The sequence below is a fragment of the Ranitomeya imitator genome, chromosome 4, assembly GCF_032444005.1.
Source record: "Ranitomeya imitator isolate aRanImi1 chromosome 4, aRanImi1.pri, whole genome shotgun sequence".
NCBI classification, from domain to species: Eukaryota; Metazoa; Chordata; class Amphibia; order Anura; family Dendrobatidae; genus Ranitomeya; species Ranitomeya imitator.
This window is the reverse complement of record NC_091285.1, coordinates 666,032,782-666,264,611: the sequence shown is the minus strand read 5'-3', so window position 1 is coordinate 666,264,611 and position 231,830 is coordinate 666,032,782. Positions and strand designations below refer to the sequence as shown.

General features: G+C 46.9%; 5 protein-coding genes across 16 annotated transcripts; 3 read left to right on the top strand and 2 right to left on the bottom strand.

The window, feature by feature from the left end:
• The first annotated feature begins 9,591 nt into the window (after nucleotides 1–9,591).
• DOCK6 (dedicator of cytokinesis 6) lies at nucleotides 9,592–86,855 on the top strand. 8 transcript variants are annotated; one of them, XM_069767146.1, is made up of 50 exons: nucleotides 9,592–9,729; nucleotides 37,780–37,870; nucleotides 37,955–38,130; nucleotides 38,972–39,040; nucleotides 39,370–39,499; nucleotides 42,779–42,991; nucleotides 45,665–45,750; nucleotides 45,838–45,904; nucleotides 46,076–46,225; nucleotides 46,404–46,484; nucleotides 47,827–47,980; nucleotides 48,433–48,557; nucleotides 48,648–48,741; nucleotides 49,684–49,846; nucleotides 54,228–54,345; nucleotides 54,420–54,490; nucleotides 54,646–54,784; nucleotides 54,891–54,992; nucleotides 55,109–55,195; nucleotides 57,951–58,182; nucleotides 58,432–58,596; nucleotides 59,014–59,192; nucleotides 61,723–61,827; nucleotides 62,279–62,362; nucleotides 63,554–63,649; nucleotides 63,722–63,862; nucleotides 64,856–64,969; nucleotides 65,058–65,228; nucleotides 65,646–65,785; nucleotides 66,063–66,232; nucleotides 66,437–66,588; nucleotides 66,676–66,858; nucleotides 68,277–68,403; nucleotides 68,522–68,606; nucleotides 68,689–68,785; nucleotides 68,899–69,033; nucleotides 69,126–69,278; nucleotides 73,444–73,602; nucleotides 73,730–73,830; nucleotides 74,170–74,362; nucleotides 74,443–74,586; nucleotides 77,184–77,315; nucleotides 80,054–80,068; nucleotides 82,848–82,973; nucleotides 83,097–83,186; nucleotides 83,553–83,789; nucleotides 84,355–84,498; nucleotides 84,619–84,725; nucleotides 85,450–85,617; nucleotides 85,716–86,855. In XM_069767146.1, exons 1-50 carry the CDS (start codon nucleotides 9,683–9,685, stop codon nucleotides 85,756–85,758), a joined length of 6,351 nt encoding a protein of 2,116 aa, XP_069623247.1. In that variant the 5' UTR covers nucleotides 9,592–9,682; the 3' UTR covers nucleotides 85,759–86,855. The 8 variants fall into 8 exon arrangements, with proteins under 8 accessions (XP_069623247.1, XP_069623246.1, XP_069623253.1 ...); XM_069767145.1 differs by having other exon boundaries at nucleotides 66,434–66,588; XM_069767148.1 differs by lacking the exon at nucleotides 9,592–9,729 and adding an exon at nucleotides 12,753–12,808 and having other exon boundaries at nucleotides 66,434–66,588.
• On the bottom strand, nucleotides 50,402–62,354 carry ANGPTL8 (angiopoietin like 8). 4 transcript variants are annotated; one of them, XM_069767154.1, is made up of 5 exons: nucleotides 62,238–62,354; nucleotides 53,076–53,485; nucleotides 52,763–52,909; nucleotides 51,964–52,074; nucleotides 50,402–51,278 (listed from the first exon to the last, which is right to left on the bottom strand). In XM_069767154.1, the coding sequence occupies exons 2-5, from the start codon at nucleotides 53,397–53,399 to the stop codon at nucleotides 51,255–51,257; spliced, it is 606 nt and encodes a 201-aa protein (XP_069623255.1). In that variant the 5' UTR covers nucleotides 53,400–53,485; nucleotides 62,238–62,354; the 3' UTR covers nucleotides 50,402–51,254. The 4 variants fall into 4 exon arrangements, with proteins under 4 accessions (XP_069623255.1, XP_069623256.1, XP_069623258.1 ...); XM_069767155.1 differs by lacking the exon at nucleotides 62,238–62,354 and adding an exon at nucleotides 60,407–60,511; XM_069767157.1 differs by lacking the exon at nucleotides 62,238–62,354 and adding an exon at nucleotides 58,979–59,117.
• Nucleotides 86,856–96,651: 9,796 nt separating the features above from the next.
• KANK2 (KN motif and ankyrin repeat domains 2) lies at nucleotides 96,652–191,622 on the top strand. Of its 2 annotated transcripts, XM_069767143.1 has the most exons (14): nucleotides 96,652–96,753; nucleotides 135,579–135,647; nucleotides 168,061–168,156; nucleotides 169,587–169,836; nucleotides 169,919–171,111; nucleotides 171,332–171,448; nucleotides 174,425–174,494; nucleotides 174,893–175,111; nucleotides 175,216–175,303; nucleotides 175,416–175,635; nucleotides 186,619–186,761; nucleotides 187,593–187,793; nucleotides 188,083–188,175; nucleotides 190,871–191,622. In XM_069767143.1, exons 3-14 carry the CDS (start codon nucleotides 168,117–168,119, stop codon nucleotides 190,925–190,927), a joined length of 2,691 nt encoding a protein of 896 aa, XP_069623244.1. In that variant the 5' UTR covers nucleotides 96,652–96,753; nucleotides 135,579–135,647; nucleotides 168,061–168,116; the 3' UTR covers nucleotides 190,928–191,622. The 2 variants fall into 2 exon arrangements, with proteins under 2 accessions (XP_069623244.1, XP_069623245.1); XM_069767144.1 differs by lacking the exons at nucleotides 96,652–96,753; nucleotides 135,579–135,647 and adding an exon at nucleotides 167,469–167,578 and having other exon boundaries at nucleotides 190,871–191,075.
• LOC138674669 (trichohyalin-like) lies at nucleotides 123,006–125,918 on the top strand. Its single transcript, XM_069762483.1, has one exon. The coding sequence runs from the start codon at nucleotides 123,006–123,008 to the stop codon at nucleotides 125,916–125,918; it is 2,913 nt and encodes a 970-aa protein (XP_069618584.1).
• LOC138674668 (uncharacterized) lies at nucleotides 130,379–130,876 on the bottom strand. The gene has a single exon (XM_069762481.1). The coding sequence runs from the start codon at nucleotides 130,874–130,876 to the stop codon at nucleotides 130,379–130,381; it is 498 nt and encodes a 165-aa protein (XP_069618582.1).
• Nucleotides 191,623–231,830: the final 40,208 nt, after the last annotated feature.

Here is a 231,830-nt window from a genome sequence, read left to right as displayed (position 1 = left end):
CAGACTTCATAATGCCATGCACACGGTCAAGCAGTCCAGTGCCAGAGGCAGCAAAGCAACCCCAAAACATCAGGGAACCTCCGCCATGTTTGACTGTAGGAACCGTGTTCTTCTCTTTGAATGCCTCTTTTTTTCTCCTGTAAACTCTATGTTGATGCCTTTGCCCAAAAAGCTCTACTTTTGTCTCATCTGACCAGAGAACATTCTTCAAAAACGTTTTAGGCTTTTTCAGGTAAGTTTTGGCAAACTCCAGCCTGGCTTTTTTATGTCTCGGGGTAAGAAGTGGATCTTCCTGGGTCTCCTACCATACAGTCCCTTTTCATTCAGACACCGACGGATAGTACGGGCTGACACTGTTGTACCCTCGGACTGCAGGGCAGCTTGAACTTGTTTGGATGTTAGTCGAGGTTCTTTATCCAACATCCGCACAATCTTGCATTGAAATCGCTTGTCAATTTTTCTTTTCCGTCCACATCTAGGGAGGTAAGGCTAGGTTCATATTGCGTTAGTGCAATCCGTTTAGCGCCTAGCGCTAGCAGATTGCGCTAACGCAATGTTGTTTTATGGGGTCGCGTTAAACGTCCCCGCTCTCGCAGAGCGGGGAACGGACCTCGGGCGCGCCGCGGACGCTGCTTGCAGCGTCCGCGGCGCGCCACAAAACACCGGCACATCGCCAGCGCGTGCCGAAAATGGCACGCGCTAGTGATGCGCGTCCCCATTGCTGTTAATGGGCGCGCTAACGGACGCGTTGCACGGCGTTAATTTTGCCGTGCAACGCTGTCCGTTAACGCGGTCACATTAACGCAATATGAACCAAGCCTTAGCCACAGTGCCATGGGCTTTACACTTCTTGATGACACTGCGCACGGTAGACACAGGAACATTCAGGTCTTTGGAGATGGACTTGTAGCCTTGAGATTGCTCATGCTTCCTCACAATTTGGTTTCTCAAGTCCTCAGACAGTTCTTTGGTCTTCTTTCTTTTCTCCATGCTCAATGTGGTCACACAAGGACACAGGACAGAGGTTGAGTCAACTTTAATCCATGTCAACTGGCTGCAAGTGTGATTTAGTTATTGCCAACACCTGTTAGGTGCCGCAAGTTACAGGTGCTGTTAATTACACAAATTAGAGAAGCGTCACATGATTTTTCAAAGGGTGCCAATACATTTGTTCACCCCCTTTTTTATGTTTGGTGTGGAATTATATCCAATTTGGCTTTAGGACAATTCTTTTTGTGTTTTTTTCATTTAAGACAAATTAAATGAAGATAATAATACCAAATAATTTGTGTTTGCAATCATTTTCAGGAAGAAACTGAGTATTATCTGACAGAATTGCAGGGGTGTGAATACTTTTGGCCATGAATATAAATAAATATATATATATATATATATATATATATATATATACACACACTAGCTATTGAACCCGTGTGTTTATATTGGTATATGGTCTCCATCCTGTCATGTGCTGCTCCATCCTGCGCCCCCATCCTGTCATGTGCTGCACCCATCCTGCGCCCCCATCCTGTCATGTGCTGCACCCATCCTGCGCCCCCATCCTGTCATGTGCTGCTCCCATCCTGCGCCCCCATCCTGTCATGTGCTGCTCCCATCCTGCGCCCCCATCCTGTCATGTGCTGCTCCCATCCTGCGCCCCCATCCTGTCATGTGCTGCTCCCATCCTGCGCCCCCATCCTGTCATGTGCTGCTCCATCCTGCACCCCCATCCTGTCATGTGCTGCACCCATCCTGCACCCCCATCCTGTCATGTGCTGCTCCCATCCTGCGCCCCCATCCTGTCATGTGCTGCTCCATCCTGCGCCCCCATCCTGTCATGTGCTGCTCCCATCCTCCGCCCCCATCCTGTCATGTGCTGCTCCATCCTGCGCCCCCATCCTGTCATGTGCTGCTCCATCCTGCGCCACCATTCTTTAATTTGCTTCTCCCATCCATATGCCCCATACGCTGCTCCATTATGGTTGATGGCCCCCATAAGATGCTCCATAGTGTATGGCCCCCGTACACTGCTCCATAAAGGTTTATGGCCCCCATAAGATGCTCCATAGTGTATGCCCCCGTACACTGCTCCATAAAGGTTTATGGCCCCCATAAGATGCTCCATAATATATGCCCCCGTACACTGCTCCATTATGGTTGATGGCCCCATAAGATGCTCCACTGTATTATATGCCCCCATAAGATGCTCCATTGTATTATATGCCCCCCATAAGATGCTCCATTGTATTATATGCCCCCCATAAGATGCTCCATTGTATTATATGCCCCGTATGCTGCTGCCATATATATATAAAAAAAAAATCATACTCACCTATTGTCGCTGGGCGCCGAGTGCTGGGGGGCCTGAGCAGGCGGGGACACCGGCGCGCTGTGGGGGTCAAGTGCCGGTATCACCGCTAGCTCAGGCCCCCCAGCACTTGCTATACTCACCTGTCTGTCCCGTTCCACCGCTGCACGTCATCGCGCCGTCTGAACTGTGAACGTCACATCAGAGGACCCGGGAGACGGAGCCGCATGCAGTGCTGGAACGGGGGACAGGTGAATATACTTACCCTCCTGGCGGTCCATGCCTCTCCGGTGGAGATCGCGGTGTGCGTTCAGTGTTTACGCATACCGCGATCCCCTGGGAGCGTCACTCTGTGAGGCCCAGACTGCGCCGGCGCTTGCACTTGCGCAGTCTATAAAGACTTCGGACAGAGTGACGCTCCCAGCGTTATATTATAGAAATATATATATATATATATATGTTAGTGAGACATTATATATATATATATATATATATATATATATATATATATATATATATTTCATCCAGCGCGAGATAGCAAAAGCCGGCAATTCAATTGCCGGCTTTTGCTATCTCCTTCCTAAACCCGACATGATGTAAGACATGGATTACATGCAGTAAACCATCTCATATCCCCATTTTTTTTGCATATTCCACACTACTAATGTTAGTAGTGTGTATATGCAAAATTTGGCCGTTCTAGCTAGTAAATTAAAGGGTTAAATCGCGGAAAAAATTGGCGTGGGCTCCCGCGCAATTTTCTCCGCCAGAGTAGTAAAGACAGTGACTGAGGCCAGATATTAATAGCCTGGAGAGGGTCCACAGTTATTGGCCCCCCCCCGGCTAAAAACACCTGCCCCCAGCCACCCCAGAAAAGGCACATCTGGAAGATGCGCCTATTCTGGCACTTGGCCATTCTCTTCCCATTCCCGTGTAGTGGTGGGATATGGGGTAATGAAGGGTTAATGTCACCTTGCTATTGTAAGGTGACATTAAGCCAGATTAACAATGGAGAGTCGTCAATTATGACACCTATCCATTATTAATCCAATTGTATGAAATGGTTAAAACACACACACACACACACATTATTACAAAGTATTTTAATGAAATAAATACACAGGTTGTTGTAATAGTTTATTATACTGGTAATCCACCTGAAGACCCTCGTTCTGTAAAAAAGGTAAAATTAAAAAAAAAACCAATATCCTATACCTTCCGTCGTTCTGTCACGTCCCACGATGTAAATCCATCTGAAGGGGTTAAATAATTTTACAAGCAGAAGCTCTGCTAATGCAGCTGTGCTCCTGCCTGTAAAAACCTGGCGAATGAATCGAATGTAGGGCAATGACTTGTAGTTACCTTCAGTCGCGGTGATGCGCCCTCTGCTGGATGACCTCATATGAACTTGGGTGTGGGAAAATATTCTGAAAAGTTCCCAGGCTCGAGTTCATATGAGGACATCCAGCAGAGGGCGCATCACCGCAACTGAAGGTAACTACAGGTCATTCACCTACATTCCATTCACTCCCCAGGGTTTTACTGGCAGGAGCACAGCTGGATTAGCAGAGCTTCTGCTTGTAAAATTAGTTAACCCCTTCAGATGGATTTACATCGTGGGACGTGACTGATCGTCGGAAGGTATGGAATATTGTTGTTTGTTTTTTTTACATTTGTTACAGGTGACAAGGGTCTTCAGGTGGATTACCAGTATAGTAAAATATTACAACAACGTGTGTATTTATTTCATTAAAAGACTTTGTAATAATGTGTGTGTGTTTTTTAACCATTTCAGACAATTGGATTAATAATGGATAGGTGTCATAATTGACGACTCTGCATTATTAATCTGGCTTAATGTCAGCTTACAATAGCAAGGTGACATTAACCCTTCATTACCCCATATCCCACCGCTACACGGGAATGGGAAGAGAGTGGCCAAGTGCCAGAATAGGCGCATCTTCCAGATGTGCCTTTTCTGGGGTGGCTGGGGGCAGATGTTTTTAGCCAGGGGGGGCAATAACCGTGGACTTTCTCCAGGCTATTAATATCTGCCCTCAGTCACTGGCTTTACTACTCTGGCGGAGAAAATTGCGCGGGAGTGTTGTGAGTTCTGTGGTCAAGCTCCCTCCTGTGGTCATGAGTGGTACTTCGGCTGGTTCTGTCTATGAGCTTCCGCTGGTGGATGTGAGTGGGGCTGCGGCTTCTGAGTTTCCTTCCTCAGGTGACGAAGTTAAGTCGTTAGGTGCTGCTCTATTTAACTCCACCTAGTTCTTTGTTCCTGGCCTCCAGTCAATGTTCCAGTATTGGTCTGGCTCTCTCCTGGATCGTTCTTGTGGCCTGTCTGCCCTGCATAAGCTAAGTTCTGCTTGTGTTACTTTTGTTTGCTATATTTTCTGTCCAGCTTGCTATATTGGTTTTTCTTGCTTGCTGGAAGCTCTAAGACGCAGAGGGAGCACCTCCGTACCGTTAGTCGGTGCGGAGGGTCTTTTTGCCCCTCTGCGTGGTTGTTTGTAGGTTTTTGTGCTGACCGCAAAGCTATCTTTCCTATCCTCGGTCTATTCAGTAAGTTGGGCTTCACTTTGCTAAAATCTATTTCATCTCTGTGTTTGTATTTTCATCTTAACTCACAGTCATTATATGTGGGGGGCTGCCTTTTCCTTTGGGGAATTTCTCTGAGGCAAGGTAGGCTTATTTTTCTATCTTCAGGCTAGCTAGTTTCTCAGGCTGTGCCGAGTTGCATAGGGAGCGTTAAGCGCAATCCACGACTACCTCTAGTGTGGTGTGATAGGATTAGGGATTGCGGTCAGCAGAGTTCCCACATCTCAGAGCTCGTCCTATGTTAGTAACTATCAGGTCACTTTGTGTGCTCTTAACCACTAGGTCCATTGTGGTTCTGAATCACCTGTTCATAACACGGGAGCCCACGCCAATTTTATCCGCGATTTAACCCTTTAATTCAATAGCTACAGAGCCCACATTTTGCACATACACACTACTAAGATTAGTAGTGTGGAATATGCAAAAAAAAAAGGGATATGAGATGGTTTACTGTATGTAAACCAGGTCTCATATCATGTCGGGTTTAGGAAGGAGATAGCAAAAGCCGGCAATTAAATTACCGACTTTAAAGCTATCTTGCGCTGTATGAAATATTAATATATATACATATATGTGTCTCACGGACAGGGCCGCCATCAGGGCATTACAGCCGTGACTGGCGTATGGGGCCCGGTGAGCAGAGGGGGCCCGCATCAGGCCCCGTCTCATCTGCTCACCGGGCCCCCCCTGCAGGCGCTGCGGCACACTATTGACGTGCGGGCCCGTCATTGTCAGCCGCCGTGCCCCCGGCGAGTGCGTCTGTGGAGCCTTGAGGGAGCTTCACCCGGCGCAGGAGCACGGCCAGGTAAGAACTCATGTCTTTTTTCTTTGCGAGCTGCGATCCAGGGGGGCCCGGGGGGAGGGGAGGGGGGGGGGCAGAAATGCTGGACACAGTGGGGCAGAAATGCTGGACACAGTGGGGCAGAAATGCTGGACAAAGTGGGGCAGAATGCTATGGACAGTGGGGCAGAAATGCTGGACACAGTGGGGGCAGAAATGCTGGACACAGTGGGGCAGAAATGCTGGACACAGTGGGGCAGAAATGCTGGACACAGTGGGGCAGAAATGCTGGACACAGTGGGGCAGAATGCTATGGACAGTGGGGCAGAAATGCTGGACACAGTGGGGCAGAAATGCTGGACACAGTTGGGCAGAAATGCTGGACACAGTGGGGCAGAAATGCTGGACACACAGTGGGGCAGAAATGCTGGACACACAGTGGGGCAGAAATGCTGGACACACAGTGGGGCAGAAATGCTGGACACACAGTGGGGCAGAAATGCTGGACACACAGTGGGGCAGAAATGCTGGACACACAGTGGGGCAGAAATGCTGGACACACAGTGGGGCAGAAATGCTGGACACACAGTGGGGCAGAAATGCTGGACACACAGTGGGGCAGAAATGCTGGACACACAGTGGGGCAGAAATGCTGGACACACAGTGGGGCAGAAATGCTGGACACACAGGGGGGCAGAAATGCTGGACACACAGTGGGGCAGAAATGCTGGACACACAGTGGGGCAGAAATGCTGGACACACAGTGGGGCAGAAATGCTGGACTCAGTGGGGCAGAAATGCTGGACTCAGTGGGGCAGAAATGCTGGACTCAGTGGGGCAGAAATGCTGGACTCAGTGGGGCAGAAATGCTGGACTCAGTGGGGCAGAAATGCTGGACTCAGTGGGGCAGAAATGCTGGACTCATTGGGGCAGAAATGCTGGACTCAGTGGGGCAGAAATGCTGGACTCAGTGGGGCAGAAATGCTGGACTCAGTGGGGCAGAAATGCTGGACTCAGTGGGGCAGAAATGCTGGACTCAGTGGGGCAGAAATGCTGGACTCAGTGGGGCAGAAATGCTGGACTCAGTGGGGCAGAAATGCTGGACTCAGTGGGGCAGAAATGCTGGACTCAGTGGGGCAGAAATGCTGGACTCAGTGGGGCAGAAATGCTGGACACAGTGACAGGGGCAGAATGCTGGACACAGTGACAGGGGCAGAATGCTGGACACAGTGACAGGGGCAGAATGCTGGACACAGTGACAGGGGCAGAATGCTGGACACAGTGACAGGGGCAGAATGCTGGACACAGTGACAGGGGCAGAATGCTGGACACAGTGACAGGGGCAGAATGCTGGACACAGTGACAGGGGCAGAATGCTGGACACAGTGACAGGGGCAGAATGCTGGACACAGGGGCAGACTGAGACCCGGGGGCAGAATGCTGGACATTGGGGCAGAATGCTGGAAATTGGGGCAGAATGCGAGACACGGGGCAGAATGGAGATACAGGGCATGATTGGAGACACGGGGCAGGATGAAAGACATGGGGGCATGACTGGAGACAGATGGGGGAGGATTGGAGACAGATGGGGCAGAATGGAGACACAGGGGGCATGATTGAAGACAAGTGGCTGGATTTCAGACATGGGGGCATGGTTGGAGACATAGGGGGCAGAATGGAGACATGGGGCATGATTGGAGACAGATCGTGCAGGATCATGGGGCAGGATGGATATGATGGAGAAAGATGGGGCAGGATGGAGAGATCACATGGGGCGATCATATGGGGCAGGATGGGGAGATCATATGGGGCAGAATGGATACTCATGAGGGCAGGATGGGAGAACATGTGGCTGACGCCAGGAATGAGACACACGGTGGCCAGGATGGGGAATATTATTACCATAGGGGCTAATTTAGGGATATTATTACTGCAGTGATGTATTTATTTTATTTTTTGAGGGCACGGTTTTAAATGGGTTGCGGTCCTATTACTGTGTAGAGTGACACTATGTCGCCTCTTTTTCTTCATGTGGTGTAATGTAGAAGGTGGGAAAAATTAAGTAATGTATTCTACAAGCGGAGCTCGAGATAACTGTTATTTCCTGCAGAGAGAAGTCCTGGCTGGATGAAGTGATGGCGGTCTGTGCTGGATGAAAGATGAAGGACTTCACCTAGAGACATCACTGGTGAGTCAGTGTGTTACCTATACACTGACACTATACACTGTATACAGAGCTCCTGTGTATAATTTCACTAGTGATCACTGTATTATCTGTACACAGACACTGCATACTAAGTACAGATCTCCTGTGTATAATGGCACTTATGGTGATAGTATGGTGCTTTTTTTTAATTACTGATCAGAATTGTAGTATTCAGTCACTATGTGGTGGTAATATGTGGTCTGGTCATGGTGTAGCGGTATTTGTTCCTTGTATGTGATATTATTCGATCACTGTGGTGGTAATATGTCATCTGGTCATGGTGTAGCGGTATTTGTTCCTTGTATGTGATATTATTGGTCATTTTAAAAATTGAAAAATAAATAAAAATATACCTAAATTGTATTGCATATTTTAACAAATATTTAATAGGTTACAATAGAGTAGGGCCCGGCCAAAAGTGTCTACCGTGTTATGGTGGCAGCTTAAAAAATCTTTTGGCCAAAACAAAAGCTGCCGGCTATATGTGTGATAGGTGAGAAGTGGAGATTTTCCAAGAGAGCGGTGGGACTGTGGACAGTTCGAGGGGTGGAGCCTGGAGGCGGGGCTGGGGTGGAGCCTGGGCGGAGTCTCAAGGGGGCCCCGAAAATTGCCAGTATGGGGCCCCGAAATTTCTAGTGGCAGCCCTGCTCACGGAGATATATATATAGATATATATATACATATACATATATATATATATATATATATATATATATATATATATATATATATATATATATATATATCTATTCTATGTGTCCACATTTATTCTACCTATTCTACTGTAAGCTGTCAGTGTGATTTTACTGTACACCGCACTGAATTGCCGGCTTTTCTCTCTAATACCGCTGCGTATTTCTCGCAAGTCACACTGTTGGTCCGTGTGTAATCCGTATTTTTCTCGCCCCCATAGACTTTCATTGGCGGATTTTTTGCGCAATACGGTGACAAACACAGCATGCTGCAATTTTCTACGGCCGTAGAAAGCCGTATAATACGGATCCGTAAAATACGGCAGATAGGAGCTGGGCCATAGAAAATCATTGTACCGTATGCAATCCGTATTTTTAGCACCCCTCTTACGTCCGTAAAACACGGTAGTGTGAGGCCGGCCTAACTCATCATTCTCCTCTGCTCGCACCGATCGCTGAATGATGAGAGCCGGTTTGAACACCAGCCTTCGGGGAACAGCGCTTACTGTAGCGCTTCTTCCCTGGCGCCGACGCACGTCACACGGAGGACATCAACGTGTGTTCTCAGTGTGCGGAACATTTTGCCGCCCGTGCGAACGGTAAAAACTGTACATGTCTACACGTGGGGCACACAGAAACACGGTCCGCGGAAACACACTGACATGTGCACAGACCCATTAATTTGAATGGGTCCTACGTGTGTCAGTGTCTCCGCTACATGTGAAAACTGTCGCCACACGTACCGGAGACACAGACGTGTGAAAAGAGGCCTAAGAATCACTGGGATTTGTTGAAGCGTTCCAGAGTTATTACCACATAAAAGGGGACACTGGTCAGATGTAAGGGGTTAAAAGAGAAGAAGCGCGATACCACTGTTCGCCACTTGGGGCCGCAATAGTGCCATTAATAACGCACGCTTGACACTTGCAGTACCCGGCATGAGCGCACGGTGTCGCCTGTATATCCATCCCTCGCAGTGTGGGCGGTGATGGGGCGGGCGAGGGCCGGCCCCGCGGGGTGTCCTGCCGGGATCGGCTCAGCCCCGCTCCTGCCGCCGCCGGTACAGTTGCTGTTGGATTTGTGGTCAGGGACTCGATGGCGGCGGCTGCGGAGCGCAGGGCCTTCGCTCAGAAGATAAACAGGTGAGGGGGAGGGGGCGGCTGCAGGTGTATGGTAATGGCCTTATAATGGGGGCAGGACTGCAGACAGCGGCATTGTGGGTGTCAGCTATGGAGGAAATGCCCTGCAGCCTGAGGAACTACAACCCCCAGCAAGCACTGACAGCTGCGTGGTGCGAGCCTGCTGGGACTTGTAGTTAGCAGTCTCCCGTTATATCCTGGTCCCTTTCTTTGCCACCTGTCCTTTATGTCGAGGCCATATTTCTCCTGCGCTGACACATTGTAACAAACCAGCACCAGGTAGGGGAGAATGGAAAAAGTCTGGATAAAATTGTAACAAACCCCCAGCTGTGAGCAGTATGGAGGCTGAGGCGGTCTGTGAATAGTCAGCCATTCTCTGACAGCAAGCAGAGGTCTTAAGTAAAAATAAATCCTAACCCCCCCCGTAGATATCTGCTTTTCGGACCCTCGCTGCCCTCTTTTTTTTTTTTTTCCCCCTTCAGTTTGGTTATTTTTAGAAACTTTCTTGCTCCCGTCTTGAGGCCCCTCCGATCTCTCACCCCTGTGATAACGGGGGACGGAGATGCCACATTGGGGTAAGACCCCCGGATCTGGACTTCTTAAAGTGACAGCTGCCCCTGACTGAACAGCTCATTAATATTCATCAGCTAATTACTGCTTAATGAATGAGGAATATTGGAAATGTGATCATTTAGAGTGAGACCCCCCTGGGCATCCTGTAATATAAGGGTCCCACGCCCCCCCGTGACTCGCCGCCGCCGCACCAGGCCGGGGTGTAACATTTCACTAATTCATTCACCCAGACTACAGTACAGTGATCTGAAATCATTCCACGCTGCCGCGCCATCTGTTCAGACAGCTGAGCCAAACAATGGCCGCCGGCCGCCTGTGTACAAACTGGGGCAGAAGTGCGAGGGGCAATAACAGAACAAGGCCAGGAAGGAAGAGGAGCCGGGTTACTGTAATAAGAGGATCAGGAGCCGGGTTACTGTAATAAGAGGATCAGGAGCCGGGTTACTGTAATAAGAGGATCAGGAGCCGGGTTACTGTAATAAGAGGGTACAGGGGTAATAAGAGGATCAGGAGCCGGGTTACTGTAATAAGAGGTTACAGGGGTAATAAGAGGATCAGGAGCCGGGTTACTGTAATAAGAGGCTACAGGGGTAATAAGGGGATCAGGAGCCGGGTTACTGTAATAAGAGGTTACAGGGGTAATAAGAGGATCAGGAGCCGGGTTACTGTAATAAGAGGCTACAGGGGTAATAAGAGGATCAGGAGCCGGGTTACTGTAATAAGAGGTTACAGGGTAATAAGAGGATCAGGAGCCGGGTTACTGTAATAAGAGGTTACAGGGGTAATAAGGGGATCAGGAGCCGGGTTACTGTAATAAGAGGCTATAGGGTAATAAGAGGATCAGGAGCCGGGTTACTGTAATAAGAGGTTACAGGGGTAATAAGGGGATCAGGAGCCGGGTTACTGTAATAAGAGGTTACAGGGTAATAAGAGGATCAGGAGCCGGGTTACTGTAATAAGAGGTTACAGGGGTAATAAGAGGATCAGGAGCCGGGTTACTGTAATAGGAGGTTACAGGGTAATAGGAGGATCAGGAGCCGGGTTACTGTAATAGGAGGTTACAGGTGTAATAAGAGGATCAGGAGCCGGGTTACTGTAATAAGAGGTTACAGAGGTAATAAGAGGATCAGGAGCCGGGTTACTGTAATAGGAGGTTACAGAGGTAATAAGAGGATCAGGAGCCGGGTTACTGTAATAAGAGGTTACAGGGGTAATAAGAGGATCAGGAGCCGGGTTACTGTAATAGGAGGTTACAGGGTAATAGGAGGATCAGGAGCCGGGTTACTGTAATAGGAGGTTACAGGTGTAATAAGAGGATCAGGAGCCGGGTTACTGTAATAAGAGGTTACAGGGTAATAAGAGGATCAGGAGCCGGGTTACTGTAATAAGAGGTTACAGGGGTAATAAGAGGATCAGGAGCCGGGTTACTGTAATAAGAGGTTACAAGGGTAATAAGAGGATCAGGAGCCGGGTTACTGTAATAAGAGGTTACAGGGGTAATAAGAGGATCAGGAGCCGGGTTACTGTAATAGGAGGTTACAGGTGTAATAAGAGGATCAGGAGCCGGGTTACTGTAATAAGAGGTTACAGGGTAATAAGAGGATCAGGAGCCGGGTTACTGTAATAAGAGGTTACAGGGGTAATAAGAGGATCAGGAGCCGGGTTACTGTAATAAGAGGTTACAAGGGTAATAAGAGGATCAGGAGCCGGGTTACTGTAATAAGAGGTTACAGGGTAATAAGAGGATCAGGAGCCGGGTTACTGTAATAAGAGGTTACAGGGGTAATAAGAGGATCAGGAGCCGGGTTACTGTAATAAGAGGGTACAGGGGTAATAAGAGGATCAGGAGCCGGGTTACTGTAATAAGAGGCTACAGGGTAATAAGAGGATCAGGAGCCGGGTTACTGTAATAAGAGGTTACAGGTGTAATAAGAGGATCAGGAGCCGGGTTACTGTAATAAGAGGTTACAGGGGTAATAAGAGGATCAGGAGCCGGGTTACTGTAATAAGAGGTTACAGGGGTAATAAGAGGATCAGGAGCCGGGTTACTGTAATAAGATGCTACAGGGTAATAAGAGGATCAGGAGCCGGGTTACTGTAATAAGAGGCTACAGGGTAATAAGAGGATCAGGAGCCGGGTTACTGTAATAAGAGGTTACAGGGGTAATAAGAGGTTACAGGGTAATAAGCGGGTCAGGAGCCGGGTTACTGTAATAAGATGCTTAGGAGACAGGTTACGGTAACATCTTCATACAAAGGTGTGATTATAATTTACAAACTGGTAATCACTTTTCATCATTTTGAAGTCCATATTCTCCAGACATCCCCTCGCACCCCCGCCCTCACCATATCCATTTTTTTTTGTTCTTCATTTCCTTCGTCCTCCCCTCTCCTGCGTCCTGTTATTGTGTTGTTAGAGCCGCACTTCCTCTCGTATCGGTGTGTGAGAGACGGACTGTCCTCTCGTGGGAGCTGCTCATGTGGGACATGTCATGGCTTCGAGCAGAGTGTGAGCTTTGTTTTTGATTACCGCTTGTTTAGAGTGTCAGCTCTTGGGGTCGGGATTCTGTGACTTTGTTGTTGAGCGTAAGCTCTTGGGGTCGGGATTCTGTGACTTTGTTGTTGAGCGTAAGCTCTTGGGGTCGGGATTCTGTGACTTTGTTGTTGAGCGTAAGCTCTTGGGGTCAGGATTCTGTGACTTTGTTGTTGAGCGTAAGCTCTTGGGGTCAGCTCCTTTCCCCCCCCCCGCCTCCCCTTTCTGTGGGAAGACTACTCTCTGTGTCCTTGGTGTTTATCTGTCTTCGGTCTCTTTGCTTTGGGCTTAGCATTGATGGAAGATGGTGAATTATTCAGAATGTGACCTGGAAATATTCGGTTCCCTCCCAGTGTCTCTTGTAAAATGCAGAGCAACCGGTTTAATGTGTCAGCAGCATCTGTGCTGTGTGATAGGAGCCGGCTCTTGGGTAAATGTCAGGACAGGACCACCTCTCTTCACAGCGCCCCCCTCCCCGGAGCATTATACAGTTATTAGTGATTAGTTAATATCCTGGACCATAGAAAGTTTGTGTTTTCTTTTACTAATGATGGGAATGTGGGCGGGGCTTGCCATTGCTGTGATGTCATTATTTTGTGCTGTGATGTCATCTTTTTAAGGATTTCACTGTCTGTTTTGTATGTGAGGGTTCCCTAGTGGAAAAGAGGTCCCATGGCCGCCATCTGGCAATACACAATGTCCGTCAAGTGAGGAGAAAAGGAGCAAACAGATCGAGTTGCTGCTTGCTGGGTGGGACGGTTTCCGAGGCAACAGTCAGGAGCCCCAAAGTTGTCGTGCGTATGTCCGATACCCGCCGGCCGCTCGGTAACTTTCCTGCCTGGCGCTCGTCAGTTTCTCTCTTCATCTGATGAGGGAATTAAAGGTGCTGCTCGAGATCCCTTTAAATATTTTTAGTTGGACTTCCCCCTTATGCTTTAGAGTTGAGCCAAAAGATTCTCAGGATCCAGGTTGGCTCTCGGACCACCACAGTGCAGGCGTCTTGGGCACCTTTTGTGCTAATGAGACCCCCGGAACATTGTAACGTTACGTCGCGGAGGCCTAGTAATCGCAAAAGGCGCCCGAGATGCCTGGTCTGGCTGGCGAGCAGTACCAACGTGGACGTCACACCCAGGTCCTGGTTCGTCGTTATGGTATCTTACTTGATCGGAGCGGTGTGGCGATACCAAATATGTTAGTTTTTAGATTTTTATTGCGTCCTGTGAAAAGTGGATTTTTGTTAAAAAAAAAAAAAAGGGGGGGGATTTGATTCTGTGTTCTCCTGAACAATATATATTGCAATATTATAGTATATTATTAAATTATCTAACCTCCATGAAGATTAGTCCCAGGCCATAAACGTGAGAGGTATTCAGTAGCCCCTTGACTACCATGACAGTGCCCATGGGGACCCCGCAGTCATGTTACTTTGGGCCGATGGGCGTAAGGAGACACCATCCCCTATTTTTTATTTTTTATTTTGGGGGGTGCCGGCTGTATAACAGCTTCTTAGCCCACTCCTGGATGTCCCAAATTGAAGCCTGGGTACAGTGGCCCCTGACATTATCCTGGTTTCGCCACGTTTCACCTGGTCGCTCTGTATGACCTTTCCTATTTTTCGCTGCCATTACAGGAATGATAATACGGTTACCGGTAACTGATCTTATTACATTACATTATCTTTTCCCTCATATTTACCAGATGATAAATTGCTCGTCGTTATTATAATCACATTAATGGCGCCCATCATAATTTTATTATTTTTTCCTTACCTATGACCCTGGAAACGTATGCTGTGTATTTGCCCAAAGAGATATCCTTGCACCTGTCGCCTTCAGGAAGCCATTTTGTAGGCAGTTTCAGTCAGCAGGTGGCGGCTGTCAGTTATTCATCGTTATTAATTAAATAAAATGGCCGCTGCTGTGCTGTAAAAGCCACTGGCCAAGAGGGGGCACGTATGAGTTTAATAAAATGTCTGTTTTGACGAGGTTTTTGTTTCATAGGGCATATTTTTTTTTCAGTTGTCAAATGTGTGTGGTATTTGTTTATTTTATTTTTTTTTGCCCAAAAAATACTGTTGCTGCTTTTTTGATGCGTGTACTATAGGGTCTGTTGCAGTTTTGAGGCTTTTTTTTTTTTATGCACAGATATGTCACAAAACAAAGGATTTCTTTGTAGATTTACTGTTCATTCTCTCAGCGTTTTTTGCTGGGGAAAAATCTGCAACACAAAGTAATGTAAAAAAAAAAATGGCGTCTGTCTGAACTCAGTCTCAGCTGTCAGTCTGCAGTATATGTGACGTAATGGGATTATCACACAAATCGTGTGATCTTACAAGGCAGTTAGTGTTGTTTTTTTTTTGGGAATATCATAATGGACTCTGGTATTTTTTTTTGAGGCATCCATATGCAAAATTTTGGAGTGTGACTAGACCTGTATAGCGTCAAGTAAAGAAGACATGTTACCAGGTCAAAAATCATCAATGTTTGCCCGTAATTTGTTCCAACAGATCAAAATCTACCAAACGGTTGCAGTGATCTGGGCCTCTTAATTCAATGCACCTAATATTCTAATTTTATGGTCTTTAGCAAAGGTATGAGAGAATGTTTCTCACAGGTTCCTCAGGGGCGGGTCTTTAGACAGCCATGAATAATTACTAAGTTACACCCCCTTGTAGAAAGCCACAAAATTGATCACAAAATGGGGAAAAAAAGCCAATTTCTCTAGAACCGTATGGCGTATTTAAAAAGGAAAAACAAAACATGAAAAACTCAGGGAAGTGGCAGGATAACACTAACAGCAAAATATGGTCGCTTTTTACCTGGCTGCAGATCCTTCTAAGCTTTGTTCACATCTGAAGCTACAGCTTGTATTGTGGAATACCATAAGCGTCCAGAAGACCATCTTTACTGATGTCGGAAGGGGGTACGTCAAGTTCTGCCAGATTATTTCATACTTGAAATCTTTTCTGAAACATCCAGGAGGTTCCTAGGGGGAGGGGAAAAAAATCACTGACCATTTGGCAAATCTCCTGCCAACCATCCAGAAACCTCATAAGATGAGGTCCTGCTGTGGGATTGTGGTCAACAGATGATTGTTTGGGCATCAAATATGCCCAGTTTTTGGGGAGGATAGCCCCTCTTATGCCACAAATAATAATGCTATTTCACTTTATCTGGTGTTATCCAGGAATGTTTGGATGATCCACCATTATTCATCAGATTGTCCATATATCCGATATGATCCGGAGGGCCGTTACCGGGCGAGGATGAGTAATGCTATTTGGGTTTTTTGTTTGCGAAGCCTTCTGCACAGAGCTGCATTGTGCCGGTAGCTGGCCGTGCTCAGTACCGCTGTCCTCCGCATCCTCCTGTCACTCCGATCACAATGTATGGAGATTGTATACTAACGACAGACGGGGACCATTTATATACTGAACACGAGTCCGGTTTCCCCTCATAGTGGGGAAAGGGGAATCACTTTTTGTTCTGTCATCTTGGTGTAGAAACTGTCTACAGGGGGTCAAAGCTTCGCCTCCTTCAGTCCTGTGCTTCATTCTCCACAATTAGAAAAGTATGTCCAATTTCCTTAAAAAATGGCACCACACCTGTCTGCAGGTTCACTGGTATTGCTGACCTACTCTATGCTGTTTTTTGGGTGAAAGCGGCCATTTTTTTTTCCCTTCAACAACCCCTTCAAGGATGGATTCACATGTGGCCTATTTTCCATCATGCCACCAGGCAACCAGTCGATGGCGTCGGACCAGCGACCAGTTTTATAGGTTCTTTAAGTTTTGGGTATGGTTATGGCACTTATTACGGATGGATTTTCTGGCTTAATTTCAGGGATTTTGAAAATTTTAGCGTCTCACGTTTTTTGGCTGGTGATTGCCTGTTACACATTGGTGGAGCGGTGTACTCTGCACCTATATGTTTGTTTATACACACACCTAATATAAAGCCGCCACCTGTTGTACTGTGTGCCCGTCAGCGCCATATACACGGAGATAATGGTAACCACTGAGCCACCGTGCTGCCCCATGTCTAGGTTTAGTGAAGACGTTAAATGTGCCAAATTAAGGTTTGTGAAACTTGGCGCACCATCGGCGAGGTTTTAGGTTCTCGACTGACTTATAAAATGCCATTCTTGTTAAATCCTCGCCTTTTGTGTACCAACTCCTGTAACGTTTCGTTCACGTGGTGCAGTCACATTACGGTAATCATCTGGCAGTTTTGCCTTAATTTTTGCCAAAAACCCCAAGGGCCCAATTTATCAATTTAGAATTTTTTTTTTTTGTGTGTGTGTTGTATGAATCCGGAGCATCTGCTCCAAAACGATTGGCCTTTGATCAAGGCCATATACTTTTATTTTCTATTTTATTTTATTTATTGATTGATTTATGTTTTAAAGGCACAAATTAGAAGATGCAAAAAGAAAAAACGCCAAAAACTAGGAAAAAAACTGCAAATGTAATAAATCAGGACCTAAGTGTGTTTTTTTTTTTTTTTGTTTGCTTTTTAAATGCGGTTTGGTGTTACTGGCTCAAAAATTTGCAGTTTGTCGTGGCCGCAGGTCTAATGCAAACGCCATATGATTAGGAGGTTTGTGAGTTCAGTTCAGGTGACTTGTGGCCGGACTGGGCATTGTAGTCCGTACTCGGGCTGTATAAAATCGCCCTTGGGGTACGGCCGCACTGTGTGACCATTGGCCGGCCACAGGTGACTGGAGCCTTACCCGCACCCTCTGGCTTTATTTTAAGGCTATGTGCACACATTGCGGATTAGCCTTAGGAATTTCTGGTGCGGATTCTGCCTCTCAGGTCAAAAAACGCACCTGCAGATTTGTTGCGTTTTTTGTACGGCAGCGTTTTTTGTGCATTTTTGCTGCGGTGTTCTTGCGCGTTTTTTACCCCTGCGGTTTTCTATAATGGAATGGGTACAAAAACTCTGCAGATTCACAAAAAAGAAGTGACATGCTACTTATTTTAAACCGCAGCGTTCCCACAGCGGATTTTCCGCAAAGTGTGCACAGCATTTTTTTTTCTCAGTGATTTACATTGTACTGTAAATCAATTGCGGATCTGCAGTGTTTCTGCACCTTTAAAAAACGCTGCGGATCCGCAGAGAATCCGCAACGTGTGCACTTACCCTTAGGCCGCGTTACAATTTTTTTTTTTTTTTTAATTGTGCCATTGAAATGAAAAACCGCACTTCGACTGCGATATGTGAACACGGTCTAAAATTTAGTTGGGGCGACTACAGTTAGGACGTGATACGGTATCTGGTGAAGGTTTTCGGACCTCCTTATTGATGCCTCTACCTATAAGGTCTAGTCTATGGGCTCCTTCTCATTTGCAAGAAATACGGCCGAGTCTCGCAGGTTAAAACTCGCCTCTGGCGCCGGCACTCCGTAGCGGAGCGTGCGGCCGCACAGCAATACATGGAGCTGCACGCTCCGCTCCGGAGTGCCGGCGCCAGAGGCGAGTTTTAACCTGCGAGACTCGGCCATAGTTCTTGCAAATGAGAAGGAGGCCCTATCGTGAAGAAAAGTGGCCTTGTTGCCCATAGCAGCCAGTAAGAATTCTGCTGTTGGGTTCTTTCCTACACTGCTAGTCTCAGACATGGCTTCCTGTTGCCGTGGGTTACGAGGCCTAAATTTCACTCTGTTTTTTTGGTTAATTAAGTTGCGATGTGTACAGCACGTAGCCTGCGGCTGTGTTACAGAGCGGTGTGGGAATGGGTGCGAGCGAAAGTTCACAGGGAAAGATTGGGAAACAATCGGCGAGCGAAAAAAAGAAAGGAATCTGCTACTTCCACCCTACTAGGGTGCTACAGCCCCTCCCACCGCAGGGTGACGGACAGGAGCTATGTGACTAAGCCCCTCCCACTACAGGGCGACACTGGCTCGCAGGGAGCGCTGTGTGTGTTATTACCACACATGGGGTGTGTATGCCCCAGTTTTGGGATACACCTGTTCTGTCAGGAGAGCAGAACAGGTGAATGCAGGGAGCGGCTCCAGTCACGGTTAACTCATTCCCTGCCAGAAATGCCGCCGCAGGGTTTGCTATCTGGGAGACGGGTGTCTAAAGGCTCCTCTCACGTGGCCGGGTAATTTGAGGCTTTCAAGAATTGACATGTTGAGAGGAAACGCTGGGACTTGTTTATTTTTTAAGGACTCTGGCTCAGTATTGACACGTAATACTCAAAAAATGCTATTCGTGTGTTTGTTTGTTTTTTTGCTTGTTTACTCTGTAGGCTTCAATACGGAAAATCCGCAGATAAAAAACGTATGTGACCAACACATGACTATCTGAAGAGCCAAATAACAGGAAGTATTTATTTATTTATTTTTAAAAAAAGCTCTATTTAAGCAGGTAAAACTCATTTTAAAAAAACGCAAGTTACCTAATGGATGCAGAAAATTTGCAGCATCAAAAACGCATCTTGGGAGTGTAGCTTTGAGGCTGCCGTCACACTATCAGTATTTGGTCAGTATTTTACATCAGTATTTGTAGCCAAAACCAGTAGTGGGTGATAAATGTAGAAGTGGTGCATATGTTTCTATTATACTTTTCCTCTATTTGTTCCACTCCTGGTTTTGGCTTACAAATACTGATGTAAAATACTGACCAAATACTGCTAGTGTGACAGCAGCCTAATAAGGACTGGATTTTTACATTTAGGGTTCATGCAGACATCCGAGCACGGACTGGCCGCGGGGCTCCCAATCTGAGGGTGACTGTTACGTATATGTATAACGCTCAGGCCGGCTCAGACGTCTGCACGAACTCTTGGGCCACGTTCACACCTTCAGTATTTGGTCGGTATTTGTAAACCAAAACCAGGAGTAGGTGAAAAATGCAGAAGTGGTGACGTGTTTCTATTATAATGTTCCTCTGATTGTTCCTCTCCTGGTTTTGGTTTACAAATACTGGTCAAATACTGAATTTGTGAATGTGGCCTCAATCTCAGTTCCTCCTCCACTGATTATGGAACATTTTTTTTTTTTGTTATATCTTCTGTGGCCCTCTGTAATAATAGGTGTATAAGCAGGTACGGACTGGGGCTGAAATTCAGCCCTGGCATTTGAAATCACACAGGCCCATGCTGTCCCCAATCCCAAACACCAGATGGGATATAGTACTAACTAGCTATTGAACCCGTTCTACGCCCGGGTGGCGAGCATTTATATTGGTATATGGTCTCTATCCTGGTATGTGCTGCTCCATCCTGCGTCCCCATCCTGTCATGTGCTGCACCCATCCTGCGTCCCCATCCTGTCATGTGCTGCACCCATCCTGCGTCCCCATCCTGTCATGTGTTGCTCCCTTCCTGCGTCCCCATCCTGTCATGTGCTGCACTCATCCTGCGTCCCCATCCTGTCATGTGCTGCACCCATCCTGCGTCTCCATCCTGCGCCCCCATCCTGTCATGTGTTGCTCCCATCCTGCGTCCCCATCCTGTCATGTGCTGCTCCATCCTGCGTCCCCATCCTGTCATGTGCTGCACCCATCCTGCGTCCCCATCCTGTCATGTGCTGCACCCATCCTGCGTCCCCATCCTGTCATGTGTTGCTCCCTTCCTGCGTCCCCATCCTGTCATGTGCTGCACTCATCCTGCGTCCCCATCCTGTCATGTGCTGCACCCATCCTGCGTCCCCATCCTGCGCCCCCATCCTGTCATGTGTTGCTCCCATCCTGCGTCCCCATCCTGTCATGTGCTGCACCCATCCTGCGTCCCCATCCTGCGCCCCCATCCTGTCATGTGTTGCTCCCATCCTGCGTCCCCAACCTGTCATGTGCTGCACCCATCCTGCGCCCCCATCCTGTCATGTGTTGCTCCCATCCTGCGTCCCCATCCTGTCATGTGCTGCTCCCATCCTGCGTCCCCATCCTGTCATGTGCTGCACCCATCCTGCGTCCCCATCCTGTCATGTGTTGCTCCCTTCCTGCGTCCCCATCCTGTCATGTGCTGCACTCATCCTGCGTCCCCATCCTGTCATGTGCTGCACCCATCCTGCGTCCCCATCCTGCGCCCCCATCCTGTCATGTGTTGCACCCATCCTGCGTCCCCATCCTGCGTCCCCATCCTGTCATGTGTTGCTCCCATCCTGCGTCCCCATCCTGTCATGTGCTGCTCCCATCCTGCGTCCCCATCCTGTCATGTGCTGCACCCATCCTGCGTCCCCATCCTGTCATGTGCTGCACCCATCCTGCGTCCCCATCCTGTCATGTGCTGCACCCATCCTGCGCCCCCATCCTGTCATGTGTTGCTCCCTTCCTGCGTCCCCATCCTGTCATGTGCTGCACTCATCCTGCGTCCCCATCCTGTCATGTGCTGCACCCATCCTGCGTCCCCATCCTGCGCCCCCATCCTGTCATGTGTTGCTCCCATCCTGCGCCCCTATCATGTCATGTGCTGCTCCATTCTGCGTCCCCATCCTGTCATGTGCTGCTCCCATCCTGCGTCCCCATCCTGTCATGTGCTGCACCCATCCTGCGTCCCCATCCTGTCATGTGCTGCACCCATCCTGCGCCCCCATCCTGTCATGTGTTGCTCCCTTCCTGCGTCCCTATCCTGTCATGTGCTGCACTCATCCTGCGTCCCCATCCTGTCATGTGCTGCACCCATCCTGCGTCCCCATCCTGCGCCCCCATCCTGTCATGTGTTGCTCCCATCCTGCGTCCCCATCCTGTCATGTGCTGCACCCATCCTGCGTCCCCATCCTGCGCCCCCATCCTGTCATGTGTTGCTCCCATCCTGCGTCCCCATCCTGTCATGTGCTGCACCCATCCTGCGTCCCCATCCTGCGCCCCCATCCTGTCATGTGCTGCACCCATCCTGCGTCCCCATCCTGCGCCCCCATCCTGTCATGTGCTGCTCCCATCCTGCGCCCCCGTTCTGTCATGTGCTGCTCCCATCCTGCGCCCCCGTTCTGTCATGTGCTGCTCCCATCCTGCGCCCCCGTTCTGTCATGTGCTGCTCCCATCCTGCGCCCCCGTTCTGTCATGTGCTGCTCCCATCCTGCGCCCCCGTTCTGTCATGTGCTGCTTCCATCCTGCGCCCCCGTTCTGTCATGTGCTGCTCCCATCCTGCGCCCCCGTTCTGTCATGTGCTGCTCCCATCCTGCGCCCCCGTTCTGTCATGTGCTGCTTCCATCCTGCGCCCCCGTTCTGTCATGTGCTGCTCCCATCCTGCGCCCCCGTTCTGTCATGTGCTGCTCCCACAGTGCTCCATTATGGTTTATGGCCTCATAAGATGCTCCATACTCTATGCCCCCGTACACTGCTCCATTATGGTTGATGGCCCCCTTAACATGCTCCATTCTTTATGTCCCGTATGCTGCTGCTGCAATATAAAAAAAAAAACAAAAAAAAACACATACTCACCTATGGTCGCTGGGCGGCGAGTGCTGGGGGGCCTGAGCAGGCGGGGACACCGGCGCGCTGTGGGGGTCAGGTGTCGGTATCGCCGCCAGCTCAGGCCCCCCCAGCACTTACTATATTCACCTGTCCCCGTTCCACCGCTGAGCGCCGCCATCTTCCCGGCTCCTCTGGCTGTGACTGTTCAGTCAGAGGGCGGCGCCGGCGCGCATTAAGCGCGTCATCGCGCCCTCTGAACTGAAGGTCACAGGCCGAAGACCGGGAAGATGGCGGCGCTCAGCGGTGGAATGGGGACAGGTGAATATGGCCGATACTCACCCTCCTGGTGGTCCCTGCTTCTCTGTTGGAGATTGCGGTGTGCGTTCAGTGTGAACGCATACCGCGATCTCCCGGGAGCGTCACTCTGTGAGGCCCAGACTGCGCCGGCGCCTGCGCTTGCGCAGTCTATAAAGGCTTCGGACAGAGTGACGCTCCCAGCGTTATATTATAGATATTACCCTGCGTGGAGGAAAGCAAGATTTACTACAAGACTAATATTTCTAATGGTACCTCCATCACGACTCTTAAAAATATGGGTGTCTTGAGAACACCAATTCTGTTAACAATGTAGCAGACAAGGTGGCCCATGACCAGACAGGCCCTTCTGGCATTTGCCAGATGGCCAGTCCGGCCCTGTGTATAAGGCTATGTGCACACGTAGGAAATGTGGTGCAGAATTTTCTGCACTAAATCTGCAGTTTCTGTGCAGTACAATGTAAATCAATGTGAAAAAAAAGCTGTGCAGAAAAATGCGCAGAAACGCTGCAGAACTGCACAAAAGAAGCAACGTGCACTTCTTTGAAATCTGCAGCGTTTCTGCGCAGATTTTTCTGCACCATGTGCACAGCTTTTTTTTCACATTGATTTACATTATACTGTAAATCACAGTGCAATTCTGCAGCAGAAAAATCTGCTGCAGTTCTGCACCAATTCTGCACTAAATCTGCATCGTGTGCACATACCCAAGGCTATGTGCACACTTTGCGGATTCCACTGCGGAATTTTCCGCAGCGGAATTCCAAAATCGGAATGCGGTTTCTTATGCGGATTTTCATCTGCATTTTCCTATTGGAGCAGGTGAAAATCCGCAGAAAAGAAGTGACATGCTGCGGAATGTAATCCGCTGCGTTTCCGCGCGTTTTTTTCCGCAGCATGTGCACAGCGTTTTTTGTTTCCCATAGGTTTACATTGTACTGTAAACTCGTGGGAAACTGCTGCGGATCCGCAGCGGTCAAATCCGCTGCGGATCCGCAGCAAAATCCGCAGTGTGCACATAGCCTCACACAGAACTTCTCTGTGGGCATGGCCGTGTCTTGATTATCCATAGTCAGAGGAGAAAAGTGGAAAAAAATATATAGATATAGATATATATACATCTCTATCTATCGATAGATAGATAGATAGATAGATATATCTATATGAAAATACTAGATGGTGGCCCGATTCTAACGCATCGGGTATTCTAGAATATGCATGTCCACATAGTATATTGCACAGCCCACGTAGTATATTGCCCAGTCACATAGTATATTGCCCAGCCACGTAGTATATTGCCCAGCCACATAGTATATTGCCCAGTCACGTAGTATATTGCCCAGCCACATTGTATATTGCCCAGCCACATTGTATATTGCCCAGCCACATTGTATATTGCCCAGCGACTGGGACCGGAAGCTGCCGCTTGCAATGGAGCAATCCTGGGAGCGTCCCGAGGAGCGGGAAAGGTGGCGGATGGTGAGTATAGCAGGTTTTTAGTTTTTTTTTTTTTTGTATTTTTAACATGACATATTTTTATAGGCAGCATCAATAGTAAATAGTTGGGGACACACAGGGTTAATAGCAGTGGTAACGGAGTGCGTTACACCGCGGGCCGTTACCGCTGCCATTAACCCTGTGTGAGCGGTGAGTGGAGGGGATTACGGAGCGGGCGCCGGGCAGTGAGTGCAGGGGAGTAGGGGAGGGACTAATCGGACTGTGGCCGTCGCTGATTGGTCGCGGCAGCCATGACAGGCAGCTGCCGAGACCAATCAACGAATAAATAACCGTGACAGAAGGACAGACAGACAAGACGGAAGTGACCCATAGACAATTATATAGTAGATATATCTATATAATATTTTATACCCTTCAGTATCTGGCTTGTACGAGCCCTACATTTGTAAGTAGTAATGCTGGGTGGTGTCTCCTCTTGTGGGCACATATTTCTTGTGTCACCTCAGACTCCTTCCATTGTATCAGTGAGGCCCCATAGTCATTCCATGGGCTTTGTGGCGGTACGTGCCTTCTGGCGCTATGTGGGCCTCTGCGGCAGAGTACGTAGTGTAAATACACATAAATCACCTATGGGTTGAGCTCTGTGCTGTGTCATAAACTGTCGGTCCATGGTGTTGGAGACTTTACTTCATAGTGACCGGCCTTCTCTTTCTACCAGACTCCTGCGCTGAAGCATTCCGGCCTCGATGAAAAATGATGGCTGATGGTCACTTGGATTCTAACATGCAGGGCTGTGGAGTCAGTAAGCCAAACCTCCGACTCCTCAATTTCCATGACTCCGACTCCACCAAAATGGGCTCCGACTCCACAGCCCTGCTAGCATGGCAGCGGCTAATCGTGCCATGTTGATGTGCAACCCACCCGTATGCCCCATCACCGAACCGTTTAAACACCGACTAACCTGCGACCTATGCATTTCTTGTGTCCGCCACCTCAGTATCTAACATGACGAGGATATTTCTAACCATATAATAAATACTTGTCTAGTCTACAAAATATCCCTGTAGGACCTGTCATTCTTGCGCTGATCTTTTCGAAGCCTTTGTGATTCACAAAAGCCGACAGGATTACAGTAGATTGAGGTAATTGATCCCGTCTGAATGTAGGGTTGAGGTGTGTATCGCTCCTGACCGTAGAAGACGATCTGGGCTTGGGACAAGTGCTTTATGTCAGGGATGGGTGGAGCCAGGTGACAATGGCGGACAGACATGATAGACTTGGTCTCGCTGTAGGGTATAACATGATAGGACACATCACGAATTCGAAAGACGTCATGACTCGTTTTTACAGAAAACAATACAGGGTGAACTTAGGAACGTGGACAATCGGAGGTTTGGCATCAACTTGACCGGCCGGCTTCTCCTCTCAGAAACTCAACCGGTTATGAAGAAGTAGACCAAAACTAGACCTAGTGATTAAGTCCTCAACACCAAAGTAGATCCTTGACCAAATCATGAGACATTCGCTCCGACAGAATCTCTATAAGCTGTATCCTACAGAGGATAAGATGGCCTGGGTCTATGTACATGACTGGAAGATGTTTGCAGCACCATGGATGGTGGCCATCACAGATGTCTCACTTAATGGGTCGTGTTCATGAAGACCCATGCAGAACGGAGACCAGTTCATTCCAACAAAGGAATTGAATTTGCATATTTCTGCCCCTGGAGTATTGATTCAGCTGAATGAGAACCACGGTCAAAGGTTTTCAGAAATCTAAGGGATTGTTCACACGACTTCTTTCTGTTGTGGGTTTTTTTTGTGTGGTTTTTTTTGTGTTTTTTTTTTTTTTTAGCAGGTCTGCTCAAAAAAAAAAAACACTAACAAAACTATCAAAATAGAATAGTGTTATTAATTTAGGATGGGAAAACTATTTTCTGGTCATATATTCCGTCTCTGGAATATCTTCTGAATGCCTTGAAGAGGCCGAGCATTTGTAACAAGCGAGCGACCATTCTTCTGGCGTTTTCCACTGCCCCGGGGCATCCTTTTTGAACATTTTTGTCAGTGTTTTTGCTTTTAATAACGATGCCCCCAAAATATGCTGAAAAAAAAACGTACAGGAAATGAGCAAAAAATCTGCAAAAAAAAAAAAAAAAAAAAGATACTATAGGTTTATAAAACTCCAGGAAAAAAAGGCGCAATTCCTAAAGCATCTTCTGTGTGAAAGACAGACGTTTTTGATCGCTGGGAAAAGACGCAGTGAACACGCCCTAACAGAAATTGAGTCTCAAGATAGTGGGAACTTCAAGCATCAACCTAAAATTGTCCAGTCTGGTGGTGTCGCGTTGTAGCCCCCCTACCCTTTAGCTACTGCGTCGGGTATTCAATAAATTGCATTTTTCCAACTTTCCTGAATACGTCTTCCTGGTAACGCTCTGCTGTACACATGTAGCAGTGCTGTATATTATAGATGTAGATAAATTGTTCCACTATCTGCATATAAAATGGGTGATACTCTGCTGTATCAAGGTCTATCGTGTGCAATACTGTTTGCTGAGACAGTGTATCTAAGCCTGTATCTACTTCATCAGATTATGTAATCCCATAGTTTATTGTACCATCTACTGAATCAGTGTATCCAATCCGATATTATATTTGGTTTGGTAATCCCATCATGTGATACGGTCTGCTAAATTGGAGTATCTAATCCTATCATGTCTCCCAACTGGTGTACCTAATCTCATGTGGTCACTGTCTCTTAACCAGTATCTTATTTGATACTGTCTGCTGCGGCAGACCTTCTAATCCCATCATTTGTCCTACTAACTGCTGAGCTGTAATCCTACTGTGTCATCGAAAATGGTGTATCTAATCCCATTATGTCTGATACTTTATACTAAATCGGAGTACCTATCTTGTCTTGAACTGGCATATATAAAATCATTGCGTGTGATACAGTGTACTAAATCTGAGCTAGGCTGCCTTATGAGCTGTGCTGGGCTGCCTGAGATGGGCTTTGCTGGGCTACCTGTGCTGGACTGCCTGATGAGCTGTGTTGGGCTGCCTGATGAGCTGTGTTGGGCTGCTTGATGAGCTGTGTTGGGCTGCTTGATGAGCTGTGTTGGGCTGCCTGATGAGCTGTGTTGGGCTGCCTGATGAGCTGTGTTGGGCTGCTTGATGAGCTGTGTTGGGCTGCTTGATGAGCTGTGCTGGGCTGCCTGATGAGCTGTGCTGGGCTGCTTGATGAGCTGTGCTGGGCTGCTTGATGAGCTGTGCTGGGCTGCCTGATGAGCTGTGCTGGGCTGCTTGATGAGCTGTGCTGGGCTGCCTGATGAGCTGTGCTGGGCTGCTTGATGAGCTGTGCTGGGCTGCTTGATGAGCTGTGCTGGGCTGCCTGATGAGCTGTGCTGGGCTGCTTGATGAGCTGTGCTGGGCTGCTTGATGAGCTGTGCTGGGCTGCCTGATGAGCTGTGCTGGACTGCTTGATGAGCTGTGCTGGGCTGCCTGAGCTGGGCTGCCTGATGAGCTGTGCTGGACTGCTTGATGAGCTGTGCTGGGCTGCCTGAGCTGGGCTGCCTGATGAGCTGTACTGGGCTGCCTGACCTGATCTGCCTGATGAGCTGTGCTGGGCTACCTGTGCTAGGCTGCCTGATCTGGGCTGCCTGATCTGAGCTGTGCTAGGCTGCCTGATCTGAGCTGTCTGATCTGAGCTGTGCTAGGCTGCCTAATCTAAGCTGTCTGATCTGGGCTGTGCTGGGCTGCCTGATCTGGGCTGTGCTGGGCTGCCTGATCTGGGTTGTGCTGGGCTGCCTGAGCTGTGCTGAGCTGCCTGAGCTGTGCTGGGCTGCCTGAGCTGGGCTGTGCTGGGCTGCCTGAGCTGGCCTGTGCTGGGCTGCCTGAGCTGGGCTGCCTGAGCTGGGCTGTGCTGGGCTGCCTGATGAACTGTGTTGGGCTACTTGTGCTGGGCTGCCTGACCTGATCTGCCTGAGCTGGGCTCCCTGATGATATGTGCTGGGCTGCCTGAGCTGGGCTGCCTGTGCTGTGCTGGGCTGCCTGATGATCTGTGCTGGGCTGAGTGATGAGCTGTGCTGGGCTGCCTGATGAGCTGTGCTGGGCTGCCTGATGAGCTGTGCTGGGCTGCCTGATGAGCTGTGCTGGGCTGCCTGATGAGCTGAGCTGGGCTGCGTGATGAGCGGTGCTGGGCTGCCTGATGAGCTGTGCTGGGCTGCCTGATGAGCTGTGCTGGGCTGCCTGATGAGCTGTGCTGGGCTGCCTGATGACCTGGGCTGCCTGATGAGCTGTGCTGGGCTGCCTGATAAGCTGTGCTGGGCTGCCTGATGAGCTGTGCTGGGCTGCCTGATGAGCTGGGCTGAGTGATGAGCTGTGCTGGGCTGCCTGATGAGCTGTGCTGGGCTGCCTGATGAGCTGTGCTGGGCTGCCTGATGAGCTGGGCTGAGTGATGAGCTGTGCTGGGCTGCCTGATGAGCTGTGCTGGGCTGCCTGATGAGCTGTGCTGGGCTGCCTGATGAGCTGAGCTGGGCCGAGTGATGAGCTGTGCTGGGCCGAGTGATGAGCTGTGCTGGGCCGAGTGATGAGCTGTGCTGGGCCGAGTGATGAGCTGTGCTGGGCCGAGTGATGAGCTGGGCTGGGCTGAGTGATGAGCTGGGCTGGGCTGAGTGATGAGCTGGGCTGGGCTGAGTGATGAGCTGGGCTGGGCTGAGTGATGATCTGTGCTGGGCTGAGTGATGAGCTGTGCTGAGCTGAGTGATGAGCTGGGCTGGGCTGACTGATGAGCTGGGCTGGGCTGAGTGATGAGCTGGGCTGAGTGATGAGCTGTGCTGGGCCGAGTGATGAGCTGTGCTGGGCCGAGTGATGATCTGTGCTGGGCCGAGTGATGATCTGTGCTGAGCTGAGTGATGAGCTGTGCTGAGCTGAGTGATGAGCTGGGCTGGGCCGAGTGATGAGCTGGGCTGGGCCGAGTGATGAGCTGGGCTGGGCCGAGTGATGAGCTGGGCTGGGCCGAGTGATGAGCTGGGCTGGGCCGAGTGATGAGCTGGGCTGGGCCGAGTGATGAGCTGGGCTGGGCCGAGTGATGAGCTGTGCTGGGCCGAGTGATGAGCTGTGCTGGGCCGAGTGATGAGCTGTGCTGGGCCGAGTGATGAGCTGTGCTGGGCCGAGTGATGAGCTGTGCTGGGCCGAGTGATGAGCTGTGCTGGGCCGAGTGATGAGCTGTGCTGAGTGATGAGCTGTGCTGAGTGATGAGCTGTGCTGGGCTGAGTGATGAGCTGTGCTGGGCTGAGTGATGAGCTGGGCTGAGTGACGAGCTGTGCTGGGCTGAGTGACGAGCTGTGCTGGGCTGAGTGACGAGCTGGGCTGGGCTGAGTGATGGGCTGGGCTGAGTGATGGGCTGGGCTGAGTGATGAGCTGGGCTGAGTGATGAGCTGGGCTGAGTGATGAGCTGGGCTGGGCTGAGTGATGAGCTGGGCTGGGCTGAGTGATGAGCTGGGCTGGGCTGAGTGATGAGCTGGGCTGGGCTGAGTGATGAGCTGGGCTGGGCTGAGTGATGAGCTGGGCTGGGCTGAGTGATGAGCTGGGCTGGGCTGAGTGATGAGCTGGGCTGGGCTGAGTGACGAGCTGGGCTGGGCTGAGTGATGAGCTGGGCTGGGCTGAGTGACGAGCTGGGCTGGGCTGCCTGATGATCTGTGCTGGGCTGAGTGATGATCTGTGCTGGGCTGAGTGATGATCTGTGCTGGGCTGAATGATGATCTGTGCTGGGCTGAGTGATGATCTGTGCTGGGCTGAGTGATGATCTGTGCTGGGCTGAGTGATGATCTGTGCTGGGCTGAGTGATGATCTGTGCTGGGCTGAGTGATGAGCTGTGCTGAGCTGAGTGATGAGCTGGGCTGGGCTGAGTGATGAGCTGTGCTGGGCTGAGTGATGAGCTGTGCTGAGCTGAGTGATGAGCTGGGCTGGGCTGAGTGATGAGCTGGGCTGGGCTGAGTGATGAGCTGGGCTGGGCTGAGTGATGAGCTGTGCTGGGCTGCCTGATGAGCTGTGCTGGGCCGAGTGATGAGCTGGGCTGAGTGATGATCTGTGCTGGGCTGAGTGATGAGCTGGGCTGAGTGATGATCTGTGCTGGGCTGAGTGATGAGCTGTGCTGGGCCGAGTGATGATCTGTGCTGGGCCGAGTGATGATCTGTGCTGAGCTGAGTGATGAGCTGGGCTGGGCTGAGTGATGAGCTGTGCTGAGCTGAGTGATGAGCTGGGCTGGGCCGAGTGATGAGCTGGGCTGGGCCGAGTGATGAGCTGGGCTGGGCCGAGTGATGAGCTGGGCTGGGCCGAGTGATGAGCTGTGCTGGGCCGAGTGATGAGCTGTGCTGGGCCGAGTGATGAGCTGTGCTGAGTGATGAGCTGTGCTGAGTGATGAGCTGTGCTGGGCTGAGTGATGAGCTGTGCTGGGCTGAGTGATGAGCTGTGCTGGGCTGAGTGATGAGCTGGGCTGAGTGACGAGCTGTGCTGGGCTGAGTGACGAGCTGTGCTGGGCTGAGTGACGAGCTGGGCTGGGCTGAGTGATGGGCTGGGCTGAGTGATGGGCTGGGCTGAGTGATGAGCTGGGCTGAGTGATGAGCTGGGCTGAGTGATGAGCTGGGCTGAGTGATGAGCTGGGCTGAGTGATGAGCTGGGCTGGGCTGAGTGATGAGCTGGGCTGGGCTGAGTGATGAGCTGGGCTGGGCTGAGTGATGAGCTGGGCTGGGCTGAGTGATGAGCTGGGCTGGGCTGAGTGATGAGCTGGGCTGGGCTGAGTGATGAGCTGGGCTGGGCTGAGTGATGAGCTGGGCTGGGCTGAGTGATGAGCTGGGCTGGGCTGAGTGATGAGCTGGGCTGGGCTGAGTGACGAGCTGGGCTGGGCTGAGTGATGGGCTGGGCTGAGTGACGAGCTGGGCTGGGCTGCCTGATGATCTGTGCTGGGCTGAGTGATGATCTGTGCTGGGCTGAGTGATGATCTGTGCTGGGCTGAGTGATGATCTGTGCTGGGCTGAGTGATGATCTGTGCTGGGCTGAGTGATGATCTGTGCTGGGCTGAGTGATGATCTGTGCTGGGCTGAGTGATGATCTGTGCTGGGCTGAGTGATGAGCTGTGCTGAGCTGAGTGATGAGCTGGGCTGGGCTGACTGATGAGCTGTGCTGGGCTGAGTGATGAGCTGTGCTGAGCTGAGTGATGAGCTGGGCTGGGCTGAGTGATGAGCTGGGCTGGGCTGAGTGATGAGCTGGGCTGGGCTGAGTGATGAGCTGTGCTGGGCTGCCTGATGAGCTGTGCTGGGCCGAGTGATGAGCTGGGCTGAGTGATGATCTGTGCTGGGCTGAGTGATGAGCTGGGCTGAGTGATGAGCTGTGCTGGGCTGAGTGATGAGCTGTGCTGGGCTGAGTGATGAGCTGGGCTGAGTGACGAGCTGTGCTGGGCTGAGTGATGAGCTGGGCTGGGCTGAGTGATGAGCTGGGCTGGGCTGAGTGATGAGCTGGGCTGGGCTGAGTGATGAGCTGTGCTGGGCTGCCTGATGAGCTGTGCTGGGCCGAGTGATGAGCTGGGCTGAGTGATGATCTGTGCTGGGCTGAGTGACGGGCTGGGCTGAGTGATGAGCTGGGCCGAGTGATGAGCTGTGCTGGGCCGAGTGATGAGCTGTGCTGGGCCGAGTGATGAGCTGTGCTGGGCCGAGTGATGAGCTGTGCTGGGCCGAGTGATGAGCTGTGCTGGGCCGAGTGATGAGCTGTGCTGGGCCGAGTGATGAGCTGTGCTGGGCCGAGTGATGAGCTGTGCTGGGCCGAGTGATGAGCTGTGCTGGGCCGAGTGATGAGCTGTGCTGGGCCGAGTGATGAGCTGTGCTGGGCCGAGTGATGAGCTGTGCTGGGCCGAGTGATGAGCTGTGCTGGGCCGAGTGATGAGCTGTGCTGGGCCGAGTGATGAGCTGTGCTGGGCCGAGTGATGAGCTGTGCTGGGCCGAGTGATGAGCTGTGCTGGGCCGAGTGATGAGCTGTGCTGGGCCGAGTGATGGGCTGGGCCGAGTGATGGGCTGGGCCGAGTGATGGGCTGGGCCGAGTGATGGGCTGGGCCGAGTGATGGGCTGGGCTGAGTGATGAGCTGTGCTGGGCTGAGTGATGAGCTGGGCTGAGTGATGAGCTGGGCTGAGCTGAGTGACGGGCTGGGCTGAGTGACGGGCTGGGCTGAGTGACGGGCTGGGCTGAGTGACGGGCTGGGCTGAGTGACGGGCTGGGCTGAGTGACGGGCTGGGCTGAGTGACGGGCTGGGCTGAGTGACGGGCTGGGCTGAGTGACGGGCTGGGCTGAGTGACGGGCTGGGCTGAGTGACGGGCTGGGCTGAGTGACGGGCTGGGCTGAGTGACGGGCTGGGCTGAGTGACGGGCTGGGCTGAGTGACGGGCTGGGCTGAGTGACGGGCTGGGCTGGGCTGAGTGACGAGCTGCGCTGGGCTGAGTGACGAGCTGCGCTGGGCTGAGTGACGAGCTGCGCTGGGCTGAGTGATGAGCTGTGCTGGGCTGAGTGATGAGCTGCGCTGGGCTGTCTGAGTGACGGGCTGGGCTGAGTGACGGGCTGGGCTGAGTGACGGGCTGGGCTGAGTGACGGGCTGGGCTGAGTGACGGGCTGGGCTGAGTGACGGGCTGGGCTGGGCTGAGTGACGAGCTGCGCTGGGCTGAGTGACGAGCTGCGCTGGGCTGAGTGACGAGCTGCGCTGGGCTGAGTGACGAGCTGCGCTGGGCTGAGTGACGAGCTGCGCTGGGCTGAGTGACGAGCTGTGCTGGGCTGAGTGACGAGCTGTGCTGGGCTGAGTGACGAGCTGTGCTGGGCTGAGTGACGAGCTGCGCTGGGCTGAGTGATGAGCTGTGCTGGGCTGAGTGATGAGCTGCGCTGGGCTGTCTGAGTGACGGGCTGGGCTGAGTGACGGGCTGGGCTGAGTGACGGGCTGGGCTGAGTGACGGGCTGGGCTGAGTGACGGGCTGGGCTGAGTGACGGGCTGGGCTGAGTGACGGGCTGGGCTGAGTGACGGGCTGGGCTGAGTGACGAGCTGCGCTGGGCTGAGTGACGAGCTGCGCTGGGCTGAGTGATGAGCTGCGCTGGGCTGAGTGATGAGCTGTGCTGGGCTGAGTGACGAGCTGCGCTGGGCTGAGTGACGAGCTGTGCTGGGCTGAGTGATGAGCTGGGCTGAGTGATGAGCTGGGCTGAGCTGAGTGACGGGCTGGGCTGAGTGACGGGCTGGGCTGAGTGACGGGCTGGGCTGAGTGACGGGCTGGGCTGAGTGACGGGCTGGGCTGAGTGACGGGCTGGGCTGAGTGACGGGCTGGGCTGAGTGACGGGCTGGGCTGAGTGACGGGCTGGGCTGAGTGACGGGCTGGGCTGAGTGACGGGCTGGGCTGAGTGACGGGCTGGGCTGAGTGACGGGCTGGGCTGAGTGACGGGCTGGGCTGAGTGACGGGCTGGGCTGAGTGACGGGCTGGGCTGAGTGACGGGCTGGGCTGGGCTGAGTGACGAGCTGCGCTGGGCTGAGTGACGAGCTGCGCTGGGCTGAGTGACGAGCTGCGCTGGGCTGAGTGACGAGCTGTGCTGGGCTGAGTGATGAGCTGCGCTGGGCTGTCTGAGTGACGGGCTGGGCTGAGTGACGGGCTGGGCTGAGTGACGGGCTGGGCTGAGTGACGGGCTGGGCTGAGTGACGGGCTGGGCTGGGCTGAGTGACGAGCTGCGCTGGGCTGAGTGACGAGCTGCGCTGGGCTGAGTGATGAGCTGCGCTGGGCTGAGTGATGAGCTGTGCTGGGCTGAGTGACGAGCTGCGCTGGGCTGAGTGACGAGCTGTGCTGGGCTGAGTGATGAGCTGTGCTGGGCTGAGTGATGAGCTGGGCTGAGTGATGAGCTGTGCTGGGCTGAGTGATGAGCTGGGCTGAGTGATGAGCTGGGCTGAGTGATGAGCTGGGCTGAGTGATGAGCTGGGCTGAGTGATGAGCTGGGCTGAGTGACGAGCTGTGCTGGGCTGAGTGACGAGCTGTGCTGGGCTGAGTGACGAGCTGTGCTGGGCTGAGTGACGAGCTGTGCTGGGCTGAGTGACGAGCTGTGCTGGGCTGAGTGACGAGCTGTGCTGGGCTGAGTGACGAGCTGTGCTGGGCTGAGTGACGAGCTGTGCTGGGCTGAGTGACGAGCTGTGCTGGGCTGAGTGACGAGCTGCGCTGGGCTGAGTGACGAGCTGCGCTGGGCTGAGTGATGAGCTGCGCTGGGCTGAGTGATGAGCTGCGCTGGTCTGAGTGATGAGCTGCGCTGGTCTGAGTGATGAGCTGCGCTGGTCTGAGTGATGAGCTGCGCTGGGCTGAGTGATGAGCTGCGCTGGGCTGAGTGATGAGCTGCGCTGGGCTGAGTGATGAGCTGCGCTGGGCTGAGTGATGAGCTGCGCTGGGCTGAGTGATGAGCTGCGCTGGGCTGTCTGAGCTGTGCTGGGCTGAGTGATGAGCTGTGTTGGGCTGAGTGATGAGCTGGGCTGAGTGATGAGCTGTGCTGGGCTGAGTGACGAGCTGTGCTGGGCTGAGTGACGAGCTGTGCTGGGCTGAGTGACGAGCTGTGCTGGGCTGAGTGACGAGCTGTGCTGGGCTGAGTGACGAGCTGTGCTGGGCTGAGTGACGAGCTGTGCTGGGCTGAGTGACGAGCTGTGCTGGGCTGAGTGACGAGCTGTGCTGGGCTGAGTGACGAGCTGGGCTGAGTGACGAGCTGGGCTGAGTGACGAGCTGGGCTGAGTGATGAGCTGTGCTGGGCTGAGTGATGAGCTGGGCTGGGCTGAGTGATGGGCTGGGCTGAGTGATGAGCTGTGCTGGGCTGAGTGATGAGCTGGGCTGAGTGATGAGCTGGGCTGAGTGATGAGCTGTGCTGGGCTGAGTGACGAGCTGTGCTGGGCTGAGTGACGAGCTGTGCTGGGCTGAGTGACGAGCTGTGCTGGGCTGAGTGACGAGCTGTGCTGGGCTGAGTGACGAGCTGTGCTGGGCTGAGTGATGAGCTGTGCTGGGCTGAGTGATGAGCTGGGCTGAGTGATGAGCTGGGCTGAGTGATGGGCTGGGCTGAGTGACGAGCTGTGCTGGGCTGAGTGACGAGCTGCGCTGGGCTGTCTGAGCTGGTGTATCTAAATCCCATCATGTGTGATACTGTTTGCACAACTAGATTTTCTAATCCCATTGTGTGTAATACCGTGTGCTAATCTGAGTGCCATGTGTGATACTGTCTGCTGAGTGGAGTATTGAAACCCATCCAGTGTGACACATTCTCAGAGTATCACTATGGACCCGATTGTGTCATTTGCAATTTAAGAAAAAAAAATGGATTTAATTTATGTTTTTGCACACACGGTTAATGAACATTTGCAAAAGAAAGCAAAACCCCAAATGTTCTTTTATTTTTGTCTTGCATTCTTTTTATTGGGTGGGGGTTTAGAGCAGAGTCACATGTTGTGCTAAATGTTGCAAAATTTGTGCAAAAAAAAAAAAGTCATCTGTATGTGAGATCACTCCGGGGTGTACTGGAGTGCGTTTACGTTGTGCAAAATTATTTTTTTTTTTACAAAATTTTGCTAACTATATAATAAAGTCGCAGTTGAAGAATTGGCATAAAATAAAAACCACTCTAACGATGGCTGTTAAAAAAAAAAAAAAAAAAAGTGCAAATTTAGGAAATTCAAGTAAGAATCAAATGAAAAATGGGCGAAACGCTACAAACATTACACAAAAAAAAGGTGCAAATGCAATAATGAACGTCCGTGTTCTCAGCTTCTCGGCGTGTCTCGCTCGTCAGGCTGTCTGGCTTGCTCACAATAGCGGATAAGCCCTGCGTGTGACACCATTAGGTCCTCTTGTATAGCTCCCCGCTTTCCGGACCCTTTTTGTGCACGCTTCCTCCGAGGGCATAATGAGTGGAAGTGTGTCAGTAGCCCGCGGTGGGCGACCGGGCGTCCTCCATGCCTGTCTACGTCAATCTGCTGTGGACTAGAGGGGAATAGGTTCTGCCGTCGGTAAATAAAGCGCAATCATTCTAACTTCTCTCCGGAGTCAATTCTCCACCACAACTCTGCTTGCTGTCAGTGAAGGAAAGCGTTCTCTTCCATCCTGAGACTGGTGATCGGTACAGACCTCGTACTTGTCACTGATGAGGCCTTAGGCATAAAAACCCAAAGAATCTAGAAAGCTGCAGCTATAATGATACAGCGGCCAGGAGTTTATATAACCCTGGAAGAGGAGAATCTGCGGTGCTGATATCACCTGCTGAAGGGTGAAAGCGAAACGTCCTGATGTGCCGGAGACGGAGGACTGACGATAGACTGACCACAATAGTAATTATCAATGAGGAGACTGTAGTAACCTGCCCACTAATTATATATACATATGTGTCTCGTACACAGCGCCATGTAGAATGCTGGTATAACCTGGGCATCTCCTGTATGTGATTATATATACAGCTGGTATAACCTGGGCATCTCCTGTATGTGATTATATATGTACAGCTAGTATAACCTAAGCATCTTCTGTATAGAATTATACAGCTGGTATAACCTGGGCATTTTCTGTATAGAATTATACAGCTGGTATAACCTAAGCATCTTCTGTATAGAATTATACACCTGGTATAACCTGGCCACCTTCTGTATAGAATTATACAGCTGGTATAACCTGGGCATCTTCTGTATAGAATTATACAGCTAGTATAACCTAAGCATCTTCTGTATAGAATTAGACACCTGGTATAACCTGGCCACCTTCTGTATAGAATTATACAGCTGGTATAACCTGGGCATCTTCTGTATAGAATTATACAGCTGGTATAACCTGGGCATCTTCTGTATAGAATTATACAGCTGATATAACCTGGACATCTTCTGTATAGAATTATACAGCTGGTATAACCTGGTATTTTCTATTTATAATATATGTACAGCTGGTATAGCCTGGGCATCTTCTGTATAGAATTATACAGCTGATATAACCTGGTATCTTCTATTTATAATATATGTACAGCTGGTATAACCTAAGCATCTTCTGTATAGAATTATACAGCTGGTATAACCTAAGCATCTTCTGTATAGAATTATACAGCTGGTATAACCTGGGCATCTTCTGTATAGAATTATACAGCTGGTATAACCTAAGCATCTTCTGTATAGAATTATACAGCTGGTATAACCTGGTATCTTCTATTTATAATCTATATACAGCTGGTATAACCTGGGCATCTACTGTATAGAATTATACAGCTGGTATAACCTAAGCATCTTCTGTATGTAATTATATGACTGGTATAACCTAGGTATCTTCTGTGTATAATTATACAGCTGGTATAGCCTAAGCATCTTCTGTATAGAATTATACAGCTGGTATAACCTGGTATCTTCTATTTATAATCTATATACAGCTGGTATAACCTGGGCATCTACTGTATAGAATTATACAGCTGGTATAACCTAAGCATCTTCTGTATGTAATTATATGACTGGTATAACCTAGGCATCTTCTGTGTATAATTATATAGCTGGTATAACCTGGGCATCTTCTGTATAGAAGGTACAACTTGTATGTCGTCCCATGAGCTAGGATTACGGAGCTTACATGAGACGAGTGGCACAGAGGATAAAGACCTGAGGCCGGGCCCTGGATCCATCCCCTGCCTGGGGCCATATTTCACCGTGCCCTGACCCTGCATAGATAACCACATGCAATCCTGATTTATCGCTGTATATTGTGATGATGATGATGATGACGACGAGCGTCTGTTTCCTATTACAGGACTGTGGCATCTGAAGTTCGGAAGCAGGTCTCCAGAGAGTATGGGGGGTCTCCACAGCCATCGAAGAAGCGTGCCGGGGGGACACAGGCTGTGAGTCTCTGATCTTTTCAGCGATGGTTATCATTGTTTTTTTTGTCATCCGTCACACATCCTTTTTTTACACCCCTGGTGCAGGTCCCGCTGTCGGATGTGGTCGAGCCCCTGGATTTTGAGGCGTATTTGACCAACCACCCCCCTGATTCAGAATGTGAAGCCTTGCGGGATCTATACGATTTTCCTACCGATGATATTGAGATCCTGTATGAGCCAAGAGAATGCCGCACACTAGAACCTGCTGCTCCGGAAGAAGGGTGAGCAGGGCAAGTCAAGGGGGGGTCATGTGGCGTTATGTAGAGAGATATATGTGTATACCAGTACAATATACCTGTAAAGAAGAAAGAAATTTAGATCTTTAGGCAGAAAAAATCCTGCCATATACAACAATGCATCCTATGGCTCGCTGTTACAGTTTTTGCCTTTTAACGCTGTAGGTTTCCTAGACCACACTTTGCATTAAGAGAAGGAAGAAAAAAAAAACATATATTCCTAAAGTTAATTCCAATATAAATGAAAGCCTAAAATATCATATAAGTGTTACGCGACAATAATCAGAGATCAGACAAATAGAATATAAACAATAGATATTGTATTGGGGTACAAAACTATACAATAAAAATTAAAAGTAATTAAAACCAAGAAGCAATGACAGCATGGGGAGGCCGATGAGAGAAACAAAATACTGAAGACCATACAAGGGGTAGGAATAATAATGGGTACCGTATGTATATCAACAAAGCTAATAACAATGCAGTTCTGAAAGTTGTATCTATAGAAATTTGGTGCAATGTAATACACAAAATTAAGTTAGTAGTAACGAGATAGAGATGTATTATAGTCAGACATACCCAAAAATAGAATGTGGCACCATGTCGGACTCCATCTCGGTCCCCGATGCGCGTCAACCCTACTTCATCTGGGAGTCCAAATACCTCTGGCCCCTGCAACTACGTGAGAATCCCATCCAACATCTCCTAATATTTCCTGTGTCATCGACCACCCCTCCTCCCATTTAGGATTTTTGTTTTTAATTTTTAGTCATAGACTGTATTCAATTCAGTAATTTTAATTTCACCCTCCATTTTTCGTTCACAGAAAGCTTGATGCTCGGGTCCGAGATGCGTTAAAGGTGTATACGCACGACTGGGTGATTGCCCAGAGGAGGTAAGTGATTGCCTGCAGGGCACACACGCACCCTATACTCCCAGCATGCAATGGTTAAAGATCCACAAGTTGATGACCACTCTTCTAATCTATATGGGGTATTTGGTTTGCCAGTCTTCCCTTTTCCATTTCTATAATCTACGCCCAGTATATCTCATCAATTAGTAAAGTTTGGTTGTCTAAAATGAGATTTTCCAAAAAAGCAGAGGAAACTGATGTAATGTTTGATATGCATTAGAGTGCAAGCTCTTTTTAAGGAGACGTTTGGTGAAAGGAGCCCTGTTATGTCAGTCACACGCAGAACTTGTCACCCTCTTACCACCTTTCAGGTCACAGAAACAAAGCACAGCGTACACCCCGATCACTGCCGAGCGCCAAAGACAACGTCAGAAAAACCTCACCCGACAGATCTATGAGCTGGATGAGGCTCCTGAAGAGAAAGCAAGTGCTGAGGAGCAGGTATGTCATATGTTTGTTAGATATTACAGGGCAGCCTGTGTCTCACTGTTAGAGTTTTTGCCCTTTACACTACAGGTCCAATAAAACTAATAATATACTGTTCGGTCCAGAAACATTTGGACAGTGACAGAATCATGTTTTCTGGCACATGACAGCTGATTTGATCAGCTGCCATGTGGCCATAACAGCCGCAGGTGGAATCGCGATCCACCCGCGGCTGTTAACATGTTGAACATTGCTGTCAATTTCCCCTATCGACGGGCCCCTCACATCAATGCGGGGTGGCGAAGAGTTTACATGACAACCCGGGGTCTGCATGTGACCTCTCTGGTTGTCATTGCTGATCTGCTATGAATGCCGCCCCATGGCCGGCGTTCATAGCAGATGATCAATTATGCTGCACATAGTATAGCTCTGTGTGGCACAGGCGATCAGACGATTGCAGCTTCTAGTCTCCTAAGAAGGCTATAGAAGCATGTAAAAAGTAGAAAAAAATGTTTTTAAAAATATTAAAAAATATATAAAATTACCTCCTTTTTGCCCCATTCAAAATAAAAATACACATACGGTATTTGGTATTGCTGTGTTCAGAAATGCCTGAGCTATCAAAATATAACTAGAATGAATCCGATTGGTAAAAGGAGGAACGAGAGAAAAAATCAAAGCGCCAGAATTGTTATTTTGGTCACCGCAATATTGCAATAAAATGCTATGTAAATGGGTTTGTTTTTTTTTTTTTTCACCACTTAAATAAAAATCAACTTATGCATCGTTGATTCTCCAGGTCATTATGAGTATGCAGGCACCATAGTGACAGGTCAGTTTTAGCATTTGGTAAACATGGTAAAAAAACAAACAACAATTGCACTTTTTTGTAATTTCACCGCACTTTGAATTTTTTTCCCATTTTCCAGTACACGATATGGTAAAACTAATGGTGTTGTTAAAAAGTCCATCTCATCCCGCAAAAAACAAGTCCTCACATGGCTATATTGACTGGAAAATAAAAAAGTTCTGGCTATGGGAAGAAGGGGGAGCAAAAAACAGAAGCTCATAAATGGAAAACCCCAAGTTCGTGAAGGGTTTTTTTGTGGGGAACCCCCTCTGTATTTGCTCTCATGGAGTCTTCTCTTTATGGTAGACTTATGGGAGATACTGAAACGCCAACTTCCTGATGAGGGTTCTTCACTTTGTGGATGTCGTGAAGAGGTTTTTCTTCACTATGGAAAGGATTCTTTCATCACCCACCAGTGTTGTCTTCAGTGGAGGTCCATGCCCTTTTACGTTTCCAAGCTCACCAGTGCATAATTTTTTTTTTTTTTTTTTGGCAGAGTATACCAAACTGTTGATTTGGCCACTCCTAACATTTATGCTATCTCTCTCTGCTTGATTTATTTATTTTTTTCTGCCTAATGATGATCTGTTTCTCTTCTATTGAGAGCTTCTTCGAATGCATGTTGTGGGTTCACAGCAACAGCTTCCAAATGCAAATGCCACACCTGGAATGAGCCCTAGATATTTTACATGCTTAATCTGTAATGCTGTAGATAAGCCCCCGATTTAACCTGAAAGATAAGAAAAACAAGTTAGATTATACTCACCCAGGACCGTCGCGGTCCGGGTCCAGGGCCTCCCATCTTCATGCGATGATGTCCTCTTCTTTGCGTCCTGTCGCGGCTCCTGCGCAGGCGTACTTTATCTGCCCTGTTGAGGGCAGAGCAAAGTACTGCAGTGCGCAGGCGCCGGGCCTCTCTGACCTTACCTGGCACCTGCGCACTGCAGTACTTTGCTCTGCCCTCAACAGGGCAGATAAAGTACGCCTGCGCCGGAGCGTGAATACAATGAGAGGACTTCATTGTAAGAAGATAGGAGGCCCTGGACCGGACCTGAGCCACCCATCGGACCGGACCGCAGCGGGACCGCCCCTGGGTGAGTATAATCTAACTTGTTTTTCTTATCTGTCAGGATACATCGGGGGGCTTATCTACAGCATTACAGAATGCTGTAGATAAGCCCCTGATGGCGGTGGCCGCAGCTTATAGGCCAAAAATGGGATGACAGGTTCCCTTTAAAGAGCTATAATTCCTAAACCCTTAATCCAATTAGGATGTGAACACCCTCAAATTAAAGCTGAGAGACGGCACTATAAGCTCGTATTAATTATCTTGAATATTTTTTCATAAACAGCTAAAATGGCAAAACATATGTCACTGTCTAAATATTTCTGGTCCTAACTGTATATTTAGGATTATATTTTTATTATTATTATTATTATTATTATTATTATTATTATTATTATTATTATTATATATATATTTTTTTTTTTTTAGCCGGTCCAGTTATAGTTTTGAAGAAAATCCTCCATTTTTCTATATAAACCAAAGATTTGCTTGTGTCGCCTTTTTATTGAGATTTTTTTTGTTTTTAAATTAGTTTTCTTAAACCTATTTGAACCCGCGATCACCTATTTAATGGATTGTCTCGGAAAACTGGGGATCTCCTATGAAGCCTAACCACAGGCAAACATGGGGGACTATAGTAGGCCCCTGACTGTTGTGTGGGGGGCTAATGGCATGATGAAGCCATTGATATGTCGCTGTCAAGCTTGACTACACTATTTAAGAGGTTAAACTACTGTAATCAGATCTAGAGCAGTTAATCTCGGGTACCGGCTGTACAACACAGCTGACACCCTGCGCTGTATGGCGCGTGCTCAACTCCTGAGCCCGCTACATGCATGTCATGTGTACATGCACTAAACATATGGTGGCTGTAGCGATGGGATGAATATGTACTTTCCCATAGTCCAGCTTTCATTTCCAAAACTGCTGTGGTAAAATGAAAGCTGAGTTCTGATTGGTTGCTATGAAAAATATATGAAAAATGAGGCCTGATAATTTCTTTTCTGCAGGCCCTACCCCGTCCATTTCTTCATCTCTGTGGAGACAGATGTTGTGTCCCAGTCTACCCATCTGTGGCGTCATGGCCGTAGGGGTGTCAGACACAGTCAGGGGGACCCTGAGGGGAAGAGGGAGAAAAGAGTAAAATTTGAGCACAATGTTGTTTTGTCACTTACTTCCCATTGGTCTTTAAGGGGTTAAAAGGATGAGCAACTGAAAACCATTGACTGTTTTATTTTTTTGTGTGTGTAGATGCCGGGTAAGAGGGGCATCTTTTTTTTTTTTTTTTTGTAAAAACCTTTAGTGGAAGGCTGAAATGTGATGGGTGATGTCCACGTCATTATTAACATAGACTTCATCTTTTCCCTTGTTTCCACAGGAGGAAAAAAAAAGGGCGTCTGTATCCATGGATGAGACCCCGCGGGGCAGCTGGGCCTCCAGTATATTTGATTTGAAGAACTCTGCACCTGACCCCTTATTAGCGAACCTTCTAGACAGAGCCCCTCCTGAGGAGATGGACAGGATCAATGAGCAGCAGAGGAGGGACAGCAGACACCCCCACATCCTGTCATTATACCCTGCCCCTGATGAGGTAATACTGCGCACTACTACTCCCAGGAGAGCGCAGGTGTACTGTATGTGACTGCCTGAGCCTCTGATAGCAGTACAGTAACCCGGCTCCTGATCCTCTTATTACCCTGTAACCTCTTATTACAGTAACCCGGCTCCTGATCCTCTTATTACCCTGTAACCTCTTATTACAGTAACGCAGCTCCTGATCCTCTTATTACCCTGTAACCTCTTATTACAGTAACCCGGCTCCTGATCCTCTTATTACCCTGTAACCTCTTATTACAGTAACCCGGCTCCTGATCCTCTTATTACCCTGTAACCTCTTATTACAGTATCCCGGCTCCTGATCCTCTTATTACCCCTGTAACCTCTTATTACAGTAACCCGGCTCCTGATCCTCTTATTACCCTGTAACCTCTTATTACAGTAACCCGGCTCCTGATCCTCTTATTACCCTGTAACCTCTTATTACAGTAACCCGGCTCCTGATCCTCTTATTACCCCTGTAACCTCTTATTACAGTAACCCGGCTCCTGATCCTCTTATTACCCCTGTAACCTCTTATTACAGTAACCCGGCTCCTGATCCTCTTATTACCCTGTAACCTCTTATTACAGTAACCCGGCTCCTGATCTTCTTATTACCCTGTAACTTCTTATTACAGTAACCCGGCTCCTGATCATCTTATTACCCCTGTAACCTCTTATTACAGTATCCCGGCTCCTGATCCTCTTATTACCCTGTAACCTCTTATTACAGTATCCCGGCTCCTGATCCTCTTATTACCCTGTAACCTCTTATTACAGTAACCCGGCTCCTGATCCTCTTATTACCCCTGTAACATCTTATTACAGTAACCCGGCTCCTGATCCTCTTATTACCCTGTAACCTCTTATTACAGTAACCAGGCTCCTGATCCTGTTATTACCCCTGTAACCTCTTATTACAGTAACCCGGCTCCTGATCCTCTTATTACCCTGTAACCTCTTATTACAGTAACCCGGCTCCTGATCCTCTTATTACCCCTGTAACCTCTTATTACAGTAACCCGGCTCCTGATCCTCTTATTACCCTGTAACCTCTTATTACAGTAACCCGGCTCCTGATCCTCTTATTACCCCTGTAACCTCTTGTTACAGTAACCAGGCTCCTGATCCTCTTATTATCCTGTAACCTCTTATTACAGTAACCCGGCTCCTGATCCTCTTATTACCCCTGTAACCTCTTGTTACAGTAACCCGGCTCCTGATCCTCTTATTATCCTGTAACCTCTTATTACAGTAACCCGGCTCCTGATCCTCTTATTACCCTGTAACCTCTTATTACAGTAACCAGGCTCCTGATCCTCTTATTATCCTGTAACCTCTTATTACAGTAACCCGGCTCCTGATCCTCTTATTACCCTGTAACCTCTTATTACAGTATCCCGGCTCCTGATCCTCTTATTACCCTGTAACCTCTTATTACAGTAACCCGGCTCCTGATCCTCTTATTACCCTGTAACCTCTTATTACAGTAACCCGGCTCCTGATCCTCTTATTACCCTGTAACTTCTTATTACAGTAACCCGGCTCCTGATCCTCTTATTACTCTGTAACCTCTTATTACAGTAACCCGGCTCCTGATCCTCTTATTACCCTGTAACCTCTTATTACAGTATCCCGGCTCCTGATCCTCTTATTACCCTGTAACCTCTTATTACAGTAACCCGGCTCCTGATCCTCTTATTACCCTGTAACCTCTTATTACAGTAACCCGGCTCCTGATCCTCTTATTACCCTGTAACCTCTTATTACAGTAACCCGGCTCCTGATCCTCTTATTACTCTGTAACCTCTTATTACAGTAACCCGGCTCCTTATCCTCTTATTACCCTGTAACCTCTTATTACAGTATCCCGGCTCCTGATCCTCTTATTACCCTGTAACCTCTTATTACAGTAACCCGGCTCCTGATCCTCTTATTACCCTGTAACCTCTTATTACAGTAACCCGGCTCCCGATCCTCTTATTACCCCTGTAACCTCTTATTACAGTAACCCGGCTCCCGATCCTCTTATTACCCCTGTAACCTCTTATTACAGTAACCCGGCTCCTGATCCTCTTATTACCCTGTAACCTCTTATTACAGTAACCCGGCTCCTGATCCTCTTATTACCCCTGTAACCTCTTATTACAGTAACCCCGGCTCCTGATCCTCTTATTACCCTGTAACCTCTTATTACAGTAACCCGGCTCCTGATCCTCTTATTACCCCTGTAACCTCTTATTACAGTAACCCGGCTCCTGATCCTCTTATTACCCATTTAACCTCTTATTACAGTAACCCGGCTCCTGATCCTCTTATTACCCCTGTAACCTCTTATTACAGTAACCCGGCTCCTGATCCTCTTATTACCCCTGTAACCTCTTATTACAGTAACCCGGCTCCTGATCCCCTTATTACCCTGTAACCTCTTATTACAGTAACCCGGCTCCTGATCCTCTTATTACCCTGTAACCTCTTATTACAGTAACCCGGCTCCTGATCCTCTTATTACCCTGTAACCTCTTATTACAGTAACCCGGCTCCTGATCCTCTTATTACCCCTGTAACCTCTTATTACAGTAACCCGGCTCCTGATCCTCTTATTACCCATTTAACCTTGTGTTATTTATTTTACAGTTTCTTTTTTCCTTGGTTTTCTTCTGTAGGATGAAGCTGTTGAACGCTCCACTATTCCTGACGTACCTAAGGAGCACTTTGGACAGAGAATCTTAGTGAAGTGTATATCGCTTAAGTGAGTTTTAGTCTCCACTTTTCCTTTTGACATTTGTATGTTTTTTGTTTTGTTTTTTGTTTAATACATTATATTTTTCTCTCTTAGGTTTGAGATTGAGATTGAACCGATATTTTGTGTCATGGCCTTGTATGATGCTAAAGAGAAGAAGAAGGTCAGTTTCTGGAGTTTGATGTGTATTATGAAATCCAATTTCCCAAAAATGAATACCGAAACATTCTGCAGTAAATGAGATGACTTTATATTTATATGGCAGATGCTTCTGTAACACCCTTTTTATGTACTGATTTTTATATTTATTTTTTTAATTTTGCTCTGTCCTCAGATATCGGAAAGCTTTCATTTCGACTTGAACTCAGACACCGTGAAAAATTTGCTGCGGACACAAGGTGGCCACCAAGCGCCCTCCACCCTCGCGAGATCCGCCATCTTCTCCATCACATACCCATCACCTGACATATTTCTCGTCATCAAGGTGCTTTAGGACAGGGTGGTGGCCGCAGCGGTGGGGGGGTTGTTCTATTGATATTCGTTTTGGGGGGGATTATAAAGGGAGGAGTTGTGGGGCGTCTTCCATTTTCGATAATGGCCACTGTTTGATGTGCATATGTATACAGATACCCTTATACTGATTTGCATGATCTGTTTTCCAGCTGGAGAAGGTCCTACAGCAGGGGGACATAGGGGAATGCTGCGAACCCTACATGGTCCTAAAGGAGAGTGATGGCATCAAGGTGAGATACTATATGATGGCCTTCAATAATGGTGACATAATCAAGGATACGATTTTTTTTTTTTATACATCATAAACAAGATTGTGTCTGCTTTAGCGGCAGCTGCTTGACACTGAGTGCTGCCAGTCAATTAACTGCATTGTATCAAAGCTGCCGCTTTTAGCAAGATTGTTCCTAACAACTATGGGGACAGGATTTCTTTTCTAGGGTGAGTTCCTAATAACTATGGGGACAGGGTTTCTTTTCTAGGGATGAGTTCCTAACAACTATGGGGACAGGATTTCTTTTCTAGGGGGGAGTTCCTAATAACTATGGGGACAGGGTTTCTTTTCTAGGGTGAGTTCCTAATAACTATGGGGACAGGGTTTCTTTTCTAGGGTGAGTTCCTAATAACTATGGGGACAGGGTTTCTTTTCTAGGGGTGAGTTCCTAACAACTATGGGGACAGGGTTTCTTTTCTAGGGGTGAGTTCCTAACAACTATGGGGACAGGGTTTCTTTTCTAGGGTGAGTTCCTAATAACCATGGGAACAGGGTTTCTTTTCTAGGGATGAGTTCCTAATAACCATGGAGACAGGGTTTCTTTTCTAGGGGGGAGTTCCTAATAACCATGGGGACAGGGTTTCTTTTCTATGGGGGAGTTCCTAATAACTATGGGGACAGGGTTTCTTTTCTAGGGATGAGTTCCTAATAACCATGGAGACAGGGTTTCTTTTCTAGGGGGGAGTTCCTAATAACTATGGGGACAGGGTTTCTTTTCTAGGGGGGAGTTCCTAATAACTATGGGGACAGGGTTTCTTTTCTAGGGGGGAGTTCCTAATAACTATGGGGACAGGGTTTCTTTTCTATCGTGAGTTTCTAACAACTATGGCGACAGGGTTTCTTTTCTAGGGGTGAGTTCCTAACAACTATGGGGACAGGGTTTCTTTTCTAGGGGTGAGTTCCTAATAACTATGGGGACAGGGTTTCTTTTCTAGGGGGGGAGTTCCTTATAACTATGGGGACAGGGTTTCTTTTCTAGGGTGAGTTCCTAACAACTATGGGGACAGGGTTTCTTTTCTAGGGGGGAGTTCCTAATAACTATGGCGACAGGGTTTCTTTTCTAGGCGGGATTCCTTGTTGAGCCACTCCCTTCATCTCTTGGGTATAGTTCAGTATATGGTATTAGTAATGGGGTGCACGCACCCTTTAACTTCAGACTTGCATATCTTTTGAGTGCGTTTTTTTTTTTTTTAACTTGGGCACGACTTTCTTCTACCCATCCGGACCTAATGTAATATATCGCATCGAATCTGGAGTCACATTGCAGAAATCCTCTTTACCTATTTCCTTTCCGGCACCAGAACAAGGAGAAAGTGGACAAGCTGAGGGCGCAGGCGGAACAGTTCTGCTCCCGTTTGGGCCGCTACCGTATGCCTTTTGCCTGGACGGCCATTCATTTGATGAACATCATCAACAGCGCGGTGACATCGGAGCGAGACTCCGACTCCGAGAGCGGTAAGAAAAATTGTAAAAGCGTCATTGTGACCTTGCTTATTCCCAGAATAGGTGGGGTTTTGGACAACTTTATCAAGGGGGGGCAGTCACGGTAATGTAAAGGCGTTTCTACAGCCGATCCAGCATCTTCAGAAAAGATTTAAAGAGAGTTTAACCCTGTCTGTTAGATGTAAAAAAAAAAAAATGTTCACTAAAATGGGGATTATTGAAAGGGACAGACATCGCTTAGACTTTGTGTACACGGCTCATTATATGGCAGATGCAACATCACTTAAGGCAGACTGGAAAATTTTAAGGTCACAGCCATACTGGTCACAATGGTCCGATGCCCCATTTTCCCAGTTGACTACTCCTGATGCGTCTTCCCTGAATTAGCGCTCCTCCGTCTCGGCCATTAGCAGATGTTTCCTGTGACCTTTATGTCATCGTCTCCATTCTTCTCCCCTTCACAGAAAGGAAGGGAACGTGGAATGAAAGGAAGAAGAAAGCCTTTGAGAGGCTCAGCGTTGGGGATGACGTGTGCGGGTTTAACTCCTTCCGACCAGCAACGCTCACCGTCACCAACTTCTTTAAGCAGGTGAGAAACGTCCGACCCCGTAACTGTCCGCTACCGAGAAGGAGGATGGGGTCAGTAGGGATAAGCCATGCCTCTCTGTCGTCTTCACAGGAAGGAGATCGTCTGAGCGATGAGGATCTCTACAAGTTCTTGGCTGATATGAAAAGACCGACCTCGGTCCTGCGGAGACTGCGGCCAGTGACCGGTGAGGGGGGACATTGCACATAGTCCTTGTCAGACCCCAGCGAGCGTCGGTGATCCTGCTGAGCCGCTGTATCTAAGCACATCCTGCGTGATACTGACTGGTGAACATTGGCTATCTAGGTCACGTGTGTGATGAGCAAGTGCATCTAAGCTTATCATGTGTGATGCTGTCTGATGATCGAGTGCATCTAAGCCTATGATGTGTTCACTGAACTGCTGTACCTAGGTGTATTATTTGTATGATACGGTCTGCCGTGTATGTGTATCCAAGCTTATTGTGTGATACTGTCTGATGACACGTCTATCTAAGCCTGTCATGTGTAATGCTCAGGCACTTTGATAGCCTTTGCTTAGATGCAGCAGCTCAGCAGGCAGAAACACACGAGATAGCAACAGGAGGCTTAGATACACATGCTCGTAAGGCAGTATCACACATAAGCTTAGATGCATCAATAATCTCCTGTTTAATAGACAGTATAACACATTGTGCTGAGATCAGTAAGCTAAACAAAGACTATCTATGTATCTCCGCACATTGTGTGCTACTGTTTGTAACTGAGTCACTATATTCATGCCTGATGCATCTAAGCTTATCATGCGTGATACTGTCTTCCAAGCATGTGTATCTAAGCCTCCAGTTGCTATCTCTTAGCCTGTTGTGTGTGCTTCTGCCTGCTGAGCTGCTGCATCTAAGCTGTGTTAGGCTCAGCCAAGACTATCAAACATGACGAGCTTAGATATGGTGACTCTGTTACAGACGGTATCACACATAACGAGCTCAGATACATAGGTGTCTGAGCTTGTCATTTGTGGCACCGTCTGAAAAGAGTCGCCATATTGAAGCCTCTAGCATGCGATACAGTCTGCTGAGCCCCAGTATCTGAGCTTGGCATGTGTGATACAGTTGTATGTGTATCTAAGCCCAGAAATCTCCTGTTTTCAGCTCAGCTGAAGATCGATGTCTCGCCGGCTCCGGAGACCCCCCAGTTTTGCCTTTCTCCTGAACTACGTCATGTGAAGCCGTATCCCGATCCGCGTGTGCGGCCCACCAAAGAGATCCTGGAGATCACTCCGCGGGACGTGTATTCGCCCTACACCTCCTACAGGTCAGAGCGCCCCTCTACCCCTCCGAATAGCACACGAGACCCCACTGGACCCATAAGCGACATGACAGTTCACACTCCTTGTAGTCTGTTCTGTGACTGCCGTCTGCGTGCAGCACAAGAGAAGATCTGGAGGCAGCACCAAGTTATTAATAAGGGCATCTGGCCGACTGCGATCTCCCAAGACCGCCGTCCCCATCGGACAGACCCACCGTGACTTATTATTATTGGGGGGGCTTAAAAAAAAACCAAATCCTTAGCTCTTGTGATCATTGCCTTTAAAGGTCTTTATGACGAGAGGCTGATTAATGGCGGCCATGTGCACGACTCCTGGGTGATAGTCGTCCAATTCTCACCACTTCAGACATCTTCTTCCCGGCCAAAAATGGCTGATAACAGAGGACAACCTGCGATTTCACATTAGAGAAAGAATGGGACAATAAATTTACCGATACTTTTAAAACCAGAGTTGGCTATCGAGGAAGATTTCCGCTGGCCACTGACACATCATTATTGGCTAATATTTTATTGATTATTTTTTTTTTTCTTATCTTTATTATCATTTACTCAGAAACTCGTAGAAAATAAATAATACCCCAGCTTCTCGCTTACTGTCGGGAAGCGCTATAATATTCCGATATATGCCAAAATCCATACAAAAAAGACCGTACAGTTATATACATCAGTCCATACACTGCTAGTCATGCATATACTAGAGCGTTGTTCATCCTGGACCTCCTGGTGCATGAATACAATGCTAGAAAATACTTCACGGGGTATTCCATCTCCAAGATCCTATCCCAATATGTAGTAGATGTAATAATAATATTATTAAATACCTCCAATTAGAAATGTAGTGTAGTTCTTCTGATTGACGACGTCTCTTACCCCATGTGCAGGGCGTTGCAGTAGCTTAAATATCCATGGTTACAACCACTCATATAGTGACAGTTGTTAGTAGTCGTAACCATGGATACCTAAGCTACTGCAATGCCCATACATGGAGTAAGCAACATAGCGAATCAGAAAAACTGTAGTACATTTCTAATTGGATGTATTTGCTAATATTTTTATTATTATATCCACTACATATTGAGATAGGATCTTGGAGGTGGGTATATCCCTTTACTGAAATCTGCAGAGTCAGATCCATGGGAAATGTTTTACTTTATGGGAACCGCTATGGGCACAGTAATGGCTGCCATTAGGGGTTGTCCTTCAGATTTACAGTCCATTGTGATGTCTACATTAGTATATAATGTGGTGGGATAGTAGCGTCTACTTCTCACGCCATCATGACTCTGGCTACTAGCTGCCCCGGAATGGTAAGCCACGATCCACAGCGTGTTGTTCTCAGTTCATGGTCACAGGGGCCTGGACCCGGTAGAATAATTGCCCTCAGGGCTCTTTCTCAACTAGAACCAATAGCAGAGGCCTGGTAAGGGAAAAAAAAATTTATATGGCGTTTGTCATTGACTCTGTGTTGGTCATTTTTGAGATACCGACATTAAGGTTACCTTCTGAAAGGGAACTTGTCATACAGAACATGCAGTCCGGTCTGTGGGTGGGCAGCGTTTTACAGAGCAGATTAATATTTAAATTTATGAAAAAGATTCAGTAAAACCTTTTTACATTTTTTTTAACCCCTTTTAGGAGTCCTGTAGGAGGTCTTGACGATGAATAAGACCGCCCACTTGACTACTGATCCTGGAATTTCCCTTTTATAAGTATTTAACGTGTGTTTAGAATATATGGATATCTTTTAAAGTCAAGTGGGTGGTCTTATCTATCAATAGGACCGCCCTCTTGACTATTAAACCCAGAATAAACAAAAAAAATACTTTTTCTTCTATTTTCTCATCAAACTATATAAGAATCTGTTCAGCTCCTCCTGCTCTATAACATGCTGGCCGCACCTTTGCTGCATGTTTAGCATGACTGGTTCCCTTTTTTAAAGGAACACAAGCAAGTTGTTAAAAAAAACTATATATAAAAATATATATATATATATATATATATATATATATTTATTATTATATTTATTTTAAAAAAAATTTGGGGGGGGGGGAATATGTGACTCTAGGGCCAGGTGAATTGTGAGAAGTTTCGATCACACATACTTGTCTGAGGACGCTTAGAAGTCGCTCCTTCTGCTCCGTCATCTGCTTCTTCTGCCGCGCCGTTTCCTCCGTGATGACTTGGAGGATCAGATTCTGCTGTTCTACACGCTCCTATAGTGAAAAAACAAAACAAAGCGGGCGTCATCTGGAGGAAGTTACTCGTATGCCCACACAAGGCGTTCTCCGGAATATAAAATTAGTGGTCTAGCATATTTTAGGACGCTGGTTCACTTCTGTCTGGCATTCTGGGCCCATCTAACCGGCCCCCACGACTACATGACGTTCACTGTACAATATAGGTCATGACGCTTGGAGAGCGGCAATGTAGAGCGTCTTCCTCCTGGAGGACCCGACCACTTCTGTATTACACATATAGCCCATTGATTTTTGAGTTAGAACAGTGTAATACTTCATTTTCCCTGCGGGGAAATAGGGAAATTTAACACCAGCTGCAACCCGGTGAAAACTATGAATTGTCCAAAGCGGAGAACTCCTATTTAATGTTCCAGTATTCCCAGTTACCTGGCTTGTTTCACCAGTTAGAACATTATATCCCCCTCACTTTTGCTTCCCAAGCGGACGAGGGATGTTTAGATATATTCAGCCAAATGAACTATTAATGGGGTTGATAAATGATCCAGAGGGAGCCCAGTCACAGGTGTGAGTATGCCTTGTTTTGAGAGTATGGGTTCCCTCTGGTGCGATTAACCCTTTAAGGTTTAATGTCTGACTCGTTATGGCGGTGGGGGGACGCCGGGAATGTAAATCATCGCTCTATAGACTCTGTGGTGCCTCTTACCTTAAGGTCAGGAAGACGTTGCTCCTTGGCTCGCACCCCTTTCTCCAGATCGTGCACCCATCTCTGGAGCGCTGCGTACTCCCTCTGGGCGTCTCGCAGATCCTCCACCGCTCTGTGGGAGAGTGATCTCCTCTCGTGCTCTTCTCTCTGCCCGGGAGGTCAGAAGATCGGAACATTGTACTATGTATGACATCATGGGAGAATTCGATGTGTCCCTCGAAGGGAAGCGGAAATCACAGAGAGGCTTCTACTGTTCGGGGAAAGGGGACCACTAACAATGGCGTTCTAGATGGTGGCCCAGCTTGGACTTTACCTGCAGCCTGTCCACCTCCTCGCCAATCCTCCCATCCTCTTGCCTCACCCCGGACACCTCCGCCTGCAGCCTCTCGATCCTCTTCTCCATCTTGCCTTGTCGGCCGGCGATCCTCTGAAGTTTGTTGTTGGTGGAGCTGTAGGTGTCCCTCAGCGCCTGCCCCAGCTGCAGCGTCCCGTACACCAGCACGTTGAAGTCCTCCAGCATGGCCGGCGTCTTCTGCTCCTCACCCAGAGAGAGCGGCAGCACCATGAAGAGCACAAGCAGCATGGCACAGCAGGGAATGGGCGCCGGGCAGAGTGAGGAGGCTGATGCGGCTTGCATGCCGGGTTAAAGGCACCCGAGAGGTGGGTGTGAGCGAGGAGGTGCCGGATTGTGTAAGCCGGGCTGGAGATTACAGCAGGTCGGTCCTGGAAGAGAAGGGCGAGAGGCCACCGCTTATCTGGGCAGATCTGCACGTTTTCTATCGAGCTCTAAGCTATATTATATAATATTACGTGACGGGCAGCATAGCCGCTCACTGTATATATAACCTCATTTATGTCAGACTCGTCCCCATTCATTCAGCTGTTGCATAAGTTCATTCACCCGTCCTCTCCCGTCTGGTGTCATTGCCAGGTAAACACGGGTGACCTCGCCCCGGGGTTACCCAGAGGTGACGCCGTCTGCTGCCTCCTCATTGGCCTCTGTGGCTGTGCCCACATCATGCAGGAGGGATGACGGCTCGTCCACTGGCATCCATGGCATACCCCGCTCTGTGTCAAAGTTACGATTTATCATTCCCACCCGAAAATGCTTCAGAGTATAGGAGAAAGGATCAATATCTGACCATATTATGGTTCTTTAACCCCTTCCCGCACCATGTTGCTGAGTATACAGCAGTGACCGGAGCTGGCTCAGATTGCTGCTCTCACGCTGATGGCCGATGGGTTGCTTTGTCAGCCAGCGCCTCGGTGAAGGCCCCTATCGCCACCATCTAGGTAGCTGTGCGGCCAGCAGCCATGAACTCTGGAGATAAGCGGCTATCACACGTTCGATGCCGCTTATCAAACCTAGAAGCTTCGACATTTTCTGTTTTAGCCCTGGAATGATCAGTCCCGTCTCTGCTTTGGTATCTGCTTCTCCATGTTTCCTTTCCCTCCGTCTGCGCAGGAACCTTCTATACGTCTACCCCAAGTGCCTGAATTTCAGCAGCCGCCAGGGATCGGTCAGGAACATCGCCATAAAGGTGCAGTTCATGGCTGGAGAGGACCCCAACCAAGCCTTGCCGGTGAGTGTAAGAAGGGAGAGCGGGCGCCATGTTGCTGAACGCCCCGTACTGATGCCCGGTCTCTGTCCTCACAGGTGATATTCGGCAGGTCCAGCTGCAACGAGTTCTACACCGAGAGTTACACCGCCATCGTCTATCATAATAAGTGAGTTGGATCTGTCCTCTGGGTGGTGGCGGCCATCTTTATATACCAGTAATGACCAAGTCCTTATAATGGGTGGCTGATAACAGGGAGCAATAGACTGAACACAGTCCCAGTTACTTCCCACACGCCTAATCGGAGTCCCAACCCTTTCTCAGATCTCCGGAATTTTATGAAGAATTTAAGATGAAAATTCCGGGAAATCTGACAGAAAACCATCACCTTCTCTTCACCTTCTACCATGTGAGCTGCCGGCAGAACCAGGCCACGTCCCTGGAGACCCCCGCGGGATATACGGTGAGCGAGACACCCAAGTCTTCACCAAGTCCCGGTGGGCTCCTGAAGGGTTATTGAGAATGATCCCTTTAAGATGCCCATTTAAATCTCGGTGTCTCTTTCACAGTGGATCCCTTTGATGCAACATGGCCGCCTGAGATCTGGATCTTTCTCACTTCCGGTGTCTGTGGAAAAACCACCACCCAGTTACTCGGTCCTGACCCCTGATGTGAGTACACAGACGGCACCGTCTGTCCGCCATATGAGTGGGAGACATTAGTCGGCATACTTGGTCCTGCAGATTGCCGCAGAGGATCAGTAATAATCCCACTTGTTGTTCTACAGGTCCAGCTCCCGGGGATGAAGTGGGTGGATAATCACAAAGCCGTCTTCATGGTGGACCTGGTGGCGGCATCCTCGGTGCACACACAGGTGGATACCTAAAAATCGTAGGACCCCATAACAAATTTCTGAATCTGACATTGGCTATTTTTTTTATATATTTTTGAAAGGGCGATAAAGGACCCTCGTAAAGGCTCGCCCACTGTTAAATGTATAGAAAAAAGTGGCATGAGAAAATTTATATAAAATAGGTGTTTGCCACAATACATTTATGATAGATAAATGCCATTATTGCATTGATGATCTGCCCATTGTCTCCAAATTCTCTGCTTCCCTTCATACAGTATATACCGTAAGTCTGAATGTCTACAGCCACCACTAGGGGGAGCTCGGCGCATACCTAATATCTACAGCCACCAGTAGAGGGAGCTCAGTGCATACCTAATGTCCACAGCCATCACTAGGGGGAGCACTGCACATACCTAATGTCGACAGCCATCACTAGGGGGAGCACTGCACATGCCTAATTTCGACAGCCATCACTAGGGGGAGCACTGCACATACCTAATGTTCACAGCCATCACTAGAGGGAGCTCAGTGCATACCTAATGTCCACAGCCATCACTAGGGGGAGCACTGCACATACCTAATGTCCACCGCCATTACTAGGGGGAGCACTGCACATACCTAATGTCCACAGCCATCACTAGAGGGAGCTCAGTGCATACCTAATGTCCACAGCCATCACTAGAGGGAGCTCAGTGCATACCTAATGTCCACAGCCATCACTAGAGGGAGCTCAGTGCATACCTAATGTCCACAGCCATCACTAGGGGGAGCACTGCACATACCTAATGTCCACAGCCATCACTAGGGGGAGCACTGCACATGCCTAATTTCGACAGCCATCACTAGGGGGAGCACTGCACATACCTAATGTTCACAGCCATCACTAGAGGGAGCTCAGTGCATACCTAATGTCCACAGCCATCACTAGGGGGAGCACTGCACATACCTAATGTCCACCGCCATTACTAGAGGGAGCTCAGTGCATACCTAATGTCCACAGCCATCACTAGGGGGAGCACTGCACATACCTAATGTCCACCGCCATCACTAGAGGGAGCTCAGTGCATACCTAATGTCCACAGCCATCACTAGGGGGAGCACTGCACATACCTAATGTCCACCGCCATTACTAGGGGGAGCACTGCACATACCTAATGTCCACAGCCATCACTAGAGGGAGCTCAGTGCATACCTAATGTCCACAGCCATCACTAGGGGGAGCACTGCACATACCTAATGTCGACAGCCATCATTAGGGGGAGCACTGCACATACCTAATTTCGACAGCCATCACTAGGGGGAGCACTGCACATAACTAATGTTCACAGCCATCACTAGGGGGAGCACTGCACATACCTAATGTCCACAGCCATCACTAGAGGGAGCTCAGTGCATACCTAATGTCCACAGCCATCACTAGGGGGAGCACTGCACATACCTAATGTCCACCGCCATCACTAGGGGGAGCACTGCACATACCTAATGTCCACAGCCATCACTAGGGGGAGCACTGCACATACCTAATGTCCACAGCCATCACTAGGGGGAGCACTGCACATACCTAATGTCCACAGCCATCACTAGGGGGAGCACTGCACATACCTAATGTCCACAGCCATCACTAGGGGGAGCACTGCACATACCTAATGTCCACAGCCATCACTAGGGGGAGCACTGCACATACCTAATGTCCACCGCCATCACTAGGGGGAGCACTGCACATACCTAATGTCCACAGCCATCACTAGGGGGAGCACTGCACATGCCTAATGTCCACAGCCATCACTAGGGGGAGCACTGCACATACCTAATGTCCACAGCCATCACTAGGGGGAGCACTGCACATAGGAATGTTTACAGCCACCACTAGAGGTAGGTCAGCACGTGTGAATATCTACAGCCACCACTAGGGGGAGCTCATTGCGTATGAATGTCTACATCCACCACTAGGGGGAGCTCAGCGCATACCTAATGTCCACAGCCATCACTAGGGAGAGCTCAGCGCATACCTAATGTCCACAGCCATCACTAGGAGGAGCTCAGCGCATACCTAATGTCCACGGCCATCACTAGGGGGAGCTCAGCGCATACCTAATGTCCACAGCCATCACTAGGGGGAGCACTGCACATACCTAATGTCCACAGCCATCACTAGGGGGAGCACTGCACATACCTAATGTCCACAGCCATCACTAGGGGGAGCTCAGCGCATACCTAATGTCCGCAGTATCACTAGAGGGAGCTCAGCGCATACCTAATGTCCACAGCCATCACTAGGGAGAGCTCAGCGCATACCTAATGTCCACAGCCGTCACCAGGGGTAGGACTGCACATAGGAATGTCTACAGCCACCACTAGAGGGAGCTCTGCACATATGAATGTCTACAGCCACCAATAGGGGGAGCTTGGCACTTAGGAATGTCTGCCGCCAACACTAGGTGGAGCTCTGAACATATGATTGTCTACAGCCACCACTAGGGGGAGCTCGGTGTATATGAATGTCTACAGCCACCACTAGGGGGAGCTCGGTGTATATGAATGTCTACAGCCAACACTAGGTGGAGCTCTGAACATATGATTGTCTACAGCCACCACTAGGGGGAGCTCGGTGTATATGAATGTCTACAGCCACCACTAGGGGGAGCTCGGTGTATATGAATGTCTACAGCCACCACTAGGGGGAGCTCGGTGTATATGAATGTCTACAGCCACCACTAGGGGGAGCTCGGTGTATATGAATATCTACAGCCACCCATTTTTCCTTCTGTCCCTCCAGGACCCCCATTTGGACAAGTTCTTCACCCTGGTGCAGGTGCTGGAGGAGCAGAGTTTTCCTTTCCGGCTGAAGGACGTCATCATTACAGAAAGTAACGTGGAGTCTGAGCTGAAGAGCAGTATGGGCAACCTGCGCCTCGCTGCCCTCGGCCCCTCTGTTTGCTTCTGTCACCAGCTCCTGGATAAGCTCATCCTGCTCATCGTCAGACCCCCTATCATCGGGGGGCAGATCGGTCAGTACTTCTTATTCTTACATATGGAGTCTCAAATGGGTTTCCCAGGATTAGAAAAAGCGTGCCCGTGTTTTTGTTTGTTTTTTTCCTCCAGAAGCTGCGCCCCTCTGCTCCATGGTCACGCCTGGTATTGCAGACCCGGCACATGGTCATGTTACTGTAAATCCCCAGACTCTTTCTGATCCCGGCATGTGACGTGATTTACTGGGATGTTGCACAATATGAGTCCTGTCCCATTCTCGTTGGCAGTGAACCTGGGCCGGGCGGCCTTTGAAGTGGTGGCCCTGCTGGTGAGCCAGATCCACCGCACGCTGGAGGGCTCTCAGGACCAGCACGGCAGGAACGGCCTCCTGGCATCATACCTGTACTACGCCTTCCACCTTCCCAGCGACATGCCGGCCCAGCTCAGCAGCTGTAAGTGCCAGTCTAATAGCCCAGCATAGCCTTAACGTGGGCCGAGGTCCTGGAGAGCTTCTGCTCATTATACAGCAGGGCTGCAGTGTAAAGCATGGGGACAGAAGAAAAAAAAAATCAATATATGATTAAATCCTAATATTTGAGTATTAACGTTTTATTGTTTATTTCTTCTGGGAAGTAATTGTTCTCTGTTATCATCCAGTGGCCACAAGCACTAAGTGTGTGTCATCGGTGCCATCTGCTGGCCGAGGCCTTGTATGGCACATGGTTCTTTTTGTTTTGAAGCACTTTTTCAGGATTTAATTAACCCTTTGCAGTAAGGGCCGTCACACGAGATAAGAGGGTGAGCATTGTTGACCTCCCCCCCCCACCCTGGTACCTCACTGATGCTCTCGTCCTCTTCACTTTCCACAGCGGTTTCCCACGCTTCATCCACCGCTGCGTACCAGTCCGCCACGCTCTCTCGCGCCACGGGGCGGCCCGCCAGCGTCAACCTGGCGCGCTGCAGGAGTATTAGTAACAGTAACCCCGATCTGACCAGTACGCCGGGCTCCACGGACGATGAGGAGGTGCAGAAGATCATGGGAGGCAAGGTACACGCTGCGTCATCTGGGCCGTGGTTATTTCTGGAAGCGGGGGCTCGGCTCGCCTCAGTGGGGGGTTTCCTGTTTATAGTAATGCCTCTCTGCCTTCACGTCCTCCTCTGTACTTGTATTTTACGTCTGTGCTCCCTGATTTCCAGCTCCCGGTGTACCACCTCTGCCCGGATGTGGGCCGTCAGTCACGGGGGGATCACTACGGGGGGCTCCCAACTAAGTGTGCACTGTGGGACAACCTCATGTCCAGATATATATTATATATACTGGATTGTTTCTATTCACAGACCGCTTCGGAGAGATTCTGAGAAATTGAAAGGAGCTGAAATAGAAGTGTTAAAGGATATTGAAGGCTACAGAAGACGGGCCCGCCATTATATAGGTTATATAGGACCAGGCAGAAACCGCGCCACTGTCGTCCATGGTTGTATCTGGTATTGCAGCCAAGTAACCGTTACAAGAATGGCGCTGAGCTGTAATACCAGATACTGCCCAGGAACAAGAGTGGCGCTATGTCAGTTATACAGCTTACAATGAGGATTTGGCAGCCGGATAGGTGATAGGCGTGAGTGCCAGGGCCGTGCAGCGTTGGTACACAGGGCGCCAGGGTTATGTCTTCTGTCTCGTCTTATTTCTTACTGACTATGTCTCCACTTTGATGGCTGTTTTCTATACTGGGTATACATTCCCTCTTCATCTCCTGGGCATTGCCAATACTTGGCGTTTTCCTCCTGGGCACAGTCGGACTGGCAGAATAGCAGGAGACCCTACATTGGAACTTGATTCTAGCACAATCATGAACCCGAAAGGTTTGAAGACCTCATGGGGCAATAGATGATAATGATGGTTGGTCCTCAGAACGTTTGCCCTGGTGGGCCGTGATACTCCAGTCCCACCCTGCCCCCGAGATGGGGTCTCTTCTGGCTATACAGTGCTTGTTCATTGTCCTTGTTCTCTTCCCTGATCCATACACTACTTCAAAATGTTCCTTCTACATCCTCTCTTATCCCTCCTTGGTCGGCCATGCCTACCCTCTCTTCTCTGGGGTGGTATATACTGGCCCTGTGTTCTCTCCTGATTCCCCTTCATCTCTTCCTGGCAATTCCTTAATCCTCCTTCTTCTGATTTAGTCAATCCTAAATCTTAATTTTTTTTTTTTTTGCCATCCTTCTTTCAGTTTAATCTACTGAATATGAAATATTGATCCCTACTTCACCCTTCTGTGACCGGTATAATCTTTCTCGGGTCCGCTCTCCTTCTTCACCGCTTCATTCTTCTTCTGGACTTGTCTTTTGTTCATCCACGTCCTCCTGGTGTCATATTCTTTACTGGGCGTGTCTTCAATCGTCCTCCTTCTCCTCCTAGCCTTGGTCCATCCTGTTTATTCATACTTTATCCTCCTGGTGTAGTGTCTGCTGAGTCTCCCCATGTCACATTCTTTTGCTTGAGAGACCGATGGACACATCTTCTATGTTTACCCTCCTACGCCTCCTGGACACGTTTTTGATTTTTACCCACCTCAATCTCTTCCTTCTCAGACACGCCTTCCATCTTCACTATTACTCTCCTTCTTGGATGTGTTCTCCACCTTCACACTTCTTCTCCTCCTTCTCGGATGTGTCTTCCATCCTCACCCGTATTCTCCTCCTTCTTGGACGTGTCTTCCATCCTCACCCGTCTTCTCCTTCTTGGATGTGTCCTCCACCTTCACCTTCTTCTCCTATTCGGATGTGTCCTCCACCTTCACCCTTTCTCTCCTCCTTCTCGGTCGTGTCCTGCATCTTCTACCTTTCACTCCTCCTCCTCAGACATGTCCTTCACCCTTCTCCTCCTTCTTGGACGTGTCTTCCATCCTCACCCATCTTCTCCTTCTTGGATGTGTCCTCCACCTTCACCTTCTTCTCCTATTCGGATGTGTCCTCCACCTTCACCCTTTCTCTCCTCCTTCTCAGTCGTGTCCTGCATCTTCTACCTTTCACTCCTCCTCAGACATGTCCTTCACCCTTCTCCTCCTTCTTGGACGTGTCTTCCATCCTCACCCATCTTCTCCTTCTTGGATGTGTCCTCCACCTTCACCTTCTTCTCCTATTCGGATGTGTCCTCCACTTTCACCCTTTCTCTCGTCCTTCTCGGTCATATCCTGCATCTTCTACCTTTCACTCCTCCTCCTAAGACATGTCCTCCACCTTCACCCTTCTCCTCCTTCTTGGACGTGTCTTCCATCCTCACTCATCTTCTCCTTCTTGGATGTGTCCTTCACCTTCACCCTTTCAATCCTCCTTCTCAGACATGTCCTCCACCATCACCCTTCTTCTCCTCCTCGGACGTGTTCTCCACTTTCACCCTACTTCTCCTTCTCGGATGTGTCTTCCATCATCAAGTTCTGCCTTCTACAGCCTAAACATAGTATCTTATGGGCATGTTTTCCATCTTGGTCTATTCTGGGTGTGCCTTCCTCCTGTACTGGTTACATTGGTTTTCCCTCCACTGATCCAGCTACTCTTCCTGGTAATTCTCTCTTCTGCAGGGGATCGATCGCTCTCACTCTTGGGTGAACTCAGCTTATTGTCCCGGGGGTCCAAAATCTGTGCAACGACGGACCCAGCCCAGTTCCAACACTGAGCTTCGACAGGTGGCACTCGCCCTCCATTATATATGTGTGATGCATGTGCCAGCCTCTCCACCCATGCATGCCCTGTGTAGACCCTCATCTGTGCCATCTCCATTCTCTCTCTGTAGCATGTTCCTAGTGTCTCCCACCGCGGCACTTGCAGATTCCTCGTATGTAGCTGTGGTGGGTATGAGCCACGTTACTTTAGGCACATCCTGTTCTCCAGCCCGTGGGGCTCCAGCTGTTGGACATGCTGGGAATGGTAGTCTTACCACCTCTGGGGCAGCACAGGCTGGAGACCACCGCTGCAGATCTAGACTACTGTTATGTCACCCTTGGTAGCATTTTATGGTGGTCCTCCACCCATCTCTTGTCCTATTCTCTCCCATAGTCACCAGATCTCTAACCCGTCATCCTTTTTTCCATGTTACCTCTCCATCGCCTTCTCTCTGCCGCCTTCTAACTCTCGTAGAGCAATGAGCGCAGCCCCAACCGCATCTCCAGCTACATGGAGGGCGAAGCTGCTTCCGCCCAGCCTCGCCCCGTCGCCAGAAAGGTATATGATAATGGTCGCAGCAGGGAGACAGAAATGGACCTTGACTTGTAATAAGTTGTAATTGGTAACTCGCTAGTTCATATTAATACATAGCGGGGGCCGCGCGGCGGAGGGAGGGGTGCTGACTAATCTCTCACCGGCTCACTAACCCGAATAACCTGGAGTAACTCCGTCTTATGTTCAGGAGCCACAAAATGTTTCCTATTGATGAGCTGTCAGCACACCGCCCACCACGGCGTGGCACAGGAAGGAGGGAGCAGATATGTCAAATGGTGCCTGCCCCTCCCACAACACCGTGACAGTCAGGAGGGAGGAGCCATGTGACATAGGGTTTGCCCCTCTAATGGCAAGGTGACAGTCAGGAGGGAGGAGCCATGTGACATGGAATTTGCCCCTCCCACCACAGTGTAACAGCAGGGAGGGAGGAGCTTTGTGACACAGAGAGTGATACAGACAGGAGGGAGGAGCTATGACATGGATAGTGATTCAGACAGGAGGGAGGAGCTATGTGACATGGGTAGTGAGGGACAGGAGGGAGGAGCTATGTGACATGCATAGTGATACAGACAGGAGGGAGGAGCTATGTGACATGGATAGTGATACAGACAGGAGGGAGGAGCTATGTGACATGGATAGTGATAGAGACAGGAGGGAGGAGCTATGTGACATGGGTAGTGATACAGACAGGAGGGAGGAGCTATATGACACGGAGAGTGATACAGACAGGAGGGAGGAGCTATGTGACATGGATAGTGATAGACAGGAGGGAGGAGCTGTGTGACATGCATAGTGATGCAAACAGGAGGGAGGAGTTATATGACAGAGAGTGATGCAGACAGGAGGGAGGAGCTATGTGACATGCAGGGTGACAGGAGGGTGGAGCTATGTGACATGCAGGGTGACAGGAGGGTGGAGCTATGTGACATGCAGGGTGACGGGAGGGAGGAGCTATGTGACATGCAGGGTGACGGGAGGGCGGAGCTATGTGACATGCAGGGTGACGGGAGGGCGGAGCTATGTGACATGCATGGTAACAGGAGGAGGTGCCAGATATGAGGCCTGCGCCCTGTGTACATGGACATTTCCCATTAATGAGGGGCAGTGTGCACCAGTAGAGCAGCACACTACACTGAGGGCAGGGGCTGTACAGATAAGCGGCGGTCGGGATGTGACGCTGTTCTCTCTGTGCAGCTGTTACACGAGGAGCTGGCGCTGCAGTGGGTGGTGAGCGGCACTCCGGTGCGAGAGGCGGCCCTCAGCCAGGCCTGGTTCTTCTTCCAGCTTATGGTAAGTGGTTTTGGACTGGGATGTACTGGGAGGGGGCATCTCCACATAATGCTGTCATCTTCCCTGACTCAGACCAAGAGCATGACGCTGCACCTCCATAACTCCGAGCGGCTGGACGCGCCCCGCGTACACAGGTTCCCGGAGAGGTTCGTGGACGACATATCGGCCCTTGTGTGCAACATCTGCACGGAGATCACCAGCCGATACCTGAAGGTACCAGTCTAACACCCCGCACCTGACGTAGGACATACGATTACGTTCCAAGTCTGGGCAGAAAGTGCCCCAGGGAGCCTCTTCCTCTGGAGGACCCAACACGTCTGTTTCACATGAGAACTGTGTAATTCTTTGTTTCTCCTGTGGTGGCGCTGCAGGTAAACTAAGCACAGCGGCCTGACGATCAAAAGCATTCAGAACCTGCGCCACTCTTGTACTGCGGCTTAGTCTGATATTGCAGCGCTGAATCATTCACTTCAATGAGTATGAACTGCAATACCAGAGGCCACCCATGGGCATGGGGGCGTGGTTTTTGTTGTTGTTTTTTTCTCCTCTTTCTTTTTTCTATCCATTTTTTTTCTCTCCTTTTCTTCACCACTTCCTTTCCCTCTTTCTTTTTTGTCTCCTTTTTACTTTCCTCTCCCTTTTTCATTTCTCTCTCTTTTTTTCTTTTTTCTCTCCTTTTTCTTTTGCCTCTCCTTTTTCTTTTTTCTCTCATTTTTCTTTTTCTTCTCCTTTTTTCTTTTTTCTTTATTTTTTCTTATTTATCCCCTTCCTTTTTTTCCTCCACCTCCCCTTCTTTCATCCTTTTCTCTTTTGTCCTCCCCTGTCCTTTTTCCTCCCCTTCCCTTTTTTTCTTCCCCTTCCCTTGTTTTTCTTCCCCTTCCCTTGTTTTTCTCCCATTCCCTTGTTTTTCTCCCCTTCCCTTGTTTTTCTCCCCTTCCCTTTTTTTTCTCCCCTTCCCTTTTTTCTTTCCCTTCCCTTGTTTTTCTCTCCTTCCCTTGTTTTTCTCCCCTTCCCTTTTTTCTTCCCCTTCCCTTGTTTTTCTCCCCTTCCCTTGTTTTTCTCCCCTTCCCTTTTTTTTCCTCCCCTTCCCCTTTTTTCTCCCCTTCCCTTTTTTTTCTCCCATTTTTCTTTTCTTTCCTTTTGATAATCTTGCCCCTTTTTCCCTCCATTTACGGTTACTCCTGACGTCCTCCTCCTGTCTCTTAGGATGCAGAACTTGCCGAGCGGCTGAACAGCAGCCTGGCCTTCTTCCTGAACGATCTCTTGTCCCTGATGGATCGGGGATTTGTGTTTCACCTCCTCCGTTCTTACTACAAGCAGGTGGGGGTATTTTATATTGGGGTCAGGGGGGCAGTACAGATTTGTGGCGTTCCTATACCCGCCCTATATGAGCTGCCATGTTTTACAGATCAACAGTAAATTACCAAAGGCTCCGAACCCGAATGTGCTGATCTCCCTCCGCATGGACCTGATCCGCATCGTGTGCTCACACGAACACTACGTCGCTTTAAACCTGCCCTGCGGCCGCCTCTCCCCACCCAATTCTCCATCACCCTCTATTTCTTCCACCACCTCGCAGGTAATGGGACCCCCACGATAATTAACATAAGCTGACCATCTAATATATATACTGTGACACCATAGACCCCGGCCATTGGGCATAGTATGGATGTTGGTGATAAGCGGCGCCTGGAGTCTCCTGCCGCCCCTTATCTCTCTCCTGCTCACAGCTGTCTAATCTCTGGTCCCTGAGACATCACTGCTGGGATTACGGTAATTTCGGAGCTTCTTATCCTTCTATGAAGTTTTTCCGTCCAGTAAAAGTCCATTAATCTGGCATCTGATCATTCAGAAAGTGCCATAATCCGGGCGCAGAACAGCAACATAATGTGGAAATACACAAGCCGTTTTCTACATCCTGTTGTGTGAGCGTCCAGTGATCCAGAACGTCTGATAATCTGTCTCGCACTGACTGTTTCCGTCCGGTCTTCCTCAGAGCTCCGTCTTCTCCAGCCCGGCTCAGGACAAGACTGTCACCAATATGTTTGAGCTGTCGGTCCCGTTTCGCCAGCAGCACTTCCTCTCTGGCATCATCCTGACCGAGCTCGCCCTAATACTGGAGCCCGACGTCGAAGGGTGAGTCCGGTCTTAAAGGGCATGATCATTTGCTACAATGTGGCAGTGCAGTGAGACGGAGTATTGCGCAGGCTGGATTCTGCCGCTACATCTTTCCATGACAGCGGGGCCGATCCTCGCCCCTGCAGCCTCCGATTTCTGCTCGCTGCCTTGTGAATGTACAGCTTGTTAACGCCGGTTTCCATTCACCGATGGCAAGCGGAGATCTGCGTACTAACCGGGGTGTCAGATGACGTGTTGCTCCCTCCGTCATCTTGTATCGTTCTTCTCTCCGCAGAGTTTTCTTCCTCCAGAAGAAGGCGATCAGCGCTCTGCACAATCTGCTCTGCAGCCACGACACCGACCCGCGGTATACAGAGCCGGCGGTAAAGCGGAGCATATCCCGTTTGTATCTTCCTCTGATTGGCATCGTGATGGAGACGCTGCCCCAGCTGTACGACTTCACGGGTGACTGTCCATGCCACACACTGCACTGAATAGTCCCGCTTGCTGTCAGTGAATGGCAATAGCTTGTCTTGGAAAAACCTCTCCTGACCACAGACAAGTGCTGCTCTGTCTGATCATTCACTGACCGCAAGCAGAGATCTGGGAATGGCAGCGTACAGTCTATTGAGAAGATGCTGACTTCCCCTCCTGTCCCTTTCTCAGCAGATCCACATGCCCAAAGGGTCCGCCATGCCTCCTCCATGATGGATGACGTGGACTCGGATAGCGGCACCATCAGCCAGACAGTCGCTCTGGCAATCGCAGGTTCTCCACTACCCACAGCGCAGAAGACCACAAGCTTCCCTCTTCCCCCTGCTGTAAGTGCAGAAATAATAACACCCCCCACCCCTAAAAAAGTGGATCCCCACCTGTATTATTACATCCTGTGTCCCGTCCTCCACTAGTCTGTGCGCACCGGCAGCGTCCTCTCCGCCGAGTCCAGCCGCAACCTCCTGGTGTGCGCCCTGTGGGTGCTGAAGAACGCCGAGCAGGACTGTCTGCAGCGCTGGTTCTCCAGCCTGACTGTGGCACAGCTGACACGTGTGCTGGAGCTGCTGAGTCTGTGCGTGTCCTGCTTCCAGTACAAGGTGAGGGTCTCCATACCCCCTACTACCAGTATACACGAGGCACAGCCCCCCCACCCCCCGGACCACCTCCGTTATCTGCAGGGGCTGAGTCTGTGCGTGTCCTGCTTCCAGTACAAGGTGAGGGTCTCCATACCCCCTACTACCAGTATACACGAGGCACAGCGCCCCCGGACCACCTCTGTTATCTGTAGGGGCTGAGTCTGTGCGTGTCCTGCTTCCAGTACAAGGTGAGGGTCCTCATACCCCCTACTACCAGTATACACGAGGCACAGCGCCCCCGGACCACCTCTGTTATCTGTAGGGGCTCAGTCTGTGCGTGTCCTGCTTCTAGTACAAGGTGAGGGTCTCCATACCCCCTACTACCAGTATACACGAGGCACAGCGCCCCCGGACCACCTCTGTTATCTGTAGGGGCTGAGTCTGTGCGTGTCCTGCTTCCAGTACAAGGTGAGGGTCCTCATACCCCCTACTACCAGTATACACGAGGCACAGCGCCCCCGGACCACCTCTGTTATCTGTAGGGGCTCAGTCTGTGCGTGTCCTGCTTCTAGTACAAGGTGAGGGTCTCCATATCCCCCACTACCAGTATACACGAGGCACAGAGCCCCCGGACCACCTCTGTTACCTGTAGGGGCTGAGTCTGTGCGTGTCCTGCTTCCAGTACAAGGTGAGGGTCCTCATACCCCCTACTACCAGTATACACGAGGCACAGAGCCCCCCCCGTACCACCTCTGTTATCTGTAGGGGCTGAGTCTGTGCGTGTCCTGCTTCTAGTACAAGGTGAGGGTCTCCATATCCCCCACTACCAGTATACACGAGGCACAGAGTCCCCGGACCACCTCTGTTACCTGTAGGGGCTGAGTCTGTGCGTGTCCTGCTTCCAGTACAAGGTGAGGGTCCTCATACCCCCTACTACCAGTATACACGAGGCACAGAGCCCCCCCCGTACCACCTCTGTTATCTGTAGGGGCTGAGTCTGTGCGTGTCCTGCTTCTAGTACAAGGTGAGGGTCTCCATATCCCCCACTACCAGTATACACGAGGCACAGAGCCCCCGGACCACCTCTGTTACCTGTAGGGGCTGAGTCTGTGCGTGTCCTGATTCCAGTACAAGGTGAGGGTCTCCATACCCCCTACTACCAGTATACTCGAGGCACAGCGCCCCCAGACCACCTCTGTTATCTGTAGGGGCTGAGTCTGTGCGTGTCCTGCTTCCAGTACAAGGTGAGGGTCTCCATACCCCCTACTACCAGTATACACGAGGCACAGCCCCCCCGGACCACCTCTGTTATCTGTAGGGGCAGCGGACACTTCATTCCTCCATAATAAGACGTTCTTCACCAGTATAGTTTGACACGCGGGGTCCACTGTGCCTCCTTTTTACATTTTTATGTGTTTTTCTGTTTTTGTTCCTTTTAGGGTAAGAAGGCGTTTGAGCGTATAAACAGCCTGACCTTCAAGAAATCTCTGGATATGAAAGCGAGACTGGAGGAGGCCATACTGGGGACCATCGGTGCCCGCCAAGACATGGTGAAGCGCAGCCGAGGTGAGCAGCCTGGCGTGAATGCGGCACCACGGTCAGGACTGTACGACCGGTGCTGAATGCGGGTACGCCGCCTGCTGACGGTGTCTTGTGCCATCGCACCGACTGATTTTCCTTACAGAGCGCAGCCCCTTTGCAACCCAGGAAAACGTTCGATGGAGGAAAAACGTCACTCAGTGGAAACCGAGTGGTGAGAAAACTGAGAAGTGAGTACTACAACCCCAGTCATCTGTAGCATATTAATATATGTAACACTTAGAGGTCTGAAGTAATTCCCTCTAATCTCAGGTCACAGGCAGAACGAGACCTGGAAATCACCGTGGATGGAAATATGGCGGCCGAGGCCAACCTGGTGGTGCTGGACACCCTGGAGATCATTGTGCAGGTGAGTGCTTCTACCATGGCAGGGATAATTTTTTGGATAATTTTTGGACTCTCGGGGAGTCTCCTGCCATCACGGTGGCGCACAGATTTGCCCACATCCCATTTGTCTTGCAGACGGTCATGCTGTCTGAAATGAAGGAAAGCGTCCTCGGAGGAGTGCTGAAGGTGCTACTGCTCAGCATGAGCTGCGACCAAAGTGCCCTGTATCTGCAGCACTGCTTCACCAGCCAGCGGGCGCTGGTGTGCAAGGTGAGTGTGCCAGATGCATCGCAGATGACCCCGTCATTTCCTTCCCCTTTATCAGCACTTTTCTTTACCCCATCTTTGCGTTAAACCCTCAGTTCCCAGAGATGCTGTTTGAGGATGACACCGAACTCTGCTCCGATCTCTGCCTGCGCCTTTTGCGCCACTGCGGCAGCTGCATCGGCAGCGTGCGGACCCACGCCAGCGCCTCGCTCTACCTGCTCATGAGACAGAACTTTGAGATCGGGAATGTAAGTGATAAACATAGTAACATAGTAAGATAGTTAGTAAGGCCGAAAAAAGACATTTGTCCATCCAGTTCAGCCTATAAACCACACCATGTGATCATTACTGACACAGCGAACTTCTTAGAGTCCAGTATGGGTAGATGCCGGATTATCAGAAATCTGCCACCATTATGGGACCCGCCATATTAACCCCTCTGTGACCTTAGACGTACTATCCCGTCGAGGTGCCCTGGGCTTATCTGACCCTGGACGGGATAGTACGTCATAGCCGATCGGCCGCGCTCACGGGGGGAGCGCGGCCGATCGCGGCCGGGTGTCAGCTGCTTATCGCAGCTGACATCCGGCACTATGTGCCAGGAGCGGTCACGGACCGCCCCCGGCACATTAACCCCCGGCACACCGCGATCAAAGATGATCGCGATGTGCCGGCGGTACAGGGAAGCATCGCGCAGGGAGGGGGCTCCCTGCGGGCTTCCCTGAGCCCCCCGCAGCAACGCGATGTGATCGCGTTGCTGCGAGGGTCTCACCTCCCTCCCTGCTCCCTCCAGCCCCGGATCCAAGATGGCCGCGGATCCGGGTCCTGCAGGGAGGGAGGTGGCTTCACAGAGCCTGCTCAGAGCAGGCACTGTGAAGGCTGCAGCGCTGCATGTCAGATTAGTGATCTGACAGAGTGCTGTGCAAACTGTCAGATCACTGATCTGTGATGTCCCCCCCTGGGACAAAGTAAAAAAGTAAAAAAAAAAATTTCCAAATGTGTAAAAAAAAAAAATATTCCAAAATAATGAAAAAAAAAAAAAATATTATTCCCATAAATACATTTTTTCATCTAAATAAAAAAAAAAAAACAATAAAAGTACACATATTTAGTATCGCCGCGTCCGTAACGACCCGACCTATAAAACTGTCCCACTAGTTAACCCCTTCAGTAAACACCGTAAGAAAAAAAAAAAAAAACGAGGCAAAAAACAACGCTTTATTATCATACCGCCGAACAAAAAGTGGAATAACACGCGATCAAAAGGACAGATATAAATAACCATGGTACCGCTGAAAGCGACGTATTGTCCCGCAAAAAACGAGCCGCCATACAGCATCATCAGCAAAAAAATAAAAAAGTTATAGTCCTGGGAATAAAGCGATGCAAAAATAATTATTTTTTCTGTAAAATAGTTTTTATCGTATAAAAGCGCCAAACCATAAAAAAATGATATAAATGAGGTGTCGCTGTAATCGTACTGACCCGAAGAATAAAACTGATTTATCAATTTTACCAAACGCGGAACGGTATAAACGCCTCCCCCAATAGAAATTCATGAATAGCTGGTTTTTGGTCATTCTTCCTCACAAAAATCGGAATAAAAAGCGATCAAAAAATGTCACGTGCCCGAAAATGTTTTCAATAAAAACGTCAACTCGTCCCGCAAAAAACAAGACCTCACATGACTCTGTGGACCAAAATATGGAAAAATTATAGCTCTCAAAATGTGGTATTGCAAAAAATATTTTTTGCATTAAAAAGCGTCTTTCAGTGTGTGACGGCTGCCAATCATAAAAATCCGCTAAAAAACTCGCTATAAAAGTAAATCAAACCCCCCTTCATCACCCCCTTAGTTAGGGAAAAATAAAAAAAATGTATTTATTTCCATTTTCCCATTAGGGCTAGGGTTAGGGCTAGGGTTAGGGCTAGGGCTAGGGTTAGGGCTAGGGTTAGGGCTAGGGCTAGGGTTAGGGCTAGGGTTAGGGCTAGGGTTAGGGCTAGGGTTAGGGCTAGGGTTAGGGTTAGGGCTAGGGTTAGGGTTGGGGCTACAGTTAGGGTTGGGGCTAAAGTTAGGGTTAGGGTTTAGATTACATTTACAGTTGGGAATAGGGTTGGGATTAGGGTTAGGGGTGTGTCAGGGTTAGAGGTGTGGTTAGGGTTACCGTTGGAATTAGGGTTAGGGGTGTGTTTAGATTAGGGTTTCAGTTATATTTGGGGGGTTTCCACTGTTTCGGCACATCAGGGGCTCTCCAAACACGACATGGCGTCCGATCTCAATTCCAGCCAATTCTGCGTTGAAAAAGTAAAACAGTGCTCCTTCCCTTCCGAGCTCTCCTGTGTGCCCAAACAGGGGTTTACCCTCACATATGGGGTATCAGCGCACTCAGGACAAATTGGACAACAACTTTTGTGGACCAATTTCTCCTGTTACCCTTGGGAAAATACAAAACTGGGGGCTAAAAAATAATTTTTGTGGGAAAACAAAAAGATTTTTTATTTTCACGGCTCTGCGTTATAAACTGTAGTGAAACACTTGGGGGTTCAAAGTTCTCACAACACATCTAGATAAGTTCATTGAGGGGTCTAGTTTCCAATATGGGGTCACTTGTGGGGGGTTTCTACTGTTTAGGTACATTAGGGGCTCTGCAAACGCAATGTGACGCCTGCAGACCATTCCATCTAAGTCTGCATTCCAAATGATGCTCCTTCCCTTCCGAGCCCTCCCATGCGCCCAAACGGTGGCTCCCCCCCACATATGGGGTATCAGCGTACTCAGGACAAATTGGACAACAACTTTTGGGGTCCAATTTCTCCTGTTACCCTAGGGAAAATACAAAACTGGGGGCTAAAAAATAATTTTTGTGGGAAAAAAATTTTGTTTTATTTTTATGGCTCTGCATTATAAACTTCTGTGAACCCCTTGGTGGGTCAAAGTGCTCACCACACATCCAGATAAGTTCCTTAGGGGGTCTACTTTCCAAAATGGTGTCACTTGTGGGGGGTTTCAATGTGTAGGCACATCAGTGGCTCTCCAAACGCAACATGGCGTCCCATCTCAATTCCGGTCAATTTTGCATTGAAAAGTGAAACGGCGCTCCTTCCCTTCCGAGCTCTCCCATGCACCCAAACAGTGGTTTACTACCACATATGGGGTATCAGCGTACTCAGGACAAATGGGACAACAACTTTTGAGGTCCAATTTCTTCTCTTACCCTTGGAAAAATAAAAAATTGGGGGCAAAAATATAATTTTTGTGAAAAAATATGATTTTTTATTTTTACGGTTCTGCATTATAAACTTCTGTGAAGCACTTGGTGGGTCAAAGTGCTCACCACACCTCTAGATAAGTTCCTTAGGGGGTCTACTTTCCAAAATGGTGTCACTTGTGGGGGGTTTCAATGTTTAGGCACATCAGTGGCTCTCCAAACGCAACATGGCGTCCCATCTCAATTTCTGTCAATTTTGCATTGAAAAGTCAAACGGCGCTCCTTCCCTTCCGAGCTCTCCCATGCGCCCAAACAGTGGTTTACTGCCACATATGAGGTATCAGCGTACTCAGGACAAATTGGACAACAACTTTTGGGGTCCATTTTCTCCTGTTACCCTTGGTAAAATAAAACAAATTGGAGCTGAAGTAAATTTTTTGTGTAAAAAAGTTAAATGTTCATTTTTATTTAAACATTCCAAAAATTCCTATTAAACACCTGAAGGGTTAATAAACTTCTTGAATGTGGTTTTGAGCACCTTGAGGGGTGAAGTTTTTAGAATGGTGTCACACTTGGGCATTTTCTATCATATAGACCCCTCAAAATGACTTCAAATGAGACGTGGTCCCAAAAAAAAAATGGTGTTGTAAAAATGAGAAATTGCTGGTCAACTTTTAACCCTTATAACTCCCTAACAAAAAAAAAAATTGGTTCCAAAATTATGCTGATGTAAAGGAGACATGTGGGAAATGTTACTTATTAAGTATTTTGTGTGACATATCTCTGTGATTTAATTGCATAAAAATTCAAAGTTTGAAAATTGCGAAATTTTCAAAATTTTCGCCAAATTTCCGTTTTTTTCACAAACGCAGGTACTATCAAAGAAATTTTACCACTATCATGAAGTACAATATGTCACGAGAAAACAATGTCAGAATCACCAGGATCCGTTGAAGCGTTTCGGAGTTATAACCTCATAAAGGGACAGTGGTCAGAATTGTAAAAATTGGCCTGGTCATTGACGTGCAAACCACCCTTGGGGGTAAAGGGGTTAAAGGGATAATTTCTAAGATTCCGTCACATTACTTGTTCTTTGCTTGTAATAGTTATTCCCACAAGGGGGCAGCAGAAATCACAAACATTTTTTATCTCTGGCTCTTTAATAGAATTTTTTTTTTTTTTCTTTTTAATTATTTTGGATCAGAACTTCGCCCGTGTGAAGATGCAGGTGACCATGTCACTGTCCTCCCTAGTGGGGACCTCCCAGAAATTTAATGAAGAGTATCTGCGGCGATCCCTGAAGACTATCCTGACTTACTCGGAGGAGGATCTGGAGCTGAGAGACACCACATTCCCGGAGCAGGTAATGCCCCCGGCCACATAGACTCACCGCACCATGCTGTAGCATTACCTGACACCACCATGGACAAGGGTGGCGCTGTTTTGGTACGTAAACAGTCATCTGCTTTATTTATTTTTTTGCTTTCCAGGTCCAAGATCTGGTGTTTAATCTTCACATGATCCTGACGGATACGGTGAAGATGAAGGAACACCAGGAGGATCCGGAGATGCTGTTGGATCTCATGTACCGGTGAGAGGACTTGGCGGCCATGTACTCCATGTGTGATCCTCAGTCTCAGTAGTGCAGCCTCAGGCTTTGGGCCTGTACCAGTAATCCAGTCCACACTTCAGTAGTCACTGTGCTCCTATCTGGGTCCCGTTACGATATATAGGTGCACTAACCAGATTTGCGGCATGTCAGGAGACCACAAGTAAGCTACGGCTGTAGACACCCACTCCTATAAGGCAAAATTGCCATCAGTGCTTGTATTGCTCAGCTTCTTCTCTAGGGCCCTCCAGGTCAGTACATACAGTATTAGAAGGGGAGAATAATATATTTATTATACTTCATGTTACATTTATAATTCAGGATCGCTAAAGGCTACCAGAACTCCCCGGATCTGCGTCTGACCTGGCTCCAGAACATGGCCGCCAAGCACACAGAGCGTGGGAACCACGCCGAGGCGGCTCACTGCCTGGTCCACGGAGCCGCGCTGGTGTCGGAGTATCTCAGCATGATTGAGGACGCCAGGCACCTGCCCGTGGGCTGCGTCAGTTTCCAGGTACTGTGACTATTACGATGAGGGGGCATCCGGTGTCGGCGTGTATATGTTATATACCGGTCTGCCTCGTATCCCCGCAGAGCATCTCCTCCAATGTGCTGGAGGAGTCGGCCGTGTCGGACGATGTCGTGTCACCAGATGAGGAGGGGATCTGTGCCGGGAAATATTTCACAGAGGCCGGGCTGGTGGGACTGCTGGAGCAAGCCTGTGCCAGCTTCTCTATGGTAAGGATGTGGTTATATGTGGGTCCCGCATGCCCGGGCAGCCTGGGAGTTGTAGTTCCCAAGTTGCCCAACAGCAAGGGATAGATATTGCAATGATCAACTCCTATGTAATACCACACAATGACATCAGAGGGAGCCAATTCGCCATAAGGATTGCAAGCCATCGATCCCTTTAAATTTCCAATATAGTGCAATAAGAATGATGTTGTGGTGGCCAGAAAAATCCATGTAAATTCTTTTATGTCCAAAAAATGACAAAAGTCTTCTAGGAGTGACACCTTTCTTTGCTAATCAGAAGAATTATCACTCCTTCTGTCATTTTTGAGCATAAAAGTATTTTCATCAATATAGCAGAACCCGTCCATGTAACGGAGCACCAGTGAATTAATGTCTGTGGACTCTCTGGTCATCTACAAGGCGCACTTGTCATGCAGAAGACGCGGCCAACTAGATGGCACATTACCCAAACCTATGGACCTATGGCATATCCAAAATTGTGTGACTTCCACCAAATAGAGACCCCCTAAATGCGGAACGGGAAAAGCTCTACTACACATATACTACACATCTTAGAAGAGAATAGCCTTATATACAGACCCTTGTTCTTCTCCTCACTGTTGGGCGGTGCCGCAGTCCACGTAATGGCCCCGACATCAAAACAATGTCTGCGATGTTGCCAAATGGTGAGCAGGAGTCAGCAATGGGGGAGCCGAATATAATGGGGTCCAAGAGGTTGCTGCTTCTCCAGGACCGCTGACAACTCTGCAATGAGAGAAACAGGAAAGTCCATGTTGGGCTAATTAGTGAAAACTTTTATATGTATTCTTAAAGGGGTTGTCCTGGAAGGTGTCCCTCTGCCCACCCTGTGTCCCTTTGTTCCCGCATCCCTCTGGCCACCCCGCGTCCCTCTTTCCCCGCTCCTGTCTGTCCACCCCGCGTCCCTCTGTCCTCCCCGTTCCCCTCTGTCCTCCCCGCTCCCCTCTTTCCACCCCGTGTCCATCTGCCCTCTGTCCACCCCACTTCCCTCTGTCCCCGCTCCCCTCTGTCCACCCCACGTCCCTCTGTCCCCGCTCACCTCTGTCCACCCCACGTCCCTTTGTCCCCGCTTCCCTCTGTCCACCCCACGTCCCTCTGTCCCCGATCCTCTGCCCACCCCGCGTCCCTCTGTCCCCGATCCTCTGCCCACCCCGCATCCCTCTGTCCCCGATCCTCTGCCCACCCCGCATCCCTCTGTCCCCGCTCCCCTCTACCCTCCCCGCGTCCCTCTGTCCCCTTTACCCTCCCCGCATACCTCTGCCCTCCCCGCTCTCCTCTGTCCACCCCACGTCCCTCTGTCGCCGATCCTCTGTCCACCCCACTTCCCTCTGTCCCCGCTCCCCTCTGTCCACCCCACTTCCCTCTGTCTCCGCTCCCCTCTGTCCACCCCACTTCCCTCTGTCCCCGCTCTCCTCTGTCCACCCCACGTCGACTTTGTCCCCGCTTCCCTCTGTCCACCCCACGTCGACTTTGTCCCCGCTTCCCTCTGTCCACCCCACGTCCCTCTGTCCCCGCTCACCTCTGTCCACCCCACGTCCCTTTGTCCCCGCTTCCCTCTGTCCACCCCACGTCCCTCTGTCCCTGCTCCCCTCTGTCCCCGCGTCCCTCTGTCCACCCCACGTCCCTCTGTCCCCGATCCTCTGACCACCCCGCGTCCCTCTGTCCCCGATCCTCTGCCCACCCCGCATCCCTCTGTCCCCGCTCCCCTCTACCCTCCCCGCGTCCCTCTGTCCCCTTTACCCTCCCCGCATACCTCTGCCCTCCCCGCTCTCCTCTGTCCACCCCACGTCCCTCTGTCCCCGATCCTCTGTCCACCCCACTTCCCTCTGTCCCCGCTCCCCTCTGTCCACCCCACTTCCCTCTGTCCCCGCTCCACTCTGTCCACCCCACTTCCCTCTGTCCCCGCTCCCCTCTGTCCACCCCACTTCCCTCTGTCCCCGCTCTCCTCTGTCCACCCCACGTCCCTTTGTCCCCGCTTCCCTCTGTCCACCCCACGTCCCTCTGTCCCTGCTCCCCTCTGTCCCCGCGTCCCTATGTCCACCCCACATCCCTCTGTCCCCGATCCTCTGCCCACCCCGCGTCCCTCTGTCCCCGCTCCCCTCTACCCTCCCCGCGTCCCTCTGTCCCCTTTACCCTCCCCGCATACCTCTGCCCTCCCCGCTCTCCTCTGTCCACCCCACGTCCCTCTGTCCCCGCTCCCCTCTACCCTCCCCGCGTCCCTCTGTCCCCTTTACCCTCCCCGCATACCTCTGCCCTCCCCGCTCTCCTCTGTCCACCCCGCATCCCTCTGTCCCCTCTACCCTCCCCGCATACCTCTGCCCTGCCCTCCCCTCTCTCCTCTGCCCACCTCACGTCCCCCTGCCCACCCCGGATCCCTCTGTCCTCCCTATGTCCCTCTGTCTTGTACTGCAGTTCAGGGATGAGTAAGTCTGTTGCTGATTTTGGAAGGCCGCAGTTATGTTTCTAAATATGGAAACATTTTAGCAGCTGAATATACGGTATATATATTTCCTGGGTGATACGGTATACGCACTCGCTTATGTTGTGCTTTCTGTCTTCAGGGGTCATTATTCGAGGCGGTGAACGAAGTGTATAAAATTCTCATCCCCATTTATGAAGCCCATCGAGACTACAAGAAACTGGCGTCAGTCCACGGGAAGCTGCAGGAGGCGTTCAACAAAATCACTAACCAGGTGGGGGCGCTATTGTTTGTACGGGTAAATAAAAGTGAAGCCAGATAGCTGACAGAGCAGGGCGGCTGAAAGGTCTGAAGACTGGGAGCTGTGGGATGTAGACCCCCCCAGGGAGCGTCACTTATGGTCAGGAGAGCAGCAAGGACCAGTCTCTCTACAGATACATACAGACCCCCCAATCTCCTCCGTTCTGCTCCATAGAGGACCCTCCCAGTGCAGAGTAACCCTGCTGCTGCGATTAGATAGTGAGGAGATGTTGGGTGTTACTGTTTGTTACTGTGTATTATTTCTCTCCGTTCCTTATGTTCCCTGATTGATTTCTTCTTCGCCTTTCACGGTTTTCCCTTTTCCCTCCTTTCTGCTTGGCCTCTGGCTCTACCACGTACACATGCACCTGAGGCTTTAGCGCTTACATATGCTCGCTATTCCTCTTGCACTTATGCATGCTCTTTGGGTTTGGGCTCTGGCTCTAGCGCGTACACATATTCTTTGGGCTTTGACTCTAGTGCGTATGCATGATCTGGACACTAGTTTGTACACATGCTCGTTGGGCTCAAGCGCATACACATGTTCTAGCACCTACACATGGTCTTTGGGCTCTGGCGCGTACACATGGTCTTTGGGCTCTAGCGCGTACACATGGTCTTTGGGCTCTAGCGCGTACACATGGTCTTTGGACTCTAGCACGTACCATGCTCTCTGGGCTCTAGCGCGTACACATGGTCTTTGGGCTCTAGCACGTACCATGCTCTTTGGGCTCTAGCGCGTACACATGGTCTTTGGGCTCTAGCGCGTACACATGGTCTTTGGACTCTAGCACGTACCATGCTCTCTGGGCTCTAGCGCGTACACATGGTCTTTGGGCTCTAGCACGTACCATGCTCTTTGGGCTCTAGCGCGTACACATGGTCTTTGGGCTCTAGCGCGTACACATGGTCTTTGGACTCTAGCACGTACCATGCTCTCTGGGCTCTAGCGCGTACACATGGTCTTTGGGCTCTAGCACGTACCATGCTCTTTGGGCTCTAGCGCGTACACATGGTCTTTGGGCTCTGGCGCGTACACATGGTCTTTGGACTCTAGCGCGTACACATGGTCTTTGGGCTCTAGCGCGTACGCATGGTCTTTGGGCTCTAGCGCGTACACATAGTCTTTGGACTCTAGCACGTACCATGCTCTTTGGGCTCTAGCGCGTACACATGGTCTTTGGGCTCTAGCACGTACCATGCTCTTTGGGCTCTAGCGCGTACACATGGTCTTTGGACTCTAGCACGTACCATGCTCTCTGGGCTCTAGCGCGTACACATGGTCTTTGGGCTCTAGCGCGTACACATGGTCTTTGGGCTCTAGCACGTACCATGCTCTTTGGGCTCTAGCGCGTACACATGGTCTTTGGGCTCTAGCGCGTACACATGGTCTTTGGGCTCTAGCGCGTACACATGGTCTTTGGGCTCTAGCACGTACCATGCTCTTTGGGCTCTAGCGCGTACACATGGTCTTTGGACTCTAGCACGTACCATGCTCTCTGGGCTCTAGCGCGTACACATGGTCTTTGGGCTCTAGCACGTACCATGCTCTTTGGGCTCTAGCGCGTACACATGGTCTTTGGGCTCTAGCGCGTACACATGGTCTTTGGGCTCTAGCGCGTACACATGGTCTTTGGGCTCTAGCGCGTACACATGGTCTTTGGGCTCTAGCGCGTACACATGGTCTTTGGGCTCTAGCGCGTACACATGGTCTTTGGGCTCTGGCGCGTACACATGGTCTTTGGGCTCTAGCGCGTACACATGGTCTTTGGGCTCTAGCGCGTACACATGGTCTTTGGGCTCTAGCGGGTACACATGGTCTTTGGGCTCTAGTGCCTACACATGGTCTTTGGGCTCTAGCGCGTACACATGGTCTTTGGGCTCTAGCGCGTACACATGGTTTTTGGGCTCTAGCACGTACCATGCTCTTTGGGCTCTAGCGCGTACACATAGTCTTTGGACTCTAGCACGTACCATGCTCTTTGGACTCTAGCGCGTACACATGGTCTTTGGGCTCTAGCACGTACCATGCTCTTTGGGCTCTAGCGCGTACACATGGTCTTTGGACTCTAGCACGTACCATGCTCTCTGGGCTCTAGCGCGTACACATGGTCTTTGGGCTCTAGCGCGTACACATGGTCTTTGGGCTCTAGCGCGTACACATGGTCTTTGGGCTCTAGCGCGTACACATGGTCTTTGGGCTCTAGCGCGTACCATGCTCTTTGGGCTCTAGCGCGTACACATGGTCTTTGGGCTCTAGCGCGTACACATGGTCTTTGGGCTCTAGCGCGTACACATGGTCTTTGGGCTCTAGCGCGTACACATGGTCTTTGGGCTCTAGCGCGTACACATGGTCTTTGGGCTCTAGCGCGTACACATGGTCTTTGGGCTCTAGCGCCTACACATGGTCTTTGGGCTCTAGCGCGTACACATGGTCTTTGGGCTCTAGCGCGTACACATGGTCTTTGGGCTCTAGCACGTACCATGCTCTTTGGACTCTAGCGCGTACGCATGCTCTCTGGTCTTTGGTGCTAGCGCATATGCATGGTCTTACTTGCTCCTCTGTCTGTATCTCTTCCTTTCCTTCCTCCTTCCCCCCTTTATACTCCACCTCCCCCAGTCTTCCTCCTCTCTTGTCCTTATGTTTGCCTCTTCCTGCTGACTGATCTTATTTTCTCCACTTCTTTGTTTTTCCCCTTTGCTCCCGGGCAGATCACAAGCTGGGAGGTAGGAAGTGTGAAAATTAACCTCTGCGGCGTTCACCTCGCTTTTCTGACCCACGATCACTTGCTGCACGGCAGCTAACGCTCACCGCGCTGCCAGGATCTACTTATGCAATAGGAAAAGCAGAGATCTTAACCCTGCGGCCCTCCGGGTGACAGTCCTGTTCCGTAGGTGGGTGACACTTCCTGCCCGCTGACGGGCACCGGAGACAAATCTGAGCAGCTGAGTCCTATTACATAACTAGAGCCGGTGTGGATGGAGGACAGTGCGCGGCTTTGTGTATGTGCAATCACATGAGGCTATTTACTGAGCGCCGGTCACGGGTTTTTGTGGATGACGGGCGCACGCCTTGGTTTTGGCATGTTCTGCGTGTGACTGTGCACTCGTATAGTCGCGTATGTAATGTAGTGCACTCACAATAACTTCACCAAAGTTTGTGAACCCATCATGTGTGTTCGGAGTTAGCAGCCATGTTGTGGGTCGGACTAATATCTGGGTTTACCTGGCTTCGAAATTCCATTCATAAATGCCCTGTTCAAGAATTTTAAGGAGGTCTTTCTCTATTAACCAGGGCCCTCTTGTTCTGGAGGACTCAAAAGGATTACAATAGGAAGGGTGCACTTCTCCATCTCTCCTGCGGTGGTGCTGCAGAGAAACCAAAGACTTGTCACCAGGTTTCTCACCGCTGATCACTGCGGTTCCATCCTCACAACATATGATCAAAGAGGGGTTGTTCAAAGTAGAGACCCCTATTTCTTCAAAAAATGCATTTGACTTCTAAAGAAGTGCAGGTACTCTGCCTGATGTCACAAGAGGCTGCTGCACGGCATGTAAATGATGGATTCACATCTGAGCAGCCACACATGGTCATCTCCGATGCTCCTTATACCCTCGACTAAATATCAGCCAGTGAATCCTATCTGAGATATTATGGCGCCCCTTCTAAGACTCCCCAGTGTTCCCCTATAGTCATCGCCGTGTGTGGCCAGCTTACTTCACTCATCATCAGATTCCAGATTGTAATTTTCTCTATTTCTCTTCCCTTCTCTTCGCCTTGCACTTCATATTGATCTCCACACCTGGGACTGCGATTTTCTGTAAGTATGAGTAATCTTTTTCCCACAAAAACAACATCCGAGTGGAGGTCTTTATGATTAATGGAAAAAGAAATCCAAACTTACAGGGCGCTGTGTGAAAAAGTGATTTTCCTCCCACCTTTAAAACCTAAATTAACTGTGGTAAATCACATCTTTGAGAAGTTGAGTTCAGATTCCTTAGCCACACCCAGGCCTGATTACTGCCACACCTGTTCTCAATCAAGAAATCACTTGAATAGGATCTGCCTGACAAAGCGTAATAGAAGAAAGGATCCTTAAGCTAGCCATCATGCTGCGATCCACGGAAATTCTGGAACAAGTGAGAAACAAAGTAATTGAGATCTATCAGTCTGGAAAAGGTTATGAAGCCATTGTTCAAGCTTTGGGACGTCAGCGAACCACAGTGAGAGCTATTATCTACAAATGGCGACAACATGGAACAGTGGTGAATCTTCCCCGGAGTGGCCGTCCGTCCAAAATTATTCCAAGAGCGCAGCGAGGACTCATACAAGAGGTCACAAAAGTCCCCACAACAACATGCAAAGATCTAAAGGCCTCACCTGCCTTGGTTATTGTCAATGTCCATGACATAAGAAAGAGACTGAGCAAAAATAGCCTACATGGCAGAGTTCCAAGACGAAAACCACTGCTGAAAAATAAGAACATAAAGGCTTGTCTCAGTTTTGCCAGAAAACATCTTTATGATCCCCAAGACTTTTGGGAGAATACTCTGTGGATGGACGAGACAAAAGTTGAACTTCCTGAAAAGTGTATGTCCCATTACATCTGGGGTAGAAGTAACACATCATTTCAGAAAAGAAACATCATACCAACAGTAAAATATGGTGGTGTAGTGTGATGGTCTGGGGCTGTTTTGCTGCTTCAGGACCTGGAAGACTTGCTGGGCTAAATGGAGCCATGAATTCTGCCGTCTACCAAAAAATCCTGAAGGACAATGTCCAGCCATCTGATCGTGAACTCAAGCTGAAGAGTACTTGGGTTATGCAGCAGAACAATTATCCAAAACACACCAGCAAGTCCACATCTGAAGGGCTTAAGAAAAACAAAATTAAGACTTTGGAGTAGCCTAGTCAAAGTCCTGACCTTAGTCCGGTTGAGATGCTGTGGCATGACCTTAACACCTTACTGACATCAGACGCGGACGTATTAGTCTGATGTTTGGGTCTGTTATTGCTGCTTCAGGACATGGAAGACTTCCTGTGTTTAAATGGGACCATGAATTCTGCTGTCTACCATCCGGCCATCTGTTCGTGACCTCAAGCTGAAGTGCAGCAGAACAATGATCGAAAACACACCAGCAAGTCCACCTCTGAATGGCTTAAGAAAAACAAAATTAAGACTTTGGAGTGGCCTAGTCAAAGACCTGGCCTTAATAAGATTAAGATGCTGTAATGACCTTTAAAAAGGCGGTTCATGCACGGAAACCCTCAAATGTGGCTGAATTATTACAATTCTTCAAAGATGAGTGGGCCAAAATTCCTCCAGAGCATTGTAAAATACTCATTGCCAATTATCGCAAACGCTTGATTGTGGTTGTTGCTACTAAGAGTGGCCCAGTTAATAGGTTTAGGGGGCAATCACTTTTTTCACACCGCTGTGTGTATGTATGTGTATATATAAATATACTTTAATATTGCCGTCCCTCTTTTCCCACAGACGCACAGCGGATGTTTGGGACATATTTCCGTGTTGGATTTTATGGTTCCAAATTTGGTGACCTGGATGAGCAAGAATTTGTCTATAAAGAACCGTCCATCACTAAACTGGCTGAGATCTCGCACCGCCTGGAGGTATGGGGAGGGGACTCCACTGTTGGGTCTGCAGATATACCCTGTATATGTGCGGTGCTGCCAGCTGCTCTACGTCTTCATATCCGCCTGTGATTCACCCTCCATATCATCTTGTGATTTCAGGAGTTTTACACTGAACAGTTTGGAGAAGGGACAGTGCAGGTGGTGAAGGACTCGAATCCTGTGGACAAAGCAAAACTGGACCCCAACAAGGTGAGCGACGACTCAATGCTGGCAGATGGCTGATGCCCTATGGCCACCGCTAGGTTGAGCTGGAGAGATTTCTTACTTCTGGGTGAGAGCTCATTTGCTGGACTTTGTTTTCCAAGGAGCATTTCCAGCAAAACTCAAGGCATTAGCTGCTTGCAAAAGCATCTTATTCTCTGAAAATGGTTCATGAGAGCACTTTCTTACAGTAGGAGCCTCACAAGACAGTCCTTAAAACAGAAGAAGACATTAGAATCTGAAGGGTCACTTTAAGATTGCACCATTTCCCCTCACAGAACTGTGTGTGGTCTCGCATCTTCTCCGTAAGCCTCTTTGTGACCCTCGACATGACACGTCCTCTTTTCCCACCAGGCATTCATCCAGATCACCTACGTGGAGCCATATTTTGACACATATGAACTGAAAGACAGGGTCACCTACTTTGATAAGAACTATAACCTCCGGACCTTCCTCTTCTGTACACCGTTCACATTGGACGGCCGGGCGCACGGAGATCTTCATGAGCAGTACAAGCGCAAGACCGTGTTAACCACGTCACATGCTTTCCCATACATCAAAACGCGGGTCAACGTCCTACATCGGGAGGAGGTAATGCCATCAGGGGCAGGCAGAACACACTGGTCATCCTTCTTTCATCACGGTGATGTCTTCATACTGGGGCCAACCTTCTGTCATAGCAGCGTCTTAATCTTGAGGTCATCCTTCTGTCATGTTGGCGGGGTCTTCATAATGAGGTCATCTTTCTGTCATGGTGGGGTCTTTATTCTGGGATCGTCCCTCTGCCATCACGGTAGGCGTCATCATTTTGGTACCGGTCTACATGCTGGGGTCATCCTTTGCTCCTCATGCTGGGGTCATCCTTTGCTCCTCATGCTGGGGTCATCCTTTGCTCCTCATGCTAGGGTCATCCTTTGCTCCTCATGATGGGGTCATCCTTTGCTACTCATGTTGGGGGGTCATCCATTTCTCCTCATGCTGGTATCATCCTTGGTGGCTCCTCATGTTGGGGGGGTAATTTTTTGCTCCTCATACTGAGGACGTCCTTCACTCCTCGTGGTGTAAGGTCAACCCTCGCTCAGCATGTTGGGGCCTTCACACCAGGGCCATCCTTTTGCCATGGCGGACATTGAAGATATCTATGATGGTTTTCTAGGTGGTGCTGATACCAGTTGAAGTTGCGATTGAAGATATGCAGAAGAAGACACAAGAGCTGGCATTTGCAACCCACCAGGACCCAGCCGATGCCAAGATGCTGCAGATGGTGCTCCAGGGCTGTGTGGGGACAACTGTTAACCAGGTAATTGGAGACGAGTCGTCCTTGTGAACAAGGGAAGGTCACATCTAGACTCCTCCAGAGTATAAGGAAACTTGTGTAACTGAGTAAGGGGTGTCACTAATGTAAGATTTCTTTCCCCAGGGACCGCTGGAGGTGGCACAAGTGTTCCTCTCTGAGATACCAGAGGATCCTCGTCTCTACAGACTCCACAACAAACTCCGACTTTGCTTCAGGGACTTCACCAAGCGGTGAGGACTTTAGAAGAATGGAGACTGTAGCGGGAGAGGAGCAAAGCCTGAGAGGAGAATATAAGAGCGTAACACGGGGGACCTCAATAGGGGAGAGGAGCCTTAGGGATCCAGAAGGGACTACAATGTCAGGGGCAGATTGGAAGGTACAAACAGTCCCACAGCAGGAGGTTGGAATTGGGGATGGAAGGAACCAAATGGATTTTCTGTTTCCTTATATGTGACCAAAAGAAGGAGATAATGGCATTATAGTGAGGGAACACAGAGTATTGCATTGAGAGGGCCCAAAGAGGGTCATAATAATTGAGCTAAAGACTGGAGGGACCCAGAGAGAAAATCCTAATCATGTTGTTGTCCCAGAGGGGCCCAGAAATTGACAAAATGGGGAAGCTGACTCTGTGGGCCCGGAACGAGTCACAATGATGAGGTTGGAGGCCCAGAGAGCCCGCAGTCCTGGGTAGGCCCAAACAGTGCCACACATCGCAAGGTGATGGGTGATGCCCAATGAGGGCCACAAAAATGAGGGAAAAAGAATAAAGAGCAGCCGTGTAGATGGGAAATGACAGATAATGGAGACCCTACAGAAGATGACCTGTTCTGGTTCACATGTTGTAGCTGATGCCGTGGGTACTTTCTGGGGTGCCAGCACAGGTTCCCTATGTGACATCATGCCATCCCCCACTAAGCACCAGCTCATACTTTATGTATATTTGTGCATTTTTAGGTGTGAAGACGCCCTACGGAAAAATAAGACTCTGATCGGAGCAGATCAGCGGGAATATCACCGGGAGCTAGAGAGAAACTACCAACGTCTTCGGGAAGCTCTGGCCCCGCTAACGTCTCGCAAGATCCCGCAGCTGTATAACGATCTGCTGCCTCACACAAGCGCTAGGTATGCCCGCAGCCGTGTGCCACGTATGCCCGCAGCCACGCACCACGTCTTGCCGTTGCTCTTCACGCTATATAATAAGGTACTTGCTCTTATTTCAGGGACTCTCTCACCCGGACAAGTCTGCGCAAAATTGACGCATAAGTATGGACGCTCAGATATCGGACTCGCCACCAGGGGGCATTAGCGACTTCTGTGTCCGTACAGCGCCGGCCATGGTGACGCCAGAACCGGATCTTCTGAACTTCATAATGTTTACATTGTTATCACCCGTGGATCCGTATGTGGAGGGGGGAGGACGGATCCGAGGCGGGAGAACATAAGGAATGCAATGGAGAGCTGCTAGGACGAAAACTAAGGAGGGAGGGGGAGAGAGTAGTCATTGAGGCTCAGAAATCAATGATGAGGGTAGTAGTAAGGGATACATGAGGAGGATCCCGAGCGTGCGGGCAGATGATTAGAGAGTATGAGGCCGCTAGATTTGTCAGACATGACCGATGCCCGCCTCAGCAGGCATTCCTTCCATTCACCGCCTCGCCCGCTCGTCCACTCCGGCTCTAATGATGCCCTGGGTAGAAGGAAATCTGAATGTCCGATCTCAGGGAAGCTTCGGCCCGCGGGCATCGGTTATGGGCCAGGCCTAGTTGTTGACTTTTTGGCTGCGGCTTTGAAGCCCCCACGAGAGGGGTCGGGTGGGGACCTCTGCCTGGACAATGGCGGCACTCGAAGGAACCAAAAACAGACAACCAAATATAACACTAATGGAAGATGGCCCATACCTGGCATCGAGCACCGTCCCTCCACTGGGGATCAATTACAATAAAAACACTAAAGAAATGTATACACTGCCTATGGCAGCCAATCAGATCACTGCTTTTCTAATCATCTGATTGGTTGCCGAGCTCGTCTTTCTTGCACTAGTTTTGTAATATGCCCCCCCCGTGTCGTCTGACTGCTGATACCCCCCGTCACCATCCTACTGTGCCCCTCTGTGTAATCCTTGTCGCCCACACTGGCTCTGCTGTAATATAGGAGGGCATCGCAGCCGCATTGTCCGAGGCATCCAATCAGATTCTAGCCGTCATTTTTGTCTCAGGAGATGAATGCCGGCATTTCATTGGTTGCCTGAGTTTTAGTCGTCGCCTCTATCGCCCGCTGTGTCGTAGCCTTGCCGGTTGGCACTTTGCTGTATAAATGATGCCAGTCTATGGGCTATTTTTGTAATAAAAGTCTTGAAATTATCCATATTTATTTCATCTTTACTATGGAGCCATCATCTGATTGTTACAGATGCCAGCTGTTCACACCTCAATAACTAGGGGGCGCCACATCCACAGTCATTGGTTTTGCTGGATTGCTAATAGGAGCATTGCGGTCCACTGCCTCCTTCATCGGTGCCGCCATATAGTATGTGTCCTTCATCTCATGGCTGGTGGTGCGATGATTGGATCCACATTACTAACAATAGTATCTGCAATCTAAGGACTCTGATACCGTTATAAACCATAACAGAGCAGTGAGCTGCCAGCTCCCTCCTCCACCACTGTCTGGCCGCCGGCTACCTCCTCCACCACTCAGTCTGGTGGCCGGCTCCCTCCTCCACCACTCAGTGTGGCTGTCGGTTCCCTCCTTCACCACTCAGTCTGGCCGCAGTCTATGTCTTCCACCACACAGTCTGGCCGCCGGCTCCCTCCTCCACCACTGTCTGGCCACTGACTCCCTCCTGCACCACTCAGTCTGGCGGTCAGCTCCCTCCTCCACCACTAAGTTTTCCCGCAGTCTATGCCCTCCACCACTCAGTCTGGCCGCCAGTTCCCTCCTCCACCACTCAGTCTGGCGGTCAGCTCCCTCCTCCACCACTAAGTTTGCCCGCAGTCTATTGTTGTGAATTCTGTTGTCGGGCTCCCTCCTGTGGTCATGAATGGTACTTCGGCTGGTTCTGTCTATGGACTTCCTCTGGTGGGTGTTTCTGAGTTTCCTTCCACAGGTGACGAGGTTAATTCGTTAGCTGGCTGCTCTATTTAGCTCCACTTGGATCTTTGCTCCATGCCACCTGTCAATGTTCCAGTATTGGTCTAGTTCACTCCTGGATCGTTCTTGTGACCTGTCTTCCCAGCAGAAGTTAAGTTCCTGCTTGTTTTTCTTTGGTTTGCTATTTTTCTGTCCAGCTTGCTATTTTTATTGTTGTCTTGCTTGCTGGAAGCTCTGGGACGCAGAGGGAGCGCCTCCGCACCGTGAGTCGGTGCGGAGGGTCTTTTTGCGCCCTCTGCGTGGTCTTTTTGTAGGTTTTTGTGCTGACCGCAAAGCAACCTTTCCTATCCTCAGTCTGTTCAGTAAGTCGGGCCGAACTTTGCTAAATCTATTTCATCTCTGTGTTTGTATTTTCATCTTACTCACAGTCATTATATGTGGGGGGCTGCCTTTTCCTTTGGGGAATTTCTCTGAGGCAAGGTAGGCTTTATTTTTCTATCTTCAGGGCTAGCTAGTTCCTTAGGCTGTGCCGAGTTGCATAGAGAGCGTTAGGAGCAATCCACGGCTATTTCTAGTGTGTGTGATAGGATTAGGAATTGCGGTCAGCAGAGTTCCCACGTCCCAGAGCTCGTCCTTATTATCAGTAACTATCAGGTCATTCCGTGTGCTCTTAACCACCAGGTCCATTATTGTCTTGACCACCAGGTCATAAGTCTATGCCCTCCACCACTCAGTCTTGCCGCTGGCTCCCTCCTCCACCACTCAGTCTGGCGACCGGCTCTCTCCTCCACCACTCAGTCTGGCCACCGGCTCCCTCCTCCACCACTCAGTCTGGCCGCCGGCTCCCTCCACCACCACTCAGTCTGGCCGCCGGCTCCCTCCTCCAGCACTCAGTCTGGCCACCGGCTGTCCTCCACCACTCAGTCTGGCCGCCAGCTCCCCCCTCCACCACTCAGTCTTGCCGCCGGCTCCCCCCTCCGCCACTCAGTCTTGCCGCCGGCTCTCTCCTCCGCCACTCAGTCTGGCGACCGGCTCTCTCCTCCAGCACTTAGGCTGGCCACCGGCTCTCTCCTCCACCACTCAGGCTGGCCACCGGCTCTCTCCTCCACCACTCAGGCTGGCCACCGGCTCTCTCCTCCACCACTCAGTCTGGCCGCCGGCTCCCTCCTCCAGCACTCAGTCTGGCCGCAGTCTATGTCCTCCACCACTCTTTCTGGCTTCTGGCTCCCTCTACCGCTGAGTCTGGCCCCGTCTCCATCCTCCACCACTCAGTCTGGCGGCTAGCACCCTCCACCACTGTCTGGCTCCCTCCTCCACCACTAAGTTTGGCCGCAGTCTATGTCCTCCACCACTCAGTCTGGCTGCCAGCTCCCCCCTCCACGACTCAGTCTTGCCGCCGGCTCCCTCCTCCACCACTCAGTCTGGCGGCCGGCTCCCTCCTCCACCACTCAGTCTGGCTGCCGGCTCTCTCCTCCACCACTCAGTCTGGCCGCAGTCTATGTCCTCCACCACTCTGGCTTCCAGCTCCCTCTACCGTTCAGTCTGGCCCCATCTCCATCCTCCACCACTCAGTCTGGCGGCTGGCACCCTCCACCACTGTCTGGCCGCAGTCTCCCTCCTCCACCACTCAGTCTGGCCTCCGGCTCCCTCCTCCACCACTGTTTGGCCGCAGTCTCCCTCCTCCACCACTCAGCCTGGCGATCGGCTCTCTCCTCCACCACTCAGTCTGGCCGCCGGCTCCCTCCTCCACCACTCAGTCTGGCCCCGTCTCCATCCTCCACCACTCAGTCTGGCAGCCGCCTCCCTCCTCCACCACTCAGTCTGGTCGCAGTCTCCCTCCTCCACCACTCAGTCTGGCCACAGTCTGTCCTCTACCACTCAGTCTGGCGGTCGGCTCCCTCCTCCACCACTCAGTTTGGCCGCAGTCTGTCCTCCACCACTCAGTCTGGCCGCTGGCTCCCTCCTCCACCACTCAGTCTAGCTACCGGCTCCCTCCTCCACCACTCAGTCTGGCCGCCGGCTCCCTCCACCACTCAGTCTGGCCGCAGTCTCCCTCCTCCACCACTCATTCTGGCCACAGACTCCCTCTTCCACCACTCAGTCTGGCCACAGACTCCCTCTTCCACCACTCAGTCTGGCCGCCGGCTCCGTCCTCCACCACTCAGTCTGGCCGCCGTCTCCGTCCTCCACCACTCAATCTGGCCACCGGCTGCTTCAGGCCAGAGATCGACGGTTAGTCTGGGGACCTCTGGTGGAGTTAAGGCGTCACTTCATGCCGAGCTGCAGGAACGAGGAAGAGGACACCACCATTCATCGTTTGGAGTGGAATGAGAGGAGTTTCAATATAAAAATATATTTATTAATTTTATAGCCAGGGCATTAGGAGGGAGCTCTATTACTATATGAAGGGACCGAGAGGGGGTACTATTCCTGTATGAAGTCACAGAGGGTGGGCACTTTTACTACATGGAGGCACAGAGCGGGACACTATTACTATAAGGAGGCACCTAGCTGGGGTAGTATTACTATATGAGGGCACCGAGGGTGGGCACTATTACTATATGGAGGCACAGAGAGGGGTGCTATTACTATATGGAGGTCCAGAGGGTGGACACTATTACTATATGGAGGCACCTAGTCGGGGTACTATTACTATATGAAGGCATAGAGGGTGGGCACTATTACTAAATGGAGGCACCTAGAGGGGGTACTATTACTATATGAAGGCACAGAGGGTGGCCACTATTACTATATGGAGGCATAGATGGGAAAACCATTAATATGTAGTATCACAGAGGGGACACCTTTACTATATGGAGGCACAGAGGGGGACTATTAATATGTAGTATCACTGGGAGGGGCACTTTTACTATATGGAGGCACAGTATCACTGGGGGGCACTTTTACTTTATGGAGGCAGCAATATCACTACATGGATGCACAGAAGGGGGACTATTAATATGTAGTATCACTGGGGGGGGCACTTTTACTATATGGAGGCACAGAGGGGGATCTATTAATAGGTAGGATCTTTTCCTCTGTGGATGCAGAGAGAGATGCTACGACTGTATTTCACAATTGTTGCCTTACATGGGGTCGGTCTGCTTTCAGATATCAGGGCTGCCGTTTGGTCCCAGTCCGGCCCAGGCTTGGTGGTACATGACTTTTCCCTTAGCGGTGCCCTTCCAAACTCTGCTGCCAAGACTTTATGTAAGGGCCACTCCTTAGGGGGAGTAAGAAGCCTAGAGGTCACGGCCGGGGTCCTACTGCCATCACAGGCTCCTTGCCCCCTCTTTCGTCCCTGATCTTGCCCTGGTTCTTCGCATGATTTTGGGGTAAAAATAGAAATGTCTATTAATGGATTCTACGACTGGAGTAATTCCCATTGTGTTCATAGTTCCTTCTGCGACTTCCCAGTGCGGCGGGCAGTGACATCAGCGGGCGCTGCCTCTGACTGGAGTAGTCATTACTCTGCCCATCATCCTGGAGCCATTTGCTGTTTTTGCCGCGATAATTACCAGTCTGTAGAAGGGGAGGTGGACTCTTCTGGGTAAATCCTGGGAACATGAGGATGAATCACCGATCTGAGGTTTTGGGATAGGGAGATCAGAGGAAAACTTCTTGGCAGAATTCTTAAACCCCGAGATGTCATACTTGACTGTTTTCTCCTGATGGTGGTTGTAGTGGTAACGAGCCTCACCGGGCTCTGTTGGTGGCCGCTCCAGTTTCCATCCACAGTCTGAAGAGAATCCGGGGAGGTTAATGAAGATCCTCAGAAGGGTCCATTGTGTGATGTGACTGCAGGGTGCACAGGCGGCATCGTTCCAGACCGTTGGGGCAAAATTTGGGGAAAGGGGTCTTTGCGGTCAAACTTCTTGTTAGTTTTGCCGAGATTTGAACCATTATCCTATGACTCTGGACCGCCGCTGTAGGTCACAGTTCACACCCTGCACTTTCCGTCTATACATGGGAATTTTCTGTAGGGCAGCAGGAGCTCTCCCCAGCGCCCTGTCCGCAGTACAACCTCATCTAGCCTCTTACATCCGCCTTATTCCAGCCTAGGTCTGAACGAGGCCTTGTAGAATCCCATTGCCACGGTAACAGAACCCAGGACTCCGCTTGATTCCAGAATGGTCGCACGATCGGCAGCACAGAGTATGTCAGGACACACTAATGTCGAATCGGACAGCTCATAAGAATCGGAGTGGACCGATCATTATTCCCCAATACTCTGTGCTGCTGATTTTGCTATTATTCTGGAACCTTCTTCCATTCCCTTTCACAAGAGCAGATGACATATAGGTTATATAATAAGATTTTATGCCAACCGGCCGCCTCATCCTGGGCAGCGCCATTTGGGCTGGATATTTTCTTCAAAAAGTTGCCAGTCCTCCCTGTTTTTGGCAAACTCTGTAATAGGGCACATAAAACGAGTTGGCAAAAACAAGATTTTCCAACTCCTGCAAGAACATTTTAACAGGGTTGTGTCACTTTCTAGCTCTCCAGCTACTGTGAAACTATAAGTCTCAGCATGCCACTACTGAGAATGATACTCTTGATGAGGAAGAAGAGCCATGGGCCAGCATGCACTAATTTCGTGCAGTGTTTAAAATCTCTGCAGCTCCCCCGCAGGCAAAATGAGGCATTACACCTCTTCTATTTCTTGTGTATGTGATGTATGGACCTGTCTGGTCCTCCAGAGATACAGAGGGTCACAGTATAATTTTATGGGGTCCTATGTGCTTGAGGTAGCTGTACGAAGCTTTGATTTTTGCAGGAAGGGTTGCACTTTCTTTAGGTATATTAGTATTTCCTTTTTTTTATTTAAGTGAAAATGCAATAATTTAAAATGTATTTTTCTTACATCCTCCAGCAATCATCATATATGACCCTACGTCTTGTTACTGATGAGACAATATCAAATATGTTGATATTATTTTATGCTTTCAGACTACTATTTAATAAAGTTTACTATAAAAAAAAAAAATAATTTGTGGTGTTTTATTTTACTTAAATTTTTTACTTCTTTCATTTATTTTATTTTATTATTTTTTTTAACCCATATCGATTTTTTTTTTCTTTATTTTTTTTCTATAATTAAATTTTCTGGCAATCTGACATGTATCTATAAACTGGTACTACAGGGAGTTGTTAAAGGGGGTGCTTACTAGTATAAAAAGGATTATTATGGGGTCCAGAGTGGTGCTTAACAAACTCTATACTCGCATACCGGACCTCTGTGTCTTACACTGATTTTCCTGGCTTCCGTTTCTTGAAAAATAAGGTGACCACTGCAGACAATCATTTACAGATGATTGGCTGCAGCAGTCAAGCTTTGTCAGAGCCAGAAAAAAAAATGGAAACCAACTGAGGATCGGTGGGGTCTGGTAAGTAAGTAAAGTTTATTATCATTATTATTATTATATTATGATTATTATTTATTAATTAAAAAAATATATATATATACAGTACAGACCAAAAGTTTGGACACACCTTCTCATTTAAAGGGAACCTGTCACACCGTATTTTAAAGATGAGATAAAAATGGCATTAACTAGGGCCAGAGCTGTGCTTTTCATTACTGTCTTCTTTGTGCTTTTATTCTGCACCTATCCTGCCGAAATACCTTTTGAAAGTCGCCGTTTGGTGCTGTCACTCAGTCAGGTCTGGTCAGATGGGCGTTGAGAAGTTGCGGTTCCTCCCCCCTGCTCCTCGGCGTGTATGACTTAAATGCGCTCTGTGAATCGCACAGATCGCGCACTTTCTTCGCAGTTGCGCAGTAAATTAGCCTCTTGCGCCTGCTCATTATGCTGTGCCCAACTGTGGGCATAGCATACGTTACATCACTGCGCAGGCGCTGGTCGGCACTTTTACCTGTGTGCCCCGGAAGTGGTCATATGCGCATTTACTGTATAGCTGGATGCCGGTAACGTTACTGCGCAGGCGCTAAGCACAACGCTGACGGCGGGAATAAAATTCGCAGGGAAACGCAAGAGGTGGGGGAGGAACCGCAACTTCTCAATGCCCATCTGACCAGACCTGACTGAGTGACAGCACCAAACGGCGACTTTCAAAAGGTATTTCGGCAGGATAGGTGCGGAATAAAAGCACAAAGAAGACAGTAATGTAAAGCACAGCTCTGGCCCTAGTTAATGCCATTTTTATCTCATCTTTAAAATACGGGGTGACAGGTTCCCTTTAAAGATTTTTCTGTATTTTCATGACTATGAAAATTGTACATTCACACTGAAGGCATCAAAACTATGAATTAACACATGTGGAATTATATACTTAACAAAAAAGTGTGAAACAACTGAAAATATGTCTTATATTCTAGGTTCTTCAAAGTAGCCACCTTTTGCTTTGATGACTGCTTTGCACACTCTTGGCATTCTCTTGATGAGCTTCAAGAGGTAGTCACCGGGAATGGTTTTCCCTTCACAGGTGTGCCCTGTCAGGTTTAATAAGTGGGATTTCATGCCTTATAAATGGGGTTGGGACCATCAGTTGTGTTGAGCAGAAGTCTGGTGGATACACAGCTGATAGTCCTACTGAATAGACTGTTAGAATTTGTATTATGGCAAGAAAAAAGCAGCTAAGAAAAGAAAAACGAGTGGCCATCATTACTTTAAGAAATGAAGGTCAGTAAGTCCGAAAAATTGGGAAAACTTTGAAAGTGCCCCCAAGTGCAGTGGCAAAAACCATCAAGCACTACAAAGAAACTTGCTCACATGAGGACCACCCCAGGAAAGGAAGACCAAGAGTTACCTCTGCTTCTGAGGATAAGTTTGTCCGAGTCACCAGCCTCAGAAATCGCAGGTTAACAGCAGCTCAGATTAGAGACCAGGTCAATGCCACACAGAGTTCTAGCAGCAGACACATCTCTACAACAACTGTTAAGAGGAGACTTTGTGCAGCAGGCCTTCATAGTAAAATAGCTGCTAGGAAACCACTGCTAAGGACAGGCAACAAGCAGAAGAGACTTGTTTGGGCTAAAGAACACAAGGAATGGACATTAGACCAGTGGAAATCTGGGCTTTGGTCTGATGAGTCCAAATTTGAGATCTTTGGTTCCATCCACAGTGTCTTTGTCCGACGCAGAAAAGGTGAACGGAGGGACTCTACATGCCTGGTTCCCACCGTGAAGCATGGAGGAGGTGTGATGGTGTAGGGTGCTTTGCTGGTGACACTGTTGGGGATTTATTCAAAATTGAAGGCATACTGAACCAGCATGGCTACCACAGCATCTTGCAGCGACATGCTATTCCATCGGGTTTGCGTTTAGTTGGACCATCAGTTATTTTTCAACAGGACAATGACCCCAAACACACCTCCAGGCTGTGTAAGGGCTATTTGACCAAGAAGGAGAGTGATGGGGTGCTACGCCAGATGACCTGGCCTCCACAGTCACCAGACCTGAACCCAATCGAGATGGTTTGGGGTGAGCTGGACACAGAGTGAAGGGAAAAGGGCCAACAAGTGCTAAGCATCTCTGGGAACTCCTTCAAGATTGTTGGAAGACCATTCCCGGTGACTACCTCTTGAAGTTCATCAAGAGAATGCCAAGAGTGTGCAAAGCAGTCATCAAAGCAAAAGGTGGCTACTTTGAAGAACCTAGAATATAAGACATAATTTCAGTTGTTTCACACTTTTTTTTGTTAAGTATATAATTCCACATGTGTTAATTCATAGTTTTGATGCCTTCAGTGTGAATGTACAATTTTCATAGTCATGAAAATACAGAAAAATCTTTAAATGAGAAGGTGTGTCCAAATTTTGGTCTGTACTGTATATACATTTTTTTTTTTTTTTTTTTTACTTACTTTTTTGTACCACTCCAGGCCCATAAAATAATCGTTTTTAAAGTTGTGGACAACCCCTTTAAATGTGCCCTAACTTCAAGGAATATGATCAGACAACTCAGGGGTCTTTTTATGGACCCTAAGCTGCCAGGATCTCTCCCTCCCCTCCCCCCCCCAAAAAAAAAATGTCATGATCGTACATCAGTTTCCAACAGTCCTTAATTTTCATAAAACAATCATGGCAAATATGAGATTATCCCAATCTTAAAAGGGCCGGGCTATAAAACCAACCCACCCAGAATTGGGAGCGGCTTTCCAGTTTTGATTGTTCCTCGGGGGCGGGACTACACATCAATATTTTATGAGCCAATCGGTTTTACGTGTGCTCCGCTGGTTTGTGGCATTTCATGGGTTAAATGGTGAAGATTACCTTATTTTAGGCTAAGGTTGACATTTATGAACATGTTGCGCTCAGTTTTTTTTTGCGTTTTATTTTTCTCTTTGGAATCTGATTTTTGCTGCATTTTGGATTCCGCAACACGTCAAGTTCTTTTTTTATTTGTCGAGTCTCAAGTGGGCAGGGTTCACATGATGCTTCCAAGTCCCTTTTTAAAGTTTTTTTATGCTATAAAATTAAGTAGTTTTTGCTGTTTTTTTTTCTTCAGAAAATTGCTGCAAAAAAAACCCAAAGCCGAATAAATAGTGAATTTAATCTTGGAGTATGAGGAATCAGATTTTAAAAAAAAATGAAATGTTGAAGGGCAATAGAAATGAATGAATGGCAGCTTTCTTGTTCTCCAGAATCAGCGGCGCTATTGATGTCCGGAGTTGCAGTACCCGACGCGGCCTGAGGACGCTAGAGGCGCTGTTCCTGGAAGAAAGCAGCCGTGTTCTTCTAATCTGTCACAGTAATAATAGAACCGGGCTCATTTTTCAATAACTGTAATAAAAATCTAAGTAAATGAATAAAAAAAAAATTGTAAAAAATTAATTCATTTTCGATTTTCCAGAATGACGTTGATATATTATAACGTGTTTTTTGGTTTTTTTTTATGTCGTCTCTAGATGCTGCGGCCATCAATGCCCCCCATTCACACAGGGCAGGAAATCCGGATCTCCGCCGCCTGCATGTATGATGTCCCGTAATAATCACACATGGCCCCAGCCACATTATAAAGGTCTTATTTTATTACTTTTGCCTCCTCTAGGTCGTCCTGTCTCTTTAAGAGATGTACAGGGGGGGTGGGGAGAGAGAGGAGGGGGTCTCACTGAGGGGCTGGAGTTTGGAAGCTGAGGGGTTTTACCAGTAGAGAGAAGAGAGAAGTCACAGGGCGAGAGCGCTGGAACACAGGGCTGAGAATTTGGGGTGAGTCCTAAGAAAAATGGGGTCACTTTTTGGAGGGTGAACTAAGTATTGGGGTCTGACGCTATAACCCCCAGCGGTGGGAGGATAGATGCCAGTGTGGCTATTTCTGCAAACCCCACACCCCTAGGATTGGGATGGAGATTTTGGAGGATCGCTAACTAGGACCAGATGTGCTGGAGGATGCGCAATGCTCTGCAGAGGGGACCAGGGGGGCGACACTGAGCGATGCTCTGCAGAGGAGACCGGTGGGCGACACTGAGCGATGCTCTGCAGAGGGGACCGGGGGCGACACTGAGCAATGCTCTGCAGAGGGGACCAGGGGGGCGACACTGAGCGATGCTCTGCAGAGGGAACCGGGGTGACACTGAGCGATGCTCTGCAGAGGGGACCGGGGGCGACACTGAGCGATGCTCTGCAGAGGGGATCGGGGCGACACTGAGCGATGCTCTGCAGAGGGGACCAGGAGGGCGACACTGAGCGATGCTCTGCAGAGGGGACCGGGGGCGACACTGAGCGATGCTCTGCAGAGGGGACCGGGGGCGACACTGAGCGATGCTCTGCAGAGGGGACCAGGGGGGCGACACTGAGCGATGCTCTGCAGAGGGAACCGGGGTGACACTGAGCGATGCTCTGCAGAGGGGACCGGGGGCGACACTGAGCGATGCTCTGCAGAGGGGACCAGGGGGGCGACACTGAGCGATGCTCTGCAGAGGGGACCGGGGGCGACACTGAGCGATGCTCTGCAGAGGGGACCAGGGGGGCGACACTGAGCGATGCTCTGCAGAGGGAACCGGGGTGACACTGAGCGATGCTCTGCAGAGGGGACCGGGGGCGACACTGAGCGATGCTCTGCAGAGGGGACCAGGGGGGCGACACTGAGCGATGCTCTGCAGAGGGGACCAGGGGGGCGACACTGAGCGATGCTCTGCAGAGGGGACCGGGGGCGACACTGAGCGATGCTCTGCAGAGGGGACCGGGGGCGACACTGAGCGATGCTCTGCAGAGGGGATCGGGGTGACACTGAGCGATGCTCTGCAGAGGGGATCGGGGGGACACTGAGCGATGCTCTGCAGAGGGGACCAGGGGGCGACACTGAGCGATGCTCTGCAGAGGAGACCGGGGGGGCGACACTGAGCGATGCTCTGCAGAGGGGATCGGGGCGACACTGAACGATGCTCTGCAGAGGGGATCGGGGCGACACTGAGCGATGCTCTGCAGAGGGGACCGGGGTGACACTAAGCGATGCTCTGCAAAGGGGACCGGGGGCCACACTGAGCGATGCTCTGCAGAGGGGACTGGGGGCCACACTGAGCGATGCTCTGCAGAGGGGACCGGGGTGACACTAAGCGATGCTCTGCAGAGGGGATCGGGGGCGACACTGAGCGATGCTCTGCAGAGGGGATCGGGGGCGACACTGAGCGATGCTCTGCAGAGGGGACCGGGGGCCACACTGAGCGATGCTCTGCAGAGGGGACCGGGGGTGACACTAAGCGATGCTCTGCAGAGGGGACCGGGGGCCACACTGAGCGATGCTCTGCAGAGGGGACCGGGGGCCACACTGAGCGATGCTCTGCAGAGGGGACCGGGGGCCACACTGAGCGATGCTCTGCAGAGGGGACCGGGGTGACACTAAGCGATGCTCTGCAGAGGGGACCGGGGGCCACACTGAGCGATGCTCTGCAGAGGGGACCGGTGTGACACTAAGCGATGCTCTGCAGAGGGGATCGGGGGCGACACTGAGCGATGCTCTGCAGGGGGGACCGGGGGCGACACTGAGCGATGCTCTGCAGAGTGGACCGGGGTGACACTGAGCGATGCTCTGCAGAGGAGACCGGTGGGCGACACTGAGCGATGCTCTGCAGAGGGGACCAGGGGCGACACTGAGCAATGCTCTGCAGAGGGGGCCAGGGGCGACACTGAGCAATGCTCTGCAGAGGGGGCCAGGGGCGACACTGAGCAATGCTCTGCAGAGGGGACCAGGGGCGACACTGAGCGATGCTCTGCAGAGGGGACAGGGGGCAACACTGAGCGATGCTCTGCAGAGGGGGCCAGGGGTGACACTGAGCAATGCTCTGCAGAGGGGACCAGGGGCGACACTGAGCAATGCTCTGCAGAGGGGACCAGGGGCGACACTGAGCGATGCTCTGCAGAGGGGACCAGGGGCGACACTGAGCGATGCTCTGCAGAGGGGCCCGGGGGCGTCACTGAGCGATGCTCTGCAGAGGGAACCGGGGGCGACACTGAGCGATGCTCTGCAGAGGGAACCGGGGGCGACACTGAGCGATGCTCTGCAGAGGGGACCGGGGGCGACACTGAGCGATGCTCTGCAGAGGGGACCGGGGGCGACACTGAGCGATGCTCTGCAGAGGGGATCGGGGCGACACTGAGCGATGCTCTGCAGAGGGAACCGTGTCTGACGCTAATGGGACGCAAGTTTTTAGTGCAATGCTCTGCATAGGACACAGGTGTGACTATATAATGAAGTGTGAGTTATTTTTTTAGTGCCATGCTCTGCAAAGGGGATCAGTGTGTGTATGTGAGATACTAAAATGGGGCGTGCAATGCTCTGCAGACACTATAAAGTGGCGTGTTTTGTTTTTTTCTTGTGCAATGCTCTGCAGAGACTTTATTGGGGTGTGCAATGCTCTGCAGAGGGGACCAGTGGCTGACACTATAATGAGTTGCAATTTTTTTTTTCCTTGGTGCAATGCTCTGCAAGAGGAACCAGTCTGAGGCATTATAATGGGGTGTGATTCTCTTAGCGTAATGCTCTGCAGAGGGGACCAGACTGTGACGCTATCATGGGATGCGCAATGCTCTGCAGATGGGACCAAGATACCACACTGTTAGGAGTTGTGATTTATTTATTTTTTATAAGTGCAATGCTCTGCAGATGGGACCAGTTTGGGACTCTCTAATGGGGTGTGATTTTCTTAGTGCAATGCTCTGCATCAGGGACTAGTGTGACACTTTGTGAAACGCTCTGCAGAGGAGATCGGTATGTAACGCTAAAAGGGTGTGATACTTTTTTTTTTTTTGCGCAGCGGGTTCTGCAATGTTCTGCAGAGGGGCGCCCAGACTTTTAGTATTAAGACGACGCTTTTTGCCCCAAATATAAGCAAAAAAAAAAAAAAAGTTTACAGAAATCTTAGCGGTTTCCAATATTAATTGTTGCGGCTCCGTTTTCCCACCGTAGCGTTATATAACGAGTGAGCCGCGGAGCTGACGATCAGTTCTTCCGCCGCCGGCACCTTCGGGGTGGGAGCAGGAATTTCTCACTTTACTCCTGGGACCAAAAAGAAACAGAATTAAAGATTATGAATTCCGGATTTTCCTGTGTTTTTACAGCGCTCGGATGTAGCAGAGCCGAGTCTGTGTTTGTAGGAGAATAATCGGTCATGTTTGTGCTTGCAGTCCCATGTAAAAGCAGCGATAAACACATGGTGATCTAATAGTCATGAGTGGTGCCAAGTGACCAACCCAGCTCTGCTACATCTGCACTTCATTATGTGGCGTGCCAGCGCGTTTCAGGCGCTGAAATAAGTGGGAGCAGCAGAGTTTTCTGGAGCGCAGAGACTTGGGTGTGTGCTCAGTGATGGAGGGCCAGAGAAAGGGGTGAGGTGAGGAGGGAAACTGTACAAAACTGCATCCGCTGTAGCAGAGCCGAGCTGGTCATTCACTTCTACACACTCGGCTCTGCTACATCCCAGAATTGATCTGGAACCGAGGGGTGAGGACATTTAAGGCTGCGGAGGTGGAACTTTCGCTCCGGATCTTTTTTCCGCCACATGAGGCAGAAAACTGGAATCTTATTACATTTTCCGCCAGTCTTGCAGAAGGCCCCGTCCTCACATTCTGACCCACTAAGGAATGTTTTTTTTCCAGTTCTAATGATCTATGGGTGCACACAAAATAGCCAAAGAACCATGGATATTTTGGGGAAAAGCCTGTAAGGTATTGTGGGGATTCGAACCCTGGATCGAAAGGAATGAAGAACCTCAATTCTCCCTACAGTGCCCCCGCAGGCAAAATGAAGCATTACACATTTTAAGCTCAATGGCGTGTCCATGTAATTTACAGACGCGCCAGGTCCTCCAGACACGCTTTCTATCAGCGCTCCACTCCACTAATATTTAAGGATCCATTCTCCCCCGCCTAGAGAGAGAGAGGTCAGACTGGCTTACACTAAGCAGGATGACCAACGATCTACTTCTTGCCAAGGGCACCACAAAAGCTATGATATGTACACGCTCTACAGGGTCTGAATAGGTCTATGGAGCAAACAATTATGACAAGGTCCCTATAATACCGCCATATAATGCACATAATCATCATACAAAAAGCAGCTAGATAATAATAATGCACTAGTGTCCCTATAATACCGCCATATAATGCACATAATCATCATACAAAAAGCAGCTAGATAATAATAATGCACTAGTGTCCCTATAATACCACCATATAATGCACATCATCATCATACAAAAAGCAGCTAGATAATAATAATGCACTAGTGTCCCTATAATACCGCCATATAATGCACATCATGATCATACGAAAAGCAGCTAGATAATAATAATGCACTAGTGTCCCTATAATACCGCCATATAATGCACATCATCATCATACGAAAAGCAGCTGGATAATAATGATGCACTAGTGTCCCTATAATACCGCCATATAATGCACATCGTCATCATACGAAAAGCAGCTGGATAATAATAATGCACTAGTGTCCCTATAATACCGCCATGTAATGCACATCATCATCATACGAAAAGCAGCTAGATAATAATGATGCACTAGTGTCCCTATAATACCACCATATAATGCGCATAATCATCATCTGAAAAGCAGCTAGATAATAATAATGCACTAGTGTCCCTATAATACCGCCATATAATGCACATCATACGAAAAGCAGCTGGATAATAATGATGCACTAGTGTCCCTATAATACCGCCATATAATGCACATCGTCATCATACGAAAAGCAGCTGGATAATAATAATGCACTAGTGTCCCTATAATACCGCCATGTAATGCACATCATCATCATACGAAAAGCAGCTAGATAATAATGATGCACTAGTGTCCCTATAATACCGACATATAATGCACATCGTCATCATACAAAAAGCAGCTGGATAATAATAATGCACTAGTGTCCCTATAATACCGCCATATAATGCACATCGTCATCATACGAAAAGCAGCTGGATAATAATGATGCACTAGTGTCCCTATAATACCGCCATATAATGCACATCGTCATCATATGAAAAGCAGCTGGATAATAATAATGCACTAGTGTCCCTATAATACCGCCATATAATGCACATCATCATCATACGAAAAGCAGCTGGATAATAATAATGCACTAGTGTCCCTATAATACCGCCATATAATGCACATCGTCATCATACGAAAAGCAGCTAGATAATAATGATGCACTAGTGTCCCTATAATAGCGCCATATAATGCACATCGTCATCATACGAAAAGTAGCTGGATAATAATAATGCACTAGTGTCCCTATAATACCGCCATATAATGCACATCGTCATCATATGAAAAGCAGCTGGATAATAATAATGCACTAGTGTCCCATTAATACCGCCATATAATGCACATCATGATCATACGAAAAGCAGCTAGATAATAATAATGCACTAGTGTCCCTATAATACCGCCATATAATGCACATCATGATCATACGAAAAGCAGCTGGATAATAATAATGCACTAGTGTCCCTATAATACCGCCATATAATGCACATCATCATCATATGAAAAGCAGCTAGATAATAATAATGCACTAGTGTCCCTATAATACCGCCATATAATGCACATCATCATCATACGAAAAGCAGCTAGATAATAATGATGCACTAGTGTCCCAATAATACCGCCATATAATGCACATCATCATCATATGAAAAGCAGCTAGATAATAATAATGCACTAGTGTCCCTATAATACCACCATATAATGCACATCATCATCATACAAAAAGCAGCTAGATAATAATAATGCACTAGTGTCCCTATAATAGCGCCATATAATGCACATCGTCATCATACGAAAAGTAGCTGGATAATAATGATGCACTAGTGTCCCTATAATACCGCCATATAATGCACATCATCATCATATGAAAAGCAGCTAGATAATAATAATGCACTAGTGTCCCTATAATACCACCATATAATGCACATCATCATCATACGAAAAGCAGCTAGATAATAATGATGCACTAGTGTCCCTATAATAGCGCCATATAATGCACATCGTCATCATACGAAAAGTAGCTGGATAATAATAATGCACTAGTGTCCCTATAATACCGCCATATAATGCACATCGTCATCATATGAAAAGCAGCTGGATAATAATAATGCACTAGTGTCCCATTAATACCGCCATATAATGCACATCATGATCATACGAAAAGCAGCTAGATAATAATAATGCACTAGTGTCCCTATAATACCGCCATATAATGCACATCGTCATCATACGAAAAGCAGCTGGATAATAATAATGCACTAGTGTCCCTATAATACCGCCATATAATGCACATCGTCATCATACGAAAAGTAGCTGGATAATAATAATGCACTAGTGTCCCTATAATACCGCCATATAATGCACATCATCATCATATGAAAAGCAGCTAGATAATAATAATGCACTAGTGTCCCTATAATACCGCCATATAATGCACATCATCATCATACGAAAAGCAGCTAGATAATAATGATGCACTAGTGTCCCTATAATACCGCCATATAATGCACATCGTCATCATATGAAAAGCAGCTGGATAATAATAATGCACTAGTGTCCCGATAATACCGCCATATAATGCACATCATGATCATACGAAAAGCAGCTAGATAATAATGATGCACTAGTGTCCCTATAATACCGCCATATAATGCACATCATCATCATACGAAAAGCAGCTAGATAATAATGATGCACTAGTGTCCCTATAATACCGCCACATATTGCACATCGTCATCATACGAAAAGCAGCTGGATAATAATAATGCACTAGTGTCCCTATAATACCGCCATGTAATGCACATCATGATCATACGAAAAGCAGCTAGATAATAATGATGCACTAGTGTCCCTATAATACCGCCATATATTGCACATCGTCATCATACGAAAAGCAGCTGGATAATAATGATGCACTAGTGTCCCTATAATACCGCCATATAATGCACATCGTCATCATACGAAAAGCAGCTGTATAATAATGATGCACTAGTGTCCCTATAATACCGCCATATAATGCACATCGTCATCATACGAAAAGCAGCTGGATAATAATAATGCACTAGTGTCCCTATAATACCGCCATATAATGCACATCGTCATCATACGAAAAGCAGCTGGATAATAATGATGCACTAGTGTCCCTATAATACCGCCATATAATGCACATCGTCATCATACGAAAAGCAGCTGGATAATAATGATGCACTAGTGTCCCTATAATACCGCCATATAATGCACATCGTCATCATACGAAAAGCAGCTGGATAATAATAATGCACTAGTGTCCCTATAATACCGCTATGTAATGCACATCATCATCATACGAAAAGCAGCTAGATAATAATGATGCACTAGTGTCCCTATAATAGTGCCATATAATGCACATCGTCATCATACGAAAAGTAGCTGGATAATAATAATGCACTAGTGTCCCTATAATACCGCCATATAATGCACATCGTCATCATATGAAAAGCAGCTGGATAATAATAAGGCACTAGTGTCCCATTAATACCGCCATATAATGCACATCATCATCATACGAAAAGCAGCTAGATAATAATGATGCACTAGTGTCCCTATAATACCGCCATATAATGCACATCATGATCATACGAAAAGCAGCTAGATAATAATAATGCACTAGTGTCCCTATAATACCGCCATATAATGCACATCGTCATCATACGAAAAGCTGCTGGATAATAATAATGCACTAGTGTCCCTATAATACCGCCATATAATGCACATCGTCATCATACAAAAGTAGCTGGATAATAATAATGCACTAGTGTCCCTATAATACCGCCATATAATGCACATCATCATTTTATGAAAAGCAGCTAGATAATAATGCACTAGTGTCCCTCTAATACCGCCATATAATGCACATCATCATCATACGAAAGCAGCTAGATAATGATGCACTAGTGTCCCTATAATACCGCCATATAATGCACATCGTCATCATATGAAAAGCAGCTGGATAATAATAATGCACTAGTGTCCCTATAATACCGCCATATAATGCACATCGTCATCATACGAAAAGCAGCTAGATAATAATGATGCACTAGTGTCCCTATAATACCGCCATATAATGCACATCATCATCATACGAAAAGCAGCTAGATAATAATGATGCACTAGTGTCCCTATAATACCGCCACATAATGCACATCGTCATCATACGAAAAGCAGCTGGATAATAATAATGCACTAGTGTCCCTATAATACCGCCATGTAATGCACATCATGATCATACGAAAAGCAGCTAGATAATAATGATGCACTAGTGTCCCTATAATACTGCCATATATTGCACATCGTCATCATACGAAAAGCAGCTGGATAATATTGCACTGATGTCCCTATAATCCGCCATATAATACACATTATCATCATACGAAAAGCAGCTGGATAATAATAATGCACTAGTGTCCCTATAATACCGCCATATAATGCACATAGTCATCATACGAAAACCAGCTGGATAATAATGATGCACTAGTGTCCCTATAATACCGCCATATATTGCACATCGTCATCATATGAAAAGCAGCTGGATAATAATGCACTACAGTGACCCAATACCGCCATATAATTTACATAATCTTCCATAAGGTGCCTAGATAATAATAATGCCATACAATCGCCTAAAAACACCGCTATACGCTACTTCTGTGACCCTTTCACCATGTTTGCCAATGACTTGACAGAGATTTATTATCGACACTGGGTGTAAGAATCTGGATATATAGAATCTGGAACATGTATAGGAGTAATGGATAAACCAGCGGGTCTGGGAATGTAGGTGGGGAGAATCTTGGCTTGTGCACAAATAATATATCTGGATTATACCTGCAAGATGGCTGAGCTTTATATAAGGAATATCTGCTAAGGAGATAAAGTCATGAAACACCGAGTGCAAGACAGAAATCTGATGGTGAATCCTGGGAATAGAAAAAGCTTAGAAAGTTACTGGGTTACTGTAATAAGAGGTTACAGGGGTAATAAGAGGATCAGGAGCCGGGTTACTGTAATAAGAGGTTACAGGGGTAATAAGAGGATCAGGAGCCGGGTTACTGTAATAAGAGGTTACAGGGTAATAAGAGGATCAGGAGCCGGGTTACTGTAATAAGAGGTTACAGGGTAATAAGAGGATCAGGAGCCGGGTTACTGTAATAAGAGGTTACAGGGTAATAAGAGGATCAGGAGTCGGGTTACTGTAATAAGAGGTTACAGGGTAATAAGAGGATCAGGAGCCGGGTTACTGTAATAAGAGGTTACAGGGGTAATAAGAGGATCAGGAGCCAGGTTACTGTAATAAGATGTTACAGGGGTAATAAGAGGATCAGGAGCCGGGTTACTGTAATAAGAAGTTACAGGGGTAATAAGAGGATCAGGAGGCGGGTTACTGTAATAAGAGGTTACAGGGTAATAAGAGGATCAGGAGCCGGGTTACTGTAATAAGAGGTTACAGGGTAATAAGAGGATCAGGAGCCGGGTTACTGTAATAAGAGGTTACAGGGGTAATAAGAGGATCAGGAGCCGGGTTACTGTAATAAGAAGTTACAGGGGTAATAAGAGGATCAGGAGCCGGGTTACTGTAATAAGAGGTTACAGGGTAATAAGAGGTTACAGGGGTAATAAGAGGATCAGGAGCCGGGTTACTGTAATAAGAGATTACAGGGTAATAAGAGGTTACAGGGGTAATAAGAGGATCAGGAGCCAGGTTACTGTAATAAGAGGTTAGAGAGTAATAAGAGGTTACAGGGTAATAAGAGGATCAGGAGCCGCGTTACTGTAATAAGAGGTTACAGGGTAATAAGAGGTTACAGGGTAATAAGAGGATCAGGAGCCGGGTTACTGTAATAAGAGGTTACAGGGTAATAAGAGGATCAGGAGCCGGGTTACTGTAATAAGAGGTTACAGGGGTAATAAGAGGATCAGGAGCCGGGTTACTGTAATAAGAGGTTACAGGGGTAATAAGAGGATCAGGAGCCGGGTTACTGTAATAAGAGGTTACAGGGTAATAAGAGGATCAGGAGCCGGGTTACTGTAATAAGAGGTTACAGGGGTAATAAGAGGATCAGGAGCCGGGTTACTGTAATAAGAGGTTACAGGGTAATAAGAGGATCAGGAGCCAGGTTACTGTGATAACAGGTTACAGGGTAATAAGAGGATCAGGAGAAGGGGTAACTGTAATAAGAGATTACAGGGGTAATAAGAGGATCAGGAGCCGGGTTACTGTAATACGAGGTTACAGGGTAATAAGAGGATCAGGAGCCGGGTTACTGTAATAAGAGGTTACAGGGTAATAAGAGGATCAGGAGCCAGGTTACTGTGATAACAGGTTACAGGGTAATAAGAGGATCAGGAGCCGGGTTACTGTAATAAGAGATTACAGGGGTAATAAGAGGATCAGGAGCCGGGTTACTGTAATAAGAGGTTACAGGGTAATAAGAGGATCAGGAGCCGGGTTACTGTAATAAGAGGTTACAGGGGTAATAAGAGGATCAGGAGCCAGGTTACTGTAATAAGAGATTACAGGGTAATAAGAGGATCAGGAGCCGGGTTACTGTAATAAGAGATTACAGGGGTAATAAGAGGATCAGGAGCCGGGTTACTGTAATAAGAGGTTACAGGGGTAATAAGAGGATCAGGAGCCGGGTTACTGTAATAAGAGGTTACAGGGGTAATAAGAGGATCAGGAGCCGGGTTACTGTAATAAGAGGTTACAGGGTAATAAGAGGATCAGGAGCCGGGTTACTGTAATAAGAGGTTACAGGGGTAATAAGAGGATCAGGAGCCGGGTTACTGTAACAAGAGGTTACAGGGGTAATAAGAGGATCAGGAGCCGGGTTACTGTAATAAGAGGTTACAGGGGTAATAAGAGGATCAGGAGCCGGGTTACTGTAATAAGAGGTTACAGGGGTAATAAGAGGATCAAGAGCCGGGTTACTGTAATAAGAGGTTACAGGGTAATAAGAGGATCAGGAGTCGGGTTACTGTAATAAGAGGTTACAGGGTAATAAGAGGATCAGGAGTCGGGTTACTGTAATAAGAGGTTACAGGGTAATAAGAGGATCAGGAGCCGGGTTACTGTAATAAGAGGTTACAGGGGTAATAAGAGGATCAGGAGCCGGGTTACTGTAATAAGAGGTTACAGGGTAATAAGAGGATCAGGAGCCGGGTTACTGTAATAAGAGGTTACAGGGTAATAAGAGGATCAGGAGCCGGGTTACTGTAATAAGAGGTTACAGGGTAATAAGAGGATCAGGAGCCGGGTTACTGTAATAAGAAGTTACAGGGGTAATAAGAGGATCAGGAGCCGGGTTACTGTAATAAGAGGTTACAGGGTAATAAGAGGATCAGGAGTCGGGTTACTGTAATAAGAGGTTACAGGGTAATAAGAGGATCAGGAGCCGGGTTACTGTAATAAGAGGTTACAGGGGTAATAAGAGGATCAGGAGCCGGGTTACTGTAATAAGATGTTACAGGGGTAATAAGAGGATCAGGAGCCGGGTTACTGTAATAAGAAGTTACAGGGGTAATAAGAGGATCAGGAGCCGGGTTACTGTAATAAGAGGTTACAGGGTAATAAGAGGTTACAGGGGTAATAAGAGGATCAGGAGCCGGGTTACTGTAATAAGAGGTTACAGGGTAATAAGAGGTTACAGGGGTAATAAGAGGATCAGGAGCCAGGTTACTGTAATAAGAGGTTAGAGGGTAATAAGAGGTTACAGGGTAATAAGAGGATCAGGAGCCGCGTTACTGTAATAAGAGGTTACAGGGTAATAAGAGGTTACAGGGTAATAAGAGGATCAGGAGCCGGGTTACTGTAATAAGAAGTTACAGGGGTAATAAGAGGATCAGGAGCCGGGTTACTGTAATAAGAGGTTACAGGGTAATAAGAGGTTACAGGGGTAATAAGAGGATCAGGAGCCGGGTTACTGTAATAAGAGGTTACAGGGTAATAAGAGGTTACAGGGGTAATAAGAGGATCAGGAGCCAGGTTACTGTAATAAGAGGTTAGAGGGTAATAAGAGGTTACAGGGTAATAAGAGGATCAGGAGCCGCGTTACTGTAATAAGAGGTTACAGGGTAATAAGAGGTTACAGGGTAATAAGAGGATCAGGAGCCGGGTTACTGTAATAAGAGGTTACAGGGTAATAAGAGGATCAGGAGCCGGGTTACTGTAATAAGAGGTTACAGGGGTAATAAGAGGATCAGGAGCCGGGTTGCTGTATTAAGGATCTTTATACAGTTGTGCTCAAAAATTTACATACTCCGGCAGAATTTTTGCTTTCTTGGCCTTTTTTCAGAGAATATGAATGATGACACCAAAACTTTTTCTCCACTCATGGTTAGTGGTTGGGTAAAGCCATTTATTGTCAAACTACTGTGTTTTCTCTTTTTAAATCATAATGACAACCCAAAACATCCAAATGACCCTGATCAAAAGTTCACATACCCCATTTCTTAATATCGTGTATTGCCCCCTCTAACATCTATGACAGCTTAAAGTCTTTTGTGGTAGTTGTGGATGAGGTTCTTTATTTTCTCAGATGGTAAAGCTGCCCACTCTTCTTGGCAAAAAGCCTCCAGTTCCTGTAAATTCCTGGGCTGTCTAGTATGAACTGCGCACTTGAGATCTCCCCAGAGTGGCTCAATGATATTGAGGTCAGGAGACTGAGATGGCCACTCCAGAACCTTCACTTTGTTCTGCTGTAGCCAATGACAGGTTGACTTGGTCTTGTGTTTTGGATCATTGTCTTGTTGGAACGTCCAAGTACGTCCCATGCGCAGCTTCCAGGCTGATGAGTGAAAATTTGCCTCCAGTATTTGCTGATAACGTGCTGCATTCATCTTTCCTTCAACTTTGACCAAGTTTCCTGTGCCTTTGTAGCTCACACATCCCCAAAACATCAGTGATCCACTTCCATGCTTTACAGTAGGAATGGTGTTCCTTTCAACATAGGTCTTGTTGACCTGTCTCCAAATGTAACGTTTATAGTTGTGGCCAAAAAGTTTAATTTTGGTCTCCTCACTCCAAATTACCTTGTTCCAGAAGTTTTGAGGCTTGTCTCTGTGCTGTTTTGCATAATGTAGGTGAGATACTTTGTGGCATTTGCGCAGTAATGGCTTTCTTCTGGCGACCCAACCATGCAGCCCATTTTTCTTCAAGTTCCTCCTTAGTGTACATCTTGAAACAGCCACACTGCAAGTTTTCAGAGAGTCCAGTATTTCAGCTGATGTTATTTGTGGCTTTTTCTTTGCATCCAGAACTTTCCAGAATTTTCCTGGCAGTTGTGGACGTCATTTTTGTTGGTCTACCTGACCGTGGTTTTGTTTTTACAGAGCCCCTAATTTTCTATTAATCACAGTGTGAACGCTGCTGACTGGCATTATCAATTCCTTGGATATCTTTTTGTATCCCTTTCCTGTTTTATACAGTTCAACTACCTTTTCCCGTAGATCCGTTGACAATTCTTTTGCTTTCTTCATGACTCACAATCCAGAAACGTCAGTGGCTGGATGAAAGATGCGAGAGTCTGTCTGGACCCAGAAACTCACTCAGCTTTTATGCACACACACTGATTACAAGCAAACAGGTCACAGATGAGGATGTTACCTTTAGTAGCCATTCACAGTCAACTTCTGTGCATGTTATCAGGCCAAAATCACCAGGGTATGTGAACTTTTGATCAGGGTCATTTGGATGTTTTGGGTTGTCATTATGATTTAAACTTTTGAGCACAACTGTATATCAGGAGAATAAGATGATGGGGTGTAGTGAGCAGAGCTCCCTCCAGGATTCAGGTAGGAGGGCACATTTTGGGTGTGAGTACATCTGGAAAGCAGATGTTGAGCTCACTTGTGTAGTCTGCGCCTCCGCCCTGTCCTGGGTGAAATGTGAAGCTGAGCAGAGAGGGGGATTTGGGATCAGTGCAGGGAAAGCGGAGAATCTGGTTGGAATCAGTAAAGAAAACAGAATAAGGAAGAGGAAACAAAATAGGAAAAGCAAGAGGCGATTTCAATAGGAAAGTGAAAAAAATTAAGGCGAAAGAAACATGGATTTAAAAACAAGATGTAAATAGGAACTGAAGGGGCTTTCCAGAATTAGAAAAATATGGCTACTTTCTGTCTGAAACAGCGCCAAACGTGTCTGTGGGTTATGTGCAGTATTGCAGTTTGGCTTCATTGAAGTGTATGGAGCCCAGCTGCAGTACCAGACACGACCTCTATACAACTGTGGCGCTATTTCTGAAAAAAACAGCAGCCGTGTTTTTCCTATTGGAAGTGGATATAACACGCGGAACTGGAGACAAACTGTCATAAATGCTCAGGTCTTTATCGTTTTGGTGGTGGTCATGAACGTAGTGGTTTGATGGATTCTTGCTGTAGATGTCTGGGGCTGGATAATAAAAGGATAAAAGTGGCGACTGTCCTGTGTCTCGGCACCACCCGACTCAGGAGGAGTCTCTGCTTGGAAATTTGGCACATGAGCACGGTCTTCCCTCTGGAAATGAAGCAGTATGTGGCTCTATTCTTGGACTTTGTGCACTGTATGGCGGTATTATTTGTACACTGTGGAGAACTGTGCAATCATTCAAACCAAAAGGAACAACTCTTGACAAGTTCATCATTTTTGCTATTAGGTGAGAAGAATGTATGCGGCAATCCTTTCTCCAGGGGGACCGCTCCGGTCTCCTCAGCATCTTCTGCCTCTCTGTGACGTCTCAGGGCATGATGGCGTCCCTACAACACGCCTTCTGTGCTGAGCGGTGCAGAGAATCAGAAGATGCAGATGAGACCAGAACAGCGGGCAACTGGGAGAGCGGAAGATTTGAATATATGGAATATATGGAGCCATTATACTGTATGGAGCAATATATGGTGCCCATTATACTGTATGGAGCAATATATGGTGCCCATTATACTGTATGGAGCAATATATGGGGCTCAAAATACTTTATGGAGCAATATATGAGGCTGATAAGTGTATGGAGCAATATATGGGGCCCATTATACTGTATGAAGCAATATATGTGGCCCATTATACTGTAAGGAGCAATATATGGAGCCCATAAAACTTTATGGAGCAATATATAGGGACCATAATATTTTATGGAGCAATATATGGGGCCCATAATGGCGTATGGAGCAATATATGTGGCCCATAATACTGTATGGAGTGATATATAGGGACCATAATATTTTATGGAGCAATATATGGGGCCCATAATGGCATATGGAGCAATATATGGGGCCCATAATACTTTATGGAGCAATATATGAGGCTCATAATACTTTATGTGGCTATATATGAGGCCGATAAGTGTATGTAGCATTATATGGGGCCCATTATACTGTATGAGCACTATGTGGTGCCCATTATACTGTATGGAGCAATACATGTGGTGCATTATACTGTATGGAGCATTATATAGTACCCATAATACTGTATGGAGCAATATATGGGGCCCATACTTTATTGAGCAATATATGGGGTCCATAATAATGTATCGAGCATTATATGGGGCTCATTAAACTGTAAGGAGCAACATATGGGCCCATTATACTGTATGGAGCAATATATGAGGCCGATAATAGTGTATTGAGCATTATATGGGCCCATTATACTGTATGGAGCAATATATGTGGCTATAATACTTTATGGAGCAATATATGAGGCCGATAATAGTGTATTGAGCATTATATGGGCCCATTATACTGTATGGAGCAATATATGGGGCCCATAATACTGTCTGGAGGACTATGTGAAACTCGCAGACTTTTGATCCCCCCAGGGCCTGCACTGTGAGCGGCGAGCATTCACCAGTTTCTGAGCTATTGTAGAGTTTACAATAGATATCACTCATAATGTAAGAAGTAAGTGAGATCTTTGGCCTCGTACTATACCTATGTTTATTATCTGTCCATCAGAAATCGTGTTATGTGTTAAATGGGTCCGGTGAGACCCTTTCACCCGGGGCCCACGAAAACCTGGATATCAAAAATACACGGCACTTTGCGAAAGATGGAAGTAGGTGCTCAAGTAGAGTCTCCAACCCGCGTCAACAAATATGTAGAAAAACTCGGCACTCTATAGATTCTGATGAAGGATAAGTCTGTTTATTTCACATCCTGACAAACAAATCAATTGCTGAACGTTTTTGGTCCTATATGGACCTTCCTCAGAGCAATTTAGTTTATCTAGCACAAAGACATAACGTTTTGAGAAAAAGAAAAATATATAAAACAAAAGTCAGAAATCTTGTCTAATGATAATATCAACACTAATGCGATATCTTATATAGTTCATACATGTCAAAAAAAGAGGGACATATATCGGTGGCCAACGCAGCGTAAAACCTGTCCGAGGTAACAGTTACAGTATGACGTTTACCCTGCTGTTGTCTTCGGTCAAAAACGACCGACCTTGAACTTTAATATTCTTTAAAATATTCAAGATGCGGCTCTGAAACCCGTGGCCGACCGACCCATCCTCATGAAGTCAATCAACCACAAGTTTCAGAACCGCATCTTGAACACCAAGTTCAAAATCGGTCTCCCCAGACCGAAGACAACAGCAGGGTTAAGCAATATTTCAAATACTACAAGACTTATGGTGAAAAAAATCCTTGTGGACCTAATTCGGTGATGTCGGATGGTTTTTCCTTGATAAAATAGTATCGCTGGATATAGTATAACGTGCCTAAGTTCAGACGTGCCGTGCCAGTACCCTAAGACAAGGAGAAAAGGGGATAAGGTGTCAAGATAACGGTTCAAGAGACTAATGTTTCTATTAGGGAAGAAAGGCGGTATGCTCAGACAATCAGTGCATAATCATCAAATAGTATGTAAGAGTATTCACCTGGAGTAATGAAACAATATGTATGGTCCGACTGAATATCCTCCTAATAAATTATGCAGTCGCCAATAATATGCTGAAACAATCGAAAATCAATCTATCAGTGAAAAATACTGTGGGTGCAAGAAGACGGCACTATAGTAACATGGGTAAAGCGCCATGGAATAAATGGTGCTATAATAATCTACTATATAATTGTCTAAGGGTCACTTCCGTCTTTCTGTCTGTCTTTCTGTCTGTCACGGATATTCATTGGTCGCGGCCTCTGTCTGTCATGGAATCTAAGTCGCTGATTGGTCGCGGCAAAACAGCCACGACCAATCAGCGACGGGCACAGTCCGGAAGAAAATGGCCGCTCCTTACTCCCCGCAGTCAGTGCCCGGCGCCCGCATACTCCCCTCCAGTCACCGCTCACATAGGGTTACTGCCGGCGGTAATGGACCGCGTTATGCCGCGGGTAATACACTCCGTTACCGCCGCTATTAACCCTGTGTGTTCCCAACTTTTTACTATTGATGTTGCCTATGCGGCATCAATAGTAAAAAAATGTAATGTTAAAAATAATAAAAAAACAAAAAACCTGCTATACTCACCCTCCGTAGTCCGCCGAGCCGCTCGCGCCTGCCGCCATCTTCCGTTCCCAGCGATGCATTGCGAAATTACCCAGAAGACTTTGCGGTCTCGCGAGACCGCTAAGTCTTCTGGGTAATTTCGCAATGCATCCTGGGAACGGAAGATGGCGGCAGCCGCGCGCCCATCGCCAAAGCGCCGTTGGATCCCAGGGGGTGAGTATGTAACTATTTTTTATTTTAATCCTTTTTTTTTCAACAGGGATATGTGCCCACACTGCTAAATACTGCGTGGGCTACATGGCTGCTATATAATACGTGGGCAGTACTATATACTACATGGCTGCTATATACTACGTGGGTAGTACTATATACGACATGGCTGCTATATACTACGTGGGCAGTACTATATACTACATGGCTGCTATATACTACGTGGACAGTACTATATACTACATGGCTGCTATATACTAGGCCTTATCACACCCATCCACAAGAGTGGGGACAGGTATGACCCAGCCAACTACAGAGGCATATGTGTCAGCAGCAACCTGGGAAAACTGTTCAACAGTATCCTGAACAAGAGGTTCCTCACCGAGCACAACGTCCTCAGCAAGAGCCAAGCAGGGTTCATGCTGAACCACCGCACCACTGACCACATCTATACTCTGCACAGCCTCATTCAGAGACACGTCTACAATACAAAGAATGGGAAGATATACGCCTGCTTTGTGGACTTTAAAAAGGCCTTTGATTCAGTGTGGCACCCGGGCTTATTCCTGAAACTGCTGGAGAGTGGAATAGGAGGAAAGACCTACGATGTCATCAAAAGCTCCTACACCGAGAACCAATGCAGCGTGCGTGTGAACGGCAAAAGAACGGCTTATTTCCAGCAGAGCCGCGGAGTCAGACAAGGCTGCAGCCTAAGTCCAACGGTCTTTAACCTCTACATCAACGAGCTGGCTACCGCCCTGGAATCCTCCTCAGCACCAGGACTCACCCTCCACGACGCTCAGGTGAAATTCCTGCTGTATGCAGATGACCTGCTGCTGCTGTCACCAACCGAGAAAGGCCTCCAGGACAACCTGAAAATCCTAGAGAAATTCAGCTCCACCTGGGCTCTACCAGTCAACCTAAAGAAAACCAACACGATGGTGTTCCAGAGGAGAAAGAGAAGATCAGACCAACACCCATCATTCGTCCTCAACAACTGCGACCTCACAGGAACAGACAAATATACCTACCTGGGCCTAGAGATTCACCGGTCAGGGAGCTTCAAACAAGCCATAGAGACCCTGAAAGACAAGGCCTGCAAAACCTTCTATGCCATCCGAAGGAAACTCTACCATCTGAAGACACCAGTGAGGGTCTGGCTAAAAATCTTCTACTCCATCATCGCCCCAATCCTCCTGTATGGCAGCGAAGTCTGGGGTCCTCACACCTACCCAGACTGGTCAAAGTGGGATTCCAGTCCAACAGAAATATTCCACCTGGAATTCTGCAAGCACCTTCACCAGGTCCATCGGAGCACCTCCAACAGTGCTTGTCAGGCCGAGCTGGGCAGATTCCCTCTACACCTAACAGTTCTAAAGAGGGCGCTGTCATTCCGGGCTCACCTGCATAGGAGCAATCCAAGCTCCCATCGCCATAAAGCCCCGATACATGTAGGTGAAACAGAAAAACCAGACCCCTCGGAACAGCCCAGCCAAACCCAACTGGAGCAGAACACCAATCACAACAACCTGACAAAAGCCGGAATCAGGAAGATGGTAGCCGAAGGCCAGGAGAGGTATGTCAGTGACTGGAAGAATGATATCAACACGTCACAGAAACTGACCATGTACCGGAGCCTACAGAGAGACTACAGCCTGGCGCCATATCTGGAGAAACTCCTGGACCCCAGAGACCGCCAGATCCTGAGCCGATATAGACTCAGTGCCCACAGTCTGGCCATCGAATGTGGCCGACACAGGCAGAACTACAAGCCCAGGGAGGAAAGACTGTGCCAACACTGTGACCAGGAGGCCATAGAGGACGAAACCCACTTCCTGCTACACTGCTCCAAATACTCAGCAGTGAGGGACACTCACTTCAGGAGACTCTCACATCTCTTCCCGGACTTCGTCACCATGAAGGAGGAAGAGAAAACATATATCCTGCTGGGAGAAGAAGAGAGAGCAGTGGAGATAGCAGCGCGGTATGTGAGCGAATGCCATAGACTGCGAGAAAGAGAACTATGATGCCATGGACTATAGCCCCCAACCTGGACCTGCCCCATCCACCTCCCATATGCCATGGACTATAGCCCCCACCCTGGATCTGCCCCCATCCACCTCCCCTATGCCATGGACTATAGCCCCCACAATGGATCTGCCCCCATCCACCTTCCCTATGCCATGGACTATAGCCCCCACAATGGATCTGCCCCCATCCACCTCCCCTATGCCATGGACTATAGCCCCCACCCTGGATCTGCCCCATCCACCTCCCATATGCCATGGACTATAGCCCCCACAATGGATCTGCCCCATCCACCTCCCCTATGCCATGGACTATAGCCCCCACCCTGGATCTGCCCCATCCACCTCCCCTATGCCATGGACTATAGCCCCCACCCTGGATCTGCCCCATCCACCTCCCCTACAGCTCCTACCCAACACCCCCACAGTCCCTATCCCTATTGCCTTTATACACTTGCTTTGGCAAAACTGATGCGTATATGGTCCTGCCAATAAAGCTTCTTTGAATCTTGAATCTTGACAGTACTGTATACTACATGGCTGCTATATACTACGTGGACAGTACTATATACTACATGGCTGCTATATACTACGTGGACAGTACTGTATACTACATGGCTGCTATATACTACGTGGGCAGTACTGTATACTACATGGCTGCTATATACTACGTGGGCAGTACTATATACTACATGGCTGCTATATACTACGTGGGCAGTGTTATATACTACATGGCTGCTGTATACTACATGGCTGCTTCTGTTAGATACTGCGTATGCTGCGTTATATACAACGCATCAGGTATTCTACAATATGTATGTATGTATATAACAGCCACATAGTATATAGCACAGGCCACATACTATTTGTATGCTATATACTACATGGCTCCTATATACTACGTGGCCTGTGCTATATAGTACGTGGCTGCTATATACATACATATTCTAGAATACCCGATGCGTTAGAATCGGGCCACCATCTAGTAAATAATAATAATGATAATAATAGGTCTGAGAATACTGGCTATGGGGGTGTTGGTGCCGCTTTGAGATGCGGTCTGCCCTCACTGTGCACTGTAACAAGAGGGGATGGTGCATCAGCGAGGACTGTCCTGGCCAAAGAAAACCTGGAGCCAGCCCTGATCCTCACCATAACAATCAGCGTCAGGAGTATGCAAAAGAACATCTAAACAAGCCTGATGCATTTTGGAAACAAGTCCTGTGGACGGATAAGGTTAAACTAGTATTCTTTGGCCACAATGATCAAAGGGCACAGAATTTCAGGAAAAAAAACATGTAAAAAATGAAAGTTTTTTTTGGCTAAAATACAAAGGAAATGTGTCATCTCTACTTTAGGCCTTTTAGAGATCATTTCATCTTCAACGTGCTTAGGAGCAGTAACAGTCATTTTGACCAGGGGTGCACAAACTTTTACATGCCACTGTGTGGGCCCGTGCCTGGTCCTGCAGGTCAGTGTATGGGAAGCTTCGGAGTGCTGGAAGGTCATTTACAGCTGTAGGTGACAGTATATAGTAGGGATGATAAGATATTGCCAATGGCATACAACTGGCAGAGACAGGGGGTGGTGACAGGTGTTACTTTTATCACACTCCGAAACTCAATTAGTAGGAAGAAGACATTGTCACTTCTTGTTAACATCCTGATGTGTGGAAATGATTCCTGTCAGATGTTTCCTCATTCGAGTATAGGTTGAAGTGTAAGATGAACTATAAGTCCCAGCACAGTCTTCACTAGTAGCATCTATTACATACTACATGAGGAGAAGGACAAGCGACCATTTTCTCTGAACATTCTTGAGGAACATCTTAAACCATGGGTGGCTATAAAGGTCTCCACTCCTTTTTTTTTTCACAACTATGATACTTCTCCCTAGTAATATTGGATTTTTTTTCTTCCGTTTACAAGATTAGTAGATTTTTCTTTTATCGTTTCTATTATGGAAAGGGGTTACTAAGACAAGATCACGTGTTCCAGGAGAGAAGCGAAGCCTCTACAGATAAGTTGTCATGAGGCTGAGTGTTTTATCTGGATTTCTCATGAGAGGGATTGTTATGGGGGGAAAATATGAGTCATACGAGAAACGAGAATCGTCGGTGGGAGAAAGTGTCTGAGACGAACGAAACAAGCCTAAGAAGGAGGGAATGGATGAGGGGAATGGAAAAGCTAAAGATGGGAGTGATGGAGTCATGTCAAAGGCACGATGAGGAGGAAATGGTGGAGTCATGAAACGATTGTAAACAAAGCTGGAGATGTGTGGGAATGGGAGGGAAGTGATGGCACGGTATACAGAGTAGTATACATCTGACAATGAAGTGATGGCACGGTATACAGAGAGGTATACATCTGACAATGAAGTGATGGAGTGGGAAAGAGAGGTATACATCTGACAATGAAGTGATGGAGTTGGGGTAGAGAGGTATACATCTGACAATGAAGTGATGGAGTTGGGGTAGAGAGGTATACATCTGACAATGAAGTGATGGAGTTGGGGTAGAGAGGTATACAGTTAGGTCCATATATATTTGGACAGAGACAACATTTTCTAATTTTGGTTATAGACATTACCACAATGAATTTTAAACAAAACAATTCAGATGCAGTTGAAGATCAGACTTTCAGCTTTCATTTAAGGGTATCCACATTAAAATTGGATGAAGGGTTTAGGAGTTTCAGCTCCTTAACATGTGCCACCCTGTTTTTAAAGGGACCAAAAGTAATTGGACAATTGACTCCAAGGCTATTTCATGGACAGGTGTGGGCAATCCCTTCATTATGTCATTCTCAATTAAGCAGATAAAAGGCCTGGAGTTGATTTGAGGTGTGGTGCTTGCATTTGGAAGGTTTTGCTGTGAAGTAAACATGCTGTCAAAGGAGCTCTCCATGCAGGTGAAACAAGCCATCCTTACGCTGCGAAAACATAAAAAACCCTTCCGAGAAATTGCTACAATATTAGGAGTGGCAAAATCTACAGTTTGGTTCATCCTGAGAAAGAAAGAAAGCACTGGTGAACTCATCAATGCAAAAAGACCTGGGCGCCCACGGAAGACAACAGTGGTGGATGAACGCAGAATAATCTCCATGGTGAAGAGAAACCCCTTCACAACAGCCGACCAAGTGACCAACACTCTCCAGGAGGTCGGCGTATCAATATCCAAATCTACCATAGAGAGAAGACTGCATGAAAGTAAATACAGAGGGTTCACTGCACGGTGCAAGCCACTCATAAGCATCAAGAATAAAAAGGCTAGACTGGACTTTACAAAAAAACATCTAAAAAAGCCAGCACAGTTCTGGAAGAACATTCTTTGGACAGATGAAGCCAAGATCAACCTCTACCAGAATGATAGAAAGAGAAAAGTATGATGAAGGCGTGGTACAGCTCATGATCCAAAGCATACCACATCATCTGTAAAACACGGCGGAGGCAGTGTGATGGCTTGGGCATGCATGGCTGCCAGTGGCACTGGGTCACTAGTGTTTATTGATGATGTGACACAAGACAGAAGCAGCCCAATTAATTCTGAGGTATTCAGAGCCGCCATACTGTGTGCTCAAATCCAGCCAAATGCAGCCAAACTGATTGGTCGCCGTTTCATACTACAGATGGACATTGACCCAAAACATAAAGCCAAAGCAACCCAGGAGTTTATTAAAGCAAAGAAGTGGAATATTTTTGAATGGCCAAGTCAGTCACCTGATCTCAACCCAATTGAGCAGCATTTCACTTGTTAAAGACTAAACTTCAGACAGAAAGGCCACAAACAAACAGCAACTGAAAACCACCGTAGTGAAGGCCTGGCGGAGCATCAAAAAGGAGGAAACACAGCGTCTGGTGATGTCCATAAGTTCAAGACTTCAGGCAGTCATTGCCAACAAAGGGTATTCAACCAAGTACTAAAAATGAATATTTTATTTAAAATTATTGAATCTGTCCAATTACTTTTGGTCCCTTTTAAAACAGGGTGGCACATGCTAAGGAGCTGAAATTCCTAAACCCTTCATCCAATTTTAATGTGGATACCCTCAAATGAAATCTGAAAGTCTGAACTTCAACTGCACCAGAATTGTTTTGTTTAAAATTCATTGTGGTAATGTCTATAGCCAAAATTAGAAAAATGTTGTCTCTGTCCAAATATATATGGACCTAACTGTACATCTGACAATGAAGTGATGGAGTGGGAAAGAGAGGTATACATCTGACAATGAAGTGATGGAGTTGGGGTAGAGAGGTATACATCTGACAATGAAGTGATGGAGTTGGGGTAGAGAGGTATGCATCTGACAATGAAGTGATGGAGTTGGGGTAGAGAGGTATACATCTGACAATGAAGTGATGGCACGGTATACAGAGCGGTATACATCTGACAATGAAGTGATGGAGTTGGGGTAGAGAGGTATACATCTGACAATGAAGTGATGGCACGGTATACAGAGCGGTATACATCTGACAATGAAGTGATGGAGTTGGGGTAGAGAGGTATACATCTGACAATGAAGTGATGGCACGGTATACAGAGCGGTATACATCTGACAATGAAGTGATGGAGTTGGGGTAGAGAGGTATGCATCTGACAATGAAGTGATGGAGTTGGGGTAGAGAGGTATGCATCTGACAATGAAGTGATGGAGTTGGGGTAGAGAGGTATACATCTGACAATGAAGTGATGGCACGGTATACAGAGCGGTATACATCTGACAATGAAGTGATGGAGTTGGGGTAGAGAGGTATACATCTGACAATGAAGTGATGGAGTTGGGGTAGAGAGGTATGCATCTGACAATGAAGTGATGGAGTTGGGGTAGAGAGGTATACATCTGACAATGAAGTGATGGAGTGGGGTAGAGAGGTATACATCTGACAATGAAGTGATGGCACGGTATACAGAGCGGTATACATCTGACAATGAAGTGATGGAGTTGGGGTAGAGAGGTATACATCTGACAATGAAGTGATGGAGTTGGGGTAGAGAGGTATACATCTGACAATGAAGTGATGGAGTGGGGTAGAGAGGTATACATCTGACAATGAAGTGATGGAGTGGGGTAGAGAGGTATACATCTAACAATGAAGTGATGGCACGGTATACAGAGCGGTATACATCTGACAATGAAGTGATGGAGTGGGGTAGAGAGGTATACATCTGACAATGAAGTGATGGCACGGTATACAGAGCGGTATACATCTGACAATGAAGTGATGGCACGGTATACAGAGAGGTATACATCTGACAATGAAGTGATGGAGTTGGGGTAGAGAGGTATGCATCTGACAATGAAGTGATGGAGTTGGGGTAGAGAGGTATACATCTGACAATGAAGTGATGGAGTGGGGTAGAGAGGTATACATCTGACAATGAAGTGATGGAGTGGGGTAGAGAGGTATACATCTAACAATGAAGTGATGGCACGGTATACAGAGCGGTATACATCTGACAATGAAGTGATGGAGTGGGGTAGAGAGGTATACATCTGACAATGAAGTGATGGCACGGTATACAGAGCGGTATACATCTGACAATGAAGTGATGGCACGGTATACAGAGAGGTATACATCTGACAATGAAGTGATGGAGTTGGGGTAGAGAGGTATACATCTGACAATGAAGTGATGGAGTTGGGGTAGTATATGTCTGAGGAGGAGAGATGGAGCAGTTTAGAGAGAGCGGTATATGGCCAAGAATGAGGTATACATCTGACAGAAAGGGACAGAGCGGTGTAGAGAGGTATACGTCTGAGAAAGAAGAGATGGAGCAGTGTAAGGAGGTATACGTCTGAGAAAGAGGTGATGGAGTGGAGTGTAGAGAGATATGTCTGAGAAAGAAGTGACGGAGTGGTATAGGGAGGTATATGTCTGAGAAAAAGAGACAGAGTGGGTGGAGAGGTATACGCGTATGTCTGAGAAGGAAGTGACTGAGTGGTGTAGAGTGGTAAGTGACTGAGAAAGAAGTGACAGAGCGGGGTAGAGAGGTACCGTACATATTTGAGAAAGAAGTGGAGTGGTGTAGAGAGGTATGTGTCTGAAAAGGCAATGATGGAGAAGTATACGTTTAAGTAGGGAATGATGGAGCGGCACAGGACATGAGTGGATATGGGAAGAAAGTTTTGGAGAGATGTATAAGGTGGTATGTGTGAATGGGAAGCCAGTGATGGAAGCCAGAGATGTATAAGGTGGTATGTGTGAATGGGAAGCCAGTGGGAAAGAAGTAATAGAATACTGTATGAGGAATGTGGAAAATAGAAGAACGTGATGGAGCGATATAGAGAGCGGAATGGGGAGGAAGTGATGGAGCGATATAGAGAGCGGAATGGGGAGGAAGTGATGGAGCGATATAGAGAGCGGAATGGGGAGGAAGTGATGGAGCGATATAGAGAGCGGAATGGGGAGGAAGTGATGGAGCGATATAGAGAGCGGAATGGGGAGGAAGTGATGGAGCGATATAGAGAGCGGAATGGGGAGGAAGTGATGGAGCGATATAGAGAGCGGAATGGGGAGGAAGTGATGGAGCGATATAGAGAGCGGAATGGGGAGGAAGTGATGGAGCGATATAGAGAGCGGAATGGGGAGGAAGTGATGGAGCGATATAGAGAGCGGAATGGGGAGGAAGTGATGGAGCGATATAGAGAGCGGAATGGGGAGGAAGTGATGGAGCGATATAGAGAGCGGAATGGGGAGGAAGTGATGGAGCGATATAGAGAGCGGAATGGGGAGGAAGTGATGGAGCGATATAGAGAGCGGAATGGGGAGGAAGTGATGGAGCGATATAGAGAGCGGAATGGGGAGGAAGTGATGGAGCGATATAGAGAGCGGAATGGGGAGGAAGTGATGGAGCGATATAGAGAGCGGAATGGGGAGGAAGTGATGGAGCGATATAGAGAGCGGAATGGGGAGGAAGTGATGGAGCGATATAGAGAGCGGAATGGGGAGGAAGTGATGGAGCGATATAGAGAGCGGAATGGGGAGGAAGTGATGGAGCGATATAGAGAGCGGAATGGGGAGGAAGTGATGGAGCGATATAGAGAGCGGAATGGGGAGGAAGTGATGGAGCGATATAGAGAGCGGAATGGGGAGGAAGTGATGGAGCGATATAGAGAGCGGAATGGGGAGGAAGTGATGGAGCGATATAGAGAGCGGAATGGGGAGGAAGTGATGGAGCGATATAGAGAGCGGAATGGGGAGGAAGTGATGGAGCGATATAGAGAGCGGAATGGGGAGGAAGTGATGGAGCGATATAGAGAGCGGAATGGGGAGGAAGTGATGGAGCGATATAGAGAGCGGAATGGGGAGGAAGTGATGGAGCGATATAGAGAGCGGAATGGGGAGGAAGTGATGGAGCGATATAGAGAGCGGAATGGGGAGGAAGTGATGGAGCGATATAGAGAGCGGAATGGGGAGGAAGTGATGGAGCTATATAGAGAGCGGAATGGGGAGGAAGTGATGGAGCGATATAGAGAGCGGAATGAGGAGGAAGTGTTGGAGCGATATAGAGAGCAGAATGAGGAGGAAGTGATGGAGCGATATAGAGAGCGGAATGAGGAGGAAGTGATGGAGCGATATAGAGAGTGGAATGAGGAGGAAGTGATGGAGCGATATACAGAGCATAATGAGGAGGAAGTGATGGAGCGATATAGAGAGCGGAATGAGGAGGAAGTGATGGAGCGATATAGAGAGTGGAATGAGGAGGAAGTGATGGAGCGATATACAGAGCATAATGAGGAGGAAGTGATGGAGCGATATAGAGAGCGGACTGGGGAGGAAGTGATGGAGCGATATAGAGAGCAGAATGGGGAGGAAGTGATGGAGCGATATAGAGAGTGGAATGAGGAGGAAGTGATGGAGCGATATACAGAGCATAATGAGGAGGAAGTGATGGAGCGATATAGAGAGCGGAATGGGGAGGAAGTGATGGAGCGATATAGAGAGCGGAATGGGGAGGAACTGATGGAGCGATATAGAGAGCGGAATGGGGAGGAAGTGATGGAGCGATATAGAGAGCGGAATGGGGAGGAAGTGATGGAGCGATATAGAGAGCGGAATGGGGAGGAAGTGATGGAGCGATATAGAGAGCGGAATGGGGAGGAAGTGATGGAGCGATATAGAGAGCGGAATGGGGAGGAAGTGATGGAGCGATATAGAGAGCGGAATGGGGAGGAAGTGATGGAGCGATATAGAGAGCGGAATGGGGAGGAAGTGATGGAGCGATATAGAGAGCGGAATGGGGAGGAAGTGATGGAGCGATATAGAGAGCGGAATGGGGAGGAAGTGATGGAGCGATATAGAGAGCGGAATGGGGAGGAAGTGATGGAGCGATATAGAGAGCGGAATGGGGAGGAAGTGATGGAGCGATATAGAGAGCGGAATGAGGAGGAAGTGTTGGAGCGATATAGAGAGCGGAATGAGGAGGAAGTGATGGAGCGATATAGAGAGCGGAATGAGGAGGAAGTGATGGAGCGATATAGAGAGCGGAATGGGGAGGAAGTGATGGAGCGATATAGAGAGCGGAATGGGGAGGAAGTGATGGAGCGATATAGAGAGCGGAATGGGGAGGAAGTGATGGAGCGATATAGAGAGCGGAATGGGGAGGAAGTGATGGAGCGATATAGAGAGCGGAATGGGGAGGAAGTGATGGAGCGATATAGAGAGCGGAATGGGGAGGAAGTGATGGAGCGATATAGAGAGCGGAATGGGGAGGAAGTGTTGGAGCGATATAGAGAGCGGAATGGGGAGGAAGTGTTGGAGCGATATAGAGAGCGGAATGAGGAGGAAGTGATGGAGCGATATAGAGAGCGGAATGAGGAGGAAGTGATGGAGCGATATAGAGAGCGGAATGAGGAGGAAGTGTTGGAGCGATATAGAGAGCGGAATGAGGAGGAAGTGTTGGAGCGATATAGAGAGCGGAATGAGGAGGAAGTGATGGAGCGATATAGAGAGCGGAATGAGGAGGAAGTGATGGAGCGATATAGAGAGTGGAATGAGGAGGAAGTGATGGAGCGATATACAGAGCATAATGAGGAGGAAGTGATGGAGCGATATAGAGAGTGGACTGGGGAGGAAGTGATGGAGCGATATAGAGAGCAGAATGGGGAGGAAGTGATGGAGCGGAATAGGGAGGAAGTGATGGAGCTATATAGAAAGCCGAATGAGGAAGAAGTGATGCAATGATGTAATAGTATAGAAGTGATTTGGAAGTAAGTTGTGGAGCGTTACACAGGGCAGTATGAGAGAATGTTAAGGAAGTTGTAGATTTGTTATATGTGGGAGTATGAAAGAATGGAAAGGAAGTTGTGTAGAGTTGTATAGGGAGGTATTTGGGAATGGAAAGGAAGTTTTGGAGCATTGTATTGCACGATATGTAGGAATAATGAGGATGTAATAGAATAGTATAAAAGGTACCGTATATAGAAATGGGAAGAAACTGCTATAAAATGTAGACAGATGGGTAAGAATGAGGGGAAGCTGGAGCAATACAGGGCACGAGTGGGTAGAAAGTGACTGAGGGATTGGATGCGAGGTCTTGAGTAAGAAGTGATGGGGTAATAAAGGAGACTTGTGGGAATGAGAGGGAAGTGATGGAGGGATGTGGTAGGATGGTAATGAGACAGCAGTGCAGAAGATGTGATCGAGTAACATAGACATTGACATGGGAATGGGAAACAAGTGAGGAAGCTGCTGTATACAGGACATAATGGGAAGAGATAGAGACGGTGGAGTGGCATGAAAGTTGGTATATAGGAATGGATAGTACACGATGGAAGACTGTAGAGGGTGATGTGTGGAAATTAGAAGTGGATGGAGTTGAGAAGTAAATGGCAATGGCGACACAGGAGAAGTAGGTGGACACACATGACCTCCAATATTAGAGTCATGCAGTAGGGCACGTGTGGCCATGAGACGGTAAAAAGTAACGGAGTAGAAAATAGGAGGGATAATGGAAGAGATGAGTAGTGATGAGGAAGTAACGCCTAGAAGTAGACCGTAGTCCATAGTATAGATGGAGTAATATAAAAGGCGAGATCTGAGAAGGAAGTGATGAAGTTGTGTAATTGGGATAAAGATATAAAGTGGTGGAGAAGACCTGTAGAGATTTCAGAAAGTTATACTCGGCATGGACTATCTTCATTCATTCATGTCAGGTCAGGAACCAGCTGAAGTCATCCATCCATAACTTTGTCCTGTGGATACACGTGTCGGGGTGGTCAGTGGTACACAGTTGATGGGGTCAATGCTGTTTACCCATAAGAAAACATGACTTGTCATAAGTTCCATGGGCCGCACCGCACATTTTCGGCCAAACTATGGTGACATCAGTTGTTTTTGTGCGGAGTGACACAGCAGGGACGGACAGAGTAGTGACGCGGACTCGGCAGGGTATTTCCCCTTGTTTATACACTGCTCAGGAACAACACAGAGGGCGGCACAACACATCGACTTCTGGACATAGTCTATGTGGAGAACATGACGTGTGCATTGTATCTGTTATAGGGAATGTAGACTGAAGTTCCACCAGAGTAAGGGCCATGGATACAATTGTTCATCGTAGGTGGCACCATAGTTGTTGCTCTTTGGCTATTTTACTTCCTTTTTGGCAACTGAGACTATGGGTCATAATTTGGGCAGGCAGTCTACATAGACTTAGATAGACTTTTCTTACGATAAGTACAAAGGTTTAGTTTGTTGTCCGAGATTGGCCAGGGCACCCAACACCAGCTCTGAGTGGAGATGTTCAGCTGGTTCTGACACCCAACGCAACATCAACACCGTGGGTACACGTTCTACCCGCTCAATAGTCTTAAATTTGTAATGGTCCCCTTCCGGAGGGTAGACATGGTCCCCTTCCACTAACCTTGTACCATTTCTCTGCCTCTCTTATCGTTACACCTTTGATTTGGGTAGGTTTCCTTTAGCACAACAGATCCAAAGGCTTCCTTATCAGCCTTGGGGAAATTGTAAACCCCGTTTCATTAGACGTGCCCACACTCGTGATTGACAGGAGACTCGTTCCTGGGACCAAAGAGAAAAAGGTTTACATGATGCCTATTGAAATCTATGGTGGCCCTAATATTTTTGTAATAGGCTACATGTAACGTTGCCTATCTAAGTGGACAGCCATTATTGTCGGCCCGATATATAAACATAGGTTGATACTTGCTCAATCTTTATGCTATTTGTTATACCTCCCACTCTATGAGTTTTTTCTTCCCGAAAGTTCTGACTGTACCTCGCAGCCCCCACAATACGTTTTTTTTTTCAGTTGCTTCCTGTCTGCCAAGAGAAGACCCCCATCCCCCTCTATGGGTACCAGACTGCTTCCAGCTGTTTGTCTATAGGTCTCAGGTTACTGGGGTCTCTGCTTCATCCAGAGCTGGCCCCAGAGTTATAAACATATCCTAGAAATTCCCATTAGGATGTTCAATCCCTGCTGTAAATTATAAGGAAACTGGACTAATTATAAAAGACTGATCTTCTGCTGATGGTTAAAGAAGCCGAAATAGATAATGGATTTCTTGGTGAAGTTTACAAAGTTTCATCAAATTTTAGTAGATGGATGTTTCTGCAGTTTTTGGCCTTCACATATTAATAGATATGCGCCCCTCGTGAGTATTCTGCGGCCTGCACCTCATATGGTTTTAATAAAAGCAGATCGAGGGACATTTTCTGAAGCTGTTTTGTTAAAAAAAAAAAACCTTGCGGTTTGTTGGGATGGTTTTTGGCACAAGACTAATGCTGCTATGGACCTCAACACAGTAGATTTTAATATAATGTATCTCATACAACTTTAATATCGCTGCTATATGTCTTGATGAGTTGATTGAAAAGCACCAGTAGGGGGCACTTTTTAAATTGTGAGGGTTTAGGGCCTTTCTTCTCTAAAAATAGTTCTCGTTAGTGAATGTGACCTTGAGGCAGATTACCACACTGCAGTTTGGGGTTATTGTGGTTTGGGTATATACTTTGGTTAACGAGAGCAAACCCTTACTTTGTCCTAAACTTCTGTAGAATGGATGGTCCATCAACAAACCGCCCCAAGCCACCACTATGTGTGCCTTCACAAGCCTTGATTGACTTCTCTGCCATAACCACCCATTCCCCTTCCCCAAAATTCAACTAATCCACACCCTGGTAGGCCTCTATGGAGACCACAACCAACCACTTAAACCTGATGTTCTCCTAGCCTGGATTTGTTACCTAGTAGGCCCAAATGTCTCAAAACTCCTACCAGTGATCTGCAAAGGCCTAAAAAATACACCACAAATGATGCTTGAGGTTGGGCCAAACCAATGGTATACCCTGCCTGCCTTTTAGGCACCATTTTACCATTTATCTCAGCATTTCTACTATGATTTTGCATGTAGAACTGTAGAAAAAAAAGCCCCTAGTTATGGCCTAAAATGGGCAATGTGTCCTCTCATGGTGATAAAAATGTCGTCTATGAGGAGCGCTTTGTCTGTGTTGACATTACCCGCATTGTCCTGGTATATAGGATATTAGGCACGGGTAATATAATTAGTGCGGGTCACTGTGTATTAGGGCTGCGTGACAACAGGGTGTTTGTGTTACATAGTCGGTTGTGATGCTCCGAATTCCAGGCTCTCGTAGATACCAGCAGATCAGCCCTAATAAGGAGAGTAGGCCCCTGACATTCTTCCTCTGAGACCCTGCTGCTTCTTATCTCCTCAGGTCAATGGATTAACTCACTGTGCGCCCAGGACCCTACTGTAATGTGACTCTATAATGTGTATGTCACCCACAGTGGGGTGGCGGGAGCCCTATGGATCTCTGCAGGGTGTCACATTTACACAAGTGGAGTGTATTGATTCAGGAGTGGGCCCCTAGTGAAAGCAAACAGGTCCCAAACCCATCCAAAATGTGCCCTTCACATGGAAGGAAGGTAGGCCGATCGTGTCAGTAGTTTCAGGACATGCCGTCACTTGGGGAATTAGTAAAGTTACCAGGAAGGCGCCTGATATTACAATATGGAGTTGTGTGGAGGGAGGCCATGCTGGTGGATGCTTTAGACATGACGGCTGCTGAGGGCGCCACCATGACAGCGAGGTCATGAGGGAAAGATGAAATGATAGAAAGTCTGACACGGGCGCAGCACGCAAAGATACAGAACACGACCACCATCTCTCCTGACTCTATCTTCTTTATCTGTTCTCTTCTCCCATCTTTCTATTCTGTCTCTTTCTCTCCTATTTTGTCTCTCTTTTCTCTTTTTCTCCTCTTCTCTCTCTTTTCTGTCTTTTCTCTTTCTATCCTTCTCTCCCATAATTCTTCTGTATTTCTCTCCTCCTCTCCTGTCTTTCTTCTCTCTTTCTTCCTCTAATTTTCTGTCTCTTTTCTTCTGTCTTTCTTTCCTCTGTCTGTTTTCTTTCTTTTCTTCAGTCTCTCTTCCTTTTCTTTTAGTTTCCGATCCTCTTCTGTCTCTTTCTTCTCTCTCTCCTCTTCAGTCTCTCTTCTCTATCTTTTCTCTTTCTATTCTCTTCTCCCTTTGTCTCTCTCCTCTTCTGTTTCTCTATTGTCTCTTTATCTTTCTCTCATCTCCTATCCTCTCTCTCTCTATTTTCTTTCTCTCCTTTTCTGTCTCACTCTTTCCTTCCTTCTCACGCTTTCCTTCCTTCTCATGCTTTCATTCCTTCTCTCTTTCCTTCCCTCTCTCTTTCCTTCCTTCTCTCTTTCATTCCTTCTCTCTTTCCTTCCTTCTCTCTTTCCTGCCTTCTCATGCTTTCCTGCCTTCTCACGCTTTCCTGCCTTCTCATGCTTTCATTCCTTCTCTCTTTCCTTCCTTCTCTCTTTCCTTCCTTCTCTCTTTCCTGCCTTCTCACGCTTTCCTGCCTTCTCACGCTTTCCTGCCTTCTCATGCTTTCTTTCCTTCTCACGCTTGCCTTCCTTCTCTCTTTCCTCCTCTTTCTCTTTCCTTCCTTCTCTTTCCTTCCTTCTCTTTCCTTTCTTCTCTTTGCTTCCTTCTCTCTCTTTCGCTCTCTTTCCTTCCCTATCTCTCCTTCCTTCTCACTCTTTCCTTCCTTCTCACTCTTCACTCTCTTTCCTTCGATCTCTCTTTCCTTCCTTATCTCTCCTTCCTTCTCTCTCTTCCTTCTCTCTTTCCTTTTCTCTTTCATTTCTTATCTCCTTCCTTTTCTCTTTCCTTCCTTCTCTCTCTATTTCCTTCCTTCTCTCTTTCCTTCTATCTCTTTCCTTCCTTATCTCTCTCTATCCTTTCTTCTTTCTTTCCTTTCTTATCTCTCCTTTCTTCTCTCTCTTTCCTTCCATCTTTCTCTTTCCTTCCTTCTGTCTCTTTCCTTCATTCTCTTTTCTCTAGATTCTCTCTCTCGTATTTCTCTCTCTCTCTAGTTTCTTCTTTCTTATCTTACTAGTTTTTTTTATTTCTTTGTCACATTAGACCGCTAGTTGATGAGTTTTCTATTGGTTGGACCAGTTTGTTGCTGTGGGTTATTATCTCAAATGTTGTGTTCCTGCGGTCACTGTAGATCATTTTACAATCTGTTGGTTGGACCCAAAATGTGGCGCCACATGACAAGTTTACAACCTTCCCCTATTACTAGCATTGTAGCTGTGAACGTCACAGATTCCACTTTCTTGGGATTTTTAGGAATAGTTATATAAGTATCGCCCCGAAACGCCCTCCTTTGGGAAGTGGGTTCTGAAAAGGAGGGTGCCCCAAACTGTCTCCAGATCAGGGGTGGCAGAAGGGTGCAGTCCCGATGGAGGCAGACCCGATGGCCTGGCCAACTGGGGGATGGCGGGCATCATCCTCCTTCTTCAGGATTTTTGAGGACATTTACATTAAAGGTCTTTTTTTCTCTAATTAAATCCCCAATTTGTAGGTTTTCGGAGATCACTGATATTTCATTATAGAAAGAGTCGGCCTATTATACAATCAGGCACAGACGAATACCCTTTACTCACACTTTTAAGACGCAAAACTAAATGTCAGACATGTCGTTGTGTAAGCGGGCCCAAACCAACCCCCGAGAGCAATATGTGTCTGATTAAGTGCCCTGGTAACGGGACAATCGCATCTCCAGCCCTGCCAAATGTGGAAGAATTCTCCAGGCCATTGTCTTCTGTAATAAAGACATTTTTTAGAAGGGAGGAGAAGCTGAAACTGTAGGACGTTATGAAAGAATAAAAGGTCATTTGGAGACCAAGAACTTAACGCAGACTTACATTACAGTGGGCTTTTACAAGCCGAAAAGGGTCTGAGGCTTTCAAAGAGATAATGGCTAAAAGTTTGCACACCCCCTTCTGGTTCATTAGTAGGTATTGGCCATTTTATCTACAACCGGTCCATACAATAACTTTAGACAAACCTCTGCTGTCCTACGTTTGGCGCCTTGGTCGATGGTAACTGATATTGCGATACATCTAAGAACATCAGCTCAGTTGCAACGCAAGGGCAAGATGAGTTAATTGAGCAGGACCACTGAGTGCACAATGCCAGGTGTCAGCTACAGTGGTGTAAAGGACGTCAGCCTTGAATGTAAAAATGGAGTGGCAGACTAGCAGATTAATGAGTTACCAGAGGTCATTGAGTGCACAATGCCAAGTATCAGCTTCTGTGGTGTGAAGGACGTCACCATTGGCAATGACCACATATCATGCCTAGCTGCTGGATACGTAAACTAGGCTAAATGAAGAGGACTGACGAGCGTAAGGTGTCAGCTGGAATGGTATAAGGAATGTCAGCCTTGAACTTGAAGGCTCTACTCTGGAGTGATCACTGTCTAGCAGATGAATGACACTAACCTAAGATTGTTGAGTGCACAATGCCAGGTGTCCACTGCTTTGGTGTAAAGGACGTCAGCTCAGCAAATCAAGGCCAAGATGGGCTCATTGAGCAGGTATAAAGGACGTCAGCGTTAAATGTGAAGGTACTTCTAAGGAGGCATCCTCTCTAGCAGATGAGTTGGTACCCTAGGCTCATCGAGTGCATAATGCCAGTTTTAAGTTCCTTTGGCGTAAAGGATGTCGGCTCAGATGCAAAGCAAGGCCAAGATGGGCTTGTTGAGCAGGACCACCGGGTGCACAATGCCAGATGTCAACTGAAGTGGTGTAAAGGATGTCAGCCTTGAACGAGAAATGGAGTGGTCACACATCAGTGTCTAACAGAGCTCATCGAGTGCACAATGCCAAGTGTCAGCTTCTGTGGTGTAAAGGACGTCAGAACTGGCACTACTCTGCAGTGACTGACCACACATCATGTCTAGCAGCTGGATAGGCAGCCTAGGATAACTGAGCAGGACCACCGAGTGCACAGTGCCAAGTGTCAGCTTATTTGGTGTAAGGTCCATCAACATTGAATGTGGAAGCACTTCTCCGGGGCAGTCACACATTACTGTCTATCAGATGAATGAGAAACCTAGGCTCATTGAGTGTACAATGCCAGGTGTCAGCTGGAGTGGTGTAAAGGACGTCAGCATTGGACATGGAAACCTTCTGATCACACATCTCTGTCTAGCAGCTGAAGGGGGGACCTGTATTTGAGGGATGTGAAGAGAATGTTTCCTGTCCAAATGTTTAGTGTACAGTTTGCTTGCGGAGGATTAATGGTTGGGGGACGACTTTCGTGGTTTGAACCTCTTGGAAATCCTAATATTCCAACCGTAAATTCTTCTTTAAGGATGTCCACCGCACAATGCAAGGTCTGTAAGGCTAGGGTCACATTGCGTTAGTGCAATCCGTTTAGCGCTAGCGCTAGCAGATTGCGCTAACGCAATGTTTTTACCGGGGCCGCGTTCCGGGGTCGCGGGGAACGGACCGCGGGCGCGCCTTGGACGCTGCAAGCAGTGTCCGCGGTGCGCCACAAAACACCGGCGCGTCGCTAGCACGTGCCGAACATGGCACGCGCTAGTGCTGCGCGTTCCCATTGCCGTGAATGGGCGCGCTAACGGACGCGTTGCACGGCGTTAATTTCGCCGTGCAACGCTGTCCGTTAGCGCGTTCCCATTAACGCAATGGGAACCTAGCCTAAGGTCTTAATCTCCACCCTATCTCATCCCAAAGGTTTATGAACAGGGAGTGAGTCAAAATTAGGCTAGCACCAAAATGATTTTATCCTGTGAGACTCGACCATGTTACTTCACTTTATGATCGCATCTCACCACCTGTGCACTTGACCCGCTCCCATCCCACACCTCGCCACAGTCTTCATCCCAGCCCCAACTCATCTCTTCAACCTATCACTAACAACTGGTGTTTTCCCCTCAAGCTTTAAACATGCCTAAATCACACCTATCCTCAAAAAGCCCTCTCTTGACCCATCCTCTGTATCTAGCTATCGCCCTATATCACTTCTCCCCTATGCCTCAAAACTGCTGGAACAACACGTCCATCTTGAACTGTCCTCCCATCTCTCTTCCTGCTCCCTCTTCGACCGCTTACAATCAGGCTTCTGGTCACACCACTCCACTGAAACTGCCCTAACTAAGGTCACCAATGACCTACTAACCGCCAAGAGCAAGCGACACTACTCTGTCCTCCTCCTCCTGGACCTGTCCTCTGTGACACAGTGGACCATTCCCTATTATTACAGACCCTCTCATCCCTTGGCATCACAGACTTGGCCCTATCCTGGATCTCATCATACCTAACTGACCGGACATTCAGCATCTCCCACTCTCACACCACCTCCTCACCTCGCCCCCTATCTGTCGGAGCCTAACCATGACATACAAAGCCATCCACAACCTGTCTCCTCCATACATCTGTGACCTCGTCTCCCGGCACTTACCTACACGCAACCTCCGATCCTCACAAGATTTCCTTCTCTACTCCCCTCTTATCTCCTCTTCCCACAATCGTATACAAGATTTCTCTCGCGTATCACCCCTACTCTGGAACTCTCTACCACAACATATCAGACTCTCACCTACCATCGAAACCTTCAAAAAGAACCCGAAGACCCACCTCTTACGACAAGCCTACAACCTGCAGTAACCACCGATCGACCAAACCACTGCATGACCAGCTCTACCCTCACCTACCGTATTCTCACCCATCCCTTGTAGATTGTGAGCCCTCATGGGCAGGGTCCTCTCTCCTCCTGTACCAGTTATGACTTGTATTGTTCAAGATTATTGTACTTGTTTTTATTATGTATACCCCTCCTCACATGTAAAGCGCCATGGAATAAATGGCGCTATAATAATAAATAATAATAATGCATAAAGCCCCCCACTAAGTTCCATTCTTCATTAGTCGCCACGGGGGTCCTCAAGATATAAATGGCTCTTTGTGTTCCTGGGCCGTCTCCAACCTCTGCCTAATAACTCATGTAAAGCTGGAGACCAGTGGGTTAAAATAGTCTTATTGTCTTTCCAGTTTCTCCTACTAATAATAATCATAATACTAATAATACATGTGGCAGTGGCATCTGTAGCCTCATTAATGGGTCACAGCCTGTATTTCTGTGAGAACATTAGGTACTGGAACTACCACCCTTACGAAGGTGACAACCTTTATAGGGTGTCAGGCACAGGCACTACGTGGGTGAGTCGATGTACGGTGCACTGGTTATACAGTTGTGTTCTTATAGCAGGATTTTGATTCTTAAAGGGGTTTCCATATTGACGGCCTCAGCGCAGGACATCAGTGTTACATCTGACTCCCAGTAACCCTGACCAACTGGTGGGCAGCGCCATATTCTCCACAGAGGCTAAACGCGGTATTGCAGCTCAGTCTCATTTACCTGAGATTCAGTCATCTAGTGATACTAGATGGAAGTTAGAATTTTTAGTTGAAAATGTTTCTCCAACTCGCCTACATAATGTTCATGATATTTATTTCTCCCCTTTTTTTCAGATAACTGGAAGATGACGTGATCTGCACACTCACATAGTGGATGTTTAATGTTTACATGCTATATATAAGGTCAGTATCACTTTTTCATGTGAAGGGGGCTGGATAGACTCCTTGTCACATGGCTCCTCCCTTCTATCACCCTGTGGTGGGAGGAGCAGACTCCTTGTCACATGGCTCCTCCCTCCTATCACCATGTGGTGGGAGGAGCAGACTCCTTGTCACATGGCTCCTCCCTCCGATCACCATGTGGTGGGAGGAGCAGACTCCTTGTCACATGGCTCCTCCCTCCTATCACCCTGTGGTGGGAGGAGCAGACTCCTTGTCACATGGCTCCTCCCTCCTATCACCCTGTGGTGGGAGGAGCAGACTCCTTGTCACATGGCTCCTCCCTCCTATCACCATGTGGTGGGAGGAGCAGACTCCATGTCACATAGCTCCTCCCTCCTGACTGTTCCACCCTGTGATGGGAGGAGCAGTGTTGTGAATTCTGTTGTCGAACTCCCTCCTATGGTCGTGAATGGTACTTCGGCGAGTTCTGTCCATGGACTCCCTCTGGTGGCTGTGAGTGAAGCTGCTGCTTCTGAGGTTCCTTATACAGGTGACGTGGTTTATCCTTTGGTTGGCTGCTCTATTTAACTCCACTCAGATCGTTACTCCATGCCAGCTGTCAATGTTCCTGCATTGGTTCAGTTCGCTCTTGGATCTTTCTGGTGACCTGTCTTCTCCAGCAGAAGCTAAGTTCCTGATAGTTATTATTTGTTCATTGTTTCCTTGTCCAGCTGGTTATCATGATTTTGTCTTGCTAGCTGGAAACTCTGGGATGCAGAGTGGCATCTCCGCACCGTTAGTCGGTGCGGAGGTCTTTTTGCACACTCTGCGTGGTCTTTTGTAGTTTTTTGTGCTGACCGCAAAGATACCTTTCCTATCCTCTGTCTGTTTAGTAAGTCTGGCCTCCCTTTGCTGAAACCTGTTTCATTTCTGCGTTTGTGACTTTCATCTTTACTCACAGTCAATATATGTGGGGGGCTGCCTTTTCCTTTGGGGAATTTCTCTGAGGCAAGGTAGGCTTTATTTTCTATCTCTAGGGCTAGCTAGCTCTTAGGCTGTGAAGAGGCGTCTAGGGAGTGTCAGGAACGCTCCACGGCTATTTCTAGTTGTTGTGATAGGATTAGGGCCTGCGGTCAGCAGAGCTCCCACATCCCAGAGCTTGTCCTGTGTGAGTTTAACTATCAGGTCATGCCGGGTGCTCCTAACCACCAGGTCCATAACAGAGCAGACTTCATGTCACATAGCTCCTCCCTCCTGACTGTGTCACTCTGTGGTGGGAGAAGCAGACTCCATGTCACATAGCTCCTCCCTCCTGACTGTGCCACCCTGTGATGGGAGAAGCAGACTTCATGTCACATAGCTTCTCCCTCCTGTCTGTCACCCTGTGATGGGAGTAGACTCCTTGTCACATAGCTCCTCCCTCCTGACTGTGTCACCTTGTGGTGGGAGGAGCAGACTATATGTCACATAGCTCCTCCCTCCTGATCTTGCCACACTATGGTGGGAGGAGCTGACTCCCTGCCACATAGCTCCTCCCTCCTGACTGTATCACCCTGTGGTGGGAGGAGCAGACTCCATATCGCATAGCTCCTCCCTCCTGACTATATCACCCTGTGGTGGGAGGAGCAGACTCCATATCACATAGCTTCTCCCTCCTGACTTATCACCCTGTGGTGGGAGGAGCAGACTCCATATCACATAGCTCCTCCCTCCTGACTTCTCACCATGTGGTGGGAGGAGCAGACTCCTATCACCCACTTTCACACTAAAGTTTGGAAAGTTAGTACATCTGAGCATAATGAGCATTATGGGAAGAACATACAGACTGGGCAGAGGTGACCCAACCTGTTTCAGGACCCCAGTGCTACAAGTAACCCCCCAGATATTGCTCCAGTAGGATCAGTCCTGCCTCTTGGACGTTTGGGTTGTAAATCCCCTCAGTGATCGGGAATGACTTGATGCTGACCCCCATGTTTTCTGCCGTAGTCTCGCATCCCACAGCCCTATAAGCCCAGCCTTGGGGTGACCTTCCTCTGCCTCCATCTAGGGATTAAGATGGATCTGAACCCCGGGCTGGAATGTGTCAGGGAGTGAGGGGCCCTGGGAGATGTCATTCCTCCCCAACTACTGGTTTCCTCTGTAATCTCATGCCAGGAGGAGGGAAGTGCGGAGTCTGCTCTCTGTCACTGAGGACGAATGAGGGTTCTGGGGGCCACATTCTTAACCTCTCGGGGTGTGTACATGTTGTGTCTATACTTCCCTGCAGCGTGAATTGTTTTTACGTTTTAGCGACATCTAAATATCGAAAAATATTCTCAGTGAGTTTTGACGTATCATAACTGCATGGATCACTGCTCCATATTCATTCATTTGGCATTTATCACAGGACTCCCATTTTATCAAATAGAGCCCATGAGCCCAATTCATTGATAATATCCTCTACTTGTCCCAATAACATATTAGAGCAGGGGTGCACAACATTTTTTGGACTAGAAGCCACATTGTCCTACGGAACCAATCCGAAGGGCTGCCAACATTTTTTAAGTGGTATTTACATGAATACATCTGCAGAACCAAGTTTTGAGTAATGTTTTAGGATTTTTTTGCTTTAACATGAAGCCCAGCACAGATTGCTACATGAGCAGTACCACTACCAGTACATGAAAGCAGTGCCAGAACCACCATCAGTACATAAAAGCAGTGCCAGAACCACCATCAGTACATGAAAGCAGTGCCAGAACCACCATCAGTACATGAAAGCAGTGCCAGAACCACCATCAGTGCATAAAAGCAGTGTCAAAACCACTGTCAGTACATGAATACGTCACGAAGCTTAGTACAGTTATCAATTGCTGTTTCAGGTCAGCCTCATATACACTTTATTTGGTAAACCTGCAACTCCCAGTATGACTTTAACAATGGTATGGAGATACTGGGAGTTGTTGTTACCAGTCATAACCAGACTGTGGACCCTGAGGAACCACAGCACTGATGAGATGCAGGAAGGATCACAAATAAACATTTCAATCCAGGTACCTTATAAATGACATCTTCTCTGATAGTTCCCATCCCTTTTGTCTGCATCTAATACAGATGTCATGATGAGATTTCATGCCCAGAGCTCATCTCTGCAGACTTCCATCTTCTCTGTCTCCAGCAGCACATCCGGACACGGTGCCCATAAAAATATAATTATCCTGCCCCATAAATAAAGATATCGCCCATGCTGCATCCCTGAATAAATAATTGCCCCTTACTGTGCTTCCTGCACAAAATATCCCTCCCACACTGCCCTTCTCCATAATATCCCTCCCACACTGCCCTTCTCCATAATATCCCTCCCACACTGCCCTTCTCCATAATATTCCCCCACACTGCTCCTCTCTATTATATTCCCCCACACTGCTCCTCTCCATAGTATTCTCCCACACTCTGCTCCTCTCCATAATGTCACTCCCATATTGACCCTTTAAGTAATGTCCCCAAACACTGCCTGTCTCCATAATGTCGCCCCTATACAGCTTCTCTCTGATATATTGCCACCCTCACAGCTCCTCCCGTAATGTCCCAAAGTCACCCCCACACAGCTCCTCTCCATAATATCCCCCCACACAGCTCCACTCCATAATATCCCACCACACAGCTCCTCCCCATAATATCCCCCACACAGCTCCTCTCATTAATATTACCCCACACAGCTCCACTCCATAATATCCCCCACACAGCTCCTCCCCATAATATCCCCCACACAGCTCCTCTCCATAATATTACCCCACACAGCTCCTCTCCATAATATCCTCCCACACAGCTCCTCTCCATAATATCCCCCCACACAGCTCCTCCCCATAATATCCCCAACACAGCTCCTCTCCATAATATCCCCCACACAGCTCCTCCCCATAATATCCCCACACACAGCTCCTCTCCATAATATCCCCCCACACAGCTCCTCCCCATAATATCCCCCACACAGCTCCTCTCCATAATATCCCCCCACACAGCTCCACTCCATAATATCCCCCCACACAGCTCCTCCCCATAATATCCCCCCACACAGCTCCTCTCCATAATGTCCCCCCACACAGCTCCTCTCCATAATATCACCCCACACAGCTCCACTCCATAATATCCCCCCACACAGCCCCTCTCCATAATATCACCCCACACAGCTCCACTCCATAATATCCCCCCACACAGCTCCTCCCCATAATATCCCCCACACAGCTCCGCTCCATAATATCCCCCATACAGCTCCGCTCCATAATATCCCCCCACACGGCTCCGCTCCATAATATCCCCCCACACAGCTCCTCCCCATAATATCCCCCACACAGCTCCTCTCCATAATATGCCCCACAGCTCCTCTCCATAATATCCCCCACACAGCTCCTCCCATAATGTCACCCCACACAGCTCCTCTCCATAATATCCCCACACACATCTCCTCTTTGTCATATTCCCCCACACAGCTCCTCTTCATAATATCCCCCCCACACAGCTCCTCTCCTTAATATCACCCTCCCACACACAGCTTCTCTCCATAATATCTCCGTGCTCAGCACCTCTCCACAATATCCCCCTCACAGCTCCTCACCATAATATCCCCCCAAACAGCTCCTCTCCATAATATCCCCCCACACAGCTCATCTACATAATATCCCCCACACAGCTCCACTTTGGCATATTCCCCCACAGATCCTCTTCATAAAATTACCCCCCACACAGCTCCGCTCCTTAATATCACCCCCCCCACACACACACACAGCTTCTCTCCATAGTATCTCCATGCCTAGCTCCTCTCTATAATATCCTCCCCAAACAGCTTCTCTACAAAATATCCCCCCAAACAGCTCCTCTCCATAATATCCCCCACACAGCTCCTCTCCATAATATCCCCCACACAGCTCATCTCCATAATATCCCCCACACAGCTCCTCTTTGTCATATTCCCCCACAGCTCCTCTTCATAATATTACCCGCCACACATCTCCTCTCCTTAATATCTCTTCCCACACACACAGCTTCTCTCCATAATATCTCCATGCACAGCTCCCCTCCATAATGTCACCACACACAGCTCCTCTCCATAATGTCACCACACACAGCTCCTCTCCATAATATCCCCCACACAGCTCCTCTCTATAATATCCCCCACACAGCTCCTCTTTGTCATATTCCCCCACATCTCCTCTTCATAATATCCCCCCACACATCTCCTCTCCTTAATATCATCTCCCACACACACAGCTTCTCTCCATAATATCTCCATGCACAGCTCCCCTGCATAATGTCACCACACACAGCTCCTCTCCATAATGTCACCACACACAGCATTTCTCCATAATATCTCCACACACAGCTCCTCTCCATTATATTTCCCCCACAGCTCCTCTTCTTAACATTCCACCACACATCTCCTCTCCGTAATTTCTCCCCCCACAGCTCCCCTCCATAATATCCCCCACAAAAACTCCTCTCCATAATTTCCCCTCACAAGAAGGGCCCCATTGACCCTCTGCTACATAAGAAGATATCAGCATTATAAATGGTACAAGCCAGAGTGGGCCCCGTTGCAGATATTGCATTAGGGCCCAGAAGCTTCATCCTCTGTTCACTAGTAATTATGAGCCATTGAAGTCATTTACCGTTTTTCTGGTAATTTACTTTTATAATAGTGTTGGGTCCTTTTGCCTATTCGGTCACTCATTTTTTTTTTGTAAGAATGCTGCTTTTATCCTTAGATAATAGGGATTGAGGTTAAAGTATGTTAGCTACATAACACATGCCCTAATAATGTCCAAACCAAACATCAACTTTATTCCCTTTTTGTAGTCAATGCAATTATTCTTTACATCTAAAATGGTGTTGCTGCTTTCTAGTAAGTGTTACATCTCATCCTAGTGTTGTATTCACAGCTACACTGCTCAGTATTGCTGTATAACATCTTTCATGTTGTTGTTCATGAACATGTGCTATATAAAGCAGGAGACCAGGAGTGTCTCAAGTCTCTGTGGGTTGTATATGGGAGACATTTTAGCAGCCAATCTCCACCCACTTGCTCAAAATTAGAGCCTGATAACAAATGCAGATAGAAGCTATATGATGAACAAAAATAAGGTTATTCTTTATGTGTACACACACGTGGCATCTTATTCAGAAAAATTATCTGCACGAACAGGTATGATTTCTGGTAAGTGTTTTACCTCACCACAGAGTTGGATTCACAGCTACCATGCTCAGTACAGCTGTATAATACCATAGAATGCTTTCAATAAAGTGCTATACAGCGAAAAATTACTAAGACCATACTATGCCCCATAATGCCATCATATAGTACTTAAATAATACATAGTTATGTTTGTCTAACATGTGGAGCATGGTGAGGGAAGGGTGGTAAAACCCACCAAGTTATCGAGTGCAATTATTCCTTACATCTAAAACAGTGTTTCTGCTTTCTAGTAAGTGCTATCTCTCAACTCACTGTTGTATTCACAGCTACACTGCTCAGTACTGCTGTATAATGTCCTCCTTCCTGCTATTTCTAAACATGTGCTACATGAAGACAGGAAATAGGGAATCCTTAAATTCTCTCTGTGCTGTATATGGAAGACAATATAGCAGCTAGTTTGCACCCACTTGCTCACCGACAATTGTAAACTTAGGTGACAACTACAGGTAGATACAAGCTATACCATGACCAGAAATAAAGTTTTTGTACATATATGATGCTTATTCTCAAAGTCACCAGCAACAAACAACAGGTATGCTTTTTGGTAAATGTTTTACTTTATTCCAGTGCTGGATTCACAGCCACAATGCTCAGTACTGTTTCTGAACATATGCTACATAACGACTCTGTGTAGGGAACTCCTCAAATCTCTGCGTGCTGTATGTGTGAGACATTATATCAGCTAGTCTCCACCCTGTAGCTCAGAGACAACTGAAACTGCCACCAGATGGCATTATTACCGACACAGTGCCATCTGGCAGCTACAGTAAATAAACCAATGGTTTTTCAGTGCAAATTTCACCCTTTTTAACCCGGTAATAAGCAGATGTCAGATAGAGTCATGTGTTCACTTGCTGCCTGCTACATTTACTTTCCAGGACAAGGATAAAGTAGATGGCAGCTCCTGTTATGACATTTAGCTGATGAACACGTCCATTGTGTTATTCTTCACTCGCTCTAATTCGGAACATTCCAACATGTTATATGGCGCACGTGACATCACAACTCTCCAGTTATAAGCTATAAATGACAGTATTCACAAAAATCCTCTTCCTTTAAAGCCATGTCTTTTTACTCCCCAGACAATGCCCTAATATTGTGCCGTTATAAGGAGTTAATCATTACAAAGCCATATTGGGTGTAAATAATGCTGCCATACAGTGCCAATAAAAAGGATCGTACATTACACACATTGCACTACCATATAAAACATTCACTAAAGCGCTTTGCAGAGAAAAAGTACTAGGGCCATACAATGCCCCTAATAATACCGCCACATAGTGATTAAATAGTGCAATCATCAGGAGGACAGGGTGGTTAAAACCCACCACGTTATGGAGGGCGATCCCATAGTAAGTGCCCCATTTCTCATGTCATGATCTGAGTCTCCCTGCGCCTATTAATTACGAGCACGATATTCCTTATGCCTTCAGGTTTCATTTCAGCTTTCCCGACTAATTCTCTTCTTGGATCTGTCCTGTAATTACAAGGATTTCAGTCCTATAAGGGACGTCCCTGGTCTCCCCTGACCTGACTTTTTCCCCTGGGGCTGTGATGAGAAGAGGCGGAAATGGCGGGAATCCAGGCAGTAACCAGAGTGGGTTAGAAATGTTTATTTATAGAGAAAATTAATTCCATATAAGGGGACGGGATGGGAGAGAGGGGGCTGGCATGGGGAGAAGAGACTCCGGGCTGGTACAGGCAGAGGGGTCAGGAGGTAGATTAATTTCACTTCTATGGACCCGATAGTAGCATTATGCTGAAATAAGGAATATATATATATATATATATATATATATATATATATATATATACAGTTAGGGCCAGAAATATTTGGACAGTGACACAAGTTTTGTTATTTTAGCTGTTTACAAAAACATGTTCAGAAATACAATTATATATATAATATATATAATATGGGCTGAAAGTGCACACTCCCAGCTGCAATATGATAGTTTCCACATCCAAATCGGAGAAAGGGTTTAGGAATCATAGCTCTGTAATGCATAGCGTCCTCTTTTTCAAGGGACCAAAAGTAATTGGACAATGGACTCTAAGGGCTGCAATTAACTTTGAAGGCGTCTCCCTCGTTAACCTGTAATCAATGAAGTAGTTAAAAGGTCAGGGGTGGATTCCAGGTGTGTGGTTTTGCATTTGGAAGCTGTTGCTGTGAGCAGACAACATGCGGTCAAAGGAACTCTCAATTGAGGTGAAGCAGAACATCCTGAGGCTGAAAAAAAAGAAAAATCCATCAGAGAGATAGCAGACATGCTTGGAGTAGCAAAATCAACAGTTGGGTACATTCTGAGAAAAAAGGAATTGACTGGTGAGCTTGGGAACTCAAAAAGGCCTGGGCGTCCACGGATGACAACAGTGGTGGATGATCGCCGCATACTTAATTTGGTGAAGAAGAACCTGTTCACAACATCAACTGAAGTCCAGAACACTCTCAGTGAAGTAGGTGTATCTGTCTATAAGTCAACAGTAAAGAGAAGGCTCCATGACAGTAAATACAAAGGGTTCACATCTAGATGCAAACCATTCATCAATAGCAAAAATAGACAGGCCAGAGTTAAATTTGCAGAAAAACACCTCAAGAAGCCAGCTCAGTTCTGGAAAAGTATTCTATGGACAGATGAGACAAAGATCAACCTGTACCAGAATGATGGGAAGAAAAAAGTTTGGAGAAGAAAGGGAACGGCACATGATCCAAGGCACACCACATCCTCTGTAAAACATGGTGGAGGCAACGTGATGGCATGGGCATGCATGGCTTTCAATGGCACTGGGTCACTTGTGTTTATTGATGACATAAGAGCAGACAAGAGTAGCCGGATGAATTCTGAAGTGTACCGGGATATACTTTCAGCCCAGATTCAGCCAAATGCTGCAAAGTTGATTGGACGGCGCTTCATAATACAGATGGACAATGACCCCAAGCATACAGCCAAAGCTACCCAGGAGTTCATGAGTGCCAAAAAGTGGAACATTCTGCAATGGCCCAGTCAATCTCCAGATCTAAACCCAATTGAGCATGCATTTCACTTGCTCAAATCCAGACTTAAGACGGAAAGACCCACAAACAAGCAAGACCTGAAGGCTGCGGCTGTAAAGGCCTGGCAAAGCATTAAGAAGGAGGAAACCCAGCGTTTGGTGATGTCCATGGGTTCCAGACTTAAGGCAGTGATTGCCTCCAAAGGATTTGCAACAAAATATTGAAAATAAAAATATTTTGTTTGGGTTATGTTTATTTGTCCAATTACTTTTGACCTCCTAAAATGTGGAGTGTTTGTAAAGAAATGTGTACAATTCCTACATTTTCTATCAGATATTTTTGTTCAACCCTTCAAATTAAACGTTACAATCTGCACTTGAATTCTGTTGTAGAGGTTTCATTTCAAATCCAATGTGGTGGCATGCAGAGCCCAACTCGCGAAAATTGTGTCACTGTCCAAATATTTCTGGCCCTAACTGTATATATATATATATATATATATATATATATATATATATATATATATATATATATATATATATATATATATATATATAATGTTGTATTTTCAAGCCTATCAGAGTCACTATTTATGTAGTTATAGCAATAATAATGTAAATATCTATGTACAAGAATGTATCTAGTATAATACTGCCCCCTATGTACAAGAGTATAACTATTATAATACTGCTCCTATGTACAAGAATATAACTACTAGAATACTGCCCCCTATGTACAAGAATATAGCTACTATAATACTGCTCCTATGTACAAGAATATAACTACTATAATACTGCTCCTATGTACAAGAATATAACTACTATAATACTGCCCCTATGTACAAGAATATAACTACTATAATACTGTCCCTATGTACAAGAATATAACTACTATAATACTGCCCCTATGTACAAGAATATAACTACTATAATACTGTCCCTATGTACAAGAATATAACTACTATAATACTGCCCCTATGTACAAGAATATACCTACTATAATACTGTCCCTATGTACAAGAATATAACTACTATAATACTGCCCCTATGTACAAGAATATAACTACTATAATACTGTCCCTATGTACAACAATATAACTACTATAATACTGCCCCTATGTACAAGAATATAACTACTATAATACTGCCCCTATGTACAAGAATATAACTACTATAATACTGTCCCTATGTACAACAATATAACTACTATAATACTGCTCCTATGTACAAGAATATAACTACTATAATACTGCTCCTATGTACAAGAATATAACTACTATAATACTGCCCCTATGTACAAGAATATAACTACTATAATACTGTCCCTATGTACAAGAATATAACTACTATAATACTGCCCCTATGTACAAGAATATAACTACTAGAATACTGCCCCCTATGTACAAGAATATAACTACTATAATACTGCTCCTATGTACAAGAATATAACTACTATAATACTGCTCCTATGTACAAGAATATAACTACTATAATACTGCCCCTATGTACAAGAATATAACTACTATAATACTGTCCCTATGTACAAGAATATAACTACTATAATACTGCCCCTATGTACAAGAATATAACTACTATAATACTGTCCCTATGTACAAGAATATAACTACTATAATACTGCCCCTATGTACAAGAATATAACTACTATAATACTGTCCCTATGTACAAGAATATAACTACTATAATACTGCCCCTATGTACAAGAATATAACTACTATAATACTGTCCCTATGTACAACAATATAACTACTATAATACTGCCCCTATGTACAAGAATATAACTACTATAATACTGCCCCTATGTACAAGAATATAACTACTATAATACTGTCCCTATGTACAACAATATAACTACTATAATACTGCTCCTATGTACAAGAATATAACTACTATAATACTGCTCCTATGTACAAGAATATAACTACTATAATACTGCCCCTATGTACAAGAATATAACTACTATAATACTGTCCCTATGTACAAGAATATAACTACTATAATACTGCCCCTACAGTTGTGGCCAAAAGTATTGACACCCCTGCAATTCTGTCAGATAATACTCCGTTTCTTCCTGAAAATGATTGCAAACACAAATTATTTGGTATTATTATCTTCATTTAATTTGTCTTAAATGAAAAAACACAAAAGAGAATGAAGCAAAAAGCAAAACATTGATCATTTCACACAAAAATCCAGAAATGGGCCAGACAAAAGTATTGGCACCCTCAGCCTAATACTTGGTTGCACAACCTTTAGCCAAAATAACTGCGACCAATCGCTTCCGGTAACCATCAATGAGTTTCTTTCAATGCTCTGCTGGAATTTTAGACCATTCTTCTTTGGCAAACTGCTCCAGGTCCCTGATATTTGAAGGGTGCCTTCTCCAAACTGCCGTTTTTAGATCTCTCCACAGGTATTCTATGGGATTCAGGTCTGGACTCATTGCTGGCCACCTTAGAAGTCTCCAGTGCTTTCTCTCAAACCATTTTCTAGTGCTTTTTGAAGTGTGTTTTGGGTCATTGTCCTGCTGGAAGACCCATGACCTCTGAGGGAGACCCAGCTTTCTCACACTGGGCCCTACATTATGCTGCAAAATTTGTTGGTAGTCTTCAGACTTCATAATGCCATGCACACGGTCAAGCAGTCCAGTGCCAGAGGCAGCAAAGCAACCCCAAAACATCAGGGAACCTCCGCCATGTTTGACTGTAGGGACCGTGTTCTTTTCTTTGAATGCCTCTTTTTTTCTCCTGTAAACTCTATGTTGATGCCTTTGCCCAAATACCTCTACTTTTGTCTCATCTGACCAGAGAACATTCTTCCAAAACGTTTTAGGCTTTTTCAGGTAAGTTTTGGCAAACTCCAGCCTGGCTTTTTTATGTCTCGGGGTAAGAAGTGGGGTCTTCCTGGGTCTCCTACCATACAGTCCCTTTTCATTCAGATGCCGACGGATAGTACGGGTTGACACTGTTGTAGCCTCGGACTGCAGGGCAGCTTGAACTTGTTTGGATGTTAGTCGAGGTTATTTATCCAACATCCGCACAATCTTGCGTTGAAATCTCTTGTCAATTTTTCTTTTCTGTCCACATCTAGGGAGGTTAGCCACAGTGCCATGGGCTTTAAACTTCTTGATGACACTGCACACGGTAGACACAGGAACATTCAGGTCTTTGGAGATGGACTTGTAGCCTTGAGATTGCTCATGCTTCCTCACAATTTGGTTTCTCAAGCCCTCAGACAGTCTTTGGTCTTCTTTCTTTTCTCCATGCTCAATGTGGTACACACAAGGACACAGGACAGAGGTTGAGTCAACTTTAATCCATGTCAACTGGCTGCAAGTGTGATTTAGTTATTGCCAACACCTGTTAGGTGCCACAGGTAAAGGTACCTTCACACATAACGATTTCGTTAACGATATCGTTGCTTTTTGTGACGTAGCAACGATATCCTTAACGAAATCGTTATGTGTGACAGCGACCAACGATCAGGCCCCTGCTGGGAGATCGTTGGTCGCTGGGAGTGATCAGGACCTTTTTCTTGGTCGCTGATCACCCGCTGTCATCGCTGAATCGGCGTGTGTGACGCCGATCCAGCGATGTGTTCACTGGTAACCAGGGTAAATATCGGGTTACTAAGCGCAGGGCCGCGCTTAGTAACCCGATGTTTACCCTGGTTACCATTGTAAAAGTAAAAAAAAAAAAAACACTACATACTCACATTCCGTTGTCTGTCACGTCCCCCAGCGTCAGCTTCCCGCACTGACTGTGTCAGCGCCGGCCGGCCGTAAAGCAGAGGCGTCACCGCTGTGCTCTGCTTTATGGCCGGCGCTGACACAGTTAGTGCGGGAAGCTGACGTCGGGGGACGTGACAGACAACGGAATGTGAGTATGTAGTGTTTTTTTTTTTTTTACTTTTACAATGGTAACCAGGGTAAACATCGGGTTACTAAGCGCGGCCCTGCGTTTAGTAAGCCGATGTTTACCCTGGTTACCCGGGGACTTCGGCATCGTTGGTCGCTGGAAAGCTGTCTGTGTGACAGCTCTCCAGCGACCACACAACGACTTACCAACGATCACGGCCAGGTCGTATCTTCAGGAAGAAACTGAGTATTATCTGACAGAATTGCAGGGGTGTCAATACTTTTGGTCACAACTGTATGTACAAGAATATAACTACTATAATACTGCCCCTATGTACAAGAATATAACTACTATAATACTGCCCCCTATGTACAAGGATATAACTACTATAATACTGCCCCCTATGTACAAGAATATAACTACTATAATACTGCCCCTATGTACAAGGATATAACTACTATAAAACTTCTATGTACAAGAATATAATTACTATAATACTGCTCCTATATACAAGAAGGTAACTACTATAATACTGCTCCTATGTACAAGAATATAATTACTATAATACTGCCCTTATGTACAAGAATATACGGTAACTATTATAATATTGCTTCTATGTACAACAATATAACTACTATAATACTGCCCCCTATGTACAAGAATATAACTACTATAATACTGCCCCTATGTACAAGAATATAACTACTATAATACTGCCCCTATGTACAGGAATATAACTACTATAATACTGCTCCTATGTACAAGAATATAATTACTATAATACTGCCCTTATGTACAAGAATATAACTACTATAATACTGCCTCTATGTACAAGAATATAACTACTATAATACTGCCCCTATGTACAAGAATATAACTACTATAATACTTCTATGTACAAGAATATAATTACTATAATACTCCTATGTACAAGAATATAACTACTATAATACTGCCTCTATGTACAAGAATATAACTACTATAATACTGCCCTCTATTCAGAAATTAAAGTCACTAATATAGAGGATCTCCCCTTAGAGTGGAGAATCTCTGAGCTGGAGGTTGCGGGTTTGGACATAACTTGTCATTGGTTTGCAGAGATTTTCTACATGAGCAGACACTTGATATGATCTCAGCGCGGCTAATAAATGCTGATATAATCCTGTAATTAGGCAGAACGTTCCTGTCATTAGCGGTTATTACGCCCATAGCATTTGCACAGCATCACTTTCGTGGGTTACTTTTTCCCATACAGCTGTTCTTCAGCTCCACAATGTTTCCAGGATATGTTCCTGTCATGGTCTCAGTGACCATTATTACTTGCTCATCTTACATATGTGGCGGCACTAATGAATATTGTATGTATTGTGTGGTGGGCAGTGCTGTATATTGGATAGCTGTGCCACTATCATGGTATTTGGCAATATTATCTTGGAATTTAATGGCGGTATTATGTGGGCTTTTTCAGGCAGAATTATTTGTGTGCAAATTATTTTGGCAATACTTAGTGGTATTAGGTGGGTTGTATATGGCGGTATTATCTTAGCATTGTATTATAGTGTTAGGTGGGGTGTATATGGCAGTATGAGAATCTATGGAATGGACATAGCAGTATTATGTTGGCACTGTATGGTGTGTATGGCATGTTAGCACTATCTAGCTGTATTCTATGGACGTAATATAGCGGTGCTCTCCTGGCATAATATGGTATTATTAGGTGGGGTATATATGGCAGTGTTGGCACCATCTAGCAGTATTTTGTTGGCAGGATATATCCGTAATATCTAGACATTATATGCTAATATTAGGTTTTAACGTGATGTATATGACAGTATTAGTTTAGCACTGTTTAGTCTTATTATGTCGGCAGGATATAGCAGTACTATCTTGGCACTATATGGTAGTAGTAGGTGGTGTGTATACTGAAGAATTAACACTATCTTGTAGTATTCTGAGGACTGGATATAGCAGTATTATATTGGCACTATATGGTAATATTAGGGGGTGAACATAGTGCTAATACTGCTATCTAGCGGTATTCTGTGGAATGGACATAGCAGTAGTATGTTGGCACTGTACAGTGTATATGGCGTGTTGGCATTACCTAGCGGCATTCTGAGAGCTGAATATAGCACTATATAGTAGTATTATGTGGGGTGTATACGATAATATTAGCAATATCTAGCTGTATTCTGTAGGCAATACATAGTAGTATTATATTTGCACTATATAGTAGTATTAGGTGGGGATTATATGGCTGCATTAGCACAATCTAGCATTATTCTGTAGGCTGGAAATAGGATTAGGTTGGCAGTATTAGGTGGGGTGTATATGACATTATTATCTTAACACTGTTTTGTGGTATTAGGTGGAGTGTACAAGGCAGTATTATATGAGCACTATATGGTGGTATGAGGTGGGGTGTACAAGGCAGTATTATATAAGCACTATATAGTGGTATTAGGTGGGGTGTACATGGCAGTATTATAGAAGCACTATATGGTGGTATTAGGCGGGGTGTGCATGGCAGTATTATATAAACACTATATGGTGGTATTAGGTGTGGTGTACATGGCAGTATTATATGAGCACTATATGGTGGTATTATTATTATTATTATTTATTGTTATAGCGCCATTTATTCCATGGCGCTTTACATGTGAGGAGGGGTATACATAATAAAAACAGGTACAATAATCTTAAACAATACAAGTCATAACTGGTACAGGAGGAGAGAGGACCCTGCCCGCGAAGGCTCACAATCTACAAGGGATGGGTGAGAATACGGTAGGTGAGGGTAGAGCTGGTCATGCAGCGGTTTGGTTGATCGGTGGTTACTGCAGGTTGTAGGCTTGTCGGAAGAGTTGGGTCTTCAGGCTCTTTTTGAAGGTTTCGATGGTAGGCGAGAGTCTGATGTGTTGTGGTAGAGAATTCCAGAGTAGGGGTGATGCGCGAGAGAAATCTTGTATACAATTGTGGGAAGAGGAGATAAGAGGGGAGTAGAGAAGGAGATCTTGTGAGGATCGGAGGGTGCGTGTAGGTAAGTATTGGGAGACGAGGTCACAGATGTATGGAGGAGACAGGTTGTGGATGGCTTTGTACGCCATAGTTAGGCTTTTATACTGGAGTCTCTGGGCAATGGGGAGCCAGTGAAGGGATTGACAGAGGGGAGAAGCCGGGGAATAGCGGGGGGACAGGTGGATTAGTCGGGCAGCAGAGTTTAGAATAGATTGGAGGGGTGCGAGAGTGTTCGAGGGGAGGCCACAGAGCAGGAGGTTACAGTAGTCGAGGTGAGATATGATGAGGGCATGGACTAGGGTTTTTGCAGATTCTTGGTTGAGGAATGTACGGATTTGTGAAATATTTTTGAGTTGAAGTCGGCAGGAAGTGGAAAGGACTTGGATATGTAGTTTGAAGGAGAGATTAGCGTCAAGGATTACCCCGAGACTGCGAGCTTGTGGGACTGGGGAGAGTGGGCAGCCATTTACTGTAATGGATAGGTTCGTTGGGGGGGTCGCGTGAGATGGGGAAAGATGATGAATTCTGTTTTGTCCATGTTAAGTTTCAGAAATCTAGCGGAGAAGAAGGATGAAATAGTGGACAGACATTGAGGGATTCTGGTTAGTAGGGAGGTGATATCTGGTCCAGAGATGTAGATCTGTGTCATCAGCATAGAGGTGATATTGAAAGCCATGAGATTCTATGAGCTGTCCCAGGCCAAAGGTGTAAATGGAGAAGAGCAGGGGCCCAAGGACTGAACCTTGTGGGACTCCGACGGATATGGGGCAAGGTGAGGAGGTGGTGTGTGAGTGGAAGATGCTGAATGTCCGGTCTGTTAGGTATGATGAGATCCAGGATAGGGCCAAGTCTGTGATGCCAAGGGATGAGATGATCTGTAGTAATAGGTCCACTGTGTCAAAGGCAGCTGACAGGTCGAGGAGGAGGACAGTAGTGTCGCTTGCTCTTGGCGGTTAAGAGGTCATTGGTGACCTTAGTTAGGGCAGTTTCAGTGGAGTGGTGTGACCGGAAGCCTGATTGTAAGTGGTCGAAGAGGGAGCAGGAAGATAGATGGGAGGACAGTTCAAGATGGACGTGATGTTCCAGTAGTTTGGAGGCATAGGGGAGAAGTGATATAGGGCGATAGCTAGATACAGGGGATGGGTCAAGAGAGGGCTTTTTGAGGATAGGTGTGATGGAGGCATGTTTAAAGCTGGAGGGGAAAACACCAGTTGTTAGTGATAGGTTGAAGAGATGGGTTAGAGTTGGGATGAAGACTGTGGTGAGGTTTGGGATGAAGTGGGATGGGATCAGGTCAAGTGGAGAGTCGATCTTCTGTAATGGTGGAGAAGTTGGTTTTGGAGGTGGAGGGCTGGGAAGTCGAGAGGAAGGGCTCTGGGAGTTGTTGACCAAAACTGTCTCTGATGGTGGTATTAGGTAGGGTGTACATGGCAGTATTATATAAGCGGTATATATGGTGGTATTAGGTGGGGTGTACATGGCAGTATTATAGAAGCACTATATGGTGGTATTAGGTGGGGTGTACATGGCAGTATTATTGAAGCATTATATGGTGGTATTAGGTGGAGTGTATATGGCAGCGGTGTCAAACTGCATTCCTTGAGGGCCTCAAACCATGAGTGTTTTCAAGATCTCCTTAGCATTGCACAAGGTGCTGTAATCATTATGTGTGTAGGTGATTAAATTATCACCTGTGCAGCACAAGGAAATCCTGAAAACATGACCTGTTTGCAGCCCTCGAGGAATGCAGTTTGACACCCCTGGTATATGGCAGTATTATATAATCACTACATGGCAGTATAAGGTGTGGTGTACATGGCAGTATTATATAATCACTATATGGTGATCTTAGACCGGTCTCCAATCTCCGGTCTCCAATCTCCCCTTCATCTCTAAACTCTTGGAGCGCCTGATATACTCCCGCCTTACCCGTTACCTCTCCACTCACTCCCTCCTAGACCCGTCACAGTCCGGTTTCCGCCCCCTACATTCGACAGAAACTGCACTCATCAAAGTGACCAATGACCTTCTGACAGCAAAACGTAATGGTGACCACTCTCTGCTCATTCTTCTCGACCTTTCTGCAGCTTTCGACACTGTTGACCACCGTCTCCTTCTCTCTAGGCTCCAGTCACTATGCATTAAGGACACTGCTCTCTCCTGGTTCTCCTCCTATCTTTCTGACAGCTCCTTCAGTGTTCTGTTCTCTGGCTCCACTTCATCTCCTCTTCCTCTCGCTGTTGGGGTACCTCAGGGCTCAGTCCTTGGCCCCCTTCTGTTCTCTCTCTACACGGCCCCAATTGGACAGACCATCAGCAGATTTGGCTTTCAGTACCATCTTTATGCCGACGACATACAACTATATACGTCATCCCCTGACCATACCCCCGCTGTACTACAGAACGCCACTGACTGTCTGTCCGCAGTCTCCAACATCATGTCCGCTCTCTATCTGAAACTCAACCTCTCCAAAACTGAACTTCTTCTGCTCCCACCATCTACTAACCTCCCTAAATCTGACATTTCCCTCTCCGTGGGTGGCACCATAATAACACCCCAGCAGCAGGCGCGCTGTCTGGGTGTTATGTTTGACTCCGATCTCTCCTTCACCTCCCTTATACAATCTCTTGCCCGCTCGTGCCGCTTACACCTAAAGAACATCGCTAGAATCCGCCCTTTTCTCACCATGGAGACAGCTAAAACCCTCACTGTCGCCCTGATCCACTCCCGCCTGGACTACTGTAACGCTCTATTAATTGGCCTCCCCCTCACTCGACTTTCCTCTCTCCAGTCCATCCTTAATGCAGCAGCCAGGGTTGTCCATCTGGCTAATCGTTACTCGGACGCGTCCGCTCTTCGCCAGTCGTTACACTGGCTGCCCATTCATTACAGGATACAATTCAAAGTACTTGTTCTCACCCACAAAGCTCTCCACAGTGCGGCACCCCCATACATCTCCTCCCTCATTTCTGTCTATCGGCCTAACAGACCACTGCGCTCTGCAAATGACTTTCGATTAACCTCTGCACTAATCCATACCTCCCACTCCCGACTTCAAGACTTCTCCCGTGCTGCACCAATCCTCTGGAATGCTCTACCCCAAGATATTAGGACCATCCATAATTTGCATAGTTTTAGGCGCTCGCTCAAAACACATTTGTTCAGAGCGGCCTATCACATTCCCTAATCAAAGTTATGTTATGTTTGTGTGTGTGTAGCCCATTCACCATCTTCATCTATCCCCCACCCTCTGAAGATGGCTGGACCATCATTGTAAATACATCTTTGTAAATACACACCTGTGCTTTGTATCTCCCCCTCCTCATTGTAGATTGTAAGCTCTAACGAGCAGGGTCGTCTTATTTCGCTTTAATTATTGTATTGTTAACGTTGTTACTTATGACTGTTGTGTTTGAAACTGTTAAACTGTAAAGCGCTGCGGAATATGTTGGCGCTATATAAATAATGATTATTATTATTATTATTACTTAGGTGGGGTGTACATGGCAGTATTATAGAAGCACTATATGGTGGTATTAGGTGGGGTGGACATGGCAGTATTGTATAAGCACTATATGGCAATATTACATCGGGTGTACATGGCAGTATTATATAAGCACTATATGGCGGTATTTGGTGGGGTTTATATGGCAGTATTATATAAGCACTATATGGTGGTATTAGACGAGATGTATATGGCAGTATTATATAAGCACTATATGGCGGTATTAGGTGAGCTGTATATGGCACTATTATATAAGCACTATATGAGTTCTCCGTCCCCTCGCCTCCAGTTTCTCTATTATGGCAGTGTCTGCAGAGTTCATTATAATCAGTGCACGTGTTATCTGAGCGCGGTATGGCGCTGTTTACACTGCGGTGATTGATCATCATACATGCTTTCCTGGGCTTCCTTTGCAATTAGTGGTAATTTGAAAACTTCCCTTCACCTATCATCAGACCACCCAAGCTTCACCACAAGACCCCACCGGGCATCTGGACAACTTCTTGGCTTTTATATAAAGCAACTCGTGTGTAACATTCATCTGCTGAAAAAAAATGAAAAATCAGTGGTCAATACTGTGCTGCTGAGCCACTGTATCTAAGCCTGACATGTGTGATACTGTCCTCTGATCCCACTGTATCTTATGCGAATATTCGTAATACTGTCGGCTGAGCTGATTTCTAAGCCTAATCTGGTGGATATCTACTGGGCGAGGGTACCTAAGTGTGGTACCATCTGCAGAGCTGTGTATCTAAGTCTAGTATGTGTGGTACCATCAGCTGATCAGTGTAGCAGTGTATCTAAGTCTACTATGTGTGGTACCGTCTGCTGAGAAGTGTATATAAGTCTACTATGTGTGGTACCGTCTGCTGAGCAGTGTATCTAAGTCTACGATGTGTGGTACCGTCTGCTGAGAAGTGTATATAAGTCTACTATGTGTGGTACCGTCTGCTGAGCAGTGTATCTAAGTCTACGATGTGTGGTACCGTCTGCTGAGAAGTGTATATAAGTCTACTATGTGTGGTACCGTCTGCTGAGCAGTGTATCTAAGTCTACGATGTGTGGTACCGTCTGTTGAGAAGTGTATATAAGTCTACTATGTGTGGTACCGTCTGCTGAGCAGTGTATCTAAGTCTACTATGTGTGGTACCTTCTGTTGAGAAGTGTATCTAAGTCTACTATGTGTGGTACCGTCTGCTGAGCAGTGTATCTAAGTCTACGATGTGTGGTACCGTCTGCTGAGAAGTGTATATAAGTCTACTATGTGTGGTACCGTCTGCTGAGCAGTGTATCTAAGTCTACGATGTGTGGTACCGTCTGCTGAGAAGTGTATATAAGTCTACTATGTGTGGTACCGTCTGCTGAGCAGTGTATCTAAGTCTACGATGTGTGGTACCGTCTGTTGAGAAGTGTATATAAGTCTACTATGTGTGGTACCGTCTGCTGAGCAGTGTATCTAAGTCTACTATGTGTGGTACCTTCTGTTGAGAAGTGTATCTAAGTCTACTATGTGTGGTACCGTCTGCTGAGCAGTGTATCTAAGTCTACTATGTGTGGTACCGTCTGTTGAGAAGTGTATATAAGTCTACTATGTGTGGTACCGTCTGCTGAGAAGTGCATCTAAATCTATGTGTGATACAATCTGCTGAGCAGTGTATCTAAGTCTACTATGTGTGGTACCGTCTGTTGAGAAGTGTATATAAGTCTACTATGTGTGGTACCGTCTGCTGAGCAGTGTATCTAAGTCTACTATGTGTGGTACCGTCTGTTGAGAAGTGTATATAAGTCTACTATGTGTGGTACCGTCTGCTGAGCAGTGTATCTAAGTCTACTATGTGTGGTACCGTCTGCTGAGCTGTGTATCTAAGTCTACTATGTGTGGTACCGTCTGCTGAGCAGTGTATCTAAGTCTACTATGTGTGGTACCGTCTGTTGAGAAGTGTATATAAGTCTACTATGTGTGGTACCGTCTGCTGAGAAGTGCATCTAAATCTATGTGTGATACAATCTGCTGAGCAGTGTATCTAAGTCTACTATGTGTGGTACCGTCTGTTGAGAAGTGTATATAAGTCTACTATGTGTGGTACCGTCTGCTGAGCAGTGTATCTAAGTCTACTATGTGTGGTACCGTCTGTTGAGAAGTGTATCTAAGTCTACGATGTGTGGTACCGTCTGCTGAGCAGTGTATCTAAGTCTACTATGTGTGGTACCGTCTGCTGAGCTGTGTATCTAAGTCTACTATGCGTGGTACCGTCTGTTGAGAAGTGTATATAAGTCTACTATGTGTGGTACCGTCTGCTGAGCAGTGCATCTAAATCTATGTGTGATACAATCTGCTGAGCAGTGTATCTAAGTCTACTATGTGTGGTACCGTCTGTTGAGAAGTGTATATAAGTCTACTATGTGTGGTACCGTCTGCTGAGCAGTGTATCTAAGTCTACTATGTGTGGTACGATCTGCTGAGCTGTGTATCTAAGTCTACTATGTGTGGTACCATCTGCTGAGCTGTGTATCTAAGTCTACTATGTGTGGTACCATCTGCTGAGCTGTGTATCTAAGTCTACTATGTGTGGTACCATCTGCTGAGCTGTGTATCTAAGTTTATCCTGTGTAATATTGTCTGCTGAATCATGTATCTAAGCCTAATATGTTTGATACTGTCCACTGGCCAAGTGTATCAGGCTATGTGTGATACTGCCTAATAAGTCCAGTGTATCTAAACTTATCCTTTGTTATACTGTCTGCAGAACCCCGTGTATCTAAGCCAATTATGTGTGATACTGTCTGCTAAGCTGGGCGCATCTAAACCTAGCCTGTGTAATACCTTCTGCAGAGCTCAGTGTATCTAAACCCATTATGTGTGATACTGTCTAATTAGAAATTGTATCTAAGCCTATTATATGTGATGGTGTCTTCTAAGTCTCGTGTATCTAACCCTATCCAGTGTGATACTGTCTGCTAGAGCTGTTAATCTGAAGCTATCCTGTATAGTAACATCTGCAGTCCAGTGTATCTAAGCTTAATATGCTTGATACTGGGTCAGGGTATCTGAGCCTATGCTGTGTAATATTGATTGCTGAACCCAGTATATCTAAGCCTAATGTGTTTGATACTGGGTCAGTGTACCTAAGCTTATTATGTGTGACTAGATTGTGGCCCGATTCTAACGCATCGGGTATTCTAGAATATGCATGTCCCCGTAGTATATGGACAATGATGATTCCAGAATTCGCGGCAGACTGTGCCCGTCGCTGATTGGTCGAGGCGACCTTTATGACATCATCGTCGCCATGGCAACCATTATGACATCATCGTCGCTGTGCCCGTTGCTGATTGGTCGAGGCCTGGCGGCATCGACCAATCAGGGACGTTGGATTTCCAGGACAGACAGACAGACAGAAAGACAGACAGACAGACGGAAAAACCCTTAGACAATTATATATATAGATACTATATACTGAGCCCAATGTACCTAAACATATCCTGTCTGCTGAGAAGTGTATCTAAACCTATCCTGCAGGTTACTGACTTCTGAGCCTGGTATCTAGGCTTATTATTTGTGATACTGTCCTCTGAGCCCTTTATATCGCAGCTTCTCATGTTTGATACTGTCTGGTGTATCTAAGCCTATCATATGTTGCACTATCCGCTGAACTAGTGTATCTAAGCCTACCATGTGTGATACTATCTGACTGATAGGGCTCCATTCTGATGTCTGGAGGTCCTTTATTTCATAGTAACATTGCCATAATGCCCCCCGAATAGTAGCATCATATAGTGTCCAAGTCCCTGTGTAATAGGCCCATATAGTGCCATACACTGTCTATACAGCAGAGGTCCAACAGTATCACTCTATTCCATCCCAATATAGTGCTGCCATACAGTGCCTCTAACAATAGTGCCATACGGTGCCCACATAATATGGGGCCCAGGTCTATATTGCTCTGGGAGGGGAGGTTTATGGGGGCACCATGGTCTGGCACAGCAGAGATGGACACACTGCAGGGCGGCATGAGATGAGATGGCAACGACCTAGATATCTGGGTGAAAGATAAGGAGGATCTCCTTGTGAGACAAGGACGTTGTGTTCAAGATTTTCCGATTTGCTGTAATTCAGGCAGAAAAATTCAATTTTCCTTGTTTGTAATGAGAATGAACAGTCAGGCGGTGTGAGGAGTGGGCAATGCTAAAAATAAACCCGCCATCCTGCCACAGCTGCACAACCGCTATACATCTGGAGAAAATACAGGAATAGAAGAGTCCAAGGAGGTGAAATGAGGAGCTAGTGAAAGGGGCGCAATGTGTACAGCCTATATAGTACAGCCTATATAGGGATGCACAGAAGTAAGATTGTGAGGTAGTGACAGAGCGCTAAGGGCACAGATAATAAAGGAATAGCAGAGTAGAGGTAAGCTTAGGAGGTAGCTCTATGTGTAAAGATAATACAAGAGTAGCAGAGCCCAAAGAGATAAGATAAGGAGGTGGTGACAGAGGTATAGGTGTGTGGACTAGTAGAGTGCACAGAGATAAGATGAGGAGGTAGTGACAGAAACCTATGTGTATGGACTATATGAGAATAGCATAGTGTGCAGAGCTAAGATGGGGAGGTAGTGACAGAGTGCTGTGTCTATGGATAATACTGGAATAGCAGAGTGCACAGAGGGATGCCCAGGAGAGTGGAGCTCAAAAAGTTAAGATGAGGAGGTAGTGACAGAGATCTAGATGTATAGACTATACAGGAATTGCAGAACACAGAAGTAAGATGAGGAGATAGTGGCAGTGCTCTAAGGACATAGACTATACAGGAAAAGGCAAGAGCAGAGAGGTAAGATGAGGAGGTAGTGACAGAGTTCTATGGGCATAGACTACAGGAATAGAAGACCTCAGAGAGGTAAGATGAGAAGGTAGTGACAGAGTGCTATGGGCATAGACTCTACAGGAAAAGGCAAGAGCAGAGAGGTAAGATGAGGAGGTAGTGACAGAGTTCTATGGGCATAGACTGTACCTGAATAGAACAGTACAGAATGGTAAGATAAGGAGGCAGTGACAGAGCTCTGTGTGTATAGACCATAAAGGAATGGCAAAGCGCAGAAGGGTAAAATGGAATGGTAGTGACAGAGCTCTATGGGCATAGACTATACAGGTACAGGACAGTGCAGAGAGATAAGATCGGGAGGTAGTGACAGAGCTCTGCATGTAAAGACAATGCAGGAATAGCAGAATGCAGAGAGGTAAGATGAGGAGTTAGTGACAGAGCGCTATATGTATAGATAATACAGAAACAGCAGAGTGCAGACCCCGATAGTGACAGTAGTAGGGTATTGGAAGTAGTGATATAGTTTTGTACATAAAATACAAAAAGTTTTGGGTACTGCAGTGTCGATGTGACTTTGTCAGCCCCCAGTAAATCTCAGTCTTGTTGAAGCTACCATCGCCCCTTTAAGGGCATGAGGAACAATGAAGAGTGGGGGGCCATGTTCCAGCTGCACACAGTGCGGGATGTTGTGGCTTGGAGCTAGTAAACAGAGAGCCTGCTGTCACTGCGATCTGGGGAACTGCTGTGACAGGGACAGGCAAGACACATTAAGTGTGTCTGCAAGAGCAGGACAGCATGAAGGAGGCTAGTGGGGAAGGAGAGGGATGGGAGAGCAGAGAAGAGGAAACTGGGAGGTAGGAGAAGAAAGGAAAGAGTGATAGAGGAATGGGAAAGAAGAGGCGTGCGCAGGAGTGAAGGGCGTGCGCAGGAGTGAAGAGAGTGCGCAGGAGTGAAGAGAGTGCGCAGGAGTGAAGGGCGTGCGCAGCGTGTGCAGGAGTGAAGGGCGTGCGCAGGAGTGAAGAGAGTGTGCAGGAGTGAAGAGAGTGTGCAGGAGTGAAGGGGGTGTGCAGGAGTGAAGGGCGTGTGCAGGAGTGAAGAGAGTGCGCAGGAGTGAAGAGAGTGCGCAGAAGTGAAGAGAGTGTGCAGGAGTGAAGGGCATGAGCAGGAGTGAAGGGCGTGAGCAGGAGTGAAGAGAGTGTGCAGGAATGAAGAGAGTGTGCAGGGGTAAAGGGCGTGAGCAGGAGTGAAGAGAGTGCGCAGGAGTGAAGAGAGTGCGCAGGAGTGAAGGGCGTGCGCAGGAGTGAAGGGCGTGCGCAGGAGTGAAGGGCGTGCGCAGGAGTGAAGGGTGTGCGCAGGAGTGAAGGGCGTGCGCAGAGTGCGCAGGAGTGAAGGGCGTGCACAGGAGTGAAGGGCGTGCGCAGGAGTGAAGAGAGTGCGCAGGAGTGAAGAGAGTGCGCAGCAGTGGAGGGCGTGAGCAGGAGTGAAGAGAGTGCGCAGGAGTGAAGAGAGTGCGCAGGAGTGAAGAGAGTGCGCAGGAGTGAAGAGAGTGCGCAGGAATGAAGGGCGTGCGCAGGGGTGAAGGGCGTGCGCAGGAGTGAAGGGCGTGCACAGGAGTGAAGGGCATGCGCAGAGTGCGCAGGAGTGAAGGGCGTGCGCAGGAGTGAAGGGCGTGCGCAGGAGTGAAGGGCGTGCGCAGGAGTGAAGGGCGTGCGCAGGAGTGAAGGGCGTGCGCAGGAATGAAGGGCGTGCGCAGGAGTGAAGGGCGTGAGCAGGAGTGAAGAGAGTGCGCAGGAGTGAAGGGCGTGCGCAGGAGTGAAGGGCGTGCGCAGGAGTGAAGGGCGTGCGCAGGAGTGAAGGGCGTGCGCAGGAGTGAAGGGCGTGCGCAGGAGTGAAGGGCGTGCGCAGGAGTGAAGAGAGTGCGCAGGAGTGAAGAGAGTGCGCAGGAGTGAAGGGCGTGCGCAGAGTGCGCAGGAGAGAAGGGCGTGCACAGGAGTGAAGGGCGTGCGCAGGAGTGAAGAGAGTGCGCAGGAGTGAAGAGAGTGCGCAGCAGTGGAGGGCGTGAGCAGGAGTGAAGAGAGTGCGCAGGAGTGAAGAGAGTGCGCAGGAGTGAAGAGAGTGCGCAGGAGTGAAGAGAGTGCGCAGGAGTGAAGAGAGTGCGCAGGAATGAAGGGCGTGCGCAGGGGTGAAGGGCGTGCGCAGGAGTGAAGGGCGTGCACAGGAGTGAAGGGCGTGCGCAGGAGTGAAGGGCAAGGTGCAGGAGTGAAGGGCGTGCGCAGGAGTGAAGGGCGTGCGCAGGAGTGAAGGGCGTGCGCAGGAGTGAAGGGCGTGCGCAGGAATGAAGGGCGTGCGCAGGAGTGAAGGGCGTGAGCAGGAGTGAAGGGCGTGAGCAGGAGTGAAGGGCGTGCGCAGGAGTGAAGGGCGTGCGCAGGAGTGAAGGGCGTGCGCAGGAGTGAAGGGCGTGCGCAGGAGTGAAGGGCGTGAGCAGGAGTGAAGAGAGTGCGCAGGAGTGAAGAGAGTGGGCAGGAGTGAAGAGAGTGGGCAGGAGTGAAGAGAGTGGGCAGGAGTGAAGGGCGTGCGCAGGAGTGAAGGGCGTGCGCAGGAGTGAAGGGCGTGCACAGGAGTGAAGAGTGTGCGCAGGAGTGAAGGGCGTGCGCAGAGTGCGCAGGAGTGAAGGGCGTGCGCAGGAGTGAAGGGCTTGGGCAGGAGTGAAGGGCGTGCGCAGGAGTGAAGGGTGTGCGCAGGAGTGAAGGGCGTGCGCAGGAGTGAAGGGCGTGCGCAGGAGTGAAGGGCATGCGCAGGAGTGAAGGGCGTGCGCAGGAGTGAAAGGCGTGCGCAGGAGTGAAGGGCGTGCGCAGGAGTGAAGGGCGTGCGCAGGAGTGAAGAGAGTGCGCAGGAGTGAAGGGCGTGAGCAGGAGTGAAGGGCGTGTGCAGGAATGAAGAGAGTGTGCAGGGGTAAAGGGCGTGCGCAGGAGTCAAGAGAGTGTGCAAGAGTGAATGGCATGCGCAAGAGTGAAGAGAGTGTGCAAAAGTGAAGAGCATGCGCAGGAGTGAAGGGCGTGCGCAGGAGTGAAGAGAGTGCGCAGGAGTGAAGAGAGTGCGCAGGAGTGAAGGGCGTGCGCAGGAGTGAAGGGGCGTGCGCAGGAGTGAAGGGCGTGCGCAGGAGTGAAGGGCGTGCGCAGGAGTGAAGGGCATGCACAGGGGTGAAGGGCGTGCGCAGGGGTGAAGGGCGTGCGCAGGAGTGAAGGGCGTGCGCAGGAGTGAAGGGCGTGCGCAGGAGTGAAGGGCGTGCGCAGGAGTGAAGGGCGTGCGCAGGGGTGAAGGGCGTGCGCAGGAGTGAAGAGAGTGCGCAGGAGTGAAGAGAGTGCGCAGGAGTGAAGGGCGTGCGCAGGAGTGAAGGGGCGTGCGCAGGAGTGAAGGGCGTGCGCAGGAGTGAAGGGCGTGCGCAGGAGTAAAGGGCGTGCGCAGGGGTGAAGGGCGTGCGCAGGGGTGAAGGGCGTGCGCAGGGGTGAAGGGCGTGCGCAGGAGTGAAGGGCGTGCGCAGGAGTGAAGGGCGTGCGCAGAAGTGAAGGGCGTGCGCAGGAGTGAAGGGCGTGCGCAGGAGTGAAGGGAGTGCGCAGGAGTGAAGAGCATGCGCAGGAGTGAAGAGAGTGTGCAAAAGTGAAGAGCATGCGCAGGAGTGAAGGGCGTGCGCAGGAGTGAAGAGAGTGCGCAGGAGTGAAGAGAGTGCGCAGGAGTGAAGGGCGTGCGCAGGAGTGAAGGGAGTGCGCAGGAGTGAAGAGCGTGCGCAGGAGTGAAGAGAGTGTGCAAGAGTGAATGGCATGCGCAAGAGTGAAGAGAGTGTGCAAAAGTGAAGAGCATGCGCAGGAGTGAAGGGCGTGCGCAGGAGTGAAGAGAGTGCGCAGGAGTGAAGGGCGTGCGCAGGAGTGAAGGGGCGTGCGCAGGAGTGAAGGGCGTGCGCAGGAGTGAAGGGCGTGCGCAGGAGTGAAGGGCGTGCACAGGGGTGAAGGGCGTGCACAGGGGTGAAGGGCGTGCGCAGGAGTGAAGGGCGTGCGCAGGAGTGAAGGGCGTGCGCAGGAGTGAAGGGCGTGCGCAGGGGTGAAGGGCGTGCGCAGGAGTGAAGAGAGTGCGCAGGAGTGAAGGGCGTGCGCAGGAGTGAAGGGGCGTGCGCAGGAGTGAAGGGCGTGCGCAGGGGTGAAGGGCGTGCGCAGGAGTAAAGGGCGTGCGCAGGAGTAAAGGGCGTGCGCAGGGGTGAAGGGCGTGCGCAGGGGTGAAGGGCGTGCGCAGGGGTGAAGGGCGTGCGCAGGGGTGAAGGGCGTGCGCAGGAGTGAAGGGCGTGCGCAGGAGTGAAGGGCGTGCGCAGGAGTGAAGGGCGTGCGCAGGAGTGAAGGGCGTGCGCAGGAGTGAAGGGCGTGCGCAGGAGTGAAGGGCGTGCGCAGGAGTGAAGGGAGTGCGCAGGAGTGAAGAGCGTGCGCAGGAGTGAAGAGAGTGCGCAGGAGTGAAGGGCGTGCGCAGGAGTGAAGGGCGTGCGCAGGAGTGAAGGGCGTGCGCAGGAGTGAAGAGCGTGCGCAGGAGTGAAGAGAGTGCGCAGGAGTGAAGGGCGTGCGCAGGAGTGAAGGGCGTGCGCAGGAGTGAAGGGCGTGCGCAGGAGTGAAGGGCGTGCGCAGGAGTGAAGGGCGTGCGCAGGAGTGAAGAGCGTGCGCAGGAGTGAAGAGCGTGCGCAGGAGTGAAGAGAGTGCGCAGGAGTGAAGAGAGTGCGCAGGAGTAAAGGGCGTGAGCAGGAGTGAAGGGCGTGTGCAGGAATGAAGAGAGTGTGCAGGGGTAAAGGGCGTGCGCAGGAGTCAAGAGAGTGTGCAAGAGTGAATGGCATGCGCAAGAGTGAAGAGAGTGTGCAAAAGTGAAGAGCATGCGCAGGAGTGAAGAGCGTGCGCAGGAGTGAAGGGCGTGCGCAGGAGTGAAGAGAGTGCGCAGGAGTGAAGGGCGTGCGCAGGAGTGAAGGGAGTGCGCAGGAGTGAAGGGCGTGCGCAGGAGTGAAGGGCGTGCGCAGGAGTGAAGAGAGTGCGCAGGAGTGAAGAGAGTGCGCAGGAGTGAAGAGAGTGCGCAGGAGTGAAGGGCGTGCGCAGGAGTGAAGGGCGTGCGCAGGAGTGAAGGGCGTGCGCAGGGGTGAAGGGCGTGCGCAGGGGTGAAGGGCGTGCGCAGGGGTGAAGGGCGTGCGCAGGGGTGAAGGGCGTGCGCAGGAGTGAAGGGCGTGCGCAGGAGTGAAGGGCGTGCGCAGGAATGAAGAGCGTGCGCAGGAGTGAAGAGCGTGCGCAGGAGTGAAGAGAGTGCGCAGGAGTGAAGAGAGTGCGCAGGAGTGAAGAGAGTGCGCAGGAGTGAAGGGCGTGCGCAGGGGTGAAGGGCGTGCGCAGGGGTGAAGGGAGTGCGCAGGAGTGAAGGGCGTGCGCAGGAGTGAAGGGCGTGCGCAGGAGTGAAGAGCGTGCGCAGGAGTGAAGAGCGTGCGCAGGAGTGAAGAACGTGCGCGGGAGTGAAGGGAGTGCGCGGGAGTGAAGGGAGTGCGCGGGAGTGAAGGGAGTGCGCGGGAGTGAAGAGAGTGCGCAGGAATAAAGAAGTTCACATGAGAAAGAAAATAGTGCCTGCAGGAATGAAAAGAGAATGTGCAGGAATTAAATAAAAACGCTGCGTTTTTGCGGCGTCTTCTCCGCAACCGCAAAAACGCAGCGTTTTTTTTACCTGCACCAGCTTATGCATGACGGAACCCCCCCCCCCCCACTGCGTTTGCATGCGTTTGCATGCGTTTTTTGAATGCGTATGCGCATGCGTTCGATATTTCGAGGAGGGCGTGTCTCAATGGGCATGTCTAAATAAGTTCCTGGACATGAAGTACGCAAGTGCATCGAACGCATGCGTTCCCATAGACAGTAATGCATTTTTTTTAATGCACTCATCTGCCTGCGCATATTTGACGGAAATTATCCACCTCTAAAATTGCAACATGGTGCGTTAGCCGCGCCCCGCTGCACAATGCGAAAAGACACATGCGTAAGCAAACGTGGGCGAACGCATGCAAACACATGCACCTGCGTCTACAATGTTAAAGATAGGGAATCAAGACGCATGCGGACATACAGGAACATGATGGCGGTGTACAAGGGGAGAACATGTGAGACTACAGGAATGTAAAGTGCGAGGAATGAGAGATGGTGAGAATGAAGAGACCGTCCACTGAGAGGAATGAAAGAGACCATACACAGAAAGGACAGGAATGAAAGAGACCATACATGGAGAGGACAGGAATGAAGAGACAGACCACTGAGATGACAGGAAAGAAGAGACTGACAACAGAGGACAGGAATGAAAGAGACTGGTCACAGAAAGGATAGCAATGAAAGAGACCATCCACAGAGATGACAGGAATGAAGAGAGTGGCTACAGAGATGAAAGGAATGAAGAGACTGGCCACAGAGATGACAGGAATGAAGAGACTGGCCACAGAGATGACAGGAATGAAGAGACTGGCCACAGAGATGACCGGAATGAAGAGACTGGCCACAGAGATGACAGGAATGAAGAGGCTGGCCACAGAGATGACAGGAATGAAGAGACTGGCCACAGAGATGACAGGAATGAAGAGACTGGCCACAGAGATGACAGGAATGAAGAGACTGGCCACAGAGATGACAGGAATGAAGAGACTGGCCACAGAGATGACAGGAATGAAGAGACTGGCCACAGAGATGACAGGAATGAAGAGACTGGCCACAGAGATGACAGGAATGAAGAGACTGGCCACAGAGATGACAGGAATGAAGAGACTGGACACAGAGATGACAGGAATGAAGAGACTGGACACAGAGATGACAGGAATGAAGAGACTGGACACAGAGATGACAGGAATGAAGAGACTGGACACAGAGATGACAGGAATGAAGAGACTGGACACAGAGATGACAGGAATGAAGAGACTGGACACAGAGATGACAGGAATGAAGAGACTGGACACAGAGATGACAGGAATGAAGAGACTGGCCACAGAGATGACAGGAATGAAGAGACTGGCCACAGAGATGACAGGAATGAAGAGACTGGCCACAGAGATGACAGGAATGAAGAGACTGGCCACAGAGATGACAGGAATGAAGAGACTGGCCACAGAGATGACAGGAATGAAGAGACTGGCCACAGAGATGACAGGAATGAAGAGACTGGCCACAGAGATGACAGGAATGAAGAGACTGGCCACAGAGATGACAGGAATGAAGAGACTGGCCACAGAGATGACAGGAATGAAGAGAGTGGCCACAGAGATGACAGGAATGAAGAGACTGGCCACAGAGATGACAGGAATGAAGAGACTGGCCACAGAGATGACAGGAATGAAGAGACTGGCCACAGAGATGACAGGAATGAAGAGACAGTCAGTAGAGAGAGCAGGAATGAAGAAACCATCCACAAAAGAGGACAGGAATGAAGAGACTGACCACAGAGATGACAGGAATGAAAGAGACCGACCACAGAGAGGTGAGGAATGAACAAACTCTCCAAGAACCAGGGAAAAGGGCAAGACATGAAGGGAAGCGAGAAAAGAGAGATGTGGGCTCTGTAATGTGTATGGGGAAGAGAAAGGGCTGATTAGAGAGAACTCGTGATGGAGCCTGTACAGGACGTGTGACACCGGGCACATAAGGGCGAGATACTGCACGGAGGTCATGAGCGGAGACCCCGGGGCCTGTGTATCAGGCTCCGCCACCAGGGGGCGACAGTCATGGCTGCCAGATTACAGTCCTGGCACAGCACAGAAAATGAAATCAGTGATCTGATTGGCTGTTGTGGTAAAAGGTTACAATGTTTCCCCTCCTGTGTCACCCTGTGGTGGGAGGAGCAGACTCCAGGTCACATAGCTCCTCCCTCCTGACTGTATCATTCTGATTTATTAGAGGCAGACACCATGTTATTTCAGTCAATTTTCACTATAGCTTTCTCTGCTATTTTCCCTCTTACAGAGCACAATTAAACTGCACAACCTGCACATTTCTGTTTATCACAAGCAATTACAGACATGATGGCACAAGTTCTGCACATGGAGACTCATTTTCCAGGTAACTGTTCAGTCTAGTATCTCATGAGCTAACATCAATGTAACAGTCAAAAATATAACTACTATAATACTGCCCCCTATGTACAAGAATATAACTACTATAATACTACCCCTATGTACAAGAATATAACTACTATAATACTGCTCCTATGTACAAGAATATAACTACTATAATACTGCTCCTATGTACAAGAATATAACTACTATAATACTGCTCCTATGTACAAGAATATAACTACTATAATACTGCTCCTATGTACAAGAATATAACTACTATAATACTGCCCCTATGTACAAGAATATAACTACTATAATACTGCTCCTATGTACAAGAATATAACTACTATAATACTGCCCCTATGTACAAGAATATAACTACTGTAATACTGCCCCTATGTACAAGAATATAACTACTATAATACTGCCCCTATGTACAGGAATATAACTACTATAATACTGCCCCTATGTACAAGAATATAACTACTATAATACTGCCCCCTATGTACAAGAATATAACTACTATAATACTGCTCCTATGTACAAGAATATAACTACTATAATACTGCCCCCTATGTACAAGAATATAACTACTATAATACTGCCCCAATGTACAAGAATATAACTACTATAATACTGCCCCTATGTACAAGAATATAACTACTATAATACTGCCCCTATGTACAAGAATATAACTACTATAATACTGCCCCTATGTACAAGAATATAACTACTATAATACTGCCCCTATGTACAAGAATATAACTACTATAATACTGCCCCTATGTATGTACAAGAATATAACTACTATAATACTGCTCCTATGTACAAGAATATAACTACTATAATACTGCCCCATGTACAAGAATATAACTACTATAATACTGCCCCTATGTACAAGAATATAACTACTATAATACTGCCCCTATGTACAAGAATATAACTACTATAATACTGCCCCTATGTACAAGAATATAACTACTATAATACTGCCCCTATGTACAAGAATATAACTACTGTAATACTGCCCCTATGTACAAGAATATAACTACTATAATACTGCCCCTATGTACAAGAATATAACTACTGTAATACTGCCCCTATGTACAAGAATATAACTACTATAATACTGCCCCTATGTACAAGAATATAACTACTATAATACTGCCCCTATGTACAAGAATATAATTACTATAATACTGCCCCTATGTATAAGAATATAACTACTTTAATACCACTATGTACAAGAATATAACTACTATAATACTGCCCCTATGTACAAGAATATAACTACTATAATACTGCTCCCTATGTACAAAAAAATAACTACTATAATACTGCCCCTATGTGCAAGAATATAACTACTTTAATACCACTATGTATAAGAATATAACTGTTGGTACAATATAATTTACCACAGTTTTTATTTTACAGGTAAATCGGTCCCGAATTCTTTTTCTGCCATGAAAGAGCCTGAAGCACCATATTCTGTGGAGACGCCATATGGATACCGACTGGATCTAGACTTCCTAAAATATGTTGATGATATAGAAAAAGGGCACACTATTAAACGAGTGCCGGTCAGTCGCAGACCTCGGTTTGGATCGTTACCCCGAGGACCCGGTTATACTGGGTCATGGTGGACATCTACTGAATCTCTCTGCTCCAATGCCAGCAATGACAGGTACTCTTCTGCTTACACATAGATTGACGCTTGAGTCTCCTGTCAGATGTTTAGGATCTGACTTTTGGGTTCTATTTTGCAGCCGTCATTCATCTTACTCCTATTGTGGCAGAGGCTTTTACCCAGCATATGAAGTTAGAAGTGGATCTCAGACCTCAAGCAGCTTCAATCCCAGGGTTGAGAAAACCCTGCTGGATGCCAGCAAGAAGCTGGAAGCCGGACAGTCTCGTCCACTCAGTCTTGGATGCCGGTCTACCAGCAACATTTCGACTCCATCTCTCTCTCGTCTTCCCTCTTCATCCTCCTGTCAGCAGCTGTCTTCTTTTACTCCACTAAGTTCTGGGATGTCCACACCAGTGTCTCCAACTCCGGTCCACCTTCAGCATGTACGGGAGCAAATGGCCGTGGCCCTGAAGAGATTACGTCAACTGGAAGAACAGGTTAAGATGATTCCAGTGCTTCAAGTGAAAATTTCAGTGCTCCAGGAGGAAAAACGTCAGCTCAGTGTCCAACTCAAGAGCCAGAAATATCTAGGACACCCGGGAGGAAGCATTAAAAGCAGGACCAGAGGAGAACTGTACATCGAAATTCCAGAAGAAGAGTTGAGGGATAGAAGAAATGAGGTTGGAACTGGAGAAGATAAGAAAGTGCAAGATGAAGGAACTGAAGGAGAAGACAAGAAAGAGTCAAGAGAGCGAAAGGACCATTTGGGAACAGAAGCCAAGAAAGAGTGTTTGGCTTCCAATGGGAGACCAGTTAAGAAATTCTGTAGTGTTGGAGTTTGGGTGAGGGAAGTTGACTTCATCCCTCATGGACCACCTAGGCAGCTAGAGGCAGACAAACAAAAGCTTCTAGTCCAGGCGCTATCAGCTAAAGTGGCAGTGTTGGAGCGGCAGCTTAATCGGGCATTGACCGAGGTTCAAAACGCCAACCGCAAACTAGAGGAAGCCGAGCGAGCGTCGTCCAGAGGTGATGACACGTTAAAGAGAGAAAAGAAAGAAGATGTGAGAGCCGATGCAGTGAAGGTTGCAAGGGTGGAACGAGGAAGTGAGGTTGTCTCCAGCACTGAGGTTGGACCTGGAGTCCATCCTCAAAGGTCACGAGATCTGGAAAGTAGAGGAGTAGCCATAATTAAAACAAGAGAAGAAGAGGAGAGGGTCTACAAGAGCCGGGAAGTGATGGACAAACCACTTTTTACTTCAACCGGACCTTCTGTCCATGTCCATTTGGTCAAGAAGATCAGCATTACTGGGCAAAGCAGTGGAGAGAAGAAAGGTGAGTGGTGAAGTGTATTGATGACTTCTCTATGGGCACCAAAAAAGTCTTGTCTTTGGTCTCTTAATGGGTCAAGTTTTAGACCAATTTTTGCTCCCCAAATTTGGCACACTTTGGTACATTTTAAGCCATGCCCTCCTGTGAGGCCTCATTTTCATAATGGTTATAGACTCCTACTTTTTATGAAATTATATCGACGCTACTCCTTCTCTATCTTCAGAGATTGATTCGGGCAGTCAAAAAGAAGAACCATCTCCTTGTCTTATTGTCAACCAGAACATTCATAGAGCAGATATGACTGCGGATGGATCAGTGCCCAGGAAAGAAGATGGCACAGGTAACGGGTCAAGAGCTATCTTCCAATCTAACTAACGTCAAGAAGGCTTCTGCTTATTATCTATGGATATAATGACATTCTTGTGAGAGCAGCATGTTCCATCCATGTGGTTTTCAGGGCTAAGATTCTTTGCTGGTTGTTAAAGAGAACCTGTCATCTGGCACAATGAATTTGAGTCTGGCTGTGTTATTGCAGCTGGGTATGTCAGAAAAACACACTTAGAAAAGACGGTCAAGGCCTATGCATCTCGGCTGACTAGCCAAGGTAGGTCTCCTGTGGCTTCTCCTCACCCTGATCACTTTAACTGATAGGTTTATCCCTAGAACAGACATAGGGAAAGACCAGTCCGTCTAAGCGATTGGTGCTGGGAGAAGCCACTATGAACCTGCATCGGACTAGTCAGTCAAGACACGTAGGGCCGATTCATCAGCCAAGACATGTAGGGCACGATTCATCAGCTGAGACAGGTAGAGCTCAATTCATCGGCCGAGACACGTAGGGCCCGATTCATCAGCTGAGACACGTAGGGCCCGATTCATCAACCGAGACACGTAGGTCCCGATTCATCAGCTGAAACACATAGAGCTCAATTCATCGGCCGAGACACGTAGGGCCCGATTCATCAGCCGAGACACGTAGGGCACGATTCATCAGCTGAGACAGGTAGAGCTCAATTCATCGGCCGAGACACGTAGGGCCCGATTCATCAGCCGAGACACGTAGGGCCCGATTCTTCATTTGTGTTGTTTTTTTTTTGTTATTTTACATCACTTTTCATCTTTTGTTTTGTGGTATTCTTTGACTTATTTTACTTTATGAGGGGGCTACATTATATTTTGTGGGGGGACTGCATTATTCTCAGGGGACTACATTATATTCTGGGGGCTACATATTACTATATGAATGGACTACAGTATACTCTATGGGGGGCTGCATCATCTTCTGTGGTGGGGCTGCATTATTCTCTCAGGGGACTACATTATATTCTGGGGGGCTACATCATACTATAGGAGGAGGGCAGCATTATGCCCTATGAGAGGGCTACAGAAAACTCTATGGGGGGCTGCTTTATATTCTGTGGGGGGTGTTATGATCAGGTGGCCTTGGAGCAGCATGAAAAGACCTTCGCTGGAGCAGTGGTAACTTTACTGACCGCAATCCCTGATCCTATCACCGCAACTAGAAGTAGCCGTGGGGTGTGCCTAACCAGACCTAGACACCTCGACACAGCCTAAGGACTAAATATCCCTAAAGATGGAAATAGGAAAACTCTCTTGCCTCAGAGTAGACCCCCAAAGGATAGGTAGCCCCCCACAAATAATGACTGTGAGTAGGAGAGGAAAAGGCAAACGCAGACAGAAAACAGGGATAAGCAAAGGAGGCCACTTCTACCTAGATAGGAAAGTACAGGATACTATGCGGTCAGCATAAAACACTACAAAATATCCACAGCAGAAAAATACAAAAACTCCACCACCTAACTAAAGATGTGGAGAGTATATCTGCGACTCCAGCGAGTCCAACTAGACTGAGAAAAACATCAGGCACAGTCTAGCAGGAACAAAATAGAAACAAGATAAGCACAGAAAATAAACACACAGCAGTGTGTCTAAAAAAATGAAGAAAACACTTATCTTAGCTGAATTTGCAGCAAGCAGGAGGGGCCAGGCAGAGGACCAATACTTCCAAAGGAACATTGATTACTGGCAAGGACTAATGAGTCCTGCACAGCTAAATACCCCAGTCCGAACCGCAATCAGCAGAAACACCTGTCCAAGACTGCTGCTCAGGAACAACTGCATTACCATCAACAACCACCGGAGGGAGCCCAAGAGCAGAATTCACAACAGAGGGGCTGCATTATACCCTATGAGGGTGCTGCATTATGTTCTATGGTGGAGACTGCGTTATTCCTGAGGGGGCTGCATTATATTTTGTGGGGTGCTGCATTATATTCTATGAGAGGGGGCTGCATTATACTTTATGAGGGGGCTACATTATTTTATGAGGGGCCTACATTATATTCTAAGAGGGAGGCTACATTATATTCCATGAGGGGGCGACATTATATTCTATGAGGGGGCTACCCCTCTATGATTCTACACCAACCCCTGCTACATAATTAAGACGTGTGCTACCTTATACCCTGATATTAGCGTGTTTTACCACACAATTGGTGGTATTGTATCTATTTCTATGTAGCTACATAGTGGGCCCCAAGAATTAATTTCTCTGGTGGGCCCAAGGTGCTCCAGTCTGACGCTGCTCTGGACACTACGCTGACAGACACAGTTAACCTTCTTGCCACAGCTCGCATTGATGTGCCATCCTGGATGAGCTGCACTACCTGAGCTACTTGTGTGGGTTGTAGAGTCCGTCTCATGCTACCACCTGTGTGAAAGCACAACCAACATTCAAAAGTGACCAAAACATCAGCCAGAAAGCATTGGTACTGGGATGTGGTCTGTGGTACCCACCTGCAGAACCACTCCTTTATTGAGTGTGTCTTGATAATTGCCAATAATTTCCATCTGTTGTCTATTCCATTTGCACAACAGCATGTGAAATTGATTGTCAATCAGTGTTGCTTCCTAAGTGGACAGTTTGATTTCACAGAAGTTTGATTTACTTGGAGTTAGATTCTGTTGTTTAAGTGTTAAGTGTATATTGTCAGGCACATCCCAAGTGCAGCCACAGACCATTCATATTTAGTTCCGCCATTTCCCCCATATGAAGTGCAGCCATGTTATCTTGCAATATACTTGTGCTCCCAAGTGCAGCTATTATTTATATACCCCCCTTGAAGACCCCATCCACATGCCCCTCATACACCATGCAGCCTATCATCACATATCTACCTCTCCAGCCACACCTCCCGCTGGATTTATCACTGTGTGACACTGCCATCTAGTGGCCACAATGGGATTTTTTTTTTATAGGAAGACTGAATACTTTATTTTCTATGATGTCTTTCAGAATTTTCAGAAAAAGGCATCACTCAGGAAGAACAGGAGACAAAATCCCAATTCTCTGGGGTTAATGGAGAGTAAGTACCAGAAGAGTGATTAAAACTATTGTGGTCCGCATTATAAAGTCTGCAGGAGTCGTGGTCGACGTTTCACCATTCGGAAATTATTACAGTGTAATTTATTTAATCCATTATCTAATAATATCTTGATTAGGAAACTTTATGGCCTTTATAGATTTTTTTTTTTTCTTACCATCAAAGTACTTGATCGTGGTCAGGGTGTACCTGCCTGCAGTCACCACTAGAGGAAGCATGCTAGCTTACTCAACACAAATCAATTAGCTTAGTATGCAGTGAGCTCCCTCTAGTGGCGGTATCGGAAACAGCATGGATCACGATTAAGATATGTAACGAGATAAATCTGCACTAAGAAGAATCACTTTCAGGATGTGTTTTAACTTTTGCGCGTTTTGTAGAATGGACGCGGCGTCATCGGAAGATTCTGGAACTATGGAGAATCCGTCTGACAGTGAAAGTACGGAGAGTGAATATCATGAGGCCAGTGAGGGGCTTAACGCGGCCCAGGCTGAACTACAAGTACCAATCCATACCAGCGGCCAGCCAAAGGATACTGAGAAGCACCAGGCCCCAGAGATCCCGGCGGGCAGCTCGGCCCCTACTAGTCCTGTCCCCAGGTAACACTGGATCTGTTTACTGGCCCTAATAGTAGATTTAGTGGCCCTATATTATGAAATAAGGTTGGCCCCAACATCTCGGTCTCCATTGTGTCTTGGCACAGGGTGGAGCTCAGTAACGTCCTGATCTCGGGCTGCGTGGCTCTGCAGAAATACCTGGACGACCCTGCTGTCCTTACAGAAGAGGAGACGGTAAGGGTATGCTATGAAACCTGCAGAACAGGCCGTCGGGTTCTGCTGGGACTTGTAGTGTTGCACCAGCCGCAGGTTGCAGATCACACGTTAACACGTCCGATGTGTTCAGGCAGCAGCACATGAAGCGATTATGAAGGAATGGATGAAAATCTTCAGGCAGAAGGAGGTGGAGCCCGCCATCATCCGCCATCACCTAAACGTCTTCCGCGCTATGTCTCCACGTCTCCTGGAAGTCATCGTAAACATGGCCGACTCTAAGGGGAACACCGCCGTCCACTATGCCGTGTCCCAGTCTAACTTCACGGTGGTCCGGCAGCTCCTTGATACTGGTGAGATCACACATTGCTTATGGGTTTGGCTGTTCTTAAAGGCATGGGTTAGGGAAGAAGGAAAAGGTCTTTAAAGAGGACCTATCCACAGGTCAAGAGTGGACAGTTTTTGGTCTTATTTTATTTCCACGGTTCCCCTGAGTATACCATTTTTATTTTTTTTTAATTCCGCCATACTGCTCCAGAGATATGGACCTTTTTTATTTATTCCTAATTTTTCCCGGTCCTCAAAGGAGGACAGCCTAAAGACACGCCCCCGAGGATCCAGTGAGCCACGCCTCCTTCTAAAGATCATCCAAAAATTAGCACTAAATAGGCCCATATCTCTGGAACCGTATGGCGGATTTAATTTAAAAAAAAAACAAACAAAAAAATGAGAAGAATGAGAACAGCGGGAATAGAATAAGAACAGAAAGTGTCCACTTTCGATACGGTACGCTTTAAATAATGCCATTGTTTCTAAAGGATCTTGTGTTTCCCGGTCGAAAAACCAACTTGGTTTGTGAGAATGAGATCCGATAGTTCTGAGATCTGGATACTAAAGATTGGTCCTGCTCATAAAGGTGTCACAGAACTTATTATGGATCTTTGCAGATGGGGCACAGGAGCTTCACATTGCACCTCTGACATTATGGAGGTGTCCAGCTAAGTACCATGTGGGGGGAGGGGGGTGACAATAATGATTAGCCGCCAATCGCGGTATAAGATGGTGCTATTCCCATGGCAGTGCCCATAGGAGATTGCTACATCAATAATAGTGCCAGCCAGTGAATACCCAGAACGGTGCCGAGAACAATGTACCATCCAGTGCTATGTGGCTGGCAGTTATTCCTACTTTCTCTATGAAGGACCCATTCCTTGGACAGGTCTGTTGTGAATTCCGCTCTTGGGCTCCCTCCGGTGGTTATAAGTGGCACTTTTGTGAGTTCTGCTCTTGGGCTCCCTCTTGTGGTTTCTAGTGGTATGGCTGCTCCTTGGAGTTAGCTGTCATCAGCTGCCTCCACTTATCGTCTCTTCTGCTCGGCTATTTAGGCCTGGCTCTTTCTTCAGCCAGTGCCACTTGTAAATGGTTCCTGGTTGGATTCACATCTCTTTGGAGTTCCCTGTTATCCTGACCAGTTCAGCAAAGCTAAGTTTTTGCTTGCTCTTTTCTGTCCATAGATTGTGGACTTATCCATTATGTGCTTTCTATGTTCGTCCAGCTTATCAGTGTGAATTTATTCTGTCTTGCTGGAAGCTCTGGGAGGCAGATTTGCCCTCCACACCTTTAGTCAGGTGTGGAGATTTTTTGTAACCTTGCGTGGATTTTTGTAGTGTTTTATACTGACCGCACAGTATTCCATCCTGTCCTTTCTATTTAGCTAGACTGGCCTCCTGTGCTCATCCTGGTTTCATTCTGTGTATGTCTTTTCCCTCTCCGCTCACAGTCATTATTTGTGGGGGGCTAATCTATCCTTTGGGGATTTTCTCTGAGGCAAGATAGTCTTCCTGCTTCTGTCTTTAGGGGTAGTTAGCTCTTAGGCTGTGACGAGATGCCTAGGGAGAGTTAGGAGCATTCCACGGCTACTTCTAGTGTTGTGTTGAGCTTAGGGACTGCGGTCAGTACAGTTACCACTTCCTTCAGAGCTCGTTCCATGTTGCTCCTAGACCACCGTATCATAACAGTACAAGTGTACTATTTGTACTATTAACTGGGAAACAGAAACCTGTGAAACCCATAAAGGCAACAGGTTTCTGCTAATAACCAAGAAAAATTATCTTTCACAATTGGTGCAGAATCCAACCAGAGGAGCAGCACTTTTAGACCTAATACTATCTAATAGACCTGACAGAATAACAAATCTGCAGGTGGTTGGGCATTTAGGAAATAGCGACCACAATATTGTGCAGTTTCACCTGTCTTTCACTAGGGGGACTTGTCAGGGAGTCACAAAAACATTGAACTTTAGGAAGGCAAAGTTTGAACAGCTTAGAGATGCCCTTAATCTGGTAGACTGGGACAATATCCTCAGAAATGAGAATACAGATAATAAATGGGAAATGTTTAAGAACATCCTAAATAGGCAGTGTAAGCGGTTTATACCTTGTGGGAATAAAAGGACTAGAAATAGGAAAAACCCAATGTGGCTAAACAAAGAAGTAAGACAGGCAATTAACAGTAAAAAGAAAGCATTTGCACTACTAAAGCAGGATGGCACCATTGAAGCTCTAAAAAACTATAGGGAGAAAAATACTTTATCTAAAAAACTAATTAAAGCTGCCAAAAAGGAAACAGAGAAGCACATTGCTAAGGAGAGTAAAACTAATCCCAAACTGTTCTTCAACTATATCAATAGTAAAAGAATAAAAACTGAAAATGTAGGCCCCTTAAAAAATAGTGAGGAAAGAATGGTTGTAGATGACGAGGAAAAAGCTAAGATATTAAACACCTTCTTCTCCACGGTATTCACGGTGGAAAATGAAATGCTAGGTGAAATCCCAAGAAACAATGAAAACCCTATATTAAGGGTCACCAATCTAACCCAAGAAGAGGTGCGAAACCGGCTAAATAAGATTAAAATAGATAAATCTCCGGGTCCGGATGGCATACACCCACGAGTACTAAGAGAACTAAGTAATGTAATAGATAAACCATTATTTCTTATTTTTAGTGACTCTATAGCGACAGGGTCTGTTCCGCAGGACTGGCGCATAGCAAATGTGGTGCCAATATTCAAAAAGGGCTCTAAAAGTGAACCTGGAAATTATAGGCCAGTAAGTCTAACCTCTATTGTTGGTAAAATATTTGAAGGGTTTCTGAGGGATGTTATTCTGGATTATCTCAATGAGAATAACTGTTTAACTCCATATCAGCATGGGTTTATGAGAAATCGCTCCTGTCAAACCAATCTAATCAGTTTTTATGAAGAGGTAAGCTATAGACTGGACCACGGTGAGTCATTGGACGTGGTATATCTCGATTTTTCCAAAGCGTTTGATACCGTGCCGCACAAGAGGTTGGTACACAAAATGAGAATGCTTGGTCTGGGGGAAAATGTGTGTAAATGGGTTAGTAACTGGCTTAGTGATAGAAAGCAGAGGGTGGTTATAAATGGTATAGTCTCTAACTGGGTCGCTGTGACCAGTGGGGTACCGCAGGGGTCAGTATTGGGACCTGTTCTCTTCAACATATTCATTAATGATCTGGTAGAAGGTTTACACAGTAAAATATCGATATTTGCAGATGATACAAAACTATGTAAAGCAGTTAATACAAGAGAAGATAGTATTCTGCTACAGATGGATCTGGATAAGTTGGAAACTTGGGCTGAAAGGTGGCAGATGAGGTTTAACAATGATAAATGTAAGGTTATACACATGGGAAGAGGGAATCAATATCACCATTACACACTGAACGGGAAACCACTGGGTAAATCTGACAGGGAGAAGGACTTGGGGATCCTAGTTAATGATAAACTTACCTGGAGCAGCCAGTGCCAGGCAGCAGCTGCCAAGGCAAACAGGATCATGGGGTGCATTAAAAGAGGTCTGGATACACATGATGAGAGCATTATACTGCCTCTGTACAAATCCCTAGTTAGACCGCACATGGAGTACTGTGTCCAGTTTTGGGCACCGGTGCTCAGGAAGGATATAATGGAACTAGAGAGAGTACAAAGGAGGGCAACAAAATTAATAAAGGGGATGGGAGAACTACAATACCCAGATAGATTAGCGAAATTAGGATTATTTAGTCTAGAAAAAAGACGACTGAGGGGCGATCTAATAACCATGTATAAGTATATAAGGGGACAATACAAATATCTCGCTGAGGATCTGTTTATACCAAGGAAGGTGACGGGCACAAGGGGGCATTCTTTGCGTCTGGAGGAGAGAAGGTTTTTCCACCAACATAGAAGAGGATTCTTTACTGTTAGGGCAGTGAGAATCTGGAATTGCTTGCCTGAGGAGGTGGTGATGGCGAACTCAGTCGAGGGGTTCAAGAGAGGCCTGGATGTCTTCCTGGAGCAGAACAATATTGTATCATACAATTATTAGGTTCTGTAGAAGGACGTAGATCTGGGGATTTATTATGATGGAATATAGGCTGAACTGGATGGACAAATGTCTTTTTTCGGCCTTACTAACTATGTTACTATGTTACTATGTAAGTGGCCAAAAATGAATTAAATGCATCTCAAAAGAAGGAAAAGAAAGTTCTGAACCATTTGTTTTTCTGTGCTCTGGTTTGTCTTTTTTTCCCTCTTGATATATGGGTGGTTCAGGATATATGCTTTGGCATGGATGTTCAGGGTTTGTTTTCTCGTGTGGATCAACTTGCTGCAAGAGTACAGAGTATCCAGGACTATGTTGTCCAGACTACGGCTTTAGAGCCTAGAATTCCTACTCCTGATTTGTTTTTTTGGGACAGATCCAAGTTTTTGAACTTTAAAAATAACTGTTTTTTGCAATTGTTTTTTGCTTTGAAACCCCGTTCTGGTGATCCCATTCAGCAGGTGAAAATCATCATATCCTTGCTGCGTGGTGACCCTCAAGACTGGGCTTTTTCTCTTGAAACAGGGGATCCGGCATTATTGAATGTAGATGCATTTTTTTAAAGCGCTCGGATTATTGTATGACGAACCTAATTCTGTGGATCATGCAGAGAAAACCCTGTTGGCCTTGTGTCAAGGTCAGGAAGCGGCAGAGTTATACTGCCAGAAATTTAGAAAATGGTCTGTGCTCACTAAATGGAATGAAGAGGCTCTGGCTGCTATTTTCAGAAAAGGTCTTTCTGAAACCCTTAAAGATGTTATGGTGGGCTTTCCTACGCCTGCCGGTTTGAGCGAGTCTATGTCTCTGGCCATTCAGATTGATCGGCGTCTGCGCGAGCGCAAAGCTGTGCACCACATGGCAGTATCCTCTGAGCAAAGTCCTGAACCTATGCAATGTGATAGGATTTTGACTAGAATAGAACGGCAGGAATTCAGACGTCAGAACAGGCTGTGTTTTTACTGTGGTGATTCGGCTCATGTTATCTCTGATTGCCCTAAGCGTACTAAGAGAGTCGCTAGGTCTGTTACCATTAGTACTATACAGCCTAAATTTCTCTTATCTGTGACCCTGATTTGCTCATTGTCGTCCTTTTCTGTCATGGCATTTGTGGATTCAGGCGCTTCCCTGAACTTAATGGACTTAGAATTCGCCAGGCGCTGTGGTTTTTCCTTGCAGCCTTTGCAGAGCCCTATTCCTTTGAGGGGTATTGATGCTACACCCTTGGCCAAGGATAAACCTCAGTACTGGACACAGATGACTATGTACATGGCTCCTGCACATCTGGAAGATTGCCGTTTTCTTGTGTTGCATAACCTGCATGATGTTGTTGTACTGGGATTTCCATGGTTACAGGAACATAATTCGGTGCTGGATTGGAAAACTATGTCGGTGACTAGTTGGGGTTGTCGAGGAGTACATAGTGACGTTCCTTTGATGTCAATTTCCTCTTCCCCCTCTTCTGAGGTCCCTGAGTTTTTGTCGGATTTCCAGGATGTATTTGATGAGCCCAAGTCCAGTTCCCTTCCTCCGCACAGGGACTGTGATTGTGCTATTAACTTGATTCCTGGTTGCAAGTTCCCTAAGGGCCGACTTTTCAATCTGTCTGTGCCAGAGCATGCCGCCATGCGGAGTTATGTTAAGGAGTCTTTGGAGAAGGGGCATATTCGGCCGTCTTCGTCACCATTGGGAGCGGGTTTCTTTTTTGTTGCTAAGGAGGATGGCTCCTTGAGACCCTGTATAGATTATCGTCTTCTTAATAAGATCACGGTCAAATAACAATACCCCTTGCCTTTGCTTACTGATTTGTTTGCTCAGATTAAGGGGGCTAGTTGGTTTACTAAAATTGACCTCCGAGGGGCATATAATCTTGTTCGTATTACACAGGGTGACGAATGGAAAACTGCATTTAATACGCCCGAAGACCATTTTGAATACCTTGTGATGCCATTTGGGCTCTCTAATGCTCCATCTGTGTTCCAGTCTTTCATGCATGATATTTTCCGCAATTATCTTGATAAATTCATGGTCGTATATTTGGATGATATTTTGATTTTTTCCAATGATTGGGAGTCTCATGTGAAGCAGGTCAGGATGGTATTCCAGATCCTTCGTGATAATGCTTTATTTGTGAAGGGGTCTAAGTGCCTATTCGGAGTTCAGAAGGTCTCTTTTTTGGGTTTTATTTTTTCTCCCTCGTCTATACAAATGGATCCTGTTAAGGTCCAAGCTATTCATGACTGGATCCAACCCACATCTGTGAAGGGTTTTCAAAAATTTTTGGGTTTTGCTCATTTCTATCGCCGTTTCATTGCCAACTTTTCCAGTGTGGTTAAGCCCCTTACTGATTTGACGAAGAAAGGCGCTGATGTGACGAATTGGTCCTCTGAGGCTGTTGAGGCCTTTCAGGAGCTTAAACGCCGATTTACTTCTGCCCCTGTGTTGCATCAGCCGGATGTTTCTCTTCCTTTTCAGGTTGAGGTCGACGCTTCTGAGATTGGGGCAGGGGCCGTTTTGTCTCAGAGGGAGTCTGATGGTTCTTTGATGAAACCGTGTGCTTTTTTTTCCAGAAAGTTTTCGCCTGTGGAACGCAATTATGATGTCGGCAATCGGGAGTTGTTGGCTATGAAGTGGGCATTTGAGGAGTGGCGACATTGGCTTGAGGGAGCTAAACACCGTGTTGTGGTCCTGACCGATCATAAGAATCTGATTTACCTCGAGTCGGCCAAGCGGCTGAATCCTAGACAGGCTCGATGGTCCCTGTTTTTCTCCCGTTTTGAGTTTGTGGTCTCGTATCTTCCGGGATCTAAGAATGTTAAGGCTGATGCCCTCTCTAGGAGTTTTTCGCCTGATTCTCCTGGAGTCCTTGAGCCGGTTGGCATTCTTGGTGATTCTTTCTGCTATCTCCCCTGATTTGCGGCGGGTGCTTCAGGAATTTCAGGCTGATAGGCCTGACCGCTGTCCAGTGGGGAAGCTGTTTGTTCCTGATAGATGGACAAGTAAGGTAATTTCTGAGGTTCATTGTTCAGTGTTGACTGGTCATCCTGGGATTTTTGGTACCAGAGAATTGGTTGCTAGGTCCTTTTGGTGGCCTTCCTTGTCGCGCGATGTGCGTGCTTTTGTGCAGTCCTGTGGGACTTGCGCCCGGGCCAAGCCTTGCTGTTCCCGCGCTAGTGGGTTGCTTTTGCCTTTGCCGGTCCCTGAGAGGCCCTGGACGCATATATCCATGGATTTTATTTCGGATCTTCCTGTTTCCCAGAAGATGTCTGTTATCTGGGTTGTTTGTGACCGGTTCTCTAAAATGGTCCATCTGGTACCTTTGCCTAAGTTGCCTTCCTCCTCAGATCTGGTTCCATTATTTTTTCAGCATGTGGTTCGTTTGCATGGCATTCCGGAGAATATTGTGTCTGACAGAGGTTCTCAGTTTGTCTCTAGATTTTGGCGGGCCTTTTGTGCTAGGATGGGCAGTGATTTGTCTTTTTTTTCGGCGTTTCATCCTCAGACTAAGGGTACCGTCACACTATACCATTTCGATCGCTACGACGGTACGATTCGTGACGTTCTAGCGATATCGTTACGATATCGCTGTGTCTGACACGCAGCAGCGATCAGGGATCCTGCTGAGAATCGTACGTCGTAGCAGATCGTTTAGAACTTTCTTTCATCGCTGGATCTCCCGCTGTCATCGCTAGATCGGTGTGTGTGACACCGATCTAGCGATCTAGCGATGCGATCCAGCGATGCGTTCGCTTGTAACCATGGTAAACATCGGGTTACTAAGCGCAGGGCCGCGCTTAGTAACCCGATGTTTACCCTGGTTACAAGCGTAAAACTAAAAAAAAAAAACAGCACATACTTACATTCTGGTGTCCGTCAGGTCCCTTGCCGTTTGCTTCCCGCACTGTGACTGCCGGCCGTAAAGTGAAAGCAGAGCACAGCGGCTGTGCTTTCACTTTCACTTTACGGCCGGCAGTCAGTGAGTGCGGGAAGCAGACGGCAAGGGACCTGACGGACACCAGAATGTAAGTATGTGCTGTTTGTTTTTTTTTAGTTTTACGCTTGTAACCAGGGTAAACATCGGGTTACTAAGCGCGGCCCTGCGCTTAGTTACCCGATGTTTACCCTGGTTACCCAGGGACCTCGGCATCGTTGGTCGCTGGAGAGCTGTCTGTGTGACAGCTCCCCAGCGACCACACTACGATTTACCTACGATCACGGCCAGGTCATATCGCTGGTCGTGATCGTAGGTAAATCGTATAGTGTGACGGTACCCTAATGGCCAAACTGAGCGAACTAATCAGACCTTGGAGACCTATTTGAGATGCTTTGTGTCTGCTAATCAGGATGATTGGGTGGCCTTCTTGCCATTGGCCGAGTTTGCTCTTAATAATCGGGCTAGTTCGGCTACTTTGGTTTCACCTTTCTTTTGTAATTTTGGTTTTCATCCTCGTTTTTCTTCTGGGCAGGTTGAGTCTTCTGATTGTCCTGGTGTTGATTCTGTGGTGGACAGGCTGCAGCAGATTTGGACTCATGTGGTGGACAATTTGACGTTGTCTCAGGAAAGGGCTCAACGTTTTGCTAACCGCCGTCGGTGTGTTGGTCCCCGGCTTCGTGTGGGGGATTTGGTTTGGTTGTCTTCTCGTCATGTTCCTATGAAGGTTTCTTCTCCTAAGTTTAAGCCTCGGTTTATTGGTCCTTATAAAATTTCTGAAATTATTAATCCAGTGTCTTTTCGTTTGGCTCTTCCAGCCTCTTTCTGCCATTCATAATGTTTTCCATAGATCTTTGTTGCGGAGATATGTGGTGCCCGTTGTTCCCTCAGTTGATCCTCCTGCCCCGATGTTGGTTGAGGGAGAGTTGGAATATGAGGTTGAGAAGATTTTGGATTCTCGTTTTTCGAGGCGGAGGCTTCAGTATCTTGTCAAGTGGAAGGGTTATGGCCAAGAGGATAATTCTTGGGTTGTTGCCTCCGATGTCCATGCCACCGATTTGATTCGTGCTTTTCACTTGGCTCGTCCTGATCGGCCTGGGGGCTCTGGTGAGGGTTCGATGACCCCTCCTCAAGGAGGGGGTACTGTTGTGAATTTCGCTCTTGGGCTCCCTCCGGTGGTTGTAAGTGGCACTTTTGTGAGTTCTGCTCTTGGGCTCCCTCTTGTGGTTTCTAGTGGTATGGCTGCTCCTTGGAGTTAGCAGTCATCAGCTGCCTCCACTTATCGTCTCTTCTGCTCGGCTATTTAGGCCTGGCTCTTTCTTCAGCCAGTGCCACTTGTAAATGGTTCCTGGTTGGATTCACATCTCTTTGGAGTTCCCGGTTATCCTGACCAGTTCAGCAAAGCTAAATTTTTGCTTGCTCTTTTCTGTCCATAGATTGTGGACTTATCCATTATGTGCTTTCTATGTTCGTCCAGCTTATCAGTGTGAATTTATTCTGTCTTGCTGGAAGCTCTGGGAGGCAGATTTGCCCTCCACACCTTTAGTCAGGTGTGGAGATTTTTTGTAAACTCTGCGTGGATTTTTGTAGTGTTTTATACTGACCGCACAGTATTCCATCCTGTCCTTTCTATTTAGCTAGACTGGCCTCCTGTGCTCATCCTGGTTTCATTCTGTGTATGTCTTTTCCCTCTCACAGTCATTATTTGTGGGGGGCTAATCTATCCTTTGGGGATTTTCTCTGAGGCAAGATAGCTTTCCTGCTTCTTTCTTTAGGGGTAGTTAGCTCTTAGGCTGTGACGAGATGCCTAGGGAGAGTTAGGAGCATTCCACGGCTACTTCTAGTGTTGTGTTGAGCTTAGGGACTGCGGTCAGTACAGTTACCACTTCCTTCAGAGCTTGTTCCATGTTGCTCCTAGACCACCCGATTCAGCAGTGGCCCGATTCTAACGCATCGGGTATTCTAGAATATGCATGTCCCCGTAGTATATGGACAATGATGATTCCAGAATTCGCGGCAGACTGTGCCCGTCACTGATTGGTCGAGGCAACCTTTATGACATCATCGTCGCCATGGCAACCATTATGACATCTCCGTCGATACTGTGCCCGTCGCTGATTGGTCGAGGCGAATTCGCGGCAGACTGTGCCCGTCGCTGATTGGTCGAGGCAACCTTTATGACATCATCGTCGCCATGCTGTGCCCGTCGCTGATTGGTCGAGACCTGGCGGCCTCGACCAATCAGAGACGCGGGATTTCCAGGACAGACAAACAGACAGACAGACATGTCCCCGTAGTATATGGACAATGATGATTCCAGAATTCGCTGCAGATTGTGCCCGTCGCTGATTGGTCGAGGCAACCTTTATGACATCATCGTCGCCATGGCAACCATTATGACATCTACGTCGATACTGTGCCCGTCGCTGAATCAGAAACGTGGGATTTCTACGTCCTTTATGACATCATCGTCGCTGATTGGTCGGGTATTCTAGAACAAGCATGTCCCCGTAGTATATGGACAATGATGATTCCAGAATTCGCGGCAGACTGTGCCCGTCGCTGATTGGTCGAGGCAACCTTTATGACATCATCGTCGCCATGGCAACCATTATGACATCTACGTCGATACTGTGCCCGTCGCTGAATCAGAAACGTGGGATTTCTACGTCCTTTATGACATCATCGTCGCCATGCTGTGCCCGTCGCTGATCGGTCGAGGCCTGGCGGCCTCGACCAATCAGAGACGTGGGATTTCCAGGACAGACAGACAGACAGACAGACGGAAAAACCCTTAGACAATTATATATATAGATGGACATATTTATTTAAAGTGTTTTAAGTATTTCTCGTGAGATCGGTGTTGTGTCCTTTAATTATCCTCATACATCACCCAATTTAATATCACCCTACAAGCCATCGTTCCAATACTTCCCATCCTTTTTGAATCTCATCGTAAAACGTCAAACCCTCGGTGTTGCCTTGTCTTACCCCTCCTCTCCTTCGCGTTTTCCCTCCAGGCCTGTGTGATGTGAACAGACAGAATAAGGCCGGATTCACTCCCCTCATGCTCACAGCTCTGGCAGCTTTCCGCTCCAATGAAGACATAGAGACGGTCACACAGATGTTGCGTCTTGGAGACGTTAACTGCAGAGCCAGCCAGGTATGTACTTATAGACAGGCCATTCAGGAGTCTGGGCAAGGTGGGTGACAGCCCCTGTGTACACTACAAAGGCAATCATATTACGTGTCACCCACAATTCCCAGAAAATAGATATTGTAATATATCTTATTAGACAAATATTCCTCTTTCTCCACTTACGAGCCACTTTCTCTCCTAAATATTTACCCTGAAAAATTGTGAAAATCCTCTTTGGCCAAGACAAAACAGACTGACAACTCAAGTGAGGGATCAAGTCTATGGAGAGGAAGAAAGTAGGAGAGAGCAACGGACACAAATAGATTTCTAGTAAGGGTTTATTTCACCTCAAAGCTGGATTCACAGATACACTACTGAGTACTGCAGTAAAATGTCATCCATGCTGCTTCTGCTTCTAAATATTTACTACGTAGACACAGGACAGCCGGAATCCCTTATGTCTGTGTGTGTCGGTGTCCTCCAACTGGCTCAGAGGCAATTGAAAATTAGAGATGAGGTCTGAAAATGGGTGAAAAATGCAGGCTACAAGTCATAAAATGTCCAGAAATAGTGTTATTCTTCATGTACACACATGAGAGCTCATTCTGTAAAGTCGCCTGGCTTTTCAGCTTCAATTTTTAAATTACGGTAACTTGATTGAGTTAAATGATTAAATTATGACTTCCTCTAGCCACCACTAGGGGGCGCTCACTGAAGGTGGATTTATTATTGAGTTCAATGGAAGCTCAAAGGGAAGAATGAGGGATATTACCCCTGGAATGCTGAATATCGCCCCCTAGGGACCCTAGCATGGCTTTTCACAGTAATGTACAGATATATATTTGCTTATTTCAGGCAGGACAAACGGCTCTGATGCTGGCGGTCAGTCACGGGCGTCTGGACGTGGTGCGCGCTCTTCTGCACTGCGGGGCGGATGTAAACGTGCAGGATCACGACGGCTCCACGGCGCTCATGTGCGCGTGTGAACACGGACACGTGGATATCGTCAGCCTCCTACTGGCCGTTCCTACCTGCGACGTGGCGCTCACAGATAACGTAAGTCATTAGGCACCGAGGAGGTGGACCCCCCGGTGTGAGCCCCAATAACAAGGTCACGCAATGAGGCGGCTTTAAATAAACTGCTCCTGCAATTGATAGGAAATTCCCCCTTCTCTTTTCAAAGACGTTCTGCAGCATCTGCTGTATATTACATGTGCTAGTTGTCCCTCTTCTCTTTGTAAAGAGGTTCTGCAGCAGCTGGGCCCCAGCATCTTTCACCTCCCCAGTTGCCTGCCTGATTCATGTAGTGTCCCCTGAGTGTAATGGCTGCCTGTCTCTGTGTTAGGATGGGAGCACAGCTCTGTCTATCGCGCTGGAAGCTGGGCAGAACGACATCGCGATGCTTCTCTACGCTCACAGCGCCAAGTCCTCCGCAGAGGTGAGTCCCATCCAACAGCGGAACCGCTCCCCATCATCCGGCAGGGGAACCGCTCCTCATCATCTGGCAGGGGAACCGCCCCTCATCATCCAACAGCGGAACCGCTCCCCATCATCCAGCAGGGGAACCGCTCCTCATCATCCGGCAGGGGAACCGCTCCCTGTCACCCGACAGTGGAACCGCTCCTCATCATCCGGCAGGGGAACCGCTCCCTGTCACCCGACAGTGGAACCGCTCCCCATCATCCGGCAGGGGAACCGCTCCCTATCATCCGGCAGGGGATCCGCTCCTCATCATCCGGCAGGGGAACCGCTCCCTGTCACCCGACAGTGGAACCGCTCCCCGTCACCCCACAGTAGAACCGCTCCTCATCATCCAACAGCGGAACCGCTCCCCATCATCCGGCAGGGGAACCGCTCCTCATCATCTGGCAGGGGATCCCCTCCTCATCACCCGACAGCGGAACCGCTCCTCATCACCCGACAGCGGAACTGCTCCCCGTCACCCCACAGCGGAACCGCTCCCCATTATCCGGCAGGGGAACCGCTCCCCATCATCCGGCAGGGGAACCGCTCCCTATCATCCGGCAGGGGAACCGCTCCTCATCATCCGGCAGGGGAACCCCTCCTCATCACCCGACAGCGGAACCGCTCCCCGTCACCCCACAGCGGAACCGCTCCCCGTCACCCGGCAGGGGAACCGCTCCCCATCATCCGGCAGGGGAACCGCTCCCTATCATCCGGCAGGGGAACCGCTCATCATCCGGCAGGGGAACCCCTCCTCATCACCCGACAGCAGAACCGCTCCCCGTCACCCCACAGCGGAACCGCTCCCCGTCACCCGGCAGGGGAACCGCTCCCCTTCATCTGACAGCGGAACTGCTCCCCTCCACCTGACAGGGGAACCGCTCCTCATCATCCGACAGCGGAACCGCTCCCCGTCACCTGACAGCAGAACCTTTCCTCGTCACCCAACAGGGGAACCGCTCATCATCATCCAACAGCGGAACCGCTCCCCTTTACCCAACAGCGGAACCACTCCCCTTTACCCGACAGCGGAACCGCTCCCCTTAATCCGACAGCGGAACCGCTCCCCGTCATCCGACAGCGGAACCGCTCCCCTTCATCCGACAGCGGAACCGCTCCCCGTCATCCGACAGGGGAACCGCTCCCCGTCACCCAACAGCGGAACCGCGCCCCGTCACCCAGCAGCGGAACCGCTCCCTGTCATGTGATGGGAACCGCTCCTCATCACCCGACAGCGGAACCGCTCCCCATCACCCACGGGAACTGCTCCCCATCACCCGACAGCGGAACCGCTCCCCATCACCCACGGGAAATGCTCACCATCATCCGACAGCGGAACCGCTCCCCATCACCCACGGGAACTGCTCCCCATCACCCGACAGCGGAACCGCTCCCCATCATCCTACTACACGCTCCTGACGCTTGTTGTCCCATACAATGAGCCACGTGTGTGAGCTCTGTGATGGGTTGCATTGGGGGACACAGCAACTTATACAGGAGTATGCTCCTCCCACTACAGCGAGACACAGCTAAGAGGGAGGAGCTATGTTACTAGTATTATGCCCCTCCCACTACAGGGAGACACAGACAAGAGGGAGGAGCTATGTCAATAGTATTATGCCCCTCCCACTACAGGGAGACACAACCAAAAAGGAGGAGCTATGTTACTAGTATTATGCCCCTCCCACTACAGGGGGAGACAGATAAGAGGGAGGGGCTATGTTACTAGTATTATGCCCCTCCCACTACAGGGGAGACAGATAAGAGGGAGGAGCTATGTTACTAGTATTGTGCCCCTCCCTCTACAGGGAGACACAACTAAAAAGGAGGAGCTATGTTACTAGTATTATGCCCCTCCCACTACAGGGGGAGACAGATAAGAGGGAGGGGCTATGTTACTAGTATTATGCCCCTCCCACTACAGGGGAGACAGATAAGAGGGAGGAGCTATGTTACTAGTATTGTGCCCCTCCCACTACAGCGAGACACAGCTAAGAGGTAGGAGCTATGTTACTAGTTTTATGCCCCTCCCACTACAGGGAGACACAGATAAGAGGGAGGAGCTATGTCACTAGTATTATGCCCCTCCCACTACAGGGAGACACAACCAAAAAGGAGGAGCTATGTTACTAGTATTATGCCCCTCCCACTACAGGGGGAGACAGATAAGAGGGAGGGGCTATGTTACTAGTATTATGCCCCTCCCACTACAGGGGAGACAGATAAGAGGGAGGAGCTATGTTACTAGTATTGTGCCCCTCCCTCTACAGGGAGACACAGACAAGAGGGAGGAGCTATGTCACTAGTATTATGCCCCTCCCACTACAGGGAGACAACTAAAAAGGAGGAGCTATGTTACTAGTATTATGCCCCTCCCACTACAGGGAGACACAGACAAAAGGGAGGAATTATGTTGCTAGTATTATGCCCCTCCCACTACAGGGAGACACAGGAAGGAGGAGCTATGTTACTAGTAGTATGCCGCTGCCACTACAGGGGAGACAGATAAGAGGGAGGAGCTATGTTACTAGTTTTATGCCCCTCCCTCTACAGGGAGACACAGACAAGAGGGTGGAGCTATGTGACATGGAGTGTGCTCCTCCCACTGCTGAGTGACAGAAAGGTGTAATGTGACAGGTGTGTAATTCTTAACATTTCTGTATTTTTAGGGTTCGGAGAAACATCTTAAAACCCCGAGTGCAAACCCAAGTGATGAATCCCAGTAGGAGGAGGATTTTGGGTCCCGATTCTCCACTCTCTTCACAAGAAGGACTCGAGTGGCTCGTTGCCTCTGCATGCCGTCCAGAGCCACATGGCTTCCCCTGAAACACAGCACTGCAAGACCACTATTCACCCCGCTTCAGCACCACGGAGAGAGGAAGGCTGGAGGCCTGAGGGGCGGGTGGGGGCACTGGGTGCCAGTGGGGGCACTGGGTGCCAGCGAGTGCTGGGAGGACAGAGGTTAATGGAGAGGATCAGAAAGAGTTAATGAGGATGTCCGAGGAAGAAGACGGAAAGGAAGAGCCCAACAACCATGGCCTGGCAGACTCTAACATATTGGGAAGATCTCTGCTTGCTGTCTAAGAAAACATTCTCATCTCAATACGAAGCCTTAGAAACTGTAGAGTTCTGATACTTCTCACAGCTGAGGGTCTGCTGCATTGGCACTCAGTCTAGACCATCCTTTGTGAGCGAAATACACGAGCAGTGAAAATCAAACCGGCGACAATGTATCGGCGTTGGTAAAATGTATATGGAAAGGAGATAGCGGCGAGTTGCCCTCTTAGCCCACAGAGCATTGTATAGACAGGATACAATGAAGCAAAATCTCAGCTCTTCGTGGTATCACTTCAGGATGGGTTTTAAACTTTGCATTGTAAACAAAAATGTGTTTATTTCCTGACAACAAGCAGAGAAACTGAAGAACAAAATGGATGAAAAAGCTTTGGAAATGTAAAGGAGAGTTCTCCCGAATGATCTCATATATTAGATATCTAATGTATTGTCACTTTCCATTAATATGTATTTATTTTATCTGATGTAAATGCCGCCGTTCTCCTGAATCCGGCGATGTTTTTCTTGTGTTCCTACGCCACTGCGTTCCTGAGATACAGCCCTCTTTTTCCTGTATATAAATCTGGTCTTATTAGCCAAGTGGGTGTAGTCCTCAGATTAGGACTACGCCCACTTGAATAACAAAACTAGATTTATATACAGGAAAAAAAGGGCTGTATCTCAGGAACGCAGAGGCGTAGGAACACAAGAAAAATATCACCGGATTCAGGAGAACAGCGGCGTTTACACCAGGTTAATACATTTATGGTGAATTACAGGTCATTTTTCAAGGTCAAAGAGATTCTCACCAATATCCTCGTGACTTGATGGACAACACCTCCACATGCCATGGGAATGCCATAGAGTAGAGATCAATGGTGGTTGCTTATCAGGAGGCAATAATGGGTGCAAAAAAAAGAGCTTTCCTTTACTGCTTTGAGGTGAGGAAGGGAACGACCTCTACGCCCCTCTAAAAGTTGGGCAGGAGAGACAATAGGTGATAGGACAGACAGTGGATACGTGAGAGGTGACATGTAGAAGGGTTTTGTGTACGTTCAGCAAAATCGCAGGACGGTTACTAAAGAGAATGGACTTCATGTTCCGGACCGAGTGCAGAAAACGGATTGGACGACCGCAGCAAGCAATCAGACCAGCTGAAGACACTGTAACCTGTAAGCATTGATCTGATTGGTGGCTGGCGGCAGGCTTTGCACCATTTTTCATCCATGATGAGGCCAGTTAGGTTTGGGGACCCTCTCTCAGGTGCTCTGGTACATCTTTGCTCCTTCCATGTTTTTCAGCAATAACTTTTTTGATATTGGTTGTACTAGAGGCACTGCTATATATATATACAGTATATATATATATATATATTTTTGTTATCTATACTTATATGTGAGACAGTTGACTACCTGTATTGTATGAAGGTTATCACTATATAAATATATGTATATAAATAAATGGTTATAAATCCGACTTGTGTCTCCTCGGATGTAATGGAATTAGCACACTACACTATATACAGTACTCTGTGTCACGCTGTGTATGTCTCTATCCTCTATATTCAGGGTCACGCCCTATACTCAAGTTCATGCTCTATCCTTTGGATCACGCTCTATTCTCTGGGTCAGGCTCTAGCCACTGGATCACGCTCTATCCTCTGGGTCACGCTTTGTCCTCTGGGTCACACTCTATTCTCTGGGTCAGGCTCTAGCCACTGGATCACGCTCTATCCTCTGGGTCATGCTCTTTCCTCTGCGTCACGCTCTTTCCTCTGGGTCAGGCTCTTGCCTCTGGGTCAGGCCCTATCCTCTGCATCAGGCCCTTTCCTCTGGGTCACGCTCGTTCCTCTGGGTCACGCTCTATCCTCTGGGTAACGCTCTATCCACTAGATCACGCTCTTTCCTCTGGGTCACGCTCTATCCTCTGGGTAACGCTCTATCCACTAGATCACGCTCTATCCTCTGGGTCACACTCTTTCCTCTGGGTCACACTCTTTCCTCTGGGTCACGCTCTTTCCTCTGGGTCACGCTCTATCCTCTGGGTCATGCTCTATCCTATGGGTCACGCTCTATCCTCTGGATCACTCTCTTTTCTCTGGGTCATGCTCTATCCTCTGGGTCACGCTCTATCCTCTGGGTCACGCTCTGTCCCCTGGGTCACGCTCTATCCTCTGGGTCACGCTCTATCCTCTGGGTCACGCTCTATCCTCTGGGTCACGCTCTATCCTCTGGGTCACGCTCTATCCTCTGGGTCAGGCTCTTTCCTCTGGGTCAGGCTCTTTCCTCTGGGTCAGGCTCTTTCCTCTGGGTCAGGCTCTATCCTCTGGGTCGCGCTCTATCCTCTGGGTCACGCTTTATCCTCTGGATCACGCTCTATCCTCTGGATCACGCTCTATCCTCTGGATCACGCTCTATCCTCTGGATCACGCTCTATCCTCTGGGTCACGCTCTATCCTCTGGGTCACGCTCTGCCCCCTGGGTCACGCTCTATCCTCTGGGTCACGCTCTATCCTCTGGGTCAGGCTCTATCCTCTGGGTCAGGCTCTGTCCTCTGGGTCAGGCTCTTTCCTCTGGGTCAGGCTCTTTCCTCTGGGTTAGGCTCTTTCCTCTGGGGCAGGCCTTATCCTCTAGGTTAGGCCCTATCCTCTAGGTTAGGCCCTATCCTCTGGGTCACGCACTATCCTCTGGGTCACGCTCTATCCTCTGGGTCACGCTCTATCCTCTGGGTCACGCTCTATCCTCTGGGTCACGCTCTATCCTCTGGGTCACGCTCTATCCTCTGGATCACGCTCTATCCTCTGGGTCACGCTCTATCCTCAGGGTCACGCTCTTTGCTCTGAATTACGCTCTTTCCTCTGGGTCGCACTCTATCCTCTGGGTCACGCTTTATCCTCTGAATCACGCTCTATGCTCTGGGTCACGCTCTTTCCTCTGGTTCACGCTCTATCCTCTGGGTCAGGTCCTATCCTCTGGATCACTCTTTCCTCTTGATGACGCTCTATCCTCTGGATCAGGTCCTATCCTCTGGATCATACTCTTTCCTCTGGATCAGGCTCTATTCTTTGGATCACGCTCTATCCTCTGGCTCACGCTCTTTCCTCTGGGTCAGGCTCTATAGTCTGGGTCAGGCTTTATTGTTTGGATCATGCTCTATCCTCTGGATCATGCTCTTTCCTCTGGGTCAGGCCCTATCCCCTGGGTTACGCGCTTTCCTCTGGGTTAGGCCCTATCCTCTGGGTCAGGTCCTATCCCCTGGGTCACGCTCTTTCCCCTGGGTTAGGCCCTATCCTCTGGGTCAGGTCCTATCCCCTGGGTCAAGCTGTTTCCTCTGGGTTAGGCCCTATCCTCTGGGTCAGGTCCTATCCCCTGGGTCAGGTCCTATCCCCTGGGTTAGGCCCTATCCTCCGGGTCAGGTCCTATCCCCTGGGTCATGCTCTTTCCTCTGGGTTAGGCCCTATCCTCTGGATCAGGTCCTATCCCCTGGGTCAATCTCATTCCTCTGGGTTAAGCCCTATCCTCTGGATCAGGTCCTATCCCCTGGATCATGCTCTTTCCTCTGGGTTAGGCCCTATCCTCTGGGTCAGGTCCTATCCCCTGGGTCACGCTCTTTCCTCTGGGTTAGGCCCTATCCTCTGGGTCAGGTCCTATCCCTTGGGTCACGCTCTTTCCTCTGGGTTAGGCCCTATCCTCTGGGTCAGGTCCTATCCCCTGGGTCATGCTCTTTCCTCTGGGTTAGGCCCTATCCTCTGGGTCAGGTCCTATCCCCTGGGTCAAGCTGTTTCCTCTGGGTTAGGCCCTATCCTCTGGGTCAGGTCCTATCTCCTGGGTCAAGCTGTTCCCTCTGGGTTAGGCCCTATCCTCTGGGTCAGGTCCTATCCCCTAGGTCACGCTCATTCCTCTGGGTTAGGCCCTATCCTCTGGGTCAGGTCCTATCCCCTGGGTCACGCTCTTTCCTCTGGGTTAGGCCCTATTCTCTGGGTCAGGTCCTATCCCCTGGGTCACGCTCTTTCCTCTGGGTTAGGCCCTATCCTCTGGGTCAGGTCCTATCCCCTGAGTCACGCTCATTCCTCTGGGTAAGGCCCTATCCTCTGGGTCAGGCCCTATCCTTTGGGCCACGATCTTTCCTCTAGGTTAGGCCCTATCTTCTGGATCAGGTCCTATCCCCTGGGCCACGCTCTTTTCTCTGGGTTAGGCCCTATCCTCTGGGTCAGGCCCTATCCTCTGGGTCAGGCCCTATCCTCTGGATCAGGTCCTATCCTCTGGGTAAGGCTCTATCCTCTGGGTCAGGCCCTATCCCCTGCGTCAGGTCCTATCCCCTGGGTCACGCTCTTTCCTCTCAATTAGGCCCTATCCTCTGGATCAGGTCATATCCCATGGGCCACGTTCTTTCCTCTGGGTTAGGCCCTATCCTCTGGGTCAGGCCCTATCCTCTGGGTCAGGCCCTATCCTCTGGATCAGGTCCTATCCTCTGGGTAAGGCTCTATCCTCTGGGTCAGGCCCTATCCCCTGCGTCAGGTCCTATCCCCTGGGTCACGCTCTTTCCTCTCAATTAGGCCCTATCCTCTGGATCAGGTCATATCCCATGGGCCACGTTCTTTCCTCTGGGTTAGGCCCTATCCTCTGGGTCAGGCCCTATCCTCTGGGTCATGCTCTTTCCTCTGGGTCAGGCCCTATCCTCGGGGTCATGCTGTTTCCTCTGGGTCAGGCCCTATCCTCTGGGTCAGGCCCTATCCTCTGGGTCATTCTCTTTCCTCTGGGTCAGGCCCTATCCTCTGGGTCAGGCCCTATCCTCTGGGTCAGGCCCTATCCACTGGGTCATGCTCTTTCCTCTGCATCAGGCTCTATCCACTGTGTCAGGCTCTATATTCTCTGTTTTTTGAAATTCTTTATTTTCCATCTAATTTTTTTTTTCAAGTAGAATAAAACCTCAAACAATAATATGACATAGAAATGAAAAAAAGAATAAAGTTAGCCGAGTCTTAGGTTTGGAACACGAACAATATATTCACGTTTCAATAAAATCAAATATTGTAAAAAAAAAAAAAAACTTCAGATTTGGTCTTTTTAAATTTTTTTCAAAGGAAAAACTGTCAAGACTGAACCGTGAAATGGACGGCAGCAGCTGAAAGCAGGCGCCATCTGTATAAGGCTACCTTCACACTTGCGTCGGTACGGGCCCGTCGCTAAGCGTCGGCGCGACGTACCGACACACGTTGTGAAAATTTGGCACAAGGTAGGCAGCGGATGCAGTTATTCAACGCATCCGCTGCCCATTGTAAAGTCCTGGGGTGGAGGGACAGAGTTCCGGCCGCGCATGCGTGGTAGGAAATGGCAGATCCGACGTACGAAAAAAACGATACATTGAACGTTTTTTCGTGCCGACGGTCCGCCAAAACACGATGCATCCAATGCGCGACAGAAGCGACGGATGGCCATACGTCACGATCCGTCGCTAATACAAGTCTATGGGAAAATGCAGGATGCTGCGTTCTCAAAAAAAGACGGATTGTGACGGAAGCTGAAAAACGCGAAAATAGCCTAACACAGCCAGTAACTGCAATCCACACACGGCCGCATCAATCACCCACAACAGACATGTGACGCTTCTGAAATCTTAGGAAGGGGTTAAAGAAATTTATAAAATAAAGTATAAACAAAAAGGCACCAAGCTTCTTTTTTTTTTTATAATGATGCATTTACATAAAAACACCAACAGATGGCAGAACGTAACTGTGAAATGAGGAAAACAATACAGCCCAGCTCTGCACTGTATAATGATTGATATATATATACTGATAATAATCACACTGTACTGTATAATGATATATCTATATACACTGATAATAATCACACTGCACTGTATAATGATATATCTATATATACTGATAATAATCACACTGCACTGTATAATGATATATCTATATATACTCATAATAATCACACTGCACTGTATAATGATATATCTATATATACTGATAATAATCACACTGCACTGTATAATGATATATCTATATATACTGATAATAATCACACTGTACTGTATAATGATATATCTATATACACTGATAATAATCACACTGCACTGTATAATGATATATCTATATATACTGATAATAATCACACTGCACTGTATAATGATATATCTATATATACTGATAATAATCACACTGCACTGTATAATGATATATCTATATACACTGATAATAATCACACTGCACTGTATAATGATATATCTATATACTGATAATAATCACACCGCACTGTATAATAATATATCTATATACACTGATCATAATCACACTGCACTGTATAATGATATATCTATATATACTGATAATAATCACACTGCACTGTATAATGATATATCTATATATACTGATAATAATCACACTGCACTGTATAATGATATATCTATATATACTGATAATAATCACACTGCACTGTATAATGATATATCTATATATACTGATATTAATCACACTGCACTGTATAATGATATATCTATATATACTGATAATAATCACACTGCTCTGTATAATGATATATCTATATATACTGATAATAATCACACTGCCCTGTATAATGATATATCTATATATACTGATAATAATCACACTGCCCTGTATAATGATATATCTATATATACTGATAATAATCACACTGCACTGTATAATGATATATCTATATACTGATAATAATCACACTGCCCTGTATAATGATATATCTATATATACTGATAATAATCACACTGCACTGTATAATGATATATCTATATACTGATAATAATCACACTGCAATGTATAATATATCTATATATACTGATAATAATCACACTGCACTGTATAATGATATGTCTATGTATACTGATAATAATCACACTGCACTGTATAATGATATATCTATATATACTGATAATAATCACACTGCACTGTATAATGATATATCTATATATACTGATAATAATCACACTGCACTGTATAATGATATATCTATATATACTGATAATAATCACACTGCACTGTATAATGATATATCTATATATACTGATAATAATCACACTGCAATGTATAATGATATATCTATATATACTGATAATAATCACACTGTACTGTATAATGATATATCTATATACACTGATAATAATCACACTGCACTGTATAATGATATATCTATATATACTGATAATAATCACACTGCACTGTATAATGATATATCTATATACACTGATAATCACACTGCACTGTGTAATGATATATCTATATACACTGCATAAGAAACACATTGCACTGTATAATGATATATCTATATATACTGATAATAATCACACCGCACTGTATAATAATATATCTATATACACTGATCATAATCACACTGCACTGTATAATGATATATCTATATATACTGATAATAATCACACTGCACTGTATAATGATATATCTATATATACTGATAATAATCACACTGCACTGTATAATGATATATCTATATATACTGATAATAATCACACTGCACTGTATAATGATATATCTATATATACTGATATTAATCACACTGCACTGTATAATGATATATCTATATATACTGATAATAATCACACTGCTCTGTATAATGATATATCTATATATACTGATAATAATCACACTGCACTGTATAATGATATATCTACAGTGGGGCAAAAAAGTATTTAGTCAGTCAGCAATAGTGCAAGTTCCACCACTTAAAAAGATGAGAGGCGTCTGTAATTTACATCATAGGTAGACCTCAACTATGGGAGACAAACTGAGAAAAAAAAATCCAGAAAATCACATTGTCTGTTTTTTTAACAATTTATTTGCATATTATGGTGGAAAATAAGTATTTGGTCAGAAACAAACAATCAAGATTTCTGGCTCTCACAGACCTGTAACTTCTTCTTTAAGAGTCTCCTCTTTCCTCCACTCATTACCTGTAGTAATGGCACCTGTTTAAACTTGTTATCAGTATAAAAAGACACCTGTGCACACCCTCAAACAGTCTGACTCCAAACTCCACTATGGTGAAGACAAAAGAGCTGTCAAAGGACACCAGAAACAAAATTGTAGCCCTGCACCAGGCTGGGAAGACTGAATCTGCAATAGTCAACCAGCTTGGAGTGAAGAAATCAACAGTGGGAGCAATAATTAGAAAACGGAAGACATACAAGACCACTGATAATCTCCCTCGATCTGGGGCTCCACGCAAAATCCCACCCCGTGGGGTCAGAATGATCACAAGAACGGTGAGCAAAAATCCCAGAACCACGCGGGGGGACCTAGTGAATGAACTGCAGAGAGCTGGGACCAATGTAACAAGGCCTACCATAAGTAACACACTACGCCACCATGGACTCAGATCCTGCAGTGCCAGACGTGTCCCACTGCTTAAGCCAGTACATGTCCGGGCCCGACTGAAGTTTGCTAGAGAGCATTTGGATGATCCAGAGGAGTTTTGGGAGAATGTCCTATGGTCTGATGAAACCAAACTGGAACTGTTTGGTAGAAACACAACTTGTCGTGTTTGGAGGAAAAAGAATACTGAGTTGCATCCATCAAACACCATACATACTGTAAAGCATGGTGGTGGAAACATCATGCTTTGGGGCTGTTTCTCTGCAAAGGGGCCAGGACGACTGATCCGGGTACATGAAAGAATGAATGGGGCCATGTATCGTGAGATTTTGAGTGCAAACCTCCTTCCATCAGCAAGGGCATTGAAGATGAAACGTGGCTGGGTCTTTCAACATGACAATGATCCAAAGCACACCGCCAGGGCAACGAAGGAGTGGCTTCGTAAGAAGCATTTCAAGGTCCTGGAGTGGTCTAGCCAGTCTCCAGATCTCAACCCTATAGAAAACCTTTGGAGGGAGTTGAAAGTCCGTGTTGCCAAGCGAAAAGCCAAAAACATCACTGCTCTAGAGGAGATCTGCATGGAGGAATGGGCCAACATACCAACAACAGTGTGTGGCAACCTTGTGAAGACTTACAGAAAATGTTTGACCTCTGTCATTGCCAACAAATGATATATTACAAAGTATTGAGATGAAATTTTGTTTCTGACCAAATACTTATTTTCCACCATAATATGCAAATAAAATGTAAAAAAAACAGACAATGTGATTTTCTGGATTTTTTTTTCTCAGTTTGTGTCCCATAGTTGAGGTCTACCTATGATGTAAATTACAGACGCCTCTCATCTTTTTAAGTGGTGGAACTTGCACTATTGCTGACTGACTAAATACTTTTTTGCCCCACTGTATATATACTGATAATAATCACACTGCACTGTATAATGATATATCTATATATACTGATATTAATCACACTGCACTGTATAATGATATATCTATGTATACTGATAATAATCACACTGCACTGTATAATGATATATCTATATATACTGATAATAATCACACTGCACTGTATAATGATATATCTATATATACTGATAATAATCACACTGCACTGTATAATGATATATCTATATACTGATAATAATCACACTGCACTGTATAATGATATATCTATATATACTGATATTAATCACACTGCACTGTATAATGATATATCTATATATACTGATAATAATCACACTGCAATGTATAATGATATATCTATATATACTGATAATAATCACACTGCACTGTATAATGATAGATCTATATACACTGCATAATAATCACACTGCACTGTATAATGATATATCTATATATACTGATAATAATCACACTGCACTGTATAATGATATATCTATATATACTGATAATAATAACACTGCACAGTATAATGATATATCTACATATACTGATAATAATCACACTGCACTGTATAATGATGGATCTATATACACTGCATAATAATCACACTGCACTGTATAATGATATATCTATATATACTGATAATAATCACACTGCACTGTATAATGATATATCTATATATACTGATAATAATCACACTGCACTGTATAATGATATATCTATATACACTGATAATAATCACACTGCACTGTATAATGATATATCTATATACACTGATAATAATCACACTGCACTGTATAATGATATATCTATATACACTGATAATAATCACACTGCACTGTATAATGATATATCTATATACTGATAATAATCACACCGCACTGTATAATGATATATCTATATACACTGATATTAATCACACTGCACTGTATAATGATATATCTATATATACACTGATAATAATCACACTGCACTATATAATGATATATCTATATACACTGCATAATAATCACACTGCACCGTATAATGATATATCTATATATACTGATAATAATCACACTGCACTGTATAATGATATATCTATATATACTCATAATAATAACACTGCACAGTATAATGATATATCTACATATACTGATAATAATCACACTGCACTGTATAATGATGGATCTATATACACTGCATAATAATCACACTGCACTGTATAATGATATATCTATATATACTGATAATAAGCACACTGCACTGTATAATGATATATCTATATACACTGATCATAATCACACTGCACTGTATAATGATATATCTATATATACTGATAATAATCACACTGCACTGTATAATGATGGATCTATATACACTGCATAATAATCACACTGCACTGTATAATGATATATCTATATATACTGATAATAATCACACTGCACTTTATAATGATATATCTATATATACTGATAATAATCACACTGCACTGTATAATGATATATCTATATATACTGATAATAATCACACTGCACTGTATAATGATATATCTATATATACTGATAATAATCACACTGCACTGTATAATGATATATCTATATATACTGATAATAATCACACTGCACTGTATAATGATATATCTATATACACTGATAATAATCACACTGCACTGTATAATGATATATCTATATATACTGATAATAATCACACTGTACTGTATAATGATATATCTATATACACTGATAATAATCACACTGCACTGTATAATGATATATCTATATATACTGATAATCACACTGCACTGTATAATGATATATCTATATATACTGATAATAATCACACTGCACTGTATAATGATATATCTATATATACTGATAATAATCACACTGCACTGTATAATTATATATCTATATATACTGATATTAATCACACTGCACTGTATAATGATATATCTATATATACTGATATTAATCACACTGCACTGTATAATGATATATCTATATATACTGATAATAATCACACTGCACTGTATAATGATATATCTATATATACTGATAATAATCACACTGCAATGTATAATGATATATCTATATATACTGATAATAATCACACTGCACTGTATAATGATAGATCTATATACACTGCATAATAATCACACTGCACTGTATAATGATATATCTATATATACTGATAATAATCACACTGCACTGTATAATGATATATCTATATATACTGATAATAACACTGCACAGTATAATGATATATCTACATATACTGATAATAATCACACTGCACTGTATAATGATGGATCTATATACACTGCATAATAATCACACTGCACTGTATAATGATATATCTATATATACTGATAATAATCACACTGCACTGTATAATGATATATCTATATATACTGATAATAATCACACTGCACTGTATAATGATATATCTATATACACTGATCATAATCACACTGCACTGTATAATGATATATCTATATATACTGATATTAATCACACTGCACTGTATAATGATATATCTATATATACACTGATAATAATCACACTGCACTATATAATGATATATCTATATACACTGCATAATAATCACACTGCACCGTATAATGATATATCTATATATACTGATAATAATCACACTGCACTGTATAATGATATATCTATATATACTCATAATAATAACACTGCACAGTATAATGATATATCTACATATACTGATAATAATCACACTGCACTGTATAATGATGGATCTATATACACTGCATAATAATCACACTGCACTGTATAATGATATATCTATATATACTGATAATAAGCACACTGCACTGTATAATTATATATCTATATACACTGATCATAATCACACTGCACTTTATAATGATATATCTATATATACTGATAATAATCACACTGCACTGTATAATGATATATCTATATATACTGATAATAATCACACTGCACTGTATAATGATGGATCTATATACACTGCATAATAATCACACTGCACTGTATAATGATATATCTATCGTATATATACTGATAATAATCACACTGCACTGTATAATGATATATCTATATACACTGATCATAATCACACTGCACTGTATAATGATATATCTATATATACTGATATTAATCACACTGCACTGTATAATGATATATCTATATATACACTGATAATAATCACACTGCACTGTATAATGATATATCTATATATACTGATAATAATCACACTGCACTGTACAATGATATATCTATATATACTGATCATAATCACACTGCACTGTATAATGATATATCTATATATACTGATAATAATCACACTGCACTGTATAATGATATATCTATATACACTGATAATAATCACACTGCACTGTATAATGACAGATCTATATATACACTGATAATAATCACACTGCACTGTATAATGATAGATCTATATATACACTGATAATAATCACACTGCACTGTATAATGATAGATCTATATATACACTGATAATAATCACACTGCACTGTAGAATGATAGATCTATATACACTGCATAATAATCACACTGCACTGTATAATGATAGATCTATATACACTGCATAATAATCACACTGCACTGTATAATGATATATCTATATACACTGCATAATAATCACACTGCACTGTATAATGATATATCTATATATACTGATAATAATCACACTGCACTGTATAATGATATATCTATATATACTGATAATAATCACACTGCACTGTATAATGATATATCTATATATACACTGATAATAATCACACTGCACTGTATAATGATAGATCTATATACACTGCATAATAATCACACTGCACTGTATAATGATATATCTATATATACTGATAATAATCACACCGCACTGTATAATGATATATCTATATACACTGATCATAATCACACTGCACTGTATAATGATAGATCTATATACACTGCATAATAATCACACTGCACTGTATAATGATATATCTATATACACTGATAATAATCACACTGCACTGTATAATGATAGATCTATATACACTGATAATAATCACACTGCACTGTATAATGATATATCTATATATACTGATAATAATCACACTGCACTGTGTAATGATATATCTATATATACTGATAATAATCACACCGCACTGTATAATGATATATCTATATATACTGAATCACACTGCACTGTATAATGATATATCTATATATACTGATAATAATCACACCACACTGTATAATGATATATCTATATACACTGATCATAATCACACTGCACTGTATAATGATATATCTATATATACTGATATTAATCACACTGCACTGTATAATAATATATCTATATATATACTGATAATAATCACACTGCACTGTATAATGATATATCTATATATACTGATATTAATCACACTGCACTGTATAATGATATCTATATATACTGATATTAATCACACTGCACTGTATAATGATATATCTATATATACTGATAATAATCACACTGCACTGTACAATGATATATCTATATATACTGATAATAATCACACTGCACTGTATAATGATATATCTATATATATACTGATAATAATCACACCGCACTGTACAATGATATATCTATATATACTGATATTAATCACACTGCACTGTATAATGATATCTATATATACTGATATTAATCACACTGCACTGTATAATGATATATCTATATATACTGAATCACACTGCACTGTATAATGATATATCTATATATACTGATAATAATCACACCACACTGTATAATGATATATCTATATACACTGATCATAATCACACTGCACTGTATAATGATATATCTATATATACTGATATTAATCACACTGCACTGTATAATGATATATCTATATATATACTGATAATAATCACACCGCACTGTACAATGATATATCTATATATACTGATATTAATCACACTGCACTGTATAATGATATCTATATATACTGATATTAATCACACTGCACTGTATAATGATATATCTATATATACTGATAATAATCACACTGCACTGTACAATGATATATCTATATATACTGATAATAATCACACTGCACTGTATAATGATATATCTATATACACTGATAATAATCACACCGCACTGTATAATGATATATATATATATATATATACAGTGGGGCAAAAAAGTATTTAGTCAGTCAGCAATAGTGCAAGTTCCACCACTTAAAAAGATGAGAGGCGTCTGTAATTTACATCATAGGTAGACCTCAACTATGGGAGACAAACTGAGAAAAAAAAATCCAGAAAATCACATTGTCTGTTTTTTTAACAATTTATTTGCATATTATGGTGGAAAATAAGTATTTGGTCAGAAACAAAATTTCATCTCAATACTTTGTAATATATCCTTTGTTGGCAATGACAGAGGTCAAACGTTTTCTGTAAGTCTTCACAAGGTTGCCACACACTGTTGTTGGTATGTTGGCCCATTCCTCCATGCAGATCTCCTCTAGAGCAGTGATGTTTTTGGCTTTTCGCTTGGCATCACGGACTTTCAACTCCCTCCAAAGGTTTTCTATAGGGTTGAGATCTGGAGACTGGCTAGGCCACTCCAGGACCTTGAAATGCTTCTTACGAAGTCACTCCTTTGTTGCCCTGGCGGTGTGCTTTGGATCATTGCCATGTTGAAAGACCCAGCCACGTTTCATCTTCAATGCCCTTGCTGATGGAAGGAGGTTTGCACTCAAAATCTCACGATACATGGCCCCATTCATTCTTTCATGTACCCGGATCAGTCGTCCTGGCCCCTTTGCAGAGAAACAGCCCCAAAGCATGATGTTTCCACCACCATGCTTTACAGTAGGTATGGTGTTTGATGGATGCAACTCAGTATTCTTTTTCCTCCAAACACGACAAGTTGTGTTTCTACCAAACAGTTCCAGTTTGGTTTCATCAGACCATGGGACATTCTCCCAAAACTCCTCTGGATCATCCAAATGCTCTCTAGCAAACTTCAGACGGGCCCGGACATGTACTGGCTTAAGCAGTGGGACACGTCTGGCACTGCAGGATCTGAGTCCATGGTGGCGTAGTGTGTTACTTATGGTAGGCCTTGTTACATTGGTCCCAGCTCTCTGCAGTTCATTCACTAGGTCCCCCCGCGTGGTTCTGGGATTTTTGCTCACCGTTCTTGTGATCATTCTGACCCCACGGGGTGGGATTTTGCATGGAGCCCCAGATCGAGGGAGATTATCAGTGGTCTTGTATGTCTTCCATTTTCTAATTATTGCTCCCACTGTTGATTTCTTCACTCCAAGCTGGTTGGCTATTGCAGATTCAGTCTTCCCAGCCTGGTGCAGGGCTACAATTTTGTTTCTGGTGTCCTTTGACAGCTCTTTGGTCTTCACCATAGCGGAGTTTGGAGTCAGACTGTTTGAGGGTGTGCACAGGTGTCTTTTTATACTGATAACAAGTTTAAACAGGTGCCATTACTACAGGTAATGAGTGGAGGAAAGAGGAGACTCTTAAAGAAGACGTTACAGGTCTGTGAGAGCCAGAAATCTTGATTGTTTGTTTCTGACCAAATACTTATTTTCCACCATAATATGCAAATAAATTGTTAAAAAAACAGACAATGTGATTTTCTGGATTTTTTTTTCTCAGTTTGTCTCCCATAGTTGAAGTCTACCTATGATGTAAATTACAGATGCCTCTCATCTTTTTAATTGGTGGAACTTGCACTATTGCTGACTGACTAAATACTTTTTTGCCCCACTGTATATATACTGATAATCACACTGCACTGTATAATGATATATCTATATATACTGATAATAATCACACTGCACTGTACAATGATATATCTATATATACTGATATTAATCACACTGCACTGTACAATGATATATCTATATATACTGATAATAATCACACTGCACTGTATAATGATATATCTATATATACTGATAATCACACTGCACTGTATAATGATATATCTATATATACTGATAATAATCACACTGCACTGTATAATGATATATCTATATATACTGATAATAATCACACTGCACTGTATAATGATATATCTATATACTGATAATAATCACATAGTAACATAGTAACATAGTTAGTAAGGCCGAAAAAAGACATTTGTCCATCCAGTTCAGCCTATATTCCATCATAATAAATCCCCAGATCTACATCCTTCTACAGAACCTAATAATTGTATGATACAATATTGTTCTGCTCCAGGAAGACATCCAGGCCTCTCTTGAATCCCTCGACTGAGTTCGCCATCACCACCTCCTCAGGCAAGCAATTCCAGATTCTCACTGCCCTAACAGTAAAGAATCATCTTCTATGTTGGTGGAAAAACCTTCTCTCCTCCAGACGCAAAGAATGCCCCCTTGTGCCCGTCACCTTCCTTGGTATAAACAGATCCTCAGCGAGATATTTGTATTGTCCCCTTATATACTTATACATGGTTATTAGATCGCCCCTCAGTCGTCTTTTTTCTAGACAAAATAATCCTAATTTCGCTAATCTATCTGGGTATTGTAGTTCTCCCAACCCCTTTATTAATTTTGTTGCCCTCCTTTGTACTCTCTCTAGTTCCATTATATCCTTCCTGAGCACCGGTGCCCAAACCTGGACACAGTACTCCATGTGCGGTCTAACTAGGGATTTGTACAGAGGCAGTATAATGCTCTCATCATGTGTATCCAGACCTCTTTTAATGCACCCCATGATCCTGTTTGCCTTGGCAGCTGCTGCCTGGCACTGGCTGCTCCAGGTAAGTTTATCATTAACTAGGATCCCCAAGTCCTTCTCTCTGTCAGATTTACCCAGTGGTTTCCCGTTCAGTGTGTAATTGTGATATTGATTCCTTCTTCCCATGTGTATAACCTTACATTTATCATTGTTAAACCTCATCTGCCACCTTTCAGCCCAAGTTTCCAACTTATCCAGATCCATCTGTAGCAGAATACTATCTTCTCTTGTATTAACTGCTTTACATAGTTTTGTATCATCTGCAAATATCGATATTTTACTGTGTAAACCTTCTACCAGATCATTAATGAATATGTTGAAGAGAACAGGTCCCAATACTGACCCCTGCGGTACCCCACTGGTCACAGCGACCCAGTTAGAGACTATACCATTTATAACCACCCTCTGCTTTCTATCACTAAGCCAGTTACTAACCCATTTACACACATTTTCCCCCAGACCAAGCATTCTCATTTTGTGTACCAACCTCTTGTGCGGCACGGTATCAAACGCTTTGGAAAAATCGAGATATACCACGTCCAATGACTCACCGTGGTCCAGCCTATAGCTTACCTCTTCATAAAAACTGATTAGATTGGTTTGACAGGAGCGATTCCTCATGAACCCATGCTGATATGGAGTTAAACAGTTATTCTCATTGAGATAATCCAGAATAACATCCCTCAGAAACCCTTCAAATATTTTACCAACAATAGAGGTTAGACTTACTGGCCTATAATTTCCAGGTTCACTTTTAGAGCCCTTTTTGAATATTGGCACCACATTTGCTATGCGCCAGTCCTGCGGAACAGACCCTGTCGCTATAGAGTCCGTAAAAATAAGAAATAATGGTTTATTATTGGTGACCCTTAATATAGGGTTTTCATTGTTTCTTGGGATTTCACCTAGCATTTCATTTTCCACCGTGAATACCGTGGAGAAGAAGGTGTTTAATATGTTAGCTTTTTCCTCGTCATCTACAACCATTCTTTCCTCACTATTTTTTAAGGGGCCTACATTTTCAGTTTTTATTCTTTTACTATTGATATAGTTGAAGAACAGTTTGGGATTAGTTTTACTCTCCTTAGCAATGTGCTTCTCTGTTTCCTTTTTGGCAGCTTTAATTAGTTTTTTAGATAAATTATTTTTCTCCCTACACTGCACTGTATAATGATATATCTGTATATACTGATAATAATCACACTGCGCTGTATAATGATATATATATATACTGATAATAATCACACTGCACTGTATAATGATATATCTATATATACTGATAACAATCACACTGCACTGTATAATGATATATCTATATACTGATAATAATCACACTGCACTGTATAATGATATATCTATATACACTGATAATAATCACACTGCACTGTATAATAATATATCTATATATACTGATAATAATCACACTGCACTGTATAATGATATATCTATATACACTGATAATAATCACACTGCACTGTATAATGATATATCTATATATACTGATAATAATCACACTGCACTGTATAATGATATATCTATATACACTGATAATAATCACACTGCACTGTATAATGATATATCTATATACACTGATAATAATCACACTGCACTGTATAATGATATATCTATATATACTCATAATAATCACACTGCACTGTATAATGATATATCTATATATATACTCATAATAATCACACTGCACTGTATAATGATATATCTATATATACTCATAATAATCACACTGCACTGTATAATGATATATCTATATACACTGATAATAATCACACTGCACTGTATAATGATATATCTATATACACTGATAATAATCACACTGCACTGTATAATGATATATCTATATATACTGATAATAATCACACTGCACTGTATAATGATATATCTATATACACTGATAATAATCACACTGCACTGTATAATGATATATCTATATATACTGATAATAATCACACTGCACTGTATAATGATATATCTATATATACTGATAATAATCACACTGCTCTGTATAATGATATATCTATATATACTGATAATAATCACACTGCACTGTATAATGATATATCTATATATGCTGATAATAATCACACTGCTCTGTGTAATGATATATCTATATATATACTGATAATAATCACACTGCACTGTATAATGATATATCTATATATACTGATAATAATCACACTGCACTGTATAATGATATCTATATATACTGATAATAATCACACTGCACTGTATAATGATATATCTATATATACTGATAATAATCACACTGCACTGTATAATGATATATCTATATATACTGATAATAATTACACTGCACTGTATAATGATATATCTATATATACTGATAATAATCACACTGCACTGTATAATGATATATCCATATATACTGATAATAATCACACTGCACTGTATAATGATATATCTATATATACTGATAATAATCACACTGCACTGTATAATGATATATCTATATATACTGATAATTACACTGCACTGTATAATGATATATCTATATATACTGATAATAATCACACTGCACTGTATAATGATATATCTATATATACTGATAATAATTACACTGCTCTGTATAATGATATATCTATATATACTGATATTAATCACACTGCACTGTATAATGATATATCTATATACACTGATAATAATCACACTGCACTGTATAACGATATATCTATATATACTGATAATAATCACACCGCACTGTATGATGATATATCTATATATACTGATAATAATTACACTGCTCTGTATAATGATATATCTATATATACTGATAATAATCACACTGCACTGTATAATGATATATCTATATACACTGATAATAATCACACTGCACTGTATAACGATATATCTATATATACTGATAATAATCACACCGCACTGTATGATGATATATCTATATATACTGATAATAATCACTGTTAGGGGTCGAGCTCCCGCTTCTGCACAGGGGGAATCTCGAGCCACCTCCGCTGTGGTCTCCCATTCTTGTCCAGCCGCGGTGGAGCCTGCTCAGCAGGGACGTCGGTCCCATCGTCTTGCTCATTCTCACTCTGTTCTGAGAGTTACTGCTGCTTCTCCAGTCTCTGCCATTAAAGTCAGTGCTGGTCAGCAGCGAGCGGACTTCTCTGGGACTAAGTCCTTGTCTGCACGTACTGAGCATGCCCAGGGTAAGATCTCCCGTTGGAGATCGAGGGTCATGTGCTCAGGCTCTGCAGCACATTCCATTGGTCCTCTTGGCAGGTCTTGGAAGGGCAAAGGTGCTGTGGCCACTTCCTGTGCTGCTGCTATATAAACTGCGCATGACCGCACGGCCATGCGCTAGTATTGTCTTTCAATCGCTAATGTGTGTATGTTGTGAGTGCAAGTCGTCCTTGGATACCCCTACCCTATTGAATGACTGTTCGCGGAAGGTGTATGGTTGCTGTCTAGCGCCCGACTTATCCTACAGCACTAGTCACACATTATAGCGTCCAGTTGCTGTGACCGCCAGTACGGCGCCGTGCACTTCCTCTGTGCTTTCCTTACCCAAGCCTGGGTGGTTAGTGGCGTTCGACAGTGCGGCACTGCATGCACTCTTGTGCCTTAACATTGCTCTTCAGTCTCCTTACACACCCAGTTGCGGTGTTGTGCCAGCAAGGGTCTAATCGGACTTCAATCCTAGTTGGGGTTGAGTTCGCTGACTACTTGCTCGCGCTTTAGGTGCGGTACCGCGGTCCTGTGCCTTAACAGGATTGTTTCTTTCACGCTGGGTGAGGTTAACCCACGCGTGTATACTTTAGTGTACTGCCATATAGTCTGCTAATTGCTAGCAGCAGGTTTTCACCTGCACGGTGGACCCCGGACTGCGAACGCATCTATACCATCTGTCTTGGTGCGTTCCGCCAGTCCTAACAGAATACTAGCGCCAGGGTCTGGCTAGTAAAATGGCGGACGACCAGCGTTTACAGCGGTACATCCAGCAGCTGGAGGGAAGGTTGGCGGCTCTTGAGCGTTCAACCTCAGCTGTGGATGTTACTGCTGTCGCTGTTCAGGCTGCAAGTGTGGCTGCAGCTACCTTGTCCACTGCCGCCCCTGTACCGACGCTATCTCGCCTCCCGCTACCAGAGAAATTTTCTGGTGACAGTAAGTCCTGTAGGGGTTTCGTGAGTCAGTGCTCAATACATCTCGAGCTTCTGGCCTCTCGTTTCCCTACAGAGCGGGCTAAGGTGGGCTTTATAATTTCCTTATTGTCGGACAGGGCGTTGCAGTGGGCTACGCCGCTGTGGGAGCGTGGCGATCATGTGGTGCAGAGTGCTCCATTATTCCTGAGCACTCTGAAACAGGTCTTTCTAGGACCTCGTGTCACCCATGACACGGCGCTCCAACTGTTGGCACTGACTCAGTGCTCGTCCTTGGTCAGCCTTTTTGCCGTCCATTTCCGCACTCTAGCATCTGAGCTGGAGTGGTCGGATAAAGCCCTTATCCCTATATTTTGGAGGGGGCTGGCTGACCACGTTAAGGATGCTCTGGCCACTAGGGAGATTCCCGCCACACTGGAAGAGTTAATAACAGTATCTACTCGCATCGACCTCCGTTTTCACGAGCGGAGGTTAGAGCGAGCCCAGTGTAGGCAGAGGTTTCGGCTGGCTCCCACCTTCGCCAAACCTTTGGAATCTCCAGTCCAGGCTCCTGAGTTCCAGGAACCTAAGGTGGTGTCACGAGCGGGATCTAAGTCCCAGACCGCTCGTGCACTCCAGGGTTGCCATGTATGCCAACAGTCAGGACATCTTGCCACCAGATGTCATCAGCGGTCGAGGAAACGTCAGCGTCTAGTGGTAGTAGGTGGAGGTGCACTAGACACTGCGACGTTTGCCTCCAAATTGTCCTTTAAGGGGACAATTACCTTTGGCTCATCCTCCCACTCGGTAGATCTCTGCGTCGATTCTGGGGCGGAGGGCAATTTTATGTCTTCTGCCTTCGCCCAACGTCACGCAATACCCCTGGTTATGCTATCTCAACCAGTAACGGTACGAGTGGTGAATGGGTCGACACTCCCCGCACAGATAACACATCAGACCATCCCTGTTACTCTGTCCATGTCGCCATCCCATCAGGAGATTATTTCTCTGCTCATCATTCCTGAGGGTATTGATGAGGTCCTGTTGGGGATACCTTGGCTACGGTACCACTCTCCTCACATCGAGTGGTCCTCAGGCAGAATTCTGGGATGGGGTGAATCATGTGGGGGTAGGTGTCACCGAGAGTGCGTTCAGGTTGCTACTACTGAGGTACCCGCAGATCTATCCTCTCTCCCCAAGCAATATTGGTCTTACGCAGACGTGTTCTCCAAAAAGGCGGCGGAGACCCTTCCGCCCCATCGCCCCTATGACTGTCCTATCGATCTCTTGCCTGGTGCGGAGCCTCCCCGGGGTCGAGTTTATCCATTATCTCTCCCGGAGACGGAGGCCATGTCTCAGTACATTCAAGAGAATCTGGCAAGAGGGTTTATCAGGAAGTCAGTGTCACCTGCTGGGGCAGGGTTCTTCTTCGTGCAGAAGAAGAATGGGGAACTACGTCCATGCATAGACAACAGGGGTCTTAACGCTATCACCATTAAGAACAAGTATCCTTTGCCCTTGATATCCGAGCTCTTCGATAGGCTTCGGGGAGCTAGAGTGTTTACTAAATTAGATCTGCGGGGTGCTTACAACCTGATTCGCATCCGTGAGGGGGACGAATGGAAAACGGCGTTTAACACCAGAGATGGGCACTATGAGTATCTGGTGATGCCCTTCGGGCTCTGTAATGCCCCAGCCGTTTTTCAAGACTTTGTCAACGACATCTTCCGGGATATGCTTTCCACCTCAGTTGTAGTCTATCTGGATGATATTCTCATCTATTCTCCAGATATTGACTCCCACCGGAGAGATGTTGGCAGAGTCTTCGACCTCCTACGGGCAAACTCTCTTTACGCTAAGTTGGAGAAGTGTATGTTTGAGCAGGAGTCTTTGCCGTTCCTGGGCTATATCATCTCCGCCCAGGGATTGGCTATGGATCCTGCCAAACTACAGGCTGTGATGGACTGGCAAGAGCCCCATTCTCTTAAAGCGGTGCAGCGCTTTATGGGGATCATTAACTATTACCGCCAGTTCATTCCCCACTTCTCAACTCTGGTAGCTCCCTTGGTAGCCCTCACCAAGAAGGGAGCGAATCCTAAATTGTGGTCGGAAGAGGTCTCCAAGGCCTTCACTTCTATTAAGTCCCACTTTGCTAGCGCTCCCATCTTACATCGTCCCGATGTGGATAAGCCATTCCTAATGGAGGTGGATGCCTCATCCGTTGGTGCTGGAGCAGTCCTCTATCAGAAGGATGCTCAAGGTCGGAAGCATCCATGCTTCTTCTTCTCTAAGACCTTCTCGCCAGCGGAGAGAAACTACTCCATCGGGGATAGGGAGCTGCTAGCAATGAAGTTGGCCTTTTCAGAGTGGAGACATCTTCTGGAAGGTGCGCGGTTTCCCTTCCAGGTTTACACTGACCACAAAAGTTTGGTCTACTTACAAACAGCCCAGTGGCTAAATTCTCGCCAAGCCAGATGGTCCTTGTTCTTTTCCCGGTTCCACTTTTCTCTTCATTTTCTCGCCAGGGAGAAGAATATTCGTGCTGATGCTCTCTCTCGCTCCCTTATGTCAACTGAAGAGGAGGAAGAGGAGCCTCGGCTTATTGTTCCTTCTGAGAGCCTGAGAACCGTAGCACCGGTTTCGCTTGAGTCTGTGCCTCCGGGCAAGACTTTTGTGCCCATTAATTTGCGACCGGAGGTTCTCTCTTGGGCTCATTCGTCCAGGGTGGGTGGACACTTTGGGACAAAGAGGACATCTGAGCTACTGGCGAGGACGTATTGGTGGCCGCATATGGTCCGGGACGTCAGGGATTATATTCTGGCGTGTGTCTCCTGCGCCAAAAATAAATCTCCGCGTCAAAGGCCAGCTGGGTTGCTCTATCCCTTGCCGGTGGCAGATAGGCCCTGGGAGATGGTTGGGATGGACTTTGTCGTGGGTTTGCCCAAGTCTCGCGGCTGTACCATCATCTGGGTCATCACCGATCATTTCTCGAAAATGGTGCATTTGGTGCCGCTACCACGGTTACCTTCTGCACGGGCTTTGGCTGCGTTGTTCATTAAGCACATCTTCCGCCTACATGGTATGCCTGACAAAATTGTCAGTGACCGGGGTCCCCAGTTTGCGTCTCGGTTCTGGAGAGAGCTATGTCATCTTCTCAGTATTGAGTTGAATCTCTCTTCCGCTTATCATCCCGAGACGAATGGGTTGGTAGAGAGGGCCAACCAGACCTTGGTCACATACCTGCGACATTTTGTTTCAGCCAGGCAGGATGACTGGGCATCTTTGCTATCATGGGCAGAGTTTGCGCTGAACAACGCCGTAGCCGACTCCACTGGACAAACCCCATTCCTCCTCAACTATGGTCAGCATCCACGGGTACCTGTGCCTATGCCCGTGTCTTCCGCAGACTCCAGGGTGGCAGACTGGGCTGTGGAGGCACGGGATATTTCGGACCGCACTCAGGATGCCATTCGGGCCTCTAAGGAGAGAATGAGGTCCTCCGGCGATGCTCATCGGTGCCCCGCTCCGACCTTTGCTCCTGGCGACTTGGTGTGGCTCTCCGCCCGTAACATCAGGCTGCGAGTTGAGTCCACTAAATTTGCTCCTCGCTACTTGGGTCCCTTCAAGGTCCTCGAACAGGTTAATCCTGTGGTCTACCGTCTGGCCCTTCCTCCACGCCTTGGTATCACCGACACCTTTCATGTGTCCCTCCTTAAGCCCGTATACATGTCCCGGTTTTCTGAGTCATCTGCCGGGACATCGGGTTCGTCTACGGACGATTTCGAGGTGAACGCTATCTTGGGGTGCAAGGTGGTACGTGGCAAAAAATTTTTTTGGGTGGACTGGAAGGGTTACGGCCCTGAGGATAGGTCCTGGGAGCCTGCTGAGCACATTCGGGCTCCGCAGCTCATTGCTGCCTTCGAACGTAGCGAGGCCCAAGGAGGGGGGGTAATGTTAGGGGTCAAGTTCCCGCTTCTGCACAGGGGGAATCTCGAGCCACCTCCGCTGCGGTCTCCCATTCTTGTCCAGCCACAGTGGAGTCTGCTCAGCAAAGACGTCGGTCCCAGCGTCTTGCTCATTCTCACTCTGTTCTGAGAGTTACTGCTGCTTCTCCAGTCTCTGCCATTAAAGTCAGTGCTGGTCAGCAGCGAGCGGACTTCTCTGGGACTAAGTCCTTGTCTGCACGTACTGAGCATGCCCAGGGTAAGATCTCCCGTTGGAGATCGAGGGTCATGTGCTCAGGCTCTGCAGCACATTCCATTGGTCCTCTTGGCAGGTCTTGAAAGGGCAAAGGTGCTGTGGCCACTTCCTGTGCTGCTGCTATATAAACTGCACATGACCGCACGGCCATGCGCTAGTATTGTCTTTCAATCGCTAATGTGTGTATGTTGTGAGTGCAAGTCGTCCTTGGATACCCCTACCCTATTGAATGACTGTTCGCGGAAGGTGTATGGCTGCTACCTAGCACCCGACTTATCCTACAGCACTAGTCACACATTATAGCGTCCAGTTGCTGTGACCGCCAGTACGGCGCCGTGCACTTCCTCTGTGCTTTCCTTACCCAAGCCTGGGTGGTTAGTGGCGTTCGTCAGTGCGGCACTGCATGCACTCTTGTGCCTTAATATTGCTCTTCAGTCTCCTTACACACCCAGTTGCGGTGTTGTGCCAGCAAGGGTCTAATCGGACTTCAATCCTAGTTGGGGTTGAGTTCGCTGACTACTTGCTCGCGCTTTAGGTGCGGTACCGCGGTCCTGTGCCTTAACAGGATTGTTTCTTTCACGCTGGGTGAGGTTAACCCACGCGTGTATACTTTAGTGTACCGCCATATAGTCTGCTAATTGCTAGCAGCAGGTTTTCACCTGCACGGTGGACCCCGGACTGCGAACGCATCTATACCATCTGTCTTGGTGCGTTCCGCCAGTCCTAACAAATCACACTGCACTGTATAATGATATATCTATATATACTGATAATAATCACACCGCACTGTATAATGATATATCTATATATACTGATAATAATCACACTGCACTGTATAATGATATATCTATATACACTGATAATAATCACACTGCACTGTATAATGATATATCTTTATACAATGGGAGAAATAAGTATTTGATCCCTTGCTGATTTTGTAAGTTTGCCCACTGACAAAGACATGAACAGTCTATAATTTTAAGGATGGGTTAATTTTAACATTGAGAGATAGAATATCAGAAATAAAATCCAGAAAATCACAGGAGCTTGATAACATGCTAAGTGGGCCGACTAGTCTGGGGAAACTAGCGCCCCATAAACTATTTAAAGACCTCATTTACATATCATAAACGGACTTTAGAAATACGTTCTGCAAAGATCTTCTTGTGTGTAAAGTAACAAAGGGACTATTAGCTTTGTAACATAGTAACATAGTAACATAGTAACATAGTTAGTAAGGCCGAAAAAAGACATTTGTCCATCCAGTTCAGCCTATATTCCATCATAATAAATACCCAGATCTACGTCCTTCTACAGAACCTAATAATTGTATGATACAATATTGTTCTGCTCCAGGAAGACATCCAGGCCTCTCTTGAACTCCTCGACTGAGTTCGCCATCACCACCTCCTCAGGCAAGCAATTCCAGATTCTCACTGCCCTAACAGTAAAGAATCCTCTTCTATGTTGGTGGAAAAACCTTCTCTCCTCCAGACGCAAAGAATGCCCCCTTGTGCCCGTCACCTTCCTTGGTATAAACAGATCCTCAGCGAGATATTTGTATTGTCCCCTTATATACTTATACATGGTTATTAGATCGCCCCTCAGTCGTCTTTTTTCTAGACTAAATAATCCTAATTTCGCTAATCTATCTGGGTATTGTAGTTCTCCCATCCCCTTTATTAATTTTGTTGCCCTCCTTTGTACTCTCTCTAGTTCCATTATATCCTTCCTGAGCACCGGTGCCCAAAACTGGACACAGTACTCCATGTGCGGTCTAACTAGGGATTTGTACAGAGGCAGTATAATGCTCTCATCATGTGTATCCAGACCTCTTTTAATGCACCCCATGATCCTGTTTGCCTTGGCAGCTGCTGCCTGGCACTGGCTGCTCCAGGTAAGTTTATCATTAACTAGGATCCCCAAGTCCTTCTCCCTGTCAGATTTACCCAGTGGTTTCCCGTTCAGTGTGTAATGGTGATATTGATTCCCTCTTCCCATGTGTATAACCTTACATTTATCATTGTTAAACCTCATCTGCCACCTTTCAGCCCAAGTTTCCAACTTATCCAGATCCATCTGTAGCAGAATACTATCTTCTCTTGTATTAACTGCTTTACATAGTTTTGTATCATCTGCAAATATCGATATTTTACTGTGTAAACCTTCTACCAGATCATTAATGAATATGTTGAAGAGAACAGGTCCCAATACTGACCCCTGCGGTACCCCACTGGTCACAGCGACCCAGTTAGAGACTATACCATTTATAACCACCCTCTGCTTTCTATCACTAAGCCAGTTACTAACCCATTTACACACATTTTCCCCCAGACCAAGCATTCTCATTTTGTGTACCAACCTCTTGTGCGGCACGGTATCAAACGCTTTGGAAAAATCGAGATATACCACGTCCAATGACTCACCGTGGTCCAGTCTATAGCTTACCTCTTCATAAAAACTGATTAGATTGGTTTGACAGGAGCGATTTCTCATAAACCCATGCTGATATGGAGTTAAACAGTTATTCTCATTGAGATAATCCAGAATAACATCCCTCAGAAACCCTTCAAATATTTTACCAACAATAGAGGTTAGACTTACTGGCCTATAATTTCCAGGTTCACTTTTAGAGCCCTTTTTGAATATTGGCACCACATTTGCTATGCGCCAGTCCTGCGGAACAGACCCTGTCGCTATAGAGTCACTAAAAATAAGAAATAATGGTTTATCTATTACATTACTTAGTTCTCTTAGTACTCGTGGGTGTATGCCATCCGGACCCGGAGATTTATCTATTTTAATCTTATTTAGCCGGTTTCGCACCTCTTCTTGGGTTAGATTGGTGACCCTTAATATAGGGTTTTCATTGTTTCTTGGGATTTCACCTAGCATTTCATTTTCCACCGTGAATACCGTGGAGAAGAAGGTGTTTAATATGTTAGCTTTTTCCTCGTCATCTACAACCATTCTTTCCTCACTATTTTTTAAGGGGCCTACATTTTCAGTTTTTATTCTTTTACTATTGATATAGTTGAAGAACAGTTTGGGATTTGTAGATACAACTGCTGGTGGTTCTGGGGGCACACGGGACCTGACAGCTTCTCTTTAACATCCCCATTGGTGACTCGCTTTCCTCATCCGCCACTCATCTTCTTTTTCTAACCTTCTCCTTCGGCCTTCCACAGTTTACTAACTCTCCTACTCATAAAGACTGGAATACGCTGGACCTGGTCTTCTAATGGCTCTGCTCAGTGCTTGACTTTACTAACTCCCCTGTCCCGCTTTCAGACCACCACCCTTTTTCCTTCTCTGTGAAGATCTGTCTCAACACCCAGGAGACCCCCACTTATGACCCATACAGAAATCTACGTGCCATCAATACTCAGCAGCTTATGAATAATATACAGTCATCTTTAGCCATCACTTCCCTCTCCTGTCCAGACTCAGCTTTGTCACATTACAATACATTGCAGAGCCCCCTGGACAAAACATCACCAGCTACACGCAGAAAGACCCGATACAGACAGTGGAACCCTGGAACTCTGCTGAGGACACTTTTTCTTCCGCACTACTCAAGGTGTGCCGAGCATCTGTGGAGAAATTCACTTTCAGCAGAATACTTCATCACTATAAGTTCATGCTCAAAACGTGTAACTCTTGTCTCCTGCAGGCCAAACAAATCTGCCTCAGCACCCTCATCACATCCCTAATCAACAATCCAAAACGACGCTTCGAACCCCTCCACTCCCTACTGAGCCCTAAAGTACAGGCGCCGGTCACCAATCTCAGTGCTGACAATCTGGCTACTTATTTCCTAAAAAACAATCATCCACATCAGTCAGGACATTTTGCACAATCCCTTCAGAGCCTAGATCCTTTCCCCTCCCGCACCTCAAGCTCACTTCGCCTCTTCGAGCCTGTAACAGAAGAAGTGACCAGGTTCCTTGCTTCCTCCCACCCTACAACTTACACCAGTGACTCAATTCCCTTACATCTCTCCCCAGCTGTCACCACTCACCTAACTAAAATATTTAATCTGTCTCTTTCTTCCGATATTTTACCCTCTTCATTCAAACATGCAATCCAAGCTCCTTAAAAACCATCCCTCTACCAGAACTGTGCTGCTAACTACAGACCTCTCTCTAATCTTCCCTTCATCTCTAAAACTCCTGGAACGCCTGGTGAACTCCCATCCAATATCTCTCAGATAACTCTCTTCTTGACCCTTTACAATCCGGTTTCCGCTCTTTACTCTCTACTGAAACTGCCCTCACTAAAGTCTCTAAATGACCTACTAACAGCTAAATCTAATGGTCCCTGCTCCATGCTGATTCTCCTGGATCTCTCTGCTTCACACTTTGACACTGTGGATCACCAGCTTCTCCTCACTATTTTCCACTCTATTAGGCTAGGGTCACATTGCGTTAGTGCAATCCGTTTAGCGCTAGCGGATTGCGCTAACGCAATGTTTTCTATGGGGCTGCGGTCGGGGTCGCGGTAACGTCCCCGCTCTCGCAGATCCCCGATCTGCGAGAGCGGGGAACGGACCGCGGGCGCGCCTCGGACACTGCAAGCAGCGTCCGCGGCGCGCCAGGAATCACCGGCGCGTCGCTAGCGCGTGCCGAACATGGCACGCGCTAGTGAAGCGTGTTCCCATTAGCGTGAATGGGCGCGTTAACGGCCGCGTTGCACGGCGTTAATTTCGCCGTGCAACGCTGTCCGTTTAACGCGGTCCCATAACGCAATGGGAACCCAGCCTTAGACTCAAGGACATCTTTCTCTCCTGGTTCTCCTCCTATCTCTCTGACAGCTCCTTCACTGTATTTTTTTGCTAGCTCTTACTCCTCTCCTCTATCAGGGGTTCCTCAAGGCTAAGTCCTAGGCCTCCTTCTTTTCTCTCTATACATTGCCCCCATTGGACAAAACATCAGTAGATTCGTTTTCCAGTACATCTCCATGTTGATGACACCAATTATCATCATCTCACATCATCTCCTGACTTCATTCACCCCCTCCTTGATACAAAATACCAATGATTGTCTGCCCCTGTCTCTAACATCATGTCCTCCCTCTTTCTGAAATGAAATCTCTTCAAAATTGAACTTCTTGTGTTTCCTCCGTCTACTAACCTATCTATACCCAATATGGCTATTACCTTAGGTGGTTCAACCATAACTCCCAAGTGGCACACTCGCTATTTAGGGTCATATATGACACAAAACGTTCCTTAATTCCTTATATCCAATCACTCGCTCGCTCATGTTACCTGCATCTTTGGAATCCAACCATTTCACACTTTTGAAACAGCAAAAACTCTTACTCTTGCTTATTCAGTCTGGACTACTTCAAGTCTCTACTGATTGGTCTCCTTCTAACTAAACTTTCTCCACTCCACTCCATCCTGAATGTGGCAACCAAGGTCGCTTTTCTGTCCAGCCGCTTCACCGATGCCTCCACCCTGTGCCAGTTACACTGGTTGGAAATTTGCTACAGAATACAATACAAACTTATCTCTCTCACCCAGAAAGCTTTCACAGTTCTGCTCCACCTCATATCTCATCCCACATTTCTGTCTATCACCCTACTTGTGCCCTCTGTCCTGCAACTGACCTAGATGAACATCCTCATAATCCTCCATCTCCAAGACTTCTCTCATGCTGCACTAGTGTTCTGGAACGCAGTACCCCAAACAATGCGACTAATATCTAGCCCACATGATTTTAAGCGTGCCTTAAAACCAAATCTCTTTAGACAAGCCTTTCACCTCAGCTCACTAACCAAACTCTCCCCTGCTCCCTCCTTCTGAATGTTAATTGGAATGCCAGCTAGGGCTGTGGGGTACTCGGTACCAGGTCCGGTACTTAAGGGGATGTGTTACAGCGGTGGCGACCCGGTCCGTGGCCCTGGGCACCCATGTAAAAGGGAAAGGTCTTTAAAGGGGTTTGAGAATAAAGTTTGTTTGTGACGCCACCTGTGGTATTCGGTCACAGGGGACCGATGCTGCTTAAAGGGGTCCTCTGGGGTGATGTTATGGCAGCTATGATGGTATAACTTCCCGCTGGTGAAGTTGGGTCCCAAGGGCTCCCGATGTGTAGATGAAAATGGTGGGTAGTGTAGTATGAAACAGAGGACACAGGTTTACAGTCTCTTTACCTGGTTTACTGAAGAGTTCAAGCAGCCACAGTCCAGGGTACCAGATCACAGGTACAGGCAGGGTCCTGCCAGCTTGGAAGCGAGTTCAGAGTCCCCCCTTACCAGGTGGAGTTAGAAGCCTTCCTACTAGCGTGGTGGTGTAGTCTCTTGCTGCCTGTGGCTTCTGTCAAGGTCCTCACTGTTCTCTCTGTACTCCTTAAAGGTGGGACACTAACCCGTATGACAGGTGGCTCGAGCCTTTTTACAGGGTTTCTATCACGACCCGGGCTCTATGTGCCACTGTGTCTCCAGCTGTTAGGGCGGACAGGTGACGTGTAGTCCAGCTGTCCTGCCGGTTTCTGCTGTGAGTCTTGGAATCCCTCACAACCTCGGTCTTCCGGCTACCGGTATCTGCGCTCTGCAGGGAGGTAGCTCAGTTGCAGCTATTCACCCCAGTTCTTCCTCTCCTGCGCTTCACTTCTAATCCGTTAATCTTTCTCTCTTTCTAGGAGCTGCAGCACTTCTTGTGGCTGCTCGGCCCCTCTGCTTTCTGCCTCAGACTGCTCCAGTCTGCTGTATGGCACTCACTGACTGACTCGCTTTCCCTCCAGACCATACTATATATATAGGGGAGCCACCCACAAGCTGGATCAGAGCTCCCCTGTTGTGAATTCTGTTGTCAAGCTCCCTCCTGTGGTCATGAATGGTACTTCGGCTGGTTCTGTCCATGGGCTTCCTCTGGTGGTGGTGAGTGGGGCTGCGGCTTCTGAGGTTCCTTCCACAGGTGACGAGGTTAATTCGTTAGCTGGCTGCTCTATTTAACTCCACCTAGATCATTGCTCCATGCCACCTGTCAATGTTCCAGTATTGGTCTAGTTCACTCCTGGATCATTCTTGTGACCTGTCTTCCCAGCAGAAGCTAAGTTCCTGCTTGTTTTTCTCTGGTTTGCTATTTTTCTGTCCAGCTTGCTATTTTGATTGTTGTCTTGCTTGCTGGAAGCTCTGGGACGCAGAGGGAGCGCCTCCGCACCGTGAGTCGGTGCGGAGGGTCTTTTTGCGCCCTCTGCGTGGTCTTTTTGTAGGTTTTTGTGCTGACCGCAAAGCTACCTTTCCTATCCTCTGTCTGTTCAGTAAGTCGGGCCTCACTTTGCTAAGTCTATTTCATCTCTGTGTTTGTAATTTTCATCTTTACTCACAGTCATTATATGTGGGAGGCTGCCTTTTACTTTGGGGTATTTCTCTGAGGCAAGGTAGGCTTTATTTTTCTATCTTTAGGGCTAACTAGTTCCTTAGGCTGTGTCGAGTTGCATAGGGAGCGGTAGGAGCAATCCACGGCTATTTCTAGTGTGTGTGATAGGATTAGGGATTGCGGTCAGCAGAGTTCCCACGTCTCAGAGCTCGTCCTATATTATCAGTAACTATCAGGTCATTCCGTGTGCTCTTAACCACCAGGTCCATTATTGTCCTGACCACCAGGTCATAACACTCCCCCTTCTGGCCTGGGGTGTGAACATGTTGCATGCTTGTGTGTACCTGATAAAGAAGATCCTCCCTTGCTTTCAAGCGTGACATCACTCTCCCCGTGAGAAAAGCAATACCGCTGTAACAATCAGGACCCTGGGGTGTTATATAATCATAATCTTCTTCCTGTTTTTCATGGGTCTCCACATCCTCCATGCCCCCAACAGCACACAATAACAGAACTCAGACATATCCTGGCTGATGACCAGATCATGCAGCTTTATATTATAACCCCTATCTACTATATAATTGTCTAAGGGTCACTTCCGTCTGTCCTTCTATCTGTCACGGATATTCATTGGTCGCGGCCTCTGTCAGTCATGGAAATCCAAGTCGCTGATTGGTCATGACAAAACAACCACGACCAATCAGCGACGGGCACAGTCCGGAAGAAAATGGCCGCTCCTTCCCCGCAGTCAGTGCCAGCGCCCGCATACTCCCCTCTGGTCAGCGCTCACACAGGGTTAATGGCAGCTTTGACCGCGGTGTAACGTAGTCGGTTTACCATATATAAGAAAGAATGCAGCAGAACTCACCGAAGATGCGTGGTCCAAGTCTTTTATTAAGAACGCTTACAGTGTAGATAACATGCTGACGGCACGGGGGAGCAGGAGAGACAAGGAGGTGAGCAGGGAAAGACGACGGCCGTTTCACGCCTACTGTGACCCGTTGAAGCGCCACAGTAGGCGTGAAACGGCCGTCGTCTTTCCCTGCTCACCTCCTTGTCTCTCCTGCTCCCCCGTGCCGTCAGCATGTTATCTACACTGTAAGCGTTCTTAATAAAGGACTTGGACCACGCATCTTCGGTGAGTGCTGCCGCATTCTTTCTTATATATGGTATGGACTTTTACTTGTCTTCATGCGAGCACCGCTGCTGTGAGGATCAGGCTCTCCTATTTCACCACGAGGCTATTGAAGTTGGTATTTACAGCGGCTGTGCAGCTCTGCTTTTCTCGTAGTCGGTTTACGCTGCTATTAACCCTGTGTGACCAACTTTTTACTATTCATGCTGCCTATGCAGCATGAATAGTAAAAAATATCTAATGTTAAAAATAATAATTAAAAAAAAAATAGTTACATACTCACCCTCCGGAGCCTCTGGATCGAACCGGCCGGTTACCGATGCTCCTCGCGACGCCCCGGTGACCGCTGCATACATTGTGGTCTCGTGAGATGATGACGTGCGGTCTCGTGAGACCGCTACGTCATCATCTCACGAGACCGCAATGCAATCTTCAGACCGGAGCGCGCGACGAGCATCGGGAACCGGCCGCTTCGATCCGGAGGCTCAAGGAGGTGAGTATGTAACTATTTTTTTATTTTAATTTTTTTTTTTTTTTTTTAACAGGGATATGGTGCATACTACGTGACTGGGCAGTATACCACGTGACTGGGCAGTATACTACGTGGCTCTGTGCTGTATACTATGTGGCTCTGTGCTGTATACTACGTGGCTCTGTGCTGTATACTACGTGACTCTGTGCTGTATACTACGTGGCTGGGCAATATACTATGTGACTGGGCAATATACTACGTGAACTACGTGGCTGGGCAATATACTACGTGGCTGGGCAATATACTATGTGACTGGGCAAGCTGGGCAATATACTACGTGGCTCGGCAATATACCATGTGACTGGGCAATATACTACATGAACTACGTGGCTGGGCAATATACTACATGGCTGGGCAATATACTACGTGGCTGGGCAATATACTACGTGGTTGGGCAATATACTACGTGGACATACATATTCTAGAATACCCGATGCGTTAGAATCGGGCCACCATCTAGTCTACTATATAATTGTCTAAGGGTCACTCCCGTCTTTCTGTCCTTCTGTCTGGCTCGGATATTCATTGGTCGCGGCCTCTGTCTGTCATGAAATCCAAGTCGCTGATTGGTCTCGCCAGCTGCCTGTCATGGCTGACGTGACCAATCAGCGACGGCCACAGTCCGATTTGTCCCTCCCTACTCCCCTGCAGTCAGTGCCCGGCGCTTGCTCCATACTCCCCGCAGTCACCGCTCACACAGGGTTAATACCAGCGGTAACGGACCGCGTTATGCCACGGGTAACCCACTCCGTTACCGCCGCTATTAACCCTGTGTGACCAAGTTTTTACTATTGATGCTGCCTATGCAGCGTCAATAGTAAAAGGATCTAATGTTAAAAATAATTAAAAAAAATAAAAAAATCATTATATACTCACCTTCCACCGCCTTTCCCGCTCCTCAAGATGCTCCGGTAACCGCTCCATGCAAGTGGCAGGTTCCGGTGGCAAGGATGGTATGCGAGAAGGACCTGCCATGATGTCACGGTCATGTGACCGCGACCTCATCACAGGTCCTGCGCTCATACCAACCCTGGGACCGGAACCTGCTGTGTGCACCGCACACAGGCGACATGACTACAAGGGCTCCCTCGGAAGGTGAGTACTCGTATGTTTATTTTTTATTTTTTAACCTGTGACATATGTGGCTGGGCAATATACTACGTAGCTGGGCAATATACTACGTGGCTCTGTGCTGTATACTACATCACTGGGCAATAAACTACCTGGCTGGGCAATATACTACGTGGCTGGGCAATATACTACATGGCTGGGCAATATACTACGTGACTGGGCAATATACTACGTGACTGGGCAATATACTACGTGACTGGGCAATATACTACGTGGCTGGGCAATATACTATGTGGGCTGTGCAATATACTACGTGGACATGCATATTCTAGAATACCCGATGCGTTAGAATCGGGCCACCATCTAGTTTATTATAATTATGGCTGAACTGTACATAACAAACACGTTCTACGCATTGTGTCCCATATTTCCTTATAGATTGTAAGCTTGTGAGCAGGACCCTCACTCCTCCTGTGCATGTTGGACTATGTGTTACTTTTTATTGTCTTTATTGTCTCTAAATGTCCCCACTTAATTGTAAAGTGCTGCGGAATATGTTGGCACTATATATAGTAGTGTTCAAAAAATAATAGCAACGTATTCTGGCCATTCCTTAACCTCAATCTTTTTGGACTGGAACCAAGATTTTGCTCATTTACTGGTGTGTTTAGGGTCGTTGTCTTGTTGAAACACCCATTTCAAGGGCATATCCTCTTCAACATTAGGCAACATGACCTCTTCAAGTATTTTAATATATGCAAACTGGTCCATGATCCCTGGTGTGCGGTAAATAGTAGTGATGAGCGAGTGTACTTGTTGCTCGGGTTTTCCTGAGCACCGGGTGGTCTCCGAGTATTTGTTAGTGTTCGGAGATTTAGTTTTCATCACCTCAGCTGAATGATTTACAGCTACTAGCAAGCTTGAATACATGTGGGGATTCCCTAGCAACCAGGCAACCCCCACATGTACTCAGGCTGGGTAGTAGCTGTAAATCATTCAGCTGCGGTGCAGAAAACTAAATCTCCGAACACTAACAAATACTCGGAGACCACCCGAGTGTGCTCTAGAAAACCCGAGCAACGAGTATACTCGCTCATCCCTAGTATCATTGAGTCGCCCGCCTGGGCCGTGGGGTACTCGGTACCAGGTCCGGTACTCACAGTGGGTTGTCACGGTGGCGGCGACCTGGTCCGTGGCCGTGGGCGCCCATGTAAAAGGGGAAGTCTTTAAAGGGGTTTTAGGAATATAGTTTGTTCATGACGCCACCTGTGGTGTTCGGTCAGTAGGGACCGACGCTGCTTAAAGGGGTCCTCTGTGGTGATGACATGGCAGTTAGATGGTATAACTTCCCACAGGTAAAGTAGGTCCCCAGGGCTCCCGTGTGTAGATGGAGATGGTGAACGGTGCAGTAAAGAACAGAGGACACACGGGTGCAGTCTCTTTACCTGGTTTACTGATGGTAGCAGACAGCCACAGTCCAGGGCACCAGATCACAGGTACAGGCAGGGTCCGGCCGGCTTTGAAGCGAATCCAGAGTGCCCATTTACCAGGTGGAGATAAAAGCCTTCCTTTAGTGCAATGGTGTTGTAGTCCCTTACTGCCTATGGCTTACGATAAGGTCCTCACAGTTCTTCTCTGTCCCCCATGTAGGTTAGGACACAAACCCGTATGACAGATGACTCGAGCCTTTTTATAGGGTCTCAATCATGACCAGGGCTCTATGTGTCACTGTGCCTCCTGGGTATTGAGGCGGACAGGTAATTTGCAGTTCAGCTGCCCTGCCGGTCTCTGCTGTAAGTCTTAGAGTCCCTCACAACCTCGGTGTTCTGGCTACCGGTAATCTGCGCTTCACAGGGAGATAGCTCATTCACAGCTGTCCTCCTCTGTTGTCACTCTCCTGTGCCTTGTTCTCCTTCACGCTCACTGAACAATGTTCTTTCCTTTTCTGTTCTCTTTCTCCAGGGGCTGTAGTACCTCATACTACAGGGCCCCTTCAAACCTTCTGACACTCTGTGACTGTCTACAATCTTCCTCTGTCTCACTCTGACTGCTCACTAACTTCCCCTCCAGTCAGAATATAAGGAAGTTCCCCTTAATCCGGGTTCAGAGCTCCCCCCTTCTGGCCTGGAGTGTGAACATGTTTTGTGCATTGTGATTACCTAATAAAGAGATATCCTTCATCGCTTCCAAGCGTAACATCACCCTCCCCGTGAGGAAAGCAATGTCACTGTGACGACCAGGACCCTGGGGCGTCACATCATGATGCTTGCACCACCATGCTTCCCCGTGGCTTGAATGCAGAGTTTGGGGGTTGTATGACGAACTGTCTGCTGCCCTTGGACCTAAAAAGAACAATTTTACTCTAATCAGTCCACAAAATGCTTCTCCATTTCTCTTTAGGCCAGTTGATGTGTTCTTTGGCAAATTATATCCTCTTCAGTAAATGTCTTTTTTTTTAACAGTGGGACTTTGCGGGGACTTCTTTAGCTTCACACAGGTGTTTTCTAACTGTCACAGTCCTCACAGGTAACTTCAGACTGTCTGTGATCATTCTGAGCCGATCATTGGCTGAGCCTTTGCCATTCTGGCTATTCTTCCATCCATTGGAATGGTAGTCTTCCGTTTTCTTCCCCGTCTCTCCGGTTTGACTTTCCATTTTAAAGCATTGGAGACCATTTTAGCTGAACAGCTGATCATTGTCTGCATGTCTTTATAAGTTTTAGCCTCTCCGATCACCTTTTTAATCAAAGTACGCTGTTCTTCTGAACAGTGTCTCGAACGACCCATATTTCTCAGGCTTTTGAAGTGAAATGCATGTACAACATGTCCTGGCTTCACCCTTAAATTTGGGCCACCTGATTTACACCTGTTTCTTCTCTGAATGATTTACCTCACTAATTGATCTCCACACTGCTATTATTTTGAACACACTCCTTTAAATTCATTATTCTAATACACAGACTCAGAAACCTGCAGATCATGAATGTGGAGTCTGGTGGTTTTCTTAGAATCTACTGCACCAACTGGTAAATTATTTGACATAATTTATACCAAAAACAGTCATTAACGCGGTTAGTCATATCGGACTGCTATTATTTTGAACACTACTGTAAATAAAATTATTTTTATTATATATTATTTTCGGTGTGTGTATAAAAATGATTACATGTATAGTATATTTATAGCCCTGTTACTAGTCTCATACTAGACATACAGAGAACATGCCTCAGGTGATGTTGCAGGTGACTTATCCGGGTGCCTGGCTACACAACAGGGAAGTAGGTGTCTCTTCTATTTTTTTCTCCTCCTCTGTCCTCGGTGGTGTGATCTCAATCCTTCCCCCTGTCCTCTACCTGTTCGGTGACTCCCTGTATAAAGCAGGCGTGGATGATCTGAACCAGTGCCAGCTGGCACCGGCACATCGTTCCGTGACCTCTGGGACATCCTGCATTAAAAAATGTACTGGTAGCAATACCGCTAAACTGCAGGACATGAGAAATCTTCTCTTCTGATTCATTTTTCATCTAGAGCCTTAGGCCTCAGTGTAAATGTCCGCAGGTCTCCTGACCCAACTTTGGCAGGTTGATAGACCTATATGACGCTGTCAAGTTCGGGTGAGGACCCCCACGGACAGCCCATGCATCCAGGTCCGGATATGAATGTTCCATTGTTTGAAGCTCTAGGTCCCATGTAAAATCTAGAACAGACCCCTCAATCTACTATGATCCATTTATAATTCTTGTGTTTGTTATGTGGCAGAGGGGCCTTTGAGCCCCCTTGTAGACCTGGGTCAGGGTCTGAGTGGTACTTCTGCACCCTCTGTAGCCACGTTTCTGACCTCCTTTACACCGGTGCTTACACTAAACAGCCTAAAATTATTTCTTTGCCCAGGTATTTAATACTTCCCAGCAGATATGTTTGAAGGCAGCACTGGTCTAACCGGAACTACAGTATATGGCCAAAAGTAAGTACTACCTCTTCCGAATTAATGAGTTAGAGTGTTTCAGCCACATCCATTGCAAACAGGCACATAAAATCCAGCACACAGTCATCTACTCTACTGTTCATAATTACTGATAGTAGTACAGATAATGATGAAGTGCTCAGTGACCTTTTGGGTGGTACTGTCATTAGATGCTACCATCGTTGCATGTCAGTTTGTGACCTTTCTGATCTGCTAGATCGCCTATCCGGTTTCCTTGCTTACTACATATAAGAATTGTACTGATGTCACGCCAGGAGGTTCATTAATTGAGTTTCCATTGTGGTATTGCTGCTCACAAACGTAAAATCCCCAAGCTCAATGTCAAATGTCAGCTCTAGAGGTGTAAAGCACGTTGTCTATGGACTCTGGAGCACTGCAAACATGTTCTCTGGAGTGATAATCTTATTTAAATATCTGAAGGAGAGATCTGGGCTTGGTGGATGCCTGTAGATTACCAAACAGAATACCGTACATAGTGTCTAATAAAAAATATGGTGGAAGAGGTTATGGTTTGGGCCTGCTTTTTATAGTTTTTTCAGTGAAAGGTGATGTTAGTCTTGCAGCATATACAGACATTTTACACAATTGTCACTTTCAAGTTTGTGGTAACATTTGGGTAAGGTCCTGACTTTTTCCAATATGATGGTGCCCCAAGCAAGAACCATAACGAGATTAAAAAGATGAGGTAAAGAGTCTGGTGGGAAATGGGGTGGACAAAACCCTGATCTCAACCCTAGCCACAACCTTTGTGATAAATTGGATCTAACTTTAGGCCTGACCTCACTAAAGTAATCTTATGTCTGAACGGAGAAAATTTTCTACAAAGAAGCTTCAAAATGTTCCCTGAAAAGTTGGAAAAAGTCATAGAAGGCCCAACTCGTTTTTTAACACCCATGTCCAGTTCATCGTTATATAATTTTATGATTGAGGATAATGTCACATTTCCATGTAGATGAAAAGCGGGGCCCTGGAGTTGGCTACTGGTGGGACTTTGGCACTCCATTCCGAAACTGGTCATGCTCACAAACATTTGACCAAATTTGACTATTCTGTAGAGCCCAAATCGATCGGGACAGCTTTTACAGCCTCTTCACTTCAGCCATTCTTGGGTCATGGCGGCATTGTGACCGCATCTATTGTGAGGGCATTGAGAAAATTTGCTGGA

Bases quoted from the DNA above. Each gene is read 5' to 3' on its own strand.
- LOC138674669 (XM_069762483.1), top strand. From the start codon at position 123,006: ATGGAGCGATATAGAGAGCGGAATGGGGAGGAAGTGATGGAGCGATAT.
- LOC138674668 (XM_069762481.1), bottom strand. From the start codon at position 130,876: ATGAAAGAGAAAAGGAAAGAGAGAAGGAAGAGAGAGAAGGAAGGAGAG.
- ANGPTL8 (XM_069767154.1), bottom strand. From the start codon at position 53,399: ATGCAAGCCGCATCAGCCTCCTCACTCTGCCCGGCGCCCATTCCCTGC. The intron at 52,075-52,762 runs GTAAGAGGCACC...TTTTCACTATAG, and splicing joins AACGTCTTCCTGACCTTAAG to GAGCGTGTAGAACAGCAGAA. The intron at 51,279-51,963 runs GTATGTGTGATC...TTCCCTTACCAG, and splicing joins TTCTAAGCGTCCTCAGACAA to GCCTCTGCTATTGGTTCTAG.
- DOCK6 (XM_069767145.1), top strand. From the start codon at position 9,683: ATGGCGGCGGCTGCGGAGCGCAGGGCCTTCGCTCAGAAGATAAACAG. The intron at 64,970-65,057 runs GTGGGGGTATTT...CATGTTTTACAG, and splicing joins TCCGTTCTTACTACAAGCAG to ATCAACAGTAAATTACCAAA. The intron at 65,786-66,062 runs GTGAGTCCGGTC...TTCTCTCCGCAG, and splicing joins CTGGAGCCCGACGTCGAAGG to AGTTTTCTTCCTCCAGAAGA.
- KANK2 (XM_069767143.1), top strand. From the start codon at position 168,117: ATGATGGCACAAGTTCTGCACATGGAGACTCATTTTCCAG. The intron at 169,837-169,918 runs GTACTCTTCTGC...TCTATTTTGCAG, and splicing joins TCCAATGCCAGCAATGACAG to CCGTCATTCATCTTACTCCT. The intron at 188,176-190,870 runs GTGAGTCCCATC...CTGTATTTTTAG, and splicing joins GCGCCAAGTCCTCCGCAGAG to GGTTCGGAGAAACATCTTAA.